We start from the raw sequence: 236053 nt of genomic DNA, 5'->3' as shown, positions 1-236053 counted from the left end.
ACTTACCTTGCATTTATAGATGTGATTACCCAGTGTTTAATTATTTCATTTTTTAAATGTTTTGTTTGTATTCATACTTGATATACCAGAGTTGTCAATAATTATACAATAATCAGAAAAACAAGCTGCAAGTTGGTGTCCAACTATCCCCTATGCATTGGTCCGTCTATCTGCATGATGGCTTATAGTACTGAGAGAAATAGCTTCTTCACCTGTACCTTCCAAATCTCTTGCAATTTAGGCTATTGGTGAATTATAACCCGAAATTATAAAGACGATTCTGGGAAGTATACATCCCAGCCTACCCACAATGAAATAACGCAATGCAATAGAAGCATATCTACCTTTCATTGACCTTTCATAATTAGCACAGTAGGGGCTAGAGGATATGAAGATGGAGATTATATATATATGAAGTGTATATATATATATATATATATATATATATATATATATGTATAAAATATAAAATATTTCTGGTTCCAGAAAATAGTATAAGCAGAACAGTAAAATAACTATTTCAGATAACACTGGAAGTTGATACTTAAATGGATTATAAAATATATAAAAGTATACATATACCGAGTTCAGTAGTGTCCCCCCAAATTTTATGTCCATCTGGAACCTCAGAATATGATCTTTTTTGGAAATAAAATCTGATTTTATTTTAAAAAATCTGGGAGACAGTAGGTCCAAAATGGAGTCACTTGTATTAGGCAGCCAACCAAGACTTAATAACGAACCAAATTGCAGCGTCAACTTTTCCCAGGAATGTGGCCTTTAACCAGTGAACCTGGTATTTCCTGGTCTACAGTAGGAGGTATTCCACTAGTAGACTGCCTACACTTCTGTTCCCCTCAGAAGGGTGACCTTGCCTGAAACAATGCACTCTTTGCTAATAACTTTCCTTTTTCTGTCCCTTCTCTGTCTTTAAAAAAACGATTATTTCTGCAGGTCTTTGGACCTCCTTTCTGCTTGCTAGAAAATGCTGCCTGATTCATGAGTCGTTTAATAAAGCCTATTAGATGTTTAAAAGTTACTCAGTTGAACTTTTATTATTTAGCAGATTTGGTGGCAGTGATAGGATCTGAGGTGAACTTCTGATGGCATTTGGGAACAATGAGGAACACAGATGTGGTACGAGGGAACCCTTTGCGTTCACTGTCTTTCTCATTATCTCTGAGGGTTATGGGTAAGTTCCTCTTGGTTTTGATCTCTACTCTCTTTCCCTTGAGCTCTCACTCTTTTTAGTTTGCAATTTCCAGGTGTTTGAGTGGAAAACTCCAACCCTTTTTTTCTGTCCCAAGATCCACATGGGGACAGTTAGTAGCAGCTTGCAGTTCCCCAACCATGTGGAGCTCCTATTCCACAGTCCCCATTTATTGAGGTCTGCTGGATCAACCCTTTCCCTACTCCACAATTCCACAGAAATTGCTGGTGGTGCACACAGAGCTTCCTCTTGGGAAATCTGCAATAATTAGGTTTGTGCTGTGACCAACACAACCTGCTGCACCTGGATCAACATTTCTGGGAAAGTTGAAACTCAGTTACGTGAGCTCACTGAGTAAGCCCCTTGGCTGAAAGAGGTGACTCTTTTGGTGGGGTCTTTCTTTGACTTATTTGATTTTGATTGGTTTGGGCCATGGAGAACGTGGCTGTAAAGTGCACTCTGAACATTGGGCATTATCTTCTTTCCACTAATAATAATAATATGCTTTCTGGTGCACTGTATCCCCTCAAGAGTCTTTAATGTGTGTTCATAGCTGCGAACCACCAAGCAAATGACCTAAGACTGGAATGTCAGAAAAGAAACAAGAGAATGACCAAATTTAAAATGGAAACCTGGGCTTCCCTGGTGGCGCAGTGGTTGAAAGTCCGCCTGCCGATGCAGGGGACACGGGTTCGTGCCCCAGTCCGGGAAGATCCCACATGCTGCGGAGCGGCTGGGCCCATGAGCCATGGCCGCTGAGCCTGCGCGTCTGGAACCTGTGCTCCGCAGTGGGAGAGGCCACAACAGTGAGAGGCCTGCATACCGGAAAAAAAAAAAAAAAAGGAAACCTATAGCTGTGACCTGTGAATATCACAAGGATTAAGCAAAAAGTGTCATGACATATGGATACCACACAAAGGATCAACAAAATTCACAAAGCTGTGAGAACTACAGGGTAACAGCTGAGTGGTACTAATGCCTTAAATTTTGAACACATTTCTCAGCAAAGCTGGGACTGATCGAAAGAGGGAAATGTTTAAAAAAGGAAACTACAGGCCTCAAATGGAGTCACTTGTGTTAGGCCCCAGCCCCACTGCAGCAAACTAAGTCTTAATACCTAACTGAATAGCAGTGTCAACTTTTCCCAGGAATGGGAGATCTCTTCCCAGGAAGAGATGCCAACCTGGCATCTCTTGGCCAACTGTAAGAGGTACTCCACTGGTAGACCCCTTCGGTTTCCCTTAGGAAGGTGACTTTGCCTGAAACAATGCATTCTTTGACAATAATTTCTTTTTTTCCACCTCATTCTTTCATTTTCTGTAGCTCTTTGGAGCTCCTTTCTACTTGCTAGATGAGATGTTGTCCAATTCATGACTCATTTAATAAAGACAATTAAATCTTTTAAATATGATCAGTTGAATTTTTGTTTAACAGGTCTTTTCAGATATACTCAACACGAGTTCATAACAGATTAGAGTAGGTCTGGTCCAACGATGGACGTCCTTTTAGAAAGAGGGAACTTTGGACACAGACCTGCACAGAAGATAGATATGTCCTCACCACATGAGGTAAAAAGGAGCAAATTGGCATGATCTGTCCACAAGCCAAGGAATGCAAAGGGTTTTTGGCAACCACCAGAAGCTAGAAGAGAGGCCTGGAACATTCTCCCTCACAGCATCCAGAAGGAGCCAGTGCTGCCAACAGCTTGATTTCGGAATGTCACACACCATTGCTTTGTTAGGGGACCTGAGTAGACTAATATAGTTCCTAAGGCAGCAGTAGGCCTTAGGTAATTTTAGGATAGCCAGAGGCCGGTGCACCTGGAGCAGAGTGAAATGATGAAGCAACAGCAGAGGTCAGAGGACAGTGTGAGGGTGGTAGGCACATCCTGTATTGATGCACTGGCCTGCCATCGTGCACTGACATTGGCTGTGAGTGACATGGAGCCTAAAATTGACCAGATGAGGCAGCTTCACCAGATCCTTCTGTTTCCTTGAGAACAGGCACTAGGATGATGCTGTCAATCAAGGTAGTAGATCAGACTGGGTTGGTAGCAGTGGCAGTGTTGTATGGGGTTAGAGCCCAGACATAATTTGAAACTCAGGCTATTAGAATTTCTTGATGGCTGAAAGTTTGGGTGAGAGGAAGAATCAATGGTTCCTCCATTATTTTGCACAGAAAAAACAAAACCCAGCATGATTGAGTTGCTATAACTGAGATGCAGGTTGTCAGCCATGGAGAATAGTGCTGGAGTGTGATGAGTCCAACTCTAAGTGTGTCGGGATGGAGATGAGATCAAGACAAGCTGAAACAGAACATAAACCAATAAGACTTATTAGGTTTACTACAATTTAAATTTTTTTCAAAAATGTTACTAGAAACATTGGTCCAAAGAGTGAAAGTAACTGCTAGCAGTTGAATCAATACGTGAAAATGGTATTGTCCTACAAGGGTATGGATGACTAACCATTTTCAAAAGAAAGATATTTGATATAAAATTGTATATACCACTTATGTTTTCAAAGAACCAGCTGTGAATTTCATATATCTGTTCTATTTTTTTTAGTGTCTATTTATTTCTTCTCCAATCTTTGATTTCTTTTGTTCTGCTAACTTTGGGTTTTGTTTGTTCTCCTTTTTCTAGTTCCTTTAGGTGTAAGTTTAGATTGTTTACTTGAGATTTGTTTTGTTTCCTGAGGTAGGCTTGTATCACTGTGAACTTCCCTGTTAGAACTGCTTTTGTTACATCCCATAGATTTTGGAATGTTGTGTTTCCATTTTCATTTGTCTCCAGTTATTTTTTTATTTGCTCTTTGCTTTCTTCAGTCACTCATTTGTTATTTAGTAGCATATTATTTAGCCATCACGTATTTTTGGGTTTTGCCATTTTTTTTTCTTGTAGTTGATTTCTAGTCTCCTACTGTTGAGTTCAGGAATGATACTTAATATGATTTCAATCTTCTTAAATGTATTGAGACTTATTTTGTTACGTAGCATGTGGTCTATCCTGGAGAATGTTCCATGTGCACTTGAAAAGAATGTGTATTCTGCATTTGGGGGTGGAATGTTTATATATATATATAATGTGATCTAATGTGTCACTTAAGGGCAGTGTTTCCTTATTGATTTTCTATCTGGATGATCTGCCCATTGATGCAAGTGGGGTGTTAAAGTTCCCTACTATTATTGAGTTACTGTAATTTCCTGTCTTTTTGTTTGCTAATACTTATTTTATGTATTTAGGTGCTCCTATATTGGATGCTCCAATATTTATAACTAGTATTGCTTCTTTTTTGTTTGATCCCTTGATCATTATGTTATGTCCTACTTTGTCTCCTGTTAGAGTCTTTGTTAAAGTCATTTTGTTTGATATAAGTATTCCTACCCCAGCTTTCTTTTAATTTCCATTTGCATGGAATACCTTTTTCTTTTTTTTTTTTTTTTTTGCGGTACATGGGCCTCTCACTATTGTGGCCTCTCCCATTGCGGAGCACAAGCTGCGGACGTGCAGGCTAAGCCGCCATGGCTCACAGGCCCAGCCGCTCCACAGCATGTGGGATCTTCCCGGACCGGGGCACGAACCCGTGTCCCCTGCATTAGCAGGTGGACTCTCAACCACTGCGCCACCAGGGAAGCCTGGAATACCTTTTTGTATCCCCTCACTTTCAGTCTGTGTGTGTTTTTAGATCTGAATTGAGTCACCTGTAGGCAGCATATATATGGGTCTTGGTATTTTTGATCCATTCAGGCCCTCTTTTGATTGGGACATTTAGTCCATTTACATTGAAAGTAAGTATTGATTGGTGTGTATTTATTGTCACTTTGTTTATTGTTTTCTGGTTGTTTTGTAGTTCTTTTTTTGTTCCTTTCTTTTTCTTTCTTCCCTTGTGATTTGATGACTATCTTCAGTGTTATGTTTGGATTCCTTTCTCATTTCTATGTGTATATCTGTTATAGATTATGGTTTATGCTACCATGAGATTTTGTGGAACACCCTATATATATGTGATTATTTTAAGTTCATATCTTAAGTTCAGATGCTTTCTAGGAACCCTGGATCTTTACCACCACTACCCTCCCCTCAACATTTAATGTTTTTTCTTTCTTTCTCTTTCTCTCTCTTTTTTTTTTTTTTTTTTTGCTGTGCCACACGGCATGTGGGATCTTAGTTCCCCAACCAGGGATCAAACCCATGCTCCCTGCAGTGGAAGCGCCATGTCCTAACCACTGAACCACCAGGGAAGTCCCACATGTAATGTTTTGACATCATATTTTGCATCTTTTATTTTGTGTGTATTCTTAAACTACTTATTGTGGATGTAGATGATGTTACTACTTTTGTCTTTTAAACTTCCTACTAGCTTTATAAGTGGTTGATCTACTACCTTTACTGTATGTTGCCTTTACCAAAGAAATATTTCCTTTCCTAATTTTCACATTTCTAGTTGTGATAGTTTCTTTTCCACTTAGAGAAGTCCCTTTAATATTTCTGGTAGAGCTGGTTTAGAGGTGCTGAACTCTTTTAGCTTTTGCATGTCTCAAAAACGCTATCTCTCCTTCAAATCTGAATAATAGTTTGCTGGGTGGAGTATTCTTGGCTATGAGCTTTTCCCTTTCATAAGTTTTTATTTATTTATTTTTTTAATTTTTGGCTGTGCGTCTGTTTCATAGACAGGTTCATTTGTGTCATATTTTAGATTCTACATATAAGTAATATCATATGGCATTTGTCTTCGTCTGACTTACTTCACTTAGTATGATAATCTGTACTTGCATCCGTGTTGCTGCAAATGCCATTATTTCATTCTTTTTTATGGCTGAGTAGTATTCCATTGTATACGTGTACCACATCTTCTTTATCCATTCATCTGTCAATGGACATTTAGGTGGTTTCCATGTCTTGGTTATTGTGAATAGTGCTGCTATGAACATAAGAGGTGCATGTATTGTTTTGAATTACAGTTTTGTCCAGGTACATGCCCAGGAGTGGGATTGCTGGATCATATGGTAATTCTGTTTTTAGTTTTCTGAGGAACCTCCGTACTGTTCTCCATAGTGGCTGCACCAATTTACATTCCCACCAACAGTGTAGGAGGGTTCCCTTTTCTCCACACCCTCTCCAGCATTTGTTATTTCCTACTAGTGTATTTTTTATATAAATTTATTTAATTTTATTTTTTTTGGCTGCCTTGGGTCTTCGTTGCTGCATGCGGGCTTTCTCTAGTTGAGGCAAGTTGGGGCTACTCTTTGTTGCAGTGCGCGGGCTTCTCATTGCGTGGCTTCTCTTGTTGCAGAGCATGGGTTCTAGAGCGCAGGCTCGGTAGTTGTGGCGCAGGGGCTCAGTAGTTGTGGCTCACGGGCTCTAGAGCGCAGGCTCAGTATTTGTGGCTCACGGGCTTAGTTGTTCCGTGGCATGTGGGGTCCTCCCAGACCAGGGCTCGAACCCGTGTCTCCTGCATTGGCAGGCGGATTCTTAACCAGTGCACCACCACGGAAGCTCCCTACTGGTGTATTTTAAATTTCATTTATTGTATTCTTCAGCTCTGATTGGTTCTTCTTTATATTTTCTAACTCTTCATAAAAATCCTTGCTGTGTTCATTGTTCTTCTTCCAAGTTTGTTCAGCATCTTATGATCATTACCTTGAATTCTTTATTCATTTGATTGCTTATCTCTACTTCACTTAGTTCTTCTTCTGAGGTTTTGTCTTGTTCCTTCATTTGGAACATATTCCTTCTTCTCATTTTGTCTAATTCTCCGTGTCTATTTCTATGTATTAGGTAGGTCAGTTTCATTTCCCAATCTTGTAGATGTGACCTTAATGTAAGAGACAACCTATGGTGCCCAGACGCAAACTCCCTTCTGGACACCTGTGCTATATGCTCTGGGGGTGCTCCCTAGGTGGGCTTATGGGTCCTTCTGTTGTGGTGAATCTGACCACTGTGGGTGCACTCATAGGTGGGACTGTTCCCTGGCCTGTTTGGCTCTCAGGCTTTGCTGACCCACTGGTGGTCAGGGGCCAGGTCCTGGAGTGACTGGTTGCTCATCCCATGGGGGACCCAGGACAGGTGCCAGCCTGCTGGTGGGCTAGCAAGTCCCCAGAGCTTATAGCCTAGATAGAGGACCCCAAAATGGTGCTTTTCAACAATGATGTCCTTGTGGTAAAACAAACTCCCCAAAATGGCTGTTGCCAGCCAAGATCGGTGTCCCTAAAGGGGATCCCAGATGCCTCCTACCTCTCTGAGATGTTCTACAAGATCAGCAAGTGGGACTGAACCAGTCCTGCAGGGAGGCTAGGGCCTCATGGTCCGGCTTCCCATGGTGGAGCCTTGGGTTGCTAACCTCAAGCCTCAGATGTGAGGGCGGGGATGAAGGACGAGGTCACCCCATGTCAAAGGTCACACGTCTGACAGAGTCTGACCCTGCCTTGAACGCGGTGACTCACTGTCTTTGTTCTTAAACAAAGGGCATAGACACAAGGCGATCTTAAATTGGGCAGACCACTGGCCCAGGACGTCACCAGATCCCCATCCCATCCTGTCCAGTCCTGGCTCCCTGGGGAAATTGAATCAAGACACACACATTGTTAAAAAAAAAAAAAAAAAGACACACATTTGGCTCCAGGAGGGTATGCCCACTCGGGACCAGGTTCAGCTCAGAGCCCAGGTCGGGGATGGGCTGGTCAGCCACAGGTGTCCTGTTGACCTGTCACTGAAGAGGTGGGAGCAGGTCTTGGGAAATTGTCCAATCAGAGCCCTCCATGAGAGGGTGAGCCCAGAGCACCCTCCAATCAGAGCTGGGGGCAGGCCCGCTGGCACCCTGCGTGGACTTCGCTCTCGCCCAGCTGCTGTGCTCACCTGCCACATGAGGTCCCAGGTGTACCGTCCCCATCGCTCTCACCTGCCTGGGCCGCGGAGCAGCAAGGAGAATGCCCCTGAGAGTCAGGAGGGCTGGAAGCAGCCATGGACCCGGTCCTACCCGATGGCTCACAATCCAAGTCTCCACCCTGCGCTGCGGGGTCAGGTACCGGCGTCCTGTCCGGACCTTACGCAGGGGTTCCGCCCCAGTCCTTTGCTGGGCAGTGGTCGGAGGGAGGATGGGACGGCCACTGGTTGCAGGGTGGATGTGGGGTGCAGTTCGTGTGGCTGCAGGGGACCCACCCTGGACCTGACGGTTCTGCGTTCACTCTGACCACAGGTTTCAGCAAAGGTAAAATAACGGATCTTTTCCCAATTTCCTCCACTTAGTGAAAACAAGTGTTTCGTTTCTGTTCTTTGCCTCCTGGTGGGGACGCTGTTGTTTTGACTTGTGCTGTTCTGGGGCTTAGTCTGGGAATGCGGCTGGGGAAGGAGTCACATCCGGCACAGGCAGAAAGTCCTGCCAGCACCCAGGAGAAAGGGGCCAGGTAGCAGGAGGACAGCGGGGTGGAAGCCGTGCTCAGCCTGGGCAAGGCCCCCCGAGCTGGGAGCTGCCCCTCCCCACCCCCAGTGTGAGTCAGGCCCTTGAGTACCTCATACACACGGAGATCACATCGGGCCGTGCCTGGCACCTAACAGCCCCTTCCTAGGACAGGCAACTAACCTGCAACGTGCTGACAGGGCCCTGGCCTCCTCCAGGCACCCGGGGACAGGAGGGAAGAGGCTCGGGACCAGAGATGCACTCCTGAGATGTGGGGGGCCCCCTGATACCCTGGGGATTCCACTTCAGGCCCCACCCCCTCTGCCCCCAGCACTCCAGGACTCCCACCTCCCTGGGGTGGGGGGAAAGCCCAAGTCCTCCCCCGTGGCCGGCTAGGCCCTGCATGACCTGTGCTGTTCCCTCCCTGCCCTCACCCCCTCCCTCTGTCCCCCTTGTTCACACTGCTGCAGACACACGGGCCTCCTCACTATTCCTCCAACACACCAGGCCTGGTCCTGCCCCAGGACTTTTGCACATGCTGTGCCCTCTTCCTGAAACAGCCTTCCCTGTTCTCTCTAGGGTGGCAGGAACTCCTTATCTTCCATGTCTCACTGTGAACGTCACTTCCTCCGAGATGCCCTTCCTGATTACTTTAGCTCAAAATCTTGACTCACTTTCACCCGTTCACCTTCTATTTTCTTTTAGGCGCTTACATTTTGTGAATCTTGTTTCTCTATTTATTTATTTGTCTCTCTTCTTCCCTTAGAGCTGCCGGGTCCTGTGAGGTAACCACTGGTCAAATGTGGCTCTTTAACCTTCAATCAGTTAAAATTCAGCTCCTTACAGGAGCTCAGTAGCCACATGTGGCTGGCGGGTGCCATATTGGACCCTGTTGATAGAAAACATCCCTATCATTGAGTCAGATCCTGTCCCTCCCCTGCTCAAACACCTCCCAGGGCTCTCAGTCTCCCAGAGTCAAAGCCGAAGTCCTCAGGTGGGTTTTGAAGGCCCCATGGGGTCTTTAGCACCCCTCTGACTTCAGTCCCTTTATTCCAGCCACACAGGCCTCCCTGCTAGTCCTTGAACACTACCTCAGGGCCTTTGCTCGGGCTGATTCTTGCCTGAAACAATCTTTGCTGGGACACTTGCAAAATGATGGTTTGAGCCCTGGAGAACTCCCCCAGCCTTGCCCTTGGGGCCTTGGCTTTCGTCTCCTTAATTCTTTTAATGGCCCCATTGTCCCAGATTTGGCCAGTAGGAGCCCCTTCCAACTGGCTCCTGGCTGTAGTGACAAGCCCCCATCATCTTCTGAGCACTGCCTGGCTTTCAGGAGTAACTAGATGCTCCAGGGTTACTGTCCCAGTCCCGGGATCATCTTTGTTGACATGCAGATTTCTGAGCTCAAGCCTGGTGCTTCTAGTTAGGGGATTCCTAGGAGAATGAGTAACTTTTTAAATTAAAAAAAAAAACTTCCTGGTGGGTTAGGGTGGCAGGAAAACTAGGAGGGAGGTGGGTGTGATTATAAGGGCAACACAGGAGACCCTTGTGGTGATGAACATACTCTGTATCTTGACTGTGGATAAATGAACCCACCCAGGTGTTATAATTGTATAGAACTTAATACACACACACACACACACACACACACACACACACACAAACACACCCCTGAATAAAATAGACTGTATCAATGTTAAGATCCTGGTTGTGACATTGTACTATAGTTTTGAAAAATGTTACTACTGGGGAAAACTTGGAAAAATGTAGAAGAGATCTCTCTGAATTATTTCTTACAACTGCATGTGAATCTACAGTTCTCTCAATAAAAATTTTCAATTAAAAAAGAGACATACTGGGAATTCCCTGGCGGTCCGGTGGCTAGGACTCTGCCCAGTCACTGCTGAGGGCGCAGGTTCAATCTCTGGTCAGGGAACTAAGATTTCCAGAAGCCGTGCAGCGTGGTAAAAAAAAGAGAGAGAGAGAGACATACTAACAGAAACGTAAGAAAATGGTTTACATGATGGGAATACCAATAACATGAGAGGCCATGAAAAAAAAATAAAAGAGTACATGGGCTGCAGCTTCCAAGCAATGATCGTGTAGAGCTACATGAATGAATTTCCCCTGTCACTGTCCAATCTGCTTTTCAGAAATAAACATGAGATTAAAATTCAGGATGAAAAACAAAAAGAAAAAGGGTGACACAGAGAAGCAGCTTCATTTGGGACCCATTGTTTTCAACCACAAATAAGCTATTATAAAATTCCTTAAAGGGATGATCTTACCTGTTATATTCGTGGAAAACACAGCAGTAAAACCAGGGATACAGTAAAACAAATGAAACCAAATGGTCACAGACAATTAAAATTGATCACTGATGTTCTTTGATCACTGGTTGGCTATCTATATGCTTTCTAGTACAAATTAGGAAACTATTTGCGGGGGGAACTTTTTATTTTGATATAATTTCAAGCTTACAGAAAAGTTGCAAGATCAGTACAAAGAACTCCTGAATATTCCCTTCACCCAGTTTTCCCAACATTAATAGCTGGTCCCTTTTGCTTTTTCATTTTCTTTGTGTGTATATATACATATGTATGTATAAATGATGCATATTTTCCCCCTTAACTGTGGGAGGAAATTGCATTCTGTGCCCCTGTAACCAAGCAGGATCCTTTGCAGGACAAACCCACCCACCATGTCCTCCACCTGCCTCTTGTCTGTAAAAAAAACCTTTAGCCTCCTAGGCCTTCCTCGAGTTCCAAAGAATAAATTCAATCAGAGAAGGGAGAACATGCAGAAAGAAAGTAAAACAGCCAAGCAAGACGAAATAGCAATGATTTAGCCATTAAAGTCAAGGACCTGCCGTACCTCCTCAAGGGCTATAGATCATATTCTGAGCCGTGTCCTTTGAGCTGTTTTGGAGATACTGAAAAAACCACTAGGTGGATGAAGTAAACTGCATGATGCCCACAAGCACGTAGACCCCAGACCAATTGGAACCAGGTTTATGATGTTGACGCCTGATTACCTCACCACCAACCAATCAGAAGAACGTCCACCAGCTGATCACGCACACACACCACCCCTCCCTCACCCCGTCTTTAAAACCCTTTCCCTGAAAACTATTGGGGAGTGAGTCTGGGGCTTTTGAGCACTAGCTGCCTGGACTCCTGGCTTGGCGCCTGCGATAAACACTGCCCTTTCCTTCACCACAACCCGGGTCAGTAAACTGGCTTTACTGCCCGCAGGTGGGCAGACCAAGTTTGGTTCGGCCTTTATCCTGAAATACTTCAGTGGCTGTTCTGAAACAGCCAACTAGAAGGTTTTGCTAGTGAAAGGGCGCCCTCTTGTGGTCACTACTTTTCTCCACTGAACGCTTTCTTTGTATATTGTGGATACAATTACTTTGTCAGTGTCTGTTTCACAAATATCTTCTTGCTGTGGCTTGCCTGCTTGCTTTCTTCATAGTGCCTTTCAATGAGCAAATGTTTAAAAATTTAATGACCTACTTTATCTTTCCTTTGTGTGTATTTGCCACATTTTGTATCCTAGCTAAGAAATCTTTGCCTAACCCAAGGTCACAAAGATTTTTTTTTTAATATTTATTTATTTATTTAGTTGCACTGGGTCTTAGCTGCGGCAGGTGGGCTCCTTAGTTGTGGCATGTGAACTCTTAGTTGTGGCATGCATGTGGGATCTAGTACCCTGACCAGGGATGGAACCCGGACCCCCTGCATTGGGAGCATGGAGTCCCAACCACTGCACCACCAGGGAAGTCCCAAGATTTTTCTCCTGTGTTTCTTCCAGATGTTTTAGAGTTTTATTTCTTACGTTCAGTTCCATGATTCACTCTGAACTGACTTGTGTACACTATATTATGATGAAGTTATCATTTCTGAATCGACAGACATGCCCTTAAAAAGAAGACCTATAAGAATTTTCAATTCTCCCAAAATTGAACCTGTTAATTTAATGCAAATAAACCAGCTGCAGCCCATCCTGGACACCATCCACTGCACATCTGAACTTCTCCAAGTGCCTGAGATGGCAGTTCACAGCCAGGAACTGCTCGCAGAGCCCCCAGGCCTGTCCCAGCCTCACCTCAGTCACCCTGGCAGCCCTCCCTGTACCAGAAACATCCTGCCTAGAACCTGGAAAAAGGCTGGGGATGGGTCCCTAAAGGGGGAGAGGGGGAGGTTAGGGCAGGGTGGAGGCTTCTCTGTGTGTGAGTGGAATCAAACAGCTGTGCAGGGCCCTGGGGAGGCAGCAGAAACAGCAGGTGCTCAGAGCCACTCCCCTGTCCACATTGGGATACATTATATTTAATACATATGCTCTTTATATAGTTAATTTTTGTCCCTCCCCACTGGAATCTAAGAAGGATGAGGGCAAGGATTTTTGTGTTCGTTTACTGCTGTCTTCCCCCGTGCAGACAATAGAGTCTGGAATACAGAGATGCTTAAAGAGCATTTTTTTTGAGGAATCCCCATGCATTTTTCCTGGGTACACCCAATACAAATACATAGATAGGTATAAAAGTGAAAACATGAGCTACGTCGCCATCCAGTGGCGACCATAGGATATCACAAGGCATATATTAGTAACAAAAGCAACACGTAGAGAAATGAATAGAATATGACCCCATTTCCCCAAGAAATAAAAGACTTTCAGGGCAGAAACATTCCAATAATGGGAATGTCTTTTTATACGGGTGTGTTAGCATGAGGAACATGTTCGGAGAAATAAGCATTTATTGCTTATGCGAGCGGCCATTGCTTCTCAGAGTGACCTGGGCGCTCAGGGATTAGTGGGAGGCCACGCCCCCAGCAGCATCCCTGGGCCTCGTTAGGCGATAACCGTGCCCACGAAGCCGGATCCCTCCTCAACCGCGCCCACAACTTAATTTCGGTTTCAGGAATGACCTAGAGGGGAGAGGCCGGACATTGGGCCCAATCGCTTCCCGCGGGGGGGCGGGGGGGAAAAAAATCCGCCCTTCTCTGCTCGGCGATTGGAGGATGCTGTTGGCCCGCCCATCCTCGGGGTTCCACCAGTCCCAAGCCGAAGGCTTGCCCCCTTTTCCGCTCCCAGCAGCCCTGGAGCCGGAAGCGGAAGCGGTGGTCCTGGGGCGGGCGCCGGGGGCTGCGGTTGCCTTTGCGCGGCATCCTGCTTCTCCAGAGGGCGGTTTTTCCTGTGTCCACCGCAGGTCCTGGCCCCGCGTCTGCTCGTCGGCCGAGGCTGGAGGAGTGGCGGGCGGCGTTGGGAATGAGTCAGAGGGCGGGGCACAGTTCCAAGAGTAGGGGGCGGGGTCATTAAAAGCGCGAATTCCCGGGTCCCGCCCGGGTGGAGGTCGGTGGGACTGGACTGAGCCCCGGAGGTTTTGGTTATCGCGGGACCTTCTGACCCCCTGGGCCTTAGGACCCGGGTCGGACTCACTGTAGGGTTTTGGGGAAGGGTAGGTTGTAGGTGAGATGTAAATGCAGCCTGGTTTCCATTGGCTCAGAGCAAAACTGAGCTCCGTGCAGAGCGGTCAGCGTTGGGTCTGAACGGCGACGTGGACCCAGGCCCTGTTTCCTTGGGAACCAAGAAGATAAGATGCCTGTGGGTTGTATGTTCGGAAACCCCTTATCTGAGCCCTGCACCTGGGTGGAGATGGAGACGGATTCTTGGTATCTAAGAGAATCAGGCCTGACAGGCAGGAGAGGGACGTTGTCTTCCTTCTGATAGGACTTCGGTCAGAAGCTGTGCTTTTAATGGACAGAGTATTCAGCGAGGTAGACGGGAATGGCTCAAAAGGGAGTTGTTTTGTCACTTTACAGCTGTAGCGTGTTCTTGGAGGATACGTTTCCCGATAATTTTGCATCTGGCTTTATCCGTCCTCCCAGCATGATGAATGACAGGGCAGGTACTTTCTCAGCTGATTTTTACTATTTCACTCGTGTCCCGTCAGACCTTATGCTCAGCTGGGCGCCAGTCGTGGCCCCAAGCCTTAATCAACTCTCCGGTGGTAGTAAGCAAGTTGCTAAGCCTCAGAGCCTATTTCCAGCCTGTAAATCGAACATACATAACGGTACGTGCATTTAGCAAGTGATGTGTGGGATGTAAAGTGTGGACTATTATTTGAATTCCCTGGCAGTCCAGTGGTTAGGACTCTGAGCTTTCACCGACGAGGACCCGGGTTCAGTACCTGGTCGGGGAACTAAGATCCCGCATGCTAAGCGGTTTGGCCTAAAAAAAAAAAAAAAAAAAAGTGTTGATTATTTTTAGTGTCAGCTCATCATTGTGGTCATCCTCCTCATATTAAAGTCTTAGACCCCTGAAATGCAGGCGGCAGAATGACAGCACTTGCGACCTTGGACTTGGGAGAAAAGACTCTAGTATCAAATGAACGGTCTAGAGCAGTGATTTTTCAACCCTGGGACAGTTTTACCCCCAGGGACACTTGACAATATCTGGAGAAATTTTTGTACCACCTGGCGGGTGGAGGTGGGGTGCTACTGGCATCTAGTGGGTGGAAGCCAGGGATGCTTCTCAACACCCTGCCCTGAATGGGGCCACACTTACAACTAAAATTATTTAATAGTGCAGATATGAAGAAACCCTGTTTAGAGTGAGTGATGCATGATGTGGAGTAGACATTCATTAACTACCATGATATCGTTATTATTCTATTATTTGTAAATTTTCACAGAGAAATGATATTCTTCCAGATCCAAAGTAATTCCTTAATCTTAACAAAACACCATTTCCATATTTGCTTTTTAATGAAATAATTCAAAGAAGTGTACACAGATTTTATATACATAAGCAATATACAGATTTTAACACTTAGCCATATTTGCTGCACACATTTGTAAAACAGTATGGATATTTCTCCCCCTCCCTCCCCAGAGGTCGCCATTTCTAATTTGACATGTTGTCTTGTAGTTTATGTGTATATAGGCTTTTTTAAAACGTGTGTGCCCTTAAGCAGCACATGGTAATTTTTTGTGTGTTTTTAAAAACTGCCATAACAGCATCCTACTGTTAGGATTCATCGCCAGCTTTTTTTCTTTTCCTTCAACGTTATTTTTGAGATTTAGTTTTTATACGACAGGGTTTCTGAAATTCAGAACCGCTGACGTTCAGGACCAGATCATTCCTTTTTGAGGGTCCTTTCTGTGCACTGTAGGGTGTGGACCAGCATCCCTGGTCTCCTTGCACCAGATCCCAGTAGCAACCCCTCCGCAGTCAGTCGTGAGGTTCAAACCTGTCTCCAAACACTGCCGGGGGTCCCCCCAGGGAGCAAAATTGCCCTTAGTGGAGAACCAGTTTATACAAAAAGATGTAATTAGTTCCTTACACCTGCCTTGTATATACCATGACTTATTTAACCATTTTCTTGTTGACGGTGTTTTGGTTTATTTTCTCAATGTTTCACTTTTGTTACCCACTCAGGTCCTCGGAGTCTGTAATCAATAGAAATTGATAAGAGGCCAAAGGAGAAATTCAGGAAAGGTCTCTTTGGGACTCGCTGTGAGGGAGTGAAAACAAGCAACAGGTGCCCTTGCTCGCCCTCCGAGGGGGTTGGATGGTTCCGTAAATGGGGTGGGGGGGGCAGACCTGGGTCGGGCCGGAGGCGTGGCTTAGATGGTCTGCCCCCGCTGCCGGTGGTGCCGTGTGCCGGGATCATGCACAGGACCCTGCTTTTCCTGGGCATCTCAGAAATGGCAGTTGTGTTTTGGCCTTTTCCTATCTTATGTTCTTAATTGTCCCCGCTGGGCATGTTTGCAGTTACTTTTAGTCCCTTAGAGTTTCTTTGTATCCTGTTGCCGGAGAAGACGTTTGTCCAAGGGCAAGTGCAAGCACTGCAGTACAGGGTCCCAGCCTATCTCACTTTCACACACACCACCCATCCTTGCCCTTGAATCCTGTATGCAGCTGTGACAGTGGTCCAGAGAGGCGGTGCACAATCACAGGATCATTAACAGTTTGGTGACACAATTTTTATGGAGCCCCGTGTTTAAATATCACGATTTACGTGGAACACTTATGTGATTTGTGTCGCTAATTGAACAAATTCTCTGTGTGAAAAATTGGGCAAAGTATGGTACCAAACGGTATACTGTGAAAAGAGGTCCCATGCCAGTCCCCATGTCACTTCGTTGGGCCCATTGAAAGCCATCAGAATTTCCAGGTGCTTGTGGGGTTTTCAGATCTCTGCGTGTATCGACGTGTGATCTGTAAGCCCGAATGACCACTGACATGTACGTTTTAAATTGTAATAGAAACTGCCAGATTGTCGTTGGAATGGCTCCCAGGGTCTGAGAAGGGCTGTTCTCCCCCATTCTGGGCAATAGCTCTGAAGTTCATGGTCACATGGAAGGGTTGAGTCAGCCCTCAGTTGTGTTAGCTGGGTTCACCTTACTCACCGAAGCTAGCTTTGCATCTTTTCGAAGTTTCCTTCTATGGCAAGATTCCCTGGCCAGGTTTTGCAGAGCTAGAAGATTTGATTCTTCTATTAATTTTAGTCCACACTTCTTTTTTTCCTACCATGTCTGACTTCTCAGAGTGAATTCTGGAAATTTTCAGTGTCCTACACGCTGTGGTTTTTCTGTTGTTTTTCTTTAACGGAGGCATGTGCTCTCCAATATGATAGCCAGTAGCCACATATCTTGTTTTTATTTAAAGAGTTTAGTGTGTATTTTTTAAAAAACAGCTTCATTGAACTATAACTCACATACCATACAATTCATCATTTAAAGTGTACGCTTTAGTGGCTTTTTGTATTCACAGACTTGTACAACCGTCATCACAGACATCTTTAGAATATCTTCACTACCTCAGAAAGAAACCCTATACCTTTTACCTGTCACCCCCTATCTCCCCAACCCCTACCCCAGCCCTAAGCAACCACTAATCTGCCTTCTTTCTCTATAGATTTCCTTCTTTGGGGTATTTCATATGAATAGAATCATATAGAATGTGGTCTTTTACGATTGGCTTCTTTCATAATGTTTTCATGGTTCATCCATGTTGTAGCCTGTGTCAGAATTTCCTTCCTTTTTAAGGCTGAATAATATTCCCGTGTAAGGATGGACCCCATGTTTATCCATTCATCTGCTGATGGACACTTGGGTGGCTAACATCTTTTGGCTACTGTGAACATTTGTGTACAAGTATATGTTTGAAGCTGTTCTCAACTCTTTTGCTAGGTCCCTAGGAGTGGAATTGCTGGGTCATGTGGTAACTGTATGTTTACTCATTTGAAGAACTGCCAGACCTTTTTCCACAGCAGCTACACCATTTTACATTCCCACTAGCAGTGAATGAGGATTCTGATTTCTCCACGTGTCACCAAGACTCGTTATTTGACTTTTTGATTCCATCTGCCCTAGTGGGTGTGAGTGATACCTCGTCGTGGTTTGGGTTTGCACTTCCCTGGTGGCTCATGGTGTTGAGCATCTTTTCATGTGTTTATTGGCTCCCTTTGTACCTTTCTTGGAGAAATGTCTCTTTAGCTCCTTTGCCCACTTTTATTGGATAAGTTATCTTTTTATTCTTGAGTTGTAGGAGTGTTTAAAAATCTATGCTAGACACAATTCCCTTATCAGATTTATGATTTCCAATTATTTCCTCCTATTCTGTGGATTGGCTTTTCACTTTCTAGATCACGTAAACACATCCCCAGCCTTGTCCCAACCCCTGTTCAGTTACCTTGGGTGAGCCCTCCAGCACCAGAAGCATTCCTTCTAGAACCTGGAAAAGGTTGGGGCTGGCTCTCTGGGGAGGTGGGGTGTGGGGGAGGTGGGGGTCAGGGCAGAGCAGAAGCTTCCCTGTGTGTGATGGGAAGTTTCAAGTTCTGTCCACATACCATGTGTCAATGCTTCATTCCTTTTCAAGACAGAATAATAATCGGCTGTGTTGATGGCTCACATCGGGTTTATCCACCCATCTGTTGATGGACACTTGAGTTGTTTCCACCTTTCAGTTGTGAGTAATACTGCAATGAACATTGATACACAAGTATCTATTTGAGTACTTGTTTTCAATTCCTTTGGATATATTTTGTTGACCTAAAACTATAAAACAGCAAAATGGGTTTATTTGGGAACAGCAAAATTGCAGTCCCGGACTTGTAATTTATGGTGAGCCACAGGCAAGTCTGGAGGACAAAAGAGAGCAGGATTCTTCTATAGAGGAGAAGGGGGAGTTGGGAGGGGCTGTTATAAACAGAGTCCATTGGAGGAAACTGGGGGTTCAGACTGTAGTGGTTTTTCACTGGCTGAGTGCTGGTGCTCTCTCATTGGCTGGGCTGTTGCCAGACAAGGAGAAATTCTTCCTCCTCCTGCTGAGTAGTAAAGTAGTAACCTTCCTGCTAGAGATGCAGAGATATGTCTCTTCCTATTGAGTTAGAAAGGCTTAAGAGCTCCCCCTTCTGGCCTCCCGAAATTTTAAGTGAGGATTTTGTTTATTTTCAGAATACCTAGGAGTGGAATTAATAGATCATATGCTAATTCTCTGTTTAACTTTTTGAGGAACCACCAAATATTTCTATAGCACCTGCCCCATCTTACACTCCCACCAGAAGTGTACAGGGGTTCCAGTTTCTCCACCTCCTCACAAATGCGTTACTCAAGGTTTTTTTTTTATTTTCTGTGTCCTGATGCTCTGACAGCCGGGGCCTCAATGACCCTAGAGGGATCTGCCCCTCCCAGGGGTGGCCAATCCCTAGACAGTAAACAACTCACCCATGAGTTCACCTTTCACACACAAACCAGCCAGTGCAGAGCTGCATCCCAGCCCCTCCTGTACGGGGCTCCCACACTCAGGGCCACTGTCCCCCTGTCCTAGTCACCCCAGCAGCCCCTCCTCTCCAGAGCCCTGGAATCATGCAAACTAGCCGATCCTGAGCCTGCTCATCCTGCCTGCCGGCTCCTTCCCCAGGGAACCGCAATAAAGCTTCTTGCCCACATTCTCCCTTCATCCCCCTGCCTCCTGAGCATGCCTGGTGCTTCCCCGAGTGGCCCTGTGTGCCCCCTCCCCTGGGGGGGGGGTGTCTGTGAGAACACATTATCTTTTCAGTGGCACTCACCTTCTAAACTGCTGGCCTCGCCATAGCTGAATAATAATAATCCCTGCATCTCAAAACAGCCAAGACTTGCTCCATTTTTTAACTTATAGCTTAATGAAATCTATTTTATCTTTTTTTTCTTCTTTTGTAGCTCATGCTTCCTGGGTTCTATCTAATAATTCTTTGTTCCTAGAACTCAAGGATAGACCCTAACGTTTCCTTCTCAAAGGTTTGCATTTTACAGATGGGCCAACAGGCACATGAAAAGATGCTCAACATCACTAATTAGTAGAGAAATGCAAATCAAAACTGCAATGAGATATCACCCCACACCAGTCAGAATGGCCATCATCTAAAAATCTACAAACGATAAATGCTGGAGAGGGTGTGGAGAAAAGGGAACCCTCCTACACTGTTGGTGGGAATGTAAATTAGTACAGCCACTATGAAGGACAGTATGGAGGGTCCTTTATTATTTTTTAAAATATTTATTTGTTTTTATTTCACTGCACCGGGTCTTAGTTTCGGCACAAGGGATCTTACTTGCGGCATGTGGGATCTTTAGTTGTGGCATGCAGACTCTTAGTGGCGGCATGCATTCGGGATCTAGTTCCCTGACAGGGGATGGAACCTGGGCCCCCTGCATTGGGAGCATGGAGTCTTAACCGCTGGACCACCAGGGAAGTCCCTGGAGGTTCCTTTAACAACGAAAAATAGAGTTACCATATGATCCAGTAATCCCACTCCTGGGCATATAACCGAAAAAGACAAAAAAACTCTAATCTGAAAAGATACATGCACCCCATTGTTCACAGGAGCATTATTTATGATAGATAAGACATGGAAGCAACCACAGTGTCCACTGACAGATGAATGGATAAAGAAGATGTGAGATATATATATATATACACCTACACAGTGGAATACTCCTCAGCCATAAAAAAGGAATGAGATAATGCCATTTGCAGCAACATGGATGGACTTAGAGATTATCATACTAAGTGAAGTAAGCCAGACAGAGAAAGACAAATACCATATGATATCACTTATATGTTGAATCTTAAAAAATGATATAAATGGGGCTTCCCTGGTGGCGCAGTGGTTGAGAGTCTGCCTGCTAGTGCAGGGGACGTGGGTTCGTGCCCCGGTCCGGGAGGATCCCACATGCCGCGGAGCGGCTGGGCCCGTGAGCCATGGCCTCGGAGCCTGCGTGTCCGGAGCCTGTGCTTCGCAACGGGAGAGGCCACGACAGTGAGAGGTCCGCGTATCGCAAAAAAAAAAAAAAAAAAGATATAAATGAACTTATTTACAAAACAGAAATAGCCTCACAGACATAGAAAACAAACTTATGGTTACCAAAGAGGAAAGGTGGTATAAATTAGGAGTTTGGGATTAACAGATACTACTATATATGAAATAGATAAACAACAAGGTCCTGCTCTATAGCACAGGGAATTTTATACTCAATTTGTAATAACCTATAAGGGAAAAGAATCTGAAAAAGAATATAGATAGATAGATATGTATAACTGAATCACTTTGTTGTACACCAGAAACAAACTATTTACAACTCTAGTTGTAAATCAACGGTACTTCAATAAATAAAAAGCTTTGTACTTTAGCTTTTACATTTAGATCTATAATCCATCTCAAAATAACTTTTGTTTATAGTGTGAAATTGGGATTAGAGTTTATTTTTATATGGATTTCCAGGTGTTCCAGAACCATTTCTACCTTGAATTGCCTTTTGGCAAAATTAATGGAGCATATATGTAGGGTCTACCACTGGATATTTAAATTCCATTCATTGATTGATTCAACTGTCCTTATGGCAATACAACACTGTCTTGATTACTACATGTATTAATTTGCTGGGGCTGCCATAGCAAAATACCACAGACTGGGTGGCTTAAACAGCAGAAGTTTATTTTTCTTCCAATTCTAGAGGCTTAGAAGTTCAGACTTCTAAGATCCAGGTGTCAGCAGTGTTGGTTCTTTCTGAGGCCTCACCTTGGCTTGTAGTTGGCTGTATTCTCCCCTTCTCCCCGTGTCCTCACATGGTGGTCCTTCTGTGTGTGTGTGTGTGTGTGTGTGTGTGTGTGTGTCCTAATCTCGTCTTATGAGGACACCAGTAAGATTGGATTAGCGTTGGAGTAAAATGACGATTAGGGGAATTCCCTGGCGGTCCAGTGGTTAGGACTAAGCAGTTTCACTGCCTGGGTGCTGAGTTCAATACCCAGTCTGGGAACTAAGACCCCGAATGCCTTGGGGCGTGGCCAGAAAAAAAAAAAAGGTTGGGAAAAAAATAAAATGAGGATTAGGATCTCATTTTAACCTCATCACCTTTTTAAAGATCCCCGTCTCCAAATATAGTCACATTCTGAGATGTTGGGGGTCAGGGCTTTAACAAATGAATTGGGGGGCGCACAATTCAGCTCTGCTGACACTAAACACTATCCTTATACTAAAATTCATAGAACTGCACACTGAAAGAATTAAATCAATTTTACTGTTTAATACTCTAAAAATAAAAAAAAGAAGATGCAACAAATGGTTTGTGTTGGATCTTGGTTAGGACAACCAGCTATAGAGAACACTTGGGGATAATTAAAGGAAATGAAGATACAGGCTATTGTCAACTAAAAAAAATGCACAACTTAAAAGTTGAGAATTATGTTTTATTCGGTGGACATTCGTAGGACTTCAGGCCCGGGAGACAGCATCTCAAATAACTCTGAGAGACTGCTCTGAAGAGGAAGGGGGGAAGCCAGGATATATAGGAGTTTTTGCAACAAAAGCAGCTAGAACAGAAAATGAAACAGTGAATTTTTCTAGTTATAAGTAAAATGGTCAACTGTATAGAAGTTTATAGTTTTTTACTCCATCTCAAGTTGGAGGGTATTGTTTTTTAAATTTCTGTGAATTTTATTGACCCTCGCATGATACAGACCCTGTGCTTAAGAACACGCCTTGCAGCACTCCCCAGTTATTGCTGTATTTTATAGCAGAAATACACAAGCCACGTTTAAGGAAGAAAATATAAAAATGCTTATAAATAGACCTATGTTTTGCCAAAAGAAAGGTATAAAATGCCACATTCAAACTAAATGCTTCAAATGACCAATTGAAGGGGCTTCCCTGGGTGGTGCAGTGGTTAAGAATCCGCCTGCCAATGCAGAGGACATGGATTCAATCCCTGGTCTGGGAAGATCCCACATGCCGCGTAGCAACTAAGTCCATGCACCACAACTACTGAGCCTGTGCTCTAGAGCCCGTGAGCCACAGCTACTGAACCCACATGCCGCAACTAATAAGCCCATGTGCCTAGAGCCCGTGCTCCACAACAAGAGAAGCCACTGCAATGAGAAGCCCTCACACCACAGCGAAGGGTAGTCCCTGCTGACTGCAACTAGAGAAAGCCTGCACGCAGCAACGAAGACCCAACGCAGCCAAAGATAATAAATAAAAAATATATATATATATTTTTTTCTTTTATTTAAAAAAAGACCAATTGGGGCTTCCCTGGTGGCGCAGTGGTTGGGAGTCCGCCTGCCGATGCAGGGGACACAGGTTCGTGCCCCGGTCCGGGAAGGTCCCACATGCCGCGGAGCAGCAAGGCCTGTGAGCCATGGCCACTGAGCCTGCGTGTCCAGAGCCTGTGCTCCGCAACGGGAGAGGCCACAACAGTGAGAGGCCTGTGTACCGCCAAAAAAAAAAAAAAAAAGACCAATTGGAGAACAAAACCGTCAGATTGGGAATGTGTGTGGCATTTGGTTACAGTGAGACAATCACAAGACTGTGACAGTGCTGAGGCCCCCAGACAAAATGGGTGCAGCCAGTGCAGAAAAGACAACTTCAAAAAGGTGTCGACAACCAGCCAGACACAGCCAGCCCACTGCCCCCACCTCCAAAAGGCCGTCTGTGCTTCTGGGTGAAGTCACCCAGCCATCAGCAGTGTGAGCAGATAAGCCACTAACTGCTGGGGTTCAGTGTCCAGAGGCTTCTGAGTGGCAGTCAATCTACCTTGAGTGCTGAGCTCACAGGTCTGGCTAAATACCACCAGTGGTTCATAGGCCCGAGGCAGCTCTTGTTGTAGCTCTAGTACCTGGTGTGTCTTTTACTAAAGGACTTGAAGTGGACAAACGCTAGCCTCAACCAGATGCCCTTAAAAACACATCAGCTGGGATTTTCCTGGTGGCATGGTGGTTAAGAAACAGCCTGCCAATGCCGGGGACATGAGTTCGACCCTTGGTCCAGGAAGATCCCACATGCTGTGGAGCAACTAAGCCCGTGTGCCACAACTATTGACCCTGCGCTCTAGAGCCCGCCACCCACAACTACTAAGCCCATGTGCTGCAACTACGCAAGCCCGCGGGGCTAGAGCCCGTGCTCCGCAACTAGAGAAGCCACCGCAATGAGAAGCCCGCGCACCACAACGAAGAGTAACCCCCGCTCGCCGCAACTAGAGAAAGCCCGTGGGCAGCAACGAAGACCCAACGCAGCCAAAAATAAATTAATTAATTTTTTAAAAAAATCAACTGATTTTCTTTGTCTACAGAAAGTAACAAACCAGGAGAGTATAGGGGAAGGTGACCCACTTTCAAAAGCCTGTCAAAGCACATCTTCCCCTAGAAGCTTCATCAACAGAAGACTTTTCCAATAAACTCAAGAGTAATTTGCCGCTTTACCTGGCAGATGGCGCGGTGTTGTTACTGTCCAGTGACTGCACGGCATCTACTAACTATTCACATCACCTCACTTAGCTGGGATCCCGTCTACCAATCAGTGTAACCATCACTCATATTAGACTCTGACGTCAGCGTCAAGTCTTGAAACCACTGTCCGTTTGCAAATCTGAAGAACTCTAGATCAGAAAGCTGCTGTCTGCGCTGGCACTCTCAAGATCAGACAAGCAGCACGCTTTGGGGAACACGGCTCCATTTCTTTGATTCTTTCTCCAGCAATGGACAACACTGACCTTTGGCTCATGCCTCACATAGGGAAACAAACAGCTCCCTCATACAGAATACTCTCCGAAACACAAAATGAAATATGCTCAATTTTTATTGTTCAAGTTAAACTTGCACACTAGCAATTCGGTTCTATTTCCCCTAACCAAAATGTACCCCTTATAGAAATTAATAACAACCCAAATCTACTTTTCATTCAAAAAATCACGACAATTTTAAGAGTTTAAAAACTAGCTCCATTCCATTAACAAACCAAAACAATAACCACCCCTCAGACGTCTCTAGCTCAGGCCTCTGTCCTCTCCCTGTAACTCCCAGGCCAGTAGGCCAGCAGATAACTGCCCTTCCATCCTCAAGTTTACCCAGTAACTTCCCTGCTTCCAAAAAGCCTTTGTATTCCACCTCAAGAACTGCTACTCCAACAAGAGATGACAACGATTCGTATCAACAAATAAATGTCACACGTACTCAAATCAGTCAAGAATCGCTGCAAGAACTAGTTCCCATTCCAGAGACCCAGAGGTTATTAACCCCCTTGGCAAGCAAGACCCTGCCACAGGCCAAGAAGAACACAGACACCTGGCTGACAAACTGGCGGGCACCAGCTCCTTTAAGAAAACCAAACAACCTTCCCTCGAGGTCCCAGGGAAGACAACGGTTTTACAAATCAGCAATATTCATGAAGGGTATTTTCTGAAATGAGCAGTCATATGAAATGCTATTAAGTGTTTTCGCCTAATTTAATCAGAATATTAAGAGTTTTCAGGTCCAATGGAAACTTATTTAAGCTTTTCTTGCTTTTTCTTATGTCAGTTAAAATAGTTCAGTTGCTTTAGGGATATCCCAGCCTTTTTGTATTTCACAGTTTTCTAGCGACACAATAAAAAACGGAACTAAAAAACATTTCCTTGCAGTTTAAAATGCACACCTGAGAACTGTGGCATCTCACAACTGTGGATATGCTGACACGAGTTCTGCACGCCCGCTGGGGCCTCGGGCTCCGACTTCCCACGGGGGAAAGGTCCCTGGCCCTTGGGTTGCTTATCTCAAGCCCCAGAGGCGGGGGAGGGGACGAAGGGGGGGCTTTCCCGTGTCAAAGGTGAACATGCTTTGAACGTGCTGATGTTAACTGCGAGTCTTTGTTTTTAAAGGGAACATTTCCACAGTGACCTCGGCCCTTGCAATGTCCCGCCTTTTCTCATCCTTACTCCGGATATGTAGCGAACAGCGGGGAAACTGAGTGTGGACTACCAGGTGCAGGAGGACGACACAAGGGAGCCGCTCAGCTGTGGGCAGTTGCCACAGGGTCGGCCAAGAAGGGAGCCCAAGTTCCAGGCGATCGGATAAGCTACGCGTGTCCCTGTGGCCTATCACTCAGGAGTAGGGGCGGGGTCTGGTTAAAATGTCCAATCAGCGGCGACTGGGCGGGGTCCGGACAACTTGTAATCAGAGTAGATGGGGTGAGGAGAATTGAGCGTGGGGGCGGGGCAAGGATTACTGTCCAATCAAGGTCGGGGGCGGACGCAATTTCTGTCCCAGGGAGAGGCTGTCCGCCCTCTGCTGCGCTCGTGCGCACGCCGAGCTCGTGCGCGCCTGCCCCGCGCAGCCTCAGGTTTACGTTCCCTATCGCTCTCACCTGCCCAAGTCTCGGGGCCGCTGACGTGACGCCGGAGAGAGCTCTGAGCGAGGTGGAGATGGTGAGTGCCCGAGCCGGGGTCGGAGACCAGGAGGGGCTAGTTCGAACCGGCAAGGAACCCGCTGGAAGCTGACGGGGTCCCGCGTCTCCCTCCCCGCTCCCCCTGCTAGTCTCCACCCCAATAAGCCCTCCGCCCTGGGGTGGGGTCTTGGTATCCTGTCCCGTCCCCACGCGGGGGTCCCTCCCCGAGTCCTTTGCTGGGTGGGGTCGGAGGGAGGACAGGACTTGGGGAGGGCGGTTGGGGTGGCTGCAGGGGACCCACTCCGGCCCTGACGGTTCTGCTTTCACTCTGGCTTCAGTTTTCAGTTAAGGGAAAATAACGGATCCTTTCCCCCTCTCCTTCCACTTAGAGTAGTAAGTTCCTCAGTTCTGTCCTTGGTCTCCTGGCGCGGAGCGTGTTGTTTCGACTCGTGTTGTTCTGGGAAGGGTCTCAGGAATGTCCTGTCTTCCACTGCAGTTGTGGGGAAAATGCAGAAAGTTCTGTGGAATTAATTGAAGAAAGCTCAGCTAAAGTTGGAGTGGAAATGGGCCTATAGGGAGAGCTCTCTGCGTCCCCCTCCCTCTCCCCAAGCTTCATCAATTACTCCAAACAGGTAGAGATCACCCTCTACATCTCCAACGGGAAGGCGCATCTTACTACCCAGCACAAAGAAGAAAATCTCTCTGGGCCAGGACAGCCCAGGCACTGAGAAGCCTCCATATTTTGGACGCCCAGCTCCTCCAATGGACTCCTCGGTTATTACAGCCCCTCCAAACTACTCCTTTTCCCTATAATAGTAAGCGCCCCTTCATTATTCTCTGGGTTTGCCGGTGGTCCGTCATAGATTGCAATTACTCCCTCTATTGCTGAACTCACTTTTGCTGGTAAGATAAGTGGCTATTACACTGATGAACTTGACAGTACACTGAAATAAGGTCAACAAAGAGGTGGATTCATGTCTTTATAAAAATAATAGCGACTCTTCCATACAAGGTACAGAGTTCCTGACGCTGTGGTCCTGTTCCATTTCCTGTTAACACGTGGCATTCAGATTAATGAAAATTCTGTAAAATGTGACCTGTAAAAGCAACTAGTGTTCAATCCTGATTAATTTACAAACACTGTGTCACCATGAGGGTATTAGCTGATAACTGTTACCTGGGTTCTTGGAGCCCTTAATCAGTAGAAATTGATCAGGCCAGGTGAAGAGTTCAGGCAAGGCTTTATTGAGGTTCCTGTTACAGCACGAGGGAGCGAGAACAAGTAACTGGTGCGTTTGCTGGATCCAGGAGGAGGGGCGGGCTGGTCCCTTAAAGGGGGTGAGGGTGGGGGTAGGTGGGTGCGTCGGGCCGGAGGGGCGGCTTAGATGGTCTAGGCCACCCCCTTGGTGGTGCAGTGTGCGGGGATCATGCACAGGACTCTGCTTTTGCTCCCGTACCTCGGAAGTGGCAATTGGGTTTTGGCCTTTTTGTATCTTGTTGTTCTTAATTTGCCCCCACTGCGCATGCGTGCAGTTATTTTTAGTCCCTTAGCGTTTCTTTGCATCTGTTGCTGGAGGAGATGGCTGTCCAGGTGCAAGCACTGCAGCAAAGGGTCCCAGGTCCCAGCCTGTCTCAATGCCTGTCTTCTGAAAGGAATAAGCAGGATCCAGTTATTAAAACCATAGAAGTGCCCTAGAATTTTCCTCTACGTTATCCGTGAACACAGGTGGAAGCAGGGATCCTGCAGGCTCCCATTCACACTCTGGGAGGAGGGTCTTTGTATCCTGTAAATGGCCCACGGAGCTTGAAGCAGGGGCATCACCTGGGGTGGGAGACAAGCTGAGCGCAAAGCTGAGCCTGCGAGGGAGGTGAAGGGAGGTGCCCTGGGGTCTTGCTGCCCCCCTCACCCCATGCAGGTGGCCTCCAGACCATGGAACTACCACAGGAGGAGCTGTTGATGCCATGATCATGAGGGGAGGGGACCCACTTCCAGTAGTGCTGGGGGTAGTGTGTCCTCTCTGAGGTGTGCTGTGCTTGCCGTGGGGCTGCTCTTAAATCGTGTGACTTTTGCATTAAGTTAATGATGCCAAAATGATCTTGGCTGTCTGTGCACCGATGCAGAACAGAAATATGGAGAGAGAGGTTTGAGGAAAAGGAAGAATAGCTGGATTCTTTGCCAGGCAAAGGGGGGAACACAGTAGGCTAGCGCCTCAAGAGCTGTGCCCCTTAGAGAGGGTAGAGAGAAGTTTTTTATACTCAGGACTCTCGGTCTGGGGTGGGTGATAAGGATCAAAGTTGTGAAGGTCTTGCATTTTTTTTCTTGCATTATTTCAAAGTGGTCACAGCTGGCGTTAGGCAGCCTGGCAACCGGGTCTGGTATCCCTGAAGTTATAGGCCTGTGAAATAGCGCTACAAGGGAGTGTAGGGGGAGAAGAGTGCCAGGTGCAGAGTGTTAATTCATGTGGATTCCTAGAGCAATCAGCTTTGGGAAGGACAAGTCTAGCTACAGGTGTTTGTTAGTAGTAACAGCTACAGAATAACCAAGGTTGCTTATCTCTTTCAGGCCTGTTTGGCTGCTCTGTGCCTAAGCCCGTTTGCTTGTTTCTGTTTTGCTGCAACATTAATAATAACAATATAAACACCTGTGGACTCAGCCCCCAGGTGTACAGGTAGGCCCTGGTACCTGTTGGCATCTCCGCATCTCCTGTGCTTCTCCCACATCTTCTCTCCCTCCTGTTGCCAAGGTGACCTCTGTCCTGATTCTTTGTTATTATTCATACCTTTACCATCTCTTATCACCATGCAGTGTGTCGTCTGATTTTGCCCCTTCAGTTTCCAGTAAGTGAACGTTAGTTCATAAATCACCAGTAATGTCACACAGAAGTTTCTCTGGGGTTTCTCAGCCCCAGTCTGTTTCACACGTGCTGGTGTCTGAGGCTCAGCTCTCCCCATTGACTCATGTGTTCCAGTGCCTTTGCTGCCTGGGTTCTTCCAAGAGTTTCTTTTCTTTTTTTGGCTGCACCATGGCTTGTGGGATCTTAGTTCCCGGGCCCCCTGCAGTAGAAGCGCAAAGCCCTAACCTCTGGATTTCCAGGGAATTCCCCAAGTGCATTTTTTGATTAGCTAGCAATGCTGCGACAGTCATTCTTGTTTTTATCTCCAAGTGCGAGATGCGACTTGAGTTTCTGCACTTCAGAGAAAAAAGCGTGGCTTCGTAGCTTATGGATAAGTTTAAATTTACTCAGAAAATGCTGGTCGTGTCTGGAGTGTATTCTTGCCCCGCTGTTTATTTCTTCCTTGTGGTCCCCATCACTGAGTGACCTCGATAAATGTTTGTCCACCTCGAGTGGGAGCCAGGGTCTCTTCGTGGTTACGTAGGGTTCTTACCGGATGAGGGTGTGGTGGTTCATCTTCTGTGTGATGTGTGTATTTGTATGTTTATTGATTTCTTCAGTTTTCTTTAGATGCTCTGGGCATGAATCCTCTTTCGTTTGCAGGCACTGCCAATATTTTCTCCCCATGTGTGGTTTATCTTTTCATCTCCTCTATTCTGTGGTGAGTGAACTCAAGGTTAACAGGTCAATCTCCTCCTTTGTAGCTTCTTTTTTATTTTCCTTATATAAGAAAAATCTATACAGAAGTCGTGGGACACTTGCCTTTAACTTCTTAAAGTACTTCCCTGGCGGTCCAGTGGTAAAGACTGTGCTTCCACTGCAGGGGGTGCGGGTTCGATCCCTGGTCAGGAAACTAGGATCCCTAATGCCTCAGGCCTCGGCCAAAGAAAACCCCCCAAAATCTGCATTAAATGGATTATTATACATGACATTGACAGTGTTACCCACCCCCCTACCCCACCGCCCGTAGACAGCCGTTTGTCCTGCGCTGGAGGAGATTCCTGCCCCATGTCCATTCTTTCCCCAGGTCTGTGAGTCCCTCCTCCTGCTAATGCTGTGTGGCCCCAACTACTGTCCGGACTTAAATGCTTTGATGTGTTTTAGGGAAAGTTCTTCCACCTTGTTCTGTAGGAAACTTGGCTATTCTTAGACATTTGGCTCTCATTTGTTTTTAGAAGTAGTTTTTCATAAAGAAACCAAAAAACCCAACCTGGTTTTGGATGTAATGGAATTTTGTTAACACTCTGCATCTGTTTGGGAGAGTTGCTATCATGATGGCATTGCGTCTCTTTTCCGAGAACACGTACTCTCTTTCTTTCTACTTTGATGTCGTTCGGTACCACTTTATAATTTTCCCTTTATGATCGTTTCAGGGACTTCCCTGGCGGTCCAGCGGTTAAGACTCCGAGCTTCCATTGCAGGGGGCCCGGGTTTGATCTCTCGTCGGGGAACTAAGATCCCGCAAGCCAAGTGGTGCGGATGAAAAGAAAAAAAACATCATTTTATGTCCTTCATTAGAGATTGCCTTGGAAGAAACTACAGCTGTCCGCACTGTGTTTGTCTGTTTTACTTTCACACAGAACATTTCACTTCTGATACTTCTGGTCACCAGAGCTATAGGGGTTTCCCAGACCCAGCAATTCTGTGACACCAACCAGGTGTCCTACAACCCAACTCAGTTCTGACACCGTCCACCTGGAGACAGTGTCAGACCCCCACAGGTTAAGGGCTCAGTCCCTAAGGACCGTCCCCCCACCTTAGATGCTAATCGAAGGTAGTTGGTCCCTACGTTGCCCACAACTTCTGTCTGACTTGGCTACAGATCAGAGTTTCCCATAACCCCCTTCTCAGGTTCAGTGAATTTGCTAGAGTGGCTCTCAGACCTCAGGGGAACATTTGCTTATGTTTACCAGTTGAGTGAAGGATACGATAAAAGATACACACGGACGTCCAGATGAAGAGATACACAGGGCGAGGTCTGGGAGCGTCCCGAGTGCAGGAGCTTCTGTGCCCCTAGACCTGGGGTGTGTCACCCTCCTGGTGTGGATGTGTTCACCTTGAAGCTCTCAGAATCCCCTGCTACTGGGATTTTAAGGAGGCTTCTTCACACAGGCGTGATCACTTATTCACTGTTTCCAGCCCCTCTCCCCTCTCTGGAGGTTGGGGGGTGGGGCTAAAAAGCCCAAGCTTCCAATCATGGCGCAGCCTTTCTGCTGACCAGCCCCATCCCGGAGCCCACCCAGCTGCCTCCACAGAATGAAAGATGCTCCTGGTGCACTTATCGCTTAGGAATTTACAAGGGTTTTAAGAGCTCTGTGCCAGGAACCCGGGGTAGAGATCACTATATAAATTTGGTATTATTTCCCAGACATACTTTAGGACTTAAAATTTCTAACAAATTGAAAAGGTGCCATTAAAGTTAGTTTTCATGGTCTAGGTTATCCTCTCAAAATGTCTTTTAGCTGCTGTTACTAGTGATTCACAATGCACCAAGATCTGTTTTTGTATCGCATTTCTGGAAACTTACCAAAACCCCTGTACTCTGATTATAAGCTTATTCTCTGGTTCAGCTTCTTTGTGGATCTTCCATATGTAATACTTAGAGTTATTTCATGTTGGACTGTATTTGATTTACAATGTCATAGTTTCAGATGTACAGCAAAGTGATTCAGTTACACATATACATATATCTATTCTTTTTCAGTTTCTTTTCCCATTTAAGTTATTATGGAATATATATTTTTAAATTTTATTTATTTATGTTTGGCTGCGTTGTGTCTTCGTTGCTCCGCGGCATGTGGGATCTTCCCGGAGCAGGGCTCGAACCCGTGTCCCCTGCAGTGGCAAGCGGTTTCTTAACCACTGCGCCACCAGGGAAGCCCTATTATGGAATATTGAGTAGAGTTTCCGGTGGTCTTGTTGGTTATCTATTTTATATATAGTAGTGAGTGTATTTTTAAAAATTAATTTTTATTGGACTATAGTTGCTTTACATTGTTGTGTTAGAGTACTGTGTGTATGTTAATCCCAAGCTCCTAATTTATCCCACCCCCCAGGTTTACCCTTTGGTAACCATAAGTTCGTTTTCGAAATCTGTGAGTCTGTTTCTGTTTTGTAAATAAGTTCATTTGTATCATTTTCAAATAAGATCCAATATATGAGTGTTATTATATATTTGTCTTTCTCTGTCTGACTTCACTTACTATGACAATTCCTAGGTCCATCCATGTTGCTGCAAATGACATTATTTCATTATTTTTAATGGCTGAAAAATTCCATTGTATATAGGTACCACATCTTCTTTATCCATTTATCTGTTGACGGACATTTAGGTTGTTTGCATGTCTTGGCTATTGTAAATAGCACTGCCGTGAACACTGGGGTGATGTATTCTTTCAAAGCATGGTTTTCTCCAGATATATGCCCAAGAGTAGGATTGCTGGATTATATGCTAGATCTATTTTAAGTTTTTTAAGGAACCTCCATGCTGTTCTCCATAGTAGCTGTACAAATTTACATTAATACCAACAGGGTAGGAGGGTTCCCTTTTCTCCACACCCTCTCCAGCATTAGGATTTGTAGACTTTTTGATGATGGCTATTCTGACTGGTGTGAGGTGATACCTCCTCGTTGTTTTGATTTGCATTTCTCTAATAATCAGCAATGTTGAGCATCTTTTCATGTGCCTCTTGGCCATCTGTATGTCTTCTTTGGAGAAATGTCTATTTAGGTCTTCTGCCTATTTTTTTCGTTTTTAAGATTATTTTTTTTTTGATGTGAACCATTTTTAAAGTCTTTATTGAATTTGTTACAATATTGCTTCAGTTTCGTGCCTTGGTTTTTTTGGCCATGAGACATGTGGGATCTTAGCTCCCCGACCAGGGATCGAACCCACCACCCTGCATTGGAAGGCGAGGTCTTAACCAGTGGACTGCCAGGGAAGTCCCTTTCTGCCTGTGTTTTGATTGGGTGTTTGTTTTTTTGATATTGAGCTGCATGAGCTGTTTGTAAATATTGGAGATTAATCCCTTATTGGTTGCATCGTTTCTAAATATTTTCTCCCATTCTGTGGGTTGTCTTTTTGTTTTGTTTATGGTTTCCTTTGCTGTGGAAAAGCTTTTGAGTTTAATGAGGTCCTATTTGTTTATTTTTGTCTTTATTTTCATTACTGTAGGAGAGGGATCAAAAATACTGCTGCGATTTATGTCAAAGAGTGTTCTGCCTGTGCTTTCCTCTAAGAATTTTATAGTGTCCGGACTTACATTTAGGTCTTTAATCCATTTTGAGTTTATTTTTGTGTATGTTGTTAGAGAATATTCTAATTTCATTCTTTACATGCAGGTGTCCAGTTTTCCCAGCACCACTTACTGAAGAGACTGTTTCCTCCATTGTATATTCTTGCCTCCTTTATTGTACGTTAATTGACCATAGGTGCGTGGGTTTATCTCTGGGCTTTCTATCCCGTTCCATTGATCTATATTTCTGTTTTTGCGTCAGTAACACACTGTCTTGATCACAGTAGCTCCGTAGTATAGTCTGAAGTTAGGGAGCCTGATTCCTCCAGCTCCGTTCTTTGTTGACCCAAAGATTGCTTTGGCTATTTGGGGGTCTTCTGTGTTTCCATACAAATTAAAAATTTTTTTGTTCTAGTTCTGTGAAAATTGCCATTGGTAATTTGATAGGGATTGCATTGAATCTGCAGATTGCCTTGGGTAGTATAGTCATTTTGACAATATTGATTCTGTCAATCCAAGAAAATGGTATGTTTTTCCACCTGTTTGTGTCATGTTCAGTTTCTTTCATCAGCATATCATAGTTTTCAGAATACAGGTCTTTGCCTCCTTAGGTAGGTTTATTCCTAGGTATTTTATTCTTTTTGATGTGATGGTAAATGGAACTGTTTCCTTAATTTCTCTTTCTGATCTTTTGTTGTTAGTGTATAGGAATGCAACAGGTTTCTGTGTATTAATTTTGTATCCTGCAACTTTACGGAATTCCTTGATGAGCTCTAGTAGTTTTCTGTAGCATCTTTATGGTTTTCTATGTATAGTATCATGTCATCTGCAAAGAGTGACAGTTTTACTTCTTCTTTTCCTTTTATTTCTTTTTCTTCTCTGATTGCCATGGCCAGAACTTGCAAAACTATGCTGAGTAAAAGTGGCGAGAGTGGACATCCTTGTCTTGTTCCTGATCTTAGAGGAAATGCTTTCAGCTTTTCACCATTGAGTGTGATGTTAGTTGTGGATTTGTCATATATGGACTTCATTATGTTGAGGTATGTTCCCTCTATGCCCACTCTCTGGAGAGTTTTTATCATAAATCGGTTTTGAATTTTGTCAAAAACCTTTTCTCTATCTATTGAGATGATCAGATGGTTAAAGTGGTGTATCACAGTGATCGATCTGCAGATATTGAAGCATCCTTATATCCTTATATCCCTGGGGTAAATCCCACTTGATCATGATGTATGATCCTTTTAATGTATTGTTGGATTTGGTTTGCTAGTTTTTTATTTATTTATTTATTTTTTGGCAATGCTGCATGGCTTATGGGGTTTTAGTTCCCTGACCAGAGATCGAACCCAGACCTTCAGCAGTGAGAGCATGGAGTCCTAACCCTTGGACTGCCAGGGAATTCCCACGGTTTGCTAGTATTTTGTTGAAGATTTTTGCGTGTGTGTTCACCAGTGATATTGGCCTGCAATTTTCTTTTTGTTGTGGTATCTTTGTCTGGTTTTGGTATCAGAGTGATGGTGGCCTCATAAAATGAGTTTGGGAGTGTTCCTTCCTTTGCAGTGTTTTGGAATAGTTTCAGAAGCATAGGCATTAACTCTTCTCTAAATGTTTGATAGAATTCACCTGTGAAACAGTCTTGTCCTGGACTTTGGTTTGTTGGGAGTTTTTAAATCACAGTTTCAATTTTAATACTTGTGATTTTTCTCTTCATATTTTCTATTTCTTCCTAGTTCAGTCTTGGGAGATTGTACTTTTCTAAGAATTTGTCCATTTCTTCTAGGTTGTCCATTTTATTGGCACATAGTTGCTTGTAGTAGTCTCTTATGATCCTTTGTATTTCTGTGGTGTCTGTTGTAACGTCTCCATTTCCATTTCTAATTTTTTTGATTTGAGCCCTCTCCATTTTTTCCTAGATGAGTCTGGCTAAAGGTTTATCAGTTTTGTTGTTTATCTTTTGAAAGAAGCAGCTTTTACTTTCATTGATCTTTTCTTTTCCTTTCTTTGTCTTTAATTTTATTCATTTCTGCTCTGATCTTGATGACTTCTTTCCTTCTACTAACTTTGGGTTTTATTTATTCTTCTTTCTCTAGTTGCTTTAGGTGTAAGCTTAGGTTGTTTATTTGATATTTTTCTTGTTTCCTGAGGTACAACTGTATTGCTATAAACTGCCTTCTTAGAACTGTTTTCGCTGCGTCTTGTAGGTTTTGAATCGTGTTTTCGTTTTCATTTGTCTCTAGGTATTTTTGATTTCTGCTTTGATGTCTTCAGTGATCCATTGGTTGTTTAGTAGCATATTGTTTATTTAGCCTATATGTGTTTGTGTTTTTTACAGTTTTTTCTTGTTGAATTATACTCTCATAGCGTTGTGATCAGAAAAGATGCTTGATATGATTTCAGTTTTATAAATTTACCGAGGCTTGCTTTGTGGCTCAGTATGTGTTCTATTTTGGAGAATGTTCCATGTGCCCTTGAGAAGGATGTGTATTCTGCTGCTTCTGGTTGGAATGCTCTATAAATATCAATTAAGTCCATCTGATCTAGGGACTTCCGTGGTGGCACAGTGGTTAAGAATCCGCCTGCCAATGCAGGGGACACAGGTTAGAGCCCTGGTCTGGGAAGATCCCACATGCTGCAGAGCAGCTAAGCCCATGCGCCACAATTACTGAGCCTATGCTCTAGAGCCTGTGAGCCACAACTACTGAGCCCGCGTGCCACAACTACTGAAGGCCCCGCGCCTAGAGCCTGTGCTCCACAACAAGAGAAGCCACTGAAATGAGAAGCCTGTGCACCACAATCAACAGTAACCCCCGCTCACCGCAACTAAAGAAAGCCCATGCGCAGCAATGAAGACCCATCGCAGCCAAAAATAAATAAATAAGTATTAAAAAGAGTCAATGTGGGGCTTCCCTGGTGGCGCAGTGTTTGGGAGTCCACCTGCCAGTGCAGGGGACGCGGGTTCGATCCCTGGCCCTGGAGGATCCCACATGCCACGGAGCAGCTGAGCCCGTACGCCACGGCTGCTGGGCCTGTGCTCTGGAGCCCATGAGCCACAAATACTGAAGCCAGTACACCACGGCTGCTGAATCCCGCGTGCCTGGAGCCTGTGCTGTGCAGCGGGAGGGGCCACGACAATGAGAAGCCCGCACACCACAGGGAGGAGTGGCCCCTGCTCACCACAGCTGGAGAGGGCCTGCTCAAAGCAGCGGGGACCTAGCACAGCCAAAAGTAAATAAATAAATAACTTTTAAACAACAACAAAAAAGAGTCAATGTATAAATAAATAAACAAGTCCATCTGGTCTAATATGTCATTTAAGGCCTGTGTTTCCTTACTGGTTTTCTGTCTGGATGATCTGTCCATTGATGAAAGTGGGGTGTTAAGTTTCCCCAGTATTATTGAGTTACTGTGAATTTCTCCTTTGATGGCTGTTAGCATTTGCCTTATATATTGAGGTGCTCCTCTGTTGTATGCATATATATTTACGATTGTTATATCTTCTTCTTAGATCGATCCCTTGATAATTATGTAGTGTCCTTTTTTGTCTCTTGTAACAGCCTTTATTTTTTTTCAGCCTTTATTTTAGTGTCTGTTCCATCCAATACGAGTATTGCTACTCCAGCTTTCATTTGATTTCCATTTGTGTGGAATACCTTTTTCCATCCCTTCACTTTCAGTCTGTATGTGTCCCTAGATATGAAGTGGGTCTTTTTTAGACAGCATATGTACAAGTCTTGTTTTGTATCCATTCAGCCAGTGTATGTCTTTTGGTTAGAGTATTTAATCCATTTATGTTTAAGGTAATTATTGATTTGTATGTTCTTATTGCCATTTTGTTAATCGTTTTGGATTTGGTTTTGTAGGATTTTTTTCGCTTGTGATTTGATGACTGACTTTAGTGTTGTATTTGGATTCTTTTGTGTGTGTGTATCTATTGTAGATTTTCGGTTTGAGGTTATCATGGAATTATGATATAGCAGTTTATATACATACAAGATTGTTTTCAGTTGCTGGTCTTTTAATTTCGAATGCATTTCCAGTATCCTGTATTTGTACTTTCCTCTTCTCACGATTGCTGGTTTTGATATTATATTTGTATGTGGATGATTTCCTGCCTCTGCTGTATGTTTGCCTTTAGTGGTGAGCTTTCCCATTTGTAATTTTCTTGTTTGTAGTTTTGGCCTTTTCTTTTCCACCTAGAGAAGTTCCTTTAGCATTTGTTGTCAAGCTAGTTTGGTGGTGCTGAATTCTCTTAGCTTTTACTTCTTTGCAAAGCTTCTATTTCTCCGTTGAATCTGAATGAGAGCCTTGCTGAGTAGGGTATTCTTGGTTGTAGGTTTTTCCCTTTCATAACTTTAAATATATTGTGCCACTTTCTTTGGGCCTGTAGCCTTTCTTCTGGAAAATCACCCTATCACCTTATGGGGATTCCCTTTTATGTTATTTGTTGCTTTTCCCTTGTTGCTTTTAGTACTAATTTTTTTTCTGTCTTTAATTTTTGTAAGTTAATAAAATCTTTATTTATGTATTTGGCTGTGCTGGGTCTTATTTGTGGCACGCAGGATCTTCAGTCTTTGTCGTGGCATGTGGGATTTTGAGTTGCAGCATGCAGCATCTTTCATTGTGGCATGCAAACTCTTAGTTGTGGCATGCAAACCCTTAGTGCGGCATGTGAACTCTCAGTTGTGTCATGTAGGATCTAGTTCCCTGACAAGGGATCGAACCTGGGCCCCCTGCATTGGGAGCGTGCAGTCTTCTCCACTGGACCACCAGGGAAGTCCCAGTTTTTGTAAATTTGATTAATATGTGCCTTGGCTTGTTCCTCCTTGGGTTTATCCTGCCTGGACTCTCTGTGCTTCCTTTCTTGTGATAAGGAAGTTTTCAGCTATTATTTCTTCAAATATTTCCTCGGGTCCTTTCTTATCCTTCTGGGACCCCTATAATGTGAACGAATTTTGCTGTGTTTACTGTTGTTCTAGAGGGCCTCTTAGACTGTCATTATTTCTTTTCATTCTTTTTTCTTTATTCTGTTCCAGGGTAGTGATTTCCATTATTCTGTCTTCCAGCTCACTTATCTGTTTTTCTGCCTCACTTATTCTGCTATTGTTTCCTTCTAGTGTATTTTTCATTTCGGTTATTGTATTGTTCATTTCTGTTTGTTGTTTAGATCCTCTAGGTCTTTGTTAACCATTTCTTGTATTTTCTTGGTCTTGCCTCCATTCTTTTTCCGAGATCTTGGATCATCTTTACTGTCATTACTCTGAATTCTTTTTTGGGTAAATTGCTTATCTCCACTTTACTTAGTTGTTCTTCTGGGCTTTTATCTTGTTCCTTCATCTGGGACATATTCCTCTGCTGTCTAATTTTGTCTAACTTTCTGTGATTGTGGTTTCCATTCCACAGGCTGCAGGATTGTAGTCCTATTTTAAATTAATTTTATTTTTGGCTGCATTGAGTCTTCATTGCTGCACATGGGCTTTCTCTAGTTGTGGTGAGCGGGGGCTACTCTTCGTTGTGCGTGGGCTTCTCATTGCGGTGGCTCCTCTTGTTGCGGAGCACGGGCTCTAGGTGCATGAGCTTCAGTAGTTGTGGCACTCGGTCTCAGTAGGTGCGCAGGCTCAGTAGTTGTGGCCCATGGGCTTAGTTGCTCCGCGGCATGTGGGATCTTCCTGGATCAGGGCTCGAACCTGTGTCCCCTGCATTGGCAGGCAGATTCTCAACCACTGTGCCACCAGGGAAGCCCGGGATTGTAGTTCTTGATTCAGGTGTCTGCCCCCCTGGTGGGTGAGGCTGGCGAAGGGCTTGTGCTGGCTTCCTGGTAGGAGGGACTGGTTTCTGCGCACTGGTGGGTATAGCTGGGTCTTGTCCCTCTGGTTGGCAGGGCGTGTCAAGGGGTGTGTTTAGTAGGAAGCTGTAGGATCAGGAAGACATTAGGCAGCCTGTCTTCCGATGGGCAGGGCTGTGTTCCCGCCCTGTTGGTTTTTTGGCCTGAGGCATCCCAGCACTGGAGCCTACAGGCTGTTGGGAGGGGCCGGGTCTTAGTGAGAAAAGCTTGGCCTCCAGGTGGTCTCACGCCAATGAGCACTTCCCAGAACTTACACTGCCAGTGTCTCTGTCCCCACAGTGAGCCACAGCCGCCCCCTGCCTCCACGGGACATCCTCCAACATCAGCAGGTAGGTCTGGCCCAGACCCTTATGAGGTCACTGCTTTTCCTCCCGGGTCCTGGTGTGCTCGAGACCTTGTGTGCCTCCTGCAAGAGTAGAGCTTCTGTTTCCCCCAGTCGTGTGGCATTTGCTCATCAAACCCCAGTGGCCCTCAAGCCCAGCTGGTTTGGGCACTCACCCTCCCGATGCCAGACTCCCTGGCTGGGGAGACGGATGTGGGGCTCAGAACTTTAACTCCTGTGTGCGAACCTTTCCAGTGTAAATATTTTCTAGTTTGTGGGTTGCCCAGCCGGTGGGTATGGAATTTGATTTCAGGAGACGGATGTGGGGCTCAGAACTTTAACTCCTGTGTGTGAACCTTTCCAGTGTAAATATTTTCTAGTTTGTGGGTTGCCCAGCCGGTGGGGATGGAATTTGATTTCATCGTGATTGTGCCCCTCCTACTGTCTCTTTGTGGCTTCTTTGTCTTTAGATGTAGGGTAACTTTTTTGGTAGCTTCCGGTGGTTTTTGGTCAGTGGTTGTTGAGCAGTTAGTTGTGATTTTGGTGTTTTCATGAGGGGGGTGAACTCAACGTCCTTCCACTCTGCCGTCTTCTCTCCAAGCCCCCACTTCATAGGATTTAATTGTCAAATATACTGTCTGTAGAAAATGCGTAAGCCATTGCGGGACCCACCTTAACCTACTAAAGTGGACATCCACAGAAGGACGGCCAGGCCAAGACCTGGATGAAACCCTCACACCAGCCCCCGCTCAACATGACTCCCAGACAGGCCTCCTCTGTCGGGTGAGTGACAAGTGTGTGCCTCCCTAGGTCACTGTGTTTTAATTCTGTGTGCTTTCTTTGGAGTGCAAATGGCATTCTGTCAGTTTTCCGTTACCCAGTGCTGTTAGCTGCCCCTGGGATGGCAGTCTGGTCACTCTTGCTGGTCTGTAGGGCCCTGTGATGGGGCTGCGCCCTGTTCATTCCTTGATTCTACTGCTAGTAGCCACTTGGGTGGCCTCGAGGGATTTCTGCTATGACATGTGCTTCTGAAAACTTTGGAAATCGTATACACTTGGATGTCTCGGCCTCATCTTCTCCAAATTGCCCATACTAGACCCCTGTGTCTCAGCCCCCAAACGTCTTCTCTTCTGTTCTATGGTTGCCCTTTAGGAGGGGGATCAACCCTGCCCCCCACCCAAGATGGGCTTGGTTGTCAAGATGATGCCACTTGCACCAAGAGGATCAGAAGATAGTTGGTAATGTGGGGAGATGGACGCAGGTGTACGCTCTTGCAGGAGGCCAGAGGAAGAGCTGGTGGGGCCTCCGTCGTGGCTGGGCGTTTATGAGGTTTGATCTTCCCACCCACAGGACACATGGCACTCGTGGGCCTCCTTAGCCATTCGCATAGACCGGGCCAGGCAGGGAAGAGGGTGGGGCACTGAAAGTTCTTCCTAGTCAGACCACAGATCCCATCACGAATGGATCCAGCCTCTTTACTGTAATTCACCTCCGATGTTTGGTTGAAGACTGACACACCTCATCTCATCTAGTCGAATATGAACTTGTCTGAGTGTGAAGCTTAGAAGCCTAGTGCCCAAGCAGTGTAACGTAGTTAAGACAAGCAGATGTCGGAAGAGCGTTGGAATCCGCTTAATCCCAGGGCATTGGAGAGGGCGGGAGACACCCTGGGGGCTTCCGGGCTCTGTCCAGCTATTTCTGCCATGCTTTTGTGCAGCCTCGCCAGGGCTGTCTACCCACATGCAGTGAAAGGCCCCTTCTGGGAAACTGCCCCTGCCCTGGCTGGGCAACGAATAGTCCTCAGCCAGGCGGTCAGCAGCTCCACGGAAAGCATCTAAACACAAGGCCTCTGCTGCACGTGGCTCGAGTATTTGGGTATTTCCTGAGTGCCACCTGGGCTGTGGGCCCACAAGACCATCATCACGTGGGAGGTGCCGGGGCACCGGTTCAGCTCTGTCCTGCCAGCACCAGTTCAGGAAGGAGGCCTCTGCAGGGGTGAGCCTGTGTGGTGCTGCAGGCACAGCCCAAGGCATCAGGGCAGCTGGGCGCCAGCAGCCCGGTCTCAGAGCCCGGGAGGGCCTCGGCTCCAGCAGGGCCCAGAGAGTGGTCGTCGTGGTGCGCCACTGCTCTGTAGCGCTAGGAGGGCTACCAGATGCCTGAGCAGCTAACAGCACATAAATTGCCTGCCGTAAATTGGGCCTGTCGGCCTACAGACCCCTGAACGTATGAGATGGTGTGTTTGTTCCTGTGGATGAACCTACACTGACATGTCGTCATCACCCACTGTCCACAGCTGACTTTGCATGTATGTTCTGTGGGTCTAGATGAAGATGCGTCCACCTTTATAGTATCCTACGAAACACGTTCGCTGCCCTAAAAAATGGCTGTGCGCCTCCTAGTCGCCCCTCCCCCAACCCCAATCCCCATCAACCACTGATCCTTTTACTACCATCTCCATAGTCTTGCCTTTTCAAATAGATTTAGAAAAATCTTTTGATATGCTGTGATTTTTGTTTAGACTGTTGAAGTGATTTTTTAAAATTATTTTATTTATTTTTATTATTCTTGGCTGTGTTGGGTCTTAGTTGCCGTACGTGGGATCTTCGTTGTGGCATGTGGGATCTTTCGTTGCAACGCATGGGCTTCTCTCTAGTTGTGGCCCGCGGGCTTTCTAGTTGTGGTGCACGGGCTCCAGAGCGCATGGGCTCTGTAGTTTGCAGCATGCTGGCTCCCTAGTTGAGGCGCGCAGGCTCAGTATTTGTGGCGCGTGGGCTTAGTTGCCCTGTGGCATGTGGGATCTTAGTTCCCTCACCAGGGATCAAACCCATGTCCCCTGCATTGGAAGGTGGATTCTTAGCCACTGGTCCATCCAGGAAGTCCCCTGAAGTGATTCTTGAATGTTGAGCCAACCTTGCATACCTGGGATAAATACCACTTTGTTATGGTGTATAATTCTTCTATATTATTTGATTCAGTTTGTTAATATTTTAAAAAAATATTTATTTTGTGCACTGGGTCTTAGTTGTGGCTTGCGGGATCTTCCTTGAGGCATGCGGTCTTCTTAGTTGCGGCATGCAAACTCTTAGTTGCGGCATGTGGGAGCTATTTCCCCGACCAGGGATCAAACCTGGGCCCCCCATGGAGTCTTACCCAATGGACTACCAGGGAAATCCCCAGTTTGTTAATATTTTGTTTGGGATTTTTACATCACTGTTTATGAGAGAGACTGATCTGTAGTTTCCTTGTCATGTCCCTGTCTGGTTTTGTTATTAGGGAAATGCTTACCTCATAGAATGAGTTAGTGCACATTCCCTCTGCTTCTGTCCTCTGAAACTAATTGTAGAGAATTAATTTCTTCCTTAAATGTTTGGTAGAATTCACCAGTGAACCCATCTGGATCTGGTGTTTTCTGTTTTGGAAGGTTAGTAATTATATTATTTTTTACTTTACTTTTTTACTGAAGTATAGTTGATTTACAATAGTGTGTTAGTTTCAGGTGTACAGCACAGCGATTCAGTTTTATACACACACACGCACACATATCTTTTTCAGATTCTTTACTCTTACAGGTTGTTACAAAATATTGAGTATAGTTCCCTGTGCTATACAGTAGGTCCTTGTTGGTTATCTATTTTATATATAGTAGTGTGTATATGTTAATTCCAATTTCCTAATATATCCCTCTGTCCACGCCCCTTTCTCCTTTCATAACCATAAGTTTGTTTCCTATGTCTGTGAGTCTCTTTCTATTTTGGAAATAAGTTCATTTGTATGTTTTATTTTCTTTTACTTATTTATTGTTTTAGGTTCTACATATAAGCAATATATGATATTTGTCTTTCTCTGGTTTACTTCACTTAGTATGACTATCTCTAGGTCCATCCATGTTGCTGCAAATGGCATTATTTCATTCTTTTTTATGGCTAAGTAATATTCCATTGTATGTGTACCACATCTTCTTTATCCACTCATCTGTTGATAGAAATTTAGGTTGCTTCCATGTCTTAGCTATTGTAAATAGTGCTGCTGTGAACATTGGGATGTATGTATCTTTTTGAATTACAGTTTTGTCCAGATATATGCCCAGTAGTGGGATTGCTGGATCATATGGTAATTCTGTTTTTAGTTTTTTAAGGACCCTCCATACTGTTTTCCATAGTGGCTGCACCAATTTACATTGCCACCAACAGTGTAGCAAGGTTCCTGGAAGGTTACTGATTGTTCATTCAGTTTCTTTCATAGATATAGTACTATTCAGATTATCTATTTCTTCTTCTGTGAGTTCTTGCAGGCTGTGTCTTTCAAGGAATAGGGCCATTCATCGAGGTTATTAAATTTTGGGGTATAGTTATTCATAGTATTTCATTATTACCCTTTCAACGTCCATAAGACGTGTAATGATATCCCCTAGTTCTTTGCTGATAATAATAATTTCTGTCTTCTCTATTTTTTTCCTAGTTAGCATATGATTTTATTGATCTTTTCAGAGAGCCAGCTTTTGGTTTAGTTGATGTTCTCTACCAATTTCCTGTTTTAAATTTTATTGATTTCTGCTCCAAATTTTAGTATTTTTTTCTTCTGATTTAGTATTTTTTTCTACTTTAATTTGCCCTTTTTCTAGTTTCTTAAGGTAGAGGTTTAGATTATTGATTTTTGATCTTCTTTTTTAATATATCAGTGCTTTCTCTAAGCATTGCTTTCACTGCATCCCTCGCATTTAAAAGAATTTTATTTTTGGCTGCATTGGGTATTCGTTGCTTCGTGCGGGCTTTTCTCTAGTTGTGGCGAGCAGGGGCTACTCTTCGTTGCAGTGCACGGGCTTCTCATTGCAGTGGCTTCTCTTGCTGCAGAGCATGGGCTCTAGGCATGCATGCTTCAGTAGTTGTGGCTCACAGGCTCATTAGTTGTGGCACATGGGCTTAGTTGCTCCATGGCATCTTCCTGTACCAGGGCTTGAACCCGTGTCCCCTGCATTGCCAGGTGGTTCTTAACCACTGTACCACCAGGGAAGCCCGCCAGGCAGATTCTTAACCACTGGGCAGGCGGTTCTTAACCACTGAGCCACCAGGGAAGCCCTGCATCCCTCAAATTTTGATAAGTGTTATTTCCGTTTTCATTAAGTTCAAAATATTTTTTATTTCTCTGGAGATTCCTTCTTTGATCCATTTGTTATTTGGAAGTTTGTTGTTTACAAGTACTTGGAGGACTTTCCAGCTACCTTTATGTTATTTCCAATTTAATTCCACTGTGGCCTAAGAGCATCCACTGTGATTTCTATTCTTTTAAATTCATTAAGGTTTTATGGCCCAAATAAGGTCTTTGTTGGCGATGGTCCCGTGTGCACTTTAGAGGATCTGTGTGCATCCAAAGACAGGATGACGTCGTCCGTAGTTGTGAATTATATCCAGTTGTGGATGGTACTGTTGAGTTCATTTATCTTACTCACTTTTTGCCTCCAGGATCTGTCATTTCTGATAGAGATATATTGAAGTCTCTAACTTAAATAGTGGATTCATCCATTTCTCGATGCAGTCGTATCAGTTTTTGTCTCTAGCATGTGGACTCTGTTGTTAGGCGCACACGCACTAAGGGCTGTTATGTCTTTTTGGAGAATCGATGCCTTTATCATCATGTCGTGCCTCTCTTTATCTCTGAGAATTTTCCTTCCTCTGAAATCTGCTCTGTGTGAAATACAGCTACTCAAGTTTTGTGGGTTTTTTGTTTTTCGGGGGTTTTTTTTGGGGGGGGGGCTGCGTTGGGTCTTCGTTGCTGTGTGCAGGCTTTCTCTAGTTGCGGCGAGCGGGGGCTGCTCTTTGTTGTGGAGCACGGGCTCTAGGCGTGTGGGCTTCAGTAGTTGTGGCATGCGGGCTCAGTAGTTGTGGCTCGCGGGCTCTAGAGCACAGGCTCAGTAGTTGTGGTGCACGGGCTTAGCTGCTCCACGGCATGTGGGATCTTCCAGGGCCAGGGCTTGAACCCATGGCCCCTGCATTGGCAGGTGGATTCCCAAACACTGCACCACCAGGGAATTCCCTGCTGGGTGGCTTTTAATATTTGATGTTGCTCCTATGCCCCCCAGTCCATTGGTGATTGCCAGTCCCAACAGGACAGGGACAGGATGGCCCTTTCTGTGAGCAGGACAGCTCTAGTGGAAAAGTGTCAGAAGAGTGAAGGGTGCTGGGATCCTAAAAGGAAAAGTATTGTAACCATAGGGGTTATCTCCGTGGATATGCTGCAGACTGGGCAGGGTCCAGTGGGCTTGCTCCTGACTGCTCGAGGCAGGTCCAAAGCAGAATCTGAATGAGGTGTTAATTATCATTTGGGGGCCGTGAGTGTACAGGGTGAGGGGCAGGCTTTGTGCTTGCATACAGTTAGTAGCCTTTAGAAAGTACCACCACGACGGGGGGGTGGTGGTGGTGGTTATTCTGGTTATCCTGATGCTTACCCTCAGGGTGCCCCGTACGGGGTCCTGATGAGGGGTTTGTTTAGCCTGAGTGAGGCTCAAGGTATTTTGGAGGGAATTAGCACACAGCTGATCACTGTGAGGAACTGCAGGTTAGTGACCTGGGGATGTAGGTCTGGCCCTGCGTAAAGACAGACAGCGTTGTTTTGCTTGTAAGGCCGAGGCTGCTGTCAGAGGTTTGCACAAATACATGTGTCCTGGCAGGTTGTGGCCTACTTGGTCATGGTGTTGGAGGGGATTTTGGCGTATAGCGGGGAGTGGCTTGTGCCTACGATGTGGGTACAAAGGAGGGCAGCAGCTTTGAGTACGGAAGGTGGTGGTGGGAATAACGAGGGAGTCGGATCTGTTGTGGCTGCATCGGGTGGGGAGCAAACGCTGTCATCAGCGCATCAGCCGGCACACACGGTGGCAAGAGGTCCCTGATCACAGGCTCTAGGTAGGTCAAGGTAGGACCGTTGTGAGGAGGTGCCCCCGTGGCCGATGGGGGTTAGAACACACGGCTTGACTTGTCATGAAAGCCAAATGACGTTACTGGTGCCATGCAGTTGGCAGGGGACCTACTGTTTGTTTTTTTGCTTTTTTTTTTATTGGGGTAGTTGTTTTACAGTGTTGTTAGTTTCTACTGTACAGCAAAGTAGAGTTCCCTGTGCTATACAGCAGGTTCTTATCAGTTCCCTATTTTATATATGGTAGTGCCTAGTAAGTATTGTGATAGCGGCAAGGAATTAGCCATTTCACAAAAACAGTCTTCTCGAGGGCCCCCAGCGTCCGTCACCTGGAGGCACTGGGGCAGCTCGACCTTGAGGTTGACCGTCACCAGTCTCTTCCCTGCTGATGTGAAGGCGGTCTGGGAGGGGAAGGTCCCACCGTCCCACGAGCTTGGGGAGCATGATTTCCCTCGTAATTCTCTTGGGTTGAGACGTCACCCACTGAGACGTTGGTGTGCCTGGGGTGGCCTTCCCAGGTGGAGACCCGTGAAGGGCAGAGTGGCTGAGAGGTGTTAAGTTCCGAGCAGATCTGCTGGAGGCCTGTGCAGGGCACAGCTACAAGCACAGGCTCTCCCGGTGGTTGAGCGGATCAGCTCCATCGGAGCAGCAGGGGTGCATCTTGGGAAGGGCACGGCCGTGTCCAAGACCGAGCCTTGTGGGGACCCCATCCATGATGCACACAGATTCCGGACACATTGATGGGCTGATTGTAGGCACACGTTGCGGCCTACAGTTTCAGAATCCGGAGTTCACCCTATGAAACCATGGTAGGATCATGACAGCCCCAAACTGCCAGCCATCTGGGTCTGATTCGGTTAACACTGGGAAGGCCGTTTTTGCCGTTTTTGCCTGGGATGTATAACTTGAGGTTTTGTAAAAGGAGGGAGCAACTTGTTTCAGCATCGTTTCTACCAGCACCATTTAACGTGGAGAGAGGTGAGCTCTGGTTAGAATCTACACCCAGTCACGTGCCAGCCGAAGCTCTTCTCACAGGGCCTGCCTGCACTGGCACTCAGCCATCCCATGGTGCAGTCCCGCACTTGGCTGACGTGTTCCCGCACAGCTCCTGGGACAGCACTGGGCTCCAGGGGTCCACTAGCAACCCTGCTCTCCGGGCTGTACACACTAAGAGCCACAACCAAGGAGAGTCAGATGTGCACTTGGCTTGCTGGGGCCTCCTTCGAGTTGAGAAGCGTGGATACTGTGTGTAGCTGCTTTGGGGCAAGAGGCTGTCTCTTTGTCTAAAGTCGGGTAGGGACCTGGCCCGTGTCTGCTGATAGTGACACTGGACTCCGGGCTTCCCCTGTGGATTTCATTTCCTAACGACACCAGCATCCACTAGGTGGGGAGCCTCTTGTCTTTTCTCTGAGATCCACGCAAGTTGCGCTAGTGGGTCCTGGAGCTGTAACTTCAATCTCCTGCAAACCTTTTGATGAATATGGTTTAATAAACCAGCTGTTCAAAAAGTGAGGCGAAGCCAGTGGCCTTAAGATTTGCGGCTAGTCCTGGGCCATCATGTGGGCCAATAAAATCTGTGTCATCATGATCTCTAAGCAGTTGGGCAGGGGCTTGTCCCCTTGGGGGCTCTCTCTCTATATCACGTTGCACAACCAGCCCATGATCGACCTGATTAGGTGTGTGGAAGACGGTGAGATGGTGGGCAAGGGGAGCATTCCTCTGCTGAGCAGATGTGAACGATGCCTGACGTCAGAGGACTGAGGGTTCCCTTTACGTGCTCACAGAGGAGTCCGTGGAGAAGACTGGCAGCTGGCGTGTGTATGGTGGGGTGTGGAGATCTGAGGGCCGGAGGTTAGGCAGTGTTAGAGCTTGTGGTCATGTTTTTTTGTCCATTTTGGGGACCACCTTTGTTTAAAGGCTTTGGGGGCAGGGGCCTGCCTTTGAGTAGACCATGGTATATCTCTAAGCCACTTGGGGCTGCTAAGTTAGTTGGAAATTTTACAAGAGTCCATGTGCCAGAGCCCATGACCGAACAGACTGGGCGGTGAAATGGGTACCTTGGTCTGAATCCATGATGCCTGGTGGGCGGAAAGGGACGGGCACATACCTGGTCAAGAAGGAGATTACAGCATTTCTGGAGGGAGTGGCCAGCAGAAGTCCAGGGGAGGAATCAGTGACAGTGGTTGAATACCCACTACCTCTAGCAGAGGGTGGCAGCAGCCTGATAAAATCTATTTCTCACCAGAAGTAGGGTCTGTCACCCGGGGTGTATGCATGTGCCTACCTGGGAGGCTTCCAGAATTTTGTTTGAGAGCAGAGGGGGCAACTATCTACCACCACTTAAGCTTCCCCGTGGACCCACTCTGTTAGCAGGTGTGCATCTCTGGAGGAATAGCTGTGTCTGGACCTGTGTCATAGCTCACGTCGGGCTCTGGAACAGGTCTCCTGGTGTTGGCATGTGTACGCAGAGCCACGAGTATCCATCATCAGTGTGTGTGTTGCCATCTCTTCCCAACTGGAGGTGCCCCAAGGAGGCCATTGTCCAGACCAGACTGTGAGCCCATTGGCTACTGCTCGGGAGTCAGTGAAAATCTGTGTCCTTGGGGGTCTCGTTTTGATGGCCAGTGGTAGAGCCAGGCACACCACCATGAACTCTGCCGGGCAAGCCCTCCTAGATGGGGAATATGCCACCAGCAGGAAAGCACGGCACAGCTGTCCAGCAGGCGGCCTTGTGTACAGGGGTGGTGCTTCTGTCAGTGAAGAACACCAGCTCCCTTTCCGTGTCAGACAGTTGGTCCCAAGGGGCTTCGCAACTGTTAGGCCGACGCTAACTGTATCTTCATGTCAGAGGGCAAGGGGCTGAGCATGGGGGAAGCCACATCCTCCTGTATTCTGGAAAGGCCCTTGACATCAGGTATAGCCCTTTCCTGAAGGTGTAATTTCCATTTCAGCAGTGAGGCCTGCTGACGGAAAATCAAATAACAGTCAAGTTAAGAAAAAAGAAAAGAGAATTTTATTCGAGTCAAACTGAGGATTATAACCCAGGAAACATTCTCAGAAAGTCTGAAAACGGCTCCATTGATCAGGAGTCAGAGATGCAGTTTTATACATTTTTGAGACAAATTATGTCTCATATTGACAGGTTAGCACTGTGTACATAGCTCAATCAACAAGTTGGGGTTTTTTTCCCCCTTAATATTGCATGTACAGACAAGCCTTTGGTCAGTGCGACCCCCTGTACCCTTGTATGAGATGAAAAAGAGATATATTAGTCATAGAATTACAATATTGAAATGCTGGCGTCTAAAGAAAGGGTCATGTTTTTCTCAAGGTTGATTTCATCCTGCTGCTTTGAGGAGAGCCGGTTAATGTATCATATAGATATGCACATTGAACACTGGGAAAAGTTGAACACTGGGAAAAGCCTGTCACAAAGGGAGCATGTCATTTGTTTTCTTGTTTTCTTTCTTAGTTTGATTGTCCTGCCATAAAATATTTATGATTTCCCTCATCACCTTCCCCCTTTAGATCATAAATCTTTTGATAGAAAGCATTAGATGATCAACTATTTGGTCCTTTGGTGCCGAGGTGGTTGCTTACCTGCCTCCGATTCATCATGTCCCTCCATGCTGGGTCTCGAGAGCCCGGTCCTTTTTTTTTCTTTTGGGGGGAGGGGGATGCACTAGTAGGATGCTTGGCAAGGACTGGTAGCCAATTCTAAGGTGTCCAATAGGACTGAGGCCAGTTGTACTTTATGTGCACTGTGTATGTCCGTTACCTTATACAGAATTATAGAAATGATCAGCAGTTTCAATTTGTTTAAGCATCATTATATATTTTATCATAGTAATTTAATGCAGTAATCATAGAAATACACTGATGAAGGCAAGTTTTATAGATTATACATTTGATCAGTCATCTCAGTTTGTTGTACAATCATTGTAGGTGTGCTTTTGGCCGTAGACTTAGAACAAGCAGTGATACAGTCACGAGTAATTTGATAGCCAGGAAAAGAATGGCAGTGCGTATAGTAACCATTGTCTGTAAAGCAAAGCGGAAAATGTTGCCTAGTCCTGAGGGTAGCTGACTAAAAAGGTCACTTAAAGCAGGGGTCCCCAACCCTTGGGACACGGACCACTACCAGTCCTCGGCCTGTTAGGAACCGGGCCGCACAGCAGGAGGTGAGTGGCGGGCAGGTGAGCGAAGCTTCATCTGCCGCTCCCCATTGCTCGCATCACTGCCTGAACCATACCTCCCTGCCCCCGCCCCGGTCCATGGAAAAACTGTCTTCCATGAAACCGGTCCCTGGTGCCAAAAAGACTGGGGACCGCTGACTTGAAGGATCACTCTTTCTCACATCTTGTAACCATTTTGCTCTTCGGAAAATTTTACCCGGGCATGTCTCAACCTCTGGAGGTGTTAACATAAGTGCAACACGTGTGGCCAATAGCACAAACACCTCCCTGTTTGGGCAGTAGGAGATCTAAGGCAATTCCGTTATCTCACACAACTTGGGCTAAGGAATCTAAGGATTTCTGCTGTGCTGCAGTGCTTCTTGCAGTCTCTTCAACCATCTGACCAATGGTGGCTGATAGGCTTCTAAGCGTATCGCTGTTTACATATACTCCTGCGCTAGGAACCAAGATTCCGAAAAGACTTTGCCACCAGGTTTCTTTGGTATCCTCCTCGCATGGATCTCCCGACTCTGTAATGGGGAGAAAAAGGAGGTCCATCTCTCTTTTTGGATAGACAATGGGGTAACATAACGTCCCGCCTTCTACTTGCCAGCTCTTCACACATTTATGTGAATACCCTTGGGAAGGTGGGTCAGTTCCAATACCATATATGAAGACAAAACCTGGGGGAGCACAAGTGACTCCTCCCAGAGGGCTTTTGTTGATGGCTTCGTTAACTGGAAGTTCTCGTAACACAGTATTAAACCGTGGGCCATTTCTTTTGCAGACTTTCCAAAAGCTATCCGTATGATATTGGAGGTGGGGGAGTTGCTGGCATACGTGACTTGTATCTTTCTCTTTAAGACCTCTGTTAATTAAGTACGGGACACGGGGACTTCCCCGGCTGTCCGGTGGTTACGACTCCGTGCTTCCACTGCAGGGGGCTCGGGTCTGATCCCTGGTCGGGGAACTAAGATCCCGCATGCTGCGCGGCACGGCCAAAAAAAAGTAAGGGACAGAGTGAGGGGGGCCTAGGGTGAGTTGTGTGCCATCTCTAAGAACCGAAGATAGTGTCAGTCAAGGGACGGACATATTAGTGTTTTGGAGAATTTGAACCTGAAAAGTTAGGCCAGAGGGAGGTGTGTCTCAGTAAGTGGTACCATTAGAAACATCTGAAAAGTCAGTGGCAGGAATTACAAGGGGTTTAATCGGCCTTGCACTGACGGATTAATCTGATGACAAATCCAGCAATCAGTTAACCTCCCCCAGTACCTATACTTTGTGATCGTTTTACTAAAGAGTTTTCTTTCCACCCTAAACACTGGCCTAAGGACATAGCTAGAAACAGAACAGTAACTTTCCATTTCTTTTTCTATTTTTTGGCTGTGCCGCGCGGCATGCGGGATCTTAGTTCCCTGATCAGGGATGGAACCCGTGCCCCCTGCAGGGAAAGCGGGGTGTCTTAACCACTGGGCTGCCAGGGAAGTCCCGTAACTTTCCATTTTGATGGAGAGAGGCGGTTTCTTACAGGTCTGGTCTGGACTCTTGGGGTGGCTGTCTACCACTGCTGTCGTGTTCCTCTCATCCTGGTCTGACGGAGCCTCTCTTAGTGCAAGTGGGGTGTCACAAATAGGGGTTGCAGTCCAGTCCATTCAGGAGGGGAGGCCCTTCTGAGGTGAGAGACGTGACTCCAAGAGATTAGTCCTTTAAGTTTTGCCCCCCCCAGGGATTTGTTAAGAGTAGCTGGTATGGTCCTTTCCAACGTGGTTGTAGAGAGTCCCTTTTTTGACGTCTTTTCCAATATCTCCAGGCTGTAACCCGTGACCCTTAATAAGGTCTTCGTCTCCCAGGAGCTCACTGTGGAAGGAAATCAGTTACTAATTTTTCACTTTCTTTAAGCACTTTGATGAGTCCCTGACAGTAATGCAGAATGTGACATTGAGGCAGCGCTGGTTCATACGTACCTTCATCTAAAGGCACAGGTCGCCGCCCAGTAATTATTTCAAAGAGAGACAACTGATGTTTACCAAAGCGGGTAGAGCTAAGGTTGAGGAGTTACCAAGGGAAGAGCTTTTGGCCGTGGAAGATGAAAAGCCTCTGAAAATTTAGCCAATTGTGTTTTAATAGTGCTCTTGGGTCCCTTCTACTACCACTGAGGATTGAGGTGATAGGTGCAGTGAAAATGTTGCATTAGCGGCCGAATCTTACCAGTGGAGTTAATAATCTGTCCAGTAAAATGGGTTCCCTGGTCGCTATGCAACTCAGAAGGAATGCCCCAAAGTGGAATTATTTTTTTCCCAACAGTAATTTGCCTACTGTGAAGGCTACCGGCCTTCTGCAAGGAAATGCCTCCACCCAGTGTGAAAACATGCAGACCGCGACCAGGATGCATTTATAGCCTTCAGAGGAAGGCACGTGGATGGAGTCCAGCTGCCAAACCTACACGGGCTCCTCAGGGAGGGGGAAGTGGCCTTGCGAGCCATGAAGGGGTTTACCAGGATTACATTTAGGACAGATAGAACATAGGTCATAAACCTTCGTAAGAGGCCAAGCAACTCACAGAATAGTGTTGAGTATGATGGGAACTTAAGAGAGATTGAACTGAGTGAGAAACACAGCCAGAGGAGACCCCATGAGAAGTTCTTCAGTAGCTTTGCATAAAGAGGGCAGTCGCCGAAATAGCTCTCATACAGGGTGGGAGCTCTTGGCGACTATAACATCCTGTGGTCACAGTGCCTCTGAGTGAATACACCCAGGGCGTGTCCTCTGTCTTCAGGCGCAAAGAGGGAAAATGGTAGTTTATAGTTAGGATGGGCCAGAGCTGGAGCCCGGGCTAGTGTAGGTTCCAGGGCATTTATAGCTTTCTCTCCTTCTGTTCATCCATTCAATTGGGTCTGGCTGACCAGGTTTTTGTGTTTTTTTTTTAAGTATTTTTAAAATTAATTAATTGTTTTGGCCATGCTCCGCAGATGTGGGATCTTAGTTCCCCGACTAGGGATCAAACCCGTGCCCCCTGCAGTGGAAGCATGGAGTCTTAAGCACCGGACGGCCAGGGAAGTCCCTCTGGCTAATGAGACTCGAGTAACGCATAGAGGTTATTAGGCCACGAGGGAGAAACTCGGTACCCAATTCCTGCAATACCCAGTTAGACCTAGAAATCCTCGCTGCTGTTTCTTTGTCTGGGGGAGTGAGAAAGCTAGGATTCCCTTAATCCTTTCAGAATCAATCAACAATCCTTCCTTAGATATTAAATGACCTAATTATCGCACAGTTGGTGAGCAGAATTGTAGTTTGTCTTTGGACACTTTATGCCTCTTGACACTAATTGTTGCAGCAAGTGGGTAGTGTCTCTTGTCAATCCTGTCCAGTTCTAGAACACAAAAGTAAATTACGTACTGAATCAGAGCAGAGTCATCAGGAAAGTGTACATCAGCCAAATCGGCCTGAAGTATTTGAGAAAAAGTAGGGCTTTCAGTATAGCCTTGTGGCATAACTGTCCAAGTAGGTTGGCCATCTTCCCATGTAAAGGTGAAGAGGTAGGTATTGACTTTCTTTTCTACTGGAATACTCAAGAATGCGCTCCGTAGGTCAACTACTGGGAAATAACAGGTGTCTGATGGGATGGCTGAGAGCAGTGTGGGAGGATTAGGGACGACAGGGTGGCAGGGAATCACAAGAGTACTTAGAGCTCTGGTCCTGAACCAACCTCCAGGCCTTTCCATGTGGTTTCTTACTGGTAAAATGGGAGTATCGCAGGGACTGGTGCAAGGAATTGTAAGTCTTTTCTTAAGGAATTCCTGAATACTTTTAATGCCTCCGGTCTGCGTGGCTATTGTCGGATATTAGGTAGAGGCTTGGAATTATCCATAGTTACCTTAATAGGAGTAGCCATTTAAACTTTACCAATATCTGAGGAAGAAGAGGACCATAATTCCTTAGGCACTTGTAATAGCAAATCATTTTACTTTTTTACTGAAGCATAGTTGATTTACAGTGTTGCGCCAGTCTCTGCTGCACAGCAAAGTGACTCAGTTTTACACGTACGTTCTTCTTGAAATATTCTTTTCCATTCTGGTTTATCCCAGGAGATTGGATATGGTTCCCTGTGCTCGGTTCCCTGAGCTCTACAGAACCTTGTCGTTTATCCATTCTAAATGTAATAGTTTGCACCTACCAACCCTGAACTCCCGTCCCTCTCCCTTCTCCCCCCACCCTTGGCAACCACAAGTCTGTTCTCTATGTCTGTGAGTGTGTTTCTGTTTTGTAGATACGTTCATTTTTGCCATATTTAATTTCCACACTTAAGTGATAGGGTATTTGTCTTTCTCTCTCTGACTTACTCCACTTAGCATGATAATCTCTAGTTGCATCCATGTTGCTGCAAATGGCATTATTTCGTTCTTTTTTATGGCTAATATTCCATTGTATAAATGTACCCCATCTTCTTTATCCATTCCTCTATGGACATTTAGGTTGTTTCCATGTCTTGGCTGTTGTGAATAGTGCTGCTGTGAGCGTTAGGGTACATGTATCTTTCTGAATTATAATTTTGTCTGGATATATGCCCAGGACTGGGATTGCTGGATCATATGGTAACTCTAGTTTTCTGAGGAATCTCCATACTGTTCTCCATACTGGCTGCACCAACTTACATTCCCACCAACAGTGTAGGAGGGTTCCCTCTTGTCCACACCCTCTCCAGCATTTGTTATCTGTAGACTTTAATGATGGCCATTCTGACCTGTGTGAGGTGGTAGCTCACTGTAGTTTTGATTTGCACTTTTCTAATAACTAGTGATGTTGAGCATCTTTTCTCATGCCTATTGGCCATTTGTGTCTTCTTTGGAGAAACGTCTATTAAGGTCTTCTGCCCATTTTTCGATTGGGTTTTTTTGTTGTTGAGTTGTATGAGCTGTTTGTATTGGGTTGGCCAATAAGATATTATGGAAAAACCCAAACTTTGGCCCACCCAATATATTTTGGAAATTAAGCCCTTGTCAGTCACATCATTTGCAGATATTTTCTCCTATTCTGTAGGTTGTCTTTTAGGTTTTCTTTTGTTTATGGTTTCCTTTGCTGTGCAAAAGCTTGTAAGTTTTCATTTCTATTGCCTTGGGAGACTGACTTAAGGGAACGTTGGTACAGTTTATGTCAGAATGTTTTGCCTATGCTCTCTTCTAGGAGTTTCATGGTGTCATGTCTTATGTTTAAGTCTTTAAGCCATTGTGAGGTTATTTTTGTGCATGGTGTGAGGGTGTGTTCTAACTCCATTGATTTACATGCAGCTGTCCTGTAACAGCAAATCATTAATTTCCTCTTGATTTGTCTGAATTTTGATTTTCATAACCATTCACTTTTCAGTAATTATGTTCTCAGCATCTACAGCTTCTAAGTCTAAAATCATTTCACCTACAGGTGAAAAGGCAATATGGGCATTATATGCCTCTAAAAGGTCTCATCCAATCAGATGAATTGGAGCACATTCACCAAAAGGAATACGTGTCTTCCTGTGACAGTTCCTAGCTGAACAATCATTGGTTCTGATTTAAAAACCTGCACAGGAAAGTTTGAAACCCCTACCATGAGAATCGATTGTTTACCCCGAGAGAGAGGGCAGTGACTAAGGGTCAGGTTAAGGACAGAGAGTGGAGGAGCCCCCGTGTCCACAGGGCCTTAGAAGTTTCCCCTCTGATAGTTATTTCAGTCTCCCCTAAGGTATGTGAGGAGGAGGGGAAAATGCCCTCTTGTAATCCTCAGAGCACCTCTCTTCCTTTTTAATTTTACCTTGTTCCAAGTCTCGCTTGAATTTGTAGCAATCCCTTTTAAAATGTACATGTTTTTCGCAATTTCCAAGCCTGGCTGGAATTTGGGCAGGTGAGTTTTGGAGGACCGCCAAACTGCTGTAGCTGCAGTCATAATCTTGGCTTTTTCCTTCTCTCCTCTCCATAAGGTTTTAGAAAGCTCATCAGCAGTAGTGACAAGGGCATTAGTATGCATAGTAGCCCAATCAAGTTCATGTCTTTTAACCAGGTGTACCTCATCTAATCCTTCTAGAAAACTACCTTCTAGAAAAATAGAATGTAATACTGAATCATTCTGATGGTTTACACAACTCTCTGGATCCATGCCAGAGTGTTGTTTGAATGTTTTTTCAAATCTTTCAAAATAATCAAATAGTTTCTCCTGGCCTCTGTTTACACTGATGGATCTTTGCCCAATCTGTTTTTTCTTTTCTTTTTTAAAAATACGTGTTTTACTTATTTATTTGGCTGTGTTGGGTCTTCGTTGTGGCATGCTCTTTCAGTTGCTGCACGTGGGATCTAGTTCCCTGACCAGGGGTCGAACCTGGGCCCCCTGCATTGGGAGCGTGGAGTCTTAGCCACTGGACCACCAGGGAAGTCCCATGCTCCATCTGTTTTCTGTGGGAAGATTTTTGGAATAGCCTGATATAAGTTGTGGACAACTTCTCTACCTTTCTGGCGATCTGTAGCCTCACACTTCTGAAAATCCTCCATAGGTGCTTTCCAAATTATGTCTTAGAGCCATTCTGTTGCTTTACTTTCAGAGACTAGTCAATGTACGAGCTGGTACAAGTCTGAATATCCAGGCTCGTAAGTTCTTACTGTAAGATCAAATTCCTTACTAAAGGGTCTTTGTAAGGGATCTGGAAAATCCTTAGTCAAGTTCCTAAGTTTTGTCCTAGTCCAGGGGCTGTAGATAGAGCAGGTTCCCTCTGCTCATGGGTGTTGCTTTCATTTTCTATCTCACATTCAATATACTTTTCTTTTGGTGTTGGAGGAGGGAAAGCAGGAAGGGCAGGGCAGAGCGGGCAACTCAGAAAGAAGAGAACATAAAGAAGCTGGAGACGGAGGTTGAGGCTTTCTCTAATTCAGCCACCACCGTTTCTAATCATTTTTGGTTTGTTTCTTACAATGAAGCCATTTTATTATTTCCTCACTTGTGAGGCTTCCAGGTCCCAATTAGAATATGCCTCCCTATATACACTACCGAATGTAAAATAGATCGCTAGTGGGAAGCAGCCACATAACACAGGGAGCTCTGCTCGGTGCTTTGTGACCACCTAGAGGGGTGGGGTAGGGAGGGTGGGAGGGAGACGCAAGGGCGAGGGGATATGGGGACATGTGCATGCATATGGTGGATTTGCTTTGGGGTACAACAGAAATGTAGGTAAATCAAAAGTACCCCATTTTGGCCATTTCAGGGACAAGTTATCTTTGGTCAGGTTTTCCCATTTGGTTAAATACTTGGAAGTATCAGTTCCATGGGCATCATACATAAACTCAGCTGGTGTTACCATAGGTGGCTGTCCAGGAGCTATTCAGCCTTCAAGGCAGTTTCCCACTGTTAGTTTTGCTAGCCTGATTCAGATATGAGACATGCTCTGAACAGTTTTCTAAGGGCAGTGCGATGGATCAGATGTGTGCACTCTTCCTTGCGGTGCGCGGGCTTCCCATTGCGGTGGCTTCTCTTCATATTCGTAACTTTGAATGTGTTATCCCATTACCTGTAACCTCCCTGGTTTCAGCTGAAAAGCCAGCTCATAGTCTTACAGTGGTTCGCTTTTAGGGGACAAGGTGTTTTTCTTGCTGCTTTCAAGCTTTTCTCCTTGTCTTTGACTTTCACCGTTTTCACTGTGACGTATCTGTGTGTGGAACACTTTGCAGATTATTCTTCAGAGTCCATTGGACATCTGCATATGTAGTTTGATGATTTTCCATAAATTTAGCACGTTTTCAGCCAGTACTGCTTTGAGTATTTGTCCTCTTCTTTCTCTCCTGCTGCCATCACCTAAACGCTGCCCCACATTTCTCTGAGGCTCTTCCACCTTCATTCATATTATTCTCTCTGTTCTTCAGATTGTACCATCAGTCAGTGTTCAAGTTCACTAATTCTTTTCTTTCCTCTGCCAGTTTCAGTTGACTGTGAAGCTCCTCTAGTGAATTACTTCTTATCATATTGTGGGGTGTCAGGGGTGCCCAAGACCAGCCGCAGGTCTGGGGATTCACTACAGAGCTCACAGGAGGACCTGTTTCAGAAAAGCAGTTATACACAGTTTATATTACAGGGAAAGGACATGTATTTAAATTAGTGAATTAGTACTTAGGGCAGAATCCAGGAGAAACTAGGCTCAGAGTTTGTTATCCTCAGTGGAGTTGCATGGGCAGAGCTTAATTTGCGACAACAGGTATGAAATATTACTACTAACAGGAGAGCTCACCCTAACCTTGGAGTTGCGAGCCTGGGTTGTTTTGTTTTCCTTTCTGTTTTTACTATTTTTGGCTGTGTTGGATCTTTGTTGCTGTTCACAGGCTTTCTCTAGCTGCGGTGAGCAGGAGCTACTCTTTGTTGTGGTGCACAGGCTTCTCATCATAGTGGCTTCTCTCGTTGCGGAGCACAGGCTCTAGGCACGCAAGCTTCAGTAGTTGTGGTGCTCAGGCTTAGTTGCTCCGTGGCATGTGGGATGTTCCTGGACCAGGGCTTGAACCCATGTCACCTGCATTGGCAGGTGGATTCTTAACCACTGTGCCAACAGAGAAGTCACCCACTCTCACCACTTTTATTCAACAGTTTTGGAAGTCCTAGCCATGGCAATCAGAGAATAAAAAGAAATAATAGGAATCCAACTTGGAAAAGAAGAAGTAAAACTCACTGCAGATGAGGTGATACTATATGTAGAAAATTGTAAAGATGCTACCAGAAAACTACTAGAGCTCATCAATGAATCTGGTAAAGTTGCAGGATACAAAAAATTGAGAGATACAAATTTGAGAAATCTGTTGCATTTCTATATACTAACAACGAAAGATCAGAAAGAAATTAAGGAATCTTTACTACTGCATCAAAAAGAATAAAATACCTAGGAAAAAACTTACCTAAGGAGGCAAAAGACCCGTACTCCGAAAACTATAAGAAGTCAAAGAAAACTATAAGAAGTCAAAGATGACACAAACAGACAGAAAGGTATACCATGTTGTATGACACAAACAGACAGAAAGGTATACCATGTTGTTGAGTTGAAAGAATCAGTATTTTCAAAATGACTGTAACTACCCAAGGCAATCTATAGATTCAGTGCAATCCCTATCAAATCACCAATGTCATTCACAGAACTAGAACAAAAAATTTTTAAATTCGGATGGAGACACGAAAGACCCCAAATAGACAAAGCAATCTTGAGAAAGAATATCAGAGCTGGAGGAATCGGGCTCCCTGACTTCAGACTATACTACAAACATGATGAGAACAGTACGGAACTGGCACAAAAGAACAGAAATATAGATCAATGGAACAGGATAGAAAGCCCAGAAGTAAACCCATGCACTATGGCCAAGTAATCTAAGAAAAAGACGCAAGAATATACAATGGAGAAAAGACAGTCTCTTCAACAAGTGGTGCTGGGAAAACTGGACTTCTACACATAACACCATATACAAAATAAACTCGAAATGGATTAAAGACCTAAACATAGGAAGAACACTCTTTCACATAAATTGCAGCAATATCTTTTTTGATCTGTCTCCTAGAGTAATGGAAATAAAAACAAAAATAAACAAATGGAACCTTAATTAAACTCAAAAGCTTTTGCACAGCAAAGGAAACCATAAAGAAATGAAAAGACAATCCACAGAAGGGGAGAAAATATTTGCAAATGATGCTAGAGACAAGGGATTAATCTCCAAAATCTACAAACAGCCCATGCAACTACATATCAAAAAAAAAACAAACACCCAATCAAAAAATGGGCAGAAGACCTAAAAAGACATTTCTCCAAAGAAGACACAAATGGCCAACAGGCATATGAAAAGATGCTCAACATCACCAATTATTAGAGAAATACAAATCAAAACTGCAAAGAGATACCACCTTACACCAGTCAGAATGGCCATCATCAAAAAGTCTACACGTAAAAAAAAAAAAAAGTCTACACATAGTGCTGGAGAGGGTGTGGAGAAAAGGGAACCCTCCTACACTGTTGGTGTCAATGTAAATTTGTACAGCCACTATGGAGAACAGTATGGAGGTTCCTTAAAAAACTTAAAATAGAGCTACCATATGATCCAGCAATCCCACTCCTGGGTATATATCTGGAGAAAACCATGGTTCAAAAGGATACATGCACCCCAATGTTCACTGCAGCACTGTTTTACTGTTTACAATAGCCGAGACATGATGCACCCCAATGTTCACTGCAGCACTGTTTTACTGTTTACAATAGCCGAGACATGAAAGGCAACCTAAATGTCTGTCAACAGAGGAATGGATAAAGAAGATGAGGTGCATATATACAATGGAGTATTACTCGGCCATTAAAAAGAAATAATGCCATTTGCAGCAACATGGATGGACCTGGAGATTATCATACTAAGTGATACTAAGTGAAGTAAGTCAGAGAAAGACATATCATATGATATCACTTACATGAGGAATCTTTAACTAAAAAAATGATACAAGTGAACTTATTTACAAAACAAATACACAGACTTAGAAAACAAACGTATGGTTACCAAAGGGGAAAGATGTAGGGGGAGGGATATATTGGGAGTTTGGGATTGACATATACACACTACTATATTTAAAATAGGACCTACTGTACTACTGTATAGCACAGGACACTCTGCTCAATATTCTGTAATAACCTAAATGGGAAAATAATTTGAAAAATAGATACATGTATAAGTACACCTGAAAGTAACACAATATTGTTAACCAACTATATATACCCCAATATACCCCAATATTTTTTGCAGAAGGAGAAACCCATCATAAAATTCAAATTAGAATCTCAAGGGGTCTTGAAAAGCCGAAACAATATTGATAAAGAAGAATAAAACTGGACAACTCCTATATCCTGATTTCAAAGCTACAGTACTCAAAACAGTGTGGTACTGGTATAAAGACAGATGTATAGACCAAGGGAATAGAGTGAAAAGACCATCCAATGGGGGAAGAGGACAGCATTTTCAATTAACTCTGGGGGGCTTGGGCCTGGGCCAAGGCTCAGTGTGCAGGCCCAGCCCCGGGAGGGGCCCAGCTTACTCCACCCCTGGCCAGGAAATGACTCAAAAAACTGTTCGTGATGTGGGGAAGAGAGGTCCCCGTTGGGGCTGGGTGGCCAAGGAGCCATGCCTACCTGGGGGGCTGGCTCCCCATCCCATGACCGTTTTGCGGTGTCTGCAGAGGCCGAGGACAAGGTGCAAGAACAGCAACCCCATGTGGAGCGCATCTTCAGGGTGGGGATGAGCGTCCTCCCAAAGGACTGTCCTGAGAACCCTCACATCTGGCTGCAGCTGGAGGGCCCCAAGGAGAACGCCAGCAGAGCCAAGGAGTACCTGAAGGGTCTCTGCAGCCCAGAGCTACAGAATGCAATTCACTACTCACCCAAACTGCACTGCGTCTTTCTGGGAGCCCGGGGCTTCTTCCTTGATTGTCTGACTTGGAGCACATCAGCCCACCTGGTGCCAGGGGCGCCCGGCTCGCTGATGGTCAGCGGCCTGACCGAGGCCTTTGTCATGGTCCTGGAGGAGCTGGTGGAGCGGCTGAGCTGGGACTTTCGGCTGGGGCCATCCCCTGGAGCCTCTCAGTGCGCTGGAGAGCTGAGAGAATTCTCTTCTCTGCTGCAGTCCCGGGGGGATGCCCACACAGAGGCCCTGCTGCAGCTGCCCCTTGCTGTCCAGGAAGAACTGCTCATCAGAGGCATCCGGGGGGCAGGGGCCCCAAGCATTCCCGTCCTAGGAGTGGGGAAGCCCAGGTCTGCTGGGTGCTCAGCACCAGGGAGTCAGGAGTCCCCTGAGTGATGGCAGGGGTGGCAGGAGTCGAGGGGAGAGAGACATGCTATGGGGAAGGAGGGGACAAGCACGGTGGTCCCAGGGAGATGGATTTGGGGTAGAAGGAGTGGCCCGGGGAAGAGGCCTGGGAGAGACAAGTGGCCTTCAGGCCACAGGAGGAGGAGAGGCAGGGCAGGCAGTGCCTCTGAAAGGGAAGGCTCTGGGGAAGGAGGGGGTGCCTCAGGAGAGAGGAAGGTTCTGGGTCCAGGGCGAACCTCCTGGCACCCAGGGCCCCTTCAGAAGGCAGCCCAACCCCAGGGAGCCTCTCTCCTGCAGCAGCTCCATAATGGGGAAGCCTCACCTCCAGGGAGCCTCTCTCCTGCAGCAGCTCCATAATGGGGAAGCCTCACCTCCAAGAGTGTGCAGCCCCCCACCAGCGCCTGAACCCCCTTGGCACTGCGGAGATGGAGGGGACACAGGAGACTGGGCAGACAAGCAGCAGGTCGTGGCTCAAGGTAGGTCATGGTTCAAGGTCGGGGGTCTCCGTGGAAACGAGGCACCTGGGGGGGGTAATTTGGTGACTGGCACGCAGCGTTTCCAGGAGGCCCTCCAGGACCCTTTCACCCTGTGCCTTGCCAATGTGCCACGCAAGCCAGACCTCCGCCATATTGTCATCGATGGCAGCAACGTGGCCATGGTGCATGGCCTCCAGCCGGGGCATTGCCATTGCTGTGCAGTACTTCTGGGACCGTGGCCACTGTGACATAACTGTCTTTGTGCCTCAGTGGCATTTCAGTAGGGACTCCAAGGTGTCAGAGAGGGTCACTTCCTGCACAAGCTGTATTCCCTCAGCCTGCTCTCCCTCACTCTCTCCTGGGTCTTGGATGGCAAGAGGATCTCTTCCTATGAGGACAGGTTCATGGTGAAGCTGGCTGAAGAGATCAATGGGATCATCGGGACCTGGCAGAGGAGTCTGAGAAGTGGATGGCAATCATTAGAGCGCCTGCTGCCCCTCACCTTCGTGGGAAACCATGGTGCCTGATGACCCACTGAGGCGAAATGGCCCTACACTGGATGAGTTCCTGAAGAAGCCGGTCAGGGCACAGGGGTCTTCTAAGGCGCAGCATTCTGCCAGGGGCTTCACAGAACACAGTCAGCAGCAGCGGGGGAGAAAAGAAGAGGAAAAAGGCAGTGGTGGCATTCGGAAGACGCAGGAGCCAGAGCGGCTCCGGCACCAGCTGCTGGGTGTTTTGGACTTCATCCTGCGGCGGGAGCCGTACTGCCGGGACGTCAACCAGCTCTCTGAGGCCCTGCTCAGTCTCACCTGTCTGAGTGACTGCCACCCCGTCAGCCCCAGCCTCATCCAGCTCAGCTCATTCTGTGAGGGTCCCTCTGCTGCTCAGACCCTGACCCAGTCTCACCGAGTTGGTGCTTTGTGTCAGGGAAGCACCAAGGAAGCGCATTCGTGTGTGGGGAATGCTCTTGCCTGGGGCACTTTGGGGACAGGTCTGGAAGGTGACCTGATCTCACCTTGAGTCAGGACCTCAACCAGCTCTCAGGAGGTTCTGCTCAGCCTTAACTTCTTAACCTTGCTTTATGCAGGGTTTCTGTAGGGAATGAGGGCTGCTGGGAAGGGTGGGTCACGGAGATGGGGACTGTCGGCCTCTCCTCTATGCTGAGCTGGGGATGGAGGCTAGAGTGGGTGGGAGGGGAATGTAGAACCGGTGGCTAGGAAGCTAAGCCTTCCTCCTCCTGGCTGCTGCTCTGACGGCCAGAGGACAGGACGAGTCCCAGGCCTGGCTGGGCTCCTGGGAGCATCAAAGGGAATGCTGGGCCCTGGAAAGGCTAGTGTTATGGGGTCTGGGTCACAGTGGGGCAGCAGGGATCTGCTGGAGAAGGCAGAGGGAGACTGGGCTTCTGGTCTCAGCTATGCCTGCCTGTGACCTTACAAGTCAGGGGTAAAAAAGCCTGTTGGGAGGAGAGATGAGAACGTGGAGGAAAGCTCCTTGGAGGAAAGGTACTTGGACCAAGCCTCAGGTGTGTCTGTCTGTGGTTGCACAGGCTTCCTAACCAAAACCTCCCTTTCAGAGAGCTGAGGGTCTTCTGGCCCCAGGACCTGTGCCCTAGATGTTTTAACACTGCATCCTCAGTATAATGTGCCCTATAATGGCCGCGCCCCTTTTAGGCAACCCCCCTGCAAATCCACATACGAAACGGTTAATTAGGGTTTGCAGAAAACTCTCAGGGTTCCTTCCTATCAATGGCAGCTCTCCTGTTGCATTCAGGTGTTTGTTTACAGTTGAACGAATGTGTCAGAAAGTCCGAAGTCCCTGGTTAATTGAGCGCTGAGCAGTCAAATAGCTCAAGGACCTAAATGTAAGACCTACAACAATAAAACTCTTGGAAGAAGACAGGACAAAAGTTTTGCAACAATGGATTTGGCAATAATTTCCTGGATATGACACCTGGATATGATACCAAAAGCCCAGGTAACAGAACAAAACAGTAAGGATAAATTGGGCTGCCTGAGATTAAAGTTGTGACTCTAAAGACATTCTCATCAGAGTAAAAAGGCAACACATAGAATGTGAGAAGACATTTGCAAATCATGTATCTGATAAGGGATTAATATCCAGAATATATAAAGAACTCCTGATGGCAGAAAAAAGGTAGACGGGAAATTGTTACGCTGGCTGTGCACACTTTCATACAAACGGGTCCTTCACAAGACCAAAGAGCAGAGGAAGCACCTGAGCAGTTGTTCCCGTGCCAGCCACCAGGAGAAGCAGCAAGAAAACACTTCCTACATCTGCAATTCAAAATGAAATCCTAAAGAAAAAATCCAGGCTTGAGTTGATCACAACCAATGGCGATAGCTCTGGACTCACCAGGCACTGACCACTCTGTCATCTTTGCCCAAAGTTGAAGGCTGATTCTCAATACCAAGCATCTCAGATGAGAGCCAAAATGAACCAGATGGAGAAAACCCACAAAGAAGTTACAGAACAATTGCAGGCCAAAAACCGAGAGCTCCTGAAGCCAAGCAGCTGCCTTGTCCAAGAACAAGAAGTCAGAGAAGTCAGCAGCTATAACCTCTCCATGAGAAACCACGAGAGACCACAAGGACGCTCCTGGCAATAGCAACGGATTCCTGGGTTAGGGTGGCAACCTGGCTGTTCTCTGGGAATTGCAAGCTTTCTTAAGAAATCTCTATTTTACTATAGTTACCCTTCTTTGTGCGATTGCAGTGGGCTGAATGGAAACACCTGCTTTGTGCTGTATTATGACTGCATGCTTGAATGATTTGGGGTTTCAGGCTCGCGCTCTCTCATACTCTCCCTCACTCCCCTCTCTCTATCCCAAACCCTTCTCTCAGTACTACTGTCTCTCTCGTTACTTGTGCGTGTGTGTGATGGTCACTGCAGAATGGTTTTTTGTTTTTGGTCCATCATTGCATCCTGCCACACCCGTGAGCAAACAGTTTGGCATTAATTACATCACTGCCACCCTCTGAACTTTGAAAACTGCCACCTTAAGACTTGGTACCGTGGAAGAGACTTTTTCTCTCCAATAAACCTTTTGCTTCAGGGTATATACTCTTTGGTTTTTTTCCAGGTATATTATGTATGAACTTTATACTACGTATAGCCAGAGTTTTTAAAAAAACAAACTTTTTCTTGATAAAGGAATAATGATAGCCTAGCTCATTCTTCTTGGAAAAGTGATGCCTCTTAAAAAAAAGTCCTACTCTCTAGCGTTTAGTAAAAGAATCAGATCTTTTCTTTGTTACCTTGGAGTCTTAAAAACTGATGGCTAAGGTGAAACAATTCAATATGTAAGCATGGAGTTAAGTATCTTCTTACATGCTCTTCCAAGAAATCCTCCAAAAGGCACTTAAGGGCAGAAAGAAAGGTTGTCCAGGTTGTACTGGGCACTTCTCTCCCCTACCGCTTTCTTGATTGTTTTATGTGACTGATTTTAAATTCTCACACTGCCACCTGTTTTTTAAAAAATACCCTTATATCCGTTGTCATACTGGGCCATTTTCAGGTAACTTTTTTTTTTTTTACCCGATTCAAAATGGGATAATATTTGGACTACGGAGCATTTTGGAGGTTAGTATGAGCTGCTCTAGTAGGGACCATAAGTCTGACTGGGGCAGTGATATCACTCCACCTCTTCCCCACTCCTCCCTACCCAGCCCTGCTTTTAATGGAAATGTGTTGAAAACAGGTGCTTCTCTATCAAAAGCAGCTTGGCCCCAGCCTGAATTTTGTCCTGTTTTCCCTTCAGGCCTTTTCAAGGTGAGAGGATAGATTGGCATTTCTAGCCATTGTCTCAGGTCCTCTATATGATGTTTGTGAAAGGAACTAGAGATGTGTAGTGTGCCATGAAACAGGAAAACCAGCTACCTTGGAATCATTAATGCAGGGGGCGGAACTAGAGTTAGAGGTAATCATAAGGGCAGACGACATTTGTACCTCAGTCTACCAAAAGTGTAGCAGTAAGTTTAACTTGCTAGGCATTTCCGAGGAGCAAATGCTTCTAATTGGTGAGCATTCTCACAAGGCTCAGCTATGGCCTTAGAAAGGCCCTGTCACAGTCAGATAAATTGTAGCTGGGCCTGTGTGTATTTTTGATTGGACTAGCACAACCAACAGGTGTAATTTAATTAATGGTTACAGGACATGGTACTCCATTATTCCCCCCGGGCTCAAAAAACTCTATCTCATAGGGGTTTAAACCCCCCTTACCCCTTACAAAACTGATCGTCTGCTTTAATATTCACCACCCCCCTACACTGCTTCGTCCCTAGATCTACGCGCACCTTTTTTAATAAATCAATACCAAATCTGACACAAGCCCCATAATGCAATTATACAAATAATTTTCTACTCCACGGGTTAATGTAGCTTAAATTTTTATAAAGCAAGACACTGAAAATGTCTAGATGGGCATTACTGCCCCATTAACACAAAGGTTTGGTCCTAGCCTTTCTATTAGTTCTTAGCAGACTTACACATGCAAGCATCCGCATCCCAGTGAGAACACCCTTCAAATCATTAAGACTAAAAGGAGCGGGTATCAAGCACACTACGCTAGTAGCTCATAACGCCTTGCTTAGCCACACCCCCACGGGATACAGCAGTGACAAAAATTAGGCTATGAACGAAAGTTTGACCTAGCCATGCTAACTAGGGTTGGTAAATTTCGTGCCAGCCACCGCGGTCATACGATTGACCCAAATTAATAGACACCTGGCGTAAAGAGTGTCAAGGAGCAATACAAAAATAAAGTCAAGCCTTAATTAAGCTGTAAAAAGCCATAATCAAAATTAAGTTAAACTACGAAAGTAACTTTATCATAAACTGAGTACACGACAACTAAGACCCAAACTGGGATTAGATACCCCACTATGCTTAGTCGTAAACTTAAATAGTCCTAAAACAAGACTATTCGCCAGAGTGCTATCGGCAACAGCCCACAACTCAAAGGACTTGGCGGCGCTTCATATCCCTCTAGAGGAGCCTGTTCTGTAAACGATAAACCCCGATCAACCTCACCAATCCTTGCTACTTCAGTCTATATACCGCCATCTTCAGCAAACCCTAAAAAAGGAACGAAAGTAAGCACAACTATCGCACATAAAAACGTTAGGTCAAGGTGTAACCTACGGATTGGGAAGAAATGGGCTACATTTTCTATAATAAGAACACCCCTTATAACCCACACGAAAGTTTTTATGAAACCTAAAAACTAAAGGAGGATTTAGCAGTAAATTAAGAATAGAATGCTTAATTGAATAAGGCCATGAAGCACGCACACACCGCCCGTCACCCTCCTCAAGTGCCATAGCAAAGCCCCAGATCGCTAACCCATGCTAAGCAAGCGTACAAGAGGAGACAAGTCGTAACAAGGTAAGCATACCGGAAGGTGTGCTTGGATAAACAAGATGTAGCTTAAATAAAGCATCTAGTTTACACCTAGAAGATTTCACAACTTGTGCACATCTTGAACTATATCTAGCCCATACCCCTCCCCATCACTACTACTATAAGTTAATCAAATAAAACATTTACCATACATTTAAAGTATAGGAGATAGAAATTTAAATATCAGTGGCGCTACAGAGAAAGTACCGTAAGGGAAAGATGAAAGAATTATTAAAAGTAGAAAAAAGCAAAGCTTACCCCTTGTACCTTTTGTATAATGACTTAACTAGTAATAATTTAGCAAAGAGACCGTAAGTTAAATTACCCGAAACCAGACGAGCTACTTATAAGCAGTAACTAGAACAAACTCATCAATGTGGCAAAATAGTGAGAAGACTTGTAAGTAGAGGTGAAAAGCCTAACGAGCCTGGTGATAGCTGGTCGTCCAAGAAAGGAATTTCAGTTCAACATTAAACAATACTAAAAACCACAGCAAGTTTCAACGTATGTTTAATTGTTAGTCTAAAAAGGTACAGCTTTTTAGAAATGGATACAACCTCTACTAGAGAGTAATATAAAACTTAAACCATAGTTGGCCTAAAAGCAGCCACCAATTAAGAAAGCGTTCAAGCTCAACAACAAAAATAAGTTTTAATTTCAACAATAAGTAAAATAACTCCTAGCCTGACTACTGGACTAATCTATTTAATTATAGAAGAAATACTGTTAACATGAGTAACAAGAAAAATTTTCTCCTCGCACAAGCTTATATCAGTGACTGATAATATACTGATAGTTAACAGCCAATAAATATAACCTAACACTAAACCATTTATTAAACATACTGTTAACCCAACACAGGTGTGCACCAAGGAAAGATTAAAAAAAGTAAAAGGAACTCGGCAAACACAAACCCCGCCTGTTTACCAAAAACATCACCTCTAGCATAGCCAGTATTAGAGGCACTGCCTGCCCAGTGACAATCGTGAAACGGCCGCGGTATCCTGACCGTGCAAAGGCAGCATAATCACTTGTTCTCTAAATAAGGACTTGTATGAATGGTCACATGAGGGTTTTACTGTCTCTTACTCTTAATCAGTGAAATTGACCTCCCCGTGAAGAGGCGGGGATAACACAGTAAGACGAGAAGACCCTATGGAGCTTTAATTAATCAACCCAAAAAGCACAAAATAATACCACCAAGGGATAACAAAGCTTTATATGAGTTGACAGTTTCGGTTGGGGTGACCTTGGAGTATAAAAAACCCTCCGAGTGATTAAAACCTAGGCCTACCAGCCAAAGTATAATACCACTTATTGATCCAAAATTTTGATCAACGGAACAAGTTGCCCTAGGGATAACAGCGCAATCCTATTCTAGAGTCCATATCGACAATAGGGTTTACGACCTCGATGTTGGATCAGGACATCCTAATGGTGCAGCAGCTATTAAGGGTTCGTTTGTTCAACGATTAAAGTCCTACGTGATCTGAGTTCAGACCGGAGTAATCCAGGTCGGTTTCTATCTATCACGCATTTCTCCCAGTACGAAAGGACAAGAGAAGTAAGGCCAACTTTAAAAAAGCGCCTTCAAACAATTAGTGACCCAGTCTCAACCTAATAAACTAGCGCAAACATACTCTGCCCAAGACCAGGGCTTTGTTGAAGTGGCAGAGTACGGCAATTGCATAAAACTTAAGCTTTTATACCCAGAGGTTCAAATCGTCTCTTCAACAAATGTTTATAATTAACATTTTAACACTCATCCTTCCCATTCTTTTAGCTGTAGCATTTCTAACATTAGTAGAACGCAAAATCCTAGGCTATATACAACTCCGAAAAGGACCCAACATCGTAGGTCCATATGGCTTATTACAACCCTTCGCCGATGCAATCAAACTATTCACCAAAGAACCCTTAGGACCAGCCACATCCTCCACCACCATATTCATCATCGCACCCGTACTCGCACTAACCCTGGCCCGCACAATATGAGCTCCCCTACCCATACCACACCCCCTCATCAACATAAACCTAGGAGTACTCTTCATATCAGCAATATCAAGCCTAGCGGTCTACTCTATTCTATGATCTGGATGAGCTTCTAATTCAAAATACGCCTTAATCGGAGCACTACGAGCAGTAGCACAATCTCACATGAAGTAACATTAGCTATTATTCTTCTATCTGTACTTCTAATAAATGGCTCCTTCACTCTATCCACACTAAACACTACACAAGAAAAACTATGACTGCTCTTCCCCTCATGACCATTAGCCATAATATGATTTATTTCCACCTTAGCAGAAACTAACCGAGCCCCTTTCGACCTCACAGAAGGAGAATCAGAACTCGTATCTGGCTTTAATGTAGAATCTGCAGCAGGCCCTTTCGCCCTGTGCTTCCTAGCAGAATATGCTAACATTATCATAATACACATATTCACAACTATCTTATTTCTAGGAGCATTCCATGACCCCTACACACCAGAACTATGCACAACAAACCTAATCATTAAATCGCTACTATTAACAATATCCTTCCTATGAATCCGAGCATCCTACCCCCGATTCTGATATGACCAACTAATACACCTCCTCTGAAAAAACTTCCTCCCACTGACACTAGCTCTCTGCCTATGACACATCTCACTACCCATTATAACAGCAGGTATCCCACCCCAAACATAAAATAAGAAATATGTCTTACAAAAGAATTACTTTGATAGAGTAAATAATAGAGGTTTGAGTCCTCTTATTTCTAGAATAATAGGAATCGAACCTACCCTTAAGAATTCAAAATTCTCCGTGCTACCACACTACACCATAATCTATAGTAAGGTCAGCTAAATAAGCTACCGGGCCCATACCCCGGAAATGTTGGTTCATATCCTTCCCATACTAATTAACCCATTCATCTCCATCACCCTATTAACAACCCTCGTCCTAAGCACAATAATTGTAACCATTAGCTCCCATTGACTGTTCGCCTGAATTGGACTAGAAATAAACATGATAGCCATCATTCCTATCATAATAAAACAACCTAACCCCCGAGCCACAGAGGCCTCAGCCAGATACTTTCTAACACAAGCCACAGCATCCTCATTACTCATACTAGCAATTATTATTAACCTAATACACGCCAGCCAATGAACTATCATAAAATTATTCGACCCAACAGCATCCGTTCTAATAACAATAGCTTTAGCCATTAAACTAGGATTATCCCCTTTTCACTTCTGAGTACCAGAAGTTACACAAGGTGTTCCCCTAAGCACAGGACTAATTCTACTTACGTGACAAAAACTCGCACCCATCTCAATCCTTTATCAAATCTCACCATCAATCAATCTACACCTGATAATCACTATATCCTTTCTATCGATTCTAATCGGAGGCTGAGGTGGACTAAACCAAACGCAACTCCGAAAAATCATAGCCTATTCATCAATTGCTCACATAGGATGAATAACCGCTATTTTATTATACAATCCAGCCCTCACCCTACTAAATCTATTAATTTACATTGTAATAACCTTCACCATATTTATACTACTCATCCAAAACTCCACTACCGCCACACTACTACTATCCCAAACATGAAATACAATACCTGTTATAACAACCTTTACTATGCTCACCCTACTCTCCATAGGAGGACTTCCTCCACTCACAGGCTTTATACCCAAATGAATGATTATTCAAGAACAAAAATGATACCCTCATCCTACCCACCCTCATAGCCATCACAGCTCTACTCAACCTATATTTCTATACACGCCTTACCTACTCCACAGCATTAACCCTATTCCAACAACATAAAAATAAAATGACAATTCCACTCCACAAAACAAATAACCCTTTTACCAACAGCAATCGTACTATCCACAATACTTCTACCTCTTACACCAGCACTCTTTGTCCTACTATAGCGGTTTAGGTTAAATAAGACCAAGAGCCTTCAAAGCCCTAAGCAAGTATAATTCTACTTAACCCCTGCCCAATAAGGATTGCAAGACCATATCTCACATCAATTGAATGCAAATCAAACACTTTAATTAAGCTAAATCCTCACTAGATTGGAGGGATACATCTCCCATGAACTTTTAGTTAACAGCTAAATACCCTAATAAACTGGCTTCAATCTACTTCTCCCGCCGCGAGAAAAAAAAGGTGGGAGAAGTCCCGGCAGGATTGAAGCTGCTTCTTTGAATTTGCAATTCAAAATGATTACTCACCACAGGACTTGGCAAAAAGAGGACTTTACCCCTGTCTTTAGATTTACAGTCTAATGCCTACTCGGCCATTTTACCTATGTTCATAAACCGATGACTATTCTCTACCAATCACAAAGACACTGGTACCCTGTATTTACTATTTGGCGCCTGGGCAGGAATAGTGGGTACTGGTCTAAGCTTGCTGATTCGTGCTGAATTAGGTCAGCCTGGCACACTTATCGGAGACGACCAACTTTATAATGTTCTAGTAACAGCCCACGCCTTCGTAATAATTTTCTTTATGGTTATACCTATCATAATTGGGGGATTTGGAAACTGACTAGTTCCCTTGATAATTGGAGCCCCTGACATAGCATTCCCTCGTCTAAACAACATAAGCTTCTGACTACTTCCCCCCCTTCCTTTCTACTACTGACAGCATCTTCAATAACTGAAGCCGGCGCAGGCACAGGCTGAACTGTATATCCTCCTCTAGCCGGAAACCTAGCACACGCAGGAGCCTCAGTAGACCTTACTATTTTCTGTCTACATTTAGCCAGTATATCTTCAATCCTGGGGGCTATTAACTTCATTACAACTATTATTAATATAAAACCGCCCGCTATAACCCAATACCAAACACCTCTCTTCGTGTGATCAGTCTTGGTCACAGCAGTTTTACTCTTACTGTCGCTACCCGTCTTAGCAGCCGGAATTACCATACTATTAACTGATCGAAACCTAAACACAACCTTTTTCGACCCGGCAGGAGGAGGCGACCCAATCCTGTATCAACACCTGTTCTGATTTTTTGGCCATCCCGAAGTATATATTCTAGTTCTGCCCGGCTTCGGAATAATTTCACATTATCGTTACCTATTATTCGGGGAAAAAAGAACCTTTCGGGTATATGGGAACAGTATGAGCTATAGCTTCTATTGGTTTCCTGGGTTTTACTGTATGAGCTCATCATATATTTACAGTTGGAACAGACGTAGATACACGAGCATACTTTACATCAGCCACTATAATTATTGCTATTCCTACAGGAGTAAAAGTCTTCAGCTGACTGGCAACACGTCACGGAGGAAATATTAAATGATCTCCCGCCCTAATATGAGCTTTAGGCTTTATTTTCTTATTCACAGTAGGAGGTCTAACTGGTATTATCCTGGCTAATTCATCCCTAGACATTATTCTCCACGACACCTATTATGTAGTTGCCCATTTTCACTATGTGCTTTCAACGGGAGCTGTCTTCGCCATCATAGGAGGTTTCGTCCACTGATTTCCACTATTTTCAGGCTATACACTTAACCCAACATGAACAAAAATCCAATTTATAATTATATTCGTAGGTGTAAATATGACATTCTTTCCACAGCACTTCCTAGGCCTATCTGGAATACCTCGCCGATACTCCGACCATCCAGATGCCTACACAACATGAAATACCATCTCGTCAATAGGCTCCTTTACCTCACTGACAGCAGTCATACTGATAATCTTCATTATCTGAGAAGCATTCGCATCTAAACGGGAAGTATTGGCAGTAGACCTCACCTCCACAAACCTTGAATGACTAAACGGATGTCCTCCACCATATCACACATTTGAGGAACCAGTATATGTTAACCTAAAATATTCAAGAAAGGAAGGAATCGAACCCCCTCTAATCGGTTTCAAGCCAACATCATAACCATTATGTCTTTCTTTATGAGTGAGATATTAGTAAAGTCTTACGTAACTTTGTCAAAGTTAAATCACAAGTGAAAATCCTGTATATCTCCATGGCATACCTTTTCCAACTAGGCTTACAAGACGCAGCATCACCTGTTATAGAAGAACTCCTACAGTTCCATGACCACGCATTACTGATTGTTTTCCTAATTAGCTCCCTAGTCCTCTATATTATTACCCTAATACTTACAACCAAATTAACACACACTAGTACAATAGACGCTCAAGAAGTAGAAACTATTTGTACTGTCCTCCCTGCCGTTATCTTAATTATAATCGCCTACCTTCTCTACGAATTCTCTACATAATAGACGAAATTAACAATCCCTCCCTTACCGTAAAAACAATAGGACATCAATGATATTGAAGCTATGAATATACCGACTACGAAGACCTAAATTTTGACTCCTACATGATTCCAACCTCGGACCTAAAACCAGGAGAACTATGATTGCTAGAAGTAGATAATCGAATGGTCCTACCCATACAAATAACAATCCGAATACTAGTTTCCTCAGAAGATGTATTACACTCATGAGCTGTTCCTTCCCTGGGTCTAAAAACAGATGCAATTCCTGGACGCCTAATCCAAACAACCCTAATATCAACACGACCTGGCCTGTTCTATGGACAATGTTCAGAAATCTGTGGCTCAAATCACAGCTTTATGCCAATCGTTCTCGAATTAGTACCCTTAGAGAACTTTGAAAAATGATCTGCATCCATATTATAACTTCATTAAGAAGCTAAACTAGCGTTAACCTTTTAAGTTAAAGATTGAGAGTTATAAACTCCCCTTAATGATATGCCACAACTAGACACATCAACATGGCTCCTTACCATTCTATGATCTTTACCCTCTTCACATTACTTCAACTAAAAATCTCAAAGCATTTTTATTCTCCTTCCCCCAAACCAATGTGCACTAAATTACAAAAACAACAAACCCCCTGAAATTACACATGAACGAAAATCTATTTGCCCCTTTCATAATCCCGATTATACTAGGTATTCCTATCACTACTCTAATTATTATATTTCCCACCATACTATTCCCAACACCAAATCGATTAATCAACAATCGTATAATCGCTATCCAACAATGACTAACCAAACTCACATCAAAGCAACTGATAGTTACACATAACCACAAAGGACAAACCTGATCTCTAATACTTATCTCACTTTTCCTATTCATCGCTTCCACAAATCTTCTTGGAATACTACCCCACTCATTTACACCCACTACTCAACTCTCTATAAATTTAGGCATAGCTATTCCATTATGAGCTGGCACTGTCATTATCGGTTTCCGTAACAAGACAAAAATATCCCTAGCCCACCTTCTACCACTAGGCACACCCACTTTCCTGATCCCTATATTAGTAATAATCGAAACTATCAGCCTATTTATTCAGCCTTTAGCTCTAGCAGTACGGCTAACAGCGAACATCACAGCAGGTCACCTATTACTACACCTAATCGGAAGTGCAACTCTTGCATTAATAGATATTAGGCTATTCACAGCCCTCAGCACATTCACCATCCTCACCTTATTAATCATCCTCGAATTCGCCGTAGCCCTAATCCAAGCCTACGTATTCACCTTACTAGTGAGCCTATACTTGCAGGACAATACATAATGACCCACCAAACCCACTCATATCATATAGTAAACCCCAGTCCTTGACCACTTACAGGAGCTCTCTCAGCATTTCTTATAACATCAGGCCTAATCATATGATTCCACTTCAACTCAATAATCTTACTGACTTTAAGCTTTTTGACAAATACCCTAACAATATACCAATGATGACGAGATATCGTCCGAGAAAGCACTTTCCAAGGCCACCACACACCAACCGTTGAAAAAGGACTTCGATATGGTATAATCTTATTTATCTTATCAGAAGTCCTATTCTTTACAGGCTTCTTCTGAGCCTTTTACCATTCAAATCTTGCCCCTACTCCTGAACTAGGAGGCTCCTGACCACCAACGGGTATCCACCCCCTAAATCCACTAGAAGTCCCACTCCTCAATACCTCCGTGCTATTAGCTTCCGGTGTATCTATCACTTGAGCCCATCACAGTCTCATGGAAGGCGACCGCAAACACATACTCCAAGCTCTTCTCATCACGATCACACTCGGCCTCTATTTCACCCTACTTCAAGCATCAGAATACTATGAAGCCCCATTTACGATCTCAGACGGAGTTTATGGATCTACCTTCTTCGTAGCCACAGGCTTCCACGGACTACACGTCATCATCGGATCCACTTTCCTTATCGTCTGCTTCATACGCCAATTAATGTTCCACTTTACATCAAACCACCACGTTGGCTTCGAAGCCGCTGCTTGATACTGACATTTCGTAGACGTTGTATGATTATTCCTCTATGTATTAATCTATTGATGAGGTTCATAGTCCTTTTAGTATTAACAAGTACAACTGACTTCCAATCAGTTAGTTTCGGTACACCCCGAAAAAGAACAATAAACCTTCTATTAACGTTACTGACGAATACAACCCTAGCCTTACTGCTCATACTTATCGGTTTTTGACTCCCCCAACTAAACGTCTATGCAGGAAAAACCAGCCCTTACGAATGTGGCTTTGACCCAATAGGATCTGCTCGCCTACCTTTTTCCATAAAATTTTTCCTAGTAGCAATTACTTTCCTCCTCTTCGACCTAGAAATTGCCCTCCTGCTCCCCTTACCTTGAGCAATCCAAACAAATAACTTAACAATACTCCTTATGGCCCTATTCCTAATCTCCCTACTAGCAGCTAGCCTAGCCTATGAATGAACCCAAAAAGGCCTAGAATGAGATAAATATGATACTTAGTTTAAAATAAAACAATGTTTTATGCACATACTTGGACAGAGCCATGTTACTTATCTATCACTCTAGTAGAGGATGTAATTTCCCCTTCTAAGCAAGGGAAATGGCAGTGCTAAATAGTTTTGTAACTTTTGAATGAGAAACGTTCAGGTAAAAAACTGTCAGATAATATTTTTCAGATGCATTTACATTGACTATGGGGAAAAGACTGAAAAAAGTCATTTTTTTTTTAATTTTAAAGACTTGAGAAATTCTGTTACATGAAGTGACAATGTAAAACCACATTTAGTTTTATACTAAATCTTTCTAAGGTCTTGGCATTTAATATAAAGCAAATCCACACATTTTCTAACTTTCCACAAGTTCTAAAAAGGGAAGGCAGAAACCTCAGTCTTGAAATTTTGGTTTTTAAAAATCATGACACTCTTTTACCATGAAATTGAGTAGCTAACTTTTGGTAACACCTTTTGTTTATTTGTATGTTTGTAATAATGGACCTTTTAAAACACAGGAATGTTTTGATTTGTACAGACTTTGAAAAATGTGTGTTAATAAAAATTCATATTGAATAAAAAAAAGAAAAGAAAAGAAACATACGAGTGGCCAATAAGCACATGAAAAGATGCTCAGAATCACTAATCATTAGGGAAATGCAAACCAAAACTACAATAAGGTATCACCTCACACACATTAGGATGGCTATTATCAAAAAAAAAAAAAAAAAAAAAAAACCCAGAAAGCAAGTATGGACAAGGATGTGGAAAAACTGGAATCCTTGTGCACTGCTGGTAGGGATGTAAGATGTAAAGCAGTTGTGGAAACAGTATGGTAGTTCCTCAGAAAACTGAAAGAATTACCATATTCTCCCGCAATTCCACTTCTGGGTATATACCCTTCAAGTACTGAAAGTAGGGTCTCCAAGAGATGCTTGTTTACCCATGTTCATGGCAGCATGATTCACAATCGTTAAAATATGTAAAGCAATGTAAGTGTTCAAAGAGTGAATGGATACACAAAGTGTGGTCCATCCATACACTGGAATAAAAGGAAGGAAATTCTTTACTACGCTACAACATGCATGAACCTTGAGGGCATTATGTTCATTGGAATCAGCTAATCACGAGTGATAACCTTGAGAGCATTATGTTCATTGGAATCAGCTAATCACGAGTGACAAATACTGTATGATTCTACTTATAGGAGGTATGGAGTCACATCTCATAAAGACAGCAGAATGGTGGTTGCAGGGGCTGGGGGGGAGGGAGTAGGAGTTACTGTTTCAGTTTTACAAGATGAAGAGTTATGGGCTTGGATTATGATGGTTGCACAACAATGTGAATGTATTTAATACCACTTAAAATGGTTAAGATGGTAAATTTTATGTGTATCTATGATTTTAAAAAATGATTTTTAGAAGGATGTGAAAAGACACAATAAAACTGTATATATCCATTACTTTCCTAAAACACTTTTCAATTTTTGTTTCTACTCCACTCATTTCTCCACATAATTTTGAAGAAACTCTCAGATATACCATTTAATCCATGAATATTTGGGAATATATGTTTTTTTAAAAACATAATCTAAAGTCCATTATCACACCTAAAAATAAACAACCTGCGTTTACCATATTCAAATAACCACGAGCAGCAGTCAGCTTCCCTAATGATCCCTACAGGGATATAACAAGATCCATACATTTCCTTTTGTTCAAATGTCCTTGACCTGATAAGGGTTTAGTACCCGGAATATAAAGAACTCTTTCAGCAAGGCAACCTAGTTTTCAAAAATGGGCAACAGACTTGAACAGACATTTGTCTAATGAAGATACACAGTCAGCAAATACACGAGTAGAAGTTCAACATCATTGGTCACTTAGGCTATCACGGCATACCCACTATGGGGATTATAATTTTTTAAAAAAAACACAGGTTTTCCCAAAAGATGTGGAGAAATAGGAAACCTGGTACACTGCTGATGGGAATGTAAATGGTGCAGGTGCAGCCACTATGGAAAACAGTTTGGCAGTACCTCAAAAAGTCAAAGAATCACCACAGGACCCAGCAACTCCACTCACAGGTATCCGCCTCACAGAGATGAATACTCAGGTGCACATGGAAACTTGTACACGGATGCTCAGAGCAGCAGGGGTTCTCTTCCACAACCAAAAGGTGGAAACAACCCCAATATCTATCAACGTACGAATGGAGAGGCAAACTGTGGTGCACACAGACACAGTGGAATCACACTCTGCCATAAAAAGGAAAGAGGTGCTGACACAGGCTGCAACGTGCATGAGCCACAAAAACATTCTGAGTAAACACCAGACCCAAATGATCACATATTGGGTGACTGGGTTTTTTCTTTGTGTGTGGGGGGGGGTGGCCACGCAGCATGGCATGTGGGAACTTGGTTCCCCAACCAGGGGTCCAACCTGCACCCCCTGCAGGGAGAGTCTTAACCACTGGACCACCAGGGAAGTCCCCATGTGACTGCTTTTATAAAAAATCACCAGAACGGGCAAATCCATACAGGCAGAGAGTAGATGAGCGCTTGCCAGGAAGGCTGCAGGGGAAATAGGGAGCCACTGCTTAAAGGGCACAGGGTGTCCTGGCGTGAGGAAGAGGCTTTCACATTAGAGATGGTGGTTGCACAACACAGTGAACGGACCAGATTGTATATTATTAAATGGTTAGCTGCAGGTTTGTGAATTTCATCTCAATTTTTTTACAAAGCAGTGCAGATCTTTGCAAAAGACCGTCTAGATTTGGGGATATTTCCATTGACTGTGTTCGGTAACCTAGGACCCTGTCTTCGGGGAAAAAACATTTTTATTTCTAGGAAATTTCTGTGTTACAGTTGCCCTCCTCTCTTTAGAGGTTTAAATGCCACTGCAGGGACTTCCCTGGTGGTCCAGTGGTTAAGACTCCATGCTCCCAATGCAGGGGGCCCGAGTTCGATCCCTGGTCAGGGAACTAGATCCCGCATGTGACAACTAAGAGCCCACATGTCACAACTAAAGATCCCGTGTGCCGCAACTAAGACCCAGTGCAGCCAAATAAATATTTTAAAAAAATAAATGCAGGGCTTCCCTGGTGGCGCAGTGGTTGAGAGTCCGCCTACCGATGCAGGGGACACGGGTTCGTGCCCCGGTCCGGGAAGATCCCACATGCCGCGGAGCGGCTGGGCCCGTGAGCCATGGCCGCTGAGCCTGTGCGTCCGAAGCCTGTGCTCCGCAATGGGAGAGGCCACAACAGCGAGAGGTCCGCGTACCGCAAAACAAATAAATAAATAAATGCAACTGCACAGCCATTGTCGCATCAGAGGATTCATCTGATCATTTTGCATCAAAAAAAAAAAAAAAAAAGGCAGGCAAGACTAATCCTATTCCAAGTACAGACATTCTCTGGACAAAATCTGTAATAAAGTTCTACACAGTAGGGTCTTGAAGCTGGACTTCATCTGCTTGTGGACAAAAGAACGGGCTGCCTGACAGCCCAACGGTTGACCTGGCACATACTGCCGACGCTCACAGAATGGTCGGCGGGTTCTGTTAAACAATCCGTGGGGCATAAAACCACACTACCGCTCTGATGGGGATGGAGAACACCCAGAAGGCCACTGCACAGTCATGTCTAAAAACACAAAAAGTATTGCCCAAACCAAAAATAAGACCAGCTCTCAAACCTATTGTATCAATATTTGGAGGAACTTTTTCCACTTTCCCCAATTACAAGTTAGCTCCACGCCATTTTTCCAGCTCTGTAGGTAAGAATTCCTAAAATCCTTTCCATACGCTACCCCATGAGTACGTCCAATCCACAAATCCTGCTTCCTTGCTCCTTCCACAAACCTGGCGAACACGGGGCGAGATCCCCTGATCAGGTCTCTCACACCGTCCTCCTGAGCGAACACACGGCTCCTCGTGGACTCACTGCAGTCAGTAAGCGGACGCTATTCCACCGTAACTGTGCTGCTGGGTGTGAGGAAGGAATAAAGGTTCTCCCACGTCTCACACTTACAAGGTGAGTGCTTTTATATATCGTGTAATGACGACGAGAGCCTTTCCCACATTCCTTATAATCCCAAGACTTTATTCCATTATGAGTAGTCACGGGTCTTCTAAGGGCACAGCAATAAGTAAGAACCTTGCCATGTTCTTCCCCTTCATAGGTTTTCTGCTCACTTGTGACCACTCCCATGTCTGAAAAGATGAGTGACGGTAGAGTTCTGCCACATTCCTCACGTGGCATTGACCAGGGAGACATGTTTCTGAAGAGGAGAGAAAAGGAAAGGCCGTCCCACATTCCTGACACGGATAGGTTTTGTCTACAGCGTGAGATCTCACATCAGCGCTTAGATACGAGACCCGTCTGCCCAGCCTCACACTGAAGGCGGGGGTCTAGACTTGGGTATCCACTGAAGCCCCCCAGCACTCGGTACCTTTGTAGGATTCGACTCCAGCAGCGTGTCTTTGTTTCACAGTAAGACTGTAGTCTCGCTTTGGTTTCTCCCCACTGATCATCTACAGCACTGTTGTCCCACATATGGACGAAGTACATTAACAACTCATAATCGGGCTTCCCTGGTGGCGCAGGGTTTAAGCACCCGCCTGCCAGTGCAGGGGACACGGATTCCAGCCCTGGTCTGGGAAGATCCCACATGCTGCGGAGCAACTGAGCCCACGTGCCACAACTACCAAGCCTGCGCTCTAGGGCCCATGCGCCAAAACTACCGAGCCTGCGTTCTAGAGCCCGTGAGCCATAACTACTGAGCCCGCGAGCCACAACTACTGAGCCCGCGAGCCACAACTACTGAAGTCCGCGCACCTAGAGCCCATGCTCCGCAACAAAAGAAGCCACTGCAATGAGAAGCCCACGCACCGCAACAAAGATCCAACGCAGCCAAAAATAAATAAATATTTTTAAAAATTTATAATCATTAATGATGTAAGGACTGATAGTTTTTCACGATTATTTTAATGACACATTTCCCAATATTTGTGACTGTTTATGTTTTTGATGCTGCAGTGTGTTTTAAGCATAGTATTCCTCGGATAAGGGTGCCCCAACCCAACATTTGAAAACTATGCTCGCTTATCAGTTTAAGGAGCCTCAGGAGAGAAATAAAAAGTCAGCTTAGGGACTTCCTGGTGGTCCAGGGGTTAAGGCTCCACACTCCCAATGCAGGGGGGGCCCGGGTTCGATCCCTGGTGGGGGAACTAGATAACCGCATGCTGCAAGGAAGATCTCGCACGTGGCAACGAAGATCCCGTGTGCCACAACTAAGACCCAGTGCAGCCAAATAAATACTTTTTTTAAAAGTCAGCTTCCAACATCTTAAAAGATGTTTAAGCAGATCTTTGTTTTCACAGTAAAGCTGTTCATTAGTCTCAAGACTCCATGAGGCCTCTGACCAGGTCTGTGTGTCTGCTAACGTGTGCCCGCTTCTCAGCCCTAATCTTGGAACAAGGTCAACAGAGTAAGATAGGTTGTTCTCTGAAAGGACAAGTGAAGGAATGATGCCACCCCTACCTGCTGAGGCCAAGTTCCTGAAGGTTCGAAGCCTCACATCTCTGTAGAGTTCCTCTGAACAGGACTTAGCAAAGCCCACTCTGCCCAGGTGAAGTCCGCAGCCACATCCTCAGAGACCACTGAGTCCTGAAACAGAACACATGTGTTAGAGCAACAAACCCACGTCCTCCAGTACAAGCAGGAAGGCTGGTGCAGCTCACAGTCCAGGGGAACTGGACTCAATCATGCTACGTTCACCCAAGGCTCTGTCGTCCTCCAGCTTCAAATCTAAGCCTTAGGGGTCAGACCTTTCCCACTCTATCCAGAGTCCTCTTGTTCACTGATCTCATCACATCCCACAGATCTAACAGCACCTGTGACAGCTTTTTTTTTTTTTTCCTTTTTTTGCCAAGCCACGGCAGCATGCAAGGTCCTAGTTCCCCGACCACAGACTGAACCCACGCCCCCTCAAGTGGACGCATGGAGTCTTAAGCACTGGACTGCCAGGGAATTCCCCAAGCACCTCTGACATCCTGAACTTATTTCCCCAGCAGTTACATTGTGACCATTCCTGGTTTCTTTTGTCCCCATGTGCACTATGAAGAAATGCCAGAAATGCTCTAGAAATGAACCATGTCTCTGCATCAAGATCACCCATTTCAAATGACAACAACTATTTCATCTCCCTTTTCCTTGCCCAACACAGCTATCGGCACATGAGACAAGCATCAGATCTACAGAGGTGGTTAACAATGGGAAAACACTGAAGGACGGGGGAGGTGGTATTCTTTTTAATGCACCTCCCAAACTGTCAGAAACCCAGAGGGAAATTAGAACGACCACCACCAGTCTCGACTGGCCATCTTTCTGGAAGAACACTAGGCCATTAAGAGAACACAGGCCTACCCTGCACCGCAACGAAGAGTAGCCCCCACTCGCCACAACTAGAGAAAGCCTGCGCAAGCAACAAAGACTCAATGCAGCCAAAAATAAATTAAAAAATAATAAATTAAAAAGAACACAGGCCTATTTTCCCAATCGGAATATTATTTTGGAGAATTTTTAGTTTGGACGTAAGCGTTAAGTTTTGTGCAAATTAACTGTGAGGGAGAAGCGCAAAGCTCTTGACACTGAACCCAAGGCCCAAAAGAAGTAAACAACAGGATTCTGTGAATTCAGATCCATCAAATATTGACAGGAACATGAAAACACCAAACACCCGTCAAGGTAAAGGTCATAATGTCTGGCATCTGATCAAATATAAGGCATTCGAAAAAGCTGAAATGTAGGGACTTCCCTGGCGGTCCAGTGGTTAAGACTCCACGCTTCTACTGCAGGGGGCATGGTTTCCATCCCTGATCGGGGAACTAAGATCTCACGTGCCTCCAGGTGTGGCCAAAAAAGAAAGAAAAATTTTTAAAAGGTTGAAATGCAAGACTCATGGTGATGAGACACCCCAGCACGGACACCATGTTAAACTTAGAGAAGGAACTTTTATAATTGTCTTCTATATCAGTGATCCCCAACCTTTCTGGCACCAGGGACCGGTTTTGTGGAAGACAATTTTTCCACGGATGGGGGGGGTTCAGGCGGTAATGTGAGCAATGGGGACCGGCAGACGACGCTTCGCTTGCTGGCCCACCACTCACCTCCTGCTGTGCGGCCTGGTCCTAACAGGCCCAGGTGTTGGGGACCCCTGTTCTATATGACAAAAACCTTATATAGAGAAATGGAGATATTACTTTAAAAGACCCAAATCAAACTTCAGGACACGGAAACTACAACATCTTCGATGAAAAATATACTGAATGGAGGGACTTGCCTGGTGGTGCAGTGGTTAAGAATCCGCCTGCCAATGCAGGGGACCGGGTTCGAGCCCTGGTCCGGGAAGATCCCACATGCCGCGGAGCAGCTAAGCCGTGCGCCACAACTACTGAGCCTGCACTCTAGAGCCCATGAGCCACAACTACTGAGCCCGCACGCCTAGAGCCTGTGCTCTGCAACAAGAGAGGCCACCACAATGAGAAGCCCGTGCACCGCAACGAAGAGTAGCCCCCGCTCGCCACAGCTAGAGAAAGCCCGCATGCAGCAACAAAGACCCAACGCAGCCTAAAATAACTAAATTAACACACACACACACACTGCATGGCATTAAAAGCAGATAAAATACTGCAGAAAAAAGAGATGTGAACATAAAAGGATGGGTCTTTACTGCAAAGATGTGAACTCTGCAATTAAGTATCAAAAAACGTAGACAGTATCTGTGAGCTGTGAAAGGACCCCTAACAACCAACTACACATGTACCTAGATTCCCAAATGAGAGAAGGAAGCTAGAAGAAAATCTTCTAGCTATAATAATCAAAATTATTGCTGAGAATTTTTCAAAGTGAATGAAACATATAAAGCCCATATCTAAGAAAGTTGACAATCACCAAGCAGAGGAAACAAAGAAATCTCCACCAAGGCTTGTCATAACTGTATTTCTCAACACCAGAGACGAGGGAATTCCCCAGCTGTACGGTGGTTAGGACGCCATGCTTTCACTGCCCAGGGCCTGGGTTCCAACCCTGGCCAGGGAACTAAGATCCCACAAGCCATGCAGGGAGGCAAAACAAAACAAAAACCAGAGATGAAGAGAATATCTTCAAAGCACCCAGAGAAAAACAACATAATACACAGATGAACAAACATAACGTTGACATGAGTTCTCACTGGAAATAATGCCAGTGCAAATACATTGCTGTAACATACTTAAAATGCTCAGAGCAAAACTGTATGTCACAGAAAATGTCTATACTAAGAGGAAACACCTTTCTACACTATGGCAACTCAGTCAGACACCCAAATGCTGAAAGAATCCATTCCCAGCAAACTGGCACTACCAGAAAAGGGAAAGGAAGTCTTTCAGGCAGAAGAGACAGGACGTCAGCTAGGATGGGAGATCTGTACAAAAGCTTGGAAGGTTCTGGATGTGTAGATACATGGACATAGATATAAGATGGAGGACTTCCCTGGTGGTACAGTAGTTAAGAATCTTCCTTCCAATGCAGGGGACACAGGTTTGATCCCTGGTCAGGGAACTAGGATCTCGGATGCCGCAGGGCAACTAAGCCCGTGCACCACAACTACTGAGCCTGAGCTCTAGAGCCTGCGACCCACAACTACTGAGCCTGCGTGCCACAACTACTGAAGCCTGTGCGCCTAGAGCCCATGCTCCGCAACGAGAAGCCACCACAGTGAGAAGCCTGCTCACCGTAACAAAGAGTAGACCCCGCTTGCCACAACTAAAGAAAGCCCACACGCACCAATGAAGACCCAACACAGCCAAAAAAAAAAAAAAAAAAAGCTTAGATGGTTTTTCTTTCGTCATTTCAGTCTGAAAAATACTTGATTATTTCAATAAAACGCCGATATATTGGAGGGCTAGTATGTATCTAGACGTAAAACACGTGGCGACAGTTGCAGGAAGACCAAGAGAGTGGGAATGATGTCTTTTCTGTAGCGTTAGGTTTCTTCACTTCCTTTCCCGGTGGCTTTGGCTTCCTTCCTTTTAAAGTTAGAACCGGTAATATCCTTTTTCCTCGTTTTCTCTACTGCTGTTCATTTGCTGTGAAGCCAGGGTAAGTGGCCCCTCATCTTGGAGAATGTCAACATGGGTGAGGGTCAGTCCTTTGACCCCAGGCTTCTGGCCCCAATCTCAAGGCCAACAGGTAGGAGCACCACATCTCTGCCATGAAGGTCAAGCTCAATTCGGGTGTCGACTCCCCAGGTGGCCCTGCCACAGTGTGAAATCCTTGAGGGACCTGTAGATGCATAATCTACAATGCACCGATTTCTCCCCAACGTGAAGAAAATTTCTGATGTATTTGCAGTTAAGGATAAAAACAATTGGGACTTCCCTGGCGGTCCAGTGGTTAAGACTTCACGCTTCCACTGCAGGGGGCCCAGGTTTGATCCCTGATCGGGGGAGTAAGATCCCACAAGCTGCGCAGCACAGCCAAAAAAAAAAAAAGGATAAAAACAAGACTGCGATTGCACTGCTGAACACACACACGCACACACCCCTGAAACAACAGAGGCCCCAAGAGCAAATGGATGAGTTAATCAGATGACTCACAGGTTCAGATACCAGCTTGCGTGAAACAGACGGGGCAAAGACAGAAAACATTTTCAATGATATCAGTAGTGTATTACTGGGAATACCCATTGATTAAAAGTTCGAAAGAAGCAAAATTACACCAAACACTCTTTGGTGATAAATAGGAGAGGGCAGGGGCTTCCCTGGTGGTGCAGTGGTTAAGAATCCCCCTGCCAATGCAGGGGCCATGGGTTCGCACCCTGGTCCTGGAAGATACCACATGCCGTGGAGCAGCTAAGCCTGTACACCACAACTACTGAGCCTGTGCTCTAGAGCCCGCGAGCCACAACTACTGAGCCTGCGTGCCACAACTACTGAAGCCCAATTGCCTGAGTCCATGCTCCACTACAAGAGAAGCCACCGCAGTAAGAAGCCCGTGTACTGCAACGAAGAGCAACCCCCGCTCACCTCAACTAGAGAAAGCCTGCACACAGCAACTAAGACCCAACACAGCCGGAAAAAAAAACAAAAAAAAAACGAAAAAAGAAAAAAACGAAAAACGAAAAAAACACAAAACTTGAGTAGCTGTATTTCACATAGAGCAGATTTCAGAGGAAGGAAAATTCTCAGAGATAAAGAGAGGCATGACATGATGATAAAGGCATCGATTCTCCAAGAAGACATAACAACCCTTAGTGCGTGTGCACCTAACAACAGAGTCCACATGCTAGAGACAAAAACTGATATGACTGCATCGAGAAATGGATGAATCCACTATTTAAGTTAGAGACTTCAATATATCTCTATCAGAAATGACAGATGCTGGAGGCAAAAAGTGAGTAAGAAGATAAATGAACTCAACAGTACCATCCACAACTGGATATAATTCACAACTACGGACGACGTCATCCAAAGACAGCAGCACACAGATCCTCTCAAGTGCACACAGGACCATCACCAACAAACACCATATCTTGGGCCATGAAACAAACCTTAATGAATTTAAAAGAAGAAATCACACTGGATGCTCTTAGGCCACAGTGGAATTAAACTGGAAATAACATAAAGGTAGCTGGAAAGTCCTCCAAGTACTTGTAAACAACAAACTTCCAAATAACAAATGGATCAAAGAAGAAATCTCCAGAGAAATAAAAAATATTTTGAACTTAATGAAAACGAAAATAACACTTATCAGAATTTGAGGGATGCAGGGCTTCCCTGGTGGCTCAGTGGTTAAGAACCACCTGCCCAGTGGTTAAGAATCTGCCTGGCGGGCTTCCCTGGTGGCACAGTGGTTGAGAGTCCACCTGCCGACGCAGGGGACACGGGTTCGTGCCCCGGTCTGGGAAGATCCCATATGCCGCGGAGCGGCTGGGCCCGTGAGCCATGGCCACTGAGCTTGCGCGTTCAGAGCCTGTGCTCCGCAATGGGAGAGGCCACAACAGTGAGATGCCTGCATACCACAAAAACAAATAATAAAAAAAATTTTTTTAAAAATCAATAATCTAAACCTCTACCTTAAACTAGAAAAAGGGCAAATTAAATCTAAAGTAATCAGAAGAAAAAAATACTAAAATTTGGAGCAGAAATCAATAAAATTTAAAACAAGAAATTGGTAGAGAATATCAAGTAAACCAAAAGCTGGCTCTCTGAAAAGATCAATAAAATCATACACTAACTAGGAAAAAAATAGAGAAGACATAAATTATTACTATCAGCAAAGAACTAGGTGATATCATTACATGTCTTATGGATGTTGAAAGGGTAATAATGGAATACTATTAATAACTATACCCACAAATTTAATAACCTCGATGGAATGGCCCTATTTCTTGAAAGACACAGCCTGCAAGAACTCACACAAGAAGAAACAGATAATCTGAATAGCCCTACATCTATGAAAGAAACTGAATGAACAATCAGTAACCTTCCAGGAACCTTGCTACACTGTTGGTGGCAATGTAAATTGGTGCAGCCACTATGGAAAATAGTATGGAGGGTCCTTAAAAAACTGAAAACAGAATTACCATATGATCCAGCAATCCCACTACTGGGCATATATCTGGACAAAACTGTAATTCAAAAAGATACATACATCCCAATGTTCACAGCAGCACTATTTACAAGAGCCAAGACATGGAAGCAACCTAAATTTCTATCAACAGATGACTGGATAAAGAAGATGTGGTACACATACAATGGAATATTACTCAGCCATAAAAAAGAATGAAATAATGCCATTTGCAGCAACATGGATGGACCTAGAGATAGTCATACTAAGTGAAGTAAACCAGAGAAAGACAAATATCATATACCGCTTATATGTAGAATCTAAAACAGTAAATAAGTAAAAGAAAATAAAATATACAAATGAACTTATTTCCAAAATAGAAAGAGACTCACAGACATAGGAAACAAACTTATGGTTACCAAAGGAGAAAGGGGCATGGACAGAGGGATATATTAGGAAGTTGGGATTAACATATACACACTATTATATATAAAATAGATAACCAACAAGGACCTACTGTATAGCACAGGGAACTATACTCAATATTTTGTAACAATCTGTAAGAGTAAAGAATCTGAAAAAGATATGTGTGCGTGTGTGTGTATAAAACTGAATCGCTGTGCTGTACACCTGAAACTAACACACTATTGTAAATCAACTATACTTCAGTAAAAAAGTAAAGTAAAAAATAATATAATTACTAACCTTCCAAAGCAGAAAACACCAGATCCAGATGGGTTCACTGGTGAATTCTACCTAACATTTAAGGACGAAATTAATTCTCTACAATTAGTTTCAGAGGACAGAAGCAGAGGGAATGTGTACTAACTCATTATATGAGGTAAGCATTTCCATAATAACAAAACCAGACAGGGACATGACAAGGAAACTACAGATCAGTCTCTCTCATAAACAGTGATGTAAAAGTCACAAACAAAGTATTAACAAACTGGGGACTTCCCTGGTAGTCCAATGGGTAAGACTCCACAGGGGGCCCAGGTTTGATCCCTGGTCGAGGAACTAGATCCCACATGCCGCAACTAAGAGTTTGCCCGCCGCAACTAAGAAGACCGCATACCTCATTGAAGATCCCACAAGCCACAGCTAAGACCCAGTGCAGTCAAAATAAATAAATAAATATTTTTTTAAAATATTAACAAAATTGGGCTTCCCTGGTGGCGCAGTGGTTGAGAGTCCGCCTGCCAATGCAGGGGACACGGGTTCGTGCCCCAGTCCAGGAAGATGCCGCGGAGCAGCTGGGCCCGTGAGCTATGTCTGCTGAGCCTGTGCATCCGGAGCCTGTGCTATGCAACGGGAGAGGCCACAACAGTGAGAGGCCCGCGTACCGGGAAAAATAATTATTAACAAACTGAAGCCAGTAATATAGAAGAATTATATACCATAAGCAAGTGGTATTTATCCCAGGTATGCAAGGTTGGCTCAACATTCAAGAATCACTTCAGGGGACTTCCTGGATGGACCAGTGGCTAAGAATCCACCTTCCAATGCAGGGGACATGGGTTTGATCCCTGGTGAGGGAACTAAGATCCCACATGACACAGGGCAACTAAGCCCAGGCACCACAACTACTGAGCCCGCGTGCCTCAACTAGAGAGCCAGCATGCTGCAAACTACAGAGCCCATGCACTCTGGATCCCATGCACCACAACTAGAGAGCCCGTGGGCCGCAACTAGAGACAAGCCCATGCGCTGCAACGAACGATCCCACATGCCACAACGAAGATCCCACATACAGCAACTAAGACCCAACACAGCAAAAAATCATAAAAATAAATAATTTTTAAAAATCACTTCAACGGTCTAAAGAAGAAAAATCACAGCATATCAAAAGATTTTTCTAAATCTGTTTGAAAAGACAAGACTGTGGAGATGGCAGTAAAAGGACCAGTGGTTGCCGGGGATCGGGGCTGGGGGAGGGGTGACTAGGAGGCGCACAGGGCATTTTTTAGGGCAGCGAACGTGTTTCGCAGGACACTATAAAGGTGGACGCATCTTCATCTAGACCCACAGAACATACATGCAAAGTCAGCTGTGGACTGTGGGTGATGACGACATGTCAGTGTAGGTTCATCCACTGGAACAAACACACCACCATCTCACACGTCCAAGGTTCTGTAGGCCGGCAGGCCCAATTTACCATGCGCCGTTAACTGCCCACGGGCATCTGGTAGCCCTCCTAGCAATACAGAGCAGTGGCGCACCACGACGGCCACTCCCTGGGCCCTGCTGGAGCCGAGGCCCTCCCGGGCCCTGAGACCGGGCTGCTGGCGCCCAGCTGCCCTGATGCCTTGGGTTGTGCCTGCAGCACCACACAGGCTCACCCCTGCAGAGGCCTCCTTCCTGAACTGGCGCTGGCAGGACAGAGGTGAACCAGAGCCCCGGCACCTCCCACGTGACGGTGGTCTTGTGGGCCCACAGCCCAGGTGGCACTCAGGAAATACCCCAATACTTGAGCCACGTGCAGCAGAGGCCTTGTGTTTAGATGCTTTCCGTGGAGCTGCTGGCCGCCTGGCTGAGGACTATTCGTTGCCCAGCCAGGGCAGGGGCAGTTTCCCTGAAGGGGTCTTTCACTGCATGTGGGTAGACAGCCCTGGCGAGGCTGCACAAAAGCATGGCAGGAATAGCTGGACAGAGCCCGGAAGCCCCCAGGGTGTCTCCCGCCCCTCTCCAATGCCCTGGGATTAAGCGGATTCCAACGCTCTTCCGACATCTGCTTGTCTTAACTACGTTACAGTGCTTGGGCACTAGGCTTCTAAGCTTCACACTCAGACAAGTTCATATTCGACTAGATGAGATGAGGTGTGTCAGTCTTCAACCAAACATCGGAGGTGAATTACAGTAAAGAGGCTGGATCCATTCGTGATGGGATCTGTGGTCTGACTAGGAAGAACTTCCAGAGCCCCACTCTCTTCCCTGCACGGCCCGGTCTATGCGAATGGATAAGGAGGCCCACGAGTGCCATGTGTCCTGTGGGTGGGAAGATCAAACCTCATAAACGCCCAGCCACGACGGAGGCCCCACCAGCTCTTCCTCTGGCCTCCTGCAAGAGCGTACACCTGCGTCCATCTCCCCACATTACCAACTATCTTCTGATCCTCTTGGTGCAAATGGCATCATCTTGACAACCAAGCCCATCTTGGGTGGGGGGCAGGGTTGATCCCCGTCCTATAGGGCAACCATAGAACAGAAGAGAAGATGTTTGGGGGCTGAGAAACAGGGGTCTAGTATGGGCAATTTGGAGAAGATGAGGCCGAGACATCCAAGTGTATACGATTTCCAAAGTTTTCAGAAGCACATGTCATAGCAGAAAACCCTCGAGGCCACCCAAGTGGCTACTAGCAGTAGAATCAAGAAATGAACAGGGTGCAGCCCCATCACAGGGCCCTACAGACTAGCAAGAGTGACCAGACTGCCATCCCAGGGGCAGCTAACAGCACTGAGTAACGGAAAACTGACAGAATGCCATTTGCACTCCAAAGAAAGCACACAGAATTAAAACACAGTGACCCAGGGAGGCACACACTTGTCACTCACCCGACAGAGGAGGCCTGTCTGGGAGTCATGTTGAGCAGGGGCTGGTGTGAGGGATTCATCCAGGCCTTGGCCTGGCCGTCCTTCTGTGGATGTCCACTTTAGTAGGTTTAGGTGGGTCCCGCAATGGCTTATGCATTTTCTACAGACAGTATATTTGACAATTAAATCCTATGAAGTGGGGGCTTGGAGAGAAGATGGCAGAGTGGAAGGACGCTGAGTTCGCCCCCCTCATGAAAATACCAAAATCACAACTAACTGCTGAAAAACAACTGACCAAAAACTGCCGGAAGCTACCAAAAAAGTTACCCTACATCTAAAGACAAAGAAGAAGCCACAAAGAGACAGTAGGAGGGGCACAATCACGATGAAATCAAATTCCATCCCCACCGGCTGGGCAACCCACAAACTAGAAAATATTTACACTGGAAAGGTTCACACACAGGAGTTAAAGTTCTGAGCCCCACATCCGTCTCCCCAGCCAGGGAGTCTGGCATCGGGAGGGTGAGTGCCCAAACCAGCTGGGCTTGAAGGCCACTGGGGTTTGATCAGCAAATTCCACACGACTGGGGGAAACAGAAGCCCTACTCTTGCAGGAGGCACACAAGGTCTCGAGCACACCAGGACCCGGGAGGAAAAGCAGTGACCTCATAAGGGCCTGGGCCAGACCTACCTGCTGATGTTGGAGGATGTCCCGTGGAGGTGGGGGTGGTGGTGCAGGCGGCTGTGGCTCACTGTGGGGACAGAGACACTGGCAGTGTAAGTTCTGGGAAGTGCTCATTGGCGTGAGACCGCCTGGAGGCCAAGCTTTTCTCACTAAGACCCAGCCCCACCCAACAGCCTGTAGGCTCCAGTGCTGGGATGCCTCAGGCCAAAAAACCTACAGGGCGGGAACACAGCCCTGCCCATCCCTGCCCATCGGAAGACAGGCTGCCTAATGTCTTCCTGATCCTACAGCTTCCTACTAAACACACCCCTTGACACAGCCCTGCCAACCAGAGGGACAAGACCCAGCTATACCCACCAGTGCGCAGAAACCAGTCCCTCCTACCAGGAAGCCAGCGCAAGCCCTTCGCCAGCCTCACCCACCAGGGGGCAGACACCTGAATCAAGAACTACAATCCCGGGCTTCCCTGGTGGCACAGTGGTTGAGAATCTGCCTGCCAATGCAGGGGACACAGGTTCGAGCCCTGATCCAGGAAGATGCCACATGCCGCAGAGGAACTAAGCCCATGGGCCACAACTACTGAGCCTGCACTCTAGAGCCTGCGCACCTACTGAGACCGAGTGCCACAACTACTGAAGCTCACGCACCTAGAGCCCGTGCTCCGCAACAAGAGGAGCCACCGCAATGAGAAGCCCGCGCACAATGAAGAGCAGCCCCCGCTCACCACAACTAGAGAAAGCCCATGTGCAGCAATGAAGACTCAATGCAGCCAAAAATAAAATTAATTAATTTAAAATAGAACTACAATCCTGCAGCCTGTGGAATGGAAACCACAATCACAGAAAGTTAGACAAAATTAGACAGCAGAGGAATATGTCCCAGATGAAGGAACAAGATAAAAGCCCAGAAGAACAACTAAGTAAAGTGGAGATAAGCAATTTACCCAAAAAAAGAATTCAGAGTAATGACAGTAAAGATGATCCAAGATCTCGGAAAAAGAATGGAGGCAAGACCAAGAAAATACAAGAAATGGTTAACAAAGACCTAGAGGATCTAAACAACAAACAGAAATGAACAATACAATAACCGAAATGAAAAATACACTAGAAGGAAACAATAGCAGAATAAGTGAGGCAGAAAAACAGATAAGTGAGCTGGAAGACAGAATAATGGAAATCACTACCCTGGAACGGAATAAAGAAAAAAGAATGAAAAGAAATAATGACAGTCTGAGAGGCCCTCTAGAACAACATTAAACACACCAAAATTCGTTCACATTATAGGGGTTCCAGAAGGATAAGAAAGGACCCGAGGAAATATTCGAAGAAATAATAGCTGAAAACTTCCTTATCACAAGAAAGGAAGCACAGAGAGTCCAGGCAGGATAAACCCAAGGAGGAACAAGCCAAGGTACATATTAATCAAATTTACAAAAACTGGGACTTCCCTGGTGGTCCAGTGGAGAAGACTGCATGCTCCCAATGCAGGGGGCCCAGGTTCGATCCCTTGTCAGGGAACTAGATCCTACATGACACAACTGAGAGTTCACATGCCGCACTAAGGGTTTGCATGCCACAACTAAGAGTTTGCATGCCACAATGAAAGATGCTGCATGCTGCAACTCAAAATTCCACATGCTACGACAAAGACTGAAGATCCTGCGTGCCACAAATAAGACCCAGCACAGCCAAATACATAAATAAAGACTTTATTAACTTACAAAAATTAAAGACAGAAAAAAAATACTAAAAGTAACAAGGGAAAAGCAACAAATAACACAAAAGGGAATCCCCATAAGGTGATAGGGTGATTTTCCAACAGAAACGCTACAGGCCCAAAGAAAGTGGCACGATATATTTAAAGTTATGAAAGGGAAAAACCTACAACCAAGAATACCCTACTCAGCAAGGCTCTCATTCAGATTCAACGGAGAAATAGAAGCTTTGCAAAGAAGCAAAAGCTAAGAGAATTCAGCACCACCAAACTAGCTTGACAACAAATGCTAAAGGAACTTCTCTAGGTGGAAAAGAAAAGGCCAAAACTACAAACAAGAAAATTACAAATGGGAAAGCTCACCACTAAAGGCAAACATACAGCAGAGGTAGGAAATCATCCACATACAAATATAATATCAAAACCAGCAATCGTGAGAAGAGGAAAGTACAAATACAGGATACTGGAAGTGCATTCGAAATTAAAAGACCAGCAACTGAAAACAATCTTGTATGTATATAGACTGCTATATCAAAATTCCATGATAACCTCAAACCGAAAATCTACAATAGATACACACACACAAAAGAATCCAAATACAACACTAAATTCAGTCATCAGATCACAGGAGGAAAAAATCCTACAAAACCAAATCCAAAACAATTAACAAAATGGCAATAAGAACATACAAATCAATAATTACCTTAAACATAAATGGATTAAATACTCTAACCAAAAGACATAGACTGACTGAATTGATACAAAAACAAGACTTGTACATATGCTGTCTAAAAAAGACCCACTTCATATCTAGGGACACATACAGACTGAAAGTGAAGGGATGGAAAAAGGTATTCCACACAAATGGAAATCAAATGAAAGCTGGAGCAGCAATACGCATATCGGACGGAACAGACATGAAAATAAAAGCTGTTACAAGAGACAAAAAAGGACACTACATAATGATCAAGGGATCAATCTAAGAAGAAGATATAACAATTGTAAATATATACGCATACAACAGAGGAGCACCTCAATATATAAGGCAAATGCTAACAGCCATCAAAGGAGAAATTCACAGTAACTCAATAATACTGGGGAAACTTAACACCCCACTTTCATCAATGGACAGATCATCCAGACAGAAAACCAGTAAGGAAACATAGGCCTTAAATGACATGTTAGACCAGCTGGACTTGTCTATTTATTTATACATTGACTCTTTTTTTTTGTTGTTTAAAAGTTATTTATTTATTTACTTTTGGCTGTGCTAGGTCCCCGCTGCTTTGAGCAGGCCCTCTCCAGCTGTGGTGAGCAGGGGCCACTCCTCCCTGTGGTGCGCGGGCTTCTCATTGTCGTGGCCCCTCTCGCTGCACAGCACAGGCTCCAGGCATGCGGGATTCAGCAGCCGTGGTGTACGGGCTTCAGTACTTGTGGCTCATGGGCTCCAGAGCACAGGCCCAGCAGCCGTGGCGCATGGGCTCAGCTGCTCCGTGGCATGTGGGATCCTCCAGGGCCAGGGATCGAACCCGCGTCCCCTGCACTGGCAGGTGGACTCCCAAACACTGCGCCACCAGGGAAGCCCCACATTGACTCTTTTTAATACTTATTTATTTATTTATTCTTGGCTGCGAGGGGTCTTCATTGCTGTGCATGGGCTTTCTTTAGTTGCGGTGAGCGGGGGTTACTGTTGATTGTGGTGCACAGGCTTCTCATTTCAGTGGCTTCTCTTGTTGTGGAGCACAGGCTCTAGGTGTGGGGCCTTCAGTAGTTGTGGCACACGGGCTCAGTAGTTGTGGCTCACAGGCTCTAGAGCATAGGCTCAGTAATTGTGGCGCATGGGCTTAGCTGCTCCGCAGCATGTGGGATCTTCCCAGACCAGGGCTCAAACCTGTGTCCCCTGCATTGGCAGGCGGATTCTTAACCACTGTGCCACCACGGAAGTCCCTAGATCAGATGGACTTAATTGATATTTATAGAGCATTCCAACCAGAAGCAGCAGAATACACATCCTTCTCAAAGGCACATGGAACATTCTCCAAAATAGAACACATACTGAGCCACAAAGCAAGCCTCGGTAAATTTATAAAACTGAAATCATATCAAGCATCTTTTCTGATCACAACGCTATGAGAGTATAATTCAACAAGAAAAAACTGTAAAAAACACAAACACATATAGGCTAAATAAACAATATGCTACTAAACAACCAATGGATCACTGAAGACATCAAAGCAGAAATCAAAAGTACCTAGAGACAAATGAAAACGAAAACACGATTCAAAACCTACAAGACGCAGCGAAAACAGTTCTAAGAAGGCAGTTTATAGCAATACAGTTGTACCTCAGGAAACAAGAAAAATATCAAATAAACAACCTAAGCTTACACCTAAAGCAACTAGAGAAAGAAGAATAAATAAAACCCAAAGTTAGTAGAAGGAAAGAAGTCATCAAGATCAGAGCAGAAATGAATAAAATTAAAGACAAAGAAAGGAATAGAAAAGATCAATGAAAGTAAAAGCTGCTTCTTTCAAAAGATAAACAACAAAACTGATAAACCTTTAGCCAGACTCATCTAGGAAAAAATGGAGAGGGCTCAAATCAAAAAAATTAGACATGGAAATGGAGAAGTCACAACAGACACCACAGAAATACAAAGGATCATAAGAGACTACTACAAGCAACTATGTGCCAATAAAATGGACAACCTAGAAGAAATGGACAAATTCTTAGAAAAGTACAATCTCCCAAGACTGAACTAGGAAGAAATAGAAAATATGAAGAGAAAAATCACAAGTATTAAAATTGAAACTGTGATTTAAAAACTCCCAACAAACCAAAGTCCAGGATAAGACTGTTTCACAGATGAATTCTATCAAACATTTAGAGAAGCGTTAATGCCTATGCTTCTGAAACTATTCCAAAACACTGCAAAGGAAGGAACACTCCCAAACTCATTTTATGAGGCCACCATCACTCTGATACCAAAACCAGACAAAGATACCACAACAAAAAGAAAACTGCAGGCCAATATCACTGGTGAACACACACGCAAAAATCTTCAACAAAATACTAGCAAACCGTGGGAATTCCCTGGCGGTCCAGGGGTTAGGACTCCATGCTCTCACTGCTGAAGGTCTGGGTTCGATCTCTGGTCAGGGAACTAAAACCCCATAAGCCATGCAGCATTGCCAAAAAATAAATAAATAAATAAATAAATAACTAGCAAACCAAATCCAACAATACATTAAAAGGATCATACATCATGATCAAGTGGGATTTACCCCAGGGATATAAGGATGCTTCAATATCTGCAGATCGATCACTGTGATACACCACTTTAACCATCTGATCATCTCAATAGATAGAGAAAAGGTTTTTGACAAAATTCAAAACCGATTTATGATAAAAACTCTCCAGAGAGTGGGCATAGAGGGAACATACCTCAACATAATGAAGTCCATATATGACAAATCCACAACTAACATCACACTCAATGGTGAAAAGCTGAAAGCATTTCCTCTAAGATCAGGAACAAGACAAGGATGTCCACTCTCGCCACTTTTACTCAGCATAGTTTTGCAAGTTCTGGCCATGGCAATCAGAGAAGAAAAAGAAATAAAAGGAAAAGAAGAAGTAAAACTGTCACTCTTTGCAGATGACATGATACTATACATAGAAAACCATAAAGATGCTACAGAAAACTACTAGAGCTCATCAAGGAATTCCGTAAAGTTGCAGGATACAAAATTAATACACAGAAACCTGTTGCATTCCTATACACTAACAACAAAAGATCAGAAAGAGAAATTAAGGAAACAGTTCCATTTACCATCACATCAAAAAGAATAAAATACCGGGGCTTCCCTGGTGGCGCAGTGGTTGAGAGTCCGCCTGCCAATGCAGGGGACACGGGTTCGTGCCCCGGTCCGGGAAGATTCCACATGCTGCGGAGCGGCTGGGCCCGTGCGCCATGGCCGCTGAGCCTGCGCATCCGGAGCCTGTGCTCCGCAACGGGAGAGGCCACAGCGGTAAGAGGCCCGCGTACCGCAAAAAATAAAAAATAAAAAATAAAATAAAATAAAATAAAATACCTAGGAATAAACCTACCTAAGGAGGCAAAGATCTGTACTCTGAAAACTGTAAGATGCTGATGACAGAAACTGAACATGACACAAACAGATGGAAAGATATACCATTTTCTTGGACTGACAATCAATATTGTCAAAATGACTATACTACCCAAGGCAATCTGCAGATTCAATGCAATCCCTATCAAATTACCAATGGCAATTTTCACAGAACTAGAACAAAAAATTTTTTAATTTGTATGGAAACACAGAAGACCCCCAAATAGCCAAAGCAATCTTTGGGTCAACAAAGAATGGAGCTGGAGGAATCAGGCTCCCTAACTTCAGACTATACTACGGAGCTACTGTGATCAAGACCGTGTGTCACTAACGCAAAAACAGAAATATAGATCAATGGAACGGGACAGAAAGCCCAGAGATAAACCCACGCACCTATGGTCAATTAATGTACAATAAAGGAGGCAAGAATATACAATGGAGAAAACAGTCTCTTCAGTTAAGTGGTGCTGGGAAAACTGGACAGCTGCATGTAAAGAATGAAATTAGAATATTCTCTAACAACATACACAAAAATAAATTCAAAATGGATTAAAGACCTAAATGTAAGTCCGGACACTATAAAATTCTTAGAGGAAAGCACAGGCAGAACACTCTGACATAAATCGCAGCAGTATTTTTGATCCCTCTCCTACAGTAATGAAAATAAAGACAAAAATAAACAAATAGGACCTCATTAAACTCAAAAGCTTTTCCACAGCAAAGGAAACCATAAACAAAACAAAAAGACAACCCACAGAATGGGAGAAAATATTTAGAAACGATGCAACCAATAAGGGATTAATCTCCAATATATACAAAGAGCTCATGCAGCTCAGTATCAAAAAAACAAACACCCAATCAAAACAAAGGCAGAAAGGGACTTCCCTGGCAGTCCACTGGTTAAGACCTCGCCTTCCAATGCAGGGTGGTGGGTTCGATCCCTGGTTGGGGAGCTAAGATCCCACATGTCTCATGGCCAAAAAAACCAAGGCACGAAACTGAAGCAATATTGTAACAAATTCAATAAAGACTTTAAAAATGGTTCACATCAAAAAAAATAATCTTAAAAACGAAAAAAATAGGCAGAAGACCTAAATAGACATTTCTCCAAAGAAGACATACAGATGGCCAAGAGGCACATGAAAAGATGCTCAACGTTGCTGATTATTAGAGAAATGCAAATCAAAACAACAAGGAGGTATCACCTCACACCAGTCAGAATAGCCATCATCAAAAAGTCTACAAATCCTAATGCTGGAGAGGATGTGGAAAAAAGGGAACCCTCCTACCCTGTTGGTATTAATGTAAACTTGTACAGCTACTATGGAGAACAGTATGGAGGTTCCTTAAAAAACTTAAAATAGAGCTAGCATATAATCCAGCAATCCTACTCTTGGGCATATATCTGGAGAAAACCATGCTTTGAAAGAATACATCACCCCAGTGTTCACTGCAGTGCTATTTACAATAGCCAAGACATGCAAACAACCTAAATGTCCGTCAACAGATGAATGGATAAAGAAGATGTGGTACCTATATACAATGGAATTTTTCAGCCATTAACAAGAATGAAATAATGTCATTTGCAGCAACATGGATGGACCTAGGAATTGTCATAGTAAGTGAAGTCAGACAGAGAAAAACAAATATATAATAACACTCATATGTTGGATCTTATTTGAAAAAAATGATACAAATGAACTTATTTACAAAACAGAAACACTCACAGATTTCGAAAATGAACTTATGGTTACCAAAGGGTAAACCTGGGGGGGTGGGATAAATTAGGAGCTTGGGATTAACATACACACAGTACTCTAACACAACAATGTAAAGCAACTACAGTCCAATAAAAATTAATTTTAAAAAATACACACACTACTATATATAAAATAGATAACCAACAAGAACCAAAAAGACCACCAGGAACTCTACTCAATATTCCATAATAGGGCTTCCCTGGTGGCACAGTGGTTAAGAAACCGCTTGCCACTGCAGGGGACACAGGTTCGAGCCCTGCTCCAGGAAGATCCCACATGCCACAGAGCAACGAAGACCCAACGCAGCCAAACATAAATAAATAAAATTTAAAAATATATATTCCATAATAACTTAAATGGGAAAAGAAACTGAAAAAGAATAGATATATGTATATGTGTAACTGAATCACTTTGCTGTACATCTATCACATTGTAAATCAAATACAGTCCAACATGAAATAACTCTAAGTATTACATATGGAAGATCCACAAAGAAGCTGAACCAGAGAATAAGCTTATAACCAGAGTACAGGGGTTTTGGTAAGTTTCCAGAAATGCGATACAAAAACAGATCTTGGTGCATTGAGAATCACTAGTAACAGCAGCTAAAAGACATTTTTAGAGGATAACCTAGACCATTAAAACTAACTTTAATGGCACCTTTTCAATTTGTTAGAAATTTTAACTCCTAAACTATGTCTGGGAAATAATACCAAATTTATATAGTGATCCCTACCCCAGTTCCTGGCACAGAGCTCTTAAAACCCTTGTAAATTCCTAAGCGACAAGTGCACCAGGAGCATCTTTCGTTCCGTGGAGGCAACTGGGTGGGCTCCAGGATGGGGCTGGTCAGCAGAAAGGCTGCGCCATGATTGGAAGCTTGGGCTTTTTAGCCCCACCCCCCAACCTCCAGAGAGGGGTGAAGGGCTGGAAACGGAGTGAATAAAGGATCACGCCTGTGTGAAGAAGCCTCCTTAAAATCCCAGTAGCAGGGGGTTCTGAGAGCTTCAAGGTGAACACATCCACACCAGGAGGGTGACACACCCCAGGTCCAGGGGCACAGAAGCTCCTGCGCTTGGACGCTCCCAGACCTCGCCCTGTGTATCTCTTCATCTGGACGTCCGTGTGTATCTTTTATCGTATCCTTCACTCAACTGGTAAACATAAGCAAATGTTTCCCTGAGGTCTGAGAGCCACTCTAGCAAATTAACTGAACCTGAGAAGGGGGTTATGGGAAACTCTGATCTGTAGCCAAGTCAGACAGAAGTTGTGGGCAACGTAGGGACCAACTACCTTCGATTAGCATCTAAGGTTGGGGGACGGTCCTTAGGGACTGAGCCCTTAACCTGTGGGGTCTGACACTGTCTCCAGGTGGACGGTGTCAGAACTGAGTTGGGTTGTAGGACACCTGGTTGGTGTCACAGAATTGCTGGGTCTGGGAAACCCCTATAGCTCTGGTGACCAGAAGTATCAGAAGTGAAATGTTCTGTGTGAAAGTAAAACAGACAAACACAGTGCAGACAGCTGTAGTTTCTTTCAAGGCAGTCTCTAATGAAGGACATAAAATGATCTTTTTTATCTTTTCGGCCGCACCACTTGGCTTGCGGGATCTTAGTTCCCCGACGAGAGATCAAACCCGGGCCCCCTGCAATGGAAGCTCGGAGTCTTAACCGCTGGACCGCCAGGGAAGTCCCTGAAACGATCATAAAGGGAAAATTATAAAGTGGTACCGAACGACATCAACGTAGAAAGGAAGAGAGAGTACGTGTTCTCGGAAAAGAGACGCAATGCCATCATGATAGCAACTCTCCCAAACAGATGCAGAGTGTTAACAAAATTCCATTACATCCAAAACTAGGTCGGGTTTTTTGCTTTGTTTATGAAAAACTACTTCTAAAAACTGAAATGAGAGCCAAATGTCTAAGAATAGCCAAGTTTCCTACAGAACAAGGTGGAAGAACTTTCCCTAAAACACATCAAAGCATTTAAGTCCGGACAGTAGTTGGGGCCACACAGCATTAGCAGGAGGAGGGACTCACAGACCTGGGGAAACAATGGACATGGGGCAGGAATCTCCTCCAGCGCAGGACAAATGGTTGTCTACGGGAGGTGGGGTAGGCTGGTGGGTAACACTGTCAATGTCATGTATAATAATCCATTTAATGCAGATTTTGGGGGGTTTTTGGCCGAGGCCCGAGGCATTAGGGATCCTAGTTTCCTGACCAGGGATCGAACCCACACCCCCTGCAGTGGAAGCACAGAGTCTTTACCACTGGACCGCCAGGGAAGTACTTTAAGAAGTTAAAGGCAAGTGTCCCACGACTTCTGTATACAGATTTTTCTTATATAAGGAAAATAAAAAAGAAGCTACAAAGGAGGAGATTGACCTGTTAACCTTGAGTTCACTCACCACAGAATAAAGGGGATGAAAAGATAAACCACACATGGGGAGAAAATATTGGCAGTGCCTGCAAACGAAAGAGGATTCATGCCCAGAGCATCTAAAGAAAACTGAAGAAATCAATAAACATACAAATACACACATCACACAGAAGATGAACCACCACACCCTCATCCGGTAAGAACCCTACGTAACCACAAAGAGACCCTGGCTCCCACTCGAGGTGGACAAACATTTATCGAGGTCACTCAGCGATGGGGACCACAAGGAAGAAATAAACAGCGGGGCAAGAATACACTCCAGACACGACCAGCATTTTCTGAGTAAATTTAAACTTATCCATAAGCTACGAAGCCACGCTTTTTTCTCTGAAGTGCAGAAACTCAAGTCGCATCTCGCACTTGGAGATAAAAACAAGAATGACTGTCGCAGCATTGCTAGCTAATCAAAAAATGCACTTGGGGAATTCCCTGGAAACCCAGAGGTTAGGGCTCTGCACTTCTACTGCAGGGGGCCGGGGAACTAAGATCCCACAAGCCATGGTGCAGCCAAAAAAAGAAAAGAAACTCTTGGAAGAACCCAGGCAGCAAAGGCACTGGAACACATGAGTCAATGGGGAGAGCTGAGCCTCAGACACCAGCACGTGTGAAACAGACTGGGGCTGAGAAACACCAGAGAAACTTCTGTGTGACATTACTGGTGATTTATGAACTAACGTTCACTTACTGGAAACTGAAGGGGCAAAATCAGACGACACACTGCTTGGTGATAAGAGATGGTAAAGGTATGAATAATAACAAAGAATCAGGACAGAGGTCACCTTGGCAACAGGAGGGAGAGAAGATGTGGGAGAAGCACAGGAGATGCGGAGATGCCAACAGGTACCAGGGCCTACCTGTACACCTGGGGGCTGAGTCCACAGGTGTTTATATTGTTATTATTAATGTTGCAGCAAAACAGAAACAAGCAAACGGGCTTAGGCACAGACCAGCCAAACGGGCCTGAAAGAGATAAGCAACCTTGGTTATCCTGTAGCTGTTACTACTAACAAACACCTGTAGCTAGACTTGTCCTTCCCAAAGCTGATTACTCTAGGAATCCACATGAATCAACACTCTGCACCTGGCACTCTTCTCCCCCTACACTCCCTTGTAGCGCTCTTTATTTCACAGGCCTATAACTTCAGGGATACCAGACCCGGTTGCCAGGCTGCCTAACGCCAGCTGTGACCACTTTGAAATAATGCAAGAAAAAAAATGCAAGACCTTCACAGCTTTGATCCTTATCACCCACCCCAGACCAAGAGTCCTGAGTATAAAAAACTTCTCTCTACCCTCTCTAAGGGGCACAGCTCTTGAGGCGCTAGCCTACTGTGTTCCCCCCTTTGCCTGGCAAAGAATCCAGCTATTCTTTCTTTTCCTCAAACCTCTCTCTCCATATTTCTGTTCCGCATCGGTGCACAGAGCCAAGATCATTTTGGCATCATTAACTTAATGCAAAAGTCACACGATTTAAGAGCAGCCCCACGGCAAGCACAGCACACCTCAGAGAGGACACACTACCCCCAGCACTACTGGAAGTGGGTCCCCTCCCCTCATGATCATGGCATCAACAGCTCCTCCTGTGGTAGTTCCATGGTCTGGAGGCCACCTGCATGGGGTGAGGGGGGCAGCAAGACCCCAGGGCACCTCCCTTCACCTCCCTTGCAGGCTCAGCTTTGCGCTCAGCTTGTCCCCCACCCCAGGTGATGCCCCTGCTTCAAGCTCCGTGGGCCATTTACAGGAGACAAAGACCCTCCTCCCAGAGTGTGAATGGGAGCCTGCAGGATCCCTGCTTCCACCTGTGTTCACGGATAACGTAGAGGAAAATTCTAGGACACTTCTATGGTTTTAATAACTGGATCCTGCTTATTCCTTTCAGAAGACAGGTATTGAGGCAGGCTGGGACCTGGGACCCTTTGCTGCAGTGCTTGCACCTGGACAGCCATCTCCTCCAGCAACAGATGCAAAGAAACGCTGAGGGACTAAAAATAACTGCACGCATGCGCAGTGGGGGCAAATTAAGAACAAGATACAAAAAGGCCAAAACCCAATTGCCACTGCCGAGGTACGGGAGCAAAAGCAGAGTCCTGTGCATGATCCCCGCACACTGCACCACCAAGGGGGTGGCCTAGACCATCTAAGCCGCCCCTCCGGCCCGACGCACCCACCTACCCACACCCTCACCCCCTTTAAGGGACCAGCCCGCCCCTCCTCCTGGATCCAGCAAAGGCACCTGTTACTTGTTCTCGCTCCCTCGTGCTGTAGCAGGAACCTCAATAAAGCCTTGCCTGAACTCTTCACCTGGCCTGATCAATTTCTACTGATTAAGGGCTCCAAGAACCCAGGTAACAGTTATCAGCTAATACCCTCATGGTAACACAGTGTTTGTAAATTAATCAGAATTGAACACTAGTTGCTTTTACAGGTCACATTTTACAGAATTTTCATTAATCTGAATGCCACGTGTTAACAGGAAATGGAACAGAACCACAGCGTCAGAAACTCTGTAACTTGTATGGAAGAGTCGCTATTATTTTTATAAAGACATGAATCCACCTCTTTGCTGAGCTTATTTCAGTGTACTGTCAAGGTAATCAATGTAATAGCCACTTATCTTACCAGCAAAAGTGAGTTCAGCAATAGAGGGAGTAATTGCAATCTATGACGGACCACCGGCAAACCCAGAGAATAATGAAGGGGCGCTTACTATTATAGGGAAAAGGAGTAGTTTGGAGGGGCTGTAATAACCGAGGAGTCCATTGGAGGAGCTGGGCGTCCAAAATATGGAGGCTTCTCAGTGCCTGGGCTGTCCTGGCCCAGAGAGATTTTCTTCTTTCTGCTGGGTAGTAAGATGCGCCTTCCCGTTGGAGATGTAGAGGGTGATCTCTACCTGTTTGGAGTAATTGATGAAGCTTGGGGAGAGGGAGGGGGACGCAGAGAGCTCTCCCTATAGACCCATTTCCACTCCAACTTTAGCTGAGCTTTCTTCAATTAATTCCACAGAACTTTCTGCATTTTCCCCACAACTGCAGTGGAAGACAGGACATTCCTGAGACCCTTCCCAGAACAACACGAGTCGAAACAACACGCTCCGCGCCAGGAGACCAAGGACAGACCTGAGGAACTTACTACTCTAAGTGGAAAGAGAGGGGGAAAGGATCCGTTATTTTACCTTTACTGAAAACTGAGGCCAGAGTGAAAGCAGAACCGTCAGGTCCAGGGTGGGTCCCCTGCAGCCACCCCAACCGCCCTCCCCAAGTCCTGTCCTCCCTCCGACCCCACCCAGCAAAGGACTCGGGGAGGGACCCCCGCGTGGGGACGGGACAGGACGCCAAGACCCCATCCCGGGGCGGAGGGCTTATTGGGGTGGAGACTAGCAGGGGGAGCGGGGAGGGAGACGCGGCACCCCGTCTCCCTCCCCGCTTCCAGCGGGTTCTTTGCCGGTTCGAACCAGCCCCTCCTGGTCTCCGGCCCCAGCTCGGGCACTCACCATCTCCTCCTCGCTCTGAGCTCTCCCCGGCGTCATGCCAGCGGCCCCGAGACTTGGGCAGGTGAGAGCGATGGGGAACGTACACCTGGGATAGCGTGGGCCAGGCGCGCAAGAGCTCGGCGTGCTCACGAGCTCAGCATGCGCACCAGCGCTGCTTAAGTTCAAGAGCCACGACAACACGGGCCAAAATTGCGCCCGCCCCCGACCCTAATTGGACGGTGCCCTGGGCCCCGCGCCCTGATTGGACGGAGTTCGGGACTCCACGCCCTGATTGGCGGGTTTTCAAATTCTTCCCTGACACTTGATTGGGCAGTTCTCCAGCCCCTACTTACAGATGAGAGGTTAGTCCTCCAGGCCCCGCCCCTGCCGTTCCTAATTGGACAGCATCACGGACTCCCTGGAAACCCGAGCAAAAGGCCGGCTGAGGTCACGTGTTGTCTGCCTCAGACGGTACCTCCGTGGCCTCCTTCCCGGGACGGGTCTCCGAGCGGAAACCCCTCCCTGCAAGGCGGACTCGCCGTCCGCCCGCCACTCGGCGCCCCCTCGTGGTCCTCCTGCTGGACCTGGATGTCCTGACTCAGTTTCTTTGCGGAGCGCCCCTTGTCCGGAGCGGGGACTGGAAGGACGAGAATGGGACAGGGCAGGGGGTTCTGTTATGGTGACCTTCGGTGTCAGGGGTCGGCCCGATGCGAGGTCATCCTGGGCCTGTGCCCTTTAAGAACAAAGACTCAGTGACGTCACCGCGTGCAACGAAGGGTCAGGTTCAGTCCCACAGGTGACCTTTGACACGGGGCGGGCCCGCCTTCCATCCTCTTCCCTATCTCTTGGGCTAGAGGTCAGCAGCCCTCAGCCAGGGACCTTTGCCCCGTGGGAATTCGGACCCCCAGTCCCCAGACTACGTGCAGGACTGGTCTTAGCACAGACACAGGTGTGAGAGGCCACAGACCTCAGGTGTGCATTTTACACTACAAGAAAATTTATGTCAGATCAGGCTTTAGTCAGTCCATGTGAAATTTGAAACGTTAAAAGCTATTATTTCCTTTTTCAGATTATAGAGTGATGGTTGCACAGGTGAGCGACATACAAAAAACAGTGAGTTTTACACTTAAAAGAGTGAACGGGGCTTCCCTGGTGGCGCAGTCGTTGAGAGTACGCCTGCCAATGCAGGGGACTCGGGTTCGTGCCCTGGTCTGGGAGGATCCGACATGCTGCAGAGCGGCTGGGCCCGTGAGCCATGGCCGCTGAGCCTGCGCGTCCGGAGCCTGTGCTCTGCAACGGGAGAGGCCACAACAGTGAGAGGCCCGCGTACCGCAAAAAAAAAAAAAAAAAAAAAAGAGTGAACGTTATGGTATGTGAGTTATATCGCCATTGAAAAAGAATTAAAAGCAGTAATAGCCATGATAACTCTACCTCCTGCCTCCATTTAGTCACCACTAAAATGTTTTCTGACTCTAGATTTGCCTATTCTGGATCTTATATGTATATAAAATCATACAATATTGGCCTTTTCTGCCTGTTTTTTTCCTCAGCATGTTTTCAAGGTTCATCCACGTTGCAGCATGTGTCAGAGCTTCCTTCCTTTTTGTGACTATTATTCTCATCTTATGTACAGGTTACACTTTATCCATTCATCCACTGATGGACATTTGGAATGTTTCACCTTTTAGCTATTTTAAATAGTACTGCAACCAGTATTCATGTACACGTATTTGAGCATCTCTTTCAGTAAAGACAGGAGTGGAATAGTTGGGTCATAGGCTAATTCTATGTTTAACTTTCTGAGGAACTACCAACATCTTACCTGTAGTGGCTGCACCATTTTACATTCCCCCCAGCAGTGTACAGGGTTCTAATTTCTCCATATCCTTGACATTTCTTTTCTGACTTTTTAATTCTACCCGTCCTGGTGGTTGCAAAGTGGTTATCTCATTGTGGTTTTGACTTGCATTTCCCTGATGATTAGTGATGAATATTTTCATGTTTTTATGGGCTACTAGTATGTTATCCTTGGATAAATGTCTGTTTACCTCCTTGGCCCGTTTTTTGTGTTTTTGTTTTTTTTGTGTGTGGTACGCGGGCCTCTCACTGTTGTGGCCTCTCCCGTTGCAGAGCACAGGCTCCGGACGCGCAGGCTCAGCGGCCATGGCTAATGGGCCTAGCCGCTCTGCAGCATGTGGGAACCTCCTGGACCGGGGCACGAACCCGTGTCCCCTGCATCGGCAGGTGGACTCTCAACCACTGCGCCACCAGGGAAGCCCTTGGCCCGTTTTTTAATTGAGTTGTTTGCATTTTTGTGATTGACATGTTAGGCTTTTTAATGTTCTCTGGACAATAAAACCTTATCACATTTATGATTTGCAAATATGTTCTTCTATTCTGTAGGGATGTCTTTCCAGTATCCTTTGATGCACAAGAGATTTTAATTTTGATAATGTCCACTTTATTTTTTCTTGTGTTGCTTGTGCCTTTGATGTCATATTAAGAAATCATTATGAAATCCAAGTTCATAGATTTATCCCTGTGTTTCCTTCATTCACTGGGTTACTCAGGATAGCCCGTGGGGTGGGGATGGGATTCTCAGCAGACACTTTCAACTCCTGGAACTGGAAAGAAGCTCCTGGTAAAGCAGGTGTCCCTAGGTAAATTTTTAATGTGAAAGCCAGTGAAGTTTAAGGTATATCACTCTTTTTTTTTTTTTTACATCTTTATTGGTGTATAATTGCTTTACAATGGTGTGTTAGTTTCTGCTTTATAACAAAGTGAATCAGTTATACATATACATATGTTCCCATATCTCTTCCCTCTTGCATCTCCCTCCCTCCCACCCTCCCTATCCCACCCCTCTAGGTGGTCACAAAGCACCGAGCTGTTCTCCCTGTGTTATGCGGCTGCTTCCCACTAGCTATCTATTTTACGTTTGGTAGTGTATATATGTCCATGCCACTCTCTCACTTTTCACAGCTTACCCTTCTCCCTCCCCACATCCTCAAGTGTATTCTCTGGTAGGTCTGTGTCTTTATTCCTGTCTTACCCCTAGGTTCTTCATGACATTTTTTTTTCTTAGATTCCATATATATGTGTTAGCATACGGTATTCGTCTTTCTGACTTACTTCACTCTGTATGACGGACTCTAGGTCCATCCACCTCACTAGAAATAACTCAATTTCATTTCTTTTTATGGCTGAGTAATATTCCATTGTATATATGTGCCACATCTTCTTTATCCATTCATCCATTCATCCATTCATCCGATGATGGACACTTAGGTTGTTTCCATCGCCTAGCTATTGTAAATACAGCTGCAATGAACATTTTGGTACATGACTTTTTGAATTGTAGTTTTCTCAGGGTATATGCCCAATAGTGGGATTGCTGGGTCATATGGTAGTTCTATTTGTAGTTTTTTAAGGAACCTCCATACTGTTCTCCATAGTGGCTGTATCAATTCACATTCCCACCAGCAGGGCAAGAGGGTTCCCTTTTCTCCACACCCTCTCCAGCACTTATTGTTTCTAGATTTTTTGATGATGGCCATTCTGACCAGTGTCAGATGATATCTCATTGTAGTTTTGATTTGCATTTATCTAATGATTAATAATGTTGAGCATTCTTTCATGTGTTTGTTGGCAGTCTGTATATCTTCTTTGGAGAAATGTCTATTTAGGTCTTCTGCCCATTTTCACTCTTTTAAATGGTAATCATCCATTCCTATGGGAACATACTTTACTTTCATATTTTCATAATTAAGCTACCAATGTAAGTTTTTAATCCTTGATCATTTTAAGCTAACCACCCCCCAACGTTGTTTAGAAAAACACTGCTACTACTAAACATTTGTTCTTATTTGTAAAGCTTAGAAGTGAGATTTGTGAAGTTCTAAGAAACACTGACTGTAGAAAAAAGGGATTTTATGAAGACACTATAGGTATTTGTGAAGAATTGACATCACGGTGATACTGCTCTCTCCTTTCTTAGAACATGCTTTACCTTTCCATTTATTTGGTTTGATGTCATTCAACATAATCCTACATTTTTTACATTAGGTTCAATCTTTCATTAGACTTATTTTGACATGACTGTCATTTCTACTTTTGGACACATTATCTTTTTTTTTTTCTTTTTTTTTGCGGTACGCGGGCCTCTCACTGTTGTGGCCTCTCCCGTTGCGGAGTACAGGCTCCGGACGCGCAGGCTCAGCGGCCATGGCTCACGGGTGCAGCCGCTCCGAGGCATGTGGGATCTTCCCGGACCAGGACACAAACCCATGTCCCCTGCATCGGCAGGCGTACTCTCAACCACTGCACCCAATGAAGCCCGACACATTATCTTTTAAATTAAATCCTCAACCTCTTTTCCATAGTGATTAGAAATGTAATGACTTTTTTTTTTGTCTGTGTTGGGTCTTTGTTGCTGCACAGGCTTTCTCTAGTTGCGGTGAGCGGGGGCTACTCTTCGTTGTGGTGCATGGGCTTCTCATTGCGGTGGCTTCTCTTGTTGTAGAGCACGGGCTCTAGGCATGCGGGCTTCAGTAGTTGTGGCACGTGGGCTCAGTAGTTGTGGCTCACATGCTCTAGAGCTCAGGCTCAGTAATTGTGGTACAAGGGCTTAGTTGCTCCACGGCATGTGGTATCTTCCTGGGCCAGGGCTCGAACCCGTGTCTCCTGCATTGGCAGGCGGATTCTTAACCACTGCGCCACCAAGGAAGTCCCAGATGGGGCCCTGTTGATAATTTAAAATTCTCTGGATCACCTGTCTTACTAGTTTACTATGATCCAGGAAATGTTTTCCCCTGTTGCTTTTTCCCATACCTAGAATTACACTATTACAATTGTTCTGTCTAGCGTTATAAACGAGATCTATTTCCTCAAGATGTTTAGCCATCATCAATTTTGTTGGAGGCCTGGTTACATACTGGGTAATGTAAGAGACAACAATCTTATAAAATAGACAGGATATAAGTAATATACCTAGTAACATTAATGAAGTCACAAGTAGGGATTTAAGCCATGAGCTTCCAGAGCAAAACCAGCTTCCCAAAAGTTCACCAAGGCTAGGAAGTAGGTCCTCTAAGGCAGCAATCTGATTTTTCAGGTAGCTTATTAAATGTACTATATTGGAGTATTCATCTGGTATGAAAACACAGGATTCAGTTTGAATTATGGCACAGGTGCCTCCCTGAGATGTTGTAAGGATATCAAGGATCATATGGTTTTGTAACACAGCTTTCCTCATCATAGAGACTGTAAGGTCGGATCTTAACAAACGGCACCGCGAAACAAAGGAAAGCTTCATGTGAGCTTTATTAGGGAGCGCTCCCGGGCGAGGTTCACTGGTCTGAAAGAAAGGGGCCAGAGAAGTCGCGTCCAGTACTGGATAAGGGGGATTTTTATTGGGGTAAAAGCAGAAGGCGGCTTGCAAGGGGAGGGGGTGGTTTGCTATACAGGGTAATTCCTTATTTGGTGAGGATACAGCAGGGCCAGGTGTTGGTTGGTCTGTTGTGGGGCGTAAGCCCATTTTCCCTTCCCGTCAGCCCCATTGTTTTCTGGGCAGGAAGTTAGAGTCTCTTGTTGATTCCCAGAACAGGTGAAGTCGTTATGTCTCAATGCCTCTCCTACCTCATACTGGTCGATGTTTTCTCTTACCCCCCGGGCCTCCTTTCACCCGAACCAACGGACCTTACAGAGACCTCAGAATTCAGTAGGCTAATAGCCTGGTTACTATCATTTAAGGCCTTATGGTGAATTCTGTTAAGACTTCACTGTGGGAAATTACATCTTCCAGTCCTACTGAAGGTACAAAATAGCTGTTAAGTGATCCTACCAGTGAGACACAGATCTTTTGGTTCATCGGGCTCATATTGATGGTAAATTTGCTGGGGTTGCGTCTAAGGGAATCCCAAAGTACATCTTCCTATCCATCACGGCAGAAGTCAGGGCCATAGGTTGAACCCACAAAGCCATCGAGTCCCATTAGGTGCGACCCATTATATTCCTGGTCACCTGACCCAAAATGCTCCATACCAATCACTATCTTTTTTTTTTTTTTGGCCACAGCAAACGGCTTGTGGGATCTTAGTTCCCCAACCAGGGATCAAACCCCACTCTCCCAATGCAGGGGGCCTGGGTTTGATCCCTGTTCAGGGAACTAGATCCTGCATGCATGCCACAACCAAGAGTCCGCATACCGCAACTAAAGATCCCACGTGCCTCAACTAAAGATCCCGCTTGCCACAACTGAAGATCCTGAATGCTGCAACTAAGATCCGGCGCAACAAAAATAAATAAATAAAAATAACAAATAAATAACTATTAAAATCAATTTCCCTACTGATTGTGCTGTGGCACATCTACATGGGAATGCCTCAACCCAGTGTGAAAACATACAAATCATAACAAGAACATATTGATAACCATGGGAAGGAGGCATTTGTATAAAACCAACCTGGTATACTTCAAAAGGACCCACAGGTAATGGAAAATGTCCTTGAGAACAATGGATTGGCTTCCATGGGTTATATTTGGGACAAGGACTGTATCCTGAATAGACCTTTGGAGGTATAGTAAAAGAAGGCTTCCAAAAATATTGTTTACCCCATAACACCATCTTATCTGGGTTCCAACGGGTTAACTCATGAGTATATTGTAAAATAGGATATTGAGCTCCAAACAGAAGGATAGGCTTCCCTTTTGGGCCTATCCACAGCTCTGTATTGGAGTTGAATCTTCCTGCATTCTGTGTCCAGGTGTCTTTTTCTTTGTCTGGTACAATTCTCTGAAACTTGAACAATATGTCAGTAAGGTTACTGGGAGCCTGAAAGGGAAAGGCAGTGGTTAGTTGGTCCTTGTTGGTTTGTAAAGCTTCTGCTTGGGAGTGTTATCCACTAGAGAATTTCCTTTTGCTTCTGCAGTGTCACCCTTAGAATGATCTGATGCCTTAACAATGGCAAGTACCCTTGGTAGCAGAATTGCATCTAGGGACTTCCCTGGTGGTGCAGTGGTTAAGAATCCGCCTGCCAATGCAGGGGACACAGGTTCGAGCCCTGGTCTGGGAAGATCCCACATGCCGTGGAGCAACTAAGCCAGTGCGCCACTACTGAGCCTGCGCTCTAGAGCCCACAAGCCACAACTACTGAGCCCATGTGCCACAACTACTGAAGCCAACGCACCTAGAGCCCGTGCTCCGCAACAAGAGAAGCCACCGTAATGAGAAGCCTACCCACCGCGACGAAGAGTAGCCCCCGCTCGCCGCAACTAGAGAAAGCCCAAGGGCTGTAACAAAGACTCAACACAGCCAGAATAAATAAATTTTTTAAAAAAAGAATTGCATCTAGTAACTCCACTACTTATTTCCTATTTTTTTTAATTTAAGTATAGTTGATTTTCAATGTTGTATTATTTTCTACTGTCCAGCAAAGTGATTCAGTTATGCATATATATATATATATATATATATATACATTCTTTTTTATACATATATTCTTTTCCAATATGGTTTATCACAGGATATTGAATATGGTTCCCTGTGCTATATAGTAGGACCTTGTTGTCTATCCATTCTATATATAATAGTTTGCATCTGCTAACCCCAAACTCCCAACCCATCCCTCCTCCACCACCCCCACTGCCTTGGCATCCACAAGTCTATTCTCTCTCTTTTTTTTTCTTTTTTTTAAAATAAATTTATTTATTTATTATTTATTTTTTGCTGTGTTGGGTCTTTGTTGCTGCACGCCGGCTTTCTCTAGTTGTGGCGAGCGGGGGCCACTCTTCGTTGCAGTGTGCAGCTTCTCATTGCTGTGGCTTCTCTTGCTGCGGAGTACAGGCTCTAGGCGCTCGGGCTTCAGTAGTTGTGGCACGCGGGCTCAGTAGTTGTGGCTCGAGGGCTCTAGCGCTCAGGCTCAGTAGTTGTGGCGCGTGGGCTTAGTTGCTCTGCGGCATGTGGGATCTTCCCAGACCCAGGGCTCGAACCCATGTCCTCTGCATTGGCAGGCGGATTCTTAACCACTGCACCACCAGGGAAGTCCCCACAAGTCTATTCTCTATGTCTGTGAGTTTGTCTGTTTTGTAGATAGGTTCATTTGTGTCTGTTTCCCATTTTTGATACACGGTCCTGAGGATGTTAAAAAGTCCTCTTTGGAACTTCCCTGGCTGTCCAGTGGTTAAGACTCTATTTCCAATACAGGGGATATGGGTTCGATCCCTGGTTGGGGAACTAAGATTCCACATGCAGCGAGGCCCAAAAAAAAAAAGTCCTCTTTGTTTCCAAAGCATACCAAAATCATATGCCACTCCAAAAGCATACTAGCTGTGTAAATATTAACAAATTTTCCTTTTGCCAACAAACAGGCTCTTATTAGTGCTATTAATTCAGCCTGTTGGGTGGAAGAGATATAAGGCAAGGGACCATTTTCAAAGATAGACACTGGAGAAACAATGGCATAGCCAGCCTGGTACCTTCCTGAGGTCCCTGTAGACATGAACCATCAGTGAGTAATATAAAATCAGAATTATCCATTGGGCTTTCTCGAAGGTCAATCCTAGGAGATAAAAGATTGTCAGTTAATAAAAATAGAGTTGCCAGGTAAGCCAGCAATCCCACTCGTGGGCATATATCTAGACAAAACTATAATTCAAAAAGATACACGCACCCCTATGTTCATAGCAGCACTATTTACAATAGCCAAGGCATGGAAACAACCTAAATGTCTATCGACAGATGACTAGATAAAGAAGATGTGGTATATACATACAATGGAATATTACTCAGCCATAAAAAAGAATGAAATAATGCCATTTGCAGCAACATGGATGGCCCTAGAGATTATCATACTAAATGAAGTAAGCCAGAAAGAGAAAGACAAATACCATATGATATCACTTATATGTGGAATCTAAAATACGACACAGGGAATTCCCTGGAGCTCCAGTGGTTAGGATTCCATGCTCTCACTGCCAAGGGCCCGGGTTCAATCCCTGGTCAGTGAACTAAGATCCCACAAGCCTCGCGGTGCAGCCAAAAATAAAATATAGTAAAATACAACACAAATGAACTTATCTACGAAACAGAAACAGACTCACAGACATAGAGAACAGACTTGTGGCTGCCAAGGGAAGTGGGTGGAGGTGGGAAGGAGTGGGAGTTTGAGGTTAGCAGATGCAAACTATTATATATAGGATGCATAAACAAGGTCCTACTGTCTAGCACAGGGAACTATATTCAATATCCTGTGATAAACCATAATGGAAGAGAATATGAAGAAGAGTGTATATATACTTATAACCGAATCACTTTGCTGTACAGAAATTAACAACTCTACTTCAAGAAAAAAATAATAATAATAAAATAGAGTAGCCAATTCACCATCTATGCCTTCTAAAAAGGCAGAGTTAAGTAGAGGGTCATTTTGGTGGTTAGAGAATGAGTCAGGTGTCACGCCTGAATATTGTTTCGAAGTTTTCTCGAAGCCCTCATAGTAATCCGCGATTGATTCCTCTGGTCTTTGTCTACATTGCTGAATCTTTGCCCAGTCTAAGGCTTTGGGGAAAAGCCCTGGGATAAGTCTGAGTAGTTTACCAGCCAACTGCCTGCATTCAGTCCAGTCTGCGGGCTACGTAGATGGAAATTCTCTGAGGGTGTCTTTCAGCTTGCTTTCTCTATCCACTCCTGTGCTTTACTTTCGGAAACTAACAGCTATATTAATTGATATAGATCTGCAAAGCTGGGCTCATAGGTTCGGATGGTTAACTCAAACTCCTTAGCAAATCCCGGTGGATCTTGACTAGGTTTGGGAAATTCCTTAGCTAAAGCTCTAAGTTCTGCTCTGGTCCAAGGGTGTGCACCTAAGCACCAAGGACAGTTCATCTCTCCCTGTAACAGGTTTCTCCATAAAGGGAGCTGTGATTGCTTCTGATTTTCTGTCTTCCTTTGCTGGGAAAGGGGAAGCAGCAGGAGGCGAGGTTGATGGGGGAGAGAGAGACAGAGGGGGAGAGAGAGAGAGAGAGAGAGAGAGAGAGAGAGAGAGAGAGAGAGAGAGGGAGAGAGCGCCTCGGGATCAGGCAATTCAGATAAAAGAGGAAGAGACAGTTAAGGCTAGTGGCTTTTTAAATTCCAAGATACACCTCAGCTATCTGGGGCCAGTATCCTGGGCTTTCTCATCCTGAGTGTCCTCAGGGTGCATCATTGGAGGGTGGGGGGTGGCTGCAGAGGCTGACAGCTTGCTGGGGGACATCCTGTCTCCACCTTGAGTTCCCTCGGGGCTCCCCTTCAGGGGTGGCTGTCATGTGATGGCTGCAACGTCCTTTGTTTACTGATAGGGAAGGCAGCATTTTAATTATTTTTATTCTTATTTATTTTTTGGCTGCCCCGCAGGGCTTTGGGATCTTAGTTCCCCGAACAGGGATTGAACCCGGGCCCCCCAGCAGTGAAAGCACCGAGTCCTAACCACTGGACCACCAGGGAATTCCCGACAAGTAGCATTTTTAATTCACAAAGAGTTGAAAACAAGACCTCCTGCCAACCCAGAAAACCTCTCACAAATGTAGAAAAGAAAGAAAACAGATATAGAGTCATAGGTGTAGAAAACAAACTTATGGTTACCAGCGGGGAAAAGGGGGGAGGGATAAATTGGGAGATTGGGATTGACATACACACACTATTATATATAAAACAGATAACTAATAAGGACCTACTGTATAGCACAGGGAACTCTGCTCAATATTCTGTAATGACCTATATTGAAAAAGAATCTAAAAAAGAGTGGATAAATGTATAACTTATTCACTTTACTGTACAGCAGAAACTAACACAGCATTGTGAATCAACTATACTCCAATAAAAATTTTAAAAAAAACTTTTATTATTGATAGCACTAAGCCAAAATGTGAGGCACATCGCAGGCAATCCGCTAAGAGGTTGCAAAAACAGAAAAACATTTCGTCTCCTTTTGGAGCTAAATGGATGCAACTCATGAATACCTGTTCTCAAGATAAGCCATAACCAGTCCTCAGGTGAGAGACCCCGAGAGCATCGGTCACGCTTAGTTCAAATTCACTCCTCCTGGTAATTGGGTGACCGTCTGTGTTAGTTAACTGACTTTATTCAAAGGCAAAACCCACTTTTACCTTTAGGACAGGAGGGAGTTTTGCACAGAGGGGCACGGGCTCCCCTGACAACTGCATTTCAGGGAGAAGGCTCTCAGGTCCTCCCGAAAGACTCCCGGGTGGTAAAGCTCGCAAGAGCCTTATTTAGTTTTTTAAAAGGTTTATTTACATTTCAAAGGACAGAGAAAGAATTTACCCCACCACACGTTCTCTAAAGAAAATGGTCTACCAAAAGGAGAAGAGATAAATCTCTTTCCTTATTTTCAACAGGGAGAGTTAGGGCTCTTGTTCTCAATTTGATTTGCCCTTACATCTGTAAAAAACAAAAACAAAACAATGGTTAAGTTTCAAGGGACCGGAATGAAAGATTTTAGAAGCTCTTCCAAACCAAGATTGGAATCAAAACTGGGAGGGACGGAGCCTGTGCTCCGCAACGGGAGAGGCCACAACAGTGAGAGGCCCGCGTACCGCAAAAAAAAAAAAAAAAAAAACTGGGAGGGGGTGACCTAATATGGTGAAGAAAATATTGGAAAACTGGATATTGTTTCATGCTTAAAATCGCCTTTGAAATATTATGGAGAAGTACAATACGTGGCACTCAGAAAAGAATGCACTAAATGTTGTACGCTACGTTTAATCATTTTAAGTTAAAAAAATCGTGTTCAGATTGTGAATGAAAAATGTTGCCTGCCATATCAGCAGACAAAGGGTGCTGTGGCCATAAAGCCATCAGCCACTACCAGCCCTACCCCGCCGCCCCCAAGCCCCAACAATGAGCCAGGAGGGAACTCAGGATGGAGACAAAGGGGCTGCTGCCCGCCAAGTCCTCGGCCACTGCAGCCACCCCCCAAAACGGTGCACCCTGGGGCCGGGGGGGTGGGGACTCAGGATTAGAAAGAACAAGTTACTGGTCCTAGACAGTCAAGGTGCACAGCAAAGGAATGATTTCAATGAGCCCAGACTCCTGCATCTTCACATACCCAGAAAAGTGCTAAATTCATTAACTTGAGATGTCTGGATTTCTTTCTTTTTTTTTTTTTTTTCTTTTAATTTGTTTTTTTGTATTTTGCCCACACCGAGTGGCATGCGGGATGCTTCCCGGACCAGGGATCGAACCCAGGCCTTTGCAGTGAAAAGTCCAAATCCTAACCACTAGGCCGCCAGGGAACTCCCTGGTTTTCTTTAATTAACAGTAATCTTTTTGCTGTTCCGACTACTTGGATTTTGTTGCAAAACTTCTCTGTACCCTGGTTCCTCCCTTACCTCTTTGGAGCGGTCCCTCAGAGTGATCTCAGAAGCTGTCTTCTGGGCTTGAGTCCTCAGAACATCTGCCAAATAAAACATAATTCTCAACATTTAGGTTGTGCTTTTTTTTTCCACTCGCTAAGCTTAAGGAATAAATAATAAACGGGCACCATAGACTGGGCACCCACACTTATGAACAGACTGAGGCAACTCCTGGTCTTTTGAGGGTGCCCCACTCTGACTGCTACTCCCCCAGCCCCCAGCGGTCACCACCACCCTGAATTTTGTGGTAATTCTTCATAACTTGTATCATCTATTATTTATTACTAAGCAGGGTTGGGTGTAATTCTGCCGCCTTTGAAATTTCAGAAACTATTCCTGGAATTACCCTGAAAAGCCTTTCCTGTGGTGTGTATGTGTCTATGTGTTCTTACCAGTCTCTGTTCAACCGAGTGTGTGCAGTTTCTTTTTTTAAAAAAATTAATTAATTAATTTTATTTTTGGCTGCGTTGGGTCTTCGTAGCTGCGCCCGGGCTTTCTCTAGTTGCGGCAAGCGGGGGGCTACTCTTCCTTGTGGTGCACAGGCTTCTCATTGCGGTGGCTTCTCTTGTTGCGGAGCACGGGCTGTAGACGCACGGGCTTCAGTAGTTGTGGCGCACGGGCTCAGTAGTTGTGGCACGCGGGCTTCAGTAGTTGTGGCGCCCGGGCTTAGCTGCTCCGCGGCATGTGGGATCTTCCCGGACCAGGGCTCGAACCCGTGTCCCCTGCATTGGCAGGCAGAGTCTCAACCACCGCGCCACCAGGGAAGTCCCTGTGTACAGTTTCTTAAGCTCACCTAGTGTTTCCCTCGGAGAAAACTGCACCCAAACAAATGTGAAGTTCATGTTATGCTCAATTCACTCCCTTATATGGAAGTCATCTTGTAACCCATCTGTGCTCAAAACGCAGGTGTTCAGGCAGCCCTGACAGTGCCTGTCCTGGACTAAGAATGTTGCCTGCCCCATCAAAAACAACGGACGTTGAGCCTGGCCAACCAGCAGCCCCTGCAGCCGCCCTCAGCGGTGCACCCTGGGGCGATTCAGGATGCAGAAAAGCAGGATACTGGCCCTAGATGGTTAAGGTGCATAGGAAAGGAATTATTTCAATCAGCCCAGACTAAAACAGAATAGAGGGACTTGCCTGGTGGTCCAGTGGGTAAGACTCCCCACTCCCAAGGCAGGGGGCCCCGGTTCGATCCCTGGTCGGGGAACTAGATCCCGCGTGCCACAACTAAGAGTTCGCATGCCGCAGCGAAGACCCAGCACAGCCAAAACTAAAACATGCACACGCACACACACACACACACACACAAAACAAGTACAATATTGCAAAACTAGCATAGCGTCTTAAAAGAAAAAAAAATAAAATAACAGGGACCTACTCTATAGCACAGGAACTATGCTAAATATCTTGTAATAACCTGTAATGGAAAAGAATCTGAAAAAGAATATAGATATAGATATATATGTATAACTGTATCACTTTGCTGTACACCTGAAACTAACACAACACTGTAAATCAGCTATACTTAAATTAATAAAGTTCAAAAAATAAAAATAAGCCCAGACTCCGCATCTTCCCTTACCTAGAAAAGTGCTAAATTCACTAACTTAAAAGATGTCTGGTTTCCTTTAATTAGCTGTTCTGACTACCTGGGGATTTTTTTGTTTTGCAAAAACTCATATGCGACTTCCCTGGTGGTCCAGTGGTTAAGACTCCGCCCTCCCAATGCAGGGGGCCAGGGTTCCATCCCTGGTTGGGGAACTAGATCCCATATGCATGCCACAATTAAGAGTCTGCCTGCCACAACTAAGGAGCCCGTCTGCTGCAACTAAGACCCAGCGCAACCAGATAAATAAACTACATACAATTAAAAAAAAAAAAAACTCATATATATTCTGGCCCCTCCCTTATCTCTTTGGAGCAGTCCCTTAGACCTATCTGAAAGGTGTAATTCTCAACTTTTAGGTTGTGCATTCCTTCTCAATTGACAGTGCATATTTACTATTTATATCTAAGTCAAAATTGAAGGCAATGTTCACATCCCTAAATACTTCCAATTAGTTTTCCCCAACAAACTAATACATCTAGTAATCAAGACAGTGTTGTATTGCCATAAAGACAGTTGAATTGGGCTTCCCTGGTGGCGCAGTGGTTGGGAAGCCGCCTGCCAATGCAGGGGACATGGGTTCGAGCCCTGGTCCGGGAAGATCCCACATGCGTGGAACAACTAAGCCCACGCGCCACAACTACTGAGCCTGTGCTCTAGAGCCTGCAAGCCACAACTACTGAGCCCGCGTCCCACAACTACTGAAGCCTGCGCATCTAGAGCCCGTGCTCTGCAACAAGAGAAGCCACCGAAATGGGAAGACCACACACCGCAACAAGGAGTAGCCCCCGCTCGCCGCAACTAGAGAAAGCCCAAGCACAGCAACGAAGACCCAATGCAGCCAAAAATAAATAAATTTATTTTAAAAAATTTTTTAAAAGATAGTTGAATTGATGGATGAAATGGAATTTAAAAATCTAGTGGTAGACCCTACATATATGTTCAATTAATTTTGCCAAAAGGCAATACAAGGTAGAAATTGTTCTGCAACACCTGGAAATCCATATATAAATAAATTCTAATCCCAATTTCACACTATAAACAAAAATTATTTTGAGATGAATTATAAATCAAAATGTAAGTGCTAAAGTACAAAGCTTTTTATTTATTGAAGTATAGTTGGTTTACAATGTTGTGACAGTTTCTGGTGCACAGCAAAGTGATTCAGTTATACATGTACCTGTCTATCTATCTATACATGTATATATTCTTTTTCAGATTCTTTTCCATTATAGAGTATTACAAGATATTAAATATAGTTCCCTGTGCTATACAGTAGGACTTTGTTTTTTATTTATTTTATATATAGTAGTATCTGTTAATCCCAAACTCCTAATTAATCTCTCCCCACCTTCCCCTCTGATAACCATGTTTGTTTTCTATGTCTGTGAGTCTGTTTCTGTTTTGCAAATAAGTTCATTTCTGGCTTACTTAGTATGATCATCTCTAGGTCCATCCATGTTGCTGCAAATGGCATTATTTCATTTTTTTTTATGGCTGAGTAGTATTCCAGTGTGTGTGTGTGTACCACATCTTCTTTATCCATTCATCTGTTGATGGACACGTAGGTTGCTTCCATGTCTTGGCTACTGTAAATAGTGCTGCTATACTGTAAATAGTGCTGCTATGAACATAGGGGTACATGTATCTTTTTATTTTAATACATCTTTACTGGAGTATAATTGCTTCACGATACTGTGTTAGTTTCTGTTGCACAACAAAGCAAATCAGCCATATGCATACACATGTCCCCATATCCCCTCCCTCTTGAGCCTCCCTGCCATCCTCCCTATCCCACCCCTCTAGATCATCGCAAAGCACAGAGCCGATCTCCCTGTGCTATGCTGCTGCTTCCCACTAGCTATTTTACATTCAGTAGTGTACATATGTCGATGCTACTCTCACTTCGCCCCAGCTTTGCCCTCCCACCCCATGTCCTCAAGTCCATTCTCTATGTCTACCTCTTTATTCCTGCCGTGCCACTGGGTACATCAGTACCAATTTTTTTCCCCTAGATTCCATATATATGTGTTAGCATATGGTATTTGTTTTTCTCTTTCTGACTTACTTCACTCTGTATGACAGACTCTAGGTCCATCCACCTCACTACAAATGACTAAATTTCTTTTCTTTTTATGGCTAAGTAATATTCCATTGTATATATGTGCCACATCTTCTTTATCCATGCATCTGTTGATGGACATTTAGGTTGGTTCCATGTCCTGGCTATTGTAAATAGTGCTGCAATGAACATTGTGGTACATGTCTCTTTCTGAATTATGGTTTTCTCAGCGTATATGCCCAGTAGTGGGATTGCTGGGTCACATGGTAGTTCTATTTTTAGTTTTTTAAGGAACCTCCATACTGTTCTCCATAGTGGCTGTATCAATTTACATTCCCATCAACAGTGCAAGAGGGTTCCCTTCTCACCACATCCTTTCCAGCATTTACTATTTCAAGATTTTTGGATAATGGTCATTCTGACCAGTGTGAGGTGATAACTCCTCGTAGTTTTGATTTGCATTTCTCTAGTAATAAGTGATGTTGAGCACCTTTTCATGTGCCTCTTGGCCATTTGTACGTCTTCCTTGGTGAAATGTCTATTTAGGTCTTCCGCCTTTTTTTTTTTTTTTTTTTTTTTTCCGGTACGTGGGCCTCTCACTGTCGTGGCCTCTCCCGTTGCGGAGCACAGGCTCCGGACGCACAGGCTCAGCGGCCATGGCTCACGGGCCCAGCCGTTCTGCGACATGTGGGATCCTCCCGGGCCGGGGAAAGAACCCGTGTCCCCCGCATCGGCAGGCGGACTCTCAACCACTGCGCCACCAGGGAAGCCCCCACCCATTTTTTAACTGGATTATTTGTTTTTTTGATATTGAGCTCCATGAGCTGTTTGTATATTTTGGAAACTAATCCTTTGTCTGTTGTTTCATTTGCAAATATTTTCTCCCATTCTGAGGGTTGTCTTTTTGTCTTGTTTATGGTTTCCTTTGCTGTGCAAAAGGTTTTAAGTCCCATTTGTTTATTTTTGTTTTTATTTCCATTACTTTAGGAGGTGGGTCAAAAAAGATCTTGCTGTGGTTTATGTCAAAGTGTTTTTCCAATATTTTCCTCTAAGAGTTTTATAGTGTCTGGTCTTACATTTAAGTCTTCAATCCATTTGGAGTTTATTTTTGTGTATGGTGTTAGGTAGTGTTCTAATTTCATTCTTTTACATGTAGCTGTCCAGTTTCCCCAGCACCACTTATTGAAGAGGCTGTCTTTTCTCCATTGTATGTTCTTGACTCCTTTGTCATAAATTAGGTGCCCATATGTGCGTGGGTTTATCTCTGGCATTCTATCCTGTACCATTGATCTATATTTCTGTTTTTGTGCCAGTACCATAGTGTCTTAATTACTGTAGCCTTGTGGTATAGTTTGAAGTCAGGGAGCCTGATTCCTCCAACTCCATTTTTCTTTCTCAAGATTGCTTTGGCTATTCAGGGTCTTTTGTGTTTCCATACGAATTGTAAGATTTTTGTTCTAATTGTGTGAAGACTGCCATTGGTAGTTTGATAGGGATTGCATTGAATCTGTAGATTGCTTTGGGTACTATAGTCATTTTCACAATATTGATTCTTCCAATCCAAGAACATGGTATATTTCCCCATTTGTTTATGTCATCTTTGATTTCCTTCATCAGTGTATTATAGTTTTCTGAGTATGAGTCTTTCACCTCCTTAGGCAGGTTTATTCCTAGGTATTTTATTCTTTCTCTTGCGATGGTAAATGGGAGTGTTTCCTTAATTTCTCTTCCTGATTATTCATTGTTGGTGTATAGGAATACCAGAGATTTCTGTGCATTAATTTTGTATCCTGCAAACTTACCAAATTCATTGATTAGTTCTAGTAGTTTTCTGGTGGCATCTTTATGATTTTCTATGTACACTATCATGTCATCAGCAAACAGTGACAGTTTTACTTCTTCTTTTCCAATTTGTATTCCTTTTATTTCTTTTTCTTCTCTGATTGCTGTGGCTAGGACTTCCAAAACTATGTTGAATAAGAGTGGCAAGAGTGGATATCCTTGTCTTGTTCCTGATCTTAGTGGAAATGCTTTCAGTTTCTCATCATTGAGTATGATGCTTGCTGTGGGTTTATCATATATGGCCTTTATTATGTTGAGGTAGGTTCCCTCTATGCCCATTTTCTGGAGAGTTTTTATCATAAATGGTGTTGAATTTTGTCAAAAGGTTTTTCTGCATCTATTGAAATGATCATATGGTTTTTATTCCTTAATTTGTTAATGTGATGTATCACATTGATTGATTTCCATATATTGAAGAATCCTTGCATGCCTGGGATAAACCCCAGTTGATCATGGTGTATGATCCTTTTGATGTGCTGTTGGATTCTGTTTGCTAGTATTTTGTTCAGCATTTTTGCATCATGTTCATCAGTGATACTGGTCTATAATTTTCTTTTTTTGTGATATCTTTTTTTGGTTTTGGTATCAGGGTGATGGTGGCTTCGTAGAATGAATTTGAGAGTGTTTCTCCCTCTCCAAGTTTTTGGAAGAGTTTGAGAAGGATTGGCCTTAGCTCCTCTCTAAATGTTTGATAGAATTTGCCTGTGAAGCCATCTGGCCCTGGACTTTTGTTTGTTGGAAGATTTGTAATTACGGTTTCAATTTCATTACTTGTGATAGGTCTGTTTATATTTTCTAATTCTTCCTGGTTCAGTCTTGGAAAATTGTACATTTCCAAGAATTTGTCCATTTCTCCATGGTTGTCCATTTTATTGGTATATAGTTGTTTGTAATAGTCTTATAATCCTTTGTATTTCTGCAGTGTCAGTTGTGATTTCTCCTTTTTCATTTCTGATTTTATTGATTTGCGTCCTCTCCCTTTTTTTCTTGATGAGTCTAGCTAAGGTTTATCAATTTTGTTTTTCTCAAAGAACCAGCTTTTAGTTTTATTGATCTTTGCTATTGTTTTCTTCGTTTCTATTTCATTTATTTCTGCTCTGATCTTTATGACTGCTTTCCTTCTACTGACTTTGGGTTTTCTTTGTTCTTCTTTCTCTAGTTGTTTTAAGTGTAGGGTTAGATGTTTATTTGAGATTTTTCTTCTTTCTTGAGGTGAGATTGAATTGCTATAAACTTCCATCTTAGAACTGCTTTTGCTGCATTCCTGTAATTGATTTCCAATCTCATAGTGTTGTGGTCAGAAAAGATCTTGACATGATTTCAATTTTCTTAAATTTTCCGAGGCTTGATTTGTGACCCAAGATGTGATCTATCCTGGAGAATATTCTGTGTGCCCTTGAGGAGAAAGTGTATTCTGCCACTTTTGGGTGGAATGTTCTATAAATATCAATTAGACCTATCTGGTCTATTGTGTCATTTAAAGCTTGTGATTCCTTGTTTATTTTCCGTTTGGATGATCTGTCCATTTGTGTAAGTGGGGTGTTAAAGTCCCCTACTATTAATGTGTTACTGTCGATTTCGCCTTTCATGGTTGTTAGAATTTGCCTTATGTATTGAGGGGCTCCTATATTGGGTGCATAAACATTTATAGTTCTTATATCTTCTTCTTAGATTGATCCTTTGATAATTATGTAGTGTCCCTCCTTATCTCTTGTAACAGTCTTTATTTCAAAGTCTACTTTATCTGATACGAGTATTGCTACTCTAGCTTTCTTTTGATTTCCATTTGCATGGAATATCTTTTTCCATCCCTTCACTTTCAGTCTGTATGTGTCCCTAGGTCTGAAGTGGGTCTCTTGTAGACAGCATATATATATATATATATATATATATATATATATATATATATATGGGTCTTGTTTTGTATCCATTCAGCCAGTCTGTATTTTTTGTTTGGGGCATTTAATCCATTTACATTCAAGGTTATTATCAATATTTATGTTTCTATTACCAGTTTCTTAATTCTTTTGGGTTTGTTTAATTAATTTATTTATGTATCTTTGGCTGCACTGGGTCTTCTTTGTTGTGTGCGGGCTTTCTCTAGTTGCAGCAACTTCTTCATCATGGTACATGGGCTTCTCATTGTGGTGGCTTCTCTTGTTGCAGAACACGGGCTCTAGGCATGCAGACTTCAGTTGTTGTGCACAGGCTCAGCGGCCATGGCTCACGGGCCCAGCCGCTCCACGGCATGTGGGATCTTCCCGGACCAGGGCACGAACCCATGTCCCCTGCATTGGCAGGCAGACTCTCAACCACTGTGCCACGAGGGAAGCCCTAAATCTCCCATTTTGACTGTGAATTTTGCAGTTTCTCCTTTAATTTAATTCCTTTAACTCTTTTTTTGCTTACAGTATTTTGAGGCCAAGTTATTAGGTGCATACAGGTTTAGAAATTTTATAGAGCTCCCCAGACCCTTATCTGCAATTCCAAAATCCACAAGTCTTTGAATGTGTAATTTTGGCAACTCATTTTGCAGTAATGTAAGATCATTTCTGCATTAATTTTTGGGAAAATCTGACCTCAACTTTTGTACAGCACTTTGTAGTATTATTTATCCCACTTAGGATGACTCTTTCTACATTTCACTGTAGAATTATTAATATGTTTTGTGTGGGCTGAAGGCTCTGAGCACTGGGCATCCTTGCAGAGCCTCCCCCTGGTGAGTTCTCATGCGCTTCCGGAAGGATGATGGACTTCCCAAGTTTCCTGCCAGTGCTTGTGCCACATCTGGGCTCCTCCTGGAGGCTCTTCCGCCCCATAGGGCCTTCCCCAGCACGAGCCCGGCTGTGGTCACAGACGCAGAGTCTCTGATTCTGGGAGAGTGTGAGCAAGTGTGAGAGGTGCCTGGGTCCTGAGTAAGTGTGTGTGAAGCGAGGAGGGTGAATGCATTGCCAGAGACTCCATCACATTTGTGGCTCTCCTGAGGCAGATTACAGGAAGTCAGTTTTGGATCCCTGTTTAATTCTGAATTCTCCTTCAAACACTCACTCCAACTGAGCAACGTCTGTGGAAATGTTTACTTCTGGGAATGTTCCAGAAAAAAAAACTTTTGAGTTAGGTTTAGGGTGGGGCCGGCAAACTCTGGCCTGCTGACCAAATCCAACCCCATGTAAATAAAGGGTTACTGGGAGGGGAAAAGGGGGTTATTGGAACACGGACACGTTCCTTCCTTTATTGCCTGAGGTGCTGTCATAGAAAACCCACGGAACTCAAAACCAAAAACATTTGCCAACTGGCTTTAGGCAGAAAAAGTTTGCATTAGTTTTCTCCTGATTCATACTTTTCAAAGACTTTCCCCAGAGATACAATTTTGTCTTGAATAAAAGTCATTTGCCTCACATTTCTCTCCTGATCCCAACTGACTTTACTGAGAGCAAAGGACCAGGATCTATCGCTTCTGAATCTTACCATTTTTATGCCCTCAAATGTCTTTTCTCCAAAAATATCCTGTTTAGAAGTTGACTCCTTGGTTGTAAGCTGAGTCCTCCAGTCTACAATAAAATGGACAAAAAAATTACTAAAGTCTTAGAAAAAGAGAGTGACACTGAACAATAAAAAGAAAAAAAAAAATTAAAAATGGACAAAGGGGCTTCCCTGGTGGCGCAGTGGTTGAGAGTCTGCCTGCTGATGCAGGGGACATGGGTTCATGCCCTGGTCCGGGAAGATCCCACATGCCGTGGAGCGGCTAGGTCCCTGAGCTATGGCTGCTGAGCCTGCGCATCCGGGGCCTGTGCTCCGCAACAGGAGAGGCCACAACGGTGAGAGGCCCGCGTACCACAAAAAAAAAAAAAATGGACAAAGGATTTTAATACACATTTCTCCAAATAAGACATATAAATGGCCAATAAGCAGATGAAAAGATGTTCAACATCACTACTCAATAGGGAAATGTAAATCAAAACGACAATGAGATACCACTTCATACATAGTAGGATCAAGAAGACTCATACAGGGACTTTCCTGGTGGGTCAGTGGTTAAGAATCTGCCTGCCGATGCAGGGGACACAGGTTTGATCCCTGGTCCAGGAAGATCCCACATGCCGTGGAGCAACTAAGCCTGTGTGCCAAAACTACTGAGCCTGTGCTCTAGAGCCCACGAGCCGCAATTACTGAAGCCCATGCGCCTAGAGCCTGTGCTCAGCAACAACAGAAGCCACCTCAATAAGAAGCCCGAACACCGCAACGAAGAGTAGCCCCCGCTCGCTGCAACCAGAGAAAGCCCACATGCAGCAACAAAGACCCAATGCAGCCAAAACTAAATTAATTAATTAATTTATTAAAAAAAAAAAAAAAGAAGACTCATACAGGGGACTTCCCTGGTGATCCTGTGGTTAAGACTCCATGCTTCCACTGCAGGGGGCGCGGATTTGATTCCATGCTGCACAGCATGGCCGAAAACAAAAACTCATACAAAAGAGTGTTGGCGAAGATGTGGAGAAAGTGGACCTCATGCACTGCTGGTGGGAATGTTAAACTGTGCAGCCGCTGTGGAAAAGTTTGGCAGTTCCCCAAGAAGTTAAACATGGAGTTACAAGAGAAATGAAAACAGATGTCCACACAAAAACTTGTACTCAAATGTTCACAGCAGCATGATTCACAACAGCCAAAACGTAGAAACAACCCAAATGTCCATCAATTGGTGAACAGATAAACACTATGTGTGTATCCATACAATGGAATATTACTCAGCCATGAAAAGGAGAGAAGCACTGACACTCACTACAACATGGATGGACCTTGAGAACACGATGCTCGGTGAGAGAAGCCAGACACAAAAGGACACACAGAGTGTGATTCCATTGATGCAAAACATCCAGAACAGGCTTCCCTAGTGGCGCAGGGTTTAAGATTCTGTCTGCCAACACAGGGGACACGGGTTCAATCCCTGGTCCGGGAAGATCCCACATGCCACGGAGCAACTAAGCCCATGCACCACAACTACTGAGCCCACATGCCACAACTACTGAGGCTGCATGCTGCAACTACCGAAGCATGTGCGCCTAGAGCCTGTGTGCCACAACAAAAGAATCCACTGCAATGAGCAGCCCGTGCACCACAACGAAGAGTAGCCCCTGCTCGCCACAACTAGGGAAAGCCCATGCACAGCAACGAAGACCTAAGGCAACCAAAAATAATAATAATAAAATAAAATAAAAATAATTTTTAAAAATTAAAAAAAAAAAACCCATCCAGAACAGGCAAATCTATAGAGAGTGCACCTGTGGTTGTCAGGGGCTGGGGAAGGAGGGTGGGGACTGACTACTAATGGGCAGGGGGTCTTGTTTTGGGAGTGATGAGAATGTTCTGGAACTAGATAGTGGTGATGGCTGCACAACCCTGTGAATATACTATAAACAAGTGAATTGGACCGTTTAAAATGGTGACTTTTATGGTATGTGAATTATATCTCAATTTTAAAATGCTAGAAAGAAAGAAAGAAATGGCTGGACAAAGGTGAGTAAAACCAGGCAAACCCCATAGAGATATCTTAAAACATGGGCCCCAAAATGTGAAGGGAAATGTGGGGAAGCAGCATCCACCACTGGGTAGAGAACAGGGCTGGTGTTGACCTCCGAGGGGTCTGCTGATGTTGGCAACAAAGGGTAGAAATAACAAATACTTTTTTTTTTTTTTTTAGTTTTTTTAATTTAGTTTTTTCTCCAGGTGCCCTGGACAATTTTTCCATCCAGAGTCCCTGACTCTTCTTGGTCCCACTGGGAGATCCTGGGAGGTCTGTGGGGCTTCCTGATCGCACAGGAAGATGCGGGATGGATGGTGTAGGAGGACGCAGCCCCGAACTACAAATCCTTCCCTCAGACTGGAGCCGATACTGCCGTCTCCAGGGCTCCAAGGATTGGCAAATCTGACCCTAGACCTGCCAACAGGCACCCAGACTTCTGTGGACGCAGGTGATGGTTTTCACGGGACCAAATCCCCCAGCCGCCCTCACCCTGCACGCCAAAGGGGATCAGGAAACAGGAGGTCGAGTCACTGCTGGGGAAACGTGGCCGCCTGGGGAGGGCTCTTCACTGAGGGCGGGTCCCGGTGCTGTTGCCACGGCTCCCGAATCCGGGAAACACTCCAGCAAGAGCAGAAGCCAAATAAACACACCTTGCCTTAAGGTGTGAATCTGCCTGTTCTCACCCAGGTGAGCTTGCCCCTGGACACGCGCACATGTCTGGCGACCTCTGGGATTGTTACGACTGGGGGGCTCCCGGCATCGAGGGGGCGGGGCCAGGGATGCCACTCCAAACCCCACAGCGCCCAGGACGGCCCCCATGTCAGCAGTGCCGGGGAGCCCTGGCCCAGGGAACGTGGAGGAGTGGACAGTGTTCCCAAGCAAGGCCAGGTCTCCAGCATCATTTCTCTGTGGACATTCCTTTGGGAAGGATTCGGCAACACCCACCCCTCGGGGTGAAGTCCACGGCCACATCCTCAAACACTCCGGAGTCCTACGCCACCCCACACGCCTACGGGGCTGGCTGAGGAGGGGAACCAGCACACGCAGCGCTGTTCTGAGCCCGCCCTCCAACCTGGCCGGCACTGTGGGCGCCTGGCGGTGATCACCTACCAGCTAGAGGTTGCAGAATCTCTCTGATGCAGGTCTGGAGGCTGAATGTGGCTCTCTGCTGTCAGACGGGCTCGTCCCACCTCACCCAGACCTGTCCCGGGTCCACAGAGGCCCAGGCCCACTGAGGGCACGGAGGGGACATCCAGTGAACAAGTCAACATCTCCCCACGGGGACCACGAGTTCTTGGGACGTTGGGGCCTCACAGCTCCTTCTGTGTTCCCACAGGACCTCAGGACATGCAGCAACTAGTCGGCTAAAAAGAGGTGTGAGAGAGACCCGTGTGTCAGGGCAGCCCCTCCAGCCCCTAAGAGGCCCAGGGACTTGAGGGAAACTGGAGCCCGGCCTTGGCTGGCTGCTGACTCCAGGCTGGGAAGGAGAGGTGTCCACCCTTGAGAAAATGGAAAGTCCTGGGACTTCCCTGGAGGTCCAGTGGTTAAGACTGCGCCTTCCAGTGCAGGGGCTGTGGGTTCGATACCTGGTTGGGGAGCTAAGATCCCACATGCCTCGCAGCCAAAAGACCAAAACATAAAAACAGAAGCAATAGTGTAACAAGTTCAATAAAGACTTTAAAAGTGGTCCACGTGAAAAGAATCTTAAAAAAAAAAGGGAAAGTCCTTCTGAAGGAAGAGGGATTTTCCATTCATTCACTTACAACCAAATCATCAGAAGCCCAGCAAACGTCCCATCTTCTACTGAGTCCCCCTCATGGAGAGGACAAGATCTTGAGCAGGCAGGGCTGGAGGGAGTTGGTGAGACAGAGGCCAGGTGACCCCACGCATCCCCAAGTCCTCCAGGCCACCACACTCCTACCCCCAGAGACCTGTGGCCGCATCACACCCAGGGCCCACCCGCACAGCCCACGGAAGGGGTGACAATATCCCCGGTGTGCACGGGAGGAGACCAGCTCAGAGAGATTGGCTGTTTAAGGGGGCAAATGAACTTTTGAGTGGGGTTCTGGAGTTGCACCCTCAGAAAATGCCCTGCCCAACTCAGACATCAGCCAGCTGGGCGCCTGGGCCTCCATCTGGCCAGCCTCTGGCAGGACCATGCAGCATCCCCACCGAGGGAAGGTGCCCACACCAAGACCAGGGATTCACCTCACTCGGGGTGCCAGTCAGCAGCTGCCGTCTGGTGAGAACATCTGTACCACTGTTGCTGGGCTCAGCAGCAGCAATGCCAGAATGTTCCCCTTCATGGCCCTGTGGCCTCTCAGGGAATGGTTTCTGGGTCCTGTCTGAGCCATCAGTCACTAATGCCAGCCCCGAACAGGTCCCCATCCCAGGGGAAGAGGCTTAACATGAAAACCACCCCAAGTTTAAGATAGGGAACAGTCTTATTAATAATAAAAGACGCCACCCCTGAGCAATGATGACACACCAGATGGGCTGGGAACTCGGCACAGGTGAGTTCAGTAAATTTCATAATAATTCAGTGCCTGCTCAGGCTGCCATAACAGAATCCACAGACTGGGCACTAATCCCATCATGGGGCCCCACCCTCATGACTAATGACCTCCCAAAGGCCCCATCTCCCAACACCATCCCACGGAAGGGAGGGAGTAGGAGTCAGCATGAACTTGGGGGGACACATTCAGTCTACAGCAGATACTAAGCGTGGATATAAAAGGATGATAAAAGCAACAGAGTTCAAAGTGACCAAATACCGCACTGAAGTGTCAGAGAGTATAATGAACTTTATCAGGACCATGCAAGGGAACTATGCAGTGGTGCAAACAGGTGAGACTCCATATGGACATGGAAATTTGGCCATGTGGGAGAACAAAGGGAAGAGAGGGGGTGAACGTTCCCAGAACTGAAAGAACTCTGGACAGAGTGCTCCCTTGGGCCCCCCTCCTGGCTGCCACTGCACAGCCTCTTCTGTCTTAGGTCCTAAGTCTCTCTTTGCAATCAGGACAATGACTGGTACTGCTGGTGAGCAGGACAGTTTGCCCATTCCCAAAGGCTCTTCCGCCTATTTCTGCTACCCACACTCCCCCAAGTCATCCTCTCCCCATTGCCATCACCAACTTCCTCTCCGGTCTCTGTCACATCCCCCTCCCCTGTTCACTCCCCTTCTCCCTCTGGTGCTACCTAGCACCCTCGGAGCTGCATCATTCAGGGTCCCAAAGTCCCCAACAAGGACACTCCCAGTGCTCTGTCCTCCACACCCTGGACTCCTCACTGCCTAACCCGCCCCCCAACTCCCATGGCCTCTGCTCCTGCCTTGTCATCACCCACCAGGGTCCCCCCTCTGCTGCAGGTCAAGTTGTGTCCTCCAAAAAGATATGTTCAAAGCCCAACCCCTGGCACCTGAGAAGTGGGCTTCAATTGGAAACAAGTCATGGCAGATTTCATTAGTTGAGATGAAGTCATACTGGAGTAGGGTGGGCCTTTATCTAATGACTGGTGACCTTATAAGAGGGAAACCCGACACAGACACACAAGGAAACGGCCATATGAAGGGACTTCCCAGGTGGTCCAATGGATAAGACTCTGCGCTCCCAATGCAGGGGGCCCGGCTTTGATCCCTGGTCAGGAACTAGATCCCACATGCCACAACTAAGACCTGGTGCAGCCTAAATAAAAAAATAAATATTAAAAAAAAAAGGCCACATGAAGATGCTGGCAGAGACTGGCGCGATGGTCTACAAGCCAAGGAGCACCAAGGGATTGCCGGCCACCAGAAGCTGGAGAAGACAGGAAGCATCCTCTTTCAGAGCCTTCAGACACCTGCCAACACCTTAATAAGCTCGCCCTGTTTGATGCCATCTGAGTTGGTGGTCCTTTGTTACGGCAGCACCAGCCCAGGGGCCCTTCCCCTCAGCGCTCACCCACGCTCAGATCATTTTGATCTCAAACCAAAACATTCAGCTGACTCCCTCTTTCCTCCTGCTATGTCTCTCTTCCGGCACCTACAGGCCACCTGAAAGGCCCTGGCGCCAGTCAAGCTCTCCCAGATGTGATCTGTACCCACCCGTGCAACTGAGACACAGCACTTCCACCTGCAACCTCAACACCCCCACGATCCATGAAAGAAAGGATTGATAGGGACTTCTCTGGTGGCGTGGTGGTTAAGACTCCACGCTCCCAATGCAGGGGTTCAATCCCTGGTCAGGGAACTAGATCCCACATGCATGTCGCAACTAAGAGCTCAGATGCCACAACTAAGGAGCTGGCAAGCCGCAACTAAGGAGCCCACGTGCCACAACTAAGACCCAGTGCAACAAAATAAATACATAAACATTTTTTTTAAAAAAGTTTGACAAGCTGGACTTCCTGCCCTGTGACAGGTGCTGCTAAGAGAATGAGAAGACAAGCCACAGACTGGAAGAAAAAAAATCTGCAAAACACACATCTGATACAGGACTTGTGTTGAAAATATACAAAGCATGCTTCAAATTCAACAATAAGGAAACAAATGACCCAATCTAAAAATGGGCAGAAGACCTAAACAGACACCTCAGCAAAGAAGATACCAATGAGCATATGAAAAGATGCTCTACATCCTGTGTCATCAGGGAAATGCAAATTAAAATGAGAAACCACTACACATCTATGAGCATGGCCAAAATCCAGAACACTGACACCACCAAGTGCTGACAAGGATGTGGAGCTACAGGAACTCTCATCCATTGCTGGTGGGAATGCAAAGTGGTCCAGCCACTCTGGAAGGTTGGCCATTTCACAGGTTGGTGATTTCTTACAAAACTAAACATACTCTCACCATATGATTCAGCAATAGCACTCCCTGGTATTTATCCAAAGGAGTTGAAAACTTATATCCACACAAAAACTTATATCCACACAAAAATTTGCACATGGATAAACATCCATGTTTATCCTTATTTGCAGCCTTATTTGTACCTGACCAAAACTGGGAGCAACCAAGATATCCTTCAGTAGGTAAATGGATAAAGTATGGTACATTCAGACAGTGGAATGTTATTCAGTGATAAAGAGAAATGAGCCATCAAGCCACAAAAAGACACAGAGAAACCTCAAATGCATATTACTAAGTTAAAGAAGCCAATCTCAAAAGGCTACACACTATGATTCCAACTCTAGGACATTCTGAAAAAGGCAAAACTATGGAGACAATAAAAAGATAAGTGGCTGGATTTCCCTGGTGGCGCAGTGGTTAAGAATCCACCTGCCAGTGCAGGGGACATGGGTTCAAGTCCTGGTCCAGGAAGATTCCACATGCCGCAGAGCAACTAAGCCCATGCGCTACAACTACGGAGCCTTGCTCTAGAACCTGTGAGCCACAACTACTGAGCCCACGTGCCACAACTACTGAAGCCCGCATGACTAGAGCCCGTGCTCAGCAACAAGAGAAGTCACCTCAATGAGAAGCCTGCACACTGCAATGAAGAGTAGCCCCCGCTCGCCACAACTAGAGAAAGCCCATGCGCAGCATCAAAGACCCAATGCAGCCAAAAATTTTTAAAAAAAAACAACTTAAAAAAGAAAATCAGTGGTTGCCAGGGGTTGGGGGAGGGAGGGATGAAGAGGTGGAGCACAGGGGATTTTTAGGGAAGTGACCCTATTCTGTATAATACAATAATGATGGACACATGCCATTATACATGTGTCGAAAACCACTGAACTGTACAAAGCCAAGGGTGAAACCTAATGTCAGCTAAGAACTTTAGTTAATAATAATGTATCTGGATAAACAACAAGGTCCTACTGTATAGCACAGGCAACTATATTCAATATCCTGTGATAAAACATAATGGAAAAGAATATTAAAAGAAAGAATGTCTATACGTGTATAACTGAGCCACTTTACTGTACAGCAGAGACTGGCACAACATTGTAAATCAACTATACTTCAATTAAAAAATGTTAAAAATAATAATGAATCAATATCAGCTCATCAATTGTAACAAATGTACTACATGAATGCAAGGCAGGGAAACTCTGTGTGTGTGTGTGTGTGTGTGTGTGTGTGTGTGTGTGTGTGTGTGTGGTGGGCAAAGGGTAGGTGGGAACTTTCTGTACCCTCTGCTCAAATTTTCTACAAACCTAAAACTGCTCTAAAAGATAAGATTTATTAATTTAAAAAAAATTTAACCAATTAAGATTATACATATATATATATATATATCACAAAAAAAGAAAACTACAGGCCAGTATCATTGATGAAAAATAGATGTAAGAATCCTCAACAAAATACTAGCAAACCAACTCCAACAATACATCAAAAGGATCATACACCATGATCAAGTAGGATTTATCCCAGAGATGCAAAGATTCTTCAATATCCACAAATCAATCAATGTGATATACCACATTAACAAACTGAAGAATAAAAACCATATGATCACCTCAAGAGGTGTAGAAAAAGCTCTTCATAAAATTCAACATCCATTTATGATAAAAACTCTCAAAAAAGTGGGCATAGAGGGACTATATCTCAATATAATCAAGGCCATATATGACAAACCCATAGCTAACATCATACTCAATGGTGAAAAGCTGAAAGCATTTCCTCTAAATCAGGAACAAGACAAGGACGCCCACTCTCACCACTTTTATTCGACATAGTTTTGGAATTCCTAGCCACAGCAATCAGAGAAGACAAAGTAATAAAAGTAGTGCAAATTAGAAAAGAAGAAGTAGAAGTAAAACTGTCACTGTTTTGCAGACGACATGATACTATATGTACAAAATCCTAAAGATGCCAGAGAATTACTAGAACTCATTAATGAATTAGGTAAAGTTGTGGGATACAAAATTGATATACAGAAATTGCATTTCTATACATTAACAATGAAATAGCAGAAAGAGAAATTAAGGAAACAACCCCATTTACCACTGCATCGAAAAGAATAAAATACCTAGGAATAAACCTACCTAAGGAAGCAAAAGACTTGTACTCTGAAAACTATAAGATACTGATGAAAGAAATCAAAGAGGACAGAAACAGATGGAGAGATGTACCATGTTCTTGGATTGGAAGAATCAATATTGTTAAAATGACCATACTACCCAAGGCAATCTATAGATTCAATGCAATCCCTATCAAATTACCAACGGCATTTTTCACAGAACTAGAACAAAAATTTTAAAATTTGTATGGAAACACAAAAGATCCCAAAAAGCCAAAGCAATCTTGAGAAAGAAAAACAGAGCTGGAGGAATCAGGTTCCCTGACTTCAGACCATACTACAAAGCTACAGTCATCAAAACAGTATGGTAGGGCTTCCCTGGTGGCGCAGTGGTTGAGAGTCCGCCTGCCGATGCAGGGGACACGGGTTTGTGCCCCGGTCTGGGTAGATCCCACATGCTGCGGCGCGGCTGGGCCCGTGAGCCATAGCTGCTGAGCCTGTGCATCCAGAGCCTGTGCTCCGCAACAGGAGAGGCCACAACAGTGAGAGGCCTGCGTACTGCAAAAAACAAACAAACAAAAAACAAACAAAAAAACAGTATGGTAAGGGCACAAAGACAGAAACATTAAATCAATGGAACAGGATAGAAAGCCCAGAAATAAACCCATGTACTTATGGTCAATTAATCTACGACAAAGGAGGCAAGAATATACAATGGAGAAAAGACAGTCCCTTCAACAAGTGGTGCTGGGAAAACTGGACATCTACACATAAAAGAATCGAATTAGAACATTCTCTAACACCATGTACAAAATAAACTCAAAATGGATTAAAGACCTAAATGTAAGACCGGATACTATAAAACTCCTAGAGGACAACAGGCAGAACACTCTTTGACATAAATCGCAACAATATTTTTTTGGATCTCTGTCCTAGAGTGATAGAAATAAAAATAAACAAATGGGACCTAATTAAACTCAAAAGCTTTTGCTCAGCAAAGGAAATCATGAACAAAATGAAAAGACAACCTACAGAATAGGAGAAAATATTTGCAAATGATGTGACCCAGAAGGGATTAATTTCCAAAATATCCAAATGGCTCATACAGCTCTATATATTAAAAAAAATAAAAATAAAACAATGGGCAGAAGATCTAAATAGACATTTCTCCAAAGAAGATGTACAGATGGCCAAAAAGCACATGAAAATATGCTCAACATCACTAATTATTAGAGAAATGCAAATCAAAACTACAATGAGATATCACTTCACACCAGTCAGAATGGCCATCATCAAAAAGTCTACCAATAATAAATGCTAGAGAGGGTGTGGAGAAAAGGGAACCCTCCTATGTTGTTGGTAGGAATATAAATTGGTGCAGCCACTATGTAAAACAGTATGGAGGGTCCTTTAAAAAGTAAAAATAGAGTTACCATATGATCCAGTAATCCTGCTCCTGGGTATATATCCAGACAAAACCTAATTTGAAAAGATACACATACCCCAATGTTCATAGCAGCACTATTTACAATAGCCAAGACATGGAAGCAACCTAAGTGTCCCTCTACACATGAATGGATAAAGAAGATGCAGTACATATATGCAATGGAATACTACTCAGCCATAAAAATGAATGAAATATTGGCATTTGCAGCAACATGGATGGACCTAGAGATTATCATGCTAACTGAAGTCAGACAAAGACAAATATCATATGATATTGCTTATATGTGGAATCTAAAAAAAAAAGAGATACAAATGAACTTACTTACAAAACAGAAACAGACTCACAGACATAGAAAACAAACTTATGGTTACCAAAGGGGAAAGCGGGGAGGGATAAATTAGGAGTTTGTGATTAAAATATATATACTACTGTATATAAAATAGATAACCAATAAGGTCCTACTGTAGAGCACAGGGAACTATACTCAATATCTTGTAATAATCTATAATGGAAAATAATCTTAAAAAGAATAGATACATATGTATATGTATAACTGAGTCACTTTGCCGTATACCTCAAACTACACATTGTAAATCAACTATATTTCAACAAAAATTTTAAAAAATTGTATTATACATACTGCTTTATAACATTTTCATTTAATAATATATATTGAACACTTTCCTCTGTCATCAGATAATTTAAATACAATTTTAATGACTGGTTCATAGTCTTTCAAAGATAGCTATGTGGGGCTTCCCTGGTGGCGCAGTGGTTGAGAGTCCGCCTGCCGATGCAGGGGACACAGGTTCGTGTCCCGGTCCGGGAAGATCCCACATGCTGCAGAGAGGCTAGGCCCATGAGCCATGGACGCTGAGCCTGTGCATCTGGAGCCTGTTGCTCTGCAACGGGAGAGGCCACAACAGTGAGAGGCCCGCGTACCGCAAAAAAAAAAAAAAAAAAAAGATAGCTATGTGAAATACAATAAATACCATTTACATTTATGTAAACTTTCCAAAGCCAGAGAAGAATTCCACACACTGCTCAAGGATGCTCACTCAGGTAGTAAAAGTGTAACAACATAAACAGAAAGACTCACAGACGCTAAACCCTGCTTACCTCTGGGGAGAGTGGAAGGGGCTTCAAAGAGAGCTTCAAATACATGTTTTATATTTTTATGCAGCCAAAATGCCACACTGTTCAATTTTATTAAACCTGGGTGGCAAATATGCGAGGGATTTGTTTTATTGGTCTCTGAACTTTCCTTTGTTTGAACTATTTCATACTCAACAAGAAATAAAATGCAGATGGAAGGAAATGGTTTAAATGCCCGAACACAAGATTCAAGAATTGGCTTTTGAAAGTAATTTGCGATGAAATTGAATAGTAATGAGGATGTCCCGTTTGTCAGAAATTGGTCTGCACCCTTTTGCACGTGCGATGGATGATGATAAAAATCTCAGCTGCACTAATGCAATATTTGCCAGGTGCCGACACTGCTGGAAATGCTTCTGTGTTAGCCCATCAGGGCCTCCCCAGGCAAAGACCACCAGGCACATACATGCCTGTGGTTGAACAGAGTGGGTTTATCACTCCCTGCAGCCAGGAAGAACACATAGCATAAGGAATCATGGGGTTGCTCTAAGAGGGTGCTAGAAAAGACTTACAGTGATTTGGCTTAGGTGCGATGATACTGAGGGAATTCCCTGGCGGCCAGTGGTTAGGACTTGGTGCTTTCACTGCTGGGGGCACAGGTTCCATCCCTGGTTGGGGAACTAAGATCCCGCAAGCGGAGGTGGGGGCAAAAAAAAAAAAAAAAAAGAAAAAGAAAGAAGGAAACTAGGTTTGGTGATATTGAGGAAGGCTTAAAGAGAGCCAGGCTTGGGCTTCCCTGGTGGCACGGTAGTTAAGAATCCGCCTGCCAATGCAGGGCACACGAGTTCGAGCCCTGGTCCGAGAAGATCCCACATACCATGGAGCAACTAAGCCCGTCCGCCACAACTACTGAGCCTGCGTTCTAGAGCCCGCGAGCCACAACTACTGAGCCTGTATGCCGCAACTACTGAAGCCCACGCGCCTAGAGCCCGTGTCCAGCAACAAAGAGAAGCCACGGCAATGAGAAGCCCGCGCACCACAATGAAGAGTAGCCCACGCTCACCGCAACTAGAGAAAGCCCGCGTGCAACAATGAAAACCCAACGCAGCCAAAACTCAAATAAATAAATAAATAAATAAATAGAGAATCTGAGGCAGTGGGAGGGTGCGCAACTCGCCCACCATGGCAGTGGCGCCGGCAGAGGAGTCTGGCGGCGGGACCATCGGGGGTCCCGGACTCCCGGGGTGAAAACGTCGGGAGCCCCTACCTAGGTCCCCGAGGTCCACCGGCCTGGGGAGCTACCTCCACGGGGCAGGAGACGTGTCAAAACGACCCTACCCGCTGCCCGTAGAGCTCCGCCCTGGCCTGTGACCACCCCACCCCTCGCTGAGCCCCGCTGGCCTCGGAGAACTGGGGCCGCAGCCAGCGGTGGCGGAAACTACCACCACCACTCCGAGGCCGGAACAGATGGGACGTTCTGGGAATTGGCGGAACCTCTGGGGTGGGAGGGGCGAGCAGCATCCGCTGATCATGGGCGGAAGCACTGGAGTTCCCGCCCACTGCAACGCGATTGGGCTCTGAGACAGAATCCGTGCATCTAGGGCGTGTTTTGAGGCTGAGACCGCCCCATGGGCGTAGCTGTATCTGTCCCCGCCCTTCTGGGGGCGTACCTAACAGATGCCGCTTCCTCGGGGGTGTGGTTTCTATTTGTCTCCACCTCTGCGTCGTAGTTTTTCTCCCCCACACCCACCCCGTCCCCCACACCCACCCCGTGCTCGAGGACAATATGCCCATATTCAGGATTTTCTCTTAATTTTTTTAGAAAAATGGGATCGTTTCATACACATTTCTATGCAACTAGTTTAAAAAAAAAACAACTAAATAATACAATGATAATCTGCCCAAACCAAAGCATAGGGTCTCTTTGAAGGATAAGGATTTTTTGTGGCAATCCATTATCAATCAAAAGATCCTCTCAGTCCCAACACCCTGTCCCCCAGCGCTCTCCCCAAAGACTTTCTGTGTGTGCACAAACAAAAATGCGGCTGATTCCTCTAATAAATACTCATTAAACATCTCCTATGTCCCGGACCGGTCTCTGCACTGGACAATATGGTGGTAAATGACCGCAAAAATCCCTTACCCTTCTTAGATTCCAGTGAGGAGGGACAAGAAATAACCATATTGGGAATTCCCTGGCCGTCCAGTGGTTAGGACTCCATGCTTCCACTGCCAGGGGACCGGGTTCAATCTTTGGTGGGGGAACTAAGATCGCACAAGCCTCTGGGCAAGGCCAAAAAAATAAACAATGGATGCAACTAGAGATTATCATACTAAGTGAAGTAAGTTAGAAAGAGAAAGACAAATACCAAATAATATCACTTATATGTGGAATCTAAAATATGGCATAAGTGAACCCATCTACAAAACAGAAACAGACTCACAGACACAGAGATCAGACTTGTGGTTACCAAGGGGGAGGGGGCTGGGGGGAGAGATGGACTGGGATTTTGGGGTTGATAGATGCAAACTATTACATTTAGAATGGATAAGCAACAAGGTCCTAATGTATAGCACAGGGAACTATATTCAATATCCTGATAAACCATAATGGAAAAGAATTATAAAAAAATAATGTACATATATGTGTACGTATTTGTATAACTGAGTCACTCTGCTATACAGCAGAGACTGGCACAATATTGTAAATCAACTATACTTCAATTTAAAATAAAGAAATAACCGTGCTTCCCTGGTGGCGCAGTTGTTGAGAGTCCACCTGCCGATGCAGGGGACACAGGTTCGTGCCCCGGTCCGGGAAGATCCCACATGCCGCAGAGCTGCTAGGCCCGTGAGCCATGGCTGCTGAGCCTGCGCATTCGGAGCCTGTGCTCCACAACGGGAGAGGCCACAACAGCGAGAGGCCCGCGTACCGCAAAAAAAAAAAAAAGAAAGAAAGAATTAACCATATTAAGAGCATATATAATAAATATAATATATCCCAGTATGGGGGCACATGTTAAGGGCATAGTACACAGGTAAGGAATAGGGGAGTGTCTGTGAGCACCTGTCCTCTGCTGCCTCTCCCAGGCCCAGCACAGCTGTTTGATTCCCATCACACACAGGGAAGCCTCTGCTCTGCCGACCCCCACCTCACCCACACCCCACCTCCCCAGAGAGCCAGCCCCAACCTTTTCCAGGTTCTAGAAGGAATGCTTCTGGTGCTGGAGGGCTCACCCAGGGTGACTGAACAGGGGTTGGGGCAAGACTGGGGATGTGTTTACGTGATCTAGAAAGTGAAAAGCCAATCCACAGAATAGGAGGAAATAATTGGAAATCATATATGTGATAAGGGAATTGTATCTAGAATGGATTTTTAAACACTCCAACTCAAGAATAAAAAGATGTTATCCAATAAAAGTGGGCAAAGGAGCTAAAGAGACATTTCTCCAAGAAAGGTACGCAGGGAATAAACACATGAAAAGATGCTCAACACCATGAGCCACCAGGAAGTGCAAACCCAAACCACGACGAGGTATCACACCCACTAGGGCAGTTGGAATCAAAAAGTCAAATAACAACGAGTCTTGGTGACACGTGGAGAAATCAGAATCCTCATTCACTGCTAGTGGGAATGTAAAATGGTGTAGCTGCTGTGGAAAAAGGTCTGGCAGTTCCTCAAATGAGTAAACATACAGTTACCACATGACCCAGCAATTCCACTCCCAGGGATCTAGCAAAAGAGTTGAGAACAGCTTCAAACACATACTTGTACACAAATGTTCACAACAGCCAAAAGGTGTTAGCCACCCAAGTGTCCATCAGCAGATGAATGGATAAACATGGGGTCCATCCCTACACAGGAATATTATTCAGCCTTAAAAAGGAAATTCTGACATATGCTACAACATGGATGAACCATGAAAACATTATAAATGAAGCCAATCACAAAAGACCACATATTGTATGATTCTATTTATATGAAATATCCCAAAGAGGGAAATCTCATAAGACAGAAGTAGATTGGTGGTTGCTTAGGGCTGGGGTAGGGGTTGGGGAGATAGGGGGCGACAGGTAAAGGGTACAGGGTTTCTTTTTGAGGTAGTGAAGATATTCTTAAAATGACTGCGACAGGAGTTCCCTGGTGGTGCAGTGGTTAAGAATCCGCCTACCAATGCAGGGGACACGGGTTCGATCCCTGGTCCGGGAAGATCCCACATGCCACGGAGCAACTAAGCCAGTGCGCCACAACTACTGAGCCTGCGAGCCACAACTACTGAGTCCACATGCCACAACTACTGAGCCCGCGCACCTAGAGCTCGTGTTCTGCAATGAGAAGCCACCATAATGAGAAGCCCGAGCTCGCCACAACTAGAGAAGGCCCACACCCAGCAACGAAGACCCAATGAAGCTAAAAATAAATATAAATACATAAATTTATTTTAAAAAATGACTGTGATGATGGTTGTACAACTCTGTGAATAGGAAAAGCCATTAAAGTGTACACTTCAAATGGTGAATGGTATGGTACGTGAGTTATATTTCAATGAAGCTTTTTGAAAAAAAAATACACACTAAGCTGTTTAAATAAAAACAAGATTTGTGGCTACTGGCTATCATACTGGTCAGCACATGCCTCCGTGAAAGAAAAACACCAGAAAAATCAGAGCTTGCAGGACACTGAAAACTGCAAGTATTCACTCTGAGAAATCAGACATGGTAGAAAAAAAAAAAACTGTGGACTAAAATTGACAGAAGAATCAAATCTTCTTAGCAAAAGTGAGCTCTGCAAAACCTGGCCAGGGAATCTTGCCATAGAAGGAAACTTCAAAAAGATGCAAAGCTAGCTTAGGTGAGTAAGGTGAACCCAGCCACACAAGTGAGAGCTGACTCAACCCTTCCACCTCACCATGAACTTGAGAGCTGTGTGCTTTCAAGTACTGGCCAGAATTCGGGGGGGGGAAGCTCGTTTCACACCCCGGGGAGCCACTCTGAGGACAATGTGGCATTTTCTATTACAATCGAAAATGTATCCATCAGTTGTCTTCTTGGGCTTAAAGAACACGCGTTGGTACATGCAGAGATCTAAAAACTCACAAAAGCAACTGGAAATTTTGATGGCTTTCAAGGAGCTCAACCAAATGACATGAGGACTGGCATGGGAGACCTCTTTTTCACAGTATACCATTTGGTGCCATACGTTGCCCAGTTTTTAACAAGGAGAATTTGTTCACTTAACTACACAAATTGAGGTAGGCTGGGACCTGGGACCCTTTGCTGCAGTGCTTGCACCTGGACAAACATCTCCTGGAGCACCAGAATCTCCGCAACAGAATACAGAGAAACTATAAGGGACTAAAAATAACTGCATCCAAGCATAGTTGTGGCGAATTCTGAACAAGATATAAAATGACCAAAAACCCAGTTGCTACTTCTGAAGTGCTGGGGGAAAAGCAGTGTACTGTGCATGATACCTGCACACAGCACCACCAAGGGCGTGAGGCCACCTACGCCACCCCTCTGGGGGGACCCATGGACCTGCCCCCCCATCCCATTTAAAGGACCAGCTCCCCCACCTCAGGGAGCGAGCAAGAGCCCCCGATCCTTGTTTTCTCTCCTTCACAGCACGAGTCCCAGTAAAGCCCTGCCTGAATTCCTCATCTGGCTTCCTATCAATTTCTATTGATTAAAGAGTCCAAGGAGCCAAGTGGGTAACAAAAGTAAAACACTGAGAAAAAAAAATACCACATACAAAGGAGATGTCTGGAACTAATTACATCTTAACATATATACTGGTTCTCTACCAGGGGCAATTTTGCCCCCTGGTGGGACCTTGGCAGTGTCTGGAGACAGTTTTGAACGTCACGACTGATTGGGGAGGGGCTGTCACTGGCATCTGGTGAGTGGAGGCCAGGGATGCTGCTCAACACCCTACAGTGCACAGAACGGCCCCCCAAAAAAGAACTATCTGGTACTGAATGTCAACAGTGCTAAGTTTGAGAAACCCTGGGGTATAAAAACTAAATCCCAAAAATAATGTTGGAGGGGGGCAAAAAAAAAAAAAACGCAGGCGATGACTACACACAGTAGTATTCCGTTAGCGCAGTTTTTAAACACACACACACACACACACACACACACACACCCCCCCCTACACACACACACACACCCCACACACACCTACACACACACACACACACACACACACACACACACACACACCCAATCAAACAAACAAACAGGGCTTTCCTGGTGGCGCAGTGGTTGAGAATCTGCCTGCTAATGCAGGGGACACGGGTTCGAGCCCTGGTCTGGGAGGATACCACATGCCGCGGAGCAACTAAGCCCGTGAGCCACAAAACTACTGAGCTTGTGCGTCTGGAGCCTGTGCTCCGCAACAAGAGAGGCCGCGATAGTGAGAGGCCCGCGCACCGCGATGAAGAGTGGCCCCCGCTTGCCACAACTAAAGAAAGCCCTCGCACAGAAACGAAGAACCAACACAGGAAAAATAAATAAACTGCTACCCCCAACATCTTCTAAAAAACAAACAAACAAAAAGCCTACATACACAGACTAGAAAGTGATATGTCAAATTACAGATGGCTACCTCTGGGGAGGGAGGGGGACAAATATCTGTACTGTTTTACCAGTGTGTGCAGCAAATATGGCTAAATGTTAAAATTGGTATATTACTTCTGTACATTTCTTTGAATTATTTCATTAAAAAGCAAATATGGAACTGGTGTTTCGTTGAGATTAAGGAATTACTTTGGATCTGGAAGAAAATCATTTCTCTGTGAAAACTCACCAATAATAGAATAATAACGATATCATGGTAGTTAATGAATGTCTACTCCACATCATGCATCACTCACTCTAGACAGGGTATCTCCGTATCTGCATTATTAAGCATTGGGGGATAATTCTTAGTTGTAAGTGCAGCCCCATTCAGGGCAGGGTGTTGAGAAGTATCCCTGGCTTCCACCCACTAGATGCCAGTAGTACCCCACCTCCACCCGCCAGGTGGTACAAAAATGTCTCCAGATATTGTCAAGTGTCCCTGGGGGTAAAATTATCCCAGGGTTGAAAAATCACTGCTCTAGACCGTTCATTTGATACTAGAGTCTTTTCTCCCAAGTCCAAGGTCGTTAAGTGCTGTCATTCTGCCGCCTGCATTTCAGGGGTCTAAGACTTTAATATGAGGAGGACGACCACAATGATGAGCTGACACTAAAAATAATCAACACCTTTTTTTTTTTTTTTTTAGGCCAAACCGCTTAGCATGCGGGATCTTAGTTCCCCGACCAGGTACTGAACTCGGGTCCTCGTCGGTGAAAGCTCAGAGTCCTAACCACTGGACCGCCAGGGAATTCAAATAATAGTCCACACTTTACATCCCACACATTACTTGCTAAATGCACGTACCGTTATGTACGTTCGATTTACAGGCTGGAAATAGGCTCTGAGGCTTAGCAACTTGTCTACTACCACCAGAGAGTTGATTAAGGCTTGGGGCCACGACTGGCGCCCAGCTGAGCAGAAGGTCTGACGGGACACGAGATAGTAAAAATCAACTGAGAAAGTACCTGCCCTGTCATTCATCATGCTGGGAGGACGGATAAAGCCAGATGCAAAATTATCGGGAAACGTATCCTCCAAGAACACGCTACAGCTGTAAAGTGACAAAACAACTCCCTTTTGAGCCATTCCCGTCTACCTCGCTGAATACTCTGTCCATTAAAAGCACAGCTTCTGACCGAAGTCCAATCAGAAGGAAGACAACGTCCCTCTCCTGCCAGTCAGGCCTGATTCTCTTAGATACCAAGAATCCGTCTCCATCTCCACCCAGGTGCAGGGCTCAGGTAAGAGGTTTCCGGACATACAATCCACAGGCATCTTATCTTCTTGGTTCCCAAGGACACAGGGCCTGGGTCCACTCGCCGTCCAGACCCAACGCTGACCCCTCTGCATAGAGCTCAGTTTTGCTCTGAGCCAATGGAAACCAGGATGCATTTACATCTCACCTACACCCACCCTTCCCCAAAATCCTACAGTGAGTCCGACCCAGGTCCTAAGGCCCAGGGGGTCAGAAGGTCCCACGCTAACCAAAACCTCCGGGGCTCAGTCCAGTCCCACCGACCTTCACCCGGGCGGGACCCGGGAATTCAAGCTTTTAAAGACCCCGCCCCCTACTCTTGGAACTGCGCCCCGCCCTCTGACTCATTCCCACCGCCGCCCGCCACTCCTCCAGCCTCGGCCGACGAGCAGACGCGGGGCCAGGACCTGCGGTGGACACAGGAAAAACCTCCCTCTGGAGAAGCAGGCTGCGCCGTGAAGGCAACCGCAGCGCCCGGCGCCCACTCTCCGACCGCCGCTCCCGCTTCCGGCTCCAGGGCTGCTGGGAGCGGAAAAGGGGGCAAGCCTTCGGCTTGGGACTGGTGGAGCCCCGAGGATGGGAGGGTCAACGGCATCCTCCAATCACCGAGCAGAGAAAGGCGATTTCCCCCGCCCCCCCGCGGGACGCGGTTGGGCCCAATGTCCGGCCTCTCCCCGCTAGGTCATTCCTGAAACCAAAATTAAGTTGTGGGCGCGGTTAAGGAGGGATCCGCCTAGTGGGCGTGGTTATCGCCTAACGAGGCCCGGGGATACTGCTGGGGGCGTGGCCTCCCACTAATCTCTGAGCGCCCAGGTTACTCTGATAAGCAATGGCCGCTCGCATAAGCAATAAATGCTTATTTCTCCGAACATGTTCCTCATGCTAAGACACCCGTATAAAAAGACATTCCCATTGTTGGAATGTTTCTCCCCTGAAAGTCTTTTATTTCTTGGGGAAATGGGGTCATATTTTATTCATTTCTCTACGTGTTGCTTTTGTTACTAATATATGCCTTGTGATATCCTATAGTGGCCACTGGATGGCGACCTAGCTCGTGTTTTCACTTTTGTACCTATATATGTATTTGTATTGGGTGATGGAAAAATGCATGGGGACTCCTAAAAAAAAATGCTCTTTAAGCATCTCTGTATTCCAGACTCTATTGTCTGCACGGGGGAAGACAGCAGTAAACGAACACAAAAATCGTTGCCCTCCTCCTTCTTAGATTCCAGTGGGGAGGGACAAAAATTAACCATATAAAGAGCATATATAATATAATGTATCCCAATGTGGACAGGAGAGTGGCTCTGAGCACCTGCTGCTTCTGCTGCCTCCCCAGGGCCCTGCACAGATGTTTGTTCCAATCGCACACAGAGAAGCCTCTACTCTGCCCTAACCGCCCCCTCTCCCCTTTTAGGGACCCATCCCCAGCCTTTTTCCAGGTTCTAGGCAGGATGCTTCTCGTACAGGGAGGGCTGCCAGGGTGACTGAGGTGAGGCTGGGACAGGCCTGGGGACTCTGCGAGCAGTTCCTGGCTGTGAACTGTCATCTCAGGCGTTTGGAGAAGTTCAGATGTGCAGTGGATGGTGTCCAGGATGGGCTGCAGCTGGTTTATTTGCATTAAATTAACAGGCTCAATTTGGGGAGAATTGAAAATTCGTATAGGTATCCTTTTTTAAGGGCATGTCTGTCGATTCAGAAACGATAACTTCATCATAATATAGTGTACACAAGTCAGTTCAGAGTGAATTATGGAACTGAATGTAAGAGATAAAACACTAAAACATCCGGAAGAAACACAGGAGAAAAATCTTGGGACTTCCGTGGTGGCGCAGTGGTTGGGACTCCACGCTCCCAATGCAGGGCCCAGGTTCCATCCCTAGCCAGGGAACTAGATCCCACATGCATGCCACAACTAAGAGTTCACATGCCACAACTAAGGAGCCCATCCGCAACGAAGACCCAGCGCAACCAAATAAATAAATAAATATTAAAAAAAAAATCTTTGTGACCTTGGGTTAGGCAAAGAATTCTCAGCTAGGATACAAAATGTGGCAAATACACACAATGAAAAGATCAAGTTGGTCATTAAACTTTTAAACATTTGCTCATTGAAAGTCACTATGAAGAAAGCAAGCAGGCAAGCCACAACAAGGAGAAGATATTTGTGAAATAGACACAGACAAAGTAATTGTAACCACAATATACATAGAAAACGTTCGGTGGAGAAAAATAGTGACCACAAGAGGGCGCCCTTTCACTAGCAAAACCTCCTAGTTGGCTGCTTCGAAACAGCCACTGAAGTATTTCAGGATAAAGGAGATGTTACTGAACCAAACTGGGTCTGCTCACCTGCGGGCAGTAAAGCCAGTTTACTGACCCGGGTTGTGGTGAAGGAAAGGGCAGTGTTTATCGCAGGCGCCAAGCCAGAAGTCCAGGAAGCTAGTGCTCAAAAGCCCCAGACTCACTCCCCAATAGTTTTCAGGGAAAGGGTTTTGAAGACGGGGTGAGGGAGGGGGTGGTGTGTGTGCGTGATCAGCTGGTGGTCGTTCTTCTGATTGGTTGGTGGTGAGGTAATCAGGCGTCAACATCATAAACCTGGTTCCAATTGGTCTGGGGTCTACGTGCTTGTGGGCATCATGCAGTTTACTTCATCCACCTAGTGGTTTTTTCAGTATCTCCAAAACAGCTCAAAGGACACGGCTCAGAATATGATCTATAGCCCTTGAGGAGGTACGGCAGGTCCTTGACTTTAATGGCTAAATCATTGCTATTTCGTCTTGCTTGGCTGTTTTACTTTCTTTCTGCATGTTCTCCCTTCTCTGATTGAATTTATTCTTCGGAACTCGAGGAAGGCCTAGGAGGCTAAAGGTTTTTTTACAGACAAGAGGAAGGTGGAGGACATGGTGGGTGGGTTTGTCCTGCAAAGGCCCCATAGGGTCCTGCTTGGTTACAGGGGCACAGAATGCAATTTACAGAGTTAAGGGGGGAAATATGAATAATTTACATATACGTATGTATATATACACAGAGAGAAGATGAAAAAGAAAAAGGGACAAGATATTAACATTGGGGAAAGTGGATGAATGGTATGTTCAGGAGTTCTTGGTCTGATCTTGCAACTTTTCTGTAAGCTTGAAATTATATCAAAATAAAAAGTTATCCCCAAGTAATGTCCTAGTTTGTACTAGAAAGCATATAGATAGCCAACCAGTGATCAAAGAACATGAGTAATCTATTTTAATTGTCCGCGACCATTTGCTTTCATTCTTTTTCCTGGTTTTATTGCTGTGTTTTCCAAGAATATAACTGGTAAGATCATCCCTTTAAGGAATTTTATAATAGCTTATTTGTGGTTGAAAACAGTGGGTCCCAAATGAAGCTGCTTCCCTCAGTCACGTGGAAGCTTTTTCTTTTTGGTTTTTCATGCCGAATTTTATTCTCACATGTATTTCCTTGAATAATAAACTAGACACACAGATTGGGACAGTAACAGGAGAAATTCTCCATCATCACGTGGAATCATCATGTCCAGCACTGCAAATCCAGGGAGAGCACAGGTTCTCACACTGGGATGGCCAGACCAACGGCATCAGCTACCCACTCCCCCCACCCCCGGCCTGGCTAGAAATGCAAATTCTCAAGCTCCCCCCGCCCACCAGTAGGGGTTCTTATTCACACACAAGTTTAAGAACCATTGACTCAAAAATATGAAGGTAAATAACCTAAGAAAAGTAACAAACAGCAGACTCCAAGGAACCCCACCGAGGACACGGCAGGGGATGCTCATTTGTCATTTGAGATCTTTGGGTTCCATTTGCTTCACTTTATTTTGTGTTTATATTTTTTAAATTGAAATCTAGTTGCTTTACAATATATTAGCGTCAGGTGTACAGCATTGTGATTCAGTATTATTACAGATTACACTCTTAAAAGTTATTACCGGGGCTTCCCTGGTGGCGCAGTGGTTGGGAGTCCGCCTGCCGATGCAGGGGACGCGGGTTCGTGCCCCGGTCCGGGCGGATCCCACATGCCGCGGAGCGGCTGGTCCCGTGGGCCATGGCCGCTGAGCCTGCGCGTCCGGAGCCTGTGCTCCGCAGCGGGAGAGGCCACAGCAGTGAGAGGCCCGTGTGCCGCAAAAAAAAAAAAAAAAAAAAAAAAAGTTATTACCAAAGAATGGATTTATTTCATGTTTAGAAGCAACGTGTCAGTGTACTTCTTTGGTGGAACATTATTTTAAAGTATCCTAGATGCTAGATAATAGAAAGATGGATAAACAGAGGAACTGAAGGGTCAGGGCTCCACCCACCACAACGACCCAGATCCATCTGACTCTGTGATTCTGGCGTCCCATCTCAGAGGATGGGCAGAAATGAGCCTCTAAATCAGGACTGGAGGTGGACAGCCTAGAGGCTGATGAGGGAAAGCTGGCATCTGGCTACCAGGAGATCCCTTCTGAGAAGGAAGAAGTTCCTACCACCGTGAATCCCCTAATGTGAAAGGTTTCCCACTGGGAGGGTGTGAAGCAACTGGGCCCTCAGGCACCACTCAAAACGGACAAAAGGGACATTTCTGAGGTGATGGAAAGTTGCTCAAATTGGATTGTGGTGATGGTTGTACAATTGGACAAATTTACTAAAAATCAAGGAACCCTGTGCTTAAACACAGGTCAACTCACATTTTGTACACGTCAATGAAGCTGTAATAAAAAGTTTCCCCAGAAGAGGGCGCCAGAGACCACAAATTCAACTCAGAACATGCCTTGGGTATGAGATCTACGGCCACCTTCCTCTCTTTCCACCTCATAAAGGGAGTGAGCTGGACCCCCAGGAAGGTGTTCTGCAGCCTCTCCACACCGTGGGGGTCTCGCTGGGCTAAAGCCACCACCTTCCTTTAGATGATGCCATTGGAGTGAACAACTGGCCAACTGGGAGTTTGCCCGTAAGCCCTCAGCAGCCTAAAATGCCTGGTTTAACCAACCTTAGTCCCGCTGAGCCTTAAATGTACACCAGGACCAGGGGGCTGGATGGACAAGTCAGTTAAGCACGTGACACGGAGGGGTGATGTTGGGACATCACCTGGGTCACATCCCTTCACCAAGTCACAGCGGAGGGGTCTTTACAGGGCAAAGTATGAATTGGGATGAATTGACAATATGGGATGTAACAAGGAGGCCAGGGCTTGGCCATCAAAAGACCACCTCAGGGGACTTCCCTGGTGGTCCAGTAGTTAAGACTCTGCGCTCCCAGTGCAGGGGGCCTGGGTTCGATCCCTGATCAGGGAACTAGATCCCTCATGCCGCAAATAAGACCCAGTGCAGCCAAATAAAAAAGAAAGAAAGACAAAAAAGACAACCTCAGTACCACCACCCTGCCCAGCCCTGGTGGGGAAAAGTCAGAGGACGCAGAGCTTCCTGTGGGGGGCCATCTTGGACCCCCACCTGCGACCCAGCCATCTGGGAGAAATAAGCCCCCCAAAAATGCACTTGGAGGAACACAAGAGTCATCCACCCAGCCACCCTTTCAGCCACGCATGGACAGCACGGACAAGAAGGAATTAAATAGGGACTTCCCTGGTGGTCCAGTGGTTAAGAATCCTCCTTCCAATGCAGGGGACGCGGGTTCGATCCCTGGTCAGGGAACTAAGATCCCACATGCCGTGAGGCAACTAAGCCCTCACGCTGCGACTACTGAGCCTACGCACCACAGCTAAAGAGAAGCCTGTGTGCCACGACAAAGAGCCTGCGAACGGCAACAAAAGATCCCAAGTGCCACAACTAAGACCCGACACAGCCAAAAATAAAATAAATTGCAAAATAAGAATTAAATAAAACCAAAAAAATCACGGGGTGATGAGTAGGATTAGGGGAGCAAGAGAGAGAAAGTGATGGAGCCTCACTGAGAAGAGATTTTAAATTGAGTTCTGGATGGCAGAAGATGATCCCTGTAAAAAGGGAACAAGAAAGGCTGAAACATGGATAAATGTTCACCAGTGACCCAGCATTGAACCAGTGAAGCCACCTCCAGATTCCTGACCACTAGAACCCATGTGAGGTGATGTTTCTTCTTTCAAGGCACTCAGCTAGGGGTCACTTTGTTATGCAGCAGTAGCTAACTAACACATCTGGATTTCTTCAGAAGTTGCAGGTCCCAGAGACCAAAAATCCACTTCTGGGATGGACACACCTTCCTCTAAGCTTAGGTCCGTGGGATGGCTCAACCTATCGCTACATGGACAGTTCAAATGTGGGGCTTCCATGGGCTTCCCTGGTGGCACAGTGGTTGAGAGTCCGCCTGCCGATGCAGGGGACACGGGTTCGTGCCCCGGTCTGGGAAGATCCCACATGCCGCGGAGCGGCTAGGCCCATGAGCCATGGCCGCTGAACCTGTGCGTCCGGAGCCTGTGCTCCATAATGGGAGAGGCCACAACAGTGAGAGGCCCGTGTACCTCTCACTCAAAAAAAAAAAAAAAAAAAAGTGGGGCTTCCAGCAATCCCACTCCTGGGCATATATCCTGAGAAAACCATAATTAGAAAAAATACATGCGCCCCAATGTTCATTGCAGCACTATTTACAATAGCCAAAACATGGAAGCAACCTAAACGTCTGTCAACAGAGGAATGGATAAAGAAGTCGTGGTACATATATTCAGTGGAATATTACTCAGCCATAAAAAAGAATGAAATAGTGCCATTTGCAGCAACATGGGTGGACCAAGAGATTGTCATACTAAGTGAAGTAAGTCAGACAGAGAAAGACAAATATCATATGATATCACTCATATTTGGAATCTAATTTAAAAAAATGATACAAATGAACTTATTTACAAAACAGAAACAGTCTTACGGATATCGGAAAAAAACTTAATGGCTACCAAAGGGGAAACGTGGTGAGGGTGAGGGATAAATCAGGAGCTTGGGAATAACATATACACACTACTATATATGAGATAGATAACCAACAAGGACCTACTGTATAGCACAGGGAACTCTACTCAATATTCTGTGATAACCTATATAAGAATCTGAAAAAATGAATATATGTATATGTATAACTGAATCACTTTGCTGTACACCTGAAACTAACACAGTATTGTAAATCAACTCTACTCCAATAAAAAAAATTTTTTTGTTTTTGGCTACACCACGTGGCTTGTGGAATCTTATTCCCCAACCAGGGATCAAACCCAAGCCCTCAGCAGTGAGAGCGTGGACCCCTAACCACTGGACTTCCAGGGCAGTCCCAACTATACTCCAATAAAACTTTTTTTGAAAATGAACCATTTCAGCAAGTCCTGAAATAAAGGAAAATTAATTTCATTTCGTAAAAAAAAAAAATGCGGGAGCTTAATTTAGATCTGGGCATTAGGGCATAAGGGTTATGCATGTACGTCATGGGTTCAAATCCCAGCTTAGCCACTTAGTAACGGCTCGACCCGGGGCAGGTCAGTTAACCTCTCTGAGCTTCATTTTCCTCCTCTGTAAAAGGGGGATGTCAGGATTCATGGAGGATAGAGTGGGTTGCCATAGTTACTTAATTTTTCTTTTGAACCTTGTAGAGCGTAGAATTGTATCCCCTAAAAACATACATTTAAATCCTAACCCGCGTTAGCTGGGAACGGGACCTTGTTTGGAAAGAGGGTCTTTGCAGATGTAATTAGTTAAGATGAGGTCATACTGGAGTGGGGTGGCCCCAAACCCAGCGACTGGTGTCCTTGTAAGAAAAGGGACATTTGGATACAGGCATACACACGCACACAGACACCATGTGAAGACACAGGCAGAGCTTAGGGTGACGCTTCTGCCAACCAAGGATGCCAAGGATGGGCAGCAACTCCAGAAGCTGGAAGAGGCGGGAAGGATCCTCGCTTGAGCCTTCAGAGGGAGCAGGGCCCTGCCTGCCAAAGCCTTGATTTTGGACTTCCCGTCTCCGTCTCCAGAATGTGAGAGAAGAAATTTCTGTTGTTTTAAGCCACCCAGTTTGTGGTTATTTGTGACAGCGGTGCCAGGAAAGGAACACAAACCTCTTTCCACCAGGTGGCAGAAAGCAAACCTCAATCAATTCTGAGTAATTTGATAAATTCGCTTTTCCTGGGGCCAGGCTAAGTTCAAGGAGATTCACGTGGTGGCTGAGTGGGGACAGCTGGGGGCACTGGGCCCTTGAGCAGCTCCCAGCCCGGCCAGCGTCTCTGGAGGGTCCCTGTCCTGCTGCTTCCTGGTCATTCATCTGTTGCCTGGACACGAGGGCTGTTTACCTACAGGCTTCTTCAGCTTCCCCCTCACTCCTGTCACTTGGCTATGGTCTGTGGCCCACGAGGCCCACTGGGAGGTTCTGGGGATGGGGGAGAGAATTTGGGGGGTTGAAACCTGTCACTACCTCCCAGCTGTCACCTCCCTGAGGTCACTCCACAGGCCCCTCTCCACCCTGGGCTCTCTCTTGAGCCCTCTGCCTGGTCTACACCCAACCCAGGTGACCCTGTGGCCTCTGGGCATCCAGGTCTGAGGTCTCTGGGGGTGAGCCCAGGGAATTCCAAAGCTTTGGAAATGCAAACTGTTTTCCTCTCAAACTTTCATCCAGACCTTGGATTTCCAAAGTAAACCACAGCGACTTGAGAGCCAAGAAGGAAATCTTTGCTTCCTTCTCTCCTAGCTGCTGTGTCATCCATCCCCTTCCTGAGGGCTCAGGGAGGTTGCTTCTCTGCCCGCCAGGCTGGAGCAAGCGGGGGACAGTTAAAGGAAGAAGCAGGGGTGAGCCCACACCAGCCAAAGGGCCAACTATCACCCCAGCCCCAGGTGCGGGGGGCTTTCCACGAGTGAGGATGAAATGGCTGCTATAAAACGGCTCCCATTTCTACAAGGACCTAGGAATTTCTCTTTTTTAAGAACCTCAGATCTATGAAACTAATACAACATTGTATATCAATTATACTCCAATATAAAATAAAAATTAAAAGAAAAAAAGAGACTCTCAGATCTGCACTGACCAGCAGAACTTTCTAAGATGATGGGAATGTTCTAGATCTGCAGTGCGGACAGTTAGGTGTGGATACTAAGCAATTGAAATTCATTTGGTCAGTGGCCCCCAGGAACTGAGGTTTAAATTTTATTTAATTGTAATTCATTTTAATTTAAATAAGCCACAGGTACCCAGTGGATACAGTAGAAGACAAGATAGCCTCGGATAAACTGGTATGTCCAGCTGACTGTCTACAAACAGGGAGAGGGGCAATTAGCAGTCTGGACCATAAATAAAATACACTTCCATTAAGGGCCAGTGGAGGGATTGTGGGTGAAAACCTTTATTTGTGGCTCGTACATGGCAGCCCTCACTTTGTCCTCCATAGACAAGCCACAAAACCCAATTTGTGTGTTTACATCATAACCTCTGGGGGCTACGCATCCAAAGATCTGAACCCTCAGTCACCCGTTTCCTTCCATCCTCCCCCCATGGCAAAGCACAGACTTGGGTGGGGGGAAAGAGAGAGTGCTCTGGTTGTGTGGATCCCGAGCCAGCATACCCACCCAAGTGCCTGTGACCAGGTGCGAGCAAGTGGGAGAATCCCGTCACCATTCGGTGAATTTTGAACACAGCAGGGTATAGGGCCATGGAGATTACGAGATTAGCTCCAACAGAAGCCAGATTTGGAGAAAAATAAGAAAGGGGGGATGGAGGCCTCCCTGAGGTGCTAACCTCTGTACCAGAGCCGAAGGTGAGGGATCCAGCCAGTGGCAGTCAGGGGACAGATTCTCCCCGGCCCAGGAAGGAACAGCCAGTGCCAATGTTCTGGGGTTGACCTCTCACCCCCAGACTCTGATCTGACCACTTCCCATCTCAAGCAGGCATTTCACACCAAAACAGGACTCCTGAATCCCTCCACATACACCCCACCACTTATCTCTGAGGTACCCTAAGCCTAGAGTAGGCACTACGCTTCCCTCCTTGGCCTTGAACCTGGAAAAACTGTACCAGCCTCAAGGCCTTTGCAGTTCCAGCTTTTTAGTCTCAGATTTCTCAGAGTCTCGGTCCCCGGGCTTGAAGGGCAGCTGGGAAAATTCAGATAAGATGCACAGCCCCGGGCTTGGCTCCTAGGAAGCCTGGATAAAAGGGAGCCATTGAGTTTTCCCCAAGAAAGGGGACTGAAGCTTCGTTTGCATTGCACGTTATTTAATACTGAGGAAAAGGTTCTTAGTCCAGATCTAAGGATTGGAGTGAGAGTGCAGAAGACTCCCCCCATCCCCACCCCCAGCCCCGAGCCACTCCTGGGCAAGACGAAAAATTGACAAGGCTTCTCACCAAACAAGGCAAATACACACCGCCCAGTTCCTCCTCAAGTTGCACCCTCTGACTCCAAGCCCCTTGCCCTTCTAAATATCCTCATCCCTGCCTGGATCCCAACCTGCCTGCGACTCTGCACGCTGCCCTTCCCCGCAGCGGGACCGCAAGGGTTAAGCGGCGGCGCCCCGCGCGCTGATTGACAGCCCGGCCAGAGGCTGGGGAGAGCCGACCAATCACCGACGGCGACCGCGGCCCACGTGGGCAAGCGGCCTCGCGATTGGTCGGCACTACCAGCGGCCGCCCGCGGAGCCCGAGCCCACGTGCAGCTGCTGCTAGTTCACTGACCAGCTTCGCGTTGCAGGTGGCGGCGGGGCGGGGCCGGGGCGGGGCGGGGCGGGGCCCGATGGGTCAATTGGCCCCCGGGGATGGGGGGACGTGCTTCCTGTCAGCCTGAACTTGGCTGATCCCGCGGCTTCCTCCTCGTTCCTCCTGGGCCACCATCCTAAGGGAGGCGGGTAGGCCTGCCAGTCTCCCGGAGGGCCCCATGGTCCCTGGGCTGGGGAGGAGCCTAGAGGGGAGCTGAGGGGCAGAAGCGAAGTAAAGAAGGGGCTTGGTGCCGCAGGAATGATTGGGGGTAGAGAGACGTCTCTTTCCTCCTGAGAAATTTCTCCGAATTCACCTGGCCAACTCTTACTCATCCTTCAAAACCCCTTTCCAAATGATGTTCTCCCGTGCTTTAGGAAATTGTCTCAAAACTAAGGTTGAGCTTTGATATCCTTCTCTGGGGTACCTCCAGCCCTGACTGCTCCTGTCAGGGAGTATGTTTGGCACCGTACGGCGCCCCCCACCTCATAGGGTGAGGCCCCAGGGGGTCCCCACCACTAATCAGCACAGCTGGAAGCACCAGAGTGATGAATGAAAGAACAGAGGATGTAGGGAATGCAGTGGGGTGCTGGCAGTCAGGGAGGGGTTTGGGGGCCCGGGACTGAGTCCTGGAGGAGAGAAGACCAAGGTGGGTGGTGCTGGAGGCCGAGGGTGGGGTGGGGCTAGTTCTGTCCTCTGCTACTGCCCAGCCTTCTGCACTCAGGATCTGACATCCCCTCTTTACTTTTACAGTCCCTGGCTAAAGTCCTTGTGACTCCAGCCTGAAGACTGACTTCTTGGGGCCATCTCAGCCCCCACGGGCACCCTCAAAGGATGGTGAGGCATTATCCCCTGGGGGAGGGGGCAAGAGGCTCAAATCTTGTTCTCCTGCTCCTGAGGGACGGACGTGGGCCGGCTGGCCAGGCCTTCAGCTGGGGACAGTAACCCATCATACTTTAAGGCCTTTCTTTTTAAACTTATTATTACCCAGGTGATAAAACATAGGGCTACATCACCTACTCAGTTACTATTTTATAAGCAAAAGTCCCTCTCTGCGCCTCCCCACCCGCCATTACTTCCCAGGGAAAACCATTTCTATCAGTTTAGGCCAGGGGCAGGCAAGCTTCTGTAAAGGGCCAGAGAGTAAATATTTTCATCTTTAGGCCAAAAATCAAGATGGAAGATACCCTGTGGGTACTTAAGTAATAAGAGAGAAAGCAAACTACCCTCAGGCCTCAGGAGGCCCCACCTCACCCTCTTTGGGGCTGATGACCTGACGGCACGGATACGAGGAGGCTGTGGGTTTTCTTCATCCCTCCTTCGACCTCTCCAGGCTCATCCTGAGGCCGGCTACTATCAGAACGCCCTGGATCAGCTCAAGCAGCACTTCCCCAGGTGAGGGCGATTCTCGGGGGCTGGAGGCCCCGCTGGGGCCCTAAGTCCCACCGAGGGAAAGAATCCCATCCTTGTCTCCATGGCCCAAAAGACAGGACCAGTGCCGGTGGGGGGCGGGGAGGGGGGGAGGAGCCATATTGAAGGCTGAAGCAAAAGGAAAGGAAAGCCAGTAATACCGATCCTGGCTTTCATTTAAATTTTTGATTTTGTTGTTGTTCAGTGTGAATTTGCTTGCATTCAATTACGTTTTTTTAAAATACCGCATTAAAATCATATTCGTCTTGGCGCCTTCTTCAATGTGGCACCTGGAAGGGACTAGCTCACTTGCCAGAACTGCCCTGATGGGAGGCTGGGGGCAGGGCTCATTCTGGGGAAGGGTCTTGAGGCCTCCTCTTGCAGCGGGTTTGTCTTCCCTGGCAGGTTCCCCACTCACTTGACGACACAGATGGACAGCGCTTACTACTTGGTGAGCCCCGGCCCGGGAAGCCCCGCCCTCTCCGGGAAGCCCCGCCCCTACTCTCCCCACCACCACCACCACCACCAGGCAGCCCCTCAGGAGCCTCCTGGAAAGGCTGTTGAGTTTGGCCTCAGGATCCGGGTTTGGGGGCACCCTCTCCTCTACTTACTTTGCTTATTTTAGGCAAGTGAGTTAACCCAGTGAGCAACAACTTCATGTGAGTTTTTCTTAATTAATAAAAACCTTGCTGTGAAAACAAGTAATTCTGTATTTAAATTAAGGAGAAGTTTCTTCAGCCCACGGTTGATGAGTTAGGGGTACAGCACGTGATGGGAGTCCCTGCCCTTCAGGAATGTATATTCTAGTGTGTGCTGTCTTCTGGAACTTTCCACAAAGATAAGAATGTTCTCTATCAACAGGGTCCAATATGGCACCCGCCAGCCACATGTGGCTACTGAGCTCCTGTAAGGAGCTGAATTTTAATTGACTGAAAGTTAAAGAGCCACGTTTGACTAGTGGCTACCCCATAGGACCCGGCAGCTCTAAGGGAAGGAGAGAGACAAATAAGCAAATAGAGAAACAAGATTCACAAAATGTAAGTGCTTGAAAGAAAATAGAAGGTGAAGCGGTGAAAGTGAGTCAAGATTTTGAGCTAAGGTAGTCAGGAAGGGCTTCTTGAACGTGAGACACAGTGACACCATGTCTCACTGTGTCTCACGTTCACAGTGAGACATGGAAGATAAGGAGTTCCTGCCACCCTAGAGAGAACAGGGAAGGCTGTTTCAGGCAGAGGGCACAGCCCGTGCAAAGGTCCTGGGGCAGGATCGGGCCTTATGTGTTGGAGGAACAGCCAGGAGGCCTGTGTGTCTGGAGCAGAGTGAGCGAGGGGGAGAGAGGGAGGAGGGGAGGGCAGGGAGGGAGCAAGGGCAGGTTGTGCCCCTCTTTGACCTCCACTTCATACCTAGAATGAAAACCAGGGGTCTCCCTAATTACTTCCTACTCTGAGTATGGTAGGCAGTATCCCATTTGATGAGAGCAGGGACCAGAGAGATAGCATGACTTGCCCAGGGTCATACAGCTGGGGAGAAACATGCACAGCATTCAGTTCTGCACTCTTGCCCACTTCCATTGACCACCTCCCAGTGTGACCGCTGTTGTTCCTTTGCAGTTCCAGGAGATCCGGCAGGGGGTCCAGGAACATCACAAGCAGGTGAATGGGCCTTGTGGGCCGCGGAGGTGGACTTGAGCTTTTCCCCCTGAGGGAGGTGGGAGCCCTGGAGGGCTGGGGACAGAGGGGGCGGGGCCCAAAGTGGAATCCCCAGGGTATCAGTGGATCCCCCACGTCTCAGGAGTGCATCTCTGGTCCTGAGCCTCTTCCCTCCTGTCCTGCTCGCTGGTCCCCGTGTGCCTGGAGGAGGCCAGGGGCCTGTCAGCACATCGCAGGTTAGTTGCCTGTGCTAGGAAGGGGCTTTTATGTGCCAGGCATGGCCGGATGCGGTCTCCATGTGTCTGAGGTTCCCAAGGGCCTGGCTCACACTCGGGGGTGGGGGGAGGGACAGGCCTGCACTGGGGGCCCAGCTCCCAGCACGGGGAGCCTTGCCCAGGCTGAGCATGGCGTCCACCCCGCCTGTCCTCCTGCCACCTGGCCCCTTTCTCCTGGGTGCTGGCAGGACTTTCTGCCTGTGCCAGATGTGACTGGCAGAGGGCCAGGGCTGTGTCTGCGACTTAGTGGGGCCTGGGGTGGGTAGCTCAGGGAACAGGGAAAGACAGATCCAGAGGCGGGGGTGGGGTGGGGCAGGAAGCAACCAGAACACGGTTATTCATTCAACAGATATTTATCCATCACCTCCTTGCCAAGTGCAGTTGTAGGCGCCAGGGAAATAGCAAAGGAGAACACAGACAAACCGCTGCCCTTGGGGTGAGAGGAGCTTGGTAAACAGAAGTGTCAGATGGTGAGGGCTGGGCAAGGCGGGGGTGGAATTGAGCAGCCCCAAGGCCACGTGGGGGGAACCAAGGTGGGAATGGGTTACAATTCAGGGTGGTCAGGGAAGGCTCGCTGAGAAGGTGACATTTGGGCAAACTCTTGAAGGAGATCAGAGAGGGAGTGTAGATATCTGGAAGGAGTAGACCAGGCAGAGGGCACAGCCTGTGCAAAGGCCCTGGGGCAGGACCAGGCCTGGTTCATTGGAGGAACAGCCAGGAGGCCCGTGTGTCTGGAGCAGGGTGAGCGAGGGGGAGAGAGGGAGGAGGGGAGGGCGGGGAGGGGTCGCGGCAGGTTGTGCAGGGCCTTGTGGGCCCCAGGGAGGACTCTGGCTTTTACCCCCAGGGAGGTGGGACCCTGGAGGGCTGTGGGCAGAGGAGGGGCGGGTCCTGACTCAGGTGCTCACTCGCGCCCTCTGGTGGCTGCTTTGGGGAGGATGGATATTTGGGGGCCAGGATGGGAGTTGGGGTCCAGTTGGACCATCCAGGTGCGGGAGGCTGGTCACCGAGACAGTTTGGTGGTGAGAAGCAGTCAGAGTGTGGATGTGTCAGGAAACTGACAGCATGTGCTGAGTATCAAGACATAAGGGGAGGAATTCCTTGGTGGTGCAGTGGTTAGGACTCCGTACTTCCACTGCAGGGGACACAGGTTCGATGATCCCTGGTCGGGGCAGTTCTGCATGCCATGAGGTGCTGCCAAAAAAAATAAATAAGATGTAAGGGGATGAGGAGGACCCAGGAGGGTCGCCCCTAAGCACCGTCCTCCCCCAACAGAAGGCCCCAGGTGGTGATCCCTAGCTGACTTGTGGTTTCACAGGGACCACCTCCCCCTCCCCCGTTTCCTGTTCCTCGTTTCCCAGCCTCCTTGCTGTGTATTTAAAATCCTGAGCAGCAGCAGCGGCAACGCCCCCGGCTCCGCAGCCCGCCTGCACACAGCTCTCCCCAGGGAGGACCCGCATGCAGGCAGGGGGCAGCAGCACTTTTCATGCTGAGTGCATTAAAGTGTCAGTAAATTGCGCATTAACGAGCCAGGGAGGATTGGGGAAGGCTCCCCTGGGCCTCGTGCTGCTGGGAGGCCCAGCTGGGGAATCCATCGCCTGCTACCCTAGGAGGCAGCCACCTGGAGCGCCCAGAGCTCAGGGAGGGGGTCCTCCATTCCAGCCTCTCCCTCCACCATCCTGCTCGCCCCCCACCCCAACCAGCGAGGGGCAGGGGGTGGGACCAGGCTGCCAGTGGAGGCAGGGAAACACTGCTGGGCCCCAGGTGTCCTGACTTTAGGAAATTGACTTTGATGCTCTGAGCCTCAGTTTTCTCATCTGCAGAACGGAAACGCCAGTGGTGCCCGTTCAACAGAACTGACAGCCACAGGCCTTATGCCACGTTCCTTAGCAATTATTTCTTCCTGTGAATCACAATATTTCCCCAGGATTTTGGAATTCGCTCTGGGCCAGACAGCTTCCTGGCATCCACCGTGGAGGTGCATGTGCATTCGGAAGGCCCACGGCACTGCCTCCAAAGCCAAAGGCCCAAGACTAAATCCGTGTCACCCTCTGTGGTAGCCACGGGACACACGTGGCTATTTACACTTTAATTGGCAATCAGGTGGCACCGTCCACGTTTCAAGTATTCAACCTTAGCTGGCAGGTCTAGAACATTCCTCATATCACTGTATTTAGTCCATCTGGACTAAATATAGCTGCACATTCCCGTAGAGCCCCTTATCGGGCCGAGAAGGTGGGTCTCCTCGCAGCGAATTCCTGGCAGTACTGGCAGGTCGTGTCTTGCGTGGTCTGTGTCCTCAGCTGGCTGCCAGGCACATTCTAGGTTCGTGCCTCGCCGTCTCCTCTGGCAGCCCCCAGCCCCATGTGGGACAGGAGGGATCGCATTTTTAATTAAACTTAACTTTATATTTAAATAGTGACCTGCAGCCAGTAGCCGCTGTGCAGGGAGGTTCAGTCTTGAGGAAGGAGAGGTTAAACACAAATCTGGTACCCGGGCCAGATAAATGCTCTTGAGAAAAGCAGTAGGACGTGTCATAGGAGGGAGCCTGTCCTAAAGGAACAGATGGGCAGCCTGCTGGGAGGGAGAAAAAGAAAATTTAGGGTGCCTTCCATGACCACAGAAACTGTTCACTTAAATCTGGAATCGGTAGCAGCCACGTGGCTTGATTTTAAATATAAAATAAGTGACCCTCCCACCAGGGCCCCTAACATCCCCATCGCCAGCCCTGCTCCCCAAGAGGTAACCATTGGTTTCTTAGGATCTTTGCAATGTTTCAGCAGCTTCAAATGTCATCCCCATAAGGGGGACATGTGTACACACGGCCTTGCTTCTTGAAGCCATTTTAAGCAAGGGGGTGGCATTCAGGCTTTTGTTTCCAAACACCCCAAGAAAAGCAGCTGGGATGTGAACCCAGATCTGACTTGACTTGCGACCATATTATACTGGTGACGGGTCATTAGGGCTCAATTTTGTCACCCGCCGCCAAGGGTGGCCTCTGGGTACCGAGAGCTTGCTTTTTGCTAGGTGATCATGAATCCACCCAAAAACGTTCAAGGGAGGTGGTGTAACCTCACTTTGTGAACAGGGAAACTGGCTTGTAAGAAGGTATTCGCACCCAGGGCTGTCCTCTAATGAAGCTTTAGCCGGGATGACGTTCCCCTTCCAGGCAGAAAACTTCCTACAGATAGTGGAGACCTGCAGCCAATCCCTGGGCTTCCAGCTGGGGGAGGTAGGTTCCTGGGTCCTTGAGTAGGGTGGGGATAGGCTTGGGGCAAAGGGTGCATCCTCATGTCCCTCACGACCCTGTGCTTACAGCACCAGGGAAACCAAGAGTTCCCCAGTGAGCAGCCCAACCGGGAGCCCCAGCGCCCAGAGGCCAAGACCCCACAGCCCTCTGGTCTCCAGGGGCCAGACTTCGAAGACATCATGGCCACGAGGTCATCCGACTGGCTCCAGCAGACCCCCGGAGTGGACACAGTCCACCAGCTAGACACGTGGCCATCCTGGGACTCGGAGCCCCGGTTTTGGCAGGATGTTCTGACAGAGCAGCTCTGGCAGATTTTTACTGGGACCCAGGAGCGCCCAAGACGCAGGAGTGAGTCTCCCTGAGGGTGAGGGGAAGTGGGGAATCAGGCCGCCTGGAGGGACAGCACCGGTTGAACTGGCTTCTCCCCCTCATCCCCTTCTGTTGTCATAGCGACAGAGCAGGCGCCAGGCCAGGTAAGTAACTGGAATCCTCGGTACCTGGAAGGGTGGGCTTTGCCCTGGCTGGGCCCCCTGGCTTTGACCTCTAGATGCCTGTGGGATTGGCATGCCTCCCCCACCCTCAGCCCTTGGATACCCTCAGAGGACCTGAGCCTGTCTGCAGCTCTGCCTGGATGGGAGGATGGGACTTCAGGCAGTTGGAGCATCCTGTCCACACTGCCTGGGCCCGCCTGCCATGTTCCAGTTCTCAGACCAACCCTGGTCAGGTCCTTTGGTCTGAACTGATCTCCCCAATTCCCACGGGCAGGAAAGCCAGGAGCCAGCACCACGATACTTGGGAGTGAAACTGCCCCCCAAGGACACTTTGGGTAATCCTGGTGGGAGGAGGGCAGTCCGCCCTGGGGGAGGGGAGCCACGCCTGCCACTGATCCACTCTTGTCTCTGCCCAGTTCTCAGCCCAGCTACGCCCTCCCCCAGCTCCTCTGAGGGCTCCCGAAAGGGAAGCACAGGACTGGGCACTGTAGGAGAGGGGGTGTTCTCCCACATGGCCCAGGTGAGATCCCCGCACCCCACACAAAGGCTGGGGGGGCTGGGGCGGGAGGAGAATGTGGCTCAGCTGTGACCTCATCCACCCGCAGGAGCTTCCTGTAAAAACCTATCAATTTCTGAAGCCCATGTAAGTATGTCCCAACCTTGTGGTCTGAGGCTAAGGGAGCCCAGATGTAGGGGTGAGAAGGCTTCCTGGAGGAAGGGACATAATGGTTAGGACCTTGAAGGATGAGTAGGAGTTTGCTGGGATAGGGCAAAACATGTCAGGCAGAAGGGAGCAGTGTTTGGTCATGGGAGAAGGAGAATACTTGGAGGGGTGTGGGTAGAACCTGGGGGGATATAGAGTGCCGTGGAGAAATGAGGCCTGAGAGAACCCAAAATCTGACAAAGAACGAAGCCCCTCTGGGGCTTGATAGGTGCCCTGCTCCGGGCAGAGAGGCTCACAGGCGGGCTGGTGACCCTGAGGCCTCCTCTCCCAAGATGCTGGGACCCTGAGGACTTTGAAAACACGTGGAATAGGCCTGATGCTTTGCCCTGGCAGTCCAAGAAGCTGGCCGTGCCACACAGAGTGGAGAAGATACGGAGGCTGGAACATGGGGAGCCCGTGCTGGCCATGGCCGTCAGCAGCTTCACGCGGCACGCCTTCACCTGTGGCAGGGGCGGCGTCAAGGTGTGGAGCCTGGTCGGCCAGGTGGTGGAGGCCAGGTTTCCGGAGAGCTACCTGCGTGTACAGGTGAAGGTAGGGCTGGCTCTGGGGCGGAGCTTGTGGGAGCAGAGAGAGCCCCCCACCCTGCAGGGGAGGAAGCTCACCCCAGGCTCTGCCCACCCCAGACCCAGGGGGCCTACCTGCGCACCTGCTTGCTGTTCTCAAACAGCACGGCCCTGCTGACGGGCGGCCACAACCTGACCAGCGTGAGCCTGTGGGACCTGACGGCACCTTCCCTGTACGTGAGAGCAGAGCTGCCCTGTGCGGGCCTCACCTGCCAGGCCCTGGCCGCCAGCCCTGAGGACAACCTGGCCTTTGCCGGTTTCACCGATGGCAGCGTCAGGATCTGGGACCTGCGGAACCGGAGCGTGGTCAGGTGTGGCCCAGGGGTGGGCGGGGCCACCCTGAGGGCCGCTTCCCACCTGGATCCCTGAGTAGGGACCCAGCAGTCTCAAGGCCAAAGCCCCTTTCCCTAAAGAACTTTTGCATTTGAGAGTTGAAGACCCAGGTTCAAACCGTGGCTGGGTCCTTGAAGCCCAGTTGTGGTACTTCTTGTCTGCCTCAGTTTCCCCATCTGTCACCCGGGTGTGATTGGAGGGGGGTGTCCTCGGGGGCCCAAAGCTTAGAGTTTCAGCCCTGACCTCCCTTCCAATGCCTCTCCTGGCCAGGAACCTGCCGGGTCACCTGAACGGTGCCAAGAGCATCGCTGTCAAAGACCAGCACATCTGGACAGGGGGTCTGGATGCCTGCCTGCGGTGCTGGGACCTGAGGACCACTGGGGAGCCCCAGGAATACCAGTTCGAGTCTCAGGTGTGCAGCTGGGATGGGGCCTGCTTGGCCAGGTAGCAGCTGGGCTGTGGACTGAAGGAGGTGGAGGCTGGCGGGAAGGGCAGGGGTTAGTGGTACCTCAAGTCTCAGTGATGCTCTGAAGAGAGGGGTCCTTAGCTACATCCTCCCCAGTTGCCCAGATAACATTGGATGCTTTCGTACTCTGTATCAGGGGTTCCTATTCTCATTGAGTCTCTGTGATAATCCCACAAAGTAGAGAGGACCACACCCATTTTGCAGATGAGCCAGCCAAGGCCGGATATGTGAAGTTGCTTTCTGGGGGTCTCACAACCAGGAAGCGGGCAGGCAGTCGGCCCCCGGGATGGGTCCCTGTGCTCCTGCCACCTCTCGGGCCCCGCTGGGACCTGGACAATGTTTCCCTGCTGCCTTCTCCCCAGATAATGAGCCTGTCCCCCAGCCCCTGGGAGGACTGGGTGCTGGTGGGCACAGCCAACGGCCAGCAGTGGCTGCAGCCCAGCCTTGGGGGCCAGAAGCACATGGTGGGGTGTAAGGACGGCACCATCCTCGGTCTCAAGTTCTCCCCGCTGGGTGAGTGGCCAGGATCGCGGCGGGGAGTCTGCCGTGGTCCCCAGCCTCCCACGGGGCCCTGCCTCACTAAGACTGACTCCACCCAGCCCTTTCTGACCCTTCCTGACCCCCCCAAGCCCTTCATCAGCAGGAACCGCCCTGAGTGATGCTCTCCGCAGGGGTGTGAGGGAGATGGGGAGCTCCCTGTTTCCCAGATCCCCAGGGGTCCAGCCCTCAGCTGCCAGCTTTCCCTATGACCGGGCCCCCCTCTGCCTTCTCCCAGGCCAGTGGTGGGTGAGCGTGGGGACGGACAACCTGGTCAGCATCTTCAGCATGCCCATGGGGACCACAGTGGTCCAGGTACGGGGGTGGGGCAGGTGGGCGGCGTTCATTGGGCTGAGCCCGGGGTTCCAAATGCAGAGACCCCTCACCACCACCACCCAGGGACCACGTTTGAATCTATGGGCAGATGTTAAGGGCAAGGATGGGTGTACCCCGTCGCTCTGCTCCCCGACTCTTCCAGGTACCCGAGACATCCTCCATCATGTGCTGCGACGTGTCCCCCAGCAACCACCTGATCGTCACGGGGTCCAGGGACCACGCCTCCGTGTACCAGATCACATACTGAGGGCTCGCCAGGGCGGGTGGGGTGAGCACAACTGGACCTATGATCTTTGTCACGTGTAATAAAGCATTTGGAAAAAGCACGGATGCAGTGCTGCATCCTGTCCCCTGGTCGTCTTGTGGAGATTTGGAAGGGCTTTTCCAGCCTGGGTCTCTGAGCCTTTTGAGTCCACATTCCCTGAGAATCGGATCAGAGCCACTGACCCTTGCCGTCGGGGGAACTGGACGTAGAGCCCTTCTTTTTTTTTTTTTCTTTGTTTTTGGCCACACCACGCAGCATGTGGGATCTTAGTTCCCCAACCTGGGATGGAACCCGGGCCACGGCAGTGAAAGCATGAAGTCCTAACCACTGGACCGCCGGGGAGTTGCCTGGAGCCCTTCTTTCTGCTCCACTGAGCTCATCTGATGTCATGGAGAGATGTTTCCCAGCCCTGCCTGCACAGTCCCAGGGATGGGGTCCTCGGTCCTTCCCAAGTTACCTGTGTCCCGTTAGATCAGTGCTTCTCACCTGGCGGTGAGTCTAACCCCCAGGGGACACTGGGCCGTGTCTGGGGACACATGTGGTTTGTCACGACTGGGAGGGCTCCTGGCCTTGAGCAGTTGGGGGCCAGGGATGCTGCTTAACACCCCACAGTGCCTGGGACGGCCCCACAACCAAGAATCATGCAGCCAGTGTCAGCTGTGCCGCTCTGAAACCACCATTTGCTCACCCCATCCTTCTGGGATGAGCAGCGTCCCAGATGGCGTCAACGGGTCTGGTCTCCCCAACTGGAGAATTATCCTATCTCCATCCCATGCCTTCAGAAACCCCCTGGGCACGACTGTTTCCAGCAGCGACCCTGCCACCTCCCTCCAGAAGTTTCCCAGCAGCAGCCCTACTTTGCCCCCAAGCCCCCTCTAGCCCATGGTCCTCGTGGCAGCCCCTGGGAACTTCCAGAACCCAGCTCTGATGGCTTTGCCACCCCCACCGGCCTCTCCCGAAATCTGGCTCACATTTCCATGGGCTTTCTCTGCTTAAGCCTGATCTGAAGCTGAGGAGGAAACCCCACGCCCCTGCTCTCCTGACTTCCACAACGGCCAAGCTCTTTACCTCTGAGCCTTCGCACATGCTGTTCCCTCTGTTCCCAGCACATCCTTCCGCCACTCTTCCAAATGGCTGTTTCTCCTCCTTTAGCTCTTCTCTTTGCTGTCACCTCCTCTGGGACTGTGACCTCCGCTCAGCACCTGACCGTGGGCTGGGCACCGTGTGCCAGGCTCTTAGGAATTATCACGGAGTCTCAAAGGAAACATGACTGCACCCCAAATACCTTCGTGCTCTACCATATTCCCTAACGCTCTGTACGTGGGCAGGGTCTTGGGGTGAGTCTGTCCCACAGGCTGGCAGTAGAGCACATAGGTGAAGCTTTGGGGCCAAGGATGTAGAAGCAGCCCCCCTGCTACGTTGGCCTCAAAAGCTACACACTGAGGTGGCAAAGCCTCCACCTGGAGCCCTGAGTGTCTGCTTGGAGTCGAGCCCCACCCGCCACATGGGCATGGGTGAGAAATAAACATCTATCGTTTCAACCAACTGAGATCTGGGGGCTGTTTGTTACGTGGCACAATGGAAGCCACACGGCCCAAGACAACCCCCATTTCCTGTGGTCGACCCCTCAGCATTTCATGCGGAATGAATTCTTTCAATGTCCAGGTGAGGAAAAAGAGGCTGACACAGCTAGCAAGTGGCCTTCCCTCCGGAACCGTGCCCAGAAAGAGCAAAGGTTCCCGGCTCCTCAGCCCAAGACAGAAAGGCAGTTGTGATAAATACATTTATTTCCCCAAAGTCCCCCTGCACATCTGGTCCCACATCCAGCAGGGGAGGACGTAAGGGGGTCAGCCAGAGAGCAGATGAGATTTAGTGCTCAGAGTAGGACTGGAGAGGCGGTCCTGGATGCCTCTCCCTCGGGAGTTGGGCCAGGGGTGCAGGAAGAGTGGTGTCTCAGTAGACCACCTCATACACGGTGGCCTTCTTGTCCCCAGAGCCTGTCACGATGTATTTGTTATTCCCGGAGATGTCACAGCTCAGCACGGAGGATGACTCCTTGGACTGTCGACAGGGAGGGGAAGGGGGAGAGAGAAGGGAGAGTGAGGCACGGCCAAGGCCAGCACGGTCTGGTTCGTGCTCCCGACCACCAGCAAGTTCAGAGCAAAGAGGCAAGGAGACTGCCCACAAGGGTGAATCTGTGGTCCAGGCTGGGCCCAAGATAGGACTCAGGGGAGCCCAGTGTGGGGAGCCTAGCAGGGGGGAGGGAAGGAGAGTGACACATTTTCCAGAGAAAGGTCCTTTGGAGCTGAGCCTCTGGACAGGTCACAATGCTCCTGGGAAGAGCGAGACCTCGGTTCTCTGGAACAGGAGAACTGCCCTTTCCTGGGAAGCTCAGAGAGGGTGTGCACCAAGCATGAGGCCACACAGCACAGCAGAGGGCTGAGCTCACAGCAGGATGACCTACACCAGCGCTCTGCAAACTTTTTCTGTAAAGGGGCCAATAGTAAATTTTTAGGCTTTGACCTGAAAGCTCATTTAAGTCCAAATGCACTCTGGCCATACGTCCAGAGATCAAATCAGTCTGTGTTACATCATCTCCTTTTTCTTTGACAACCCTTTAAAAAATGTAAAAACCACTCCACATCCAGCAGGATGGCTATAAGAAAGACAACAGAACAAGTGTTGTTGAGGAGGGGGAGAAATCAGAACTCTCACACTCTGCTAGTGGGAACAGAAAATTTGGAAAACGGTCTGGCAGTTTCTCCAAAGATTAAACAATTATCAGCAATTCCACTCCAAGATATCTGCCCAGGAGAAATGAAAACATGCATGCACACGAGAACTTGTACATGGATATTCACAGCAGCCAAAAAGTGGAAACAACCCTAGTGTCCATCGACGGGTGATGGATAAACACAATGTGGTCCATCCATACAGTGGAATATTAGCCTTAAAAGGGAAGGAGATTCTGACACCTGCTACAACGTTCATGGACCTTGGGAACATGATGCTCAGTGAGAGAAGCCAGACACAGAAGGATAAATCTTGTGTGATCCCACTCATATGAGTCATCAAATCCATAGAGACAGGAAGTAGACGGTGGGGGCCAGGGGCTGGGGGAGGGGACGGAGAGTCAGTGTTTCATGGGGACGGAGTTTCAGTTTGGGCAGATGAGAAAGTTCTGGGGATGGATGGTGGGGATGGCTGCACGACAGTGTGAATGTGCTTAATGCCACTGAGCTGTGCGCTTACAAATGGTTAAAATGGCAACTTTTATATACATTTTATCACAATTAAAAACAAAAACAGGCTGTGCACAGATGTGGCCCTCGGGCTGACCGCTCTGCTTTAGTAGCTCGTGGCTGGTGGGGACACTTCCCTGTTCAATCCCCACGGGGTCCCCGGGCACCTGGTGTCCTGCGGGGCTGGGGACCTCAGACACGAAGTACCTGGAAGATGCTGGCTCCGTACGGCGTCCTCCAGGCATTGAGCAGGTTGTCTTTGCCGGTGCTCACGAACCACCGCCCTGGGGGAAGCAGGGCAGGGAGTTCAGGAGGGGGGCAGACTGGAGGAAGCCAGGGCTGGGGGCTGCGGGCAGAGTCGGGGCAGCCTGGTCTGGCCTCTCTTCTCGCTCCCTTTCTCACACCTCTGCCCGTCTCTGGGGGACAGGAGGCCCCTTAGCTGATGCTCGAGCTTCCCCGCCACATTCCAGATACTGAAGCCAAGGCCTCAAAGGGCTCCAACTGGCCTTCAAGAAGGGGGAGCCCCAGGAGAACGTTGCCAGATAAAAACAGGGTGCCCAGTTACATCTGAATCCGAGATCAACCACACATCATTTTTAGTACCAGTGGGTCCCATATAGTACATTATCTGTTTGTTCGGGGTTTTTTTTTAAGTATATGTAAGTTCCATGAAATACTTGGGACATATCTATACTAAAAAAAAAAAAAAAAAATTTAGTGTAAGTATATCCCATGCAACATTTGAGACATATCTGCACTAACACATTAGTTGCTTTTTAGTATAAGTATGTCCCACGTATTTGAGGGACATACTTATGCTAATAAATTATGTGTTGTTTAGTGTAAGTATGTCCCACAAAATACTTGGGATCTACTTACTTATGCTAACTAATTCTTTGTCCTTTAGAGTATGTCCCATGCAATACTTAGAATGGGACAAGTAAGGAATGACTGCTGTTTACCTAAGATTCAAATTAAACCAGGGATCCTCTTTTTCTGTCATGGGTTTTTTTTGTTGTGGTTGTGTTTTGGCAACCCTGCCCCAGCACCCCGGAGTCCCCACCCCAGACCGGCAGACACACACCACAGGAGGCAAATTTGAGGGAGAGCACACAGCTCTCGTGAAGATGCAGCTGGTATTTCTCGGGCTTTCGGACGTGCAGGATCTCCACGTTGCTGCTCTCCATGCCAACCGCCAGCCAGTCCTGGTTGGGGCAGTGGCCCAGGGAAAAAATCTGGGGGTGAAGAGGGAAGACAGGAGATGAAAAACCCCTTGGGATGTGGGGGGGATGCCCAGAGCTAGGGGGCCAGGGCGGGGAGGGGAGATGTCCAACACTCTCCCGCTGCAGCTCCCGCGTGGAGAAGCAGCTGGCCCTGGGCCTGGAGCACAGCAGGCAACTGCGTGTTGAATCATTAATATTAATCAGAATTACACGGAACCCTGGGGCCTCATATCCATTATCTGCTCTGAACGCACAACAGCTCTGGGAAGGAGGGAGGGAGGGAGGGGGCAAAGCCAGCAAGGACAGTAGCTCCCCTTTAGCAGATGGTGGAAGGGAAGCTGAGGCCACATCCAGCTCAAGGTCATATAGCAAGTCCATCAAAGACCAGGCCTTCTGACTCCCAACTTGGAACTTTCCCCACTTGCCAACACCAATTTTTACTTTGATTTGAAAGTACGTGGTGGCTACATAAGTCTGTGCCCCATGCCCAGCGCCGCACAGAGAGGCATAAGACCCTGACCCATCCTAAGCCTCTCAAAGTCTTACTGACAAATGAGACATGTGTGGAAAGAACCATAAATTCACAGCAAAGCCTGGAAGGTTTCACGTGTTCCTGGACATATAGAAGTGTTCCTGTATAAAGAAGGGTGCAGTGGGATGGGAGATATTCACCATGGGATCACCAGATACATATGCCACCCATCTAAATTTTGGGGATACGAGATGGACAACTATACCCACCTGCACCCCTGATTTCCCTATCAAAGGAAGCTTCAAGCTAAAGAAAAGCTAAAAAAAGAAAGAGTTCGGGGGCTAGTGCCCACCAGATTTCAAGGAGGGGGCAAACTGGAGATGGGTTTTGAAGGATGTGTAGGAGTTTACCAATGGGAGAAAGGAAAGGAAAGGCATCTCAGCCAGAGAGAACTGTAAGTGGGGAGGTCCAGAGGTATCACATGGCATGGTGCGTGTGAGACTAGAGCACAGAGGTCTTAAAGAACAGGCCAAGGAGCTCACAACCTGCCCCTAAGGCAATGGGAGACAGGATCTGGGTCCAGGGTATCTGGAGACCTGTCCTTGACTCTTTGCTCAGCCCTGGGGAGCCCCATGATTCTGTCCAAGCCCTTCACCACATCCTTCAATCTGGCCTTCCACAGCACCCCCAATAGAGACCTCTCTGTGTCCGGCTCCTATCTGTCCCCTGGGGTCAGCAGCTCCCCCACGATGAGTCCTGGTGGGGGGAGGTGGTCAAGAGCTCTCAGTAGGGTCAAGGGGTTGAAGGCTGGCAGGAGAAACCAGCTACAAAAGAGACAAAGGAACAGAGGAATGGCTTGGCAAGAACATCTGGGAAGATGATCTGAGGGTCTTAGTAGCCCCACAGCTCAATACAAATCAGCTCCTTTGTGCTTCCCTGTGCTGTCTTTGAAGAATTAAAGAGGAAGGTCTGTGAATTTGTCTCAAGGACAAGAAAGATGGGCACAGAGAGCAGGTAGTTGGTCCTGCCCGGCATCTGGAAGTGGGTGCCTCAGGGGGAGAGGAAGGGAGGCCGGATTCCTGGAGCTTGTGTCCCCCTTCTGCCAGATCCCGTGCGGCACCTGGGAGCTGAAGTCATGCTGCTGCAGCTGGCGGCCCTCCCGCAGGTCCCAGCAGCGCACCGTGTTGTCCAGGCCCCCTGTCCAGAGCCGAGTGCCGTAATCAGAAATGTCGATGCAGCTGGCCCCATCCGTGTGGCCCTGGAATTGCCTGGAGGAAGGAGGGCCCAGGTGTCCATCCTGGAGGAGGTGCTGTTCCAGCATGCTCCCAGGCCGCTCTCACAGCACAAAGGGGAGACGGCAGGGGCTTGCCCGAGGTCACAGGGCAACGGCCACCCACCTGACCATGGTCTGGTTCTGCAGGTCCCAGACCACGATGTTGCCGTCGCTGCAGCAGGAAAAGCAGACCTTGGCGTCGGGGCTGACGGCCAGGGCGTAGCAGGCGGGCGCCGAGGAGGTCAGCTCCGCCTTGATGCGAGGGGTGGGGGCCGCCAGGTCCCAGATGGACAAGGTGCTGGCCTCACCACCCACTATCAGACTCCGGCCGTCCGGCAGCAGCTTGCAGGAACGAATGTAGTTGTCCCGGTTCTGGGAGGGGAGAGAAGCAAGGGCGTGGGGTAGCACCCTTAGCCATGCCTGCCAGAGCCCATCTGAAAAAACCACCCCAGTAGGCCTGTAAGCTCTGCCCCTGGTTGGCCTATAAGCGCCACCCTACTGGCGTTAATCTCCAATCCTGTTGGACTGTAAATTCCACCCTCATTGGCCTATAAATCCTGCCCCTGGTTGGCCCATAAGCTCCACCCCCCTGGCCCATAAGCCCCAACCCTGTTGGGCTATAATCTCCACCTGTGGGTGCCCTAAGAGCTCTGCCCCAAACTGGCCAAGAAGCCCCACCCTGGTTGGCCTATAAACTCCACCCATTGGCCTATAGCCCCACCCCTAGGTGGCCTGTAAGGTCCACCCGGTCGGCCTATAAGCCCCGCCCCGCTGGCCTGCAAGCTCCGCCCCGCCCTCACCAGGCAGTCCAGCTGAGCCACTGGCGTCTTGGCGCCCGGCTGGCCCACGTCCCACACCTTCACACAGCCCTTGCCGCCCGTGTACACATGCTGCGTGGTGCCGCTGATGGTGACCGCGCAGACCACCTCGCCGTGCGCCAGCGTGTGCAGCTGCCGCGCGTGCCGCGGGATGCCGGCGCCCACCAGCGCGTCAGAAGGGAAGGGCACCGGCTGCATCTGCCCGTCCGCAGACACATGGAAGGAGTACGCCCTGGACGGGAGGTGGGGCATGACGCACGGGGAGCCGGGACCCTCCCCACCCTCACCCCCCTGCCTGTGCCCCCATGCGTTTAGGGACGGGGCCCCAGGATCAAAGGTCAGCGTGATACTGAAGAGGAAGGGGTCCGGCCGTGGCCTGGTGCATGGTAAGCAAGCACTTAGTGAATCTCCGTGGAACAGAGGATCCAGGAAGATGCCCTGTGAGCTCCAGAGAACGCAGTCCAATGGCAGCCACCAGCCACAGGGCCAGTTAAATGGAAAGAAATTTAAAATTTCAGTTCCTCAGTCGCAGTGACCACATTTCAAGTGCTCAAAAGCCACAGATAGCTGATGGCAATCAGACTGGACAGCTGTAAGTGTAGAACATTCCCGTCACGGCAGAAAGTTTTACTGATCTTGGGGCCGGGTCATTCTCTGGGATGGGGCAGTCCTGTGCATTGTAGTGTGTTGAGTATTATCCCTGGGCCCCCACCCACTAGAGGCTAGAAGCACTTGGGTGTGACAACCAAAAATGTCACCAGACATCACTAAATGTCCTGAGGTTGGTAGGGGAGGGCAGTAAGGAAGCACAAAATCCACCCCCTGCTGAGAACCACTAGTGTAGGCTTTGCTTGTTACATAACCCTCTCTCCAGAGCGCAACTCCGGGAGCCCCGATTATCTTACAGAAGAGACTTTCTGGAAAGGCAGCAGGGAAGCCCAACACCCACCCCACAATGTAAGCACCTGAGGAGGCAGGGAGCCCCACCCTGGTACTCACGGCTTTCCCCCGGGGATGGTGGGCAGGGAGGAAGAGATGGACGACCCTCGGAGATGTGGATGAGACTCAAATGCCATCTGCCAAAACGCCAACGGGGGTGTCATGGGCGGATGACTCAAACCCACAACTGCCCTCTCCCGTGCTCACTTGCCATATTCCTCTCTGTTTATCAGAGAACACACCCCCCAATTTGTTTATCAGCCCCTCCCCAAGAAAGGGGAGGTGCCCTTTCCTTTACCCATCCTACAGATGGGAAAGGGGAGGCTTTCACATGAGGGAACCCCAAGGTCTCTGGCTGGGGAATCCTACGGCCCCAGGGGTGGAAGGATCCTGATGAATCTTCTGTCCAATGCACAGAACAGGGGTCAGCAAACTCCAGCCCCCTGCTTGTTTTCATAAATAAAGTTTTATTGGCACACAGCCATTACTGTATATGTTGTCTATGGTGGCTTTTGAGCTATGAAGGCAGAGTTGAGTAGTTGTGATAGGGATCAACTGGTCTGCAAGGCCAAAAATACCATCTGGCCCTTTACAGAAAACACTGCTGACCTCTGTTCTCCAACACCCCTTGCAAGTGCCCCCCCAGCCTCAGGCCTTGAATAACTCCAATGACAGGCATTTTCTTCCCTCTGGAGGCATCTACACCCACTGCAGGATGGCTCACTCTAGCAAGCATCTGTCCCAGTACTGCCCTCTGGGGCCCACGCACCAGCTCAGGAGTCTCATGCCTCTCCTTCAACTCTTTCCCATGGTACATCACTTCCAGTCCTCTCCCTGGGGTAGTCCTTCCTCTACAATCTACCAGAATCACCAACGTCCCTTAAAAATCAGGGCAAGCAACTGTACACCAGGCTGAAGCACACCCTCACATCCCATGGCTGAGGTTCTCTGGTTCTCTTAACGCAACATAATCACAGTTGTTTCTTCCACAGTCACAGGTGCTTATTTGTATTAAGCTTGTGGGGCTACTGAGACCCTCAGATCATCTTCCCACATGCACTTGCCAGGCCAGGACTTTCCTCCGTTTCCCAATTCCCTGGTCTTTGGGTGTGGACCTGGTTTCTCCTCCCAGCCCCCAGCCTCTGGGCCCTGCTCACACCTCCTGGCATCTCCCACCCTGACGACTCACCATGGGGGAGCGTCCATACATCACAGAGCCGCTGACCTGGGGGGACAGGTGGAGGCTGACGTAGGAGCTGGGCACAGAGAGGTCCCCATTAAGGGCGCTGTGGGAGCCCAGGCTGAAGGATGTGGTGAAGGGACTGGAAAGGGTCAGGGGACTCCTCAGGGCTAAGAAGAGACAAAGACAGATCTTCAGACACGTTGGATCCAGATCCTGCCTTCCACTGCCTTGGGGGAGCTCCAGGGCTCTCATGCTCTGGCCCAGCATCCACCATACCCTGTCCTATCTCCAGACATTTACAGCTGCTGTTGCCTCTGGCCAACAAGCCTTTCCTTTTCCTTTTTCAGTTATTGAATTCTTACTCATCCTTCAAAACCCAGACTCAATGTCCAGCAACGTCTCAGGAACATCCTTGAGCCTCCCCACTCCACCCCTTGCCTCCAACCTGGCCCATCTTGGGTCCCTTCCTCCACCCCAGCCCTGATCACACAGAGCTGGGAATTTTAGGGTCTGGGTCTCCTCCCCCACCACCTGGGAGCTCCCTGAAGGCAAGTTCCAGGGCTAGTTTCTTTCTGGGACTCCAGAACCAGCCAGAGCCCGGCCATAAGACAGAAAAGAGGAGCACTGTCATCCCCATATTAATGATGGGGAAAGTGAGGCTCAGAGAGGTTGATCACTTGCCCGAGGTCACACAGCTGGTGAGTGTCCAAAGCTGGCCTGAAACCCAAGCCTGTCTAACTCCAAAGCTTGTCTCTCCAGCACTGGGCTGAAGCCCCAGAGCAAGTCACTTCCCCTCTCTGGGCCTCAGTTTCCCTTGTCTGGGCCAAGACAATGAAGAAACGGAGGCCCAGAGTGAGGCAGTGTCTATTCTGAGTCATGGAAAGGGCAAGGCAATGCCCCAGCTGGAATCCACACGTCCTGCCTCCCCCACCCCCCACCCTTGTTTCGAACTCCCCGGAAAGGAGGCCTGTCCTGGCAGGCACCAGCAGGTGCTCACCAATACTGTCCGTGGAAGGTGCTGGCTTGGGCGCGAGCTGGCGGAGATGACTGGCGGAGCTGGGCCCAGGAGTGGACGCGTCCTGGGGCGGGGAGGAGTCTGAGGACTTGGAGGCAGGGGTGCCGGCAGGAAGATCGTTCTGGGGGAGAGAGGGCAGCACTGAACACCCCCAGGCACCTGGTGCCTTGCAGCCCAAGGATCTGGGCAGAAGGTGAGTTGGAGGAGGGAGTACACCTGGAGCAGGCCAGGGCTCACGCAGGGACACACACACCAGGGGAGCGGGCCCCACAGCCGACCTCCTGAGCATGGGGCCCGCTCCCCTGGGGTGTGTCCCTGCACGCATCGGAACACCAGGCGGGCGCCTGAGCATCCACCCCACGGGGTGCACACACGTGCGTGCCCACGGGAACCCGGGCAATCTTGGGAGAACTGTGCATGCGGGTGATAAGGTACACAGGGCAACCACAGGGTAAGGGATGCGGTGAACATTCCTACATCTGGGGCATGGTGGGCGCACAGGGATCACGAGAGAAGGCGACGCACAAAGTTAGAGGCTGGCGCATCCTTCAGGGCCAAGGAACAAACCCTAGGATGGGCTCTCGAAGTAGGAGACCACAGTATGCTCCCAGATGCAAGACCCTCACCCGGTACTGCTGGGCACCCCCTTGCTCCCCACGAGGAGCTCCCCCACTGCTGTCCGTCCCTGTGGGGACCCTGGAGGAGAGGGGAAGCCGGACCTCCTTCACGGAGGAACAAGCTCTGTCTCGGCTTCCTGCCATCGCTTCCCTTGCCTTTCAAGAAACTTCACATCCTCGTCTTGTGTGGGCTGCACCCTATCCTTCCTTTACAAGGTCACACATTTTGTGACAGCCACACTCACACACCCACGACAGGGAGCGGATGGTGCCAACGTGGGGACCAGGGGGGCCTTCTCCATTAGAACAGCGCCGCCCCTCCCCCTCTTTGTCTCCTTGGAGTGGGAGGAGGGCACAAGAGATGCGATGGGAGCCCCAACCTTGGCGGTTGCCATAGCAACCTGCTGGGAGGGGAGGCCTAGAAACCGACACAGTCTCCCTGGTAAGGGCAGGGCAGGGGTCTGGGGAAGATTTGGGGGCAGGGACAAAAGGAGCTGAATTGAGAATGCCTGGGGGAGTGCTTTCAGGTGGTCCTTACGGCTGGCATTAAACATCGGGAGGCCCAAGGAGAGAGCTGTTCTGATATGGGTCATCTTTTCTTGCAGGGACCACATCTCAGGTTGGGGCTGGTGTGTTCCCAAGGCCTTAACACTCCCAGGGCTGGACTCAGCCTGGCCAAGCCAGCAATTCTATAGTTTCACTGTGTTTATTTTCACCAGATTTCCTATTTATTGCAAGAGATACTTGGTTTCCACATAAGATGGTGAGCTGCCTTTTAATATTATTTACAAAGTTGCCTTTTCAGATTTACTGAGGTTCCGCAGAGTGAGTCCACTTAGGAAAAATTACTGGACTAATGTAGAGGTGTTTTTTAGGAAGGCAGCAAAATAATCACTAAGGAAATCCTGGACCACAACAGCCTGTTTCATTTCTCATCACTCCACATCTAATGTGGTAGAATCTGTTTCCAGGTCCCCAGGATGAATAAAATGAGTTTCAAGGCTTCCCCTACTCCTTACCAAGACGAGCTCCTTGGTTCTGGGGAGTGGTGAGCCAAGGCTGGAGGCCAAGGAGGCTGGACTGTCCACCAGGTCCCGACGGGCAGGGATGCAGATGGGTCCCTTTCCACATGGGGTGGTTGCTGGGCTGGGGGGCTCGGAGGGTTGGTCCTGGGTTGGAGGAGGTGATGATGAGTGGGGGGGGCGGGGTAAAGTGGCAGGGGAAGGAGAGGCCCTCTCTATACCCTGCTCGTGTCCTACCCCAACCTCTAGACTGGGCACCTAGGACCCACCTTGGGAGGATTATGAAACCTCCCTGAGCCTCAGTGGACTCATCCGTAAAATGGGTTAAATGACATAAGCACACATAGCAAGGACTATATATGGGCTTGGTTTTGTTTTCCCTCATTGAACAGATGGTGAAAAGTGAGGCCGGGGAAGGGGGTGTCACTCTCCCAAAGTGACACGGTGAGCCAGGGCTTGAAGCCGCTTCCGTTGCCCACATCCAGGGTTCTCTGGGTCTCAGTTTCCCCACCTGTGCTATGGAGAGGAGGTCAGCCTGGGGTGCCCCAGTTTCTCCTACTTCCCCTGGCCCCGTGCCATCCCCATCCCAGCCATCCCATAGAGAGGGGAACACCAGGACACCCACTCCCTCTGGGTCCCCCAAATCCCCGGATAACCCACTGCCTGCTCTGTGCCCAGACCTCCTAGTCCTGAGGTCAGAGTGGGAGGAGGCTGGACCCCGACTCACCTCGTCCACCACCAGGTTGTAATCGCTCTTGTCCTCATCACTCTCCTGGGGGGACAGGGGGGAGAGAGCTCACCCTGGCCATGCTCCTGCCTCCACGCCCCTTACATCTCTTCAGGAGGGTTTGACTGGGATTCTGTGGTTTGGTTCATTTGCTCAAGTACAAGGGAGGCCGGGGAGAGGGGGGAATCCTTCAATGGAGGAGATGGAGCTGAGTGCCCAGGAGGTGCTGTGTGGCCTCACTTTACTCCTCTGTGCAGTGGGGGAAGAGCCAGAGACCAGGAGGCATCCTTACCTCCTTCCCAGCTCTTGACCCACAGGGGCAATCAATCTCTCAGGCTGGTCCGCCTCCCACACTGTCTGCCCACCCCAGTCCATGTGTGCCCCCCACTCACATAAGGTCCCGACAGATCCTTCTCCTCCGCTCTCTGCTTCCCATTGCCACCCGGGCCGCTGGGTCGCTCCTCTTCCGCCACACTCTCTGGGGGTGAGGGGGATGCACTCTGCAGAGACACAGGGCCCCAGACTGCGTCCTGGTCCAGCCAAAACCAAGGATCCCCATCACTGTTATTAGGATCTGTGCCTCAAGCTTCCCATCTGGGAAAAGGGACCTTCCGAGGGCAGACTCAGTGGGGTCATGACAACCACAAATGTCCCCAGACATCGCCCAGGGTCCCCTGGGGGGGGCACTAATGTGAACTGAGATGAGCTCTAAGTGCAAAATGCATTCGGATCTTGGAGGCATAATACAATAAAAAGAACGGAAAAGATCCCATTAAAACTGTTTTATGTTGGGAGTTTGGGTTTTGTGGGGGGCATGAGCCAACCTTGCAGGTCTCCTTGCATGACCCTGCAATAAACCTTTCTCTGCTCCAAAAAAAAAACCCAAAAAACAAAAAAACAGACTGTTTTATGTTGATTACAGGTTGAAATATTTTAGATGCATTGTGTTAAATAAAATTTACTATTGAAATTCATTTCACCTCATTAACTTTTTTTTTTTTTTTTTTTTTTGCGCGGTATGCAGGCCTCTCACTGTTGTGGCCTCTCCCGTTGCAGAGCACAGGCTCTGGACGCACAGGCTCAGCGGCCATGGCTCACGGGCCCAGCCGCTCCGCGGCATGTGGGATCTTCGCGGACCGGGGCACGAACCCATGTCCCCTGCATCGGCAGGCGGACTCTCAACCACTGCGCCACCAGGGAAGCCCAAACTTTTTTAATGTGCCTACTAGAAAATTTACAGTGATGTTTACACAAAGCTAAACGTGTGACTGAAACTGCATAAACACACACACACACACACACACACGAGTGCATGTAAAACCGTGAAGTGAGAATAAGCCCTGTGGGTTGCACCCATGTCTGTTTCCTGGCTTTGATATGGTATTTTAGTTTTGCAAGATGTTATCATTGGGTGAGGGGTGCATGGGACCTCCTTGTACATTTCTTTGCAACCTCCTGGGCATCTGTAATGATTTCGAAATTAAACAAGTTTAGGGCTTCCCTAGTGGCACAGTGGTTGAGAGTCCGCCGCCGATGCAGGGGACACAGGTTCATGACCCGGTCCGGGAAGATCCCACATGCTGCGGAGCGGCTAGGCCTGTGAGCCATGGCCGCTGGGCTTGCGCGTCCGGAGCCTGTGCTCTGCAACGGGAGAGGCCACAGCAGTGAGAGGCCCACGTACCACAAAAAAAAAAAAAAAAAAAAAATTAAACAAGTTTAAAAAAATTACCTACAGGGCTCACATGATATTTCTATTGGTCAGCACTCTTGTAAATGATAAAATGGAGTGGATGAGGGATAAATTAATGATGGAGGGATGGATGGAATGCTACCCGAGCATGCATTCATTTATTCAATTGCAAAAACTCGCTAGAGATGGAAAATTTAAAATAAATAAAACTCTAGTCTTATGGGCATCCCCCCCACCAAAAAAAATGGCTACACAGTGTGAAAGCAGGATGCGGTCTCCTTCTGAGGCCCCTATCAGCTCAGAACAAGCAGCTTCAGCCACATGTGAAGACAAAGCAAATGTTAGATAAGAGGGCAAATCCCCCATGCCCCTCAACTTACCCTGCTCGGGGCTCTCTCCACTGACAGGCGGGGGCGTGGTGAAGAGAGAGAAGGAAAAAGAGTGAGGTGTCTGTGCCACCGTGCCAGAGCGCAGAGCCCTCCACAGTGTATAAAGCCCCCTTCCCAGGTCAGAACCCCCCTTCTCCTTCCAACACCCTTGCAAGGGGTGGACAATCCCCTCCCTGCACCATTCAGATAGACGCTCAGAGAGGGATAGAACTTGCCCAAGGACACACAGCCCACTGGGAACAGAGCTGAACCCGCGACCCTGCAGCCCCTTTGGTGAGTTTGATGGTCCTGCTATCCTCTCCTTGGGCCCCTGCGGGCCCCCAGCCCGCAGCATCTGGTGATGTCCACTCACCTCTGGACCCCTCGGCCTCCACGCCTGTCCGGTCCTCCTTGGCAACCGCGGCCAGCTGAGCCTGGGCGGCCAGGGCTCCCGACAGGGCCAGCAGCCCCGTGGCACTGCCGCCCACCAGCCCAGCCGGGCGAGGGGTGAGGGGCACAGGGGGGGCGTGGTGCGACAGTGGCTGGAGCTGCTGCTGCTGGAGAGGAGGGGGGTGGGCCAGGGGCGGGCGGGGGCGGGGCCCCGGCCGTGCCCTACCACCCCCCACAAGAGGCTATGGAGAGAGAGCCGGGACAGGCAGGGTCCAGGCAGAAGGGGCACCCTTGAGGTCTCCAGGGCGGCCAGAACCCAGGCCAGCTGCCCACCCGGCACCCCCAGCTTCACCACCCACGGCGGGGCGGGGGCCGGAAGACTCACGCCGATGAGGCTGTTCAGCTCCCCCACGGTCACCTGCTTGGCCCGCTCCACGGCCTGCAGGACCTGCTGTTGGTGCTGGGGGTGGGTGGGGGGAGGGCGCTCAGGAGAGCCCCCCATCTGCTCGGCAACCCCACCTCCCAGGCCATGCCCTCCGGGGCCCCTCTTCTTCTCTCACTTTTTTTTTTTTTGGCGTCGGGATCTTAGTTCCCTGACCAGGGATCGAACCCGTGCCCCCTGCCATGGGAGCGTGGAGTCCTAACCACTGGACCGCCAGGGAAGTCCCTTCTCTCGCTTGCTCTTTGTAGTTTCTTTCTCTCCCTCTCTCCCTTTCCTTTCAAAATCATGAAACAGACAAAGAAACAAAGCATTTAAGTGCAGTTCAAACTAATAATTAGAAATCGGGGTTTATATATCAGGGTCCCTCCCTCGGCACTGCTTACATGGGGGCCGGGTCACCCTCTGTGGGCGTTTGTCCCAGGCACTGTGGGGTGTGGAGCAGCATCCTTGGCCCCCCACTCACTCGATGCCAGGAGCACCCCCAGGGGTGATGACCACAAATGTCCCCAACATCACCCAGTGTCCCCTGGGGGCAGAGTCACCCCCCGTAAAGAACCACTGTACAAATCAGTACCCGAGCACCAACCACCCAGGTCACAAAATACAAACTGGCAGCCTCTAGAGGCCCCGTACACTCCACCCTCATCCCACCCTCCTTCCTTCCTCTCCCCACCTTCCTGCAGTGATAAAATGTCCTCAGTCTGCACTGTTGGATACGGAAGCCACATGTGGCCATGGGCACTTGATATGTGGCTGGTGCAACTGGGAACGGAATGCCTCCTTTAATTTAATAGAAATTTACATGTAAATTTAATGTAATACATTTTAAAAGAAATAAAAATTAATACAAATGTAAATGGCCACAGATGGCTGGTTGCTCCTGTGTGTGCTCTAAGGCCACTTGTGCACCTGCAACTACCCAGGATGGGGATTTGGGCTGTGTGACACCACTAAGGAGGTGTCAGGATGCTAAACAGGCGCTCCTGTACAGGTCATGCCTGTGAGAGTGTGTCCAGGCCATGGATTAGTACATTTTGACTGTAAAGGGCCAGAGAGTCAATATTTTCAGTTTTGCAGGCCAGAGGGTCTCTATGGAAACTCCACAACTCCGCCATTTTATGGGGAAAGCTGCCATAGACAATAAGGCCATGAGTGGGCATGGCTGTGTGCCAATAAAACTTTATTTACAAAACAAGTGAAGGGCCGGTAACTTGGCCCTCGGGCTGTACTTTGCTGACTCCTAGTCTAGAAGCATGGAATTTGCTGGGGCACCCATGTGTCTTAATTCACTCCTTCCTAAAGTCTTTTTACCCTGTTTCCTGTGGTTTTGGCCTTTCTCACTCCGGGCCACCTTGTCCCCATCCTGGGCTTTCAGACACCATCTCTAAGTCTGAGACCAGACAGAATCTCACTCCATCCCAAGAGCCCAGAAACCTCAGATTCAATGAGGTCCAAACCAAGAGGAGAACCTTTCCCTTTTTTGGTCCCCAACACAGTGAGGGCCCCCCTGTATCCACCCTGTGTCAGAATCCGTCCTCTTGTCTCTCTGGAGACAGGATACTCCAGATGGAAGCAGGAACAGGGGATGCAAAGGTCCTGAATAACTTGCGGCATTCGCACAAGGGCTAACTTTATTTTTTTAAGTTTCAATGAAGTGCTCATACTCTATAGTTTTATCTGCCCTGTTCCACCTTTTTGTACTATTGTGGTTACAAATACGTAAGAGTTACCCTTTTAGCCATCTTTAAGTGCACAGCTCAGTGGCATTAAGTACATTCACACTGTCCTGCGACCAGCCCCACCATCCATCTCCAGAACTTTCTCATCTTCCCAAAAGGAAACTCTGTCCCCAGGAAACATTGACTCCCAACCCCCCTCCCCCAGCCCCTGGCCCCCACCATCTACTTCCTGTCTCTATGGATGTGATGACTCTAGGCACCTCCTATGAGTGGAATCAGACAGTATTTGTCCTTTTGTGACTGGCTGATTTCACTCAACATAATGTAAGGACAAAGTGCTAAGAACTAATTTTTATTGGATGTTTACTAAGCACCCAGCATCATCTTCACCACCTTGTATGTATCAACTGCTCTAAATTTCATGACAGAGGCACAGAGAGGGCAAGCCACTAGCTCAAGGCCACACAGCCAGGACTTGGACCGAGGCAGCCTGGCTGTAGGCTTGAGCCCCCCTCCTCCCCCTCAGCCAACACCCCCCCTCCATCCCTAAGGCCCCAGCCCAGCCAGTGCCCAGGGCCCCAGGCCACCCAGCAGAACCAGTGCCTGTGGCATCCAGCCAGACCCCCTCCCCTACCCTCCTTGAGCTCCGCTCCCCATCCCCCCACCAAGCCCACTCACCTCCTGCGTCAGGAAGGGGATAATCTGAGCACAGATACCACTGAGGCGCTTCACAATCTCAGCCTGGCAGGAAGCAATGGGGAGGAGGCTTGGAGGGGAGGCTGTCAATCCAGAACCTCCACTCCAGGGCATAACAAGCCTTTGCAAAGCTTGGGGTGAGGGGCTTGTCACCCGCAGCTGCAAGTGTGGGGCACGGGCTCCGGGACAGACTGAGAGCCTGGCGAGGACACCGTCCACCTGATGTCCAGGGCAGCCTTGAGCCGGAAGACAGGACAGACAGATCCACCACCCGCCAGACCCACTCAACAGAGATTTCCAGAAAGCAGCTGCGCAGCCACCCAGCGCAGACTGTGACCCCGAGAAGCTTTGAGTTTGAGCCCTGGCTGGGCCCAGGTCTCTCTCGGGCATGGCCCCTCTCTGGGTCGTGCCTGCGCCCAGGGGCTGTAGTCAGGGGCGATCCCAGAGCACCACACTCAGGGGTGTGATGCTGTGATATAAGAAATATACATTTGGGGGAAAAGAATTTGAAAAAGAATAGATACATGCATATTGTATAACTGAATCACTTTGTTGTACACCTGAAATGAACACAACATTGTTAATCAACTATAGTCCAACATAAAATAAAAAGTTAAAAAAAAAAGAAAGAAATATACATTTGGTCTTTGCCTCAGTTCCTGGCACAGAGCTCCTAAACCCCTAGAGATTTCTGAGTATTAGAGGCAAGAGGAGCATCTTCTGTTATTCACAATAAGCCCGTTTCACCTGCACGTGAGTTTATTAAGAGGGATGGAACTTTCAATCCCACCCCCAACTCCGACCTCCGGGGAGTCAAGAGGAGCTGGAGATTGAGTCAATCACCAGTGGCCAGTGGTGAAATCAATCGTGCCTAGGTAATGAAGCCTCCCTAAAAACCCCTAACTGAAGTGGTTTCCAGAGCTTCTGGTGGGTGGACACATGGAGGTGCAGGGAGGGGGCGCCCGGAGCGGGCACGGAAGCTCCATGCCCTTCTCCATACCTTGCCCTGTGTATCCCTTCCATCTGGCTGTTCCTGAGTTATATCCTTTATCATGAAAGGGTGATAGTAAGAGCTTTCCCAAGTTCTGTGAGCCATTATAGCAAATTATCAGACCAAGGAGTGGGTCGCGGGAACCTTGATGTATAGCTGGTGGGTCAGAAGCCTAGGAGGTCTGGACTTGCGATAGGCATCTGAAGTGGGGGCAGTCCTGGGGAGCTGATCCCTGAACCTGTGGGGTCTACACTGACTCTGGGTAGTGTGTTAGGATTGAGCAGAAGTGTAGGACACCCAGCTGGTGTCAGAGCTGGAGAACTCGGTGTGGCAAAAGCGAAATATTTGGTGTCAGAGGATAGAGATAGGATACGAAGAGTGTGGGTTTACTTGTAGGTTTCACCTGGGACCGGGGCTGGGCCGGGGACGCCCACAGAGGCTGAACAGAGGGGAAGCATGCGGGTGGGTAAGGGGGTGTTTTGTCAGCCTGTGCTTTGCCTCTGCCTCAGTTACAGGAGTGCTGGGTGCTGTGTGTATCTGGGTGAGGTTTGTGTCTTCCATCTGCTACCAGGAGGGTGGAACGAAGGCTCCTGGGGCCGGTACCCTACCCCTTACCCTCCATCCTATAAGGGGATCTATCTCATGCACCCATGGGACCACACCACGCTCCAAGCATACAAGCCCCCCGCCACCTACACCAGACGCAACAGAGCCCCCAGAGACCCAGAAAAGCACGCCAAGGCAGGTGCCCCCAGGCACTCCCAGTGTACCCCTACTTCTTCCCACCCACCAGAAAGACCCTAGGTTCTGCCCATTTATTCTAATATTTGGATGGACAAAATCCAAGATTCCTTCAACCTCAGGATCTTGGGGTCCCTTTCATCTCCTTAGAAAACATCAGGGTGCATGGGTGGTAGAATCCTCGCCTGCCCTTAGAAACCATCAGAAAATCTTGAGCTCAGGATCTGGGGGTTAATCTCGAGCAACTGAAGTCAATTGCAGAACCTTCAGGTCTAACTCAGAACCTTGAGATCACACTCAGAAGCTGAGGACAATCTCAGAACCTCAGATCATTAGGGTTAATCTCAGAACATTCAAAACAGCGACAGAACCTTGGGGTCCATCTCAGACTCTCAGGATCCATCTCCAAATGTCAGACATGCTGATCTGAAAGGGACCTCTAAGACTGTCCGTTTGTCCCCCTCCTGGGACAGAAGGCCCGCCCCAGCCTGGCTGACCTGGCTGCTGGCTTCTGCTATGAGCCTTCCTTGACAGGGATGCCTGGCCCCTGTCCACTGCCCGACTCTCTCGTAGACAAGGTCTCCAGAAGTTCATTTTCCTTTCATGAGGCTGAAATCTGGCCCCCTGATCCCAGAGATTTCAGGATAAGACCTCTGTTCCCTGGAGCAGAGGGAGCGACGGGTCCCTCTCACAACTTCCATCCCCACCCCCCCGCCACTGGACACCCTTACCCCCAACACACAGTTACCTGCTTATGCATTTCAATGTTGAGCCCGTAGGACATTTCATAGTACTGCAAAGGAAAAGCTGTCTGGCAATGTCCACCGTGCCCATGGATGTCCAGCTGCTCTGGGTGACGCTGGGTCTTCCAACAGCCCCCAGACTGGGGGGGATCACAGCAGGACCCAGAGCCTCCCAGCTCCTTGGGGGCCCAGAGGGGGAGCCCAGAGAAGAAAGCAGGAACCCCCTTCATTCTCCCCACGGGAGTGGGGGAGGGGGGCAGTACCCAGATACCCTAGCCCCTCAGAGATGCTCATGAGGAAAGTGGGCATCCTTGCCTTATTGTTCTTAAGAGCTGGGAGGGCCCTGGGAGACAGCCTGGAATCCCAAGCTGCCCACTTTACAGATGAGGGAAAATGAGGCCCAGAGCAGGCCGGGGACTTGCCCCAGAGTGGTACTGGAGTCGGGATTCACACCCCACGTGTTTTCACTCACAGCCAAGCTCTCTTCCCCACTCTCCCCCACCCCCCCGCCCCGTTTTGACAACCCGCCTTACCATGACATAATGTCGCTGCATTTCTGTCTTCTCACTGGCCAACTTCTCACACTCCAGCTTGAGGCTGGGAAGGAGACGGGGCATCGGGATCCCACTCTCCCTGCCCCCGCAGCAGGGACACCCACGGACCCCTTCTGGGCCAGTTTCCAAAGCGATGGGATTGGCTCTCCCCCGCCCCACTTCCTCACACACACACCCCCACCTCCCGCCCCCAGGCCCACCCCATCCCTTCCCAGGCTCAAAATGTCCCAGCACTGGACCATCCGTCCTCCTCACCTGCGATTCTATCTGGAAGCCCTCCCTCCCCACGCCCCTGGGGCCTCTCCCTCCCCCCTGCACGCTGGAGGCCCCGCCCCTTCGCCCCAGCGGGCCCCGCCCTTCGCCCCCAGGTGAGCCCCCGGGTGAGATCCCGGGGCCCCTGGGGCGGGACGCCCCCGCCCCCCCTCACCTGTGGTACTGAGCCTGAAGAAACTGGAATTCTTCTTTGATGCGGTCGCAGATCTCCAAGATTGAGAACTTGAAGGGCTGGCCGGACTGAAGCGGGGTCTGGGGGTGGGAAGCCGGGGTCTGAGTTCCCGGACGCGCGACCCTCCCTACCCCCCGCAGCCCGGCCCCCCACTCACCGGGTGCCTTCCCTGGGGGTACATCCTGTCGATTCGAGAGGCCCCCCCTCCCACGCCGCCTGAGCTTGACGATATGGGGACGGGGGCGGAGAGGCGGCGGCGGCGGGATGGGGGAGAGGCTGGGGTGGGGGGCTGCCCGAGAAAGAAGGGGGCAGCGGCGTGGGGCAGGGGACCCCGGAGTCCCCCGCCCCCCGAGCGAGCGCGCGGGGTCGCGGGGACTGAGGGGCGCCGAGGCCCCTGCCGGGCTGGGGGCGCGAGGCCGGCGCAGAAGGTCGGGCGAGCAGCGGCCGGTTTCAGAGGCGCGGGCGACGGGCCCCGCGCAGAGCCGCCTCCCTCCGGCGGGGCTCGGCCGGGAGCCGCGGGCAGAGCCGCCTTAAGGTGGCGCCGCCGCCCCCCGGCCCACCCACCCCGTGCACCCCCGCGACCGCGGCCGCGGCCTTGGGACCAACCCCTCCCTTCCACCAGGGACGAGCGGGGAAACTGAGGCTCGCGTCCAGCCCCGCAAACGTCGCCCCCTCGCCCTCCCTGAGGGCCCATGAGAGAAAAGCGCAATAAATACCTAGTGGCCCACTGTGGGAGTAGCTTGGCGGGGAGGGGGGCAGTTGGGGGCCAGAAATGGCCTTTCTGAGGAAGTGGGCTAAGACAAGTGTCGGGAGGAAGCAGCCTGCCGAGTGCTGGCTGGGAAACCTGCCTGCACAGAAAGGGACCAGGTGAGGGATGGGGCTGGGGGGCAGAGGTAGGCCCTCGCCTTTTCCTGGCCTCAGTATTCGCATCTGTAAAATGGCAGAGGCAGGGGCTATTTTTAAAGGACACCGTACATGAACAGCCCTCAGCCTGGCCTGGCACAGAGTAGACTCCGAGAGCTGGGACTTGGGTTCCGGTGGCCACCACCAGCAGACTGGGCTGTCTCCCCTTTCAGACGATGGGCTCCTAGAAAGCAGAGGTCCCAAGGAGGATGAAAACGAATCTCTGCCATCAGACTGAGGTCTCGCTGAGGACAGGGGCTCCATCTCCCATCGCAGACCACAAATATCCTGTGAGGTAGGAGGTGGGACATTCTTATTCCCATCATGCTTCTGAGAAACTTCAGGGTTGTTTGTAAAGTCAATCAACAAACACGTGTTGACAGCCTACTGTGGACCAGACACTGTTCTAGGCACTGGAGCTCAGCAGGGAAGCAGACAGAGAAAATCCCTGGCCTCCTGTTAATAGCTGCCCCTGTGTCATTAGGTGAGTAAGCAGAAGCATACAAAAGCCCTAACAAATTCATTGGGCATCTATGGCATGCCAGGCATCCTTCCAGGCACCAGGGTGGATGGAGAACAGATCCCTGCCTTCTCTGAGTTCAGGGGATAAGGCAAGATCACAGCTTGGAAATTATGGAATTCTGTATGCATACAAAGAGGAGTTTAGGGGGCAGTTATAGAGGTAGCGGAGGGAATCTGCTTATCTGGGGTGTCTGGGAGAGACCTCTTGGAAGAGGTAATGTTGGAGATGAGACCTGGAGGATAAAGATGGGCAGCCATGGGAAGGGAGGAGAAGAGAGATCCTGAGGATAAAGATATGAGTGTGTATGTGTGTTAGAGGGAGTGAGTATTTGACGGCTCCCTATTGCCATCAAGATAAAATCCAAACTCCTCCCTCTTCCCACAAGGCCCTGCACAAACCCCCTCCCCACCCTCCCTTCCCTGATCCCAACTTCCTTCACTTTCACCCTCATTCACTCTGCTCCAGCTACACAGGCTTCTCCTGCTCACCTGGTACAGTCCTGCCCCAGGGCCTTTGCACTTCCTGCTCCCTTTACCTGGAATGCTGTTCCCTTGCTTCTCAGTCATTCAGGTCTCAGCTCAGATGTCATCTCCTCAGAAGGGCCCTTCCCGGCCACCCATCTAAGCAGTGCTCACCCACTCCACCCTGTAATTCTCAAACACTGCCTCCTATTCTCTCTCTTTCTAGGTCCTATCAGAGTTTGTTTCCGTTTGTGTTTTGTTTTGACATGATTGTGTTTCTTCTTGGGTTGTTGTACTCATTATTTGGTTCCCTCGCTAGGTTGTGTAGGGACAGAGCCCATCTTGGTGCCTGCAGAGACTGGCATACAATAAGTGCTCAGTAAATGAACAGGCACTGGCGTGAGAAGAAGAAACAGCAGATTCAGCTAAAACCAGAAATCACTGGCCACACTCCTGCTGGAGAATTCTAAGAAACAGGGGGTTCCACAATTCCATGATGCCGAAGGTTCATCATTCCAAGTTTGGGGGCATCTGTGAATTCCTAATTCCAAAACCTTTCCAGGAGGTGCCTCACCTCCCCTGGGAAGACAACAGGTCCCCTCTCTGGGCCACTAGTCCAAGCAGTGGTACCCCTTCCTCATCCTCTTCTCCTTTAGAGCCTCTGTCTTCTCCTGGGCCTTCTCTTGACAGAAGCCCTCCTTCTGGGGCTTCCCTGGTGGCACGGCAGTTAAGAATCCTCCTGCCAATGCAGGGGACACGGGTTCGAGCCCTGGTCTGGGAAGATCCCAGACGCTGGGATCATCCCACAAGCCCGTGCGCCACAACTACTGAGCCCACACGCCACAAATACTGAAGCCTGCGCGCCTACAGCCCATGCTCTGCAAAAAGAGAAGCCACCACAATGAGAAGCCCATGCACTGTAACGAGAGTAGCCCCTGATCACCACAACTAGAGAAAGCCCGCGTGCAGCAACAAAGACCCAATGCAGGGCTTCCCTGGTGGCGCAGTGGTTGAGAGTCCGCCTGCCGATGCAGGGGACGCGCGTTCTTGCCCTGGTTCGGGAAGATCCCACATGCCGCGGAGCGGCTGGGCCCATGAGCCATGGCTGCTGAGCCCGCACGTCCGGAGACTGTGCTCCGCAACGGGAGAGGCCACAACAGTTGAGAGGCCCGCATACCGCAAAAACAACAAAAAAAAGACCCAATGCAGCCAAACAAACAAAAAAAAGCCTTCCATCTCTTCAAGTTCAACAGCTCCTTCTTGACCCTCATCTCGCAGCTCTGCCCAGAGCAGCCTTTCCTCTCCCTGCCCCCATGCCCTCCTGATCTGTTGGCCCTCCTTTCTCTCTGAGGGCTGGTCCTCCTAGCCTAGTCACCTGAATGTCACCTTTGCCCACACCTCTGGTTGCCCAGGCTCTGAGCCACCACGTTCTCTTGGAGGCTTCAGGCATCACCTTCATGGAGATGGTTCCAAGCTCTGGCTCCACTCCTGGTCCTACCCTGAGACCCAGCCCTGTGAGTAGAGCCACCAACTAATGGATGTCCCCTTGGATGTTCCCCAGGCCACTAGATGCAGCACCTCTGCCCAGACCTGTCCCTCACCCTGTCAGGCCCCAGTCCACCCTGATCCCCCAGGACAGAGCATCAGCATAGCCTCTTTTCTCCCCTTCTCCTGCCATGCAACCCTGCTCCCCATTCACACAGCCCCCTACCTGCACCAGCCCTTCATCCTCTCCCATCTGGACCTCAAGCCACCTTCTCACTCTGAGCAGCTTTCACTATTGTCACCTTCTGTTTGAGTCTGGCCCTCCCTCACCTAAAACCCTCCCATGGCTTCCTATGGTCCTTGGGACAAAGTTCCAGATCTTTAGGCATCAGATGCCCTGCACCACCTGGCCCAGCCCAGCTTCACTTCCTTCCACCGGTTCAAACACTCTCTGCTCTGGCCACATCAGCCAGATTACCTAATCTGTGTTCCTCTCCACCTCTGGGTCTTTGTTTATGTTGTTATCTCTTTCGAGAATTCCCTCCCTCTCCTTTTCTGCCTGGAGAAAATCCATTCTGTCAAAGCCCAACCCAAAAGGCACCTCCTCCAGGCAGCTTCTCCGAAAGGCATCTCCCCTTCCACACACAGACTGTTTAAAGTTGGCAGGTACATGGGTATTTATTCTATAAACACCTCTTCATGGGGAAGATGATGGGGCCCTGGCGAGGACCAGCCCCAGGCCTAGCCTGGGAGGTTCCTAAGGTGGGTGGGACAGAGCTGAGGACACACCGCAGGCCCACCTAATCAGTGCCAGGAAAACTGTGCCCAGGGCCTAAAGGACCCAGAGGACGAACAGGAGCTCTGCCTGGTGAGTTCAGAGAAGGCTTCCTGGAAGAGGGGACTTTTACCCATCAGTGTTTAGATCCCTCAGCCAGGCACACTCCACAGGGGAGGGTAAATACAGATTTGTGGATTGCCTGAGAAGCCACAAAACCACACACACACACACACACACACACACCTCTTAGTGTGTGTAATCTGCCAGGAAGGAGGAGATGACTTGCTCTGAGCAGCAGCAACCCGTTTGGGGAGCAGCTTTGAGAATTTGGGGAGGCTCAGCAGTCTGTGAGATGGGGATGAAACAGGAGGGGAGGGGGCAGGGCACAACCTTGAATGACATAGCCTGAGGACATGACATAAACTGATTACAACCAAATGGGTCCAAGATGGCAGATAAGTCGGACAAGTCAACTTCCAGTAGACCCTGAGCCTCAGTGTATGCTCACTGTAACACATCAACAAGCTGAATGACACACCCACAGGTGCCATGACAATTCCAAGACCAACCATAAGGATCAAAAAGTGGGCAGTGGCCCAATTCCTGGAAATCCCCACCCCTTCACGAAATAGCTGGAATACTCCTCCCCCTCATTAGCCTATGAAATTACCCACTCCTATAAAAACTGACAATCCCATAGCCTGGTGCATTCCTCACCTTCTGAGATGGCCTACACTCTGTGGAGTGTGTTTCTCTCTAAATAAATCCACTTCTTACCTATCACTTGTTTCTCACTGAATTCTTTCTGCGTTGAGACATCAAGAACCTGAGCTTCGGGGCTTCCCTGGTTGCACAGTGGTTAGGAATCTGCCTGCCAGTGCAGGGGACACGGGTTCGAGCCCTGGTCCGGGAAGATCCCACATGCCGGGAGCAACTAAGCCCGTGCGCCACAGCTACTGAGCCTGCACTCTAGAGCCCGCGAGCCGCAACTACTGAGACCGTGAGCCACAGCTACTGAAGCCCGCGTGCCTAGAGCCCGTGTTCCACAACAAGAGAAACCACTGCAGTGAGAAGCCCGCACACCACAATGAAGAGTAGCCCCCTCTCGCTGCAACTGGAGAAAGCCCGCGGGCTGCAACGAAGACCCAATGCAGCCAAAAATAATAAACAAATAAAATAAATAAATAAAATAAAAATAAAACTTAAAAAAAAAAAGAACCTGAGCTTCATTAAGTCCTGAAACCAGGTGTGTGATCTCAGTTGGAAGAGTGTGGGTTTTGGCCGGGTTTGAGTCCCAGCCACGTGGGTTCAAGTCCCAATCTGAGGTGCACAGTTTCAGGGGGGCCCCTAGGCAGCACTTACTTGATAACTTACTGAAATGCCACATCCGGCCAGAGCAGGAGGCAGGGAAAGGACTGCCAGGCATGAGTTACAGCCTGGGCAGTCTAGCACAACCTTCTCATTTCTCCGGGAAGGCTTTCCCTAGCTAACTCATTTGCCATACAGGGCTTCAAAGCCGCACTCCTCTGGGGTCTCAGTTTCCCCATCTGCAAAACCCAGGGGGAAGGTGCAAAACTGGGGAAAGGGGTTTAGCTTTTGATCTCTCCCCTCCCACTGTACAGAAAGACGCAGCCCCGGTTCCTGGCTGGGTTTTTATGATGTGGATGTTTTTGCTTTTTTTTTTTTTAAAGTAAAAAGCTGAGAAGCAGCCCTGGGACACGGGATTGCTCAGACCACCTTAAATCAGCCTCACCGCCCCAGCTACTGTGGAAATTCCTTTCTCCGCGGTGGTTGGCTGGGCGCACCAGCCAATCAGCCCGCGGAGCTCCCACATGGGTCCGTGACGTCACAATGAGCGCTGGCCAATGGGATCAAGGAACCGGCAACCAATGGCAGAAGGCGCTAGGATCGGCTGGGCCAATCGGAAGGCGGCGAGGCACTCCCAGCGGGGTATGGAGAGTGTGGCTCCCCCTCCCTAAGAGAACTGAGACCCTCGTGGACGCCTGATCCTGGCGGGTTTGGGGCGGGGTGGGGGTGGGGGTGGGGGTGGGGGTGGGGGGATCTCCGGCTCGGTTAGTATCCAAAAAACAGGGAGAAGCGATCCACCACCTAAGCCTGGCGGGTCTTCCTTTAAAAACAAGAGTCCCTCGTCCAACATACTACCTTGCAAAAGCCAGGCCAGCAAGCTGGACCGACTAGCGTCTTTCGCCCTCTTTCGCAGATAGGTAAACTGAGGTAGAGACGTTAAGTCACTGCGGACGCTCGGGGAAGAACTGAGACTCTCACTCGAGCCCGGAGGCTCCCAGCATGGTTCAGTTTCTGTCTTCAGGTCGGATGGGGAGGAATGAGCCCAGGGGTAGACGAGGAGAGGGGGTTGCTGGTCCCCGCGCCTCAGTTTCCCCGGGCGCGAGCGGGAGAGTAGACTGGAACAGGGGTTCTACGAAAGACTACGAGCCCCAGAAGCTCCTGCGCGGCGCTCGCCCGGGTTGTCAATCAAAGTAACGTGGGTCCCTCTCCGACCCGCGCTCCCCCGCCCGCCGCCTCTCTCCTGCCAGCGCCCGCTACCTCCCCGTCGGCTCCGGGCCCGGCGCGGTATAATTACAGCCCATTGATCCGACCCGGGCCGGGAAAGCGGCTCCCTCGGGGAGGCCAAGCCTTTGGCTTCCGACTTCGCCAACCTCTGCCTACCGCCCCCCTAGCCGAGCTGCTGGGCCACCAGCCAGGCCTGTCGCGTCCTGCTGGCCAGGGCTCGTAGGTGACCTCTGAGCCTCGGTTACCTTGGCGGTGAGCCCCCCTCAGAAAAATTACACACAGGTTTCCTTCCACCCAAGAACTTGGGACGCCCTCCTGCCCTGTTCTAGCGCCCCCGACCTCCTCATGTGACCTAGAGACTCTTGAGGGCCTCTCCCTGGGCCACAGTTTTCCCACCTGTACAGTGAGATGGTTGCACAAGACTTATTCATGAAACCAATGCTTTCTGCTGGCCCCAAGCGAGCAGCCAGCGCTAGGCCATGCAGGAGGGGTTCCTGAGTTTGGGGAAGTAGGGGGAAAAAAGCACATAGCTCTCAGACCCCTGAGAGTGGTCAGGGCTGGGGAAAAGGGAGGCACTGGGGTGGAGGTGGGGGTGTGGGCAGAGCCAGGAGTGAGGTGTCTGCTTGGGAAGATGGAAAGGCTTCCTAGATGTCAGGTGGGGGTGTTTAAGCTGGGGTTCTGCAGAATGCATAGGAGTTGCCTCATTTGAGCTGTGCCTTTATATAACCCTAGACCAACATGGAAGAAGAAAGATGGGGCAACTTTAAACCCTGCCCTGGAATTGAGGAGCCTTGAGCTCTGACCCCTTGCCTTGCTGAGTGGACGTCTGAACATTCCCTGGCTGTGAAGTGGGGAGTGGACACACCCATGGGTGTAATACCCCTCTGCCTACTTTCACAAGGGTCCATAAAGTCCCAGTAGGCTCTGACCAGTGGGAGATGAGAAACTGCAGCCAATGGCTAGAGGCACTAGCATTGGCTGCGGGCTCCAAACTCCAGCCTTCCCCTGGGCAAGAACTGGACAGCTCAGGGGGAAAAAAGAAAGGGCTTTTGGAAGTCCAGGGTGGACCTGGGCTCAGTGGGTAACCTTATCTGGAATACGAGGTTGATAATAGAATCTTCAAATAAGTTCATGTCTATAAAGTACTTAAAATAATTCATAGTAAATGCTCAGAACGGGGTAGCCATTTGCACTCCCTTTATGCTCCAAAGGGCCCTTCTCTCCCAGCCTTATTTCATACCCCACAGCTGGGCTATGCACTCACTCTCCACTCCTCCCATATTTTTGATCACCCAAATGTGAATCAGATCTCATTCTTCCCTCTGCTCAAGAATCTTCCATAGCTCCCCATCACCCTCAGAGTAAAATCCAAAATCCCCACCTCTGTCTACATGATCTGACCCCCATCAATTTCCTACTCTCACCCCTCCCTCTCTCCTCCTCACTCACTCCCTTCCAGCCACACCGGCCTCCTTGCTGTTCCTCCAACACACCAGACATGGTCCTGCCTCAGGGCCTTTGCACAAGCTGTTTCCTTTGCCTAGACCACAGCTGGTTCAAAACATCAGCACCTGGGGAGGCCTGGCCTGGCCAGCCTGGCTGCAATAGCCCCCAACCTCCCTACCTGGTCAGCCTCTATCATTTCACTTCCTTCAGAAGCCTCATCACTCTCTGAACACTTACAGTTTATTTGCTTATGTGTTTATGGTCTGTCCAGGCCCAACACAATGCCTGTTCCACGTATTTGTTGGGAAGATAAAGGGATGAGCTTAGAGAGGGTCAGAGCCTCTCCCAGGTCACCCAACATGTGGGGCAGGGCCCCAGAGCCCCTGACAACCTGCCCAGTGCTAACCCAACCTGCAGGGGTCCGCTGCAACCTGAAGGCCTGGGTTCAAATCCTACCTTAGCTGTTGTGTTGCTGTGATTCTGTCAAATGGGGGTAATGACAGAAATTTCTTCATCCCGTGTTATAGGACTCCCGGCACGGCATGCAGAACTTCCCAGACCAGGGATCGAACCCCCGTCCCTGCAGTGGAAGCGCCGAGTCTTAACTACTGGATTGCCAGGGAAGTCCGAGGCATCTCCTATTTTTAAACTCCTGGGGTCTCCTAGTCAATGTAGCCATCCCAGACCCTCACCCTCTGGACCCTTCCGTCTGGCATCTCTGTGAGCTGTGCCTCCATCTCTTTCCTGGGGCCGGGGGGGTGGGGGGGTGCTCCCTGCTGGACCGCAGACTCACCCAGCCCCCAGGCACTGCACAGGTGTGGGTGGAGCCCTGTGGCCTCATATGAATCTTACTCCCCAACTTCTGGTTTGCAGGGAGACATTTTATCCTCTCTGGGCCTCAGTTTACTCATCCGGAAAAGGGGGCTGCCCTTGATAATGGTACCCATGGCGGTTATTACTCTGGGCTAGCTGCTTTATTCAGTTGACCTTGTGTCTGACGCTCACAACTGCACTGCAAAGTAGGGGATGAGAACCTGCAGTGGACCAGGCAGAACTGCCTCCAGGCTTCTGCCCTGGGCTCCCTCTGCCTGGAACACCTCCCCGCCCCTAGCCATCTCCCTGAGGCAGGCTCCTTCTGTGATCCAGGTCTCGGCTCAAATGTCACCTCCTCAGAGAGGCCTCCTCCCATCTCCTGGCTCAAGTAGCCCCCTGTCATTCTCTGTCTCCTGCCCCTGGTGGCGTTTTCTTCCTAGCACTTGACTGTTCTTGGAAATTATCTTATTCGCTGGTTTATTTGTTGTCTGTCTTCCCTACACGCTGTGGGTTCCACTAAGGGCAAGATGGGCCCTGTCCTGGGTCCAGGGCAGCCACCACAGAGCCTGGCACACATCAGGCGCCCAATAAATTCCGGTTGCCGGTCAGTCTGGCTTGGGAGTGGGGGGAGGGGAGGCGGCCAGGGCCAGAGACGCCTAGGGATCTATCCAGGGTCACAGAGAGCCGCGCTCCGGGTGGGCGCTCGGTGGCTGGCGTCCTGGGGTCCCGGGGCCACCCCCCCGCAGTTCAGGCCGAGGGGGCCGCGTGCCAGGTGGTCGTCCCCTCGTTCCCCGCGCCGCCGCGGCTGGGGAACACACCGGTAACCACGTGGGCCGGGCCAGCGCGTCACCCCAACTGGCCGGGACAGGCCCAGCGGGGCACGGGGAGCGCGGGCACCGCCCCTTCCCCGCCCGGGATCCGGGAGGCCGAGGAGGGGGAGTAGGAAACGGAGGGGACAAAGCGGGTGGAGGCGGAGTGGCGGGGGGAGGGGCAGAGGGCGAAGGGGGCGGAGGAGGAAGGGGTTGAGGGGCGGGGAGGGGGAGGAGGACGCCAGGGGGCGGAGGGTCAAGGGCGGGGAGAAGCGGGCTTCCTGGCCTGGCCGGCGCGCAGCAACCCGGCCCGGGGGGCCTGGGTGGGTGGGAGAGGTTTGCGGGGGAGGGTGTGGGGAGAGTACTGGCGAGGTCGGCTGAGAGGCGAGGATGGCGGGGAGGGAGCTTAGTAGGAGGGAGAGATCAAGGGGGAGGAGAGAGAGATAGAGAAGGACCTTGAAGGAGAGAAACAAAGCTGGAGAGACAGAGACCCAGAGGTTCCCGGAAGCAGTGGGGGTGAAGAAAGAGAGAGGGGCAGATCCCGGGAGAGACCCTCAGAGCAGGATGCTTGGCTGTGGGACGGGGGCTTGGGGTTCATGCAGCTCCCTCTTGCAGCTCCTAAAGTCAGAAAACATCTAAATACTGCGCGGGCTTCCTCCTGCGGCCCTGCCTCTGTCTCCCCTCCAGCTGGGCCCCTCTACGACCCCAGAAGATCTTGCTCATCGTGCACCTGGCTGTGCCCCTCCTCCGCTCAAACACCTTCCATGCTCCCTGCAGCTGTCTCTCCCACTGAGCAGGCATCTTCCTGCAGGGCTGGCCCAGGCCCACCCATCTCGCTGGCTCCTTTGCCATTTTCTCACTTTCTCCCTAGATCTTCCGTGAACACATATTGTGTGCCAGGCAGGAGTCTAAGCCCTGGGGATTCAGCAGTGACCAAAACAGACCCAATTCCTATTGTCCTGAAACTCATCTCAGAGTGGGGAAAAGCAGAGGACAGGGAATATTTGTTGACCTAAGTTGTTCACAGCGATCAATGCTGTGAAGATAAAGCGAGCAGGAGAGAGGGGGTGGTGATGGCCGGGAGTGCGCTGACTGTGGGGACAGTGTGTCCCACGCAGAGGGTCAGGCCCAGAGGTGGCACCGTGCTTGGTCACCTCAGACACGGAAAAGAGGCCAATTAGAATGAAGGCCCTGAGCAAGGGGAGTGGCCATAGCTCTGCCCACCTGCACTGGATCCAGGCTAAGGTCTGGACCCGGCAGCTTGCATCTTCCCACATCAGAATCCTGGTTCTGTGGCTGTGTGCCAGGGGCGAGTCACTTTATATCTCAAGCCTCAGTTTCTTTATCTGTAAAATGGTCCTTCCTTTACCAGGCATTTTCAAGAACTGATTTGAGAGCTGAAGCTGAAGCCCTGAGCCGAAGCCAGAGCATGGTAGATGTTCAGATTGCAGCCATCTATGATTTCTGTTATCCTTAGGATTTGCATTGCTTTCCTGATTATTTTTTAAATACGTATTTATTTATTTATTTGGTTGCACCGAGTCTTAGTTGCAGCAGGTGGGCTCCTTAGTTGTGGTATGCGAACTCTTAGTTGTGGCATGCATGGGGGATCTAGTCCCCTGACCAGGGATGGAACCCGAGCCCCCTGCATTGGGAGCGCGGAGTCTTAACCACCGGACCACCAGGGAAGTCCCCTGATTATTTCTATTTGTGCCTAGCGGGGCTGAGAGCTCCGCCAGCCAGCAGAGGGCAGGAGACTGGCTGTGGCCCTGCCTTGTTTTGCGACTTTGACAGCTTCCTACCCTTCCTCCGGCCTCAGTTTTCCTGTCTGCACAATGGGGAGAGCATGTGGTCGGTCCAAGATCTCTGATTCCACGTCACTGCAGCTTCTTTTTGTTTCTCCTCCAAGTCCAAGTCCAAGGCGCAAACACACAGACTTTGGAAGGAGGAAGGCCACGTAAATATTTCAGGCAGTAGACGTACCTGGCCCGCCTGGACTGTGAATGTTTAACGCGTCACATCCTAGTTTTCGCTGGCCTTCACAGGATGTTCTTCTCCCCAGCTGGGGAATCTGTTAGTCCTTGACCCCTCCTGAGCCCTGGAGGCCAAACCAGGAGGAGGTGGGCCTGGCTCTGGGGGGGGGGGGGGCTGGGGTGCAGGAGGGGTGTGTGGGGACGGGGCTGGGTCAGTCTCATGCCACTCTGGGGCCTGTGGGACTCTCCAGCGCTGTGGACATCATTGTGTGCACGGGGAAGTCAAGGCTCAGAGAGAGTCAGGGAGCCTCACACCTCGGTGTACACAGATCCCTCCCTGGAAAGACCCCTATAAAGGGGGAGGGGGCCGGAAGAGGGGACTCCCAGAAGGGCCTGGGGTCTAGGTGGGGGGCGGGGAGTCAGAAGGGATGGGTTCACCCAGTCCTGTGCCCCAGGAGCTGGAAGCGTAGCTCTGGCTCCTCCTCCTCCTTTCTGCCCCTCCCCCTCGCCTCCCTCCCCCCCATTGCTCCTTCATTCTCTCTCATCCCTCCTCCCCATCGCCCTCCGTCCCCCTCACTTTGCTTCTCTCCCTCCTCCCTCCTTTCCCTAACCCCCCCTCCTCCCTCCGGCCCTCCCTCCCTCCCTCTCTCCCTCCTCTCCCCCTCCCCCCTCCCTTATCTCCATCCTCCCTCTTCCCCTCCTCCTCCCACCCGCCTTCCCCCTCCTCCCCTTCCTCCCGCCTCATTAGGCGTGCCCGCGGCGCGGGGCCCATTAGCGGATCAATTAGCCGAGGTCGCCGGCAGCCCGGTCGTTAAGCGCGGGAGGCCGCACCTCCGCCCGCCCCGGCTTCCCGGCCGCGATCGCGTACCTCCAGGACCCTCTGGTCTCGCTCCCCACTGCGGACTCCTGGGCCCGCCCTATACCCTCCCCAGCCCCACGGGCGGGATGAGGGGCTTCGAAGCCCTCAGAGAGACCCCAGGTCACAGATGTGTCCGTGACTAGGCAGGACCCCCTTCTGCTTCGAAGACCCCTGAGGGGGACTGTCGGGTTTGCCCCCCTCCCCAACGCCCTTCATCTGCCAGCAACATCAGTAATAATAATATCAGCTGACGGCCGGTGAGCCCTTGCAGGCTTTCTGCTAATCCTCGGAACCCTCTTCCCAGAAACAGATCAGACAAGTGATTTCACTCGCCTCACTCGCCATAGCTCCTCTGCTTGCTGACACCTGCTGACACATTTTGTATTTTCCTACCGCCGGCCACAGGGCGGGGACTTAAGTGTCCTGTTTCCTGCTGTGTCCCCAGGGCTCAGAGTAGGGGTGCAATAAATGAATGAATGAAAAAGATGAATGAATGAATGGGCGAGGGTCTGCTAAAGCACTTTCCACGGAGTCAGTAATAGGATCTTCATGACAACCGTGTGTTCTGTGATTATACCCATTTTACAGATAGGGAGGGAAAACCAAAAACCAGAGTGGTGAAGCCACTTGCTTGGATCACCCTGCTGTGAGAGGAAGAGCCAGGATTTAAACCCACACTGGAGACCCCATGCCCAGAATCAGTATGTGACAAATTAATAACAACCACTGTTCCCCTCCAGGGGTGGGGGTGTCCCAGAGCCTTGCTTTGGGGGGGAGGGTCAGGGGTGGCCTTCAGAAAAGTGACTTCTGGGAGTCCTGGGGGATTAGAACGGGGGGGAGGGGAAAAAAAAGAACACTGTTCCAAGCAGAAGGAACAGCATGTGCAAAGGCCACTAGGCAAGAAACAGCCAGTTGTTTCAACCTGGCTGCAGCCTGCTGGGAAGGAATGATTACAGGGCTGGGTAGCAGGCCCTTGCGGTCTCCTGGGCCTAGAATTTATTCCAAGGACCATGGAGGCCAAAGATTATCTATTCTTTAAATCCTTTTTAAAAACTGTGAAATAGAACACACAGAAGAGTGCCCTGATTGTAAGCAAACAATTCGATGAATTATCACAAAGTGAATACACTTGTGTAATCAACTCCCAAATTACCATCACCCTTAGAAGTCTCCTTTGGTAACTCCATGACATCTGGTGCTATAGGTCCCTTGGGCCTGTCTTTGTTCTTTATATAAGTGGAGTCACACAGCATTGACTTTTCCATACCTGGCTTCTTCAGTGTTCTGTGTGCCAGATGTATGGTGTCAAGCGCGGTGAGGTCTGGTTCTTTTTCTGGCTGCGTAGTATTCCACGGGCAGCTAATGTCACAACTTACCCTTCTGCCCTTTGATGGACAGCTGGTGGTTTCCAGTTTGGGGCAATGAGGACTAATTACAGCTGCTGTAAACATTTTTGTGGCACGTGTGTTGGGTGGATCCAGCATTCAAATCTGGGGGTATCACTGGGTGCTAAGCAGCCTTCTGAGGCAGATGTAACAATTTACACTCCCCAAGCGAGGGGCAGAGATGAGTTCTGGTTTTCAGCACAAGGATATACATTAAGCAGGGAGTGATTCCATCTCACTGGCATTTTTGGAGGTGATTTGGCTGCAGTGGGGGAGGGGCGGGGCCCAGCAGGAGGGTCCCCCTGTCCCCTCTCTGCCTCCTCTTTCTCTCCTTAGGGACAGGAGACATTTACCCTGAGGTTGGCTGTCCATCATTACCCCTCTGTCTCTCCTTCCCTTCCTGTGCCCTTGGCCCCCCTGCAAACCCACTGGATTGGGCAGACAGCTGAGAATTCCTTGCATCCCTCGTGCTCCCAGTTCCTTGAGGGTGGGATTTCTGTAGCATGAAGCCCTTGTGAAGATCTTACCAAGTCCAGATGACTGTCCGCACTCTCCACCCACCTCCCCGCCACCAGGCCCATATCCTGGGTGGGGAGCCTGAACTTCTCTTAGTTTTTTTTTTTCAGTATGCGGGCCTCTCACTGTTGTGGCCTCTCCCGTTGCGGAGCACAGGCTCCGGACGCGCAGGCTCAGCGGCCACGGCTCATGGGCCCAGCCGCTCCGCGGCATGTGGGATCTTCCCGGACCGGGGCACGAACCCGTGTCCCCTGCATCGGCAGGCGGACTCTCAACCACTGCGCCACCAGGGAAGCCCTCTTAGTTTTTATTATTAAATTTTTTGGCCACAGCACGGGGTATGTGGGATCTTAGTTCCCCAACCAGGGATCGAACCCACACCCCCTGCATCGGGAGCGCAGAGTCTTAACCACTGGACCACCAGGGAAGTCCCTGAAGTTCTCTTGACTGAAATGCCAAGTGTGCTGGGAATCACCTTTCCTGCTGGCTCCCCCTCCTGGGCTGGTCCAGCTTGGATGCAGGGGGGCTAGGGTGGGCTCCAAGTGGTCCTTGGAGAGTTGAGGTCCAGCTGGGGGTCTGTGTTCTCTGATCTGGAAAAAAGCGTTTTGTGTGTGCAGTGTGACTGTCCAGTCTCAGCAGCTGTCTCTAAGGGTAAAGACTGTCATTTAGGAACCCTCTGGCCTGGGACTCAGAAACTAGTGACCCCTTAGCTTTTCTGAATCCCTTTGCCTACCTGTCAAAACGGCTGGCTAGACCTCAAGCACCTAGGCTGTGCTGTATGACCTAGAGCCTGCAGCTGGCCCTCTCTGGGCTAGGTGCCAAGTTCAGGAGCTAGACTACATTTACAAGCCGGACTCAGCTAGGACTCTCAATATCCAGTCCTGTAACAGACGAGGGGATCTCAGACTTGAAGGAAGCCCTCTCCTCCTCCGGGAAGGGGGGGCACCGCGGGCAACTCGCAACACAGAGGCAGGAACACGGCAACCAACCTTCTCACATCTTTATTTGAAAGGCACAGCTAAGCCCACCCTCGATACAGCATTTTCACTTCTCTCCGTAGAGATCAAACGACTGAACACAACAAAGGCTGACAGTCTAAAAGGCTATATACAGACACAGGTGTGGGTGTTGCTTTTTTTTTTAACATTTTTCTGTCTTTTTCTTTTTTTTAATATTCCTTTTCTTAAAAGACAAGCTAGTATACTGGAAAAAGGAAAAATAAAAAATAAAAAGCAAGACAACTCGAGTACCCTCATCTTTATTTGGGAAAAGGGAGAAAGGGAATTCTGGGTCCCCCATCCCACCCTGTTCCCCGGGCAAAGCTTGCTGTCCATGGCCCCTCTTTCTTTCATGGGTGAGGGGACAGGACTAGGTGGGTGTGGGCGGCGGGAACTAGCAGAGGGTGAGTGAGTGGGAAGGGGAGACGCGGGGCGCCCAGGGCGGGGAGGGGCAGCTAGCATTGTGTTTGCATGCAGTGCCAGGGTGTGAGGCCAGGGTGTGCCCCGGGGAGGGGCGGGGGGGCAGCGGGCTGTCAGTTACAGGTGTGCGAATTGGGGAAGTGCAGGGGGTATTGGACCTCTTGAGGTCTTGCTCCCTTCGGACCTGGCCTCCCACTTGTGCCTCCAGGCCTCAGCTTGCCTCATCTGTGGTATGAGCGGGTAATGACCCATTCAGGCTGCAGGGGAGGAGGAGGGAGGCTGGGAGTCGGGGGTAGGAGCCAAGTCAGGGGGTGGCACACAAGCAGGGCGAGGGCCCCAGCAGGCGGCTACCATAAATACTACCAGAGTTGAGCCAATCCCGAGCTATACTGTGTCTTATGCTGAATCTTCCTCTCTCTCCGTGTCTGTCTCCCCTTTGTCCCCCCGCCCCCATCCCAGCCGCCCACTAATCCGATTTCTCGCCATCATCCTCCTGGTGGGTGTCACCGTCATGCCCATTCTTGTCTTCCTTGGAGAGGTGGGCCTGGGAGCCCAGCGCCGACAGCGAGAGGAGGCCGGTGCCTGCACTGACCGCCGGCAGCGAAGGGGGCTGCAGCCCCACAGGCAGTGGGGTCAGAGGCAGGGCCAGAGCCTGCAGCTGGGACAGCTGGTGGGCTTGGAGCTGCTGCTGCAGGGCAGAGGAAGGGGAGCGTTAGCCCCTTTGGGCCCACCTGTCCTTCTCCCACCCGCTGCTTCCCCCGAAGACCCCAAACATACTCGGATGATGGAGTTCAGCTCAGGAGCAGTGACCTGCTTAGCCCTCTCGATGGCTCCCAAGACTTGCTGCTGGTGCTGGATGTGGAGAGAAATCAACTGATTAGCCCTGATCTTGTTAGGGCTTGTGGCTCAGAGCCCAGAAGCCCCGCTCCCATCTGGGCTATTAGAGCCCTCCCTCTCCGCAGCTTCCCACGCCTCCCGAAACCCCCCTCTCCCCAGCTGATTCCTTTCATCCAGCCTCAGTCTCTTCATCTGGAAAATGGGATACACGGAGACACAGAGAAGACCCAAAGGGATTGGTACCAAAATCTTAGGAAAAACCTTTTGGGTGAGTCTGAGAAAGCCTGAACCACGACCAATGCCATGTGCAAAGAAGCAGAAGTGCAGTGCACAACCTGGTCAACAGTACGGGGAAGTCCTGGTTCTAAGAGCTCAGACCAGGACTGCTGGTCCAAGAGATCTGAGATCCGCTAACCCAAGCTCCTCTTCCTCCAGAGCCTGGGAAGGCCCAGTGAATTCCGGCAGGGCTGGGGCACGAGTCTCGGTTCAGGGCAATCCCCCACCCCCTGTACCCCAGCCCTCCCTGAACGTCTGTCTCTCTGGCCATCAGATGCTAGAATCTGCCAAGCTCCTTCTTTGCCTTGGCTACCAGGGAGCCCCTGTTGTGAACGGAAACCACAAGGCTAGGTCTTCAGGGTCCTAAGAGTCCCCTTCTTTGGGGCTTTCATGGTGTCCTCCTGGAATTGTTCCTGGGCATCACCTGAGGGACCCCAAGATATGGGTGGGGGCTAAAGAGAAAATGATGAATTATCAAGAATAAATCTGGCAGAGAGCAGATGGGCCTTACATGACCCAGGCGTGTGTGTGTGTGTGTGTGTGTGTGTACAGAGTGGGCCTCACACCAAGAGTCTTAGAACCCCAGGAAACAAAAGAGGAAGAGTTGGGTACCTGGTTCCTCCGTGTGTCCGTGTGCATCTCTGTGTGTCTGTGTGCCGTGTGTTTAAGTGTCACCTCTGTGCATACCTGTGGCTGTTTGTATGTCTGCCTATGTGTGCTGGGAGCCCCCCTGTCCACACTGTGGCCAGCAGGGCCCCGCAGATGAGTCTCAGGGGGTGAAAGACGGAAGCAAAACAGGGCAACAGAATTCTTGGTGCAGTCTTCAGCGTAGCTGACATTTTTACAGTGCAATGACTCACTCAGGCTGGGAATTCCACAGCAGGGTGAGGCCCCTCCCTCCACTGCCCTGCACCCCTGGGGTTTCTCCAACCTGGGGATTCTTCTGCACAGACTGGCTGGTGGCTGGGAGGTCCAGAGAGGGAAGGCGTGTGCCCCGGGGTACCCAGCACGCTGCTGCCCCAGATGGCTGCAGGACGGAGGGCCTGGGGAAAGTTCACGGTCCATCTACCGCCTCCTCCCCGCAGCCCTGGGAGGCCTGGGGGCTCCACTCACCTCTTGGGAAAGGTAGGGCAGGACCTGGGCACAGATCCCATTCAGCCTCTTGACGATTTCAGCCTGAAACACACAGACGCTTCAGCCCTGGGCAGCAGCTGGGGCAGGCGCAGACCAGCCCCGGGAGACCTGGGGGTTCTGTCTAATCTAAGAAGAGGCCAGCTCGGCTCAGGGTCAGGTCAACTCATCGGGCCCACGGGCACCCAATCAGCAGCAAGGGTGGAATCTGAGGCTGGCTCTCTGCCCTGTAGGCTAAGAGCACAGGACAAACCCACGCCCAGCCGCTTGGGGTCCCGGTGGCCCTGGGAAGATGATGCCCAGTGCCTGATAGGTAGTGAGTGCTCCGTGGGGGAGAGGGGAAAAGGGGTGGGGGCAGCTGGCATCAGTGTTCTACAACATACCCGAGGGTAGCCTCATCAGGGCACAGGTGGCAAGAGCAAGGCTGCAGGGCAAGGGGCAATCTGGGGGTTCCAGGGTGGGTTGGCACATCACCCCTCCCCTGCTGTTTGCAAAGGGGAGACAGTGGGGTGGGGGGTGGCAGGTCCCCGGAAAGTCTCTGCCCCTCCCCCTCAGGGAGGCCTAAGAAAGGGGGGTGGGTTGGGAGGTAACAGGATACCAGGGCAGACTTAGAGCTCAGGCAAAGGGTGGGCAAGCTCCTACCTGCCTGGGGGAGTGCCGAAGTAAGCGTGGGACGGAGGAGGGGGGAAGAGGGCGTACCTGCTTGTGCATCTCGATGTTCAAGCCGTAGGACATCTCGTAGTACTGCATGGGGACGGAGAGGAGACAGAGAGAAATGGGGGCGGGTGAAGAATGGGGGGCTCCAGAGACAAAGAGATGGGGGAAGTGACAGAGAGAGAGACAAAGAGGGGGAGGGGGGAGAAGGGGAGAAGTGGAGAGATGGGGAGGGGAGGGCAGGCGAAAGAGATGGAGATGGAAGTGGGGAGACACCCACACCAGGCGCTGGGGCCCAGGTGCCTGGTGGGGCTGCTGCGGAAGCTGGGGGAGCTTCAGGGCCCCAGCAGCGGTGTGGGTGCCCTGGTTTCTGGAATAATGATCACACCCCAACCTCTAACACACACACAGACACACATAGACACACACATACTCTCGCGCTCTCTCTCTTTCTCTCTCTCTCTCTCCAAGGCTCCTAATCTTTTATCTTTATGTGTCTTGTCTGCGGGTGGCCCTGGACTCCAGGGAAGTTTGCCTTCCTGGGTATAAATAATCGAGGATAAACAAATCCTGCTGGGTCTGGCTCTGGGGCCAGCAGCGCCCCCCCTCACGCCCCAGATCTGACCCTGCCCCTTCCCTTGCTCTAAACAGTCCCATGGCACCCCTCTGTCACTCCAGGGAGGGTGGGGGGGAAGACGTTTGTTCCCAGGCCTTTGTGTGGTCTCCCCTTCTCTGCCCAGCAAGCTCCTACTCATTCTTCAAGACCCCAGCTGCAATGCCCCATCCTCCAGGCAGTCTTTCTCAAACCGGGAGCACCCCCTTCTGGAGTCCCCCAGTCCTGGGTCCCTCTCTCTGCCCCAGCCCCATCCCTCTCTCTGAGGCCAGAGGTTCAGTGTCTGGCTCTGCTTCCCCCACAGCCTGGGAGAAGTGGGCTCTGGGCTGGACGGAGGTGGCGCAGTGGGGCGTGGGGGTGGGGTGGGGTTGACGCAGAAATCGCCACCTGGTGGGTAGGAAACCTAGCAAGTGATTCTGGCAGTGTGCACGCGGGCAGGGTCTCAAATGTCAGGCCCAAGAACGCAGTGACACCCCTTCCCTCCCACCCACGTCAGAGTCCTCCTCCCAGGCTTGGGCAAGGAGGGGTTAAGCCTGGGATGCCTGGACCATGGGGGTGGGGAGGGATCTGGCTGCTCCCTCAGTCAGATCCTGGCTTTCCCAGCCATTGGCTCCTTTCCTGCCAAGGACAGCCGGGGGACCTGGCAGGCCCAGGCTGCAACCCGGTGGTTTGGCACCTCGGCCACTGCCTGGGCCGGCAGCCAGGCCAGCAAGACGGACTCAGCCCGGCCCAGGGGCAGGCTGAATGGAGAGCTGACCCTGACTCCTCATACATCCCAGAGGTGGCGGCCAGGGTTCAGGCAACAGCTGCTGGTGCTGGAGGGGGATCTGGGGTCCCCCATCCCTGCCTACTGGACCCCAGGGCTGGCTTACCATCACGTAATGACGCTGCATCTCTGACTTCTCGCTGGCCAGCTTGTCACATTCGAGTTTCAGACTGAAAAAGAACACGGGGAGGGGCGGGGGCTGGGCTGAGGTCCCCCCCCATTGTGCAGGGGAGCCCCTAATTTTGGTGGGGGACAGGCAGAAAATGGGGCAGGGGGAGCCTCAGGTGCCCTAGCTAGAAAATGTGGATTATGAAACCAACCTTGCAGATCTGGGGGCAGAGAAAGCAATGAAAATAATAAAAATAACAAAAGTCAGAGCAAATGCCCTGACTGTAGCTGAGACAGGGATTCAAAGAAACTTTTACCTCTCCTGAAACCCAAAGAGCTCAGGGCTGTTAACATCACTCTGTTTTTACAGATGATGCAATGGACGCCCAGAGAGGTTGAGCAAACGGGCTCAAGGTCACACAGCCAGGAAGCTGGCTTCAGAGGCCATACTCTCAAGCACTGAGGAAAACTCTCCAGCAAAGGAGGAACAAACAGACACGGTGGAGAGGCTGCTGCGGGAGCCGAGTTGGCTGGTAGTGCTCTGGATTGGATTTACCAAGGAATCTTCAAAGGCACCCAAGGCCCTCTTGTGGGTCCTGATTTCCCTAGCAGTGGGGCATAAATTTCCACCATTGGGTAACAGAGATGGTGACCGCCCCCGCCTCTCTCAAGCTCCCCCAGCAAGGATAAGCTTTGGGTATCTCTCAAAGGCCCCTCACGAGGGTGTCAGGATGACAGGTAAAGAGCTGAGAGCACAAACTCAAGCCAGATAGACTGGGTCCAAAGTTCAACCCTGCTATTTTGATGCTGTGTGACTCTGGGCAAACCCCTCTACCTCTCTGGGTCTTGGTCTCCAAGTCTGTTGAGTTCCAACCTCCGAGGGTGAGGTGGTGAGGATGAAATGAATTAAGACCAGAAACACTCTTAATGCTGGTATTCAGCAAGTACCCAATAAAAACTTAGTTGCTCTTGTAGTCACCCCAGGAGACTGGAGTTTCTCTTCACCAGACTGACCACGACTTGTATACCCCAGTTGGGAGGACAGCCACAGTTGGTTTCTCCAACTTTCTTTAAAAATATGCATTTGTTGCCACCGTTAAAAACAAAATCAGGCAATTTCATTCCAAACTCTGCATTTCTGGCCCTTCCTGAAGGACTGGTGGATCCTGTGTGAGCCCCCAACATGGTAGGACCCCTCAGTGTAAAGCAGGAAGCCCAGGCCCAGCAGATGGAGACTCCAAAGCTCAGAGAGGGGGTGTGGCCTACCCGAGGTCACATAGCACTGTGGCAGCAATCGTCAGATTGCTGGGTCTCTGGAATTGGATCAGCCCCAGTGCTCACTGTGACATGGGCATGGGCCAGGCCGGGGGGCGGGGGGGTGGAGGGGAAGAGGCTCAGAAAGGCCAGGCCTGCCAGGCAAAGCCCCTAAACCCTCCACATCACAGGACCAGAACAAAGTTCCTAGGCCTGCCCTTCAACCATCTGTGCCTCAGTTTCCTCATCTTTGAAATGAGCACAACGATAGGGCAGCAGTCAAGATTAAACAAAAGGATGTATGTTCCATCTTCAGCAAATGGGGAGAATGGGAAGTACCTCCAAAAGAACAAATATATCACTGTTCCCAATTTCTTCTTGGAGACAACTTGGGACCCTTCAAAGAATACTTTTGTGTGGGTAAAGTAAGGTCCAGAGAGGGCCTAAGACCCCACAGGTATTTGTGGCCATGGACCCCCTTTTGATTCCTAGTTCAAAGCCCCCCTCCATAGCAAAACCTTCTTCAACCCAGAGACTGGGTACAAATCTCAGTTCTGCCACTTCTTTGCTGTGCAACCCCAGGAAATTCCTATCGTCTCTGGGCTTAAGTTTCTCTAAGTGTAAAATGAAGACAATAATAGTTCCTTTCTCTTTAGATTTGGCACATTGGCAAGCCCTTTAGAAACGTTAGATTCAGTTCTGGAAAGAGAATCGCCTTTCTGCAGGCTGGCAGGAACCCTTTCTCCAAAACTAGGCAGAGAGAGATAACATGCTACAGATTTTGGTGGGGGTGGGGTGGGGTGGGGAGGTGGAGGGCCCATCCCCAACTCCAGCTGTTGGGAGGTCTTTCATCCAATGCAGATTGGGGTGGGGAGAGGGGCTCTGACACCAGACAGCTGAGGCTTTGGGCAAATTATTGAAATTTTTGTGCCTCAGTTTTCTCATCTACAAAATGGGACTGTCTTAAAGACTAAATGAATTTCATATCGGCAAAGTGCTAAAGACAGTGCCTGCCACCTAAGACATTCAACGCCTCTACTTTTTCGGAGCCTAGATATATAGCAGGGGCCACAACCTCCGCTGCAGGCTTCAGTCTTGCCATCTGAGCAGGGGTCTCCAGCTTCTCCCGGGGCGGGTACCACCAGCCCCAGCTCACCTGTGGTACTGAGCCTGCAGCAGCTGAAACTCATCTTTGATGCGGTCGCAGGAGTCCGAGGTGGTGAATTTCAGTTGCTGGGGGAGGTGCGACGAGCCCTGCGGAGAGGGGCGGCCCGGGTCAGGATCCGGTGGAGCCGCCACCCACCTCTCTCCCCCGCTGCCCCGAGGCAGCGGCCGGCGCAGCTGCAGCGTCCCCCCCCCCCCCGCCCTACTTCCCGGGCCCGTGTTTACAGCCCCCGGAGCGGCCCCCGCCCGCACTTCCTGCCCCCGCCTCTCCGCCCGAAGCCGAGGGGGGTAGGCGCGCCCGGAGGCTCTCGTCCCCCGCCCCCCGCAGGCTGTGGAGGTGCGTTTGAAGGCCCGCCCTTGGTGGGGGGCAGGGTGCGCCCTCTACCGCGCCTCCAAAGCGCCGAGAGGGGGTGCACATCTGAGCGCCCCAACTGCCTCTGGGAGGGGGGGAGAACGCGTCCTAGAGGGTCCCCCTCCCCAAGCTGGCGGTGTGGGAGGGGGGAATGAGGCTTCCTTGCAAACTCCCCTTGGGGGAGGGGCCTCTCTAAGCACCCGAAATCTTCCGGGGGGGCCCACCCCAGATTCCTAGCACCCTTCCTCCGGGCCGCGCTCTTCCGGGAGGGGTGCGCCTCCGGTCTCCCCCCACTCCCAAGCCCCGAAAGCAGCCCCGGCGTTAGAAGTGCCTGGTGGGGCTCCCGGGGCGCCCCAGGCCCGAGGCAAAGGCCGCCGAGGCCCTGGCTGGCTTGATGGGGGGGGCACAGGGCCCAGGAGCTGGGGCCGGGGCTGGGGGGATCTGAGTTGGGATCTGGAGGAGACCTGGCTTGGGAGCTAGGGGGGGTGCTCTGGGCCCGGAAGCTGGGAGGGGGACAGGGAGCTACCGGGGATGGGAGGGAGCCCCGGAGCTGGGGGTGGGGAGTAGCGCTGGGCCCAGAGCTGGAGGGGACTGGGCCTAGGAGGTGGGGGGGAGACGCCGAGCTGGGGGTGGGGAGGTCCGGCTGGGATCTGGAGCGGGGGGCGCAGGGCTTGGTCCTTGAGGGGTGCGCAGGGCCCGAACCTGGGGGAGGGAAGGGTCCGGCTGGGAACTGGGGGGACCGGGTCAGGACCTGGGCGGACGCAGGGCCCAGAGCTGGGGGGATGGCCCGGCCGGGAACTGAGGGGTGCCGGGCCCGGATGGGGGGGCGCCGGGCCGGCGGGCCCCGCTTACCGAATGCCTGCTTTGTGGAAACATCATGTCAGTCGCGGCGGGGGGCGCGGGTTGCGCCCCAGCTGTGCGCCCCGGCTCGGGCTGCTCGGGGCGCCGGGCGGCCGCGCCTTTGTCCCGGCGCCGATCGGCAGCTCCCGGGGCCGCCGCCGCCGCCTCCCGCGCCCGGCCTCGCCCGCTTCCTGCGCCCCCTCCCCGCGCGCCCGGCCCCGGCGCGCCCCGGGCCCCGCTTCCTGCGCGCCCGGCGCCCCTCCCCGCCCCTCCCCGCCGCCCGCCTCCCCGCACGCCCGGCCGCCGCTCCTATTGTCTAATGGCGGCGACGCCGGCAGTGGCCGCGGCCTCGGCTAAGCGGAGGCTCCGGCTCCACCTGCTGCTGCCGCCGCTGCCGCTGCTGCTGCTTCCCGGGCCCCGTGCGCGCCGCCGAGGGGGGGGGCGCGCGCCCGGGGAGGCCCGCGGATCCCCACCCATCCGCCTCCCCCGGGCCGGCCGGCGCAGTGACCTTGGGCCCGGCGCGCCGCCGCCTCGCTGCGGCCCCTCCCGGCCGGGTGGCCCAGGCAGCCGCCAGGGCCTCGGTTTCCCCATGTGTCAGAGCCGGGGGGCCCGGCTGCCCCCATCGAAACCGCCGGCGCAGTCATGGCGCGACCCGGACGCGTGCCAGGGACATGCTCTGTAATCTTGGCTCACGGGCTGTTCTCTGAGCCTCGGTTTCCTTTTCAGTAGAAAGGAGGTGGTGATACCGACTTCCTGGGAGCCATGCCTTCAACACACATTTACGGAGCGCCTACTGTGTTCCAGGCCCCGCTCCAGGACGTGGGGGTGGGAAGGGGTACAAAGTCCCGACTCTGGTGGAGATGACATGAGACGGCAAACACGTGAACCAAATCCCTGGCAGGTCAGAAGGTGGTAACAGCTATGGAGAAAACAAAGCAGGAGGGAGGGCTGGGAAGGTGCGATTTTTCGCAGAGGGAGGTCAGAGGGGGCCTGCTTGGCGTCTAAGAGGGCCCGAAGGTGAGAGAGCTGAGAGAGCTAGCCAGTAGGCTGTGGGGGTGGTGGCTTATTCAAGTAGGGAGAAACGCCAGTGCAAAGGCCCTGAGGCAGCACTGTGGCTGGCACGGAGTGGGGTGCTTGGGAGGAGATGGGGGCAGGGAGGCAGCAGCTTCCTGCATTCACACATGGGCGCTGCTCCCAGAAGGGCCTGCGCTTGGGTTAATGATCTGCCGTTTTGGTCTGGAAATTCCTAATAATTTTTGAACAAGGGGCCTCACAGTTTTGTTTTGCAATTATTTACTTATTTTTTTTGCGGTACGCGGGCCTCTCACTGTTGTGGCCACTCCCGTTGCGGAGCACAGGCTCCGGACGCGCAGGCTCAGCGGCCATGGCTCACGGGCCTAGCCGCTCCGCGGCATGTGGGATCTTCCCAGACCGGGGCACGAACCCGTGTCCCCTGCATCGGCAGGCGGACTCTCAACCACTGCGCCACCAGGGAAGCCCTTGATTTGCAATTTTTGAACAAGGGCCCTGCAAATTCAGTAGCTGGTGATGGGACGGGACAGATGGTGCAGGGCCTCGGGGTCTGTGGGAAGGACTTAGGCTTTTACTCAGTGAGGTCGGAGCCCTGGAGGGCTGTGGGCAGAGGAGGGACAGGACTGACTCAGGCCTCGAAGAAGCTGTTGAAATAATACACGTGAACCCCCAGCAAGTGCTAAATAGACAAGCTCTTCATTATCACCATCGCCATCAACTATGCACCTTGCCTCCTGGATGGGCCTTGGGTTTTCCCATCTGGAGTTAGGACTCTGGTCACCTTTCCTGGGCAGAGGAAGGGTTAGGACTAGGTTGACATGAGTAAGCAAAATTGAAGCCCCTTCCACCCAAAAAGCCCTTCAAGATAAAACAGTACTTTAACACCGTATTTTTTTTTTTTTTTTCCCCTGTGGCCACCCAGTGCGGCTTGCGGGATCTCAGTTCCCTGACCAGGGATTGAACCCAGGCCATGGTAGTGAAAGCCCGGAACACGATATTTTTTAAAATAAAAATTAATGCCAGAAATTCATCACGAGCAAGGTAACACATTAAATAAGACAGCATGTTGGACTTCCCTGGCAGTCCAGTGGTTAAGATGCCAGGCTTCCATTGTAGGGGGCCGGGTTCAATCCCTGGTCAGGGAACTAAGGTCCCACATGCCACAGGGCATGCCCTAAGTAAACAAACTAGCAAATAAATAAAACAGCATCCAGTGGGGCCAGAGACGAGTTAGGAGGATGCAGGATCTCCCTAGTCCCGATTCCCTAAGAGAAAAAGCGCAAACTTTTAGAAAGTTTACTATTCCTGGGGAATTCCCTGGTGGTCCAGTGGTTAGGACTCATTGCTTCCACTGCTGGGGACATCGGATGGATCCCTGGTCAGGGAACTAAGATCCCACAAGCTGTGTGGTGCGGCCAAAAAAAAAAAAAAGTTATAGAAAGTTTACTATTCCGAATGGTTCCGGAATATGCAGACCTCACAAATTGTATTCGGGTCCCTGAGTGGAACAGGCTACAGAATTTTCAGGGCCCAGGGCCAAATGAAAACGCAGGGCCTCAGGTTCAAAAAGGATCAGGAATTTTAGGATAGTAACAACAGAGCATTAAACTAAGATCAGGGCCCTTCCTTCAAGTACAGGGTCCTGTAAGACTGTGTGAGTCACAGGCCCAACAAACCAGCCCTGCTCGCAAATCTCCCCACTCCCACACAGGGACCAGACACCGTTTCTCCTGGGAGGCCCTCTGCATCTAGGCAGGCAGCTCCAAGTATTAGGGCTCTTGGTGACCATTTTAGCAGACCGTAGCCTTGGGTGGGCAGAGATGGACACAGACATCTCCAGTACAGTGGGGTCAGGGCAGGCCTTTCACCATGTAGTAGAGAAGCCTGGATGTGTGACCCAAACTATGAATAAACCGACCCACCAGTTTAATTAATTTATTCATTTATATTTGGCTGCGTTGGGTCTTCGTTGCTGCGCACCAGCTTCCTCTAGTTGTGGTGAGCGGGGGCTACTGTTCGTTGCGTTGTGCGGGCTTCTCACTGTGGTGGCTTCTCTTGTTGCGGAGCGCGAGCTCTATAGGCGCGTGCGCTTCAGTAGTTGTGGTGCACGGGCTTAGCTGCTCTGCGGCATGTGCGATCGTCCTGGACCAGGGCTCGAACCCGTGTCCCCTGCATTGGTGGGCGTATTCTTAACCACTGTGCCACCAGGGAAGTCCCTGTTTAAGTTTTTAGGTGTACAGCAAAGTGAATCAGTTATACATATACATATATCCACTCTTTTTTTAGATTCTTTTCCCATATAGGCCATTACAGAGTATAGAGTTCACTGTGCTATATAGTAGGTCCTTATTATCAATTTTGTATGTAGTAGTGTGTATATGTCAATCCCAATCTCCCAATTTATCCCTCCCCCCCTTACCCCCTTGGTAACCATAAGTTTGTTTTTTACATCTGTGACTCTACTTCTGTTTTGTAAATAAGTTCATTTGTACCCTTTTTTTAGATTCCACATGTAAGCGATATCATACGATATTTGTCTTTTTCTGTCTGATTTACCTCACTCAGTATAACAATCTCTAGGTCCGTCCATGTTGCTGCAAATGGCATTATTTTGTTCTTTTTTATGGCTGAGTAGTATTCTATTGTATATATGTACCACATCTTCTTTATTCATTCCTCTGTCGATGGACATTTAAGTTGTTTCCATGTCTTGGCTATTGTAAATAGTGCTGCTATGAACATTGGGGTGCATGTCTCTTTTCAAATCATGGTTTTCTCCGGGTATATGCCTAGGAGTGGGATTGCTGGGGCATATGGTAGCTCTATTTTTAGTTTTTTAAGGAACCTTCATACTGTTCATACCAGGTTACATTCCCACCACCAGTGTAAGAGGGTTCCACTTTCTCTACACCCTCCTACCTGTTTGAGTTTTTACCATGAACCAGTCACTGCTTTAGCATTTTAACCTTGGGTACTACCATTATGCCCATTTGAAATATGGGGAAATTAAGGCACCGAGAGGTTAAGAGACTTGGCCAAAATCACATAGCTGGTGGGTGGCAGCACCATGATGTCAACCCAGGTCCTTGGGCCTTTGATCGCTATGCAGTCCTGCCCCTCCAGGTGGGGCGTGAAGGCAAGTCACGGTGGGAACACTGGCTGGAGAGGGCCAGGACCCCAGATGATGCAGGACCCTGCATTCTGCACTGAGGAGTTGGGCTTGTACCTGGAGAGCACTAGGGAGCCATGGAAGAGTTCAGAGCAGGGTTTGTCAGTCTGTACTCTCGACATTCTGGCCCGAATCATTCTCTGGTGGGGGGGGGGCGTCCTGGGCACTGTGGGGTATTGAGAAGCATCCCTGGCCCCCACTCACTAGATCCCAGGAGTACCCCCAGTCCCAAGTGTCCCTCAGGGCAGAATTGCCCCCAGCTGAGAAGCCCTGGCTTAGAGCAGCAGAGAGAGACCACCAGGGCGAGTGGTAGAAAATGCTTACTGGTAGTGGGAATGGATGCAGATGAGGCGGGAGGTCAGGAGACCAGGGGGGATCCCCAAACTGAGGCTCAGGAGAGGTGCAGGCTGAGCCGGGCCCGCTGTGTGGAGGAGCTTTTGCGGGTAGAAAGAGCAGAATGCCAGCAAGTCGGGGGAAAGGCAGGGCAGAAGGCTGCAGCCCAGGAGGGAATAGTCTTCATCGTATAATTAATTTGGGGGAAACTGGGGCTTTTGAAGACCTTCCTGTCTGGGAAGCTGCCATCCCACACCCCCCAGCTCCTACCCATCACCTACTCCTTGGGTCCATATCCTGATCTTTCCTCTTCCTGGGGTTCTTAGGGCCACATCTGGGGCCAAGTTGGGGCGGGGATCTGTCTCATGTATCCAACAGCCTGAGACCAGCCTCGCAGCCTGCTTACAAATGAGCGCTGGGCCCCGCGCCTCCAGGGCAGAGCCAGGGGCTGGCTGGCGCATGATGGATGGGGCTGCAGGGTCATTAATCAGAGGCGGGGGAGGAAACAGGTGGCTGCCGTGCGCACAGGGACCTCCCTGTGATAGGCCTGGTGGAGCTGGGGCCTCAGCTGTCCCGGCCTGGGTTTGTGCCCCTGGCTGCCATAACCTGGCTAAGTGACCCCAGGGCAGTGTGAGTTTACTGGTCTGTACCCTAGTGCCCCCCTCCCCAAAGGGAGCTGTTATTCATTCATTCCCTCAGTAAACATTTATTGCACCTACTGTGTGCCAAGCATGGCTCTAGGTGGAGGTTTATAGCAGTGATTAAGGAGGACAAAAATCCTTCCCCTTGCAGAGCAGACAGGCTTTAAGTACTTGACTCAGGTCCTGCCCCTCCTCTGCCCACAGCCTGCCAGGGTCCCACCGCCCTCAGGGTAAAAGCCCAAGTCCTCCCCAAGGCCCTGCAAGACCTGCCCTGTCCCCTCCCTGCCCTCCCCTCCTCCCTCTCTCCCCCTCGCTCACGCTGCTCCAGACACACGGGCCTCCTCGCTGTTCCTCCAACACACCAGGCCCGGTCCTGCCCCAGGGCCTTTGCACTGACTGTTCCCTCTGCCTGGAAAGCTCATCCCCACAACCCAGTTTGGCTAATTCCTTTGTCTCCTTCCAGTCTTGACTTAAATGTCACCTTCTCAATGAAGCTGTATTGTGACTTTCCTATTTAATTCTGACAGGGCTGGGACTAGGATGAGTGTACTTTCTAGTAAGGCACTTTCTTCAGGCGTAAAATTTAAGACCAAAATCTCAGTCAACAAGATAAATACTATTTTAGCGCAATCGATTTTTGAATTGTGGTAAAATACACATACAATTTACTATGAGAGACATTTAATACATTCACAATGGCGTGCAACCATCATGTCTATCCAGTTCCAAAACATTCCATTGGGAATTCCCTGGTGGTCCAGTGGTTAGGACTCCGAGATTCCACTGCTGGGGGCCCGGGTTCGATCCATGGTTGGGGAACTAAAATCCCACAAACTGTGCGGTGCAGCCAATAAATAAATAAATAAAATTTATAAGGAGAAGAAACCATTCCATCACCCCCATAAGAAGCCCCATCCCCATTAGCATCCCCCCACCCCGCCTCTGGAAACGACTAGTACACTTTCTGTTTCTGTGGATTTGCCTGTTCTAGACATTTCATATAAATGAATCGTATACTATGTGACCTTTCGTGTCTGGCTTGTCTCACTGAGTATCATGTTTTCAAGGCCCATGCACATTGTATCGTATGTCAGGGCTTCATTCCTTTTTGCGGCTAATGTTCCATTGTAAGGATGGACCACATTTTGTGTATTCATTCATTCGTCTGTTGATGGACACTTGGGTTGTTTCCACTTTTTGACCATTGTGAATAATGCTGCTGTGACCATTCATATATAAGTTTTTATGTGAATGTATTATTTTATTTACCTTGGGTGTAGACCCAGAAATGGAATTGCTGGGTCATAGGGTAAGTCCTACGTTTAATTTTCGAGGAATTGCCAAACTATAGTCCACAGCAGCTGTACCATTTTACATTCCCAATCGCAGTGCACGAGGGTTCCAATTTCTCCACATCCTTGCCAATAATTGAAATTGTCCTTAAAAAAAATATATATATATATATATAATACACATTCTAGCGGGTGTGAAGTTGTATCTCAATGTGGTTTTGATTTGCATAAGGCAATATTTGAACAAATCAAAAGTAATGAAAAAATTTCCATGATGAACAAAATTTCAAAATTTTAAATAAAAACAGGATCCAGCCCTTCACTTGCATCACCAGCTTTACTTGACTCCCTCCTCCCAGCCCTGTAGCAACTGTTCCTCGTCCCCCACCCTTCCTAAGCCAGTAATGAGGTCAATGAGGGATTTTAGTTCCCCGACCAGGGATTGAACCCACACACCCTGCAGTGGAAGCGCCAAGTCCTAACCACTGGACTGCCAGGGAAGTGAATGGGGGAGGAGGGGGATGAACCAGAGGGGAAGATGCAGACTGGGGTTCAGATCCTTTGCTGTGCAACTTCTGTGCAACCTCCAAGCCATGATTTTCCTTCTCCATAACGTGGAAACCCTCTCTAAAAAATGGGGACCGTGGCAGGAGAGTGACCCCCAATTCCACTCCTAGGTATATACCCAAAAGAATTTAAAAAGCAAGAATTCGGGGACTTCCCTGGTGGTACAGTGGTTAAGAATCCGCCTGCCAGTGCAGGGGACACGGGTTCGAGCCCTGGTCCGGGAAGATCCCACATGCCGCGGAGCAACTACTGAGCCCGCGTGCCACAACTACTGAAACCCGCGCACCTAGAGCCCCCGTGCTCCACAACAAGAGAAGCCACCGCAATGAGAAGCTGGTGCACTGCAACGAAGAGTAGCCCCCGCTCGCCGCAACTAGCGAAAGCCCACGCGCCGCAACTAGCGAAAGCCCACGCGCAGCAGCAAAGACTCAATGCAGCCAAAAATAAAATAAAATAAAAATAAAAAGCAAGTATTCAAATAGATATTTGTACACCAATGTCCATAGCACCATTATTCACAATAGCCAAGAGTGGAAACGAATCTCCATCAACAGAGGAATGGATAAACAAAATTAACCATCTTACCTGTCTTTAAGTGCACAGCTCAGTGGCGGTAGGTGCACATTCACACTGTCATGCAGCCATCGCCACCATCCATCTCCAGAACTTTCTCATCTTCCCAAACTGAAACTCTGTCCCCATTAAACACTCCTCATCCCCTCCCCCAGCCCCTGGCCCCCACCAACTATTTTCTGTTTCTATGGTTTTGACTCCTCTAGGACCTCCTATGAGTGGGATCAGACAGTATTTGTCCTTCCGTGTCTGTCTTATTTCATTCAACATCCCTTAAAGAAGCCCTGTCCCCATGAGCAATCACCCCATCCCCCTCCCCCAGCCCCTGACAACCAGGAATCCATTCTGTCTCTGTGGATTTGCCTGTTCTGGACGTTTCCCATCAATGGAATCACACACTGGGTGTCCTTCTGTATCTGGCTTCTCTCACTGAGCATCGTGTTCTCAAGGTTCATCAACGTTGTAGTGAGTGTCAGGGCTTCACCCCTTTTCGTGGCCGAGTGATGTTCCTGTGTGTGGAGGGACCACCTTTTGTTCATCTATTCATCTGTTGATGGACGTTTGGGGTGTTTCTACTTTTGGGCTATCGTGAGTAGTGCTGCTGTGAATATTCATGTACAGATTTTCATGTCGACACGTATGTTCATTTCTCTTAGGTAGGTACCAAGGAGTGGAATTGCTGCATCAGATGGAAACTCCAGGTTTAACTTTTAGAGAAACCACCAAACGGATTTCCACCGTGGCTGCCCCATTTTCCATTCCCAGCAGCTCTGGAGGAGGGTTCAGATCTCCCTACATCTTTGCCAAGACTTATTATTGCCTGTAACTTTTTTTTTTTTTTTTTTGGCCCTGCACATGCGCGGGATCTTAGTTCTCCCAACCACGGATGGAACCTGGCCACAGCAACAAACAATAGTAATGATACTGCGGATGGCACAGACTTCCCGCATGCTGGGAACCAGTCTTCTTTACGCATTTATTTACTAGTAACCCATTTTGCAAATGGGGACAAGAGAGGCTCAGAGAGAGTGTGGCCCATCTGGAGGTCACCAGCCTGGCAGGGGCTGGGAACCCAGGCCTCTAGGCCTTGTCACTGCCCCCCAGGGCTGAGCTTGACAATAAGTGTGTTTTGTTTTTGTGCTTATCCTTCTCCCCGGAGCTTCTGCCTGCACCCTTGGGAGCCTGGCGTTGGCAGGGCCGGGAGCCACTGTTGGGGTGTTTAAAGGCCTTTAAAAGGTGTTCCCAGGGGACTTCCCTGGTGGCGCAGTGGTTAAGAATCCGTCTGCCAATGCAGGGGACACGGATGGGTTCGAGCCCTGGTCCGGGAAGATCCCACATGCCATGGAGCAACTGAGCCTATGAGCCACAACAACCGAGCCTGTGCTCTAGAGCCCGCGAGCCACAACTACTGAAGCCTGCGTGCCTAGAGCCTGTGCTCCGCAACAAGAGAAGCCACCCAATGAGAAGAGTAGCCCCCACTCCCCGAGAAAGCCCGCAGCAATGAAGACCCAACGCAGCCATAAATAAAAAAAAAAAAAAAAAAAAAAAAAAGTGTTCCCAGCCTTTCCCTGGGGCTGCGTGGTAATTAGGTGCTGTAATTAGGAGGCATGATTAGGAGGCCACCCACAGCAGGCGTGTCTCTGGGGACATCTGGGGACTGTGGGGAGCAGGGAGGCATGGCTGCCCACCTGGCCTGCCCTTCAGAGGCCCCCACTGCCTCTTCTGAGATACCTAAGGGCCAAGTGCTAGCTGCAGCTTTGCAGCTGGTGGGCTGAGTGGCTCTGGACAACTCTCTGTCCCTCTCTGGGCCTCTGCTTTCCCATCTATGTAGTAGGGGAGGGCATAGTGCAGACCCCACAGGACCTGCACCGCTCCCCTCGCTCTCTGGTACCTAGATCCCTCCACCTATCCCCCACCCCAACAAAATAAATACCCTCTTCGTTGTAAGAGGCCAGAGTCTACTAAGTTCTTTCATATCCCCAGCACTGCTCCGAGCCCTTGAGGTGGGCATGATGATCACTCCCATTTTACAGCTGAGGAAACTGAGGCCCAGGGAATTTGAGAAATGGACTCAGGAACACACAGCCTATGAAACGAAGAGCCAGGATTTCAATCTCAATCGCCATCCTAAGACCACCAGCAAATATTTCCCTACATGCTACTGAATGTGGGCAACACTTTTAGTGTTTTGCATGAGTGCTATGGAATAAATGGTGTCTTCCCTACAACAAACTTGTGCTGAAGCCCTGATCCTCTATGGGCTGGTATTTGGAGGTGGGGTCTTCGGGAGGAGGTTAGGGTTAGATGAGGTCATGAGGGTGGGGCCCTCATGGTGGAATTAGTGTCCTTATAAGAAGAGGAAGAGGCCAGAACTATCTCTCTGCTATGTGAGGACACAGCAAGAGGCGGCTCTCTGCCACCTAAGGAGAGAGCTCTCACCAGACACTGACTCTGCTGGCGCCTTGGTCTTAGACTTCCAGTCTCCAGAATGGTGAGAAAATAAATTTCAGTTGTTTAAGTCAATCAATCTATGGTGTCATGTTATGGCAGCCCAAGTAGACTAAGGCAATGAGTTATGTGATTTAATCCCCAGAATAATCCCAGGAGGAAGTAGCTATAGCTGAGGAGACCCAGAGGCTCAGAGAGGGCAAGACACACCCCTAAGGTCACACAGACAGGAATGACAGAGATGAGATTCCAACTCCAGTCTGGCTAGTTCTGAGTCCCACCTGTGCCTGTATGTCCCTAAACTTCCCCATCCCTACCCCCACCCCAAGCCAGTCCTGGGAGGCAGTGTAGCCTCCTGGTTAATAGACAGAGGTGAGTTCAAATCCTCACTCTGGCCTTCTACTTGCTGAGTGACTGGGACCAAGGCATGTCCTCTGTCTGCACCTCCGTCTCCTCATCACAAACAGGAGTCCTAACAGTTCCAGAAAGTTGTGAGGATGGAATGAAATGAGATGTGAGGGTCCCTTAGCTGGGCATTAGCACAAAGTAAGAGCACTTGGTAAAAAAAAATTATTATTTTTCTTTCTTTCTTTCTTTCTTTCTTTCTTTCTTTCTTTCTTTCTTTCTTTCTTTCTTTCTTCTCTCTCTCTCTCTCTCTCTCTCTCTCTCTCTCTCTCTCCTCTCTCTCTCTCTCTCTCTCTCTCCCTCTCTCTCTCTCCCTCTCTCTCCCTCCCTCCCTCCCTCCCTTCCTTCCTTCCTTCCTTGCCACACCATGCAGCATGTGGGATCATAGTTCCCTGACCAGGGATTGAAGCCGTGCCCCCTGCAGTGGAAGCGTGGAGTCCTAACCACTAGACTGCCAGGGAGTTCCCTAAAAAAATTTTTTTAATTAAAAATTTTTTAAAAATTTAGAAAGAGCACATGGGCAGCTGTCTTCTCTGAACCTCAGTTTCTTCTTCTATACAATGAGCATAATGTCAGTACTTACCTTTGTAAAGTGCTTGAGTCAATGACAGTAAAGTGCTCAGAACAGGGTCTGGTGCCAATGAATGCTTGATATACAATAATTTTTTTAAAAGTTCATAAATTCAAATACATCCACCAACGTGGAGACACCCAATGCCCACGGACACACACACACACACACACCGGGACCCCTCCTGCCCAGGGATGAGTGGATGGGTGGCTGCCTTCTCTACCAGTTGGGTTGTCCACCCTGGTTACTGCAGAGCTCCCCTGCCTATGTGCATTAAACGTAAATTAACTGAATGAAAGGAAATTTAAAAATTGAGTTCCTAGGCTGCACAGGCCACATCTCAGGGGCTCATTAGTCACTGGGGCTGGTGACCATCACACTGGACAGTGAAGGTGCCCGTTATCGCTCACCACAGCAGGGTATTCTATGGAGAGCATGGTCTTGAAAGTTCTAGAGCAGTGGTTTTCAGCCAGGGGTGATTCTGCCACCAGGGGACACCAGGTGATGTCTGGGGGCATCTGTGGTTGTCCCGAATGGGGGGATCCTGGCATTGAGTGGGTGGGGGCCAGGGAGGCTGCTCCACACCCACAGAGCCCAAGATGGACCCCCAGAGAATGATCTGGCCCCAAATGTAATAGAGGGGGGAGACCCCGTATTAATTATTTTGGGAAAATTTGAGTCTGATCCCTGCTCACATAACATGCCAGGATAAATCCCCGATGGTCAGGCAGTGTAAACCACGGGGGTCCCCAGTGTCTGAGTCACCTCCCCTCCCTCCCTCTCCGTTGTGTATTTAAATGTGTGCAGCATCTCAGGACCTCAGAGGTCCCGTGGTCGTGGAACCCAGTCTCCTGGGGGTCCGTGGAATCCCTAACACCGGGGGTCTCAACTTGGGTGACCGTGCCCCCAGGGGACACTGGGAGATGTTGGGATATTTGTGGTTCTCATACTGGGGGGGCTCCTGGCATCAAGCCGGCCCCATGTCAGCAGTGCTGGGGCGACCCTGGGGTAGGGCAATGGATCTCAAACCTGTCCGGCTTCCTCTGGGAGCTTGGAGGAATGCAAAGTCTCTGGCCCTGCCCCAGCCAGGACTGCTGCTCTCATTTCACAATGCACAGCTCGGCCCCAATGTCCACAGTGCGGGGGGGTGGGCAGAGGAGGGTACCCTGGACTAGAGCTGTGGGAGCCATTTACCCTGCACCGTTATATTATTACACTGAAATTGATGGAAATGAGATGAAATGAAAGACGCATGTCCGCAGTTGCCCTGGCAACCTCTCAGGGGCTCAGCGGACACGGGCGGCGAGGATGTTGGGCAGCACCGAGTTAGAATATTGCCATCCTGGCGGAAAGTGCAGGTGGGCAGCGCCCCGTCGAGACCCTCCCCGGGGTCAGGCCAGGCTGGCAGCGCTGGCTCCACTGCCTGCACAGGGGAGCGGAGGCCGCGGTTCCACGACCGTCCACATGGGGGCAGCGTGTCCCAGGACCTGCGCCCCGGGAGGGAGGCTGAGCAAGGAGCCCTCATCCCCTCCGCTCCGCACATCCTTGGGGAGCGCCCACCGTGGGCCAGGCTCTGGGCTGCACACGGAGCTGCACACCAGACAGTCTAGTCCAGTTAACCCCCTCTGCGCTTGGACACTGGTGCAGGTCATCCTCTGTGTGGGGCCGGCCTGGGCACTGTGGGGTGTTGAGCAGCCCCTATCCAGTTGACGCCGAAAGCCCCCCACAGTGTGACAACCACAGAAGTCCCCTGACATCTCCCGGTGTCCCCTGGGGGCAGAATCACCCCCCCCCAGTCATGACAAGCAGAAATGTCACCAACGTTGCTGACCGTCTCTTGGTGGGGCAGCATTACCCCCAGTTGGGAATCACCATTCCAGTGAATCAACTCATCACACACATCAATATTTAAATTATGAAATAAGATGCAGTCTAAGGAGTTCCCCGGTGGCATAGTGGTTAGGATTCTGGGCTTTCACTGCCGTGGCCCAGGTTCAATCCCTGGTGCGGGGACATCCTGCAAGCCGTGTGGTGTGACCAAAAAAAAAAATAATAAAAAATAAGAAAAGGACATTAAAAAAAAAAAAGACTCAGTCTATAAGGGGGGAGGGGGGTTTCAAACTTTTTTCACCATGACATCTTCACCCAGTAAAACTAAATTAATTAATTAATTAAAAAATTTATACACACATGCTCAGGACACACATTTAAATACAGACATCACCCCAATAAAAGATGCCCAAGATAACAGTTGCTGTTGCCCAGCATGAAGCATTGTATTTCCTCTACTGTATCACTGAAAATAAAAATGTGGGTCATAACCCACTAAATTGATTTCTCGACCTGCAGATGGCCAAAAGCAATGACTCAGAGTCCAGGCTGGGAAGGACCCAAACCAGAAACCCTAACCCTGAAGCCTGTTGACCTCAAGCAAGATAGCTTTATGCTGGGGTCACAGCATGGAAAATGGTCAATGGCTACTGTCACGACCTTGACACGTCTTGCAGACACAACTTGGATGGAGGCTAGGCATGGAGAGCTAGTGGCCCGGCTGCACATATATGAAGTTCAAGAGCAGATCAAACTAATCCAATGAAGACATGGGCAAAGGGCTTGAGTAGACTTTTCTACATAGAAGTTACACAAATGGCCAAGAAGTGCTTGATAAGATGTTTGACATCATTTGTCATCAGGGAAATGCCAATCAAAACCACAGGGAGATGGGCTTCCCTGGTGGCGCAGTGGTTGAGAGTCCGCCTGCCGATGCCGGGGACACGGGTTCGTGCCCCGGTCCGGGAAGATCCCACATGCCGCGGAGCGGGTGGGCCCGTGAGCCATGGCCGCTGAGCCTGCGCGTCCGAAGCCTGTGCTCCGCAATGGGAGAGGCCACAACAGTGAGAGGCCCGCGTACCACAAAAAAAAAAAATAAATAAATAAAAAACACAGGTAGATACCACTTCACACTGATTAGGACATCTATGGAAAAAAACAAACAAAAAACCTAGAAAGTAACCAGTGTTGGCGAGGATGGGGAGAAATCAGAACCATCATGCTCCGCTGGTGGGAATGGAAAATGGTGCAGCCCCTGTGGAAAACAGTCTGGCACTTCCTCAAAAGGTCAAACATAGAATCACCACATGACCCAGCAATTCCACTCCTAGGTGCATGCCCAGGATAATTGAAAGCAGGGACTCAAACAGATATTTGTACACTTGTGTTCATAGCAGCATGATTCACGATAACCAAAATGTGGAAACAACCCAAGTTTCCATTGACAGATGATGGATAAACACAACGTGGTCCATCCACACACTGGAATATTATGCAGACTTAGAAAGGAAGGAAATTCTGACACTCGCTACAACATGGATGAACCTTGAGCACGTGATGCTCAGTGAGAGAATCCAGACCCAGAAGGACAAATACTCTCTGATTCCACTCACAGGAGGTCCTGGAGGAGTCACATCCACAGAGACAGGAAGTACATGGTGGGGGCCAGGGGCTGGGGGAGGGGCTGGGGAGTCAGTGTTTCATGGGGACAGAGTTTCAGTTTGGGAAGATGAGAAAGTTCTGGAGTTGATGGTGGGGATGGTTGCCCAACAATGTGAATACGCTTAATGCCAGCAAGCTGTGCACTTAAAAATGATTGAGGGTGAGTTTTACATTATGTTTATTTTATCACAACTGAGAAAAATTAAGTAAAAAATGTAAAACAAAACAAAACAAAACCCAAGGCTGGTTGGGTGTGGAAAACAGAGCTGGACACAGACAGTACCATCCCATGTAGTCAGGGCTGGGATTGCCGGGGATGGAAGAGGAGCAAAGACATTGCCTGAGCTTAGGGTTCCCAGAAACTACTGGATTCCCAGTTCAATGTGCATAGGACATTCTTATAGTAGAACCTTAATTGTTGCTTATCTGAAATTGCCACTTGTCTGCACATCCTGTGTTTTTATTTGCTAAACCTGGTTGGGAATTCCCTGGTGGTCCAGTGGTTAGGACTCAGAGCTTTCACTGCTGAGGGCTCGGGTTCGATCCCTGGTCGGGAAACTAAGATCCCACAAGTCGTGGCTCACCCAAAAAACAAAACCAAACAAAACAAACCTGGTTAGTCCAGACCTGGTTTGCTCTATGCCCACTGGCTGTGCCCACCGTCCTGGGATCGCTTCTAGCCTTTATCCTAAGAGGGAAAATCAGAGAATCATACCCCCTTCCTGCATAAACGTGGTCAGACACATAACTGTTGAGAATGGATCCTGGCAGGAAGATAACACTCAAATTGTTAGCTATTCCTCTCTCCTGGGGGTAAAAGGCAGGCTGTCGGCTCACACTGCCCATGTGTCCACTGTTATCTGCTCTCGGCCCTGCCTACCCGGGAGGCTTGACGACTTTTATTGCTGGTCACAGATAAGGGGCAATAAGGGAACCGAGATGAGAAGATTTTCAAATAAAACTCAGAATCGAAAGCCTTTGCAGCCACACAGGTCAGAAGTTTCTTGTGCCAACAGGCTGGCTGGGGTGGGACTCTGACCCAGCTCTGCCCCCCTGAGCCTCAGTTTCCCTCTAAGAAGTGAGGGGCGGGGACATTTCCTAAAGGCATGCCTTGTGGCACCGATTGCTCCGCGATGAGCAATGCCTATTCCAAAGGGCAGTTTTGATTTTACTGTATATGGTGGGGGAAGCGTATTGAACAATTGTTTTGGGTTGTGATCTAGAGTGAGGCACGGTGGATGTAGAGTCCCTTTTTTTTTTTTTTTTAGAGTCCCTTTTTGTTATTCACAAAAGTTCTGTGCTATAAAGTTGCTGCAAACACTGAATTACTAAACACTGCACTGCTGCTCCTGGGGACACGCAGGGTCAGTCTCCTGCGAGCTCTGGTCACGGCACTTTTGTCAACCGGTCAACACATAAACTTGTGTGATGTGTGTTTCTGCTTGAAGACACCTTATTTAATAAAGGTCGTTGATTCGTAGACACTGAGCTCACAGCCCGCAAGGCTGTAACTCACGTCTGAACGGAGCTCATCTTACACACGTAGTTCCTCCGTGAGCACGTCACAGCCCTCCTGCGCTTAGGACACTAGACAGCACTTCAGCTCTACCTCCATCCGGGTCCATCCCTCATCATCGCTTACCCGCGGCCAACACAGTCACGAGCATCTTGAACCCCAGACTCCCATCCTCGACCCCTACAGTCTGTCCTCCCCGAAGCAGCCACCAGAGGGCGCGCGTGAGCACCGGAGTCAGGCCCCGCCCCGCCCCTGCCCGCTGCTCTCCTGGGTTCCCACCTCCCTGGGGTAAAAGCCCAAGTCCTCCCTGCGGCCCTCGAGGTCCTGCACGACTTGCCCCGTCCCCTCCCTGCCCTCTCCTCCTCCCTCCTCCTCCCTCTCTTCCCTTCGCTCAATCTGTTCCAGCCACACGGGCCTACACCCTATCCCTCCAAAATGCCAGGCACAGGTCCTGCCCCAGGTCCTTTGCATTCATTGTCCCTGCTGCCGGTAGATATATGGGTGCCTTGCTCACTCTTGCAGAGGGTCCTTCCCTAATCCTGGTACTTAAAATTCCACTCCCTTCCCAAACCCCCTACTGTGCTTTTTTTCCCTTCTCTTAAGCATTTACTCCTAAGACCCAGTATATTTTATTTATTTATATTTATTATCTGTCTACCCTTACCTAGAACATTGGCTCCATGAGGGCAGGAATCTTTGTCTGTGTTTTCATTGCTGTATCCCCGCAGTAGGTGCTCAATAAATGTTGATTACAAAACTGGCTCTATTGTGTCCATTGAGCCTATTATAATGATAATCCTGAATGTTTACTGAATACCTTCTGTGTGCCAGGCCATGTGGGAATTGTTATTGTTTTTTTAATCATTGACACATTTTTTGAGATATAGTTCACAAATCATAAATTTACCATTTTAAGGTGTACAATTCCATGTTTTTTAGTATATTGTGCTGCCACCACCATCTAATTCCAGAGCATTCCATCACCCCAAAAAGAAACTCCGTCCCCATGAGCAGTCACCCCCACCCCCTCCCCAGCCCCTGGTAACCATGAATCCAGTCTCTGTGGATTTGCCTGTTCTCTGTTTCCCATTAATGGAATCACACACTGTGTGTCCTTCTGTGTCTGGCTTCTCTCACTGAGCATCGTGTTCTCAAGGTTCATCCACGTTGTAGTGAGTGTCGGTGCTTCACCCCTTTTCATGGCCAAATAATATTTCAGTGTGTACATGGACTACATTTTGTGTATCTCTTCATCTGTTGATGAACTTTTGGGTTGTTTGCATTTTTGGGGGGGCAATTGTGAATAATATTGCTGTGAATATTCATGTACAAGATTTTGTTTAAGGGACTTCCCTGGTGGCGCAGTGGTTAAGAATCTGCCTGCCAATGCAGAGGACACGAGTTTGAGCCCAGATCCAGGAAGATCCCACATGCCTTGGAGCAGCTAAGCCCGGGTGCCACAATTACTGAAGCCCTCATGCCTAGAGCCCGTGCTCCACAACAAGAGAAGCCACTGCAATGAGAAGCCCTCACACCACAACGAAGAGTAGACCCCGCTTGCCGCAACTAGAGAAAGCCCACACGCAGCAACGAAGACCCAACGCAGCCAAAAATAAATAAATTTATTTATCTATTTTAAAAAAAGATTTTGTTTGAACACCTGTTTTCAATTCTTTTGGATAGGTCCCTAGGAGTGGAATTGCTAGTGAAATGGTAACTCTGTGTTTACCTTTTTGAGGAACTGCTAAATTGTTTTCCACTGCGGCTACACCATTTTACATTCCTACCAGCCATGCATGAGGGTTCCAGTTTCTCCACATCCTAGCCCACACTTGTTATTACGTCTTTTTTATGATAGCCATCATGGTGGATGTAAAATAGTATCTCACTGTGGGTTTTGATTTGCATTTTCCTGATGACTAATGATATTGAACATCTTTTTTTTTTTTAATTCACACAAACCAACTGTTGGGTGTCTATTATGTGCAGAGCATATTTTCATGTGCTTAGTGGTGCCTGGAAATTCTCATATCACCCCCATTTTAACAGATGAAGAAACGGAAGCTCAGAGAGGAATGGCCACTTTCTGAAAGTCACACAGCCTGCAGAGCAGTATGTATGGGATGAGGCCCAGACAGTCTGATTCTGACCTACTAGCTTAAAATGAGACTGCTGTGAGCATCCGTGTGCAAATCTTTGTATGGACGTATGTTTTCATTTCTGTTGAGTAAATACTTAGGAATGGAATGGCTAGATCCCGTGGCAGGTGTATGATTTTAAGAACTCTTTGAGAACCCGCCACACTATTTTCCACAGAGGCTGCCCATTTTGCATTCCCACCAGCTGTCGTGGATGAGGGTCCCAGTTGCCCTGCTTCTCGCCAGCACTTAGTATTTTCTTAGCCATGCTGGTGGGCGGCACCTCACTGAGGTTTTCCTGGGCTTTTTCCTAATGTGCTTATTTTATTGGCCACCTGTATGTCTTTTTTGGTACAGTAAAAGCTAATATTTATGGAGTTGTGCAGTAAACATTCATTGTGTGTCTTCAGGTCTACAAAACTGTCATCCAGACAGACCCAGACCCCTCACCCTGATCACTGTCTTTGAAATTTTTTTTTTTTTTAATATTTATTTGGCTGTGTCAGGTCTTAGTTGCGGCATGTGGGATCTACTTCCCTAGGGAAGGGATCGAACCCAGGCCCCCTGCATTGGGAGGCATTGGGAGAGCGGAGTCTTAGCCACAGGACCACCAGGGAAGTCCCTGTCTTTGAAAAAAATTTAAAAGAGGGAATTCTCTGGCTGTCCAGTGGTTAAGACTCTGCGTTTCCACTGCAGGGGGCTCAGATTCAATCCCTGGGTGGGGAACTAAGATCTCCCATGCAGCACAGTGCAGCAAAATAAGAAAAATTTAAAAGAGAAGAAAACAAATAAATACCCTCTGGGATTGCAGGCTGGGGCGTTAAGTCGGGTTAAGGATGTGACCCCTTTCTGGTTCCTCCGACATTGAGTGTCCACGTGACATGGGTGATGATCGCCCTATTTTCAGCTCTGACGCCCAGAGAAGGACAGGGACTTGAACACAGTGGAATCTGCCCCCGATTCCGGGGCTGGTGCTCTGGCCTCAGGTGCCCCTCCACCTTGCGTGCCCCCAGCCTGGGCCCCACTCACTTTTGCTCACGTTCTCAGCTCTGCGCCAGGAAATGGCCTTGTTCCCTGGCCCCCGGACCTGCTCATAAAATAAAATCCTTCAGGGCATGGGAGGCCAATATCCGAGGACGGAGGAGGGGAGGAGGCCATGGGGACAGGAGGACGGGGCCTCCCAACCATCCAGGAGTGTAGCCGTGGGCTTTGTCTCTCTGGGCCTCTGGGTGGAGAAGCCACGGTCAGTAATTAGCCACCAGCTGGGCCCTGGGACCAGTTCACCATCTCTCCGTGGGCCTCTGTTCCCCATCTTACCCACCTGGTCCCCACCCACCTCCGGCGCAAGGAGAGCACTTAGTGAACGGCTGAGAATAACAAGCCACCCCCTATGGATTCTGCTCCGTTTCAGTGTCCTCTGAAACATTTAAGAACTTATTAAGCACCTACTATCTACTTTACAAGTACCACCTCCTTGGACACTTCTTATTTTGACAGCTTTATGAAGGGGTAATTGACATGCCACGAACTGCACGTGTTTAAAATGTACATTTTGATGAGTTTTGTCATATGTCTACCCCAATCACGGGCACAATCAAGATAGAGAACAAAATCCCGCAAGCCGCGTGGCACGGCCAAACGTTTCCATCACCCCAGAAAGTTTCCTTGGGCCCCTCCCCGCCCCGACCCTCCAGCCCCAGGCAACCAGCAATCTATTTTCAGTCACTATAGATTTCCATAGTGGGTGTTTTCCAGAATTTTATATAAATGGAATCATACAGTACATCCTCTTTTGTGTCTGGTGTCTTTCACTCAGCATAAGACATTTAAGATTCATTCATGTTGTGTGTTTTTCCTTTTTTATGGCTGAATCATATTCCAGAGAATGGATGGACCCCATTTTGTTTATCCACTCAGTTTGTTGGTGGGCATTTGGGTTGTTTCCAGTTTGGAGATGTTATCAATAAAGCTGCTACACCGTGTGTGTACAGGTCTTTTTTGCTGGTTGGTTTGTTTGTTTGTGTTGGCCGCACCACGCAGCACGTGGGATCTTAGTTCCCTGACCAGGGATCGAACCGGAGCCCCCTGCAGTGGAAGCGCGGAGTTCTAACCACTGGACCACCAGGGAAGTCCCGTGTGTACGGGTCTTATGTACACCTGTGCTTTTGTTTCTCTTGGGTACGTGTGTTGTTATTAATTTCTACGTAAGGAAACACCCCCAAACTTGCTGCCTTAAAACAATAAACATTCGTGGTCTCACACAGTTTGGGAGGGTCAGAAATTTGAGAGTGGTGAAGCTGCATGGTTCTGACTCGGGGTCTCTCATGAGCTTGCAATCAAGCTATGCAGTGGGGCTGGAGGAGCCGCTTCCAAACCGGTTCCCTCCTGCGGCTGTTGGCAGGAGGCCTCAGTTCTCCTGCACATGTGCTTCTCGAGCAGAATAGGATGGTCTAGACGTCGGTAAAGAGCTTGCTGTAAGAGCGAGTGAGGGAGAGCCCACGATGGAAGCAAAAGGCATTTTGTAACCAAATGTCTGAAGTCTATTCCTCCGTATTCTGTTAGAAGTGAATCACTAAATTCAACACACACCCTAGGCAAGGCAGAGAATTACACAAGACCATGAATACCAGGAAGCGGGGCTCACTGGGGGGCCATCCTACAGTTCCCTAGTATTTGAATATTTCAGCAAACATTAAGCTTCTACTGTGTACGTGACAAGAACCTTCCCCTTGGCTACTGACAACAAGCTCTCTGAAAAACAACAAATAGTCTGCCCACTTTGCAGACAGGGAAACTGGCCCAGAGAAGTTAAGTCACCCGCCGACAGTCTACACCAGAGTAAGCAGCAAAAGGAAGGTTCCATCCTGAGGTTTAAGTCCCGAGTGAGGGGGAGGCCAGCGGTGGCAAGGAATAGGTGCAGAGAAGGGAAGAAAGCGCAATTTTTTTTTTTCCTCCAGAGCAAGAGAAGACGCACCCAGGAGAGCTGTGTTCCTTCATTGGTTTCACAAACATGTATCATGCACCTACTGTATGTCAGGGGCTATTTTAGGCTGTGGGGACACTGCAGAGAACAAGATGGACAATCCCGGAGCACGTGGCACTCACACATGTGGGTGGGCGATTCCATTCGTCACTATCCAGGCCGGCACTGGTGCACCATTTTGCTGGAGGAGGGAAGAGGCCTGAAGCTCTGTGCTGGACGTTGCGGACCCCAGGGTGACCGAGACACACGCAGTCACTGCCCTTCTGAAGTTCACAGTCTGTTGGGTGAGATGGAAAACAAACAACAAAGAGCTCCTCCATTCTTCCCTTCAATACTTATTTGTTACTGACCAGCGTCCTTGGCTTCCTTACTGAATAGAAATTGATGAGGCCAGACAAGAAATGCAGGGCCCCTGCTGCAGCAGGTGGGAGTGAGAACAAGCAACAGGTTCCCTTGCTTGTTCACTCCCTTGGTGGGACAGGGGGGAACGAGCTGGTTCCCTATATGAGGTGAGGGTAGGTGTGTGTCCAGCGGTTGCGCCAGAGAGGTGACTTAGGTGGTCTGCCCACCCCTTGGGTGGTGTAGTGTGCAGTGGGCCTGCACAGTATCCTGCTTTTGCTCCTGACACCCTGCTTTTGCTTCCGGGTCTTCAGAAGTGACAGTTGGGACTTCCCTGGTGGTCCAGTGGTTAAGAACCCACCTGCCAACGCAGGGGACACAGGTTCGAGCCCTGGTCCGGGAAGATCCCACATGCCACAGAGCAACTAAGCCCGTGCGCCACAACTACCGAGCCTGCTCTCTAGAGCCCGCAAGCCACAACTACCGAGCCCATGCACCGCAACTACTGAAGCCCAAGCGCTTAGAGCCCACGCTCCGCAACAAGAGAAGCCACCGCAATGGGAAGCCCGTGCACCGCAACGAAGACCCAACACAGCCAAAAAAAAAAAAAAGAAGTGACAGTTGGGTTTTTTGGTCTTTTTGTATTTTGTTGTCCATAATTTGCCCCAACTGAGCATGCACACAGTTATTTTTAGTTCCCTTATGGTTTCTTTGTATTTTGTTGCCCGAGGAGACGTTTTTCCAAGTGCAAGCACTGCAGCAAAGGGTCCCAGGTCCCAGGTGCCAGCGTGTCTGAGCACTTACTGTGTACCAGGCTGGGGTCTAGATGCAGCAGTGATCAGGACATAGATACCCTACAATATGGTGGGGAGGGAACAGGACAGTAAGGGAAGAAAGCAGGTGATTTCAGCCCATGAAAAGGGCCTGGGGAAGTCCAGCAGGGTGGTGCCGGGGTGGGGTGTGGGTGTCATCAGAAGGGGTGCTCAGGGAACACCTGGCCTGACCACCTCCCCTGGAGGAGGGGACATTGGAGCCAAGACCAATGTTTTTGTTCAGGTTCCCTGGTTGTGGGTTCTTTGTTCAAGTGGAACTTTCCTCTATTGGTTGGGGGACCCCAGCGGCCCCTGCTCCG

General features: G+C 48.4%; 4 protein-coding genes, 3 long non-coding RNA genes and 3 pseudogenes across 16 annotated transcripts; 5 read left to right on the top strand and 5 right to left on the bottom strand.

Annotated features, from left to right (window-relative positions):
* Positions 1-49476: 49476 nt before the first annotated feature.
* LOC117195679 (uncharacterized) lies at positions 49477-106707 on the bottom strand. Its single transcript, XR_007476198.1, has 4 exons — positions 106544-106707; positions 105761-105943; positions 82721-82846; positions 49477-52518 (listed from the first exon to the last, which is right to left on the bottom strand). It is a non-coding gene; the product is annotated as an uncharacterized LOC117195679 (long non-coding RNA).
* Positions 61672-64769, top strand: LOC101282494 (protein KHNYN-like; annotated as a pseudogene).
* On the top strand, positions 73589-77179 carry LOC125963790 (cytochrome c oxidase subunit 2-like; annotated as a pseudogene).
* On the top strand, positions 75161-77179 carry LOC117195677 (ATP synthase subunit a-like; annotated as a pseudogene).
* LOC125963792 (uncharacterized) lies at positions 77669-78442 on the bottom strand. The gene is made up of 2 exons (XR_007476200.1): positions 78318-78442; positions 77669-78270 (listed from the first exon to the last, which is right to left on the bottom strand). It is a non-coding gene; the product is annotated as an uncharacterized LOC125963792 (long non-coding RNA).
* Positions 106708-114513: 7806 nt separating the features above from the next.
* LOC117199080 (uncharacterized) lies at positions 114514-145621 on the bottom strand. Of its 4 annotated transcripts, XR_007476355.1 has the most exons (5): positions 134900-145621; positions 127909-134864; positions 121968-122140; positions 118907-118971; positions 117784-117956 (listed from the first exon to the last, which is right to left on the bottom strand). It is a non-coding gene; the product is annotated as an uncharacterized LOC117199080 (long non-coding RNA). The 4 variants fall into 4 exon arrangements; XR_007476356.1 differs by lacking the exons at positions 117784-117956; positions 121968-122140 and adding an exon at positions 114514-115080; XR_007476353.1 differs by having other exon boundaries at positions 121968-134864.
* A 19000-nt stretch (positions 145622-164621) lies between these two features.
* TLE6 (TLE family member 6, subcortical maternal complex member) lies at positions 164622-168325 on the top strand. The gene is made up of 8 exons (XM_049707227.1): positions 164622-164889; positions 164992-165675; positions 166029-166281; positions 166380-166630; positions 166923-167064; positions 167481-167631; positions 167894-167970; positions 168134-168325. Exons 2-8 carry the CDS (start codon positions 165605-165607, stop codon positions 168236-168238), a joined length of 1050 nt encoding a protein of 349 aa, XP_049563184.1. The 5' UTR covers positions 164622-164889; positions 164992-165604; the 3' UTR covers positions 168239-168325.
* A 1700-nt stretch (positions 168326-170025) lies between these two features.
* TLE2 (TLE family member 2, transcriptional corepressor) lies at positions 170026-190001 on the bottom strand. 6 transcript variants are annotated; one of them, XM_049707035.1, is made up of 21 exons: positions 189684-190001; positions 189509-189606; positions 189061-189124; positions 188533-188577; positions 186035-186097; positions 183796-183951; positions 183621-183695; positions 183219-183402; positions 182858-182877; positions 181180-181287; positions 180788-180832; positions 180058-180207; positions 178404-178542; positions 177413-177573; positions 176284-176360; positions 175267-175516; positions 174591-174838; positions 174314-174461; positions 172583-172733; positions 171706-171782; positions 170026-170317 (listed from the first exon to the last, which is right to left on the bottom strand). In XM_049707035.1, exons 1-21 carry the CDS (start codon positions 189705-189707, stop codon positions 170210-170212), a joined length of 2391 nt encoding a protein of 796 aa, XP_049562992.1. In that variant the 5' UTR covers positions 189708-190001; the 3' UTR covers positions 170026-170209. The 6 variants fall into 6 exon arrangements, with proteins under 6 accessions (XP_049562992.1, XP_049562993.1, XP_012394765.2 ...); XM_049707036.1 differs by having other exon boundaries at positions 183219-183399; XM_012539311.3 differs by lacking the exon at positions 183796-183951 and having other exon boundaries at positions 189684-190000.
* A 14993-nt stretch (positions 190002-204994) lies between these two features.
* Positions 204995-213571, bottom strand: TLE5 (TLE family member 5, transcriptional modulator). Its single transcript, XM_004286304.3, has 7 exons — positions 213435-213571; positions 212223-212320; positions 209811-209874; positions 208371-208415; positions 207654-207716; positions 206205-206279; positions 204995-206115 (listed from the first exon to the last, which is right to left on the bottom strand). The coding sequence occupies exons 1-7, from the start codon at positions 213459-213461 to the stop codon at positions 205894-205896; spliced, it is 594 nt and encodes a 197-aa protein (XP_004286352.1). The 5' UTR covers positions 213462-213571; the 3' UTR covers positions 204995-205893.
* LOC125963770 (translation initiation factor IF-2-like) lies at positions 213460-222580 on the top strand. Of its 2 annotated transcripts, none has more exons than XM_049707038.1 (2): positions 213460-214323; positions 221690-222580. In XM_049707038.1, exon 1 carries the CDS (start codon positions 213460-213462, stop codon positions 214102-214104), a length of 645 nt encoding a protein of 214 aa, XP_049562995.1. In that variant the 3' UTR covers positions 214105-214323; positions 221690-222580. The 2 variants fall into 2 exon arrangements, with proteins under 2 accessions (XP_049562995.1, XP_049562996.1); XM_049707039.1 differs by having other exon boundaries at positions 213460-214331; positions 222324-222580.
* Positions 222581-236053: the final 13473 nt, after the last annotated feature.

This window comes from Orcinus orca, chromosome 3, assembly GCF_937001465.1.
Source record: "Orcinus orca chromosome 3, mOrcOrc1.1, whole genome shotgun sequence".
NCBI classification, from domain to species: domain Eukaryota; kingdom Metazoa; phylum Chordata; class Mammalia; order Artiodactyla; family Delphinidae; genus Orcinus; species Orcinus orca.
This window is presented reverse-complemented; position numbering and strand designations above follow the sequence as displayed.

Bases quoted from the DNA above. Each gene is read 5' to 3' on its own strand.
- TLE5 (XM_004286304.3), bottom strand. From the start codon at position 213,461: ATGATGTTTCCACAAAGCAGGCATTCG. The intron at 212,321-213,434 runs GTAAGCGGGGCC...CCCTCTCCGCAG, and splicing joins TTCCACAAAGCAGGCATTCG to GGCTCGTCGCACCTCCCCCA. The intron at 206,116-206,204 runs GTATGTTTGGGG...TCTGCCCTGCAG, and splicing joins AGCTGAACTCCATCATCCGA to CAGCAGCTCCAAGCCCACCA.
- TLE2 (XM_049707035.1), bottom strand. From the start codon at position 189,707: ATGTACCCCCAGGGAAGGCACCCG. The intron at 189,607-189,683 runs GTGAGTGGGGGG...TCCCACCCCCAG, and splicing joins ACCCCCAGGGAAGGCACCCG to ACCCCGCTTCAGTCCGGCCA. The intron at 182,878-183,218 runs GTGAGTGGACAT...CCCGCCTGTCAG, and splicing joins GGAGGCCGAGGGGTCCAGAG to TGGAGAGAGCCCCGAGCAGG.
- LOC125963770 (XM_049707038.1), top strand. From the start codon at position 213,460: ATGTCAGTCGCGGCGGGGGGCGCGGGTTGCGCCCCAGCTGTGCGCCCC.
- TLE6 (XM_049707227.1), top strand. From the start codon at position 165,605: ATGTGGCTCAGCTGTGACCTCATCCACCCGCAGGAGCTTCCTGTAAAA. The intron at 165,676-166,028 runs GTAAGTATGTCC...TCCTCTCCCAAG, and splicing joins TATCAATTTCTGAAGCCCAT to ATGCTGGGACCCTGAGGACT. The intron at 166,631-166,922 runs GTGTGGCCCAGG...TCTCCTGGCCAG, and splicing joins CGGAACCGGAGCGTGGTCAG to GAACCTGCCGGGTCACCTGA.